General features: G+C 41.4%; 15 protein-coding genes, 1 long non-coding RNA gene and 1 other non-coding gene across 33 annotated transcripts in view; 10 read left to right on the forward strand and 7 right to left on the reverse strand.

The window, feature by feature from the left end:
• Positions 1–5,190, forward strand: part of enosf1 (enolase superfamily member 1) — a 7,248-nt gene extending 2,058 nt beyond the window's left edge. Inside the window, exons 1-13 of one of the 2 annotated variants that reach the window (XM_027274437.1) lie at positions 637–750; positions 1,821–1,907; positions 2,010–2,036; positions 2,123–2,195; positions 2,285–2,323; positions 2,515–2,597; positions 2,689–2,811; positions 2,890–3,024; positions 3,944–3,985; positions 4,078–4,207; positions 4,464–4,563; positions 4,649–4,730; positions 4,810–5,190. In XM_027274437.1, the coding sequence (XP_027130238.1) occupies positions 742–750; positions 1,821–1,907; positions 2,010–2,036; positions 2,123–2,195; positions 2,285–2,323; positions 2,515–2,597; positions 2,689–2,811; positions 2,890–3,024; positions 3,944–3,985; positions 4,078–4,207; positions 4,464–4,563; positions 4,649–4,730; positions 4,810–4,902 (1,023 nt within the window). In that variant the 5' untranslated portion in view covers positions 637–741 and the 3' untranslated portion in view covers positions 4,903–5,190. Of the gene's footprint in view, positions 1–636; positions 751–1,820; positions 1,908–2,009; positions 2,037–2,122; positions 2,196–2,284; positions 2,324–2,514; positions 2,598–2,688; positions 2,812–2,889; positions 3,025–3,943; positions 3,986–4,077; positions 4,208–4,463; positions 4,564–4,648; positions 4,731–4,809 lie in introns of those variants that run through there. The other variant, XM_010744111.3, reaches the window with a different exon arrangement.
• tyms (thymidylate synthetase) lies at positions 4,967–7,833 on the reverse strand. The gene is made up of 7 exons (XM_010744112.3): positions 7,469–7,833; positions 6,774–6,847; positions 6,412–6,586; positions 5,836–5,937; positions 5,570–5,745; positions 5,410–5,481; positions 4,967–5,319 (listed from the first exon to the last, which is right to left on the reverse strand). Exons 1-7 carry the CDS (start codon positions 7,704–7,706, stop codon positions 5,182–5,184), a joined length of 975 nt encoding a protein of 324 aa, XP_010742414.3. The 5' UTR covers positions 7,707–7,833; the 3' UTR covers positions 4,967–5,181.
• A 1,028-nt stretch (positions 7,834–8,861) lies between these two features.
• Positions 8,862–17,490, reverse strand: LOC104929558 (clusterin-like protein 1). 5 transcript variants are annotated; one of them, XM_027274221.1, is made up of 9 exons: positions 17,381–17,486; positions 16,540–16,638; positions 13,005–13,108; positions 12,758–12,906; positions 12,150–12,320; positions 11,616–12,072; positions 11,400–11,528; positions 9,864–10,078; positions 8,862–9,749 (listed from the first exon to the last, which is right to left on the reverse strand). In XM_027274221.1, exons 2-9 carry the CDS (start codon positions 16,554–16,556, stop codon positions 9,540–9,542), a joined length of 1,452 nt encoding a protein of 483 aa, XP_027130022.1. In that variant the 5' UTR covers positions 16,557–16,638; positions 17,381–17,486; the 3' UTR covers positions 8,862–9,539. The 5 variants fall into 5 exon arrangements, with proteins under 5 accessions (XP_027130022.1, XP_027130023.1, XP_019127192.2 ...); XM_027274222.1 differs by lacking the exon at positions 16,540–16,638 and adding an exon at positions 13,789–13,838 and having other exon boundaries at positions 17,381–17,434; XM_019271647.2 differs by lacking the exon at positions 16,540–16,638 and having other exon boundaries at positions 17,381–17,490.
• On the forward strand, positions 17,429–55,443 carry LOC104929559 (collectin-12). 2 transcript variants are annotated; one of them, XM_010744114.3, is made up of 11 exons: positions 17,429–17,564; positions 18,978–19,224; positions 20,164–20,214; positions 46,410–46,532; positions 52,332–52,418; positions 52,498–53,541; positions 53,730–54,227; positions 54,325–54,461; positions 54,555–54,664; positions 55,166–55,311; positions 55,404–55,443. In XM_010744114.3, exons 2-11 carry the CDS (start codon positions 19,218–19,220, stop codon positions 55,424–55,426), a joined length of 2,226 nt encoding a protein of 741 aa, XP_010742416.1. In that variant the 5' UTR covers positions 17,429–17,564; positions 18,978–19,217; the 3' UTR covers positions 55,427–55,443. The 2 variants fall into 2 exon arrangements, with proteins under 2 accessions (XP_010742416.1, XP_027130020.1); XM_027274219.1 differs by lacking the exon at positions 17,429–17,564 and having other exon boundaries at positions 18,681–19,224.
• Positions 55,444–56,836: 1,393 nt separating this feature from the next.
• Positions 56,837–67,258, reverse strand: hacd1 (3-hydroxyacyl-CoA dehydratase 1). The gene is made up of 7 exons (XM_019271648.2): positions 67,066–67,258; positions 63,847–63,964; positions 63,733–63,751; positions 63,543–63,631; positions 63,092–63,213; positions 60,571–60,749; positions 56,837–57,762 (listed from the first exon to the last, which is right to left on the reverse strand). The coding sequence occupies exons 1-7, from the start codon at positions 67,182–67,184 to the stop codon at positions 57,680–57,682; spliced, it is 729 nt and encodes a 242-aa protein (XP_019127193.1). The 5' UTR covers positions 67,185–67,258; the 3' UTR covers positions 56,837–57,679.
• Positions 58,725–73,252, forward strand: LOC113744474 (transmembrane protein 236). 2 transcript variants are annotated; one of them, XM_027274223.1, is made up of 4 exons: positions 69,449–69,720; positions 69,928–70,000; positions 70,765–70,888; positions 71,735–73,252. In XM_027274223.1, exons 1-4 carry the CDS (start codon positions 69,449–69,451, stop codon positions 72,451–72,453), a joined length of 1,188 nt encoding a protein of 395 aa, XP_027130024.1. In that variant the 3' UTR covers positions 72,454–73,252. The 2 variants fall into 2 exon arrangements, 1 of the variants encoding a protein (XP_027130024.1); XR_003461564.1 differs by lacking the exons at positions 69,449–69,720; positions 69,928–70,000; positions 70,765–70,888 and adding an exon at positions 58,725–58,824 and having other exon boundaries at positions 71,735–71,822.
• A 2,182-nt stretch (positions 73,253–75,434) lies between these two features.
• On the forward strand, positions 75,435–87,627 carry mrc1a (mannose receptor, C type 1a). The gene is made up of 30 exons (XM_010744116.3): positions 75,435–75,635; positions 75,726–76,127; positions 77,459–77,632; positions 77,999–78,154; positions 78,240–78,353; positions 78,467–78,607; positions 78,698–78,880; positions 79,326–79,483; positions 79,580–79,696; positions 79,779–79,894; positions 80,308–80,456; positions 80,593–80,792; positions 80,890–81,005; positions 81,097–81,175; positions 81,270–81,414; positions 81,510–81,548; positions 82,128–82,291; positions 82,428–82,492; positions 82,571–82,671; positions 82,761–82,900; positions 83,434–83,545; positions 83,645–83,817; positions 84,782–84,887; positions 85,012–85,244; positions 85,353–85,518; positions 85,605–85,757; positions 85,845–85,961; positions 86,582–86,740; positions 86,825–86,857; positions 86,945–87,627. Exons 1-30 carry the CDS (start codon positions 75,566–75,568, stop codon positions 87,175–87,177), a joined length of 4,314 nt encoding a protein of 1,437 aa, XP_010742418.3. The 5' UTR covers positions 75,435–75,565; the 3' UTR covers positions 87,178–87,627.
• A 1,285-nt stretch (positions 87,628–88,912) lies between these two features.
• On the forward strand, positions 88,913–98,113 carry LOC104929562 (zinc transporter ZIP12). Of its 2 annotated transcripts, XM_010744117.3 has the most exons (13): positions 88,913–89,249; positions 90,006–90,305; positions 91,451–91,777; positions 91,859–92,066; positions 92,538–92,701; positions 92,827–92,998; positions 93,891–94,063; positions 94,182–94,337; positions 94,551–94,631; positions 95,888–95,960; positions 96,095–96,253; positions 96,365–96,552; positions 97,565–98,113. In XM_010744117.3, exons 2-13 carry the CDS (start codon positions 90,057–90,059, stop codon positions 97,691–97,693), a joined length of 2,079 nt encoding a protein of 692 aa, XP_010742419.2. In that variant the 5' UTR covers positions 88,913–89,249; positions 90,006–90,056; the 3' UTR covers positions 97,694–98,113. The 2 variants fall into 2 exon arrangements, with proteins under 2 accessions (XP_010742419.2, XP_019127162.1); XM_019271617.2 differs by lacking the exons at positions 88,913–89,249; positions 90,006–90,305; positions 91,451–91,777; positions 91,859–92,066 and having other exon boundaries at positions 92,566–92,701; positions 93,891–94,101.
• Positions 98,114–98,524: 411 nt separating this feature from the next.
• LOC104929563 (uncharacterized) lies at positions 98,525–103,072 on the reverse strand. 2 transcript variants are annotated; one of them, XR_797345.3, is made up of 4 exons: positions 102,836–103,072; positions 102,451–102,604; positions 99,610–99,738; positions 98,525–99,083 (listed from the first exon to the last, which is right to left on the reverse strand). It is a non-coding gene; the product is annotated as an uncharacterized LOC104929563 (long non-coding RNA). The 2 variants fall into 2 exon arrangements; XR_003461572.1 differs by having other exon boundaries at positions 99,610–99,805.
• cacnb2a (calcium channel, voltage-dependent, beta 2a) lies at positions 102,604–169,217 on the forward strand. Of its 7 annotated transcripts, none has more exons than XM_010744122.3 (14): positions 102,604–102,739; positions 105,745–105,837; positions 149,805–149,924; positions 156,635–156,757; positions 156,838–156,974; positions 157,054–157,127; positions 157,435–157,568; positions 160,475–160,555; positions 160,638–160,696; positions 162,458–162,567; positions 164,205–164,356; positions 165,214–165,309; positions 165,694–165,831; positions 167,324–169,217. In XM_010744122.3, exons 1-14 carry the CDS (start codon positions 102,656–102,658, stop codon positions 168,113–168,115), a joined length of 2,193 nt encoding a protein of 730 aa, XP_010742424.3. In that variant the 5' UTR covers positions 102,604–102,655; the 3' UTR covers positions 168,116–169,217. The 7 variants fall into 7 exon arrangements, with proteins under 7 accessions (XP_010742424.3, XP_010742422.3, XP_027130069.1 ...); XM_010744120.3 differs by lacking the exon at positions 157,435–157,568 and adding an exon at positions 157,770–157,789 and having other exon boundaries at positions 167,324–169,216; XM_027274268.1 differs by lacking the exons at positions 102,604–102,739; positions 105,745–105,837 and adding an exon at positions 106,855–106,873 and having other exon boundaries at positions 167,324–169,216.
• Positions 169,218–169,742: 525 nt separating this feature from the next.
• Positions 169,743–178,161, reverse strand: nsun6 (NOP2/Sun RNA methyltransferase 6). Of its 2 annotated transcripts, none has more exons than XM_019271610.2 (12): positions 178,027–178,161; positions 176,440–176,523; positions 175,391–175,546; positions 175,199–175,293; positions 174,750–174,856; positions 174,496–174,649; positions 174,256–174,337; positions 174,043–174,162; positions 173,469–173,613; positions 173,239–173,384; positions 171,720–171,845; positions 169,743–171,643 (listed from the first exon to the last, which is right to left on the reverse strand). In XM_019271610.2, the coding sequence occupies exons 2-12, from the start codon at positions 176,512–176,514 to the stop codon at positions 171,458–171,460; spliced, it is 1,392 nt and encodes a 463-aa protein (XP_019127155.2). In that variant the 5' UTR covers positions 176,515–176,523; positions 178,027–178,161; the 3' UTR covers positions 169,743–171,457. The 2 variants fall into 2 exon arrangements, with proteins under 2 accessions (XP_019127155.2, XP_019127153.2); XM_019271608.2 differs by having other exon boundaries at positions 175,199–175,296.
• Positions 178,162–178,800: 639 nt separating this feature from the next.
• On the forward strand, positions 178,801–186,242 carry arl8 (ADP-ribosylation factor-like 8). Its single transcript, XM_010744124.3, has 6 exons — positions 178,801–179,294; positions 181,553–181,613; positions 181,703–181,850; positions 183,179–183,262; positions 183,433–183,584; positions 184,654–186,242. The coding sequence occupies exons 1-6, from the start codon at positions 179,249–179,251 to the stop codon at positions 184,700–184,702; spliced, it is 540 nt and encodes a 179-aa protein (XP_010742426.1). The 5' UTR covers positions 178,801–179,248; the 3' UTR covers positions 184,703–186,242.
• Positions 186,243–186,777: 535 nt separating this feature from the next.
• maf1b (MAF1 homolog, negative regulator of RNA polymerase III b) lies at positions 186,778–192,963 on the reverse strand. The gene is made up of 8 exons (XM_010744125.3): positions 192,390–192,963; positions 191,084–191,172; positions 188,943–189,074; positions 188,685–188,847; positions 188,473–188,594; positions 188,265–188,384; positions 188,051–188,143; positions 186,778–187,968 (listed from the first exon to the last, which is right to left on the reverse strand). Exons 2-8 carry the CDS (start codon positions 191,164–191,166, stop codon positions 187,944–187,946), a joined length of 738 nt encoding a protein of 245 aa, XP_010742427.1. The 5' UTR covers positions 191,167–191,172; positions 192,390–192,963; the 3' UTR covers positions 186,778–187,943.
• A 747-nt stretch (positions 192,964–193,710) lies between these two features.
• trnar-ccg (transfer RNA arginine (anticodon CCG)) lies at positions 193,711–193,783 on the forward strand. The gene has a single exon. It is a non-coding gene; the product is annotated as a tRNA-Arg (tRNA).
• Positions 193,784–193,911: 128 nt separating this feature from the next.
• zfand1 (zinc finger, AN1-type domain 1) lies at positions 193,912–197,169 on the reverse strand. The gene is made up of 8 exons (XM_019271629.2): positions 197,017–197,169; positions 196,530–196,572; positions 195,713–195,752; positions 195,468–195,595; positions 195,255–195,346; positions 194,959–195,077; positions 194,681–194,836; positions 193,912–194,155 (listed from the first exon to the last, which is right to left on the reverse strand). Exons 1-8 carry the CDS (start codon positions 197,069–197,071, stop codon positions 193,979–193,981), a joined length of 810 nt encoding a protein of 269 aa, XP_019127174.2. The 5' UTR covers positions 197,072–197,169; the 3' UTR covers positions 193,912–193,978.
• Positions 197,170–197,387: 218 nt separating this feature from the next.
• Positions 197,388–201,229, forward strand: chmp4c (charged multivesicular body protein 4C). The gene is made up of 5 exons (XM_010744128.3): positions 197,388–197,831; positions 198,282–198,459; positions 198,923–199,031; positions 199,209–199,335; positions 200,699–201,229. The coding sequence occupies exons 1-5, from the start codon at positions 197,615–197,617 to the stop codon at positions 200,758–200,760; spliced, it is 693 nt and encodes a 230-aa protein (XP_010742430.1). The 5' UTR covers positions 197,388–197,614; the 3' UTR covers positions 200,761–201,229.
• Positions 201,230–202,362: 1,133 nt separating this feature from the next.
• On the forward strand, positions 202,363–206,484 carry gimap4 (GTPase IMAP family member 4). The gene is made up of 3 exons (XM_010744129.3): positions 202,363–202,525; positions 204,517–205,290; positions 205,653–206,484. Exons 1-3 carry the CDS (start codon positions 202,495–202,497, stop codon positions 205,655–205,657), a joined length of 810 nt encoding a protein of 269 aa, XP_010742431.3. The 5' UTR covers positions 202,363–202,494; the 3' UTR covers positions 205,658–206,484.
• The last annotated feature ends 239 nt before the right edge of the window (positions 206,485–206,723 follow it).

Genomic DNA, 206,723 nt, shown 5'->3' on the forward strand with positions numbered 1-206,723 from the left:
TATTACAAAGAAAGTGACCACCAAGGTGTGAACAAATCTAAAAACCAATTCTGCCTTTCTTTCACATCTGGAGTCAGATAACAAAGAATAATCTTGACCTCATGTTCATTTTTAAACATGACTTATTATGAGTAATGTTAACATTTTAAGTTTAAAATGTGTCACTCTTGGCTCTTGTCTTTAACAAAAATCATTCAGAAAGTAATATTTTGTGTCACATCTAAATCAAAAATCAAATCAAGTTTATTTGTATAGCCCTTTACAATAGCCTAACGTTAACCAAAGTGCTTTACAACAAAGCTATGAAACAATACATAACAGATACAAATAAATACAATTAAAAGTGCTGTAGTGCTGCAGGGTATTAAAAGCCTTCCAGAAAAACATGGAAAGGAGCAGACAGAATGAGTACACCTAAGAAAACAGTACTGCCCAGGTCAGGATTGAAACGCCAATCTAAAAACGTGGGTGTTAAGTTTCGATTTAAAAAATGCAATCTACAGATATATAACAGCAGCAGTTATGTCCTTAGAGGTTCAAATGCTTCGTTATGTCAACCCAAAAAAAAATATTATAAAAATGAAATCTGACCGCACATCCCTGTCCTAGAGGCTAACTTTTGATTAACTCATAGTGGTGTGTGCTGTGGAGGCCCTGGCAGGACTGGTTGTTGGGAAATCCTTGCAGGAGATTGTGAACGACTTTCGGGGATTTTACCGCCTCCTGAGCAGTGACAGTCAGATGAGATGGGTAAGAAGCAATAACAGTATGAACAGTATGAAGAACAAACACATACAAATATAGTGATAGATAATGAGTTTCCTCCCCTCTGGCTTTAAATAACATTATCCCTCTTGCTCACGGCTCTTTGCTGTTCATTTCCCGACATGCAGAGAATGATTCACATCCTTTAATCATGTCATGTTTCATCATATCTGAGCTCATCCATCCAGAACATGATGATTTGTGTACACAGATCCAAAAATAAGAGGCACATTAATCTAAATAAAAAAAAAAACATCCTGTCTGTCATCACGGCATGTTGAACTGTTTCCTCATCAGAGCTGCAATGACTAATCAATTAACTGGGAACTATTAAATTAATCGCCACCTAATTTGATAATCATTTAATCATTTTGAGTAATTTTTTTTTATTCAAGAAAAAAAATCTAAATTCCCGTTACATGATTTTATTTTTGGATCAAATATCTAATTGATTAATAGTTTTAAGTCATTTTCTAAGACAAGCATGTCAAAATTCTCTAATTTCAGCTTCTCAAATAGAATTTTCTGTGACCTATGACAATAAAATCAAAGTCTTTGGACATTTGAAGACATCACCTGGCATTTTGTGTCCAAACCTTCAGGAATAGCTCATCCCTACGCCTCACAACAGCTTGTAAACTTTCTCCTTATAACAGAGGGTAACACTTGATGGATCACTTGATCTGGTTTTTGCAGAATGCACTTTTGAGCAACTAGAGGGAGTTTTTTCAAGAAGCCTATAATGGCATAAAAGTCCCAAAGGGAAGGCCTAGGAGGAAAAGTGTCTTTCTTCATTTTTATTTTAAATATCCTGCTGAGGCTGAGGCAGTGCAACCTGTGAATTCAGGCTTTTAAAGTAGTATCAAGTGTTTGCAGAAGACCCAAATAGCCATTTATATCTGTGCCTCTGTGACAAAATGTTTTAGAAATCTATTTTTCTAAGATCCCCAAAGTTTTATTTCCATCAGGTCTGTTAGTGTTTGACAACCACTAAACGTTTTCAGTGCTACTTATGATGTTGAACTCATTTTTGACTTTTTAAACTCTTGAACCAGTTAGGTCCAGAGAAAGGGGTGATCCACTTTGCCACTGCTGCTGTCCTGAATGCCGTGTGGGACCTGTGGGCGAGAGCAGAAGGCAAGGTGGGACTGTCTGGCATTATTAGACAAACACCATCCACCATTTCCATCCACGAATATATGACACCTTATGATTCACTAACCTGTTGTCGTCTTTTCCTGTAGCCGCTCTGGAAGCTGCTTGTTGACATGGTGAGTCACAAGAAAATATAGATGTTTGATTTGTGTCCCGGTCATGATCACGAGGGAAATAACGTGTCTTATGTGTGTCAATTCAGGATCCAAAGCAGATTGTGTCCTGCATTGACTTCAGATATATCACCGATGCGCTTACAGAGGAGGAGGCTCTAGGTGAGATGAAGTACGGTTTATGTCTGGTACAGTTTGGGGGATGAAGTCCCTTTAGTGAAACCAACAGACTCTTTCTGCTTCTCACTCAGCCATACTCGTAAAAGCACAGGAGGGGAAGCAGCAGAGAGGTGAGCACGCTAACAAGAGTCATTAATTACATGGCTGAATGTGATATTGCGGAACGAAATTGCCTCTTTAGAAACTAACAGGAGTGCTTTTAGTCTGCATAATAGGCCCCTGCACTCCATGATTGCTTTATCAAAACACACTTCTCCTCGAGTGTTTATTACCTGTGTGGACTGCTTCTTCTGCCTGACAGAGGATCAGATGCTGAAGGAGGGTTATCCTGCCTACACCACCTCCTGTGCATGGATTGGATACTCAGACCAGCATCTCAAACAGGTCTCTGAGCTGTAAAACACTGTTTCTGAGGTTGGATAAATCAAATAACAACCAGTGTATGTGTGTGTGTGTGTGTGTGTGTTCCTTGCAGCTCTGCACAGATGCACTTAAAAGCGGTTGGACCAAGTTCAAGGTGAAAGTCGGTGCTGATCTAGAGGATGACAAACGCAGGTGCCGCATCATACGGCAAATGATTGGACCCAATGCCACTTTGGTGCGGTTATTTTTTGCCCCCCCGTCTTTGTATTTAGATTAAGAACTAACAACATACTAAAGTGTTTTTGTGTTTTAGATGATCGATGCCAACCAGAGATGGGACGTAGCCGAGGCCATCAGCTGGGTGACGAGCCTGGCTGAGTTCAAACCTCTTTGGATCGAGGAGCCCACGTGTCCGGATGACATCCTGGGTCACGCTGCTATCTCCAAGGTGAGGGAGAAGTTTGATTGCAAGCCAGTGAACCCGTGAGCACAGACGGGTAAAACATCGGAGACGTTGAACCTAATGACCTGATGTTTAACGATGTTCCACTTTGAGGCAAATGTGCTGCTATCTAAACGTTGCAGACAGGCTGTGCGTCCACCCCAGATCACGAGAGGAAACACCTGTCATGCTTTTCACACCCAGTGCAACCGGAAAAACGAGAAGTTGAACGATCTGTTTTCAACGCCTGTTCTCTGTTACCATTTATAATGTGCTGTGCCTCGTGGTCAGTCCGTCTGCACGACCGCAGGGAGCTCTGATCCACTTAAGCGTATTCTACCTATATCTGCAAACTCCTAATAAAGAAAGACTCTTCAGTCACAGTTGTTTTTACTAAGATTTCTTTATTGTCATGAGTCAATTTAGGACGTTTCCACCACAAATAAGATTCCTAACACACAGATAAGAGACTTAACACGGACGAAATTCATGGTTTTAGGCCCTTTCGTAGTTGGTTTGAGTCTCTCTGTGATCATTTTGCTTTTTTTGTGGTTGTTGTGTTCTCTTTTTAAATTGCTTTGTGTCTCTTTGTGGTCTTTTGTGTGGATTTTGTGTCTTGTAGTCATCTTGTGTCCCTATTTTGAAGTTTAATATATGTGTGGTCGTTTTGTCACTTCGTAGTGATTTTGCGTCCTTCCGTGGCCTTTTACCACATCTATTTTAAAGTTTTGTCTTTTTTTGTCTCGTCTTGCCGTCATTCTGTTCCCTTTGTGGTTTTTTTTTTTTTTTTTTTTTTTTACATCTGTCTTGCTTTTGTGCTCATTTTGTCTCTTTGTTTTACATCTCTTTGTGGCTACCCCTGGGCCTCTCAGTAATCCATGCACGGTTTAAGACTGATAAAAGACATTTGACTTTGTTGTTGCAGGCTTTGGCTCCGCTCGGGATTGGGGTGGCAACAGGAGAACAGGTCAGATCTGAAGTTTGTTCTTGCATACATACGTATCACTGACTAATATTTATAGTATTCATAGTTTCTGGTTGGGTCTGTTTCTTCTCCAGTGTCACAACAGGGTGATGTTTAAGCAGTTCCTCCAGGCCTCGGCCCTGCAGTTTGTCCAAATAGACAGCTGTCGGCTGGGTAGTGTCAACGAGAACCTGGCCGTGCTCCTGATGGCCCACAAGTTCCAGGGTAAAAGTCGGGACCTCAAGACATGATAGCACAATCACACGAGAGGAATATATAAAGACAAAGAAGGGACAAAGGGGAATAAAAGCATATCAGACAAGTCACTGAATACAGAAAATGTTATATGTTTCTATTCATTGTATTCACCCACACATATATAGACACGTCCTTTACTGCCTTTCTTCAGTTTCAGGACTCCATAGTGTAATTTCTGTATTAAAAACTCACCTACATACACGTACGACTCTCGTCTCCACAGTGCCGGTCTGTCCTCACGCTGGAGGAGTCGGTCTCTGCGAGCTCGTCCAGCATCTGATTCTGTTCGACTACGTCTGTGTGTCTGGAAGTCTCAGCAACCGGTATGAGCAGGATTTATTTTTGTCGGCGGTTAAAACTCATATTTGGCACATTATAATCAGTGTCTCGTTTATTTTATCTTTCCAGAATGTGTGAATATGTCGATCACCTGCACGAACACTTCACCAGTCCTGTGGTGATTTGTGACGCGCACTACATGACCCCCAAGGTAAGACGAAGTACAGATACTGTTCATATGCACACTTGTTGCTTTAGGTGTTTGAGTGTGCTATGCTCCATGTTCTCAGGATCCAGGATATTCTTGTGAGATGCTGGAATCATCAGTGCAGAAACACCAGTACCCTGAAGGAGACGTGTGGAAGGTGCACATGAACAGATGAAGGCTGCAATATGACATTTCTTTTAGGCTCCTGTTAGGTCTGCACTGTATAAATCAAGCTGACGCACATGTAAAGCCTTTATTTACAAACTAGATATTGACAATATTTAAAATAAGGGAAATTTAACTTTGCTCCAAGTAACTAAAAACATTAACAGATCAACTACAGAAATCCCAGTACCAGTGGAGATTTGTTTTTTTACACTTACACAGTACTTTTCTGTGATAACTTCAAAATTCTACACACACCATGTTTATCACCATTAAAAATGAGATTCTTTTAAACAGCCATCTGCATCTTAATGCTGGGATGTGGGTTGTAGTCACAGATCTCAAAGTCCTCTGCGCGGAAATCGTCGATAGTCTCCACTTTTCTCAGGATCTTCAGTTTGGGGAAGGGCCGGATCTCCCTCTGAAGCTAAAAAATTAAAGACAGAGGAGTTTGGGTTAGTGTGAAATCACGCAGGGGAACATGGGGACAAGAAATCATGTGTTTAAAAAGACACACCTGTATTTTAAGAGGTTCGATGTGGTTGACGTAGATGTGAGCGTCTCCCAGAGTGTGAACAAAGTCTCCAGGCTGAAGGGGACAGTAAAAAGCAACACATAACAGGTGAGGTGACGACAGGTGAGAACTTTAAATACTCAAGTTAACAACAGTTACTTACCTTGAGTCCGGTGATGTGTGCGATCATGTAGGTAAGAAGCGCATAGCTGGCGATATTGAAAGGCACCCCGAGGCCCATGTCACCTGAGCGCTGGTACAGCTGACACGACAGCTCGCCATCGCACACGTAGAACTGACACAGGGCGTGGCAGGGGGGCAGAGCCATGAAGGGCAGGTCTGTACGGCAACATAAGAAAATATAAATATATATAATAACAGAACATCAGTTTATTATTTAAAAAAAGAGCACGAGCAGTTTGCTTCCACCTTTGGGGTTCCAAGCGCACATGATGATCCGTCGGTCCTCTGGATTCTTCTTGATGGTGTCAATGACCTTCTGCAGCTGGTCGACACCTTGTCCCGTGTAATCTGTCAAGGGAAGTATTAAAAACATCATTAAAAGATATTCAGCTGCTACTGTGCAACATGCGTGCCAAAGATGATCTGCTTAAAGGAATAGTTCCTCCTGTACAAGCAGACTTTAACAAAGGAGCTGGAAGGTTAATTTTGTTCCTTTCACACACAGCCAGACTAGCTGTGCCTCTGTTTTTCCTGTCTCTGCTCATATTTACTGTACAAACATAAGACTGATCTCAACCTTCTCGTGTAACTCCAGGCTAGAAACTAATAAGAACATTCCCCAAAAGTCAAACTATTCCTTTAAGGTAGCAAACAGGAGTAATGTAACTTTCTTTGCATAAACACATATTGTCAGAGATGATCCTACTTTTAAGGAGATCTTCTCACATCCTTTAGTTAAAATGTTCACTAATACATCATACATACAGTTACCTAGACTTCTATTTAAACGTCAGTGATGTTTAAAAAGTTATACAGTTGTACCTGCATGCATGTTTGTGTACTCTGCCCCAAAGTGTCTCCACTGGAAACCGTACACGGGTCCCAGGTCGCCTTCCTCTCTATCCGTGAACCCGAGATTGTCCAGGAAGTCTCGAGACCCGTTGGCTTCCCAAATCTTCACTCCTTTCTCAGAGAGCTCCTTGGCATTTGTTGATCCCTGAGACACATTAAAGAAATTGAATGTATTTCGATGTTGAGATATTCATCTCTGATCCAAAACAGCACGATAAACAGCTTTCATGATGACTTCCAGTTTGTGGAAAGCCTTGTTACTCTTACTGTCCTTATGTGTCCAGATATTGATAGCTCAAAATATAATATATTTTATATTTCATGATCCTCACCTTGATGAACCACAGCAGTTCTTCAAGGATCCCTTTCCAGAACACTCTCTTGGTCGTCAGCAAGGGGAACTGATCTGCAAACAAACAGATTATTTAACATTACTGACAACATTATTATTAATCACAGCAAGTATTGTAATAGCCTGAATGATACTGGGGGTCAACACTAATATACTGACACATTGATATTTAAGAGAAACAAATAAGATACATTTCTTTTCACATAAAGAAATAAACATAATACTTATATTTGTTTTTTTAACAGAGGAAAAATAAATAAATAACTTGTCAGTGCTCCCTGGTGGACACACTATGTCATGGTTTCTAAATTACCACCAACATATGTTATATATATGTTTGGTATTTCTGTCCTGCAGTTTCTTGTTCCTCATCAGCATTCATTATATGGCAATAACAACATATGTGTGACCGTTTTACTGAAGTAAAGTAACATTTTATGTTATTTTAAACTGTTATTGGACTAAATGCAGAAACAGTTAACTCCTTTTATTAAGTTACTTTGCAGATAAACAAAATGTTTCACTTTTTATCACTCAGAAAAGAGACATCCTGCAGAATTAACTTCATATTTTCAATGCAGGACTCTTATTTTTTAGTTATTTGTGGAGTTGTAGCACTTCCTCCACCTCTCTGTTACCACTGCACCTCTACCCGACAACAAACAGGTGACAGACCTCGCAGGCTGTATCTGGCCTGAGCCCCGAACACAGAGAGGACTCCGGTCCCGGTCCGGTCCCCCTTCCTGCGGCCGTGCTGCATGATGTACTCGACCTGGTCCAGATACCCGCGCTCATCACACAGGACGCCGAAGCTCTTCTTCTCCTCAGCCGCCATCAGGTGCGTCTCTTCCGCCTTTTCACATGCGCCCTCTCGGTGCAGCTCCTCGGTGTGTATGTCTGAGGTGGCCGGCATGCTGTGGATAAAGAAATAAGTGGAGATACTTTGCAGGACGGACCGGACAGAGAGCAGCTGAGTTTGAGCCTGTGTCTGACACTACGAGTTTTTCCCGGGTAATTTTTTGAGACAGCCAATCATCGACGAGTTTGGCAAATCTCGCGAGAGTAGACGACAAACCCATAGACATATATATACATGTATATATGTCTATGTATATATGTCTGTGTATACATGTATACATAGACATATATACATGTGTATATATATCTGTATACATGTATACATAGACATATATACATGTATACAGACATATATACATGTATATATGTCTGTATACATGTATATATGTATATGTGTCTATGCTTAAACCAAACAATAACAAAACAGTTGCAATACTTTAGTCTACCAAAAAATAGTAATTTAATCTTAGAAATAAATAAATAAACACAATAAAAGCATAAAGTACATCATGTACGACCTGTAAAATGTGGATAGGGCCATAGTGGAAGAAGTATCAGGACATTTTTACTTAAATAAAAGAAGCAAAACTGACATTTGACATTGAAATACTAAAAGTTAGTAAATATTATAAATCAGAGTCAGAAATGCTTTTAATAATAAATAAAATAAATAAATAAATAAATAAATACATAAATATATATATATATATATATATAGGTAGGTATATAAAAGATCAAATTTAAATTTACAGTTAAATAATGTGCAACAACTGCAATATTTAAAGTATGAAAATAAAAGTAACCTATGAGGCAAAATGGGCTCTGCTGTTGTTACTTTATTAAAAAAAATATTACTATACAGTAACATTCAAGATGCATATTAATATTAGAACTGCCTGCAGTTGCTGCTAATTTTCTTCTTTTAAGCACAAGTAGACCTCTTTCACAGCAGCTATTTTGACATGAAATAGTAGGGTTAACACAGGTGTTTCCAGTGGTACTAATTAAGGTTTATTTATTTATTGCAGCAGAGACTTTCCAGTGAACCAAAGTGTACCACAGCAGCACCCTGATTTTGTTTGACCTGAATGGAACGGGGCCATAATTAGTATCATTGGTAACACCTGTGTTTACCTATTATTATACTTAAATGGCTGCTGTGAAAAAAGTCTACAGTGACATTTCAATAATAATATAGGCACTGAGCTTAGTTTGATTAAAGAATACAGAAACATCTCTTGAGGTCGATTTAAATATCAACTTTACAAAATGACTTTCATTTATTGCCTGAATGTGCTCTGCTGCTTTTTTTCAGACGACTTGTGACAAAAATAAACAAAAGACAGAATGACGGTTGGAGCAGAGTGTACACAGTTTTATTGCAGACATATTAAAAACCCTAAAAATTAATATACATGAATGTACATTATGTAAGCTGTGCATGTAGAGATTTAGAGGTCTATACAGGGTTCAGGTTTTACAAATCTCATCTTAATTCTTCATGAAAACTGGTACTGGAGTCTTTATACAGAATCTGAAGACAATGCGTGAACAGAATATCTCTCTGTTAGAGAAAAAATATAGTTTTACGTCCACACAGGTAAGTCAGTCAGTTTCAATGCCAGTGCTATACTGCAAATGGATCCATTTAGTATTTTAATCCAGAGTAAATGAAGGGTGACTGATGATTGTTTCTTAGTTACCTAATACTTTAGATTATAAAAGATCGACTCATTTGCATTCTTTCCTCTCAGAATGAGATTAAATTTGAAGAAATGCACAAGGATTCATCACAGCATAAAGTTGGCGGTCTCAAATGATCACAATTCATTTCACTGAAATTCAATTTGGAGCTCTGCCAAGCGATGCTGGGAGCCAAAATAATTAACTAAGCCACAACACTGCCAGGATCAATACTTCTTATCTGCTGTTTATGGAACGCCAAAGCCTCCTGAGCTACATATTGGATAAAAGCCGGGTCATCCACCTTCAGATCTGCAGGGACTGAGACGGTTATTGGGGCAGAGTCCAGTAAGGTTACAGCCACACTGCTGTCAGCTTTAGGTCTGATGTTCTTCATCTGCTGCTGTTGATTCACCTGAGGAATAAGAATCAGGAGTCAGTGTTTGTGATAGCAACACAGCCATCATAACATTCCAAATCAAACACTGTTAGATAGAGCCAGACAAATCCTCCATTAGCACAAACATACTGCGATCACACTGAAGATGTTGTCTGGGCCCACTGAGCTGTTGGACAGCTGGCTGATCCAGGCGTATTTATCGTCCATGATGCTGAGCCATCTCTGCGTATCCTCAGTGTGTCTCTGAACCAGCTGCAGTCTGTCAGCGTACTGCTGACGGGAGGCGTTGAGCAGCATGTGCATCTCCTCCATCTCAGAGTGTAACTGCTGTACAATTGGACACTCTGCAAACACACATATAGAGACGTTTGCATAAATAAAGGTGAGCACGGTGAAGTCGAGTACAGAAAAACTGCACAATAACATCAGGAGACTTTTATTTTCTCAAGATATTCACAGAGTGTATCAGTGCAGACACAAGCAGTAACCTCCGTGGTTATACTGTAATTCCTCAAACGTCCACTTGAGGCTGGCTCCAAGTCAGTCTCCATAAGTCCCCATGTTAAAATGTCCAACTTCACAGCAGAAATAAACATGTTTACAGCCTGGTACAACTGTACTGAGGGTGTTTTTTTTTATATAATTCACCTGTTATAATATAAAAAATATATTAAGGCTTAAAACTATGCATAATTAACAGCGTGACCACTTTGACTGACAGGTATTTTCTATTACAGCTGGCTTGTTTGAGCACCCATGCATCATGGGGGTCCGCTTATGATCCATGTCTTTGCCCATTTCTAGAAGAAGAGGCAGGAATGCCAACATGGTTGGCGACCAGCCTCAAAACCGCGTTTTGAAAATCTATTGGTGACGTCACGCACACTCTGTCATTGGTGCAGACTGTTCTATAGCTAAAATGCCATTAGTTATCCTCAAAATTGAGGGGTAATTCAGGCAGTTATAATCTAAAAAAGTTGTGAAACGATTAGCCGATTAATTCATTAGTCCATCAACAGAAAATTAATCATCAATTTACTTTTTTAAGTCAGTTGTTGAACTGAAACATATACCGTTTTCAGCCTCTTTCATGTGAGAATAGACCTTCTTCACAGCAGCCATTTTGACATGAACTAGTAGGGTAAACACAGGTGTTACCAATGATAATAATTAATGATACTAGTGCAGCAGAGACCTTCCAGTGAGCCGACATGGACCACAGGAGCACCCCGACTCTGTTTGACCTGAATAGAACGGGACCTTAATTAGTATCACTGGAAACACCTGTGTTTACCTAGTAGCTTTTTTCTAGTCAGATAAAACAAGCAAGTCTGAAGATTGTTTTTAATATTCTGTAGACTAAATGATTAATAACCTATTAGTCTATTTATTAAAATATTTCTGTACTGCAGGATGTTTCACTCACAAGAGTCATGAGAAGATTAGGACTTCAAAGTGAAAGAGGCTACGCTGTAATTTGTGACAGACCGTTTTTAATTGTCCCTCTAGGTTAAAAACATATTATTTAGGCCATAATTTGCATTTACGGTCCAGATAGGAACATTTTTGCATATCTGTACTAAATGTGACCGTGTGGGAAGAGCTGTGTAATAGATCTGCAACCAATAGTGCTTAAAATAACATGTTTCTGTGCCAGTTCTTCACCTTTTAACAGATAGTCTTCACATGCCTCACACAAAGTTTGGAGCTGCCAGCACTCTGATGCTTGTCTGCGGAGTCGTCGGCACAGATGTCTGTTCTGTGACAGTCCCAAAGCATGAAGTGACCCTGTATCTTTGTAGATAAACACACAAATATTGATGTTAGAGTGGTTATTACTTTATAACAGTGCGAACCAGATCAAATGTAGTGTTCTGATACCTCTGCTTGATTGTTGAAAGTACTCCTCAGCTTCCTGTACCTCCTCGAACACATCAACCACCGTTGAGCTGAATTCCTCCAGCACATTCCTCCCAAAGTGAACCAACGAATCAACGATGTGATCCAGACCCACCATCCCGAAGAAGCCGGCACTCGAGCCACCCTGCGTTGCCGTCAGTGAGCTCGGTAGGTTCTCCGTGTTGAAGGCCGCCAGGAAGGAAGGCCCAAACACCTGCTGCATCTTTTTGACCAGAGTGACGCTCTGGTTGTGCAGGAGGCTGATGTTTGACAGCAGCTGGCTGAACGATGCATCTGCCTGCAGAAGCTCTAGATCTGTTTCATCTTCTCCGACCTGGTTCTCAGGCGAGTTGGCGTGACCCGCATTCTCATCTTTTTCATCGTAAACACGCTCTGTGGCTTCCAGCTGGGTGGCCATTTTCCTGAAAAACTCCTGCACCTGCAGAGAGATTCATAGATGAAGCATGTGTTCAAATCATTTGAGAGAGTTATAATAGGAATATGCTGAGGTCAAACCTTGAAGGAGAAAGCGGAAAAGCCACGGCGACACTTAGAGGTATAGAAGGCCTTACAAGTATCTTCAAGACAAGGTCGACATTCCTCAAAGGAAGATCTGGTTAAATCTCGACATTGCTGCTCAGCCTCTTCCAGTTTCTGCTCTGTTTCCCGGACCAGCTGCATTGCCCCCTGAAGGATCCCCAAAACAGAAAGATACATTACCTCTTGATAATCCAGAGAGGATAACATGTGGTTTGAGGCCCTGGCACAAAGCCCCAGTCTATTATTTTGAAATGACATTTAAAGAGAAAAAAACAGATGAATCTGCAGACAGTTCATTTATTCTGACTGCAGTAAAACGACACCCCGACTCCCTAAACCAGCCTGACTCCCACATGCATTATTCACTGTCTGCTTTGAGGTTTCTCTGTGAGGCTTTGCCTTTATGAGGCAGAAATTATGCGATGGACTTCAGAATAATGCACAAAGACTGCTCAAGCTGCAGCACTCGTGCCCTGTGAGAAAGTCATTGTGTTAAACGCAGCCTGATTTCACAATGTTTTTGATTGTTCTTACATCGGGAATGATTACTGCAAATAGGTTTGCAGGCGCCGGGCGATTTATACCTCTTTCTTGTCACTGCTGTGTCTCAGGGCGTCCATTAGATGTCTGTGCTTCTCTTCTTTTTTCTCCATCATTTCCTTCACTCGCTTCACCCCGAGTAACGCCCGCTTTATTTCCTCATCGACATACTGCTCTCCTTCTGCAGACAGTTCTACACACACACCAACGAAACATATTATTATTCAGTTTTGCAGCCAATATCATTCAGACAAAGGACATCAAAGTGTTTTCTGCTCATGAAGGCCTCACTTTTCAGCAGGTCTTCACTCAGTGGTGGAGAATCAGCAGCACAGACCAGGACGTTAGTGATGCAAAGAATCTGAACAAGCAGCCTCCTCATCCTGTCTTGATCTCTGTATAAAATGCAGAACAAACAAATTATTTGCAAAGGATTCACATACAGAGACATGCTTCTACTTATATAACCACCCACAAGGTGGCGCCATTTCTCAATTTTGATTTTAATTCAGAGGCCCTTTTATAAAAACAAAACAAAAACACGAAGAGCAACTAATCCCAGAGGACAAAACTGTTCATTAGCATGACATATCACATCAGTGTAAAGCCAATAAACATGATTATGAAAAGGAGATCCCCATTAAGTAAATCCACTGCAGACATCTAATCACATTACATAACAAGGACAATAACTACAACACAGCTGAACTGCATTTGAATTATTTATATTTAGACGATAACAAAATTACAGAAGCTCAAATGACTTTAATCTTTAGTAAATACGTTGGTGTACTCTTGTTGCAGAACCTGTAAATGTGGGTAAGCTGTAAGCCACTGTTATACTATATATTACATGTCTGTGTACATGTGTCAATCAACAAAATTAAAAGACAAAAACAGAGTGAAGTCAGCACAAACTGGCATTAGAGATCAGTACTGTTTATCCCAAAATCAACATTATGACTATATTCGATGCAACCTGTGAATAAATAACTTCCCCAAGTCTGCTGTGAGCATCCTGAAGGCAGAACAGAAATACATTGTCAAACAGCCTAAAGAAGTATAAAATATTTACCTTGACAACTATGAAAACATCAGACTCCAGAACAAAAGCAGCAGATTGTGCTGTTGGAGAGAGGAGAGTGAGGCGCTTGTTTCCTCTCAGGATTGTTCTATTTTTATGGATCTACTCAGCACCACAGATCCTATTAGTGTGTTTGCATTATTAAGCCTTTTCGTGCGCACGATAACTACAGATGAGTATAAGACGGGCTTTAATGCGTGATAAACATTACATGCTCATTTGTTTCCAACACTGTCTCACTCACTTGTTCTCCCAACAAACTCCAGAGCCCCTCTCAGGTAAAACATTCTGCTCTAATCTCCATCAGACCGGCAGTAAGCCTGAGCTTCCTGCAGAGACCTGGCTGGCACACACTGGCATGGCTAAGCTTTGTATTGTATTGTAGGCCATGAAAGGGGCATGTGCAATTATGCATGCTAATGCAAAAAATATGAAAGAGGAAACCAGTGTGTTTGCGACCTTACTTGAACTGCAGTGTATATCTTACATTTAAAATGCATGCTGCAGACTTTTGAATGTTTGTCCTACTATTCCAGACATTATTAGTTTCCACACAAACACAGAAGTGTGTTTTTGTATGCCGCTTTCATGAAGGACTTGTGCGAGACAGATTTAAAAATGAATGGTCCAGACTGAAGCAGCAGAGGCTGAGATATTGTGACTTCTGAACAGTACAGCTGGATGTTGTCTTTCATTAGACCCTCCCTGCCTCCCACTTCTTTCAAACCCCCCCACTAAAGTAGGCTATATGTTAAAAAATTATAAAAATCATGCCCAATCCAAGATAACGTCAGGGAAGCTGTCTCCTGAGCCACAAAAGACATTATACATTATTTAATATATACATCATTTGTGGGAAAAAATCCCAAACAACACACTGTGTGGTCCTTTAGGCTCTAGCTACTTAATATCAGGCCATGACTAAACTCTTAAGAGCCTCTTCAGGTGACAAAGTGGGGCACCACGAACGACATCAGTGCTTCCACATATGCTGTGAAATAACATGTCACTCCAACATCTGACATCTGTGATTAACTGGTTTGAGATCTGTTAATTTTTATGCTCATAAACCCCCTGAGTCATCCCTCACAAACTGCATCTGGTACAAATATGTCAATCCATGACAATGGCATACAGTGACAGTTGGAAGTTGAGGCTAGAGGACCAACGCAATAACTCCCAACTGATCTATAGTCTCGGTTAAATTTATTAGCTAATTAGTTTTAGCATCTTTCAACTCTTTGTTTTGATTTTCCAGACTGCAACTTTATTGTTTTGGTTCACTATCACTGCTTTTACAGTAGTGGTGGATCATATGGCAGACAGCTGGTGAACATAGTAAAGACTTTAGGAGCTAAAGAGTCAGATATTTCCCCCATGTAGGAGATGGTTGAAACCAAAAACCGAGCTAAAAGAGAAGATAATACTGGACTTATATTCACTAGGTGGCCAGAAACATGACTCCGAATGAATCAAAATGCTGTCTAACTTGTTTCAGCTGCCCCCAAGTGGCCAAAAAAAGTTATGGCTCTGGCTTCACTCTTTCTTCCAAGCATGTCGGACAAACTGCAGTGGCCATGAAACTTGCAAAAACGCTTAAACGTCCTATGTAGTTGGCAATGGGCAACTGTAAACACATTTGCCCAGCTCCTATTCTGGCACGACATCAGCTCCACATTCACCTGCGCCCTGGGCCTGAAAAACCTTCTCTTTTAGGCGGTCTAAAACGCCCGTGCTATAAATACTAACGCTGCCTCGGTTGTCTGAGCTCACAGTCTGGGCAGCCCAGCTAGGAAACGGAATTAACATTGCAACAACAGCTACAGTTGCCAGCAGTTTAATTTACTGTCCATCAGGAAACTCTGTAAATCAAAGAGAGCTGAGGCGGAGACATCAGAGGGAAAACACAAAAACATTTTCTCCATAAAATATGATCCTGTGTAGCCAAATGATTTAAATCTGTTATTTTACGGTGGAAAAGTTAAACAATGACGCTTTAAATTTTATCCTGTGAATGCTAAGTTACCAGCAGAGAAATTCATGTTAGATAACTTAGCCATTTCAGACTTTCCTGCAAACTAACACGATCTAAGACATCCATCATACTGTGTCAGCGCTGTGTGAGAAACAAATCATTTTGCTTTCTGTCTTCCCGTGACCACCAGCGACCCTCTCCCGCTGCATACGAGACAATCCGAGTTATTCTTATCACGATATCTAAACATGGCAGCAGCGTGGTGAATGTGGAATTCCTGTGTGCTTTCTCAGCCCTCTGTTAATCTGAGCCCACTGCTGAAAGCCTTGACCCAGCAAATCAGGTCCCAACCCCTGAATGAGGACCAGCAGGAGCAGGCCTGTAAGATACCTGACCCCCAGCTGCTTTTTATCAGCTTGCCACGATCCCTATCTGAGCCCTAATACCAGCCTGCTGCTCCAATTATAGCCGACAGTAAAATAACAGTTTTGAAGCCTTTAGGAAAACAAGTAATTAGTCGCTTTATCATCTCAGGCTGGTCTGGAATCTAATTTGTGGTGGACTGGGTCAAACTTGAGCTATTAGCACTGAGCCCCGGGTTTGGAGGCTCTGTTATCCAAAGACAGAAAGGAAAACACACAAGTTTGATGTTTTTTTAAAAGCTCAGAGGATTTTGGAGCTGAGACCGTTTGTGTTATCTGTACCTTTGTCCTGTAAATCAACTGGTTTGAACTGAGTGAGTGTAAATGTGACCCGGTGACACTAACCTGCACTGTGAAGACATGAGAAGCGTGTCTGACTAATTTTCTTTGATGCTTGTTGCAGCTGTGTTTTACACTTTGATCAGTGGTCTGCATCTGCAGGCCCTGCAAGATTATGGGACACAGGAACTGTTGAAATTATCACTGCACCTGGAGGAGTTAAAGCGAAATGGAAATAGTCTAATTTCGAGTCTAAAACTGCCATTGGGGACATTTTATGCAACAGAAATCATCGTTAAGGCAAGAGCAAACAAATTATGAAGGATATTTTGTATGACAGCAAAGAAAATTCTAACACAAGATAAAAATTAAACCTCATACATATAATATAGCACTAAAATACAAAAAATCTGCATTTGTGTCAGTAATTAACTTTATTTTCTTAAAATAAATTGACATTGTAGTGAGATACTTAATTAAATCAATGAAAGACATACATTTCCTAGAATTAGTAGCTATTTTTCTTGATTTTTTAAAAATATTTATCTCTCATTAAAGTTGTTTGTACTAGACCAGGTTGAAATGGTTTTGCTGTGCTGTCATTTCTTTTAATGAAAGAAAACACTTGAAAATTGTATTTTTTTTGCAGTAGTATTACAGGAATGTGAGATTATTGTGATAAATCAGTTCATAAAATACTCCAAACCACATGATTAAGTTGCTATTGAGTATCACAGAGAGGCCAAATGTCCCTACAGGAATATCATATGAATATGAAAGTGATTTTTCATCCTTAAAGGAAATGAGATGTGAAGATGTAAAAACACAGGAACTGCACTGAAATGTCGCCGTTTCGGTGTCGCTCCACCTCCCCAAAAAAACCTTTGAAATTATCTTTAATGGGTACCAGATTTTCACCCGGGGACGCGATTGCCATCACCCCCCTGTAATCTCATCTCCGGGTGGATTACTGCACTGCACGACGTCCCCGGGTCTGTGGTGTTGAAAAGCAGCCGGACTCTCCTCTCTTCCTACCGGGGGAAACGCAGCAGGAGTGGACTGTCACTGGGAGGACTTCAAAAGCCTGAGAGGTAACTAGTGATGATGTAAAGATACAAAGTAAAAGCTGGAGAGAGCAATAGGGAAAACCGGAAACAACCTACATTGGCCTTTCAAAATAAGAGTTGTGGTTTTTGTAGGTTGCCTAGGTAGTTTTTTGAAGGGCACAAGTAGAATAATAACTGTAAAAGTTTAAAAAACATATAATGCAAACCTATCTGAAATGAGTTCCATTTATAGAAACCCATCCAGATGTATGCACCTCAGGATCTTCCTGGATGTTTACAAACCCATTAAACTGGTTAATTGTTTTAAATTGTTGTACAAATTAAACCAATAGAGATAAAAAATAAAAAAAATATGTTAAATTGCAACCTATAGAGGTGCTAGTATGCGGATTTTGTTACTTATGTATATAGACAGGCTAACTTTCCCCCCTTGTTTACAGTCTTTATGATAAGCTAAGCTAATTGGCTGTGTAGCTCTGTATCTTTCTGCATGTTTATAATCCCCCTCAAAATGATTCATTGTTTTAAATATTTGTATGAAGCAAGCAAATAGAAAAATAGTGAACTTCAGAGCTCATACATAGCCAGGCTAAGCTAAGCTAACTGGTTGCCTGGCAACTGTAGTAGAAACCAGGAAGTTCTGCGTCTTCTTGGTGGTTTATAAGCTCATTAAAATGGTTAATTGTTTTAAAAATTGTAAAATTGAACAAATGTGGACATAACATGTTAAATAGCAAGCTTCAGTGGTATTTTATTACTTTTTTAAAGCTTTTTCCCCCCAGTGTTTTTTAATCTTTATGCTAAGCTAAGCTAACTGGCGGTGCATTAAACTGACAGTGAGTGGCGTCGTACTGTTGCCTAGCAACTGTGTAAAAACGCAGTTGCTAGGCGACTGTAGCAGAAACCAGGAAGTTCTGCGTCTTCCTGGTGGTTTTTAAGCTCATTAAAATTGTTAATTGTTTTAATTTGTTGTGTAAATTGAACAAATGTGGACATAACATGTTAAATAGCAAGCTTCAGTGATATTTTATTACTTTTTTAAAGCTTTTTTCCCCAGTGTTTTTTAATCTTTATGCTAAGCTAAGCTAACTGGCGGTGAGTTAAACTGACGTACTGTTGCCTAGCAACTGCGTTTTTACACTGTAGCAGAAATCAGGCCCAGCCAGCTTTATCCCCCTTTTTTTTCCTATCTTTGTGCTAAGTTAAGCTACCTGGCTGTGTGTTAAACAGACATATCTCCAAAAATGTGTTATTCTAATCTAATAAAGGACAAATAGTGATTTATTTATTTTCCATTTGCTGTGAATTGTGCCTCCTTTGCGGTGTTACGCAACAAGAAAACGACGTAATCGTGAAAGCGTCACCGGATGCGCGGCATGTGACGCTGTGTAACTTAACACACTGGCAGTAACAGACATCACTCCGTTCTGCTTTCAGCTGCTGAGCATCACATCACTCCTGCAAGAAAACTTCTCTGAAGCCAGAGACGATGGGATTTTAAACTCGAGCACTCGGCATGAAGACACACTCGTAGTCTCTTCTAGTGGAAAAGCGAGTGCGTCGCTCTGCGTTGGAGCAACTTTTACACCTTTGCACTGGATGCTGAGATGCGCAGAAAGTGACAGGGGGTCCTCATTCCTCATCTCTTCTACAGTCCTCAACGAGTTATAAAACGCCATGAAAGGTATGTTTACGTTTGCGTGCAGTGCTGTTATTTAAGCGCATGTTCAATCCAAACTCACAGATCACACTGTTTTCATCCAGTCCGTGCGTATTTCTTTGTGGTGCGCCATTCACATCTGGATGGCATTACGGTACTGCGGTGCAGAAGTTGTGAAATACTTTTTCTTCTCTTCTACTACTTAGCTGCATCCATTGAATGATATAAAGTTTGCACAGTTATTCTCTTGATGCATGAAAAATCCCATTTTTAACTTAAATTTGTCATATTTAAGCAACAAAAAGGTTAAAAAATCCTAATAAAGTTAAGATCCTGCGTGATTGATGATGACTAATTGCTGTATTTGTGCTCACACGCCAACCAGTAGCCACTTAAAGCAACAAATTGTATTTGTAACATCAATAACTACAATATTTTATTCATTTCAACGGGGGAAACTGTGGTGAAATACATAATTGAGTTAGTGTAAATGGCTCTTCATCTACTACACTAACCCCCTCTGACCCCCCACCATCAAACACACACTCAGCTCATCCCTCCCCTGTCTCCCCTGTCGCCCCCCCTCAGTCCCATCTGTTTACCATTACCAGTGATGTTCTCTGAGCTCTGCTCCAGTCTTCAGTGTAGTGCAGCAGAGTGTAATTAGAGTTTACTGTCAACAACCCAGAGAAACCGCAGCCTGTGGCTTTTACAGTTCTCTGGACCTCCTATCTCCACACACACACACACACATATACACACACATGGCTAGAGATGATGCTCCACTATCTGCAACCTAATGCCTTGTTGGCTGCCTCCACTCTGCTAAACAGAGATCACTGTATTCAAGGAAAACACTCTTGGCTCTGTGCAGCTGAGTGGAGTCCTACCAACTGCTTTATACACAGTGTGTCTTCCATAGTGTGAGTATGACCTGTTTATGTCTCTGATTATGTCACGCAGACGACTTTGCAGACGAGGAGGAAGTACAGTCTTTCGGATACAAGAGGTTCGGTGAGTGAAACATCCTTTTTTTTTTTTTAAAGATGGAACACACCCGGAGCTTTAATCATAAAACTTTTATTGTTTTCAAAATAAAATTGAAGCCACTAAGTGTGTGGCCTTGACTCTAGACCTTGAATTACCTTGATATTTATGTTGCTCTAATGAAAACCTCCACAGTTAACACAAAAGACACTGTTTTAATGTCAGGACGGTCCTCATCTGTTCTGATATCTGGCTCAGTCACTAATAGTTCTGCACGCTTTTTGGTCGGACATAAATGTGGCTGTGACAGTCTGTGAGGTCCGGCTTACCACAGGCCTGGCGACTACTGACAGAGCTCTCCAGATCAAGGAGCTCCAGAATCTCTCTTTTATCTTTTATCCGTCTAAATTCAGCCACTTAAACACATTGACTCACACAAACATGCCCTCGGACCTCAAAAATGTGGAGCTACTCAAACTGAAATTGTAGTCAACATGTATCTTTCTGTTGTGGTGCGACACATGCAGACAGAGTTCACATGCATTTGGTTTGTGTACTCATGCACATACAGCAGGATTGTGTAGCTTAAAGGTCCAGTGCGGCAGATTTAGAGGGCTCTATTGACATAATATGGCAGAAATGGAAGATAATATGCATAACTGTGGATTCATTAAAGTCCTCCTGGAGACGTGGATCATCAGTGGACCTCAGGTGGGCTGAATGAAGCCTGGGTGCTCAAACAAGCCATCTGTAATGGCACCCACCTCTCAATCAAAGCAGCCACGCTGATCATTATACACAACTTTAAGTCTTAATATAATTTGAAAAGGTGAGTTATATAAAAATTAACCCTCAGTACAGTTGTCATGAACGTGAAAATTAGCTATAGAGACCAAAACTGTTTTTTGTATCAGGCTGTAAACATGTTTATTTCTGCCGTGAAGTTGGACATTTGAACATGGGGACTTATGGAGACTGACTCATTCTGTAGCCAGCCTCTAGTGGACGTTTGAGGAACTGCAATTTTGGGCACTTCCGCATTGGTTTCACTTCATAGACACAGAGCTTGAGTGAAACCCACAAAAAATGCCAATATAGAGCCAGTGTGTGACTGTTACTGTATAGAAAAGAACCTGCACTGTCTGTAGTAGAAAAGTCTCGTTCCAAGGTAACAAAAACATAATGATTCTTATTTTCAGGTGATTATACAATAATAAAAACATAGTTATGAATATTATATTCACTTTCGTCATTATTCCTGGTTTTTAGATATCTGTCCCTGACTTTTATCCTCCAATTTGATGGATTCGATTAGACTTTTGTTAGCGATTTCTACAAGACAACAACAACACATCTTTCCAGTTACCGTGGACCTCACTGTCAGACAGTTTTATTTTCTGCTAAACAAATAACTCCTATGACTAATACTTCCTATGAAGTGGAAAAATATGTCTTTTTGTAATTTGGGCGAACTGTCCCTTTAAAGGAAATTAAACTGGCCTGTTTCTTCTTCTGCGGCAGCTATAATGTGGTCAGTCCTGTCCTTCCCCTTGTCGTCTTTAATGCAACACATTTTTATTTCATGAATGCACATTTGTTGCTACACTAACCATCGCACCATCACAAACAAAGTTCTGTTCGGGTTCACGACTCCGGTGGCTCCTGTTGGGTTTTTCGTGCGGCGTTGTGTTTTTCATCAAGTTCTTTTGGATAAAGAAGAAAACACTGGCAGTAAAGGGCAAACACTGTGTCACACACACACTCAAACACATCATTATTACTATCCTTAGAGACGCAGCGCGTGCTCCATCACTGTTCTGTTGATTGAACATTGATTTGGGATCAGGAGCCTCTGTGTCTCTGTATTCAGGGTGTTGCTAAAGTATGAGTCATTCACGCAAAGTTCGGCTGAGGTCTATGCGAGTGGATGCGAGGCAGCGGACTACACAGCACCAGCAGAGACGAATTCAAACTGTGTTAAAACACAATCTCTTTCATCCGAGTCACCCGAGTAGAGGCATCCTGTTTGTCTTTCTCTGTGAGCGCGTGTGAGTCCCGCTCATGGATTAGATTAGAGAGCTATGGGGAGGGAAGCCAAATCCAGCTCACTTTTAACTTTATTCAAATGAACTCTTGACATTCAGAGGAGTCGGAAGAGAGAGCTGCTGAACTCTGAGCTCAGTGCTGTTGGCCCTCTCAGGGCCTCGGCAGCTGTTTGGAGGGGCCGGCTCAGAGGGGTCCACCTCACCACTCCAGAGGCTTTGTTGTGCAACAGATTTGCATTCATGCAAACCATCACAAACGCTCATTATTAGCACTATAATGTTGGTACTCAGGAGGAAACAAGCGGTTATTTCCTCTCTGCGTGTTTTGCTTTGATTCACTGCAATCTCCCAGGAGACTGATAGTGTTTAAATTGTTGTGATATGTCAAAGCTGTCGCTGTTTTGCAAAGCTGAGCTCAAAAGAGAATGACTTGGGACAGAAACAGAGAACACTTAATCCAACTGGCCGGTATGAAACAATAAAATACATGTGTTTTTGCCTATTTACATGCACATTTCACATAATCTGCATCACTACTGATCTTCTAAAGGGCTCCAGGGGGTTTTCTGACTGACTTCCACCAATTCCAGTACACAATGAAAACCATCTTGCAGTTGTTTGAAGCACAGATACATATTGTATCAGCCACTTTTACTTTTCAGCCACAGTTTTTGAGATTGTTGTGCAGCTGCACGCTGGGACTGCTTTGAAAGTAAATCCTTGTTGTTTGGACTTGCACTATTAGCCAGTCAGCTGCTGAACAGAATCACATAAGTCTCCTAAGTTGGCTCTACCACCCGTACGCTCAGGGCAGTCCAAACTTTTCTCATCTGTTGTTCCCCGTTGGTGGAACGTCCTACCAGTTCCTACCAGATCAGGGGCGTCCTACCTTCAAAAAACTCCTGAAGACCTCTATCTCTTCAGAGAGGACCTCCTCTCCAGCACTACCAACAACCAGACATGTCACAGTACTTATTGCTGCACTATCATGTCCTTGTTGCTCAGGTACAGTCCATTAATCTCAGGTTAGGTGGTTCGATCTCTTGCTCCTCCTGTCTCAATGTCGAAGTGTTAAAGATGAGCAAGACAAGCTGCCATTTCTGTTCATCGTATCAGTCAAGAGGCAAATTGTAAAGCCTTTTGCGCAAAAGCATTCCATGGAAATATATCAAGTATATAACAGGCATGAACGACAAACAATATGTCTTGATTAGTACAACAAGAAGTTTGAAATTTCATGGATTATTAGGTTGCTTTTGGATTTTAGATTTTCATCCAAGTTGAACACATAGAACGTGCCTCTTTACAACTTGCTGAAATGAAGTCAGTGGTTGCCAATAAAGAAATCAGTCTTAAAACTCAGGGCTGGCTTGGAAAATCGACTCCTGTATTGTAAAGAAAACATGGCTTATAGTTAAAATGTGCTAAAACGTGCCAAAAACACTGTGGTCCTTTCAACAAGATGCTTCAGCCTTGTGGGATAAAAGAAGGGAGAGGCCGGTGGCTTATGAGCTTTAACTTTTCTTTTAAAAAAATACATGAGGAAAGATGAAGAAGCAATAAAATACCATATGGTCTGATGGGATGGCTTCATCGTCCAAGAAAGTTGTTTACAAAACTCCTCCAATTCCTTGAATTCCAAGATCTGATTCACTCATCTCAGCTTTCAGCTGTCAGTCCAGTCGTCATTTGGCTGCACCAACAAACACATGCTGGCCTCCAGCCTTTCTGCGAAGACCCTTTGGAAGGTTTGAATTAAGTACAATGTGTAATATCAACACACACATTGAACACATTGAAACCATGTTGAAGAAGTGTCTTTAAAAGCACCTTTTGAAGGTGTTTGGACATTTGCTGACGTGCAAAGTGATGAGTCAGCTCTCCAAAGGTCAGAAGGAGCCCAATGGGGAAACACACACACACACACAGACCTACGCACATACCTAAACACACACACACACTGTACTGACACATTGATTGAACTGTTTCCGATTCTCTATCTTATACAAACGTCTTTCAGAAGCATACATCATGTATATTTACACAAATATGCACACTCATTTTTCCACTCCACAATGTATACAAGTGGAAATTTACAACATGCACACACACACACACACACACACACCACTATATTCACTGGGTGAGTTCATATGGTAATCCCATCTTTCTTCCTGCCAAGCTGAAGCCAGGCCGGAATTACTTCCACAGTGCTCAAGGTTTAAACATATTTATTTTTCAGTGGGGGGTTGACATAAGAAGGCCATTAGAATAAAACAGAAATCTACCTGAGCTTTGGCTGAACTCTTATAGCCCCTTTAGAGCTGGTATAATCATCGGTCATTGGCCTGATTCAAACCATGAACCCTCCAGTCACAGTGACTATAAACTCAAGAAAGTACTATAAAGTTTGGGTCACATCTTTGTAAAGAAAGAAATAAAAGTGGTGGCGTCCTGTGAGGAATTACTGGCAGCAACAGGTAGGGTTTAACGCCAGGTGTGAGGCAGCGAGGCGGCTCCTAAAGAGGTTGGCGTAGATGCTGCTTTACCATGAGTTATGTCAGAACTGGTCTTCTTCCAACTGGCTTTTACTACGTCATACGGTTTGTTGATCTGATTAGTTGACAGGCAGACAGACAGACAGATGGTTCATCCAATCACCTGCCAAGTATTTTTTGAAAGTGGAACAGTTTCCAACCGCAGTTTCCCAGATGAAACAACTTTTCTGAAGAGAAAATCTGGAACAAGGCAAAGAGAATTTAGGTGCAACTTTGGTGAACTATGACTTTGGCAGATTTACACTGTTGCAAGTGGTCGTGATAGTGCTGACCTTGGCCTAGAATATCCAAACTGAAGAACGTTATCATAATAGCTACCAGCCTGGGATGTCAGCTTCATACCATAACCCTACTGCTACTATATATCACAGGCCACTTTGGTCTCAGTTTATCAGTATGTATCGCTTTCTCTTTCTCCATGTATTAAACTCACAAGGTCAGGCACATGCACGATGAAATTCAGGATATAACCTACGATAATAATGGCACATTAGCAAGATGCCAGTGGGACCCAATAGAAGCAGTAATGTCCTCAACATTTGTTTGAAAGGCAAAAATAATTCATATATGTATGTAGAAGGTTTTTAGGTTTAAGAGAACTACAGAGGACACTTAGCAACCCCTGTCTTGATCCAATGTTTAAGCTTGGAGAAGTTAGCAAGCATGTCAAACATCATGAAAGGATCGCAGCCTACGTTATATCTTCACTTTATGTTGTAGCAGTCACAAACACATGTTAGATGTTAAATTAAACGGACTCTCTGAGGAAATGTTAATGCAGAACAGGGCAGAGAAGTGATGTATTGTTTAGAGTATTAGATGTTTTCTCAAGGGATGTTTCGTAAGGAAGATAAACGACAACTGAGTTTGACAGATCGATGCAAAGTCAGTACACCAAAAAGTAAATTATGACTATGAATCTTTCACAATTCAGTGAGTTTATAGTTACAAGTGACAGTATATCTTATAGATATATTTCATGTTTTGCATTGCTGTACTCTGGGCTTTGGACTTGCATGCTGGTTTGTAGGTAGTAGTCAAGGCCAGTCATGAAATAATGGAGGCCTGATTACTCCATGCAGCAGATCCTCATGGGATCTGCACCGATGTCTGGATCAGGGTCTTACTCCCTCTGCTGCTGCGTCTCCTGTTCCCACACATATGGGTTTGGAGAGGCCGGACTCAGGAGGTTTGTGGCCGGTGTGGAACCCAGAGTGCACTAATCTATTTCCTGCACTTGTTATGGTTTCTCCAGCAAGGCCCGGAACATTCCTGGAGCCAAGCATGGTGTTGGGCCGTCCGTGCCTGGAACCAGCTGTGTCAGCATAGCCGGGGTTTTGGTTCGGTCCGGTGGGTTTCTCTGGCAAAGAGCATTCTCTCCATCTTCACAACCACCCTCAGCTGTAGTCATAATGACACCTCAACCACCACCTCATCCATCCTGGTTAACGTGGAATCAAACATGGTTATGTTAACATCACTCGCCAGCTTTTGTCAGACCCTGACACATTTAATCCGTGCTGTCATGTGATACTTTGCAGTGTGTTTTGTCAGAATGTCTGATGAGGACTTTCATGCACTCTGCTGTGGTTTCTTAGTGGTTTCTTCTTCTTTTTTTTCTTTTTTTACAGTGTTGTGTTGTGGTTTTCTCAAATTCAGCCTCTTCTTTCTTAAAATTGCGTGTCAAGTTTTGATCACTTAATATTTTTGTGAAATGTACAAAAGCCTTCTTCATTGGCTGCCATACCGCTGTCAAATATGTTCCTTTGGCCTTGAGACTTCACAGTCAGCATGCAAACATATTTATTCTGTGTGTGAGCAGAAGTCTATTCGTCTTTCTCTGATTGTGCTTCTTTTTGCCGTTCTTTTCTCTCGTGATTCTCATAGTCCACCAAGTCATTACAACAGCTATAATCAGTATTTTTTTATATTGACAGTGGATCAAATGACATATAGTACGGCAATCCCATACACTGTAAAAAACTGTAATAAATACAGTATAACATTTTATGATATTACGATAAGAGGATATTAGTAATAAGTTTTTATTCCATCAAAAGAAAATTGTGGTTTTGGCATGAAATATTTGTGTTTTACTGTACAATTAACAGTCATTTAAAACACCTTTTCTTATCGCGTCTCTCAGTTCATTAGTTCAGTTTTACAGCCTGTAACTTTGCTTCTAATTAAATGAAACAAAAATAGATTCATCAATTATTTAAATATCGACCTCTGTCCCAAAAAAAGCTCCACATACCAACTGCCAACCTTTCCAGTACCCGGCAGCAGTCACAGAAAGTTGGCATCCAGCTGGTGAACACAGTGGAGCATTTAACAGCAGATGGTAGAGACCAAAACAGTGCTAAAAGACAGTAAATAATGGGCGTACATTTATCAAGCAGACCCAAACACGACTCAAGTCAATACTAATGTTGCTCTTTATCAGTTAAATGGATGCTCCATGTTACCGTATCAACTTCAAAGGCGATAATATGTCACCTAGGTTAAGCAGCCTGTTTCTGCTTCCCCCAAGTGGCTAAAAAAAAAAAGAGTTATTGCAGGTTTAAGTTTTGTTCAGGCGCTTTACATTGACCTTCTCTGTTAAAATGAGCTCTTATAGAAGCTCCAGATGCAGACCTGACCTGCAGCGGGTTAAACACCTGTTGTAGAGAGCAGAGATGGGAAAACGCTTACTGAAGTCACCTGCTAAAATGGTGCGGACCAGCAATAAAACACACGGTTTGTCTTTGACGTTCAAGAGCTCGTCTGGTAAAAATCAGGAAGTAGAAATTGGCTTCTGAGTTAGACATCACTGAGGTCTGATGGTTTACTCATAACCTTTATAGTCAAATCACTGATCTTAAAAGTTTGCTTTATCAAAGCCTCCATTAATGTCCATAATGTGAAGTAAAGATAGTTCTGTAGTTTTGTTCTGGGCACTGTTTAATTGTTTAAATCGATTATTTGCTGCTTCACACCTCTTGCTTTTTGACCCAATTATTCCAATTCACTATAAACTGAACTGAGTGCTGTTGCTTTGCTTGGCTCTGATCATGACCTGAATGACTGACTGCACAATGTCTGCTGCACAATCTTCCATTAACTTGTCTTTTTTGACGTTTTGGCTTTTTCATACCGTCTGCGTCTTCCTAATGCCAGAGATTTTTGATCATGTTTTAGTCCTTTAACCGGGGCCTCAGATTAATTTTTATGATGGATTGATGTATTTAAAAAGCTGTAGGGAGCCGTGAAAACATCTCAAAGCACGTCTGAGTAAAATTTAGAAGTTAATGTGGTGACAAGAGGAGAAAGAGGTGAATTAAGGAGGAAAATGAAGGCAGGCACGACAAATGATATTTCCCAAGGAGACCCCAAAAAGCAATGAAGTATAATGGGATTAAAAAATAAGATGTCAGATGTCAACCAGTGGTTTATAGAAACCAGTTTCTCATGTCAGGCTTAAATCTTATTTTCTCTGTGCAGGGAGAGGAAAGTTCACCCAGACTCTGGAGCAGGCCGTTAAAACTAAAGCCTCGAGGTGTAAACAAAAAAGATCATGTACAGACCAGGAATGAGGAATTTCCTCGTATCTGGTTTTGGGAGAATCTCACACCACCAGAAAGGACGGGAGGAGAGATAACACCAAGATGCTGAATGGGGGGGCGCTGAGCCAGAAGGTATTTTATCCCAGGAGATGGAGGGGCGGGGGGGTGAAAAGGAAGTGAGAGAAGGTGGAGGAGACGCAGCCGGTAGTAAGAGAAGAGCAGGAAGTGGATGGATGTGTTTGGAGCAGCATGAGAGGAGCTCTTTGTGAGGAGATAAGAGTGCGTGTGATGGTAGAAGATAAAGAGCAGGAGGTAACAGTACAAGAACCAGCTGGAAATGTTAACACACACCTTTATAACATGTCCTCGAAAGTACAATTAAAAGGTCGGTTTAGCGCTGCAGTTTTGCAGACTTCATTACTCTCGCTTTCAGACATTTTGACAGGTCTTATCTCCGTCATAATTCAATGCTTTCAAGCTGGAATAACACAAAACTGAATGTGAAGAACAGAAGCCAAACGGGGAAATGGCAGATGATCATAGGAGTTTTATGAACACATCATTTTTCTTTTATCTTTGAGTTTAAAACCGTGCGGTCAAGGATGAGATGGAAAGTGGTTTTACACACATGGTGTGGTAAATAAATTCTACTTTTACTTAATTTACCAGCTTGAGCTACTGGCCTGTTAAGATCTTTACATATTTTCTGCTTGTTTTTGTGTTTTGGGGCCCTTGAAAATGAAATGATGTATCTTGATACAACCATTCTGACTAATAAAAATAACCTATAAGATATAATGCATTGCTATAGATTAAACAAGTCTGATAAATAGTTAAAATGAGTTTCAGTTTGATGCTTAAATAAGCAGTGACACATCACTGTGTGGACTAATTAATATCTTAAGTCAACGATGAGTCAACATGTCGACACGTGTGATGTAAAATGTGTTCTGCGGTTCCCAGTTAGCTCATTGTTTTGGCTCTACAGCCTGCAACTTCACTCTTTTGGTTCAATGACATCACTCTCATGAGCTGCTTGCAGCCAAAAAGCTCTGACAGAACAAAAAAAAGTTTGCAGCTAGCTGGTGAACATAGTGGAGCATTTAGCAGCTGAAGATCCAGATGTTATTCTCAGGAACTTGTGGAGATCAAAACAGCTGAAAGAAGAGTCAATATTGGACTTGATAGATGGGAACACGTTTCCAAATGTCACTACACACACACACTGACATACATCAAATTACTGCACTGCCCCCACGTTGTCAATTAAATTAAGTTTTGTTGTTTCAACATGAGATCACTTCCTCTCATTAATTTTTGACGTATTACACTAATTGAAACAAATGTCATACAGTAATCACAGACCATGCAGGAGCGTGCAAGAGCCCTGCTGTTCTCACACACCCGAGGTGTTCCTGGACTAGATAGGCTATGTAGTCCCTCTAGCAGTTTCTTGGTCTGTCCCAGCTGGATGTGCCTGGAAGACCTCCAAAAGAAGGCGCCAATGAGGCATCCTAATCAGTTGCCCAGACCGCCTCAGCTGACTCCTTTCAACATGAAGGAGCAGTGAATCTACCCCGAGCTGCCTCCGGATGTCCGAGCTCCTCACCCTGTTTCTAAGGCTGCGTCTGGCCATCCGGTGGAGGAAGCTCATTTCGGCCGCTTGATCTCATTCTTTGAGTCACTGTTCGAAGCTCATGACCATAGTTGAGGGTTGGAATGTAGATGGACAGGAAAATCGAGAGCTTTGATATTGTGAAGTTTAATATCCTTGTCCTAAATGAATGTCCAGAGCCACACAAGATTTCACACAGTGTGACTAATGGTTAGTTAATTGACTTTGAGATGTATAATCTGAGGACTGACACTTTCAGTAAATGATCTGAGTGCATCTTTCAACGCCGTACAGCAGGTAGAGAAACTCCAGCCCAATAGATGGTTTTAATATCAAAGTCGGTACCGAGAGATCCTATAAACTTTTGTCCAAATTTTCCACCCTCCTTCTTCTCTTTCTCATTCTTCATTAAGGCTGAATAAAACAGCCGTAACGTGACTCCGGGCGCTAGATGGGAAGAGCAGGCGGCGATCTGTGATGTTTCTGCCAGAACAACACATATGCTGGTAGTTAGCTGCTATTTTCAATCCAGCCTGTGATCATCTGAGTGTCAGTGACTTTTCTGACTCACCTTTAAGAGTGAGGAAAAGCAGCAAACCCCATGGCTGTCCCCCTCCAGCTCTCACACACCATAATAATAACCCCCAGCGTCCTTGACGTGACCCACATGCAGATGTCAGTGGAGGGAGTTCAGTACGGCCTGTATTTAAGTGCCTTTAAGGGGGTCTGAGTCATGGATTTAGTGATTAAATAAAAGAATAGCAGAGGCGAGAGAAGGCGCACCGAGACACCTGCATTCCTTTAACGGCTCACGTGAAAAGCCTTTCAATTTGGCAGCTGTGCTTTGCTCTGCAGGGAACGCGCTTGTGCTTAAGATCTTACACTTGTATTCCCTTTGCAGTCTGCAAAAGTGCAGTCTCGAGCTGATAACTTTTTTGCATGCTGGTCTCTTGTGTCCTTGAACCCTGAAAGTTCTCCAACACCTCCAGCGTCAGAACACACAGGCACACTTTAACAATGAATTTGGGGATTCTGATTTCTCCTCTTTTAGTAATAAAACCTCCTAAATCTGTTATTCACGGTCCAAAATGTTAATGAAAGGGGGGCGAAAATACTGTGACGGCTGCCAAGATCAACCTACAGCTTCCTGGTTTGCAAAAGGGAGTTGAAGCAAGAGAGAAAGAGAAAGGAGAGAGAGAGAGGAACAGTGTTCAGCTCCAAAACTCTGTCAGATGCATAATGACTATCACATTTTCCATGTGTGGCTCAGACCTCTGCAGACAGAAGGAAGTCACTAAATTCATATTTTGGCACCTCACAGAGCTCCACACAACGCCTGTCATGCATGAATATGGTTAATTAACAAATTTGAAAGGCCCAAGCTGCAGTACCGTTCTGTTGTTCTTCATAAAATCACACACCTGATTGAATTTAGCCGCTCCGCTTTGAGTCAAAGCGACCCTGAGCACGCAGAGTTTCTGTTAATGTACTTCACTTTCCCTTCAGTGACTCCATATGTTCAGCGTCTGCAGCCTCCCATGTATGGAAGTGCAGTTTAAGAGTCAGTAATTTGCCAAAAATAGTATGTTTTTTGTGGACATCATACACTCGGGACACAATAAGCAAGCTGTACACGTCATTCCACAAATATGGAGTCATTTTATTGTAGTTTGGTTTGTTTTAGTACTTACTGTCAGTGTTTTGAATAAAAAACTAAACTGTGAATCCAAGAAATCTTCCATGTCTTCATGTTCGTTGTTGAGGTTATGGAACAAATATTTGGTCATATTTTGTGATAGAGATGCATCCATCCATCCATTTTCTTGAAACCCTTATCCTCATCAGGGTCACAGGGTTAGCTTGAACCTATCCCAGCTCATATTGGGTAAGTGACAGAGCTGATATCGATGTATATAGAATGATATCAGAGGGTACGTATTGCACAGGTTGAAATCAAACCTGGACTGAGCCCTTTGTACGCTCTACAAAGTGAGCTCCATGTCACACATCTGTATCATATTTTGACTCGCGACTTTGAGATAAATTGGTAGTATTTTACATTTTATAAATCAGATATGTGACATCTCGGAGTGCTAGATTAAAGGAAACTGGACCTGCTAACAGGTTTAGCACTCTTTAGACACTATCTGGATGATGAATCTTCACAGACATGGATGTGCTGTCTGTGATGTGCTGTATATACTGTAGGATTAACACTCTTTGTACTGTGGAATGAACGGAACGACAGCCCAACATTTCTCTACAGAGACTAAAAAAATTCATATGAGCAATGTATGTTTGCATGGAAGGAAGCATTTTCTTCAACTTCGCATGCAACACATTCCAGCTCTTCCTAGCCCATCTAGCCTTCGATCCCGTGGCGTTCCCAGGCTAGATTGGCTATGTCGTCCCTCCAGCAGGTTCTGGGTCTGCCCCGGGGTTTCCACCTCAGCTGGCTTCTTTCAATACTCCGAGCTCCCTTGAGATGTCCGAGCTTCTCACCCTATCTCTAAGGCCGAACTCGGCCACCTTGTGGAGGAAGCTCATTTCAGCTGCTTGTGTTCATGATCTTATTCTTTTGTTCACTACCCAAAGCTCATGACCATAGGTGAGGGTTGGAACATAGATGGACTGGAAAATCGAGAGCTTTACCTAGATTATTCTGTTACCCGTCCCTGCATATCACAGTTTGCTGAAGCTCTAAGAAAAGGTTGTGAAGGCACAGCAGTTTGCTTTCAAATAGTTTGTGATCTTGCTGGTTTGGAGTATTAAAATAATCAGCTTCGTCCCTAATGATTCCTCTGCAGCACAGATTCAGTTTTTCCATCATTCAAAGAGGCGGTTCCCTTCGTAGCACTTCTTCTAAATTACTCTAAGCAAACAGTAGAGTAATTTAAAACCATTGTCTGGTGTTGATTACCGCTTTCAGTCAGTGGTATCGCCTCTGTGTGATTCACTACCCAGATGTCAGACAGCCCCTCATGCGTCTTGATGCTTCGCCTTGACTGCAGACTGCTCTGAGGTGAAGGAGCATGCCACCCTCATGCCTGGTGTGCGTCTGTTTGAACACATTTTAGCATAAAAACTTCCTCTCCTTCCTGCCTGACCCAGCGGGCAGGAGGAGATGGCTTGTTGTCATTCAGCCTGACAGACCACGCCTCCGCATCTAACCGCAGACGTGGCGGGGCCACCCAGAAGGAACTGCAACACCCATGATGCTGCATAGCACAGAAGGCATTTCCATTGTTACACCCACCTCAGAGAGCACTGGTGTTTAGACCTGTTCCCTTTTGAATTTATCTTGCTGACAGTGGAGAAAAAGTGCATAATTTTTTTGTAATTTGTGGTTTGCTCTCATTCTTGAATATGAATTATTGTGTTGAGCAATTCATCCAACTGATCATAAGTCTTTTGTTCCCATTTTGAAGTTTCCACCCCCTGAGCAATGCATATTTGGTTCAAAACATCCTCCTCTGCTTTACCTATGAAGTTCAAGAAAAGGTTATATAACAACAAAACTACACGTGGCGTTCTTATTTTCAAAGATTTACGTACATTTTCACCTCATGTGTCACTGAAGTCATTCTCAACTCCAGTCTAACCACCTGACAACACGCAGACCACAGTCATATTCACATTTTACAGCCCTCCATGTTCCCTCAAAGCCACTGTCAAATGAGAGCTTCTTATTACAAGCAACCCTTAAATCACAGAGCGGCTCACTCCACGATGACCATAATGTTATACCGACTTTACCCACAAGCGACACCAGAGCAGAAACCACCGGGTCGGATTGAAAATGTCAGTCCACAGTTGATCTGTTGTTGGGGAAAGAAGCCAAGCGGTGCTTCGGTGTCCTCCGTCCATATGGCGGAGTCAGTGGCCAACGTGGTGATGAGTTTGGCTGATGTGGGTCCCATTGAGACTTTTCCCAAACCAGCTTTTCCTTTAAGTAACCCAGAAATCTGCACAGCTCTTTAAAGCCACCCTGGTTTTATCTGGCAGCACCTCAGCAGAACAGGAACTGTGCACATTTCAGGCACTGTTTTAGCCCGGACGACAGCTTGAAGTTCAATCTGATGTTACAGCAACAGGATATTTTTAGTTTTAGGTGTTTGAAGAATACTGTTTTAAGTTTTGTCTGGAGATAAGATCAGCCTCAGAAAACATTGGGATCTTTCTGCTGCTTGTCTTTTTGTTCATTCATCCGCCCATCACAAGGGATATTTCAAGGGATTTTGATGGGAATTCATGGTCACATTTGTGTCAGTTGAGCAGCTTTGGTCCTGAAAAATTTGTATTTATATTTAAGAAGTAGTCGAGACAGCAGTATCTCAGTCCACAGGGACTTGGGCTTGGGAACCAGAGAGTGGTGGATTCAAGTTTAGCACAGACCGCAGTATGGAGCATGGACCACTGACAATACAAACAATGGACGCCGTATACATGACATCAGTCACAGGTTTCCAAATCTGTGACCCACCTCTTCTGCCTTCGGCTGATCTAAAAATTGGTAAAGACGTGGATCAGCAGAAATTACGGTTTCTCCGTCATATCCCCACAATCTGAGTTGTCTTGGAACTACCATCTAGTGGCCATTATTGGAACTGCATCTTTCAGCAGCTTCCGTTGTTGTTTCCAGTTTTCGTTCATGTTTTTTTCAGCTTATTTTAACAACAAGAACTTTTTTATGCTGTGAAGCATCCATCTCCTCTTTAATTTTGCAGTAAGCACCACCATCTTTACCACAAACAGGTTGCTATTTATGGTGTACTAGCAGGGGGGAGTCATTTCTGCAAACGAGACAGAAAGAGGTACATTTTAATGCCTCAAATACCATTTTGTGGTTTATTATCCCAGCTGGGAAAACGTCACATTTATTTGTATTTCTGCTTTTCTCCGACTGGCGACATTCTAGATGTTTGTTTTTCTTTGAAGTCCCTGCCAGTGCTCCGTCAGCACTGGGGGGGTCTTTGTAGTGGTTTTCAAATTTTGACTGCCACCTGAAGCAACCAGCGGGAGACGTGAGGGCGGAGGGTAGACATCGATCAGACGAGGTTTCGGAAACAGAAACTCAGATCCAGATCACTGCTGCAGGAAGGAAGGCTCTGGATCCTTGAAAGTGCTGACTGAAAGTTTCTCAGTTTCTCTCTTGTGTTGCAATGTTATCTGAAAGGGGAGTCAAATTCAAACACCGTATGGTTATATTGTGAGGTGCTGATCATTTCTCACAGCTGACTGAAGCCTTTGAATGTTGTTTTTCAATGGATGAAGTGTTGCGTTTTGTTATTCTTGTCGTGCTCTCCTACATTCTCACTTTGAACTCGCTTCTTATTTTTGCTGATGGTGTTGTGTTTCCTTCAAAGTCGAGCGTAGGCAGGCTATCAAATTCTGGATGCTAATGTGATGGTCATTAACCAGTGGGCCACACACACACACACACACACACACACACACACACACACTTACTAGAAAGCTGTAATGTTTGGGGTGCTTAAGCTGCGATGTTTTGCTTTGTAACTAAAACCCAAGTCTCTCCGTGGGCCCCAAATCCCTTAGCTGAGTAAGTCCATTCCCACTCCCCACTCCATTGTTGATGTAGTTTTCCGGAAAGACGACCTGTTTGTGTAACTGCAGCGAGCGCTGAGTATGTGCAGAGCCGAGCGGGGGCCTCTGAGCTCGTGGGAGGGGGCAGGGCTCCGGGGCAGGAGAGGCCGCGGATGCTGCCTGCCCAGCCTGCATGCCTGTCTGACCGCAGCTCATCTGAAAACCATTTTGGAAGTGTTTATTTCTCTACCTTTACTATCAGTTGGTGAGACGTCATTATGGTTGGGGATGAGGAGTGGGCAGTTTGGCCGTCTCTCTGTGTCTGACCAGAGTTATGTGCACGATGAAGGACGACTCGGGATTCTTTGTGTCCAAGAAAATGAACAAAGGAAAGAAACATTTTAAATTTTTCAGACAGGATTTGGTGAGAAAAACTACCTGTAATTTTGTACATTTGGTCAGATCTAAACTAGAAACTTACTTTTTACATTAAAGCTGCACTAATCACGATGTTCTTATTATCAATGGATCAGATTTTATGTGTAATGTGATCGGGGTGGTTCCTTACGAACCTGCTGAAAATTATCTATTGATTCCCTTCAGCTCTGTGTAGAGTTTTAGTGTCTTTTAGCTCATTGTTTTGTTTTTTTACACAATATTCACCCTCAGTACAGTTGTCATGAACGCGGAAATTAGCTATAGAGACCAAAACAGTTTTTTGTACCAGGCTGTGAAGTTGGACATTTGAACATGGGGACTTACGGAGACTGACTCACTTCTGGAGCCAGCCTCAAGTGGACGTTTGAGGAACTGCAGTTTTTGGCACTTTGGCATAGGCTTCACTTCACAACCACGGAGGTTGCAGCTTGCGATAAACCCACTACACACCACCTGCCCAGCACCAAACCATCCCTCATGAGTTGGTGGAGAGTGAAACAGAGCTAAAACATAAAGGTTTAGGGTATTATTTACATGGCTTTGTGTTTATTAGATGTGCAAATAAGCAGCTGCAACACATTCGCTGTCACACTTTATAAAGTGATATTATCAGCTGCCCCCAAGTGGCCAAAACAATCCTTTGATTATATCCTGTATCTGTCTTTGAAGGGGAATAAAATAGATTTTCTTCATATTTATGTACTCAGTGAGACAAAGTACAACTATGTATTAACAAAGCTCTCATTTTGTACTTTTTCCTTTTTAATAAGTGTCTAATGTAACCCCATAAACCTGTCACCGGATCAGAGGAGATCTGAAACATAAAGTAGATCTTTATGTGGAAAAATAAAGTTCTGCCTCGCTCCCCCACAGCGAGGCGGCAGACAGATGGAGCCTGGGAGAGTTGCTGGATGCTGCAATCTTGGTTGCCTCACAATTTGACAATGCCTTTTGTTGGATGTGATACAAAGCTCAGTCAGAGCTCCTGTCAGAAAGGCACCACTTTTCTTCTCTCCTTCTCATTATAACGTGGACGATCTGGCCCATGTCAAAGTCCCTGAGAGGTTTTTGGCTCGCTGCGGATGAGGTGACAGGGGTTACTGGTTTTTAAAGTTCATCCGTCACTACTTTCTCTCGACCTCTCAGATCTTTTAATCATTTTTGCTTTCCGACTCTGCCTCATGTTTTGTCACATTTTGCAACTGAGTGTTGGCCTTGTCCTGCCTGTCTTCACTCCTCCTCTCACTCTCCATTCCATCTCTCATTCACTTAAAACCATGAGCATCAGGCCTGTCTGTCTCTGTGTGACGGAGGCGTATGGTTTCCATCACACGTAATAAAAGAGATGGAGCCTAAATCAGGCCACACATGGAGCCGGGATAGTCTCGGTTTCCTGCAGAGCCCCAGAGCCATCTCATGAACTCAGAACCCTCTGGTCCTAATTCTGCATTTCCTCTGTTTGCGTCATTGACAGGTACAGCCTCAAAGTGAGCGCAGCGGGCATGCGTGTAGCTGTTAAAAAGACAGTTATAAGGTGGGGTAAGCATGCACCAAAAGGGTGCTGTGGGTCATGTCTGCACAGCACCTCTCTTGTTCCTCTAGGTGAAAATCAGTTGCAAGAACTGTAAGTGATGTATTTTTCACACACAAAGACTTAAAAGCTTTACTCTGAATGACTGTAACAGTCGGAAGTTCGCTGCCGTTGACTTCAAGTAACATTAAACGTCACATACTTTAAGGTTTACATTTAAACGTGTACTCCTTGGTGGACGCCACCATCTCTGCTTGTCAGTAGTCACCAGCACGCAATGAATCTTGGGATAAGTTGGGCCACGAAGGATCCAGCCAATGGATCCTCCAAAATTCATGAGAAGAAGAATTTGTCAGCCACATTTGTAGGAATCTTCGAAATAGGATGCAGCAGTCATGATGCATGCAGCCTTCAAAGGTTGCGGCCCCTGAGTTCCTCCTGGTGGTTCCATACTTTTGTATAAAGAGATGATCAGTTTTCTTTGCAGGAAAATCTCGTTTCCAGCTACAGAGTTTACTACATGCATGCCAAGATAAGAGAAAGGTGAAAGTGTGGTAACATCCTAAGGACTGTTTATTTATATTTTAAAATCAGTTAGTGGTTAAAAATGTCTGAAAAGTCACTGATTTATATCCATCCCCAGTGACAGTCATGCACCAGCTCACACACAAACACAACACACAGCATTGCAGCGCATGAGTCAGTGCAGGCCACCTCACCATGCCATTGAGAAAGCTGAGCGGTGTGTGACTCATTCATTGAACCATCATCTCCCTCCTGACTGTAAAACATCTTGGCTTCGATTACAATGTATCAGAGATCTTGTAAAACTTTCTTATTTCTGTTTCGGGGTAATGAAGGACAGATGGCATGAAAGACAACTGCTAAAAAAAACCTCAAATAGAAACAAAACAAAAAAGGAAGCAGAGATACAGTTGGTGTGTAACAGAGAGGTAACTTGAGTTGACTTGAGTTTCCACTGTGTGGGGAATTTTATGTGATTATAGCATCATTTTCTTTGTTTGAAGAACAATTAAGACTCCACAGGCACGGGAGGTGATTGCACGCGTTCTAGACGATGATCGTGCTTCCAACAGAAGCGCTATGGCACGTTTCAGAAGAAGTGAATCAGCTCAGAGCTAGCTGGAAGTCAGACACAGAAACGGCACAGTCGATTTTCAAAATAAAACACCCTGTCCAGAGTCCAGATCCAGATGGATGCCTTGTCAAGCAGCACAGAGGAGATCAGACACAGAAACAGCATAGAGAAAACCAACAAAAGGAAAATTATTTATCTACATGGCATACTTTCTCATGGTAGAAGCACTTAAACCAATCAAAAATGACCAAATCTGAGCAGGTTAACAAAGTGCAAAGGGCAAAACGTTACTGGTGGGGTTTAAGCTGTGTGGAGAACGGACCTAAACATCCCTTAAACCAGGTGTCAGACATAGAGTAAAACTGCAGTAGTTACTCTCTCATATGCTCGACAATGTCAGAAATTTGCAAAGCAACAAACAGTGGTTTTAAGTATTTCTTTGCTTTACAATTTAACTGGAAACTGTTGTTACTAGTTACTGTTGTAAGGTAAAAGACCACAAAGCAAGGCAGTCCTGGCTTCGTCTCTGTGACACATTATCGAGGTTATTAGAAGATTTCCTTTGCAAATGTCAAAAAATATTTTATTTTCAAGTGACAATCCTCTGGTGGGCGCAGTATTCATGAAGTCACACAGGGAGGATGTCGACGTGGTCGGATGAAATATCAGATTTTGACATCGGAGTACACTGTTTGTTTCCTGTTTCTATGATGACAGTCAAAGTTTCTTTTAATTGCGACCGGGTCATTCCATAACCAAAACCACGTATTACTGTAACCATGATGACGAAGCGCAGCACATAACTGTATCCCAAACCGAGGCGTCTCCCTAACTTTAACTAAGTACTTATTTGAACCCAAATCATGATCTGTTCCTGCACCGAGCCAAGTTCTCTTTGTGCCTAAACATAACCAAACCTGAACTTCAGCGCTGTCACATCATAAAACGGATTTCATTTTGAAACGTCGACGATGAGGTCGATGGTGGCGTAACATCAGAAAGCACTCGTGTGTGTCATTCTGGAGGGCACGGACATTTTCTGTCATTTACTTTTGGATGATTTGTTCTTTCTGCTCCTTTTTTTTTCCTTCTTTGATCCTTCTTTGCTAGTTTCTGTCCCCTTTTTCTAATTGTTGTTTTCTTTCCTTTTATCTTTCATATTTACTCCTTTCTGTCTCTTCGCTCTGTTTTTGCCTGTCCCTTTTCATTTCATCATTTCTATTCTCTCTCTCAAACTTTTCCTCCGTCCTCTTTCAACCTTTGTGTGTTCTTCTATGTCATAGTTACTTTTCTTTAATTCTGTCTTTCCCCTTTTCTTTGTTTCTTTGTTTGTTTCTTTCTATCTTTCATCATTTCTTTCTGTATTTCTGTCTTTCTTTGTTTCTTTCGTTCATTATTTCATTAATTCTCTCTTTTGTTTTTGTTTGTTTTTCTTTCTCTCTTTCCATTTCTTTCATCCTTTCTTTCTCTGTGTCTTTCTTTCTTTCATTCATTCATTCTTTCATTCATTTTTTCTGTTTTCTTTCTTTCATTTCATTTCATTGTTTGTTTGTTTGTTTCTTTCTTTCTTTTCTTGCTGAACATAAAAAGTCTTTAGTCCTGTATCATTTTTGAGTACAGACTTTAACTTGTGCTCATACTTGTTGAGTATGATCGCATCCTGACAAACTTTCACTTTAGTCACCGCTGCAGTTTGACTTGAACTCGTCTTTCTGTCTTTGGTGCCAGGTATAATTCGCTGATTGCCCTCTTGGACTAATGTGCACTCTGGTTCCTGGAAAGACCTTGAGAGAGAGTGTGTGTGTGTGTGTGTGTGTGTGTGTGTGTGTGTGTGTGTGTGTGTGTGTGTGTGTGTGTGTGTGTGTGTGTTGGGCAAGAGATCCAAATCACAGTTTGTGTGACCTCAGCTCACAGCTTTGTGTTCTCATCCGTTACTATAGCGTCCCCTCTGCTATTTACAGTAAATAAACATTGTCTTTTAACGAGCGAGGCCCATGTATCGGTTGTACTTTGCTGTGGACATTATGGCATGTCAGGGTTAAATTAATGGCCATGTTAACATGAAAAAATGATGTTTGGGTAATCCTTTGTTACAGGAAACGGGGCTGGTGAAAGACACAGGCTTGCAGACACTTAATTATCACCAAGGTGGACGCTGTCCAGATATTCTTTGAACATCTTGCAGGAACAATGAGTGACTTTATCCAGACAAAACATACAATGACAAGGGAATTCATTCACATTTAAAAACCCACTGCTTATCCTTGTTTTGGAAAGGCTCTTTTGTCTTCGAAGCATAATTTTTGTTTTTGCTTTGAGCAGTAAAAGTGTTGTTTTCAGCTTGTGGTCTGTGCATCCTGGACGACGTTTGTTTTTGCGGTTGTGGTCGGTCAGATCCGACTGTGTCTGACTGTGCAGGAGAAGGGGAAAGATGACGAATCAGTGTCTGATTTAATGACGAGCAGCCAAACTAAAGGAAACTAAGTCTCTGATGTTAAACTGTGAACAAGGAGGTCAGTGTTCACGTATGTTTTTCCACTGCTGCTCCGCTGTTCAGCGCTAAAGTTCTCCTCTTCCTAATTTTGAATATTCATGAAGAACTCACTGTCACTGGAGAAGCTTCGTTTCTCAGCAGACATGAACCTCCACATGTAGCCAAACGTCATGTTCCAACCTCGAGACATTTTATCCATGTGTTAGGGTTTCTGGGCTCTGTTAGTGTGACAGATATTTGAGTAAGTGTTAAAGATGTTTGTCCTAACTGTCTCAAATCCATCTGGCCATTTGTCATATGACAGACAGTTTGGGAATGTGGAGCGATGCCGTATCCCAGGTGTTTCTGTGGTACGTAATGATGATTTTATTGAATTTAGAGTCAAAACATATTTGATTCTCTTTGCCTATAGTTTGGTGCATAATGTATTAGATTTAGATTTTGCAGAAAAACATCTCGAGTAAGTGGATATGAATGTGACAATATACTTTACAAAGCCACGTCTCATATAAGCATGGTCTTGGTAATTTGCACCTGAGTCCAAACTGGGCTACATCTGGTTGAAACATGATCTTTATACTGTAGATGTCTATAGTTACATATAACCATCGTTCTACCTGATTTTAGTGATTATTGTTTTAACGTGTAATTAGGACCTGCTTCACACCAACATGTCGATGTTAACTCCTGGATGTCTGTTCTCTCTCTCTCTCCCCGTAGGTATGTGCTGACTGACAGTAACCAGAAACTAGCAAAGCTAAGGCTACTTATGAAACAAGTTTCCAGAACGTTCAGCAACAGCTGACATGAAACAGTCGATCTGATTAGTGCTCTTCTTTACTTTTCTGATTTGATTATTAGTTTATGATTAGGACTTAAGTGTGTGTCTGACTGTTTGAGTTTAGAAAACATGAACTGTTTCACGTATAATGATGGTTTTGGTATCATTAATAAAGTGCAATATTAATGTATGATTACTAGTAGAGCTAGACAGATATTACCTTATTGCAGACATATTAATATCAGTGTATATGTTGGCAACCATGCGACAACCTGCGTGGCTGTGAAGCTAAATTACAGATGGCTTGTTTGAGCACAGGGGCTTCATTCAGCCGACCTCAGCTTCACCAACAATCCACGTCTTTGCTGATTTTTAGATTAGATGCAGGACTCAGAGCCACGACCCTCTGAGCTTCACAATGGCTCTGACGTCATGGATACGACATCCATTCTTTATACTGTCTATGAAGCGAACAGATGTCCAGGCCAAGACTTGCTGCTCATGATACGTGACAATGACAAGACACATTTCTGTTCATCTCTATAGACAGATATCTGCATATGAGCATAGATAACTTTTTAAGAATGAATAAAAAACTTCTTGGTCAATCAAAGCCGGGTCAGATGTGGTCAAAACTACTTGGACTACAAACAGAAATCAGAATGCTCCTGCTTTTCAAACCTGTATCAAGATTGTTAGTTTATATTCTATGTTACAACACAGACACTGATTAACTCACGCAACAGAAGCCAGTGAAAACATAATCTGTGGTAGTTGGAAGAGTCAACGATGGCAAACAGCTTCTTCAAGCCCTGATATCTTCACGTATGCTGACGATGCACATGTATATAAAGACGTCACAGGGAAACGTTGTAAAAGAGACAGGAAACACAGATGATTGGCACAAATTAAAAGAAACATCAATATTATCCTAAAGCCTGTCCGGCATCTGTCTTCTTATTTGTCCTGCTCATCCAGGAAGTGACCCACTGGGAAATGAACAGCAAGCAGGTCACAACCCCCCGATGACCCACTGGTGTGTCGACACTCGGGGGTCGAAAAGATTACAGCTGCTCCATCTCATGTCTGTTCTCTGTGTGTGTGTGTGTGTGTGTGCTCCTTGAGGAGCTGGAGGAGCTGTGAAACTGAAATCTCTCCTTTTTGTTGTTGTGTTTGTCTGCCATGTGTTTTGTGTTATGCCAGGTGTCCTCCATATTTGACGGCCAAACGCAAAATTCTCCACTTATCCAGTGAGCATCTGAAGCTCATCAGTCAGGCCTGTGTAATAGTTTATACCCTTACAAAGTGTTTTGGTATCATTTCAGCGCAGCGGATTTGTAAACACTGTCAGCGTGTTTGAATTGGAACAGCAAATTTGGGCAGAAGCGCTTTGATTACTGTCAACTGATGAACTGATATGTTTGCTTTATTGTGGGAGCATGCATGAGCTGACACTTGCAACATGTCAGCAGTTATGAATGATTCAGAAATGCAATCATTTATAGTGGCTGTATTCCCAGAGTGCACTTCTCTGCTTACAGTTAAACCAGTGGCGAGGGAAGACTTTGGTAACTCCTGATGTTTCATACACAGCTGTGTTTGTAAGCCACTTTCTGCTTAGTAACTCGCTCCACACCCAGAGCTGGAGCTTTAAAAAGACAAATGACTTTCAGGCATATACACTTGTTAATATATTTTAAGGAGCCCATTGAGGCTCTTTACATGATCTGGACATGAGCATCAGCCATGTTTCGGGGCTCTAAAAGCTGATGTCATTTTCAGGTGTGTGGTATAATATATAAGCAGAAAACAACACACAAAGATATTTTCCTCTCTCTCTCCACCTCTGCTGAGACATTTTTTCCACATAACGACCTGTTTGCGTTTAAGATGTGAAGATATTTGGCAAGAAATCGACGCACGTCACGAAGAGCTGATTTCGTTTATGTGAAGATGTCATGCTTTGAAACAGTTTGATGAAATGTATGGACTTCTACTTTGTCACTCTTGGGAACACATGTTCAAGATTTATTTGCAGATTTTTCAGTGCAGCTTTAAGCAGGAAAAAAAAAGTAAAGTAAAGCATGACTGTTATTTGCCGATGGAGTCGTCTGTGCTGGCAAAGAGTCGAAAGAAGAATTGCATAAAACTAATTTTTTAGCTGCTATAATAAATATTTTTATATTAACTATCAAATGACTATATGTAATCTAAACAGACTGGCTTGTAGTGACAAACCCACAGAGAAATAGACTCTGCAGTTGCCCTCAACTCTCCTGTTTTCACTTTATACGACCCGCCTCTCTCATAAGTGTCTTTTTCAATTGCAGCATGCATGCAGCTGTTTTTATTTTATTGCAAAAAAGCTCCAAAAATGCACTATACACTACCTGCTCAGCACCGAACAACAGAGGCAAAGTCTGCAGCTACCTGGTAAGCATTTAAAATCTTAAAAACAGTTAAAAACAGAGCTAAAAAGACAGTATATATTTATATTTGTAAGATCACCTACCTTTCTTGGTGTCTGCTGGATATGTAAATAGACAACTGCTAACATGTTTGACTTTTTAAGGCGATGATATGTCAGTGTTGTGTTTCTGGTTCCTTACGCTGCCCCCAAGTGGCCAAAAAATACATTAACAAAGGTTAAAAGATGTGAGGACATGATTTGGTTCATCTAAAGTTGTTTTCAGACCAAATCAGGCTTTGTTGTAAATCATCTGATAGTTGTGCAGTGGTGGGGGTGAGTTTATTTGTGCTGAACGTAACCGCTTTTGGGAAAATAACTTTTTATTGTGATGATTCAGTGACTTTTTCAATACAGGTGCTCCCTCATTCTCATTCACGCTTGACCATTGCTTGCTCTCTCTCTCAAACCGTTGGACACAAACCAAAGGAAACTTCTTTGTGTCACTATTTTGCGGCATAAACTGCGAGCCAGACACAGATTTAGAAGGTGGTTGCATGAAATAAACCAGACTGATCGTTGAATTAGCCACCACAGTGTAATGTCAAGTTGCGTTTCTCCAAAGGTTGAATCTGGCTCAAGTTCTCCTGCACCGGCACAGCCAAAACACACTTATCCCTGTTCAAATAAATGGAAAAACCTGAGTTTTTACCAGAGTGCCTGATTGGGTCTGAATCGGGCCTTTAAGTTATAGTCTGACTGATACCGATATCAATATTTGGGAGTTTAAAAGATCCAGTAACAATAAATTTTGACCTTTGACCGAGAACTCTCAAAATATTTAATAGTGACACTTCCTTAAACCTAGTTTGGCGTTCATGTCCATGCAATTGCTTGTCACTAACGTATCTGCACTAAGCTGATATGTGAGTTTGAAGAGAGTCTACTCTATATACAGTCATTTTTGGAAACACAGCTTCAGGCAGATGAAGTAAAGTAGGTCTGTATTTTGGCCTGTGAGGCGGTGTTGTCATTGGCACAGAATCAAACCCATGGAAGTATTACATTTAAAATCCTTTTAAACTCTGTTTTCTTGCGGCACTCGCCCGTGCTCTTTACGGTAAATCTCATGTTCTCTCAGGCTGGCCTCTCGTCCAGCTGGACTTGGTGTTTAACTGCAGTCTAACACTCAGTGGTCATTAACGATCCCTTCACACCCATAAGAACGAGTCAGGTTGTTAACTTTGGCATCTAAACTCCCACCGAGACCCTGACGAGGCAATCGGCACCGCATCTTTAATTTATCGAAGTGTTACCTCATCTATTAAGATGAACGTGAACTAGATGTGTGTTGAAGTCTTCAGCACTAATAATCATCATGTGATTGACTGGCCTTCATGATGGTGGTAGTCATATATTGCTTTAAGAGCTTTTCGTTCATGTTGCAAATGTGAGGTTTCATTCCAGGTGCATGAAAACCAGACCCCCCTACACACACACACACACACACACTGCAGCGCCAACCTTTCCACACACACTTCCTGAATTGAAAATGAAACGCAGCTGTGTTCCCGTCAGCACTGTGGATCTCGCCGTTCATCTGTCATGAAAGATCCCCAGAAAGGAATATTCCACAAGTGTCCCCACTAGCTTTTTTAAAGTTCGACTCCAAAGTCAACCGACGCTGCACGAAGACGACTGAAAAAGGTGCACATTCACCAACATTTGATGTTGTAACAAATCAACGTTACGCATGATTAAGTTTCAGTGCTTCTTCGCTCGGACTCATGAAGTCTGTTTGTGCTTCCTTCTGGGAAGGAATCTTTGTGCACACGATGAACGAAGGAAAAAAAAAGGAAGTTTGCTGAGTGAAGGCTGAGTTCAGGAAAATAAGCATGTCGCTGAGTGTAAACAAGTCAGTGGGGGGGATTGTTTTTGTGTCCCCTGCCCCTTCACCACCCGGGCCCTAAGGGAACTGCTGGACTCTTTAATGTAGGCTCCAGGCCTGTTTGTTCAGATGTGGGACTCCTGGACATGGAGAGTCCCTAACTAACACCAAATTCTACCCACATGTCCTTTTTAGACCTCTCTGCTCCAGGGAAATCTACAAAAGGCAGCAAAATGTATTAAATCATGTGGTATTCTTTGTTCTTTTTACACAGGGATCCAGGAGGGCACCCAGTGCACCAAGTGTAAGAATGAATGGGCGCTGAAGACCTCCATAGCTCTGCTCTATGTGCTCTGTACTCTCCTCACCATCGCTGTAGCTGTGCTCGGATATAAAGGTAAGCCGGCCCACTAAACTATACACTGTTCCGTCGCTGTGATCTGATGGGTACAATTATAGGGGCCCGGGGATGACAAGCATTTCTAAACATCACTTCACTGATGCAATTTGTTTTCTAAAATGTTCAAATGATTTGCTTACGTTGTGCCGAGAGAGCGGGTGTCCAAACATATCATTTGGTTTCTCCTCGCACTGCCAAGAAATAAGAGCATCGCTGTTTGATGAGTGTATGAGTACACTGAGACCTTGGTGTGTGTGTGTGTGTTTGTGTGAAAGGGAGATGGAGTTTGTCGTCATCGGAGCATCCAAGCATGACATGAATGCTCTTTCGCAATGTTTCTTTGTCATTATTTAATGGCAATAATTAGGTAATGGAAAATATGAGCTGATGACCACCACACATCATCATCATCATCATCATCATCAGTTTTTCTCTCAGCAGTCACTTGTGTAGACAGATGAAGGGTCAGTTCAGAGCTGAACTTAAACTTTGTTTATTTATATAGCACCTTTCATGCAAAAATAAATCCAAAAGTGCTTCACAGAGCGAAAAAATAAAAACAAATAGATAATACATAAATAAAACTTGGCCATACAGTGACATATTCTAGAAACATAGAAACCAAAAACCAATCCAGCTAAACCTAAAAGATAACAATAAAATGTTAAAGGTAATAAACACGGGGGATAAGAAGTATCAAAGGCTCAACAGGGTGACGTCACACATACCCTGTCCATTCTTTTTACTGTCAACTTGCCTGGCAACTGCATGGTGACGCTCCAGGAAGTTACAACACCTGGTCAAGAAATGGTCCAGCACACACACCCCCCTTGTAAAATGTTAACTAGTGAGCTTCAGAGGCGGTGGTATATAGGTTTTGTTCCCTTCAGACCAAACCAGGCTAGCTGTTTCCCTCTGTTTCCAGTCTTTATGCTAAGCTAAAACAGACATGACCGTGAATTTCTACAAGTGCTGAGCTGTTTCCTTGAATGCAAAGTCGCATCCAGCCATGCAGAAACCAGAGTTTTGGCATTATTTGTGTGGGTTTCTGAGGTTTCTGCTGCTGCCCAAATACAATGGAGTTTGATGCAATCATGTTAGCAGTGTACAGGGGATTGAAAAGGTACATTAGAAGAATTTATCACCATCAAATATTTCCACAAACAAAGTCCAATACTTTCCAGAGAACTCACTGTCAACAGTTTTTATAGGGACTCTTTATTTGGTAGAATTAGATCCAGAGTAACACCACAAATTAAATGTCACTCTCGTCCAAAAATCTTTGTCATTTGGGTGAACAAACCCTTTAAAGTTTAGCTATGTCCCCTTAGCTCTGTGCTGTCTCCACCCCGCAGCCTTCTCTCAGTTTATTTTACCAACACCCCCGAAGCTCACACCTCCAGGGATGGTCTTCAGCCTTTGTGGAGCTGAACTTCCTGGTTGGCTCTTTCACATTTTTTCCAGGTCGGGAAACGGTCCCGCCGTCTTTCGGAGAACTGAACTCTGAATGTTCCTGCCATAATTGTGCTAAACACTCCCATATGCAACTACGTACACCCCTACTTATTTTCAGTTTGTGGAAACGGCATGGAGTTAACATGTTCAGGGGTTATCTGTGTGTCTCGAGTACATTAACAATGATGTCCTCTTACTACTCTGAGCTCAGTCGGTCCTACTTGTTCCATGGTGCATGTTTTCATGCGGGCCTAATTGATCCCAGATGAGCAGTGAGTGAACTCAGTGCAACTCCAGCAGAACCCGCTGAAATTGGGTTTTTACTGGCACTGAAGCACTGCTCTGTCAAGGGAACCACAGCTCAGCCTAAACACACTCCCAGCTCCAGATGGTTATGTAGTGAGACCCAGAGTGCTCTATGCACTTAACATGTGTGCTTCTCTCTGTCCTGTGTCAGCGACCCGCAGACACGTCCTCTATAAGTCTCTGTTATTTTGATGCAGTTTAACCTTAGAGGTTTGGCAGGGATTCGGTGACCTCCTGTCGTCTTCCCCTACAGCCCGTTGTCTTGATTGACACAAGCAAAGGCAATATGAGGTCATTCTCTGGACTCTGGAGGGTTTAAATCCCATTAATGTTCCTCAAAGTGAGCAAGAAAAGTGGATGGAAGCTGACATAACCCGTGCATCTTACCTCAATCCCTGTGTGAATGTCTTTTCAATCTCAAAGACTTAACTGCTCTGAAGCCCAGTGTGTCTCTTTAGAAACCTGTGGTTGACATCAGGCATACGCTGTCCATTCTTCATACTGTCTGTGGGAGAGGAGGGTGAGGCGAGGGGTATTCACTCAGTTAAAATCTGTCGAGCTGGTCGAGCTGTTATGACAGTCACTTTCACATCGTAAAACAGAAAATTTAGATTTTTTTTGTGTGTTGAAGTCAACAAGAAATAAGATAGTCTTCATTTTCCAAGTGAAAAGTTGAACTCATGAGCATGAATAAAAACACACATTTGTTCAGTTCACTACACTCAGGGATTTTCCTTCTTCAGCCTGACTTTGTCTGGTATGGATATGAGTAGCCTTGTGGTGGCTATGTTAGCCAATGTAAGCAAACTTTATTACTGAGTCAGTTCACTGACTTTATGACTCTTGTGCTACTGTCACTACCGCAGTTAAACATTCAAACAGGATGTAAACACACTGTATTACTGCTTGTTGTCCTGTTTTACTCAAACAAACTGAATCACCTGACATCATCTCCAGTCTATCTACTCTTCTGAACAAATTAAACATGTTCCTTGAGTTTCCCATCCATATTCTGAGATAAATAAGTATGTACTAAAGTGCTGCAGATGTTTTCTGGTCCTGGGTGGTGCCTACAGTACAAGAACCACCAGCAGCCTCTTTGTAGCATTCAATCGCTGCTGCTGCTGCTGCCCTCAGAGCTTAGTGTAATTGCTGTGAACACAATACACGCATCAACATGATCAGCTCCTCTCCCCTGTCATCTGGATTTTGGCAGCTGGATGGTCAGAGGAGACTTACTTACATTTAAGTGGGTAAATCAACCTTAAACTATAAAATTTGGGGGAGACAATAACAGAAATTTAAAAAAAGTGAGGCAAGGGAAAATGTCTTCATGTCAATTAGTTGTTGAGAATATAGAGTTACTTGTTCTTTCCAGTTGGCCTAGAGTTTTAAACACATGATCAAGGGGACATTTTGTGCAACACTCGGGAGATAATTTCAGGTTTCTCTGATTTCTCATCTCTCCTTGAGCAGTGAGTTTGGAGATTTTTGCCCCGTGGCTCCTCGAAATAAAACAACCAAAGCATGGAGTTTACAGTTCACTCACTTCATAACTATTTTTACTATTTCTGAATTTATATATATAAGGAAGTTGGATTTTTACAAGCCGGGCACTTTTAGGAACCACCCACACAAGAGCTGGAAAGAGTTCAAACATGCTCATTTTCACAACATTTGGACTGAGAAGGTCTTTGCCAAAATTTCATTTTTTCCTCTGCAACCCTGTGGCAACTTCTTTGCATGTGTGTTTTATGGTTAATTTTGTAACAGAGTGATGCAACGAGTCTCTCTGGAGGCTCGGACGTGGACATAGCATATGGAAAAGGCCCAGAAACGTCTGTACATGGGAGTATGCTTGTTTTAGTTGTGTAAGTGTTGGGTGAAAGAAACAATATGCCATAGGTGTAGCTGACGGTTCAGCCTGTGGACTTGAAGTCAAAGTGTCTTTTGTGCTCTGCAGTGCTGAACTGTACAGTCTGTGTCTGGAAATATGTCCCGTTTACTTTGACGTATGGAACATTTCCTGACCAACTGACCATTTTCTTTCTTACACCTAAGAATAATGTGGTAATCCCTGGATGATTTTATGCATTCATAAGGTTTTTAATGTGTTTATTTGTTCCATGAGACAACATTAGGTGATTTTTTTTTAAGGACGTCTAACAGGGTGAAGAAAAGAAACAAAAAAAACAACTTTTGTTAAACACTCATTTTCCAATTTGAAGTTCCCAAACATTTCAATGTGAATTACTCGGAGGTAATTCAGGCATTTTTTCCATAAGAGTAAAAGGTCTTCTCTATTTGCAGTCTGGAAACTAAAGAATAATTTTGTTTTTCTTTTGAGGTCGTATATTTAAAAGGAATTGTTTGACATTTTAAGAATTACGGTTATTCGCTTCCTTGAAGAAAGACAGTACCGTATCTGTATGGCTAATGGCAGGCAAAGCGCTTCGCTTCTGAAATGCTCCTGGTCGGATATGAAGCTGCGTGACGGAAGAACCAAAACGGGACATCACCGAGTTGTGCCTGATGGGATCCAGGGGTTAATCAACGTTAGAGGTGGCTGCCAGGCAAATCACTGTCTATCTGGGCTGAACATAACTGCTTTGAAACAACCAGGAAATAACTCTTCATTTTGCTGATTAACTGGCTTTATCGATGCCGGGGCTCCCTCACTCTCATTCACTGTCCATGTCACTCAACCACTGCTCGCTTTCTCTGTCTCTCTCAAACCATCTGCTACAAACCAAATTAAACTTTTATCACTATTTTTGCAGCGTAAATTACAAGCCAGGCTCAGATTTAGAAGCTGGGTACATGGAATAAACAAAGTCAGGACACAACAGGTAGAGTATCAGAGTTTAGTCCCTGAATCCACCTGGATAGTCCCAGTTTCAGGGACATTTCAAGCTGACTGTGAAGGTTTGACCGGTCTGATCGTCTCATTGGTGCAACATCAGGTTGCGTTCTTCCAAAAGTTGGATCTGGCTCAACTTCGCTTTGTTTTTTGGCGGACTACCACCGCTCAAATGATTGGAAAAACCTGTGCCAGATTCTAAATGAATGTTCCCGTAGTTACCTTTGGACAGAGCTGTTTACCACAGTTTCCTGTCTTTATGCTAAGCTAAGTTAGCCAGAGGCTGTTGGTAGCTTCATACTGGACGGACACGAGATGTCTCAATCTGCTCATCTAACTCTCATCTTGCTTTGCTTTAAGTTTAATAAACATGGCATATAAACTAGTGGCTAACTATTATACCCCAAAATTAAAGTTAATCAGGACATAAATAAAAACCATGTGTGTCCTTCGTTTGGAGACGTGGGTGGATTTAAACAAGCCCATCTTGTCTTTTTTGGTGATTTGCCCTCCGGAGGTGACTGAACTGTTGTCTTTACTGGGATGCAGCTTCCCAGCAGCGGTGCCCATGCATTTCCCAGTTGTGTCACCCTGGCGAGGCTGGTGGTAGAAGTGGGCTGAATCCCTGGAATCCCAGACACATTCCAGAGGAAATGAACGCCGGTGTCGCCTGTGGGGGCGTGAAGAGCCTCCCTGCCACAGCGTCTGTCTCCTCCGGGCCGTCTTTGATCCGCCTGTTTACTAAAGAGCCCCCCCTCTAGGTCACTTCCTGACCCCTAGGGGCTCTCACCAGTGTCTCCCCATGTATCTCCAACCACGGTTTCTGTCATTGACCACCCACTCCATCTTTGCTGAATCAATGTTACTTCCTCCCTCCTTCTGCCTCTTTTGCATTGCCTGTATTTTTCTGTCGCTCACCCTTGAATTAAATTGCTTTTTTCCACGTCTCTCTCCGCCTCTGTCACACTCTAAATCTGGCCTAAACCAAGAGATTACATTAATCAAGTCCACCGTTATTACATTCCTGCAAGATATGTAGACACGTCTCTTATAGTATCTGTAGGTGAATTTCATTGGTTTCCTCTGTGATCCCTGTGGTTGCAGGCAGTTCTCACAGTGCCTGTGATGAGACTATGACACTAACCTTTGTCCTACCTGTCCTGTTGTTCTTTCAGTGGTGCAAAGAGTTGATACTGTGTCTGAAGGTATCGCAAACTATGGAGGAAAGATAATTGCCGTTGAGACTGATTTGAAAAAGCTCGGTAAGTTTCACAGATCTGGGTTTAAATTGGACTACAGTGAGAAGCTGAAATATTTATTGTATAAATATCTGTGTTGCAGATGATCAAGCAGGGCAGAAGTCAGAGAATACCAGCACAGAGATCCAGGCTTTTAAGAACAACATCTGGACTCTCCAGAGACAGCTGTCTTCGGTGGAGGAACGCATCCACAGTGATCAAGTTAAGCTGAGTCAGCTGGAGAGCATCGGCTCAGACATCCAGAACAACCAGGGCTCCATACAGGGAGTGCTGGACATCAACACGGCCACCTTGCACTCTGTGAACAGCACCCTGCAGTCGTACGGCAGCATCATCGGGAGTCTGCAGGACGACACGGTCAGGCTGCAGAGAGAACTCCAGCAGCAGGTGAAACTTCAGGACCAGGCACTGCTCAGCATCAGCAGCCTCAACTTCACCCAGGCCCAGCAGAGAGGCCTCATCGCCGTGCTGCAGCGCTCCGTGGACGACACCAGTCAGGCCATCCAGAAAATGCGCAATGACTTTCAGAGCCTCGAGCAGACGACCCGGCAGACGCGCGCTGACACCGAGTGGCTTCGTAGTAAAGTGGAAAACCTGCAGGTGATGGCCAGTAACACCTCAGCTCTTGCAAAGGCCAACAACGACAGCCTGGAAGAGGTCGGATCGCAGCTCTCTTTCATGACCAACACGCTCCAGAACACCAGCACCTTGGCTGAAGCTCACGACCAGACCCTGAGGGAGATTTTGGACCAGCAGAGGGACTTCAGTAACCTCACATCCACCAACTTTGACCGGCTGGAGGTGCGTCTGGATGAGTCAGAGCAGAGCATAGACCGCGTGACCGGCAACATCAGCTTCACCACGCAGCTTCTGGGCGCCATCAACCTGAACCTGAACGAGCTGCGCACTTGTTCTGAGACCGTCGGCCGTCACTCGGACTTCTTGCTTAACCTCAACAGCAGCGTGACAGATGTGAGGACAGATGCCACCAGTCTGAGGTCGCAGCAGGAAGAGCTGGCAGCACGGATGGACAAGGAGGTCACCAACCTCTCTATTGTCATGGAGGAGATGAAGCGGGTGGACACCAAGCACTCACAGCTAATAACCAACTTCACTATTTTAAAGGGTGAGGGATGTGTGTGTTACTAATGAAATGTTTAGAGTTGAAGGAACTGTTAGACATAAAAGTGAAGATTGATTGACCATTATCACGTCTGTAGTGGTATCCATTGACTCGTCCAACTCTCAGCAAGATAGGCATTTTTTCAAATAATCCTTTTGTTACATTATCTCACATTATGTCTCATTTTTCAGGTCCCCCTGGTCCTAGAGGGCCAAGAGGGGACAAAGGACCTCAGGGACCAGCTGGTCAGTCTGGCCAAAAGGGAGAGAAAGGTGAAAAGGGTGCTCCAGGGATACGAGGACCCCGAGGAGAGCAAGGTCTCCCAGGACTACAAGGTCTGCCAGGGTTAAAAGGTCTGCCAGGCGTACCTGGCAGCCCTGGGTCCAAGGGCTCCCGAGGGTCAGGAGGAAGGGCCGGACCTCCTGGAGCTAAAGGAGAGCCAGGTACTGCTGGTCTGCCTGGAAGAGACGGACAGCCTGGTCCTCAGGGGGCACAGGGCCCACCGGGGATAAGAGGCTCAATGGGACCAGCTGGGGAGCAAGGGCCGAGGGGGCTGCCTGGACCAGTGGGGCCTCCAGGGCCAGCAGGACCACCAGGACAACCAGGAATGCCAATCCGGAGTCCAGTTATTCCTTTTGGGCCTGTGTCTATGCAAGATCAGGCAGTAGCTCCTACGCTGTGGGCCCCAGGTATGAATTTATTGTGTCAGATTTAAAGGCCTGTTCTTATAAAACTGAATGTGTCCAAGGTGCTTATTTACAGAATGAACCACTCAATGTTTCACAGGCTGCCCCTTTGAGTGGCTGAACTACAGAGACAAGTGCTACTTCTTCTCCAAAGACATGCACAGTTTTGATGACGCGAAGGCGACCTGTGAAGAATCATCTGCTTCGCTGGTGATCATCAACGACATGGAGGAACAGGTGACTCATTATTTTCAGCACTCACAGGAAGAAATCCTGAAACCATTGTCAGTGCTCGGCAATAACTCTTCTTCTGTCCTCATGTGACCTCAGAAATGGCTGAAGAAGCAGACGTTTGGAAAGGGTTACTTCTGGATGGGTCTGACTGACAGACAGGAGGAGAACGTTTGGCGCTGGTTGGACGGGACTGAACCTGCTTTCACGTCAGTATCAAATCAGAAAAACTCCTCTCTGTCATAGAGAGTCATAGTCTTATCCTGTATGAAAGTAGGTGGTCCTGCTCCAGGGCTGTGCTTTCCAACAATAATAACAAGCGGTAGGCCTTCAGCTACATAAAACAACACCAAACAAACATGCAGTCTACTTTCACATGCTGATTTAGGGTGGTCCAATCTGAGCAGTGCACTCTCTTTTGCTCTTTCTTTCTCATGACGTTGCAAAATGAAGGATACGTATTAGAAAATTCATAAAATCAGCGTTAGATCAAATCCAAACAGGGATAAAAGACTTGTTAACCTCAAAGATCTACGCTTGGTGGTCTCACTTATTTTTAACACCCGCCAAAGAAATCAGATGATCCAACTTCACTTCCCCCCCTGAAGTTCTTTTATTCTCTCCTCCACCGCTGTGGTTTTTTCCACCCCGAGTCTTGGATGAAATCCTGTAAATCTAACGTATGATCGCCCTCTGTTGTCTGCCTGCAGAAAGTGGAAACCTGGTCAGCCTGACGACTGGGGCCACGGCCATGAAGTAGGAGAGGACTGTGCAGGACTCATCCATGAAGGGTTATGGAATGATTTCTTCTGTGAAGATCTCATAAGCTACATCTGTGAGAAGGAAATGGAGACCTGTACGTCTATTTCTGTCTTTCCAAATGCCACCGATTGAATACGTGGAAGGTGATTTCCCCTCTTAATGTCATTCTGTATTCTTTCTCTGCAGCGAGGTCGCCTGGACCGTCGTAGCGACGTCTCGGGAAAAGAAAAAAAAAAGGGAGCTTGCAAGTGAAGCAGCTAGACTTCCTCCATGTGGCACCGGTCCACTGACGCAGCACATGGAAGAGTCCGTACGGAGAGAGCAAAGAGACAATTTTTTTGAAATGAGCCCAGGGCTGCAGCAGCACAACGTATCTCAGATGCTGACGAGATGCCTTTCTCCTCCAGAGTGAACCCAGTCCAACTTTACCAGCAAGTGCAATACAGCAGGGGCAATCAAAGAAGGAGGACTTTTATTTTTTAAAGTACCAAATCACCATTTGATTTAATATATATATATATATATATATAAATATTTTTATGGGTTTTTGAAATACATTTTATAAAACTGTATTCCACCTGCAACTGAATATCTGAATGTATATTTCATTAAGCCAGTTTTGTAGGAAATTATAAATTCTATGAAACCGAGTGGACTTACCGTAGTGCTTTTCATGATATGTAATTGAAATAAACAGCAAAAATGATGCTTTGTCGCTGATATGCTATCTCCGAGGAGCCTGTTATCTAACCTCACGAATGTCTATATAGCATTTTCATTTATACAAGTAGAAACAAATGAAGTATTTACGACACGAATACAGGACAAAAAAAAAAAGTCACAATCAGCTTGAGTTGTAGTTCAAGACTGCAAGTTTACAGTTTAATACTCTTTATGTATGATTATGAGATTTATGTTTCTAAATCTGTGGATCCTACCTACAAATATAAAAACAAACGTGCCATTTTCTGCACTCAGGTACTGTTTCCTGTTGTAAAAAAAAAACACTTGAGTTTGAACAACACTACGGAAGATGAAGGAAACACTTACAAATAAATATGTAAAACCTGTGAGATGTTTGTTATTTGTCTGTGCTTCATTCAGATTATGACTCGGGTGTGAGGGGTCATCACAAAACTCTCCACAGTTATTGTAGAATTTAGTTTATTGATTTTTGCACAAAGAGGTATTTTCACATTTCTATTGTTTGTTTTTATTTTCTTGAAAAATAACTTTTCCAGTGATCTGACATCGACTTTTAATGTGTTTCTCTCCTCTCTAACCCAGATCATAAGCAGAAAATAAGAATTCTTGGATAACCATGGGCTATGCAGCTCATCAACCAACATTTCCTCTCAAATCATTTCACATCCCGTCTTTCTCCTGAAGGTTAAAAATCCAATTACAGTCGCTCCTTCAGCTGCGCAGACGATTGAAATCTTACAATAGCACCTTTAGTAGGAGGGAATCTCGCTACCTTTTCTATCAACATGGACATGTGATTACTTATGTTTTTTAAAAAACAGACACAACAGCAACTGAAGACTGTGAGTGCTCACAAAAATCTGAATTGTAGTCTAAGCGATCTCTAAGAAAAAGCTGCTACTTCTTCTTTTTTCTTTTTTTTTTTTGTTTTGTTTAAGATGCACTCTTTGTAAAATTAATTTGACATTAAGTAAACATCAAAGCAACATTAAAAGAATGCAGGGAGCTGAGCCGAGCGGGACAAAATGTTAAGTTTGAGCTGTGCTTGCTCTAAGTGATAACAGTATGTGAACACATTATCGTTAAGAAACATGCCTTACTTATTTAACCGCTCATTTCACATTGCATCATTTACACATACAACAAACGTACACAAAAGAAGCAGCATATTGTCTAAATGTAGATTTATTTGTTGAGGTATGATAAAACTATAAATATTCCTCTCTTTTGAAACCTTGTTTTGTTACAGCCACACTATGTCTGTCGTGGGAATACACTCAAAAAATACTAAAAAACGCCAATTAGTTAGGTTGGGGGACGACTCAGGAGACATAACTTACAATCTTCCTCCTATGTTTCATTTCACATTTCCCTGGAAACCTCTCATTTTTCTCCTTCAGACAGGTGGGTGCAGTGTTGTGGCTCATGTTCAAGGTGCAGTAAGGCTGGTGATGGGTGATTAAAGGACTCATCGGGGATGGATACGTCTCAAGCTCCAGCAACACTGGGACTGTAAACATGTTTCCAATATTACCATTCAGATATAATCCTGTGAAGAAACACTCAGGATCGGTTATTATTGCTAACTCCTCCTCGTGAAGTCATGAATCTGTGCAGCTCTCCCGGTCCCGTGCGATGAAGAATGTAACGGCCATTTGGTGGTAAAGATGCTTGTGGAGATGAAGTAGTGTGGGAAGTAGTGAGGGTGACGTGGAGACAGGGCTGGCTCAAACGAAGGCATGAGGTGGTGACTTGTCCTAGTCGTCCTTCTCCACTATGACCTCCCCGTGAAGCACCCTTCTCCTCTGCCGCAGCATGTGGAAGTAGAGCTGAGGAAACACTGGGAATAAAGACAAACGGGATCATCGATCAGTCCAGTCGAATTACTCTTGTGTATGTTACAATCAGTGGTTTGGCAGAGGAGTCTCGAACTACCTCCAGAAGATCATCACTATGCTGTGTTAATAATTCACCCTGTTCAAACTCTGAGGGCAAAATGTCTGAAAACAGTCTTAAGAAGAAACATTTAAAGACATAAAACTGAATATTATCTATGTCAGTGTTTCTCAATCCTGGTCCTCGGGGACCACTGCCCTGCATGATCAGGACCAGGATTGAGAAACACTGATCTATGTTATATCACATTTCAAGATTTCTCAACAGCTGGTTCCTTTCACCTTGCAGCACAACAATGCTTTATGTAGAGTTTTATCAGCAGTTAATTAATACCAAATACATTTGTAGATGTTGAAATGTGTTTGTGGGAAACCTGCTGCATCGCTTTAGAGCATAAAAACAAAGATGGAAACTGAAACTGATTGAGCAGATCCAACTCCAGAAAGTCACTGCTCAAAGCTTAAAAATAGTCCAGCCTCTAATCTCCAGTAAAACCACAGCTCATTGTCGTTTTTGTACAAATTAAGCATAGACGGATTACCGCATGGGCAAAGTGGGCGTGTGCCCAGGGCCCCAGAGCCAATAGGGGCCCTGGGCCTTCAGAGTGTTTTTTTTTTTTTTTTATTATAAAAAAATAATAAGATTTTTGAAAATGTAGTATAATAATATAAAATAAATGAAATAATTTGAATGTTTTAGAAATTATAATATTAACGAGTAATGTGTGACGGACACAATGACGTCCGTACGCCAGCCGGGGTCAAATGCGCGTTTTTTAAAATGAGAAGCGGCGATCAGTGGTTCAACGAAAAGAAAAACAAGAGAAAGAAAAAGCCAGAGATGCTGCTTTGGTGCAGCAAACAACCTCCACCTCAACATGTTTCACCAGGAAACCGATGCTAGATGTGGTACTCTAAAACAGCGGAGCCAGGACGACGGTGACGCTGCTGTTCACCGGAGACGTTTGTGACATTATCCAGGAAGAAGATGATGCGGTGAGCTGCAGGTGAGTCTGAGTCATGTCTGAGTTGTTAAGGCTGGTATGAGCGAGGGGGCGGGAAGTGTGTGAGCTGAAGTTGTTGTTGTTGTGTTTACGTGGTTACAGCGACCAGGCACGGACTGATAATCTGGGATACCGTGCATTTGCCGGTGGGCCACGTGGTTTGGGCCGATAAGTCCTGATATTATTTATTTTTTTTTAAATAACCAGTAGATCACACAGCCCAAACACACTGTTGAACAACCACCCCGTTCACTTTGGTCACTGGCAAAAAAAAAAAAAAAAAAAAAAGCTGCGCAAGACTTTGTTTCCTTAACACCGGCCTAACACACTGACTGACAGGGGACCGGCCCAATCAGGCCACATAACTGATAGAAAATCTCACTTTTGAAAATTATATCATCTTTCTCTTTTCTTCCTCCCTGAAACACATAGTGCACACCCAATAGGGTGAATGCTGCCTTCAGATTCATTACTGTGGTTAAGTGGTGCAGTGTATTTTTATAGTGTTAATAAATGACAGGTTTGGAAGTCTTTAATGTGTCCACTCTCACTGATTCCTGTTAAGTCATTGCATGGCTCAAGGTTTGTTGTTTTAAAGACTTGCACAGTTGCACCGAAAATACTGAAAAGGTGTGTTATCAAATGTTGTGGGCCGGTCTGGTCCAAAATGCCAGGGCCGACAGTAACCATTAATGTTCCAGCAATAAACAGACGTTTTCTAACTAACTCATCGTCATGGTAACCTCATCTCTTCAACATGTCCTGCCGGATGCTACAATATGTTTGTGCAGCGAAGACGAGTCTGAGTGTGTGCTGTGAATTAACGAGTGTGTATGGAGAATGAAAACGTGAAGTCCCATCATTGTGTGGCCATGATACGTGCATCAGTGCTGGTGTAGATGGTTCTGAGGCCGAGTGTCACATCACCATGGACAGTGGCCGTTTTTTTGTGTGTTGCCCGGTGTTGTTATGTGCGTAATGGGAACAGCGCCTTTGTGCACGCGCTGTTTGCGTGTGTAGGCAGGGGCCCTTGGCGAGTTTGTGTCCAGGGCCCGTGGTCATGATAATCTGTCTGTGCTGCAAACCTGATATCATCTGTTCATTAGTAAGCTTTACAGGTGAGTTGATTTTGGTACCTTCGAAGAAAGCCAGGCTAGCTGTTTCCCCCTGCTTCCAGTCTTTATGCTAAGCTATGCTAAGTAAGTGAAGCCAATGCTGAAGTGTCAAAAACTGCAGTTCCTCAAACGTCCACTTGAGGCTGGCTACAGAGCGAGTCAGTCTCCATAAGTCCCCATGTTCAAATGTCCAACTTCACAGCAGAAATAAACATGTTTACAGCCTGGTACAAAAAACAGTTTTGGTCTCTGTAGCTAATTTCCTTCAGACCGCCTCAGGTCCAACAGTGATCCACATCTGTGCCCATTTTTAGATGAGCCGAAGGCGGCAGAAGCAGGACTGCCAACGTGGCCAGAGCCACCACACTCTGAACTACACAGAGGCTCTTCAGAAACCTGTGGGTGACATCACGGATACGCTGTCCATGTTTTATACTGTCTATCCTCCAACATGTTGCCTTTGAACTGCCGTCACAATATTTCAGGAGACAAGAAAAGCTACTTCTAAAACTTCATGTAGCGGAAGATTTACAGGCGAATCCTTTTTCTGGGGTGACACAAGGACGGTGAACTGCTGGTTTAGCGTCGTGTTTTATCAAAGAGTGCAGTGTAGGCGACTAAAAATGCTTCTTACGTGGGATGTAGGACAACATGACAATGATGAGGCAGTAGTAGTAGTCGAACGACACGTTATACACGTTGGGGAGCCTCATGGAGTACATTCCAGATCTGCGTACGAACGGCAGCGCAGCATAAATGGTCATCAGTTCTCCGACGACTCCCAGCGGGTACAAGACGATGAAGAGGTTGTATCTGAGCAGGACAAAAATAATTTCAATTAAACTTAATGTTGATTCTTATACACTGAAGCAAACGCTCTACAGTTAAAGTTTGTGGTTGTTAAACACACATGCACACAGAATCGACACTCAAATGCAACCTCGAAAGGGTGAGTTCAACAAACAGTGCATGCTCCAAAAAGTCCAACAATTCAAAGATTACAGAACAGTTAAAGTCTGCTCAGGTGTAAACAGACGTACCATAAAGGACCGGATCATTTCTTTAGCCCATTTACAATGAATTGCATTCAATAAAAAAACATTTTTCTGGATTGCTGGCTCATCGTCTCATGTAACACAATAATATATTGGCACAAACAAAAATCACAGCGTTCTTTTATCAAAATCCAAGTTTGCTTATGATACTTTTTTCTTGGGTTTGTTTCAGGAATTCAACTCAGGTCTGCCGCCAACTTTTAGTCATGAATATTTGATATTATCACCACCAGAGAGAGAAAGGCATCCAGTCAAGAACGATCTCCAGTACTGAGGGGATCTGGGGATCCCCAGTGGAAAAAGCATTTTATTTGGCAGATTGTGTTGAGGGCAAAGCTGCGGGATCTGGATGTAATTTGGGCTTCTGGCAAGTGAATCGATGCACTAAATGGTTGATAACTCGATTGACAATAGATATGCTTTTGATTACATGTCAGACAGAGACTACTTCACTGATTTTGGTGAAACTGAATCATATTTTATGGAGAAAATGTTTTCTATTTTTCCTCTGATGCCCTGTAAGAAAAGAAAAGAAAAGAAAAGAAAAGAAAAGAGTAAATCCGGGTGAATCTGACTCGTTGGCGAGAGCTTGGTGAAATAAAAGGCTGAAAGACAGATGCCGAGATGGACTAAAAAGTAATATTAGCTGTTATGTCTTGTGTTGTTGACCTTGTTGATGTTTGGCTCCCTAATTTTTTATCATAAATAATATAATCATAACAAATACACGTGTACAACTGTCTATATTTATGACAGTGGGGTCACATTCTGAAACTGGGGGCGCTAAATCGCAAAAAAAATACAAATTTCTACACTGTTGCTTTAAATTTATACCCAGACAGGTTCTCAACTTGGATGACAACTCAGGTTTCAATGACTTAGTATCATCTTGGCTTTCTACCACAGCTGCCTGTCACTTCACATACATGTGAGATCGCCTTCCTCCAATTGTGACAACACATGACCTCTCCGGTACAATATACGCCATGACTCAGGGGGGCTACGGAGATCCTGCATTTAGTCCAAGACCAAAGCGAAAAGGCTCGGGGGAGCGTCTCAGCGGATGTGAGAGAAATGTTGGTCGAACATTCCATGACCAAAACAGATGGTCTTAAAAACAGGAGCAGCTGAACATGAGCCCCTCTCGCGGGAGGCCTGGCATCTCCTCCATGCTTAAAGAAAGAGGGGAAGCGTAGGAGGGGGGGAAGGGAGGAAGGAGGGTGGCATTCAATGCACACCAGGGGAATCAACACCCAAAACACAAAAGCAATCATGATCGATCACACGGCTCGACCGAAGCAGCATTAAAATGAATATTTAGCAGGTGAAACTCTGTCAGGGGCAAACCCCGAGACAGAACAATGTCTCACCCTGTAAATGAGTCGACGAAATATGTAAACTTCACTATTCTGAAGCGAGATCTCCGGGCTGGAAGCCTGTGTGTTGGACAGCTATCAATGTGTACAGCTGACGTTCCTCCACACGACTCCAATTTCAGCTACTGTTGCAGAGAGACACGTAAGGCCAGACTGCCACGTCACAAGTGCTCTTCATACAGTAGCAGACAGGCATTATGTCACCCTAGAGCTGAGAAATGCGTCATCGCGTTTTTTTAAAACTGAAAATCAAAGCAGATGTTTAAATGTTATGTGTTTTATGGTGACTTTGACTGCTAACCTTGCCGGAAACTGTTTTTAACACTGTATTTTTTGAGGAAAAATATCATATTTCATTCCATGTTTTAATGATTAAAACAGCCGTCTGTCTTCTGTGGCTTCTGTTCTTGTATTATCACTATTGTCAAGAGCGCAGTGTTAGCGGGTTAGTTCGCCCACCATTGACAGAGAATGGCTAATGAGGTGCTAATCAATAAACACACACATGCTTCTGCTCTCTGTGTATTAAATATCGCCCCGGCTCACACAAACGGCTCCACTACTTCCTGATGTAAAGCCGGTCTAGGCCCGAGGGGGGAAGGGTAAGCATGCCAGAGGTGAAATCGACAGATCAGCGGCCGACATGCTCAGACACAATGTCCAACGCGGCGGTAATGACAATTCATCCCGGGGGCCCGCCCCAACGGGACCATGGCATCTCCACCTGGCCCATTTGATGAAGTACGGCAGGTGGTGGAGCAGGTTGAATGTGTAGTAGGAATATCTGGTAATCTCTGTCATCGTCCACACAACCAGGAATAGGATTACGCTTTCTTCACTCTGGACCTTCATTCGAGTCAGGAGAAAATGGCAAATATACACGATGAAATCTGACAGGTGCTGCTCTTACAGGTGTGTGGAGGCTATGACGGTAAATACCAAACAAACTAAATGATACAATCATGCAAGAGATGGCACAGAAGAGACACCTCTATTGATTAAATTCAACCGAGAAAACACTACTCTGCTTTAGGATGTATTATTAATGTGTTCACCGCATGTGTAGATGTATTAAAACTAAAGTTTTAAAGCATTTTCTCACACATAAATTCAAGAAAATAACCTATAACTTAACATGTTTTGAGCATGTCTTGTGTTGGTGCTGTGACAGTCACCTGTCTGATGCTGTTGGTGATGAACCAAACCATGAAAATCCGTGAACACACTTGAACCCCGGTTACAATCACAGAAGTCCTCACAATTCCTGCAGCAGAGTAGAAGGAAAAGAAAACATCAGTTCGCATCTCGAGTTGCATTTCTTTATATTTTAACATAAAACTTCATAAATAAAAAGTCGTCACATACCGATGGCACAATGCCCCACCTGTAAGACAGCATGCATACAAATACGTTAATCTTCCTTATACATAGTCCCGTGTAAGTTGATTATTTCAAGTGATCCAGGCGCTAAATTCTTACCTCAACTAATGCGAAGGTCTGGAAAAACTTGAGCGTCCTCGCTATACTTCTGTACAGACCCTTGTGTGTGCCTTTCTGGATGTAGAAGCGGATCATTGCCATGGCCAAAACCAGCCACCTGCAGAAGAAAACATCAACAACGGCAACCACTTTAGCGTGAAATGAAAAATCATCCGCATATATAAGCTTTTCCTGTATCCCATCGCTGAGACAGGAGAATTTGTACGGTGGAAATTGTGTTATTCAGTTCTACGTTTACTTGTACACAGTGTATTTTATGACAGTGAATGCTAATTAATCTCAAACTAAAGCCCTACACCCGCTGTTGTCTTACAGCTCTGTTATTTTTGACTGTGCATAGCCAACATTAATATAAATCTTCATCTAAATCTTGATATATGAATCCTAAAACAGACTAAAGAGCAGGAGAAGACCACATACGGTATTCTGAGCAGCTTTTTCTTAAGTCACTCTTAGTGGATTATACTTGACAAATATTGACTGGTGATGAGTGACTTGATAAAACATGAATGATTATACTCACAAAGTCATGGGTAACATTTCAGACATAAAGAGACACAGGCTTTCAGAGAATGTTTTACATTTTAGTACTTCTATAAATAAAATCTGACATTTAAAACCAGATCATGCAGTGCTAGACCAACTCCACCTGTTGTTTTAATGCTGGCTGAGAATATTATTACTATGATGTTGTTGGTGCAAAACAGTGTCAGAAGAAAGCGGAAGGGGAAGAACAAAGGCATCGTCGTAAGAGTCGTATTTTAGACTCAAGTTGAATCAATGTTTTGATGACTTGCAACTTACAGTAAGTACGTGTCTTCGACTTAAGACTTGAGTTGAGGACTCGTATGTTTTCAGTTTTAAAGATTAAATATTACAAATGTCCAACATTATGAATGCTGACAAGTGTTTGTGTAATGTTATGCTGGGTATGGAATTGTCATGACAATGACATGCTACCTGATGGTCCTTGGATCAGATCGAGCGTCTGAGATTTCTGACCACAAGATCAAATTCTGTCATTTGAAGACTCATTTTAAACAAACTGTTCTCTCACAACACCATAGCTAGATAACATTAGTCTGACATTCAACCAAATCAACAGAATAAATCGTTGGCATTGTAATTATCGAGCAGTATCCAAGAAAAGGTGACTTGTGACTTGTTTGAGACCAGAAGACCTGAGTCACTACCTGCAGCCTACACCCTGTAAGCCAGACTGGGAAGAACAACAGTTCATTAATCTGCATGTCTTTGGACTGTGGGAGGAAGTACCTGGAGGGAACCCACACAGGGTTAGTGTCAGAGGGAAGAACATGCAAACTCAACACATCCACAGAAAGTGCTGAGCATGACTCTCCATTAATCCTGGCCATTTTAATCTTGCTGTCATGTCTGCTTCAAAGTGATACTCAAACAAGTTGTGTTTCCATTTTAACTCTCCAACATTGTTTCAATCTTAAAATCCGAATGTCACAATCTACTATATTCTTCATGCGTCATACCACCAAAATATAATCCAGGTGTAACATCCAAAAATCCTTTAAACAAACTGTCACGATGACCCATCTCTTCATCGCGCCCTCTCAACATACAACAACAAACAAAACAGTCAACGTGAAACTGAACTCCTTTAAAACTATAGCCATGAAAGATGTTAACAGGCTGAATGGTGTTAACAACATACTGGGTTATTGGCTAATGATTATTTTGATGATTGCTTTGGTACGAACTTAAATAATAAAATTGTGCTCTGAATAACAATATAAACACTCCCATGATATGATGGATGATAAACAACAAATGCTGCATAGTAGGAGTTCATGACCTACTCCATCACAGCTAAAAATGATTTAGTCTCAGTCATCTCTTCATCTCTGAGTTGTTGACTTTTCCCTTCTGAACTTTTCAGATGGTTCAGAGATCAAATTATCCGATAACTCACTAAAAATCAAAGATTAGAGAAAAGTCTAATATGAAGATATGAAATCTTTCATTAATTATCTAATGCCTAATTTATGAGGAGACAGACCTTTTCGTTGGGAATCACTGGACTAATTTACCTGTGTACATTTGCTCAAGTAAGTACAACTTTGAGGTACTTGTACTTGACTTAAGTATTTCCATTTTCTGCTACGTTACACATCACTCTATTTTAAAGACAAATATTATACTTTTTACTCAACAACATTTATTTAATATGTTAAGTTACTTTTCAGATTCTCATTAAATTAAAAAAAGTTATGATGGATAAGACAACTACGTAGATAGCACTAACGTTACTTAATGCAAGATAACAACTCATATCACCAATAAATTGTTAGATAACTGTTCCCTCACAACTCTTCATCTTTATTCATATATGATTAAAAATGTATACATATATATGCATATATAAATCCATATATATCAATATATAAATCCATATATATGCATATATAAATCCATATGTACTCATGATTTGAGCTGACTTGACCAATATTAAAATATGTTATTGTTTTTATGATAAATAATCAATAAACAAATTAATAAACATTCAATCAATCATTATAATGTATCTGAAAATGATATACTTCCATGGTAGGCTACTTCATTTTTTATTGCAGTACCTTTACTAACATTTATACACTGTAGTACTGCTACTTTTACTTGAGTAAAAGATCCGAGTACTTCTTCCACCACTGCTCAAGTGACATGACCACACAGGTATGGATTCCCATCTGTTTGTTGCTCTGTTTGCACTTTACAAATGTTATGTTGTTATTAAAAAATCTGCCCATTGAGCATTTCAGTGTCCCAGACCTGAGCTCCAGTGTCAGCGCGCTCCGGCTATACTTATCACTGCAACTGTCGGAAGCGGTGTGGGCCTCGACGCTGACACCATGCAGTCAGCCCTATTTGGACACGGCTGCAGCGCCAGCCTGTCACTTTCAACAAAAGCCATTCATTCATTTTCCCAGACTGTTAAAATGCCATTTGCATTTTTTTTAAATATATATTTTTGACTATTAAATGATTTAACTGAAGTTCAACCAAGCTGAGTGAGGCTGTAAATGTGAGCGAGCTGAACAGACACTTTGGACTTGACACAGACACACAGTCCTATAAACAGCAACACACGCTTACAGTTTTTTAGGGAGCGGCTAACTTATACCCGTTTCTTATTAATAGGCGACGGGGGCGTAATTACGCACGTACCCGGCGGTCATGGCGATGTTGTAGAAAGTGAGCCATGCGGTAGCGAGGGCGCTTTTCGTTCTCTTCTTGTTGTTGTTTTCCTTCTCCTCAACCGTGCCGTCCTCCTCGCTGGACGCCATGGTACCGGGGGCAGGGTGGGGGAAGTCAGGAGGGGAGCTGACAGCTGGGGCTGGTAGGGAGGGGAGCAGCGGGGTCGTCCATCCATCTATCCGCCCACGGCTCCTCTCTCTCTCTCGCGGGACTAGTGCTGCGACAAGTGCGTGGCCTGCCGGTGGGTTAGGGACGGTTACAAAGTTTGTTTGTTGTGATAGAAAAGTAATAAAGTCTTGGTTCCTTAAATAATAATAAAATATAATTTAAATTATTGATATTGGGACCAGCAAAATATGGTGATTTGTTCTACATAAATTATTTATAACCTACTTATAACTTACTTAATTATTTAATTAAATTAAATCAAAGTACAGCTGAAAACTAACAACATTTTAAAATGTGAGGATTTGATTCTTTTCCATTTTATTTATTTTTTAATATTGCAAAAGTACAAAAGCATTGTAATGGTTTCACTTTGGGCTCTGAGTAATTGACAGGATTACTATTTTCAGAATTTGTAAAAAAATATGGAAGCATATTGCTGCCACAAATAAAAACAGATCAGTATCAAGTTATAGCGTCATATTTTGTTGTTATAACGTAAAACGTTTGACATTAAACCATAAAGGTTCTAACAATAACATTATAGCATAAAAGGTTTAACTTTAAAATGTGATCATTTATTGAAACTGTTCTACGTTATAACGTGAAATATTTAACATTAAAACATAATAATAATAATAATAATAATAATAATAATAATAATAATAATAATGTTGATGTCTTTTTTCATGCACTGGTCAATTTTGAGATTTTAGGGAATCCTTCGCTTCCGTAACATTTCTTCTTTCAGACTTGTGGAAAGAAAACATTCAAAATACACATTTAGATAATAATTTTTTGATATTTTGTCTCTTTGCTTCTATAGATTTCACCAACAGTTAGCATTAGATGATGTTGTGTTTGCATATTTATTCAATAAAATTTAGAAAACTTTGAAAATTTGTAATAATGATGGGTGCAGAGGTCAGCCGGGTGAGTACTGATTAGCCTCAGTTTCTCTAGTCCTGAGGTACGCTGCATGGTCTTTGGTCTAGCTAGTTTTGGAGGACTACAACTCCAGTTGGAGTATTGTAGTCCTGGATTGGAGGTTCCAGTGCCTAACGTATCTGCAGGTATTAATCTGTACTGGTCTGGCTCTCGTGTTAGGCACTGCCTGACAAACTGCATCAATGCAGAAGCTAAAATTAGCTCTTCTAATGACACCCAGCAGAAATGTATGTAAACTAAAGACAGCACCAAATATAGTGCAGACTACCTAATCCTGATCCAGTTACTTGATCAGGTGTTCAGGTGTCTGAGGCCAGCGACAGTGCAGAATCTTGTTGTTGTTTCAGGTTTCTCTCAACAAATCAACAGCTAATGTTGTGGATTGACTTGTAACTGCATGAACACACAGGGTCATGACATGGAAGACACTGTGTGTGGATGGTATTTGGACTGAAAAGGTACTAATTCATCATTTCAGCTCCTGCTTTGGGTTGGCTAGAAAGAGGACCTGTTTGAGCCTAATCTTAGCCTATATGTTTATTTATATATTTGCTAAACAGGATATGTTGCAGTAGTCTTTTTAAACCACTGATATGTTTCTAGTATTTGTTACATCATTGTATAACCTCAGACATTGTGCAGTTATCAGATTTTGCCACTAGATGGCGGTGTGTAAATATGAGAAGCCACAAGTGCCTTCAGGATTTCTGTGGGATCTCGTGTTTAAGGCCACTTGACCTTGGATGTTGCCTTTTCTGTGGGTGTTAACGAATCCACTCGTGTTTTCTGGTGTTGGAGGTTCTTCATGTAGAGTACTAGTGCAGATATACATGTATTTTAGATGTTCTGAATAATGTAGGTCATCTATTATGCATGGTTGGTTGATGAGATGAGCTTCAAAAGCATCGATTGGAGTCCAGTTTTCAAGACTAAAACCATCCCTGCAGCACACACTCTTTTCTTCAGGGTACAGAGTTAGACAAACTTTGTTTGTATCCTGAATATAATGAGAGTAAAGGGCCAGTCACATCACCGTCACACCTAGTCACACAATGCCTAGTGCAGTGTAAGCAGTTGGGTGAGCAGAGAGCCAGAGCTGTGGTGTGTGGAAAATGCTAGTGGAGGCAGACAATGCACCAGTCCGAGGCCTGACCAGCCCTCAGAGGGACAGGGGTCGCCTCACTGCGACAACAGCCCCCGTCTCCCTCCCTTCTTTTTTCTTTTTTTGAGCTATCACAGCATGGGCTCGGGGAGGACGTTGAAGTTCGCCCTGTGCGAGGTGCTGCAGTTTGCAGGCCTGTGCGTGCCACTTTTCATCGTCATGCAGAGATTCGCTGTCCTCGTAGCAAAGGTTAAAACCTCAGCGCAGCCCCCTGGCGACGGCAGCACGGCCTACTGGTTGATCGTGGCCTCCTCCGTCGCCTATGTCACCTCCACCGCCCTGCTGATCTGGGTACCCCTGAAGTATATGGTCTTCATGAAGAAGAAGTCCCTCATCGGGAGGAAGAAGTGGTGAGTTTCTCCTGATGCCAGTGGCCAGAAGTAGAGGTCCAGCACTGTTTTTAGCTGCAGCCTGACCAGCTGGTTTGAGTCTGAACAGGCCTATAGCTGGTTTGGAATGCACTTGGCTCGTGAACACCATGAGTTAGCAAGTCCTGCAACTGCTTTTGTCTTCCTTCCTTACTTTTTTGTCTTTCCGGTCCTTTGTCTTTGTATCAGGAGGCCTGTGGCCCTCGTATATGTGATCCTGTCAACATTACCCTGCTTTGCCTTCCTCATCGCCAGCTCTGAGGTACAACATGCCATGGATTGTTTGCCATTTGTTTTTATTGCATCAGTTTATCTGGACCCCGATCCTGAACTTTGTTGCCATATTTGTAGAGCCTGTAATCACAGATTTGTTGTAATTATCTTGGATGATGTTGATCTAGGTGTTTCATCCAACTGAAACTTAAAATAATACATAAAATAGTCGCTACAACTTAACATTGTGGAACAGATTAATATAACATTTTGTAGGTGAGTGAATCATCTTGTGAGGCCTCTGTGAGTAGAATAAATGTGATGATTTGCAAGGAACCTTTTGGGTCTCAGGGGAGGAATATCAAGCCTTATGGATAAGGAGCTACTGATAAGCAGCTTGGATCCTCTTCCTGTCCAGGCTGCCCTTGTCAAATCATCTGTCCATGAGGCACATTTTCACTTCCTCACTGGCTGCAGTCCAGGTCCTATTTGCTGTTTTATGTGGCCCTTTTAAGAGCCCAAGCTGACCTTTTGGCCCCCCGCTTATCTGGTGTGTTTTACATAAGAGCCATAAATTCTGCTAAGATGACCAGCTTGTCTGCTTTGTTCTGTGTCCTGTTGGCATGAAGTCCTGACTCAGGCAAATATCAGAGCTGCAAAGCCAGTACTTGAGGAGGTCAGAAATGTAAATACTTGGTGCAAAGGTCCATTGTTGTTGAGGTAAATTGATGCACTCTATATCGATTAGAAGTGAGTAAGTAATTACTTTAAATGTTCTGGTCAAACTTAATGATTTTCTGGCTGTTTGCCCAGGTTCAGGTAAATAACAACATGAAAACTGATACATTCACGGAGCTCCCTGTATCACTAGTCCTCTTCTTTCTCATCTGTGTCGATGTTGTGGAGAGGATACGCCAATGCAGACTGACGGGCCAGGGTGAGCGCAGCTCTCTGAACACATTACACAAATCATTCACTGAGTGCTGTAGATCCTGAACTTTCCTCTGCCAACTCCTATAGTGATACCAGCCCTGGCTTTACATTACAGGAGCTCAGAGGCAACAAATACAGTTCTTTACATCATTTATCCGGAACAATTTGAACTTCTTTCTCTTTGGCTCTGTGCCCGCTGTTGGAAAATATTGGTGGAGGAAATGAGCAGGACATTTCTTAGCCACTTCTTGTAACACAATGCTGAATTGACAAAACTAACAAAAGTAGGCAAACATTGAGGTGGTTTGAGTATAGTGCTGTTCATGTATTCTTTGGAAAAGCCCAATCCTTTTGAGAATGTTCAATGTCAGCTGTCTCATGAAGCTTTCCAACTACACAGCAGAAAAATTGATTCATCCAAGATCTGGTGGTAGGACTTTTCTCACGAGTTTGGTCAAACAATGAAGAAATAAAATAATGCTGAACAAACTGACTGTATAAAGAATGGATGGCGTATGCACAACGTCACCCGTAGGTTTTCTGAAGAGCCTTTTGAAGCTCAGAATATGCATCTTAACAGGCTGTTAACATGTTTATTTCTGCTGTGAAGTTGAACATTTTAACATGGAGCCTTATAGAGATTGACTCAATTCTGTAGCCAGAAGGAACTGGCACTTCTGCCCTGGCTTCACTTTACAGCCATAGAGGTTGCCGCTGATTCCTGTCATATTTGGATAATTCTCGAAAAAACAACCATGTGAACACCATGTGAAGATAAGCAACATAAACATACGTCATTTCTGATATAATCTTGTTTGACTTGATTTATGAAAATCTTTATTCCCCCCAGCTAACAGGGAGAGAGATGCTGACATCCCCTCCACTCTCCTCTCACATGTGGAACAGGTAACACCGGTAGCACCCATTGCTCCAGCTGCCCCAGGGCCAGCTGTGCCCGGGCCAGCTGTGCCCACTCCTGTGCCACCGGGAGCAAGCCAGCCCAATGACAGGAACCAGAACGGAGCAGGGGCTCGACCAGAGGCCAATGGGACAGTACCAGGGGCACCAGGCAATCCTGGGCGACTATTTAGTGTCTCTAGATTAAATACACGATCATCGAGCGTCTCAACATACAACATAACTCTGCACGAGTACACCGGTCCACTGAGATTCCTGTGTGCCAGCGACGCCCGAGCAGACGTGTTTGTGGACAGCTTTATGTTCTGGATGGATACAGTGGAGATGGTGAGGGTGGCAGGACATCCCCCAGTCTACTACTCTGGCTGGGTGTATCCTATCTATATCTTCAGCTACCTGTCCTGCCTGCGTGTGGTGGTCATGCCCCACAGCCCTTTGCTTTCATCACTAGGAGTGATCGTGCAGGACTTACCCTTCTTCTTTGTGCGCGTTGGCCTCATAGCCTTATTTGGCTTTGTCACGCCCATCCTCTATCTGATGAAGAACCTGTTGGTCTGCCTGGCCTTTGTCTATTTCAACTTCATGACCAAGTTGAGGATCTTTAACACAGAGAGGATGGTCTTCATTCACAGACATCAGAACATAGAGTAGGAGTAATAGGTTGGCACAACCAGGAGGTGTAGGACGATTCAGGAGGCAGTTGCACCAGCTCTTCGCAAGCTCAAACTTATCTTTGTAATAACTTAAATTTACTAACTGCTAATTCACTAAATTTACAGTGAGAGTGGGTTAATAATGGTTGACACATTTGACTAAATAGCGTCACTTATATTACCATAATCATAACAATCCCCCCCACCCCCCAAAAAACTGTTATTTTGGCAGTTATGCTTTTGGTACAGTGACTTGGTTGAATAGTTGATTTGCCTTAATACAATAGTGCTACAGATGTTTCTTAGCAGGGATTTTAACATTAATAATTTAACATTAATAAGTACTTTCTAACATTAAAAGTTTTATTGGTGCAACCCGATTTAGTAAATCACTTATTTAGAAACACTTTATGCAAGTCTATGGTAAAACTTTATGCACAAACTTATTTGTGATTTAGTGTACTAGTTATAAAGTAAATGGACTGTACTTATATACTGTAGCACCTTGCTAGTCTTCCACTACACATTAAATTCACCCATTCATACACCAATGGCAACGTGCCAACTGCTCATCTGAAGGAAGCTAACGCACCGATTGCAGAGCCTTCAGGTGCATGCGACATCGACATGCAGACTGGTGTAGTAGGGGATTCAACCAACAATCTGAATAGTGAGCCGACAGCCGCCCAAGATTCTTTCAGACTTGGAAGAATATGAAGCCATCTTTTTACTGAGTCAATGTTAAAACATTTTTTTTAAAAAGCCCATGAACACTACAGACATTTAGATCCCCAACACTGCCCCATTTTTATCCTCAGATTTAGTAATTTTGTTTAAATTTACTATTTATTTAGAATTTTATTTTATTATTATTGTATTAATTTATTTATTTTGAATTAAATTCCACAAAAACAACACAACTTATGAAACGTTAAGTCGCTAAAACAAAGAAATATTAGTAGATAAACAAGATTAATATATCATTTGGTCCTGGTTCAACACGATTTAGTATATCACTGACTAGCGCTGAATAATGGAAGAATTTCAGGCATAAACTTAGTACTAAATCTAAGAAAAGCTGGTGCAACCAAACCAAAGTGTGAATTTGTGCGACACAGAAAATATATTTTGTTATTTCTAAGTGCATGACGGTATGGTCACAGGCCAAAAGGGAGCTCTTAGGCAATGTTTTCCCATTCAGGACATTATGTGTCAAATGACTGTTGTGTTATGTATCATTTACCGTATTATTCATACTTTTCTTTACCCCTCTCCAAGTATGGCACTTTGGGAATGTACCTGTAACGTCACTTGAAATTTTTAAGTGCAGTGAACATGTAAAAGCATAAATCCATGTTGTTAATATTTTTCTTTTTGCTGCTATATTCACAAATGAAAAAACAAAGTGTGAGTTTGTATCACTGATACATATATTTTGGTAAGATTAATAAAGAAAATCATTCAAATGTATGTTTTAAGTTTCACTAGTGTGATTTTTCATGTAGGCTACTGTGCTGACATGAACTGAAAGGACATACATTATATGTTTCTGACCTCCATTCAAACTTTTTACACTTGTTCTCAATCACTGCCCCAGGAGTACAGGTTTCCTGTCATTATTCTGCAAAACATGCTCATCACATCCTTTACCGCAATCTTACACAAGCACAAAAACACTGACCGCTAGAACAGTCGTTGAATGTTTGCATGTGTTCATGATATTATGTCTTCTTCATAGTGTATAAAATGGATTTATAAGCATTTTATAACTTTCTGTAATGTGTTCCCATCTGAGGGTGAAGACTATCCAAACGATCCTACCTGAGCATAAAGCTCACAGTTGAGCATTTAGCAGTAGTAAACAGATGTTTCCTTTAGAAGTTGGTGGAAAAACCAAAACAGAGCTAAAAGCAGAGAGAATATTGTATTTACTTTGATGAGGTGGACAGAAACATGACTTCAAATTAAATCCTTTGCCAAAGTTGCTTAATTTGTTATTGACATGTGCAGAGTGCACATTTTTAGCAAAACAGACTTGTGTCCAGAGAGTTATGGACATTTACTGCCACTATGTGTTGGATTTGAACATTTCTGACTCCTAGTGGTTGTATGAAAACAAACACTGACCAACTAACCAGTGCAATTTGACCCAGTAACTGCAGCCTCATGACTCTCGGAGACCAGAGACAAGATAAGTCAATAAAAATCAAAGTTGCGGTCAATATATACTCATGAGAATACAGTGCAGATAAACACTGATTCAGCTTTGTCTGTACAAAAGACAGATATTTCACAGGTACACTGCCAACTTGTCTTGTCACCTCATTTGTCTGAGCACCATTGTTGGGCAACACTACAATATGAGACCAAAACGGTCAGATCTCCACTCACTTCCCCCAGTAGGAAGCAGGATTTCCTCCTGTCCTCTCTTTCTACTGACTTGTATCATCACTGCACTCCTCACCCAAAGCCTTGTGGACCTCTTGGGGGCTACTATCCCACGAAAAAAAAAAACCTACATCAGCAGAGTGCTGCAAACCTCATTCAATCCTCATTTGCTCTGGCACATTCCTGATCAGACACCTGGAACTTCTTCAAAGGCACTCTTGCTGGATGACATCTGCTCTCTGGGTTCAGATTTAGCACAGACTGAAGGACTATTTATAAATCATCAAAAAGGTAATATATTAAGGCCTGTTTGGATCCATTAATTCCCCAAAAATCATCATCCACTTCCTTTTGTGCCTTTGATTTATTAAAAATAGATTTATTGTCCCTTACTGACACTATCAGTTTCTTTGACACTATCATTGGTGACTTTCAGTTTCTTCTGTAATAGTGACATGATAAACTCGCTTCACACTTCCTGTCTTCCTGTCCTCTTCCAAAAAACCAGTGGAAGCTTGTGGAAATTGCTGTCGTTTGAGCAACCTTAGCAACCCATGTGACAGGATATCCATCAGTGTGATTAAGGGGGTGGAACACCATGTCTCTGTGTCATTGTTGCTTTATGTCACACACCTTAGCACACACCAGACCCCTTCTCTCATGACTGGAAAACTCTACTACAGACTCATCCACCACTGAGTGCAAGCTACACACTAAGGATAATGTTACCCTGTTCGAAATGTGCTGTGATCCTCTGTCTCCTGCAAGTCCTCTGCATTACCGCCGACATAGGTACGTACCCCTGATCAAGTTTTTTGTCTACCCAACTTGGCCGAGTGATCGGATTGTTTTGTCATATAAAGCTGTTCTGTTTTTCTCCAGACACTGGCTCCTTCCTGATCTACAATGAGAACCACAACAAGTGCATAAAGGCGGAGAGTGCCACCTCAATGACGGTGGCGACTTGTGATCCTCGTGCCAAAGAGCAGCAATTCCGTTGGGCTTCCGAATCGCGCATCCTCAGTCTGTCCCTCAAGCTCTGTATGGGGACCACGGAGATTAAAGACTGGGTGAAGGTGGTCCTCTTTGAATGTGATGAGAGCAATAACCTCCAACACTGGCAATGCAAGAATGAGACCCTCTTTGGCCTAAAAGACCAGGACCTGCACTTAAACTGGGGCAACCGCGGAGAGAGGAACATAATGATCTACAAAGGTTCAGGGCTCTGGAGTCGCTGGAGAATATTTGGGACCCGGGGTGACCTTTGTTCAAAGGGGTATCAAGGTAGGAATTATGGGCATACAACTGATTTTAAAAGGCCCGAAGTTCATACTGAGAATCTAAACTGTGCTGCAGTTTTGGACAGGTGTCTCAGAGACTACTCCATCCCTCCTTCCCATGCTCCATCCCTTTTGTATGTCAGGTCTATCATCAAAAATACATTTTTGACATGCAATGCTAAAATCAGCAATTTGTGAGAATAGCTAGGAGCTAAAAAAAAAAAAAAAGAAAGAAAAAAGATTACATTTAATTTGATCTCAGTTTATTAAAGAGCAGGTTGTGGTCTTTAGCTGTTTAATGATTGGTGGTTATTTAGCTTAGTTGTGGAAAACCTTACACTCACATTCTTCTGAGTCTGGACAAAGTTATTTACCCAAAGAAGCAGTATATTAAAATGAGTTAAGGTCATTAGAAAAACATATATAAACTGTGTTTTAAGTCAATAGTGAGTGGTTATGGTTGAATAGCCATTTAAAAAGTATTTGATATATTTGGAGTCTTCTGTTTTATTGTCCAGAATGCCACAATCTGCAATGCAAATACCAAGAATGTTTAATACAAGGCGACTCGCCCAAAATGCAATTGAGTCACTGATTCTGGCAACAAGATCATGGCAAATCTGTAGCCTGACTGTTGGACTTGAACCCATCTGCCACTGAATTAAACTAGTCCTGTCTGTAATTGCTGGTAATCAAGAAATCAACATCCACAGCGCCTACGTCAAGAGTAGGCTTCAATGCTTCAGTGTGGGTACAGTAGATGGAAAACCATTTAGTAAAACTTACTGAGTTTGGAAATATGGCATAAATGGAACATTGGCTATTAGCTACTGTATCCACATACTTCCGTGTTGATCTTTGGTACACAATGGTAATGCAATGGTAGACGAGAACATGTTTCCAAACCTGTTTGGGGAAGGAACCTTTGTCAACAGCACCATCATGCATAAAATATAAAGGTCCACCAAGAAATAGTTTTTTACTTTTGGTGTGAAAGAACTTAAATAGTATGCAGAGAGCCCTGATCCCATGACCCCCATCTAACATCTTTGGGGTGAACTGGAACTGTGAGCTAGAGCTTCTCACCCAACATCAGTGGATCTCACTAATTGTGGCCGAAGTAAAGCAAATCCCTTCAGCCAGGTTCAAAAGTCTTGTGAAAAGACTTCCCAAAGAGTCTGTGTACACGTAAATGCGCATGGTCAGCAATCGCATTTGGGTATAATGAACAGGTGCTTACATACTTTTGGCTATGTAGTATATCTATTAACAGGCTGCTGATTTCCAGGCTTGAATCTTTGCCTAAGTTTAAATTCATGATTTGTGTCTCCTCAGAGGTTTTCACGTTAGGGGGCAATGCCTTCGGAGGCCCTTGTCAGTTCCCATTTCGGTTTATGGAAAAGTGGTATGCTGAATGCACAAAGGACGGTCGCTCAGATGGACAGCTGTGGTGTGCAACATCAAGAGACTACGATAAAGAAAAGAAATGGGGCTTCTGTCCCACCAAAGGTAAGTGTGAGAAACACATTTCAACCATTTCACCTTGACAGAGTGCAGAATTATCTTGTTTGTCTGTAGGGACAGGTCTGACAGGTCTGGTTTCTGACCCCTTTCTACTCCCCCAGCAGAACAACACTACCACTTCCTCTCATGGGTTGTCAACACAGCACTCTCCTTGTTTTCCTCTTCTCACAGGCCTGTTTTCCCCTGATGCTTCTCTAAAACTGAGGCAGGAAAAGGGACACAAACTTTTACTTGTTTTGTATGCAAGCATGTGACGTTTCTCAATCTTTTGTCCATTCAGCTCCACAGGTATTACACTACTTTTACCTGAAGTGAATGCTCCATTTCACTTTGTTTTTCTACCATATGCAGGAACCTCAGGTTGGGACACTGACCCGGTCACAGGAGTTCAGTATCAGAGGAACGCACAGTCGGTGTTGACCTGGCATCAGGCCAGGGTGAGCTGCCAGCAGCAGGGAGCTGACCTCCTCAGCATTGTAGAGCTACATGAACAGTCATACATCTCAGGTACAAAGCCAGCCTCATTATCAGTTATTCATACTACATGGATGAACATTATTAAACAATAATTGCATTATATGGGTTGACACAGGGTTGACAAATTTTTTGGGAACATCTCTGTGGATTGGACTCAACAGCTTGGATTTTGAGAGTGGATGGCAATGGAGCAACGGAAACCCATTCAGATATTTAAACTGGGCCCCAGGTTAGTGAAAACAGACTACTACATATTTACAGTTGAAGAAACTGATGTTCTCATGAAATATCAACGGTTTTTCCATTAAAAACAAATAATGCATGGCTTGTTGTTTTCCTTAGGTCATCCCTCATCAGAGCCCGGGCTTACATGTGCAACCCTTAATGCTGGAAAAGCTGCAAAATGGGAGAGCAACGCCTGCACCAAGAAACTTGGTTACATCTGTCGCAAAGGAAACGCCACCAGTCTGCCTCCACCACCAAGTAAAATTATCTCATGATAACATATTATAATCATCTGTCTTATTTTTAGAGTGAGTCTTCATCCTTTTATCTTTTGGTCTCTATGCACAGACAAAGATCAGCCCAGCTTCTGCCCCAGTCACTGGGTTCCTTATGCTGGTAACTGTTACTACCTGGAAAGGACTAAAAAGATGTGGAGGGACGCTTTGGCTGCATGTCACAAAGAGGGTGGAGATTTGGCCAGTATACTCAATATAGAAGAGCAGAGCTTCATTATTTCTCAAACTGGATACTGTAAGTGTTTAATAAATATCTTTTTCCCCAGCGATTTGTTTGTTTTCACAACAATAACCCATGCTAAAAGTAATTATTGACACAGAATGGTGAATACTAATAGTAATTGTAAATATTCTGATCCAAATGTGTAGAATGAAGCTAACCTTCAGTGGAATAATTTCACATTTTTGTAAAATATGCTCCTGCCAAGAGTTAGATGAGAAGATCAATACCATATTTCTCATATTTACACAGTAAACGAGGCTATTACCAGGAGCTAATAAGCTTATCTTAGTGTAAACACTAAGTCACTGTCCAACTCTGTCCAAAAGTAATAAAATCTGGGTACCAACACCTCTAAAACTCACCACATAACACATATCTCATTTAATTCCTTTTATCTCTTGGAATACTTCTTGTCAATGACGACATCAACATCTACATGTCCATTTAAAACCCTCAGTACCGACAGATGTGCTCTGGATTGGCTTAAATGATCAGAGGAACCAGATGCTGTTTGAGTGGTCTGATCGCTCCCATGTTACCTACACTCAGTGGCAGAGCGGTGAGCCGTCTCATGCCACCAACCTCCAGGAGGACTGTGTTCTCATCAGAGGAAAGGTAACACTCATAAGTGTCCAAAAAAAGAGACACATGAAATGTGTTGCATGTAATGATAATATGAGTGGTACTGTTGTTGTCTTCTGGTCCATACAGGATGGGAGGTGGGCTGACCACATGTGTGAGAAGACGTTTGGATACATCTGTAAGAAGAAGGCCTCCACTAAACCAGGCGAAGGCACCCACGAGGAAGCTAACCCAGGATGCAAGCTTGTGAGTGATGTCATTTCCTTCAAATAACCAAAGCCTTTATCAGATTAAATCTCACTGTGGTGTTTTTTTTTATCATCTCAAGGGCTCAAGGAGGTTTGGTTCTTACTGCTACAACATCGGATCTGAGACAAAAGCATTCAATGATGCCAAGCGGACATGCTCAGATGCTGGTGGTAACCTGGTGGATGTGGTTGATAGGTAAAATATTCCCATATTTCAGTCGTAAAAGTGATCTGAAATGGTTTTTCAATCAATGTAATTAGTCTTAAGTCTTAAAGCAACATTATGCAAGAATTTATATTTTTTTCTTGTATGTGGACATGTGTATTTGGTATGATTACATTATTTATAATCAAAAAATAGCCAGTCGACAAGTTTCCTACTTTAAAACAAGCGTTTAATGTTTATAAAATGCATTTACTGGCTGGGAACAGTCTATGTTTTTTTTTGTGGTGGGAAATGGAGCCATTTGTTTTGTGGAATCTAAAAATTAAGATTAATTTTCATTAACTACATAACCAATACATCTCTGGGTTTATTTTATTAAATAATATTATTGTATTTAAGTTATTTAATTGCATATTTTTGGGCTTTTATATGTTTTCATGCAGATATGAGAGCGCCTTCTTGGTCAATTTGGTGGGTTTGAGACCAGAGAAGTATTTCTGGACAGGTCTGTCCAACACAGAAGACAGAAGCACTTTCAGGTGGACCACTAGAAGAAAAGTCGCATTCACTAATTTCAACGTGGGCATGCCAGGTACAGCCCGTTTTTCCTTTAATTGTGTATCTGTGCTTCCAAGCCGTCCTTACATTGTCTGATGTTATATATGTACTGTATAACATCTTCAAGCTCATTCTGTTTTTCTCGTTTCTTCTGGTGTGTTTAATAAAAGACAGAAAACAAGGATGTGTTGCCATGACAACTGGGTTTTTTGCTGGGCTATGGGACGTTGTCAGTTGCAGCAACAAGGAGAAGTATATCTGCAAGAAACCAGCAGAGGGTGTAGCTGTGACAACAGTTCCACCCACCACTGCAGCCCTCAGCTGTGAGGCGGGTTGGAACCCAGTTGTTAACAGGAACATGTGCTACAAAGTAAGAGGACAGACTGAACTAAGCTGTGAAATCTTTGCAGTTTTTAATTACACACAACTTGTACTCATAATACATTTATTTTTCACTCATGAAAAAGCTTTACAAAAAATCAAAGGAGCTGAGGAAGACTTGGCAAGAAGCACGGGACTTCTGCCAAGCCATTGGCGGGGATCTGATGAGCATACACAGTATGCAGGACCTGAACAACGCTCCGTATGTTGACTTAACATCTTGTATATGTCAGAATTTATATTCTGTTACTCAATTATAAAGGTAATCACTGGGTTTTTCTGATTTCATACAGGTTTCATTCATCTGACCCAGCTTGGATTGGCTTCAGCCTGGGTACCAATCAAGGTTTTGTCTGGAGTGATGGGTCGGCTGTATGTAGCACTTTATTGTTGTCACAAAAAGCTTTACTCACTGTCATTCTCAACCGTGGTCTAATTATGTGTATCTCCAAAAACTGTAAGCTAGTCCGACTTTGAGAACTGGGGCTACGGGGAACCAAACAACCACAATGACAACGAACACTGTGCAGAAGTTCAGTTTTACTACGGACGGCACTGGAATGATCGGCACTGTGAGGCCTACCACGACTGGCTCTGCCAGATACGCAAAGGTAACATCAACCGGTCTCATCATGGAGCTCGTCCAAAGTAGTTAAGTGATGTGGAAGCTTTAAAAAATCTTCCTTTATGGTTGTTGTGCTTTCAGGTGTGACTCCCAAACCTGAGCCTGTCATAGTTGAAAAAGGTAAGTTTCAGCAGTGGTCCATCCCTTCATTTAATTTCTTGGTTTACCAAGCTAAAATCTTTCTTCTTTTGCTGTCAAAATTAAACCATCGGAATGATTTTTAAACCTTGAAATTTTGTATAAACATTTATGGTTCCTGGAGGATAAAGGTCTTATCAGATGGGGAGTGACAAAACACCAGAAACAGTCATCTATGTTAGCCAGTGTGACAATTCAACTCTGGCACCCACCTGTCAATAAGTTACGCATAACTTTAAGCTTTAATATAATTTGAACGGGTGAGTTATACAAAAATTCAGATGCAGTACAGTTGTCATGAACGGGAAAATTAGCTATAGAGACCAAAACTGTTTTTTTGTACCAGGCTGTAAACTTTTTAGTGGAAGATGAAAAGTGTTCTATGCATCCCTTTATGAATAAATACTGGCTAAAGTAATAAGCCATTATGTGGTAATTATTAAATGTTGGCATCCACCACCAATGTACCTTATACACTGTCAGTGTGTGCATGCTGACATTAACAGAGCAGTAGACTTGACCCTGTTTTTCATCAGTCTAAAAAACACTGTTTTGTTTCAGTATACAACACCACAGAAGATGGCTGGATTATATACAATGACACACAGTATCTCATCAACACTGACAACCTCGATATGGAAGCTGCTAGAGCTGTCTGCAAAAAGGGCTTTGGTGAACTTGCGGTCATCACAGGGGACACTGAGAGGAAGTTTATTTGGAAACAGGTGAGAAATTCTTAATATTTTCTCCAAAACAACAAACATTTTTAACACTGAGGTGTATGAACTCTGAGATCTGACCACCAAGATCTGAAAACCATGTGTGTAACAGTTTTTGTCTTTTACCATTATGTCCCAACAGATAGCGAAAGGCTCAGAGGGGCAGTACTTCATTGGCATGACAGTAAATTTGGATAAGTCATTTAGGTAAATTAAACTTCATTGTTCAGGCACAATATTAGATATACTGTCCACTTTGCTCAATATGTTCTGTCTGTTTTTCAGCTGGATGGATGGCACCCCTGTAACGTATACTGCATGGGAAAAGAATGAGCCCAACTTTGCTAATAATGATGAAAACTGTGTGACTATATACAAGAACATGGGTGAGTCACACCATATTGTGTTGGTTTCATAAACATTAGCCAACCTAATTTTAATGTATTTGTAATATTTATTAATTGTTCTCCTATAGGCTATTGGAATGACATTAACTGTGGTATGGAGCTACCTTCTATTTGCAAAAGAAGCAGCAATTTCGTAAACACAACAATGGCCCCGACTCCTATTCCTTCAGGAGGATGTGGACCAGAGTGGTTAGCTTTTCAAGGAAAGGTAATAATGTATAACTTTATACAGTCATAAACAGTATAAAACATGGATGTCATATCTGTGACTTCACCCAGAGGTTTCTGATGAACCATTTTGAAGCTCAAAATGTGGTGGCTGCCTCTGCCGCCTCCTTGCTAATCTAAAAATGGGCAAAGATGTGAAGTGTGGGTGGAGCTGAGGTGGCTGGGTGCTCAAACATGCCACCTGTAACTGAGCTAAAGTGTCCACACAGTTAATTATAATCATATATAATCATATCATAACTTTAAGCCTTAATATAATTTGAACAGGTGAGTTAAATAAAAATTCAAACTCAGTTGTCACGAACGGGGAAATTAGCTACAGAGACCAAAACTGTTTTTTGTACCAGGCTGTAAACATGTTTATTTCTGCTGTGAAGTTGGACATTTTAACATATGGACTTATATGACTCATATGCATGGCTTTGATCAAGACTTTCAGTATGTGATTTAAACTTTAAATCTACTTAAATCTGGTTGCAAAACACAGACTGCAATTTCTTCTCATTTACACAGTGCTACAGAATTGTTGACAATGACAATGACAAGAAGAACTGGCAGGACGCCAGGTCGTACTGCGTAAACCAGGGAGGAAATCTGGTTTCTATCCTCAACGAGAAAGAGCAAGGTGAGTGACACCAGAAACTAATTATAATAAACCACTTTCCTTCGTGGTCGTTTCATTATGCAGTGATTAGTTAAAGAACAACTGTGTTTTCCTTTCTAGCATTCCTAACAACACAGATGGTGAGATACAATGACGATTTGTGGACTGGCATGAATGATGTCAACTGGGAGATGCGTTTTGTGTGGACGGACGGCAAACGCATTTCATACACCAACTGGGCCAAAGGGCATCCATCATCAGTGCCTGAAGGACTTTATTCATTTATGACTGAGGTTATTTCAACTCTCTGTCCAACTATCTCTCTCTCGACTACAGTTTAAGATAACAAAGTGATGCCAAGAGAAGTTAAAAAGAAATAAGCATGAATGACACCTGAAAACAAAATAATACTTCTATCACTAGACATCCTGTCGCCTCCACCAAAGAATCTTGTCACATAAAGACTGATGATTGAAGTGAAATTTTACAAGCCTGTCACTATGCGTCCTGATGTACTGCTATGCAGCGAGCTAAATGTTGAAGACGATGATAGTGAAAATTACTAAAAAGTTTAGTTACAATTACTATAAAGATTGTAATTTAGCATGGAGCATTTTTATTTGAAAAGCTTATCAAATACAATCTTGTTCAAAATGAAACCAGTAGCTTTTAACTTTTTTCAAGAAGGGTTCAATTTGGAGCAAGTGGACTTGGTTATACATCTGTGAACACGTTTCACCTCCAATCCATCTTTAGTTTTGAATGTCACTTCCCATCCATCTTCAGTTCTGACTGACTGGTGTGGAGATCAGAGTATTTAGCTTAGGTAGGATTGCAGACCCAGCCATAGTCTGTAGTTGGTCGTTAGTGCTGTTGTGACGACTGTTGGTAAAGTCACCTGAGGTCTGGTGTGAATGACAGTCATTCAGGTCACCTGAGCTTTGGCGTAGATGATGGTTGCTGGGAGTCACATGAAGCTATGATCCTGCCTAGGCTAAATATTTGGATCTCCCCAGTCAGAACTGAAGAAGCCTCTTGGATGAGAGGTGAAATGTCTTCACAGATCTATAACCAAGTCCAGTTGCCCAAGATTTAACCCTACTTGAACAAAGATGATGTGGATGACTGAGAACCTTCACAAAGTAGCTCTTAATAGTTTATGACTGCCCTATTTAATAAAAGAAAGAAAGAAAAACATGCATACTCTCGTGGAAGAAGGAATCAAAGGGAACTAATGTATCGTTTTCTTTCTGATAGAAATTTGACTGTGTGATTATGGTGGGCACCACCCCTAAAATAACTGGACTCTGGAAGGTGGATGACTGTGATACAAAACATGGCTTCATCTGTAAAAGAAACATCGGTGAGTAAAATATTAGCAAGGCTACATTATCTCAAGTCATACTGACAGACTGTCAAGCGTTGAGTCAATGCTGTAAATTTAGTTTTTTCAGCTGAATCATTTTTGTTTCTTGTTGTTTACAAAGATTCTCAGATTGCGGTCCCACCTACAACTGTCCAACCAAAGGCTTTCTACAAACTTGGCAATGACTCCTACAAACTAGTGGCCCAAAAGATGAAATGGGATGAGGCGAGGAGGCAGTGCCAAGCAGATGATGCAGATCTGGCCAGTATCCTGAATTCAGTAACTCAGGCTTACATCACCTTGCAGATTTTCAAGTACAACGAGCCTGTGTGGATTGGCCTCAACAGCAACGTGGTAATAAGCCTACCGGTTATTGTATTGTATTAATTCAAATAGGATTTGAGACAAATACCTTTTAGCTCAGTATAAACCTCCACTAATGCAAGATTTTTTTTTTCACAGACTGGTGGACGATACAAGTGGGTTGATAACTGGATCTTGTCTTTTACCAAATGGGGCCCCGAAGAGCCTAAACACAACTATGGCTGTGTGTATATGGATGTGGACCAAAAATGGAAGACTGGACCATGCACCAGCACCTACTATTCCATTTGCAAGAAATCAACAGGTCAGACAATCCCTCCATTGCACTATACACAGCACATAACCAAACACTAGGATGGTTAGCCATGAAATCTCATGTCTCTTTTCCAGACATTGCTCCCTCTGAGCCCCCACAACTCCCTGGAAAGTGTCCAGAACCAAAGAAACGAAAAACCTGGATACCTTTCAGAGGCCATTGTTATTCCTTCCTCAGCTCGATGGTTGACAACTGGGCCCATGCCTCAGTTGAATGTCTGAAAATGGGTATGTTACAAAGAATTTCCAATAATAAAGTATAATTTGGGTGTGTATGAAATCTTACCGGTGTGCTATTGTGGCTGTGTTCATCAGGTGCTTCTCTGGTGAGTATTGAGGATCCTCAAGAGAGTCAGTTCATACAACAGAACCTGGAGCTTCTGCAGGACGGTGCCAAGTCCTTCTGGATTGGCCTCTACAAGACTCATGAAGGTGTGCATGGCTTTCTTTACATGTCTACTACATGGATCACTAACTTTCTGGCTGCATATAGCTTTTCACTGAGTCTTTAGTAAAACACTGTACCATGTCAATAATCTCTATACGCAGATTTATGCATATAAATGCAGAATCTGTTGGCAAGAGACCAAGATTTAGTGTTGACCAATCAGGCTTTGGTCACAATGCAGAGAAACAATCCTTGTGTTTACAGAGATTCAAAACCCAAATGTGACATTCTCATTATTTTTTACGTATGAAGTTGCTAATCAGACTGCAGATGATGTCTTGGATGTCCCAGATATCCATTATCCATTTTATGGATATCCCGTTTTTTTTGTATAAAAAACGGATTACCTGGAAACTTTCTGTTAGCAACAGTTGTCAACAACAAACTCAATGTTGGATGCTGTGGACGTGTAGCATCAATCTTAGTATCCTAGTATTAGAACTGTAAATATGTTGATTTCTTGTTCATCAGCTGCAAAAACAATATACTAATAAACATTGGTATATACTTAACTGGGACAGATAACATTACTGGCACAGACTAAAGTTTATTGAGTCAGTGTGCACTGCTTTGGTCATTAAAGTAACAAGCTTTCTTGGTACAGGTGAGTGGATGTGGATCGATAACAGTGCTGTGGACTACACCAACTGGAAAAAGGGCATGCCAAAGACAGACTCATGTGTGGACATCCATTCAGACAGTGGACAGTGGAGTACAAACACCTGCACCAGATATAAGTCTTACATCTGCAAAACAGCCAAAGGTAAGTTTGTTTTGTTTTAAGTTTCAGTTTTAAACTGAATTAAAATCTATCACCTACATTGACTATTTATTCTCTTTTTTTCAGTTATTCCGCCTACAGAGAAACCACCAGCTGTTGGTAAGTTATTTCATCCAACATATACAGTATGTTGGATATATAAAGTTTCAAACTTGACTAATACTTGTTTACGTTTTGCCTCCGCAGCCCACGTCATAGAACCAAAATCTAACGGGTCCGCTGGCATCACTGTGGCTGTAGTACTGGTTGTAATCGCCATAATTGGACTTGGCGCCTTCCTCCTATTCCGTAAACAGATCCCCACACCTGTCTTGGGAGAAAGCACCTTTGATAACAAGTTATACTTCAACAATCCACTCCGAGCCGCTGTAGACACCAAGGGTCTGGTGGCTAACATAGAGCAGAATGAACAAGCATAGACAGATGTGAGATGGGTGGTAATCAGCACTACGAAAATAATTTTCATCTTTATTTTGGATCACTTTACTGGGAGCTGAATCTCAACCAAAAGCCTGTAGTGTTTTCCCATATAAAGAAGCCTGGGTTAAAGATAATTATTCAGAATTATATAATATTTCATGCACGCACTGGCACTGCACTAAGCGAATTAGTGACAAGATAATATAAATGAACAACCTATAACAAAATTGACATGATTATGTGATTTGTGAAATGTGTACATATTATTTTTTTACTTTTTACCAGTCAACATAACCAAGAATATTTGTAAACCAATTAAAAATCAAGAAAGATGAAGATGTTTTAGTGTAATTAGACAGATTTTTCTCAACTGTACTGCTTCTTATCATTCTCCACTCACGCTTACGACTTTGTAAATAGAAGCTCAATAAAAGAAATTAATGAACAAATCTGAATTGTTCTCTTTTTTAAAAAAAACGTTGTTCTTCTAATAGCTTAAAAACAAAGCACACATCCACTGTGACTTTCTATGTTGCCCGCTCCTCACTTTGTGTGGTGTCATTTGGCAGCCCCCTGCATTGCTCAGAGTCATCTAAGTTCTGTCAGCATGTGAGGACATGTCTACGTGTGTGAAATAATAACTCTTGTCTGGACTTTGTCTGGAGAATTTTTGTGCAGCAGCACAGTGTCTCTCTCTCTGGCACCATGAGCCACTATGGTTACAGGGACGCTCTGAAAGTTTCTCATGATTCTCAGTCACAAGTATTTGGTTACTGTGATGAGAAAAAATGATTAATTTAGCCTGATTGTACCTCAATGCTCTCTCTTTTATTTCTCGTCTGTCTTTCTAATTTAATAAAAACTTTGTTTTCTGGATAAAATTATCAGCTACTTGCCAACACTAAAAGAAAATAACGGCCAAATTCTACAGGGCACAGATGTGACGTGCTGTGTGTGCGCTGCAGCCATCGTCGTTTCCCATTCTCGTCGATGTTTCAAACCCCACCATTCTCTGCTCGGTCCCACCCAGAATTATTAGAGATGCAGTTATTCTATTTTTGACGGAAGCTGCGAGCAACCCACGTCAATCAGCACAGAGCAGCTCGAGCTGACGTGATGTCAGACACACAAAAGGCATACAGAATCCAGTTGCTTTTTTAAAAAAAATAAACAGTGTGCAAAATTCTGATAGTAAAAAAGGAGAGCCAAAAGGGAAATAATTTAACTATATAGCCTATTTATATATTTAGAAGCACATAAAAAAAGAAAAAATGATCAAATCTGAGCAAGTTAACAAAGTCTGGTGTTCAAAACGCTTCTGAAACGCTCCTGGTGGGGTTTGAAGTTACGTGGAGAACGTATGTTAATTAATTGTATGTATTTTTTGTGTGTTCACTGTTATTAGCAGTAGGAGTGTTTTGGGAGCCCAAAACAAAATCTTCTTTAGGGCCACCAAAAGCCTAGGGCCGGCCGTGTGATTACAAGTTTTATAAAAGCAGTCAGATGGGGATGCTTGTTTCCTGCTTCTCCTCTGCCAGTAAAAAACAGTTCTGAGGGAACATCAGGAAACTGAGGAAACCAAATTTAACTACGCATGTGACAGGATATCCATTACAGTGATCAAGGGAGGAGAGCAACATGTCTCTGTGTCATGTGGCCTTATTTGACACATTAGTGCACACAAGATCCAACATTGTTATTCACTTTTTATTGCGAATGTTTCCTTCGGTGTCTCCTGCATGTCTGCATGAAAATATTGGACTGCAATATTACTCTGTCAGTAATCAGCCATTCGAATCTCCCCTAATATGGCTGGCCGCCGCCCATCACCTAATGTTGAAAATGAGGCAGCGTTCTCCATGGCAACCACAGCTCTCGGAGGCTGTCGCAGCTAATCCTTTAGGAGCTTACTCAACTCTCGTAAGAGGGTTTTACCAGCAGCACCAATGCCCAAGAATTTCCCCCAAACAAACACTGGATCTTATGTTTATCCATCCGGAGGAGGCAAACAAACCTAGTTACAGCAGCTGAGAGGAGCAGAGGGGAGAGAACGATAGGCCTGGTTCATCCGGTAAGCTTTTATTTTATCTCAGGTATTGCTGCAGCTTTTGTCCTATTATTGCTCAGTCGGTTTGACCTGCCGGGTGAACAGCGTGGGAGGATATTGGAAAGTGTTGCGAGAAGGCTTGGCATGTTTTGCACTGTATGTTTGATCTTTGATGACTCAGGGATCATACAGAATAAGAAAGTCTTTGATTTGAACATCCCCAGTGCTTTATGCAGCTCTGGTGCTGCACATACTCGTACCAGCTCCTGTCTTGCTCTTGAACAATTGATGCTGTTAAAAAAGGAAACTGCTTCAGTGTTCAGACCATTATGAAAACGCACACTTTTTAAAACATTATAAGTTGTTACAAGCTGAGGAGGTGCAGCATTTCCAGCTGGAGAACTACTTAAATGTGGATCTCAGCTGCTGCTTGGCGTTAATTATAGCTTGTCCATAGTTTTCCTCAATACTAATTATTTTCTCTCCCGTCTCCCCCTTCATGCCCCCTTCTCCCTGCCCCTGTGCTCTCTCACTTGCCTGCACTAATCCTTTTGTTGTGCACTGAGAGGCCCAGGCTTTGGCTGACCATTCAGCACTGTAAGGGCTGGTTCATCTGAGGGGTACCCACCGAGCCCTCCTGTCCTCCACCAGATCAGGCGTACCTATTATTAACACCTCCCACAGCCCTGCTTCTCTTCAAGCTTTCTGTTCTCCTCGTTCAAACTTCTTTCTAAATCTGTTTGCGTTTTCTCTCCATCGTCTTCTTGTTGTTGTCGCAAGCCCTAAGCCAATCCTTGGAGCTTGAGGGAGTTGGACGGACTTGGTGGGAACATGCACTTCAGGAGCAGTGCTTCCACTTTGCTGCTGCTGCTGCTGTCTCTTTGTCTGCTGGGGAGGGTGCTAGAGGTGAAAGGGCAGGAGCGGGAGTACCTGCAGGAGGCTCTCAGGGCCTTGGATCTGCCCTTGGGTACCAACGAGCCACAGCTACAGAAGAACCACACCGGTATCCTGATCACCAAGCTCCTCCGGGCGGTGCACTGTGCAGAGAGGACTGGCACCTCTCAGGACGTCTGTGACAAGGTAAGGCCTATAAACTATAAACTTAGCAACTTCTACATCCATATTCTAAGCACATATTATGTATTCATCCTTCATTCCTGTCTGCTTATTCAAAGAAATGTACTTGTTATGGCTGGAATGTGAGTGAATGTAGAGGCTTAAGTTCTTGACCTCTATAGGGCACTCATGCTGAGTGGCTTTAGACATCCCTCAGTTTGACATAATAAACTCCAAAGAGTGGAGTTAGAGGTGCTTCACATGTTTGTGCAGGCAGGCTGACAAAAGGATTAGGTGCACGTCAAGGCTTGAGAGTGAAATTTAAAAATGGAGAGAGCAGCTTTCCACTTTTTCTTATTGTTTGTGGTCTCTGACAAGAAATATTGCTTCACTCACTCTCCTAAGCTTTTAAAGTTTTGTGTGTGGATCTAATTGGGCTTGCATTTTACTCACCGAAACACAAAGAGCACAAGACTTGCTGTTTAAAAAAAAAAACTACACTGATGAGAGTAGAGAGATCAATCAAATGTGTACCAAACAGATTTATGGTTTAGTCTTTGCTATTGTGTATTTTGTGTCTGTGGTTCTTGCTTTCACTTGTTGTCGGTTCCTCAGTTCTGTATCTGTTATCTGGTCCAGTATCTGTTCCCCAGTCCAGTATCTGATCCCTAGTTCTGTATCTGATTCCCAGTTCTATGTGTAAGATTAGAGTTTGAGAGATTGCACCACAATGCCTGCACCAAAATGTCAAAAGTTTGCTGCATTGCCAAGTGGAGTGGAGAAGTGTGCCCGTAGCTATGCTGCATTTAAAACATTTAAAGGGATGAGAGATTGGGGTTAAACCAATGCAGGTTGGAAGGAGGAAGTAAATAGTTAAATTGGACTAATCTTTATCTTGTTTACTGTACATGTAATGCCATTAATAGTTTGGTGGCTCCACAATGCTGGATCAATCTTTGTACCAAGATATCCCACCTAAGTTTAGACCATTCTGGTTTACGAACTGACAGAATAGGTAAGAGGGCATGATGTCTGACATCTTGGTTAGTTTCAACTGTCCTTCAAGGTAGTTGTTTTCTGTTAACTGCTGAAAGTACATACAAATCAGATGTATAAAAAGTGTTCCAAGTGAATGAGGTGTCCCTAAAATGGTTCTCCTTTTCTTGCAGTGCCTGACACCCGATGTAGCTTTCTCTGTGCTAGAACATGATGGGAAGGCTTACCTCACTGAGGGCGACTACCAGCGGATCTCCACTGTTCTGCTCTACTACATAATTAACTTGCAAGATCTGTGTGTGTCAAATGCTGCCTCTCCTTCCTCCCTGTCTTCGTCCTCCTCCTCGTTTGGGAACTATCAGTTCTATCTTTTGGCCCTCACCAATCTACACCCAGCTGAGGACAACAGTGTCCTATCATCCGGTGAAACAGAAAGCATTCTGCAGCTCATCAACCAGCATTACGAACCCTCTACTCAAGATCCTTCATCTGTTTTGCAAGTAAGGACTTTTATCTTAAAGATATGTCCTGTCTTGACAGTTGCACATCAACATCTGATCATTTCATCTCTGATCCAACAGTGTATTGATGCGGCTAGCGTCTTTGAAGATGCTAACATGCAAGAGACTCCAGGTGCTGACGTGTCTTCTGTGCCCAAACTGGCCGCAGCCATCATCAGCCATATCCTGCAGGGCCGCTGTTTCAGACGGAAGAACCTACCGTCTCCTGCTTTCTTTACCGACTATATCTTTCAATCCCTGAACTGCACAAGTAATCTGCAGATAATGGGTAAGTTTAAGAGCACAGCTGGCTTATTAAGCACATTTAAACAGACTGGCATTTGCTTTTATTTAAAGTATTGATGATGTGGCAGCTTTAACTATCAACTATCAATATCTTCTTTATTGGCAGAAATGGAATATAATATACTAAATCTGTCACAGAGTCCTTCAAGTTAGTTCTCATTTGAAGGTGTTTCTTCTTTCTGTCACTTAATACAAGGAATGAGTCATCGTGCATGAAAGAGCAACCAACGCTCCTGAAAGATATTCATTAGTCTGGGTTTTTAAAAGAGAGATGTGTGTCAGATGCTTTTTCAGGCTGCTATAAATAAAATCCAGTCATCTTTTCAAAAAAGTCAGATTCATTATTAAACACAGGCTCTCTCCAAGTTAAATCCAAAATCTCAATGCAGTATTGAACTAGCACTGTCAAGTCAGACAGATTCATTTGTTGTACGTTTGTGATGTCTTTGCTCAGACCTAGAAGAGTTGCTCCATCAGCTGGGCGTAGGACAGGAAAGAGTGACACATCCTGACAACAGGAAGAGGCGGAGCACAACAAAGAGTTCACAAAAAAGGTCTGGAGGTTTGCTGGATGGTTGCAACCATGAAACTGCAGGAATAAGCAGAGACTGGGCACAGGTGAGACTCAGGCAAATGTTTGACTAGAAGCACACAAATGCTGCTGTGAACTAGACACTTAAAGGCTTGATTTAAAGAGCCTCCCACTCACCCACTATTTTGTCTTTTCCTTTGAATCTAATCAGGTATGTTTTTCAGCCAATCAGCTGGTGGATATTTTTGCTCTGAATCCTCATTTGCCAATTTCCAAGGAGCACTTCACACAAATTTGCCCGGCCATCATTCAGCAGTTGCTAGGCAATGCCTGCAAGTCTGCAGAGCAAAAAAGAAGAGGATCTCTGCCCACTGCTCTCGAGAGTAAGACATTTCACCCTCTACAGCCCACAGCCACTAATAAATACAATTAGCTATTGATTTGTGACTTTGGTTTTACTAAATTGAGGAGGAACATTCCTGTTAAAGGTTCATCATTTAACTACTAAATAAGAAAAGAGCATAGCGATTAGGCTTTACTTTAATTCTGGGAAAGCCACATGCTAGTGCAAGAAACACATTTTGATTATGAGGTCATGTTCTTCATTGGTTTGTTTGCACAATTTAGATATTAAAAAACAAACAAAAATTAAATGTAGAAGCACAGAATCATCCTCAATAAGAACTCCAGATGCCATTTTTTGATTTATACAGTAATCTTAATATCTGGATCATCTAAAATGTTGGATAGGCTGGAACATTGTATTAATACTACCTATAATCATTTGGGTTATTTATTCTTATCTGCTGTTGCTCTTAATGTGTGTAATGAAATTAGATATCTCAGCCATTATATAGTAGATGATCTATGAGATGATAAAGACATCCACAGAGAGTGCCCATCTGTGGCGTTCCTACACTAAAAATAACATGCAGAGGCTCAACGTGGCCGATAATGACGGTATGAGAATGCTCCTTAAACTTCCACGATGGTGTAGTGCCAGCCAAATGTTTGTTGTCATCAATAGGAAATCTGATGTACAGATATAGGTGCAGGCTGTCTGCTTCACAAAATTGCGTTATTGTGACCAACCCTGAGCTGAGTTTGTTCATCCAGATTGTAGAGCCATTGGTGCTCACGTTTGTATGTGGATACAGTTACCTGATTTCTGTCGTTTCTGCATATGTGTTGTTGATGGACCCTTTTGTCTTTTGAGTGTCCTTAATAAAGTTATAACATAAAAGATAACGTGTCTAAAATCTGCCCTTGCTGCAGAGTATGGCTACAGCACGGCTGCTGTCCTGCTCATCACGGTGGGCTCCATGTTTGGCATCTGCCTGATCTTCTTCAACTCCTGCCAGGAAACCTACACCCTCATCCTGCAGCTGTTTGTGGGCCTGGCAGTGGGAACCCTCTCAGGAGATGCACTCCTGCACCTCATACCACAGGTATAGGACACAGAGCCACTGCACCATCCTCTGTAACTGTGAGTCAAGCGCCATACATGTATAAAGATACTCTGTGTTGATTGTGGAGCAAACGTCTAATTGTTTGTCTCCTTTGGAGATCCTCGGCCTCCATGATGCCACTCACAGTCATGATGACGAACACGATACAGAAGGGAAGGACTATCTGTGGAGGATTCTGGGCATGATCGCAGGGATCTACGGCTTTTTCCTCATTGAAAGAATCTTTTCCTTTTTGGTTCCTTCTCATGGCCATGTAAGAGTTTAGTTTTTTGTAGCCTTTATCATTTTAACGAGATCCTATAGCAAAATACTGAAACCGTAGTGTCACGGGGAAGTGCTGAAGTTGGAGCTGATTTTCTTTATCTAGCCAGAGATTAAACTTCTGGAGTTTTCCATGAACAAGCAAGTTTGAGCCAAGTCTAAACTTTTGCACAACAGCTGTCTCATGACTTTCTTTTGTCTGCAGGGTCATTCAAGTGACCTTCCCCTAGAACTCAACTGCAATGGTCAGTCACAGAGGGGCAAGTCCATCTCCACCATACAGCTGGTGAGTCTCATCACTTCCCAGAATGAACTGTTGTGTTTTTTTTTTAGTGTTCTTGGCAGGAAAACCTGATTCCCTTCATCATCTCTGTTATTTACTTGACAGGGGAGACCATGACAAGGCAGTTTCTGGAACTTAAAGGTCCAGTGTGTCAGACATATAACTGTGTTTTCATTAATTGTCTGAAAATAAAAATATTTATGTTTTTGTTACCTTAGAATGACACTTTTATATCCGCTTCCACAGAGTTAGACATGTTGAACTACAATGTAAGCCCAGAAGTAAACACTGGCTCTAAATTGGGACTTTCTCATTTGTCACACTGCCACTGTGTTCTTCTCTATGCTTGGAAACTCAGCGAGCTGAGGTGGTTGCAGTTCTCATCTACACCGCTAGATGCCACAGTTCCACATATCAAGTGCCTAGCATATAAATATATACCTAAGTTAGGTTGTTGTGAGCCATGTTCTGCGCAGCTATTTATTAGCTATTGCTACAATAAATGTACTAAACATCAGCAACACATTAATTCATAATCCTATTTGTGTTTATTTTCATTTGTTCTAAGTTTACTACACTCTTTAAAATCAAGAAGCAGCTGTGGTAGCAGCGAAGTTAACACATTGGTTGAATATTGTGTTTACTGTGCTGCACCACTGTGGAGTTATTAAATCCAATATGGGTTAATCTCCCACACAACTCCTCCACCCGAGAATCAAGACAGCACTTGATATAAAGAGTGGAGTTCTGCTAGAGGGCACTGTTGAAAGGAGACCAACCAGTCAATTACAGCCGGATTTTGGACATCATACAACAGATGTGACAATGGCAAAAATCAAACAAATCATCTAGAAAAATCTCTGAGCATGCACACCGTGGATCAAGATTAGTATGAATCCATTAAATCCATGTTCACATTAAAATTTTTTAAAAAAGCCTACTGAAATTCATTTAAATCAATTTTCCTGCTCTTATATAACAGGCGATGAAGAGTGGTGTGGGAAGGAGTGAAGGAACATGGCATGTAGGATGTTGGAGAATGAGAAGTATTGAATCATTCAGAAAGCACTTCATGTTTGTTTTGAATCATGTACAGCTGAATACATACTGTACTTTTTAGGTCACTCGCGTGGAAAGACTGCAGACTGGGACCTATTTTGTAAACACTCTTGTTACATAAAAAAATAATGTTTTGGTCCTTTCATTTTAGGTAAAGAAAGTTCTTAAATCTGTGCTGAATAATCGTCTGTATCCTTCAGGGACCCGTGGATGACTTGGACTGTACAGAAGTAACACCTGAACTTGTAGACACAAGGAGGCCTTCACATCAGAGTAAGCTCTTTCAGTACGAGCTGCACAACACTGTCGAATGTGATGTACTTTGTAATTAGTCGCCTGGCATGGCAGATTAATTGTCATGGTCTGAGGATGAACTGGAACGACACAGGCTCCCTTTGTGTTCCCAGGACAAGGGGTTCCCCTGCTGGCTGTGATGGTAATCGTGGGAGACAGCCTTCATAACTTTGCCGATGGCCTGGTTGTTGGGGCGGCCTTCTCTTCTTCGGCTGAGACTGGCATGGCCACCACCGTTGCTATCCTGTGCCACGAGATCCCGCACGAGATGGGTGAGAGGACATGGTGCTTACTTTAGGAATGCTTTTGTTGTTTTTTTTGGCTGAGGCCAGGAAACACTCTGCTTGACTTATGACTTATCTTTTCTGCTTTTTGTCTCAAAGGGGACTTTGCTGTGTTGCTCAGCTCCGGACTCTCAGTGAAGACTGCTGTGCTAATGAACTTTCTGAGCGCTCTGACGGCCTTCATGGGACTCTATATCGGACTGTTTGTTTCCTCAGAGATGGAAGTGCAGCAGTGGATCTTTGCTGTTACTGCCGGGATTTTCCTCTATTTGTCATTAGTTGAAATGGTAAGAGAGCCCTATTAAATGTAAAGGATTAGTGTCAACAAATTCCACAAAAAGACCAGAACCAACCAAACCATCCTGATATAATTTTTCCTCTGTGCCGTATGACATTCAAAGACACACCAGTAAACCATGCCGTTGCACTGGCTACCATGTTCCTTCGTTATGACCATGAGAACTGAGTTGATTTTGAGTCTGTCTTACTGTACATACAACCTCCATCAGTGATTTCCAACGAGGTGTATTTGTATCGCTGCAGGTTCCAGGGGTACAAGATTGATTCCCCGGGACATATTTCCCTTAGTGGGAAACGTGAGCCAGTTATTCTGGAGGGCAAAATAATGTTCCAACCAAGCAGCAACCTCCATGGCTGTAAAGTGCCAAAAACTGCAGTTCCTCAAATGTCCACTTGAGGCTGGCTCCAGAATGAGTCAATCTCTACAAGTCCCCATGTTAAAATGTCCAACTTCACCGCAGAAATAAACATGTTTACAGCCTGATACAAAAAACAGCTTTGGTCTCTATAGCTAATTTCCCAGTTTTAGTGATCAGCCATGTTTTTGTATATGTACAACCAACATTTGGAGTGACAGTAATGGACATTTAAACACTCTTGGCTTTTGTTAAATTTCCGACGCAGAGTTTATTTAGCCAAAGTGATGAATAGTTGTTGTTGCCCTAACAGACAAGAAGACAAGTCTGGGTTAACCATGTTGAATTTTGGCCACAGAGTGTGCTGACCCAGCAGCAAGTGCACCACAAATCACATTGTGCCTGAAAGGGCCAGTATGCTTCTACAGAATCCACATCCGATAAACAAAGCCCAAAGAGGAGGAGATTTGTAGATTTGTGCCACTAGCGCCATGGACAATGTTGAAAAGTTGTTGAGTACTGAGAGATGGACTGCCAAATTGTTGGTTTTGGTCTTTTTCATGATTTTTTTTGTGCAAAACTACAGAATAACCAAACATTTCCATCAAAACTATTCATAATTGACTTCTTTCCTTTTTTTCAGCTTCCAGAGATGAATCGTGTGAAGACAGACAGACCGTGTCTCATGTTTTTCCTGCAGAACCTCGGTCTGTTGATGGGCTGGGCCTGTCTCCTGCTCCTCGCACTCTATGAACATGAACTCAGACTCTAAATGCAGTGTATCTCTTCACATGAGGTCGATCCAGAACAAAGGTTGACTTGTTTTATAGTGCTTTTTTTTGTTGCTTTTTTAAATTTCGTTGACGTCTTTATCATCTGCTGCTCTTTACAAGTGTTAGTGTGTGCAACCAGGATGATGTTTAACATCATTATTGGTATTTATGATGTTGTAGTCTCCACACTGGATGGTAAATGTACTTTAGCTGTATTCACTTTTTTTTTAATATTTTATGATTTATTTTTGTATGTTAGGCATCATGGGTGACTTAAACTCTAATGACTTTATATGGCAGTATTAAGTACAATTGTGCATATCTACTGTTCTGTGAAATATTTACGTGGCCTCCAATACTCGGGTCATTTGATTTTGAAGTCATTTCTCACCAGCAAAATATAAAGTATTGTAAATCTACTTGTTTTGGTTTGTATCTATTTTTTGTCAGCAACAGCTTACTAGTCCATCAGCAAGAAGCCCAGCTCGGCGTCAGTCTTTCAGCCTTTTATTTTACAAAGTTCTTGCCAACAACTAAAAGTCAGTCCCAGATTTACTCTTGTCTAGCGGCTTCTCACTCGATCACTCTCTCCTTTTCTCTTCTTACCTTCCTCGGTCAACGTCCCCTTTAGTCTTTTCCCCTCTGTCACAGTGTCCATAGATGCTGCTGAGCCCAGTTACATTGTTCGCTTGCCAAGCTCTGGTTCTGGCACAACACCAGCTTCACTCCCAGTCCAAGACTAAAAACCTCCTCTTCCCGGTGATCCAAAACACCTGTAGTACAAACACTAACACTTTCCCAGTGCTCTGAGCTCACTCTCCAGGCAGCCCGACTAACAAACTGAGCTAACATTAGCTAATAGCAGCTACAGTTTGCAGCAGTTGACTTCACTGTCCATCAGGAAACTCTGTAAATCACAGAGCGTTGAGGCAGAGCAACAAGATTTCCAGATTTTTCAGTCCCTCTTTAGTCCATCTTTGATCAGACCATCTCTATAACACGCTTTTTATTTCAAGGAAATTTACATTTTCCCTATTATAGTCACTAAGTGCACCGTATAAACACACAAAACCTGAATGGCTTAATGAGAAATCCTTATATTCGGTGCAAAGACAGAACAAATACCTCTTTGTTAGGCATAAGCTGCTCTAAAACACATTTCCAAGCCCTGTTTGGAGAAACGTTGCTCTCTTTCAGCGTCTCATCTCAGAGGTATTGTTCTGTTGTTTTTGAGGCCTCTCTATGATCCAATGTGAGGGCACTTCCACCCACCTGAGCTACTTGTTCTCTTCATCCACCAACCTAAATGACTAATGCTCGTTGTACAAGACAGAAACTCCAGAGCGATCCGGCCCACACATCGCACAACACACTCCAGCCAGAGTGGGCCTGCAAAAGGAGGTGGAGGAAGAGGAGAATATGATGAGTACAATGAGATAAATGAAACACTGTAAATCAACTTATTTGTACATAAAAATTGGATTTGTGATAATGAAAGAATGAGTGGGCTTAAAAGATTTTTTAATCAGCTTGCTGTGATTAAATTCCGGTGCTCTCGGCATCTACATACTTCTGTATGATTTGAACAAACAGCTCTCGAGTTCATGCCTTGTTTGTGTTTGGGGATTAGTTGCATGGTGATTATGTAAATTTGATTGCACGCTCACTAACGAAGTGCAAAGTCAGTCATATTGACAGTGTCATGAGATTATTTGGCTATCACGTCAGAAAAAAGCTGACACCATTTATTGTGACTTCCCGAGTAATGTTTAAACAATAGCGGGAAGTCCATCGCATTTTCTCTTATTCTAGCATTTTTGCTGTTTTTTTGGAAATGCCAACCCCTTCGACATTTCCGGGACAATTTGAGGCCTACTGGTTTGTGTGTATATCTGCTCTTTCTATCTGCTCTCACCAAAGAGGCATTTTTTTGGCATGTGTGCTTCTTTTCAAGGCAACTGCTGCCAGGATGGAGGAAGGAAGGGCTCTTTATCTGGGCCATGCTGGTGTGAACACTGAGTATCCTCACTTGCTCATCAGAGACCTGTCAGAAGAAGAGTTCAGCTCCGGGGTCACCGGGGCAGCAGAACACATAGTAACAATGTGGAAAGCTAATAGAGAGAGACAAAACAGGAAATATAAAAGTGTTTTGCCTTTGATATAAAAGGATTTGACTGAAAATAATCCATTGCACCTGTTATTGTTATCACACAAAACCACACGGGATCAACTTATAAGAACTGTAGTGTGACATTCACAATCTCAGGTCCTAAAATATACAGTATATTCTGTGGAAAGAAGTGTTAGTTAACTTAAGTTCTTTATTATCACTACTACTCTACTCTGCTGCCCAGCTGGGCAGGCTTGTGTCATTAAAGCAACATTGTGTAGAAACTGGTATTTCTGCGATTTATTTGTACAGCCCAGCTCGGCTTTTAGCCTTTTATTTCAAGAAGCTCTCCAAACCACCAAATCTGTGAAAGTCGGTCACAGATTTGGTGGTTTCTTGCACGGTCACTCTCCTTTTCTCTCCATCAACGTCCCCTTCTGTCTTTATGTTCATAAAGACTGCTAAGCCTGCTTCCCTTGCTTGTCTTGACTTTTAGTCTGTTTTTTAAAAATGTCCTCCAAGTCAAGATGACATCATTGGATAGCAAGTGTTTTCACAGATTGAGTAGTAAAACTGACTTTGATGTGTGAAAATAGCAGAGTAGCCCTTTAAAATGCAAAAGCACATGAACCCAGTAGAGGGCAATGATGGACAACAAAAGTGGTCTGAGGAAGGGGCTCACTTCAGCTGCAGTATATGTTTTGAATGGTCTCATATCAGTGGATGAACTGCTGTGTACAGTAAATGTAGTACCTTTGCTTCACCTCTGTGTTGAACTCACTTGAGCAACAGGTAAAAACAACTACAGGGAAATATTATTTCTTAGCTTAATCAACTTAAATCTTGAGCTGAAACAATGTCAATGAATCAGATAGTTAGTTGATTGACAGAAAATAGCAAATATTTTCCGGTTGCAGCTCCCTAAATGTGAAGATTTGCTGCTTTTCTCTGTTTTAAATCATTGTAAATTGAATATTTTTGACTGCTGGTCATACAAAACAAGACTTTTGATAGCCTACACAATTAATCAATTAATAGTAAAGCTATCCAGATTGATCAATAACAATTGTAGGTAGTTGCAGTGCTACTTTAACTTTACTCATACTGTAAATGACCAAGTTTGCATGTAGCCAAATGGGATATAGTCTCTAAAACAAAAACACGACACTGTATGACTGCCATAGTGTCTGTTCTGCAACCAACCTGACCTGCTCACCTGGTCTCTCAGACGTTTAGGTGCAGAATATCTAGTAAGACCCATTTGATTGTTACCCTTTACTTGATATATTTTTTTATATTCTTTTGCCTTCTTGTTGTCAACTTTAAGTTTTCCTTTTCACCCAGAAAGGACAAACTTGACTTTAGTGTCATTTAAGTTCAAAGTCAGTCACAGATAACAATGATTTACAGCCTCACTCTGAGCCTTAAATGACAAAAAAAAAATAAAAAAAAATCAATTGGGTTCATTTCACAATTCAGACCTCCATCAATCTCTCAATTTGAGGCCATGGTTTTTAAAAATGTGTACATATTTTTTCGCTTTGCAAACACTTGAACGACTCTTTGTATTTAGCTTTTGTAGCGGTTGTTAGAGTGGCAGAAGAGAAAAGCCCAAAGTTCAGTTATTTGATTAGGTAATGCAGGTCTTTGACTTCACAGTGAAATATATAAATGTAAAAAAAGCAGATACTGATTTTATTGTGCTTTCATTTCGTGGACCTCATACCACACTGCTTCAATAAAAGTCCTTCATTTGAAATGTTACACAAGTAAAAGTATATGTAAGTGTAATTAGGAAAATGTACATTAAAAGTAAAAGAAACTGTAGTTGGTTGGTTGATTTTTAACTATTTTCCAAACGACTTCAAATAATGATTATTATAATTATAGATTAATCTGTTGATTTTTTTCTTAGTTGTTTATTTGGTTTGTAAACATTCTGAAAAATAAGATAATATAGACGTTTTTGATGAAATTCAGTGTTCATTTAACAATGCAGATCTCAATCAATCTCTCAGTTTGTGTTAAACGATTATATTTAATATTAACCAATACCACAGCTTCAAGTAAATGTACAAGATGTATTTAAAGACATGTAAATGAATAAAAAATAAACTAAAATTCTCAGCAGTAGTACCACTACTACTAAAAGTAACAAGTCCTCATATTTATGAAGCTGGAACCATTTTTACATGAAAAAATAGTTTTTGGTCAGTCAAATAACTGATTCATCAACTAATTATTTCAGCTGTACTTCCTGCTGGGTGGTTTAATTGAAAACAAAATATCATCTTTATGTTTTGTATGCAATGTAGTGGAATTAAAAGAATAGACTTGTACTTGTAATTTGACTTGCGCTTGAAGTACTAGTATTTAAGTGAATGTACTCAGTTACATTGCATTAGCACTGCAACTTAGAAAGATGTGTACATTTTGTTGTGTTTATTCGTCTTCATGCTTTGACACTGTGGGCAGGCAGAGGTGGTTGTGTTGGATGAGAGTGCATGCAGCAGGAGAGCTCTCAGCCAGTGTGGGTAGGAGGAGAGTCACTGATGAGGAGTCTCAGTGATGCTGAAGGCTTTAATATCCGAGAATTCAAACCATCATCATCATCATCTGAAGTGAAGGGAAAACTGCTCCACAAACCTCTTCCGCTCAGGCTCCTCCTTTAACTCTCCTGTCTGAAACTTGAAGACTGGCGGTGCCAGCTCCACAGCAGCAGCAGCAGCCTCGTTTCTTTCCAACGTGAAGCCGGTAAATAAAATAAAATGTGCTTTTATCTTGGACACAGCTGGAGCATCTGTCCGAACAGAGACGATTTACTGAGTATCCGCTTTCATCAAGTGGTGTAATGGTCATCAATAACACTCCAAAAACAAGCGCAGCAACACCTCTGGACAGACACATGGACTCGCTGGAACATCCCATGTTACAAGTAAGTTAATTACTTTTAAATAATTTCGATATTTTTTATATTTAAAAAGCTGTTACAGGTCACCAAACTTAGCATGCTAAACAAACATTAGCTCACCTGTACTGAACCTGTCCGCTTCCACGCGCCGCTTAGAGGCTACTGATTACGTAACAGTGCCTCGCGCGTGTCCGTTATTTTGAATTTTAACGGTTAATTTTAAAAAAAAATGTCGTTGCCTGTTTATATTTGAATGTTGAGTTAAAACATGGTGACTCGACAATTTCTGTCCTGTTTACCACATTGTAATGTTTTAAATCCTTAGTCTACTACAGTACTCATATTAAAACTGAAACTTTAAAGGTAAGTTTGATTATTTGACGATTTTCTAGACTGGAACCATTTTAGTCCATGTATTTGCATCCAGTACTGAAGTAAAAAAAATAGTGATATCACCATGTATAAATACACCATTAGAAGTAAAAGTCCTTCATTCAAATTTGTACTCACATATCAGTAATATATACCTGAGGTATAAAAAAGTACTCATTATGTAGACTTCACCGCTTTATACAGTATATCGCTTTATATTGGATCACTGTTGTGGTTAGTAGAAGTAAGCTAATTTATTTAATTAAAGTCCTATATTTCCCACTGAATTTGAATTACAAACTAGCATAATATATCAGTAAAGTACTTCAAAGCGGTACTTGAGTAGAAATGTACTTAGTTACTTCCATCACTGCCTGTGCCACTGTTTCATTATGATATTGTTGATGTGAGGTTTCTCACCTGTAAACAGCTCTTCATTGTTGTGGCTGGTCAAAGCTAAATTTTAACAATTTTATTTATTACTGGGCAGTTTAAATTAGATCAATATGTCAATATTGAATTGACATTGACATTTTGAATGACAACTCATAGTTTTTAAAGTAACTATTGATGTCAGATAAATGTAGTGGTGTAAAAAGTAATATTTCCCTCTTCATTTTTCTGATACTTCGGATCAGAAAAATGTACTATAAAAAGTGCTTATTATGTAGACTTCTCCTTTATTACGATACATTGGATCATTGATGCAATGTATTGACATGTAAACAGCTCTTTATTCTTGTGGTTGTCTAAATAAAGCTAATTTAACAATTTTATATTGTGTTGGGTAGTTTAAATTATAGTAATACATCAAATTTCAATAACTGATTAGATTTTTTGAATGAAAAATCATATTAAAGTAGCTATACACCGAACAACCATAACATTATGACCACGACAGGTGAAGTGAATAACACTGATTATCTTGTTATCGTGGGCCTCTCAGTGGGTGGAATATATCAGGCAGCAAGTGAACATTTTGTCCTCAAAGTTGATGTTAGAGGCAGGACAAATGGACAGGCGATCGCTAGACGTCTGGGCCAGATAATCTCCAAAACTGCAGCTCTTGTTGGATGTTCCCGGTCTGCAGTGGTCAGTATCATCCAAAGTTCATTGGTGCACGTGGGGAGTGACGGCTGGCCCGTGTGGTCCAATCCAACAGACGAGCTACTGTAGCTCAAATTGCTGGTTAAAGTTGGTGCATAAAATACCAATAAAGTACTTCAAAATGGTACACAAGGTATACGTGATTCCTCTCATGCATCAAACTGTATTTCTGTTTTGCTTATTGGGGTTAATTAAACCTCATCCTGACTCCAGACTCCCTCTTGGCAGCTCCAAATGTTCTTCATGACCGGCTCCTAAGAAACAGTTAGAATAGCTTTCTCTTTTTATATGCATGATTAACATGTCCCGGGGGAACGGGCTGGAATAAAAGGCAGATTTTAAATGAATTTCTGTTTTTCAGTTGCTACTGGCAACACATGCTGCACAAGCACTTTAGCTGAGTGCATTACTTTTCCAGCCCCTCACTATATCAAGTTGCAAATTCGAGACCACCCACATAATTACCGTCGTTTTTTATAACACTTGTCATAATATTAGACGTCAAATAAAACATTGGACGCTGTGCTAATTGAACCAGCAGTCAGGCTCTAAAAAGGATGTTTTTCAAATGTATGTTTAAACGATACTCTCATTCCAATATACTAAAGAGCTTCTTAATGTGATTTCAAGGAAACTGTGTCTGCGAAAACACACTAATTCTTAGTCCATTATTTGAATTTTACATGACTGAAAAATAATACGTATCTATTAACTAAATAGTTTAGGGGAGTAGCCACATATTATTTTCATTATCGATTGATCTACAGACAATTTTTTCAACAAAACCATTAACTGTTTGGTCTACAAGATGCCATCAAAGTCATCAATTATGTTGTCTTGGTCTTGGTCTCGTCTCTAAATATTTCTACTTGGTGTTCTCTCGGTATGAGACAAACAGGACTTAATTGTCTGGTTTATTTATTTATTTATTTATCATCACTGTAATTGGAGTCAAAACTTGCAATAACTTACATTTTCGATACTGATAACAGCTCTCACCCCTCTCTGCATCCCTTCACATGTAAGAAAGTAAAGATGTCCAACACAGAGAGTTCATCTGCAAAGCAGTGTCCAAAAGAGAACACACAGCAGTCTGTCAGTACTGAACACATAAATATTAGCTACATGTTACCTACCATATTACCTAAGTCAGATATATACTGTCAGGTCTTGGTCTTGACTTGGTCTCAACCCCTCAAAGTCAAAGTCTCTCTTGATACACTCTGATCTTGGTCATGCCTAGGTCCTGGTTTTGGTCTTGACAACAACACTGGTTTTGTCCAACCAGCCGTCCATAATCCAAACATATTCAATTTACTGTGATATTAAACAGAAACAGATTCTAGAGGCTGCAACTCAAAAAATCAAGAGATTTGGGCACAGAAGTGAAAATTGAAAGTTGTGTTAGGGAGAGATCTCTTGATGACAAGCATGGAACTATAAGAGCAATAAAAAATGGTTTAAATTTACATACAGGCATGCATGTATTAAAATAAGCTGGGAAAGACGAGAACCTCTTCTTTAACTATTTCATTTTTGTCTCTCTGTAGTCTCACGGCAAAGGAGCTCGAAGAAAAGGCCGATTTAAAGGTTCAGATGGCAGCACCTCCTCCGACACCACAACCAACAGCCTTGTTCGCCAGGTAAGGACAGTTCACTCTTGAAAAACACTGAAACCTCAGGGCACCTGGTAGAGTAGTGGTTAACCACAAGCAAATGGTGCCACAGACTGTGGACCATGCACTAAAGCAGTGGTTCCAAACTTTGCTTTAGTCATGTTGACTAAAATCATAATGAAATACTTCTGGGATCATTGATACACAAACATAGTAGGCTACTTAGTCATCCTCAACCTCTGTGTTTCATCTGGTCAGCTAGCTGTTTTTCTTACAGTCAGAGCATCACAATTTTTTCTGAAGAAACAACATGGCTGACAAATGCTAAAGTGTTGGTGACTCAGCAGTACCGAGAAAAAAGCTGCCGTTATTTCTCAAGAGTCCTCTTAAGTTTGTTTTGTTTAAGGACAGGACTTACAATGTGTCATTTGTGACAAAATACAAGCAGAGGTATCTCCATGGATAAAAAATGTTGGGTGCGCTCAAGTATGAAGTGAGAGGGTTTCTGCTACCTAGGGACATTTCTGTTTTTGACAAGTTACAAGGAAGATGCAAGGTGCACTATACAAGAATATCATCATCAGAGTTACTAAACTTGTTGCTTCATTAAGGAATGTAACAATTTTGCATGTAAATCCCAAACTTTAAATGCAAACTGGCATAAGAGCCCAGCCTCAGTCATCATCATCCATCAGGGGTGAGATGTGCATTGCAGTGAAAGCTCTTTGTAAACTCTGCTGGGTACAGTATGTTAAGTAGGGGCCTGTCTTGTGAGCAGCATCCTCCCAGTGGCTTGTTATAAAGCAGACCCTGCGAGGTACAAACTTCAACGTGTCTGGTCTTTGTTGAGCAGACCTGCAAGGGACAGGATGGGTCGGGTTAAGGATGGGCGCCCCTGCCTAAATGTTTCTGCCTTTTTTGGAGGAGACACACATCGCCTCGTCTTTGGCACAGGAGCAGCAGAGCGACGGGAATCTGCACGAGATCAGAGCAAGACGGCACCTCCTGGCCTGCTGCCTGATTCGTCTCAAGGCCATGGAGAACTTCTGAATGAGCTGCTATCGTGAGTGTTACAGCTCAACAGGACCTGCTTTAGTGAGAAAATGCTTGATTTTTCAGCTACCCATGGGAGCTCATGCCCATTCCCACAGTCCCGTCCCAAAATGAGGAGTTCCCCTTCCACTCTGAATCATCACAGATAAACTCAATTAAGTTGAGCATCTATCTGCAACGCAACACCACATCCTACAGAAATGAGAAAGCGAGAGTCAGTAGAGGGATGTGGGGAGAGTGGAGGAGTAATGTGTTTCAGGGTCAGTGAGGCCCTCACTTGCCGAGCAGAAATATCTTCTTTGAGATATTTGCCGCAAGAGGGCCCCAGAAATAGCAGACCTTCCAGTAACTTCTCCTCTGTTTTGATAGTAATGTAAATACTGTTTTTCATTTGTGTTACCATAACAGCAGTTTAAATCTGACCGAATTTTCTTTGCCCTCATGCTCAATCATACCACCTGCGATTATTTTCACTTTTCACACAACAATGAGGATGTAGTACTGAAATCGCTAAACTAACACCATCTTGGGGAAACTATGAAACTAGTCTTTGGTGTGGTTATCTCACTGCCTATTCATCAATCTGTCATTTGGTTTTCATCTTGTTCTCTTTTCTCTTTGTTTTAGCATTTCTCTCTTCACCGTCGGCAGTCAAAGTGGCTGTTTACTAAAGAATGTTTGCACGACTGGATTTAAGATTGAAATGATCTTTTGTATATTGTGTTTTGCTCTCTCATGTTTGACCTGTTATTTTTGTGCCTCACAGTCTTGGCTTTCTTGTAGGCGTCTTACGAACAACTAAGCCTTGTTAAGGTCACTGTGATCGATCCACAGCAGCTCGAGGCATCATAAAAATGACTTTTCACTAACTGTGTTTAAACAGCTCCTAAAGGACTGAATTACTCATGCTGCTAGAGATAGAGGCCAGAGGGCAGACAGTGAGTAGGTTGAGAGAGAAAGGATGAGAGACGTTCCCTGTGGTCATGGCCTGATGCCCGGGGGAGTATGGAGGAGGCTGGGAAGGGTGGAGGTCCAGGCCAGACCAGACCGCTCAGTCGTGGGAGTAGCGAGGTCAGCGTTGAACCGGAGCTCTGCTCTCCATTGAGAAGGAAGAAGGGCAGAACTGTCATAGATTTGTCAGCAAACTTCAACATCAGGTGGATGGTTTATTTTTATTTATGTGGAGGCGGTCTGGTTCTGCAGTGTAAGCAAAGAAATCATCTCGCTGATGGCAAACATTTAGTGATTTGTGGTGCATCATCCATCTGTCATCGTTTTGACCCTACATCATTGTTTTAGCAGTCTGCGTGGATTTCCTTTTACAATCCCAACATTTACGTCAACCCATGAGGTTTTTCTCATGAGGTAGAAAAACAGATGTTTCAGCAGTAAGCTGGAGCCAGCAGCCGTTTAGCTTAGCTTAGCATAAAGACTGGAAATGGTTGGGTTTTGGGTTTTAGCCTGGGTCTGTCCAAAGTCCAGCACCTCTGAAGCTCACTAATGAACACTTTATGTCTTGTTTAGATATGACAATTTGCAATTTTACAAACTATTTCTTGTGGACAACCAGTTAAGACTCCAGGAAGATATTGTTCTTATCCAAGAAATAGTCAAGCACCAATGACCATAAAGAATAGATGGGGTATACGGGATGCCACTAAAGGGCCATTTTGATGCTCAAAATCTGTGGCTATCTTTCGCCTCCTGGGTAATCTAAAAATAGGCAAAGATGTGGGTCATTGGTGGACCTAAGGCATTTTAACATGGGGGTTTATGGAGATTGACTCGTTCTATAGCCAGCCTCAAGTGGCCGTTTGGGGAACTGCAGTACTGCAAGGCGCTTCTGCATTGGCTTCACTTCACTGGACATTTTTAGTTGTCCAGGTCATCTTTCTTTGAGAAGAATTAAATCTGGGGTCACTGGACCCTGACAGTCATCACAACAACAGCACTAACGAACCAAGTGGAAACAATGGCTTTCTCACCAGTCAGTCAGAACTGAAGAAACCTCTTGGATGAGAGGTAAAACGTCTTTATGGATCTACAACCAAGTCCAGTTGCCCCAGATTTAACTCTTCTCATACAATGTTGAAGTAATTCTTCACACTTGAGTACACAACCAGTGTTTTCTGGTCATACTGGAGAAACTACCCAGGTGTAAATGTGAGTGGCTGTCCTTCTGTAGACTGGCATTGTGTTTACAGAGTTTGTCTTGTGCCTAATGCCTCCTGGGAAACAATCCAGCCCCTCATGACCCTGAATAATAATAAACTTTCTTTATATAGCACTTCTCTAAAAACAGAGTTAACAAAGTGCTTTACAGACAGAGAGAGACAAAGCTCAGAGCAAACAACAGGATTTAACATGACTGCTAAAAAAGCAAGACTACAAAAGTGTGGTGAATTTAGAAAAAGACACTGACACTGCAAGCATCAGTCAGGCTGTGCTTAAAAGTTGGATCTCTAATGACAAACGTTTGATCAAGTTTTTTTTATTCATAGCTTAGTCTGATGAGCCCTCTTTGAGAATGTGAGTCCTCCGGCTCTTGTAAAAAAAATGTCTTGAAATCATCTCTGTAACTGTCAGTCAACACAAAGAAAAGCATACATTTTAGGGAAGCAAACAGCCGCAACAACAGAAGAAGAACAATTGATTAAATATCAGAGCACCTGCTAAGAAAGACTTTCTGCATTCGATAACTTGACTGAGACTTTTGCTGCAGAAACAACACTACGACAATGAGGATCGTCCAGTAGTTCAAACTTTGATTTGCATATCTCGCAGAGCATTATGTCATAATTAACCTCCTGCTGCTTCCCACACTCGTTATGTTTATGTAAATGGTTGCACCAGGCTCGGTGTCGCCCGCCTCCCTCTGTCTCTTTCACCTCCATCTCTATATCTACAGCGTACCTCCCACTGCAGTAACTTTTCCACGGCACATTGTTGCAGCTCGACCCTCTGTCTGTATATTCAGGCTCGAGAAATGGATTTGGTGATGAAAGGCTGTCTGAGAGGGCGTGGTGAGGGCAGGAAACCCCTTCTCACACTCGCCCTGATTGCGGGCTTGTTTCCTTTTTAGATTTCTTTCTCTTCTTAATGGCAGTGGTGATGCAGTGAACTTATTATTGACTCTGATACTTATCAGATCTGGCAACTCTTGAGTTTTTATATAACATATACAAGTGCCATACTGTGGTGGTATAGAGAAGCTGCCTCTGGAAATCTTGGAAGGGTGACGTGTAACATAAACCCTGCAGACCTTTTCCTAAAGCAATATATGCCATGATTTTCCAATATTCTTGGAGAGCCATATGTGTTTTCTGGCATCAAACTGTAGTAATGATGAATGAGATAAAATCCTGTATATGTGGAAACCACTGTTGCCATGATGGAAGCACCAGACTGCCATCTAGTGGCACAATGAATGAATGCAGGTATTCAACTTATAAGATCATTTACAGTCCCAGAGTGACAAAGTAAAGCTGCAAAATGAGCACATTTGATAGAAAAACCACCCAGGAAGTTTCTTTTTTTATAAATATTCTTACAAATTTTTGCTTGTAAGTAACAAAAATGAGATAAAACACACATTCAGGTGGACACTTTGCATGGCTTGTTCCTCTGCCTTCACACTCGCCCCACCCTGCTGTGCTACAGCGAACGCTAAATTAATTTGGCACTGTGTTGATGTGCGCTACGCCCTAGTGGTCAAGGTCAATGCGTTGTGCTATTATTATGAATGATCAAAGTCTATCAGAAATCGTATGAGGATGGATGGATGCAGCATGCTACAGGCCTTTACTAAACCACTGATGTGAAGAAAAGTGCTGCTGATCGTTCACACATGCACACATGCTTTGAAATGAAAAAGAATGCTTCATGTAGTTGTTTTTAGGTTTGTTCATAAGTTCTGCAACTAGAACATCAATTAAACATGCAGCATGAGTTTGTAGACCTGATCGCCTGCAGTATTTTTTCATGGCGTCAGCAGCAGCTGAGCAGAGTGATGATTATTTCTCTAAGGGGGGACATGTTCTGACAGACTACCTGATAGATAGGATTCCCTTCTCACTGTAAGGTGCACCTCCCTGTGTTTATAATGACGCCTTTCCATCACAGCAGACACGTGTCAGCCAGTGAATTATTGGCAGTAAACTAAAGAAGCTTCAGTGTTGATGAAAGATGGTGCCGGGTTTAGGTGAGTGTCTGTCAGCCCTGAGCAGGAGATATATAGATACTGATACTATCACTGATGAGCACAAAGCTTTACAACAGGTTACACACCATCTGCACGGGGACACTTGAGTCCTGAAATGCTGCCTGTATCCACCAAAACAACACTGTGATCCATCGACCTTATACTCAATACCAATGTGATGGTAAAGAGACCTTAAGGGTGTTATGTGGATACACAAACAAAATGTTTTGCCTGTAAGGCAGGTTCATATAGGCTTCCTATTACACTGCTTAGTAAATTTTAAATATTTTCAAACCTGCTGTTTTTCTTTAATTTTAGTAGCATTTTACCAGCATTAACCCCCCGATCAATAGGTCAGGCAGAAAAACAGATAATCTAGCACTGTCCAAAAATGTGCCTACCAGCAACTCATATAGAAATAATAGTGCTAATGTGTGTCCGATGCATAAATTATTATCTTTGACTGTCCAGGCTGTCGAGGCTAAACCAAAATGTAGTCTTTAGTTATTCATGCATGCTGTAATTTCAAATAATACACCACACTTATTTCATGAAAAAGTAGTGTATACTGTTTTTACAGTATATAACAAGGAGGGAGTAGAAGTCAAGGGAGTACTTGTAGTACAGATCAAAAATAGATTTTGTTTTTAAAAAGACACTAGAACTAAATTATATTATATTAATCTCACATAATGTTATTTTGTTGTTGCTGTTCCGCATCCTCGTTTATTTCTATTTTTTGATGCCGGATGTTTTTGTTTCTATCTTAAATTACTACCTATTGTTTCATGTGCAATAGTGAGTCTTATTTATAATTTGGCCTATATTGCAGTTTCTTGTCTTTACTGATACTTTCTGAGTTTTATTATTGTTGTTGTTGTTTTTGAGTGGACCCCAAGAAGACTAGCAACCACTTTTGTGGACGCTAAAGGGGATCCAAATAAAGAATATAGTGGCTTTGCAGTTGTAAACAAGAAATAGCATTTAGTAATATTGCAAATATTGAATTCTAGTCCTGTTCTGAATTTTAAAAATCAGTTTTAATAATGAAAAAGAACCAAACTGATATATACGAGTAAGTAATATATATATATATCAGAGTAAGTAATAATAACAGTAAAGTGTATGGTTGTATATGACATATTATTAAGCACAAAGTTATTAAAGTAGTGCTTTTCATATGGTATTTTAAATTAACAGTAATATTGCAATATTAGGATGATTAATATGGCATGTATGGCACAATTGTTTTGGTATCTCTGGTGTCCGTATCTCTGTATACAGGACTTATCCGTGGTCCTTTTCCGTGATACCTTTATTGTCACTCTGTTTTATTGCAGCTTCGTGTACAGCGCGCTCTGTCTTTATATTGTGCAGCGCTGACTTTGATGCTGAAGGCTCTAAATCTTGTTTCATAAAGCAAAGGGCAGCTTATCTCATCTACAGCAACACACACTCCATCAGTGTGGTTCCGTAGAAAAGTTGCCACACAGTGACTGCAGTGCAGACAGAACAATAACATCATGACTTCTGCTGTCAGACTGAGCTGTATAGAGATAAAACTCAACTATCATCCTCTGCAGATCAGAAATGATCACCAGGCAGATAAAATATGTATCCATCCATCTATTTTCTGATCAGGGTCGCAAATATTTCAGTCAGGCAACTCATGTTTGGGATGTTTACTGCAGAATATAGTTAGACTTTAGAGTCTAGACAAGACCTCATCACACCTATATGTATTGATAGAGATAATGAAGAGTAGTGTGCAAATACACAGAAGCTACAGGTGGAGGCAGAGGCTAAAGAACAGACGTGATGTTGATGCAGGGCAGCAATGGCATTGGCAGAGCAGAGGGAGAAATGGGAAATGTCTGCATCTTGAATAGCCGAATTGGGTGTGTTTTAGATTGGATGATTGTGGAGTGTGAGGTATTTCACATGTGTATATGCAGTGCAAGCCGTGGCTGTGAAGTAAAGCCTATTCAGAAGTGCCAAAAACTGCAGTTCCTCAAACTGAATTTATATAGAACTCACCTGTTCAAATTATATTAAGGCTTAAAGTTATGCAGAATTAACAATGTGGATGCTTTGATTGACAGCTACGTGCCGTTACAGATGGCTTATTTGAGCACCCAGGCGTCATATACCCCGCCTCAGGTCCACTGATGATCCATCTCTTTGCTGATATGTAGATTAGCTGAGAGGTGGAAGAGGCAGGACTACGAATACGGTGACGTCCAGAGCCACCACACTTTGAGCTTCAGAAACCTGTGGATGACGTCACGCATGCGCTGTCCATTTTCTATACTGGCAGTGTGTGAAACAATGAGACTGCGGACAGAGCTCTTCTCTACATGTTTTCATGTTTATGCTCATTGAACAGGTTTATTAATACAAACACTGGCTTTATACTTGCGAAGTTTGTATTGCACTCAACTGGGTGTCATCTTCAGCTGGTTCACTTTAACTGTCTCATAACATCTGAGCTTACATATCAATACTACGATCTTTAATAATCTAGCCTTGGGACCATTTAAGACTGAGTTTCAGTACTCTTTCCCAACCATACATAATTAATGTATGTGGAAATATTTCTAATGTTTTACCACTGTCAAATTATGCAAATGCTATTGAATTAAATTCAAATTTAAAATGATGCTTACACGTGCCAGAATCGTCTGCCATTATCTCAATACTCCTACATCCTTTGCAAATAAATTGAATTGTTTGCAGGGAAGCTTAGTGAAATCATTGAAATTCAGTCCGTCGCCCATGCCGTGTGCTCGTGCTGTCCTTGCTGCCAGATGAAATTCGAAAACACATCCACAGTCATGCTGTGCATATGAATATTACCGCTGCAGCTCCCCCTGCCACATGTTTGTCTTTCATTTACGACATGGCGAGATAATATGTACACTTCTGGCTGACACAGCAGTTACGGCACAGCCTGTCTGTCTGGACTCAATCACCTGAACGCAGTGGGGAAGGGCAAGAGTGTAGAGGAGGTGTGTGCGAGGGGCAGAAACAAGCGTACACACTCGGCAGGCATGACCGAACTGTGCGAGCGACTTCCCTCTGCACCACAGGCAGGAGTTGTGCTGCTGCTCGTCTCTCTGCACGAGACCCACTATCTCTCTGTAACATAAAAGCACAGTGCAGTCTCTCCAGCAACCAGTAGCTGTCTCAGCCTCTGTCCTAAGCACTCACACAGACAAAGTATAAAGGTAATGCCATACAAATGAGGCGTGAAACACACAAAGAGTGAAGAGGCAATAAATTCTGAAGGCAAAAAGTCAGTGTGTAAAGCTTTTAAAGCAGATTGAACCTTGGATGAAAGGAGGGGGAAGAGGTGGAGAGTAAAGAGGCGGCGTCCTCCATTAGGAAGCAAGAGACAGCGGTCAATAAAGGACACCCAGAACTCCACCTCCTTCCCATGCTGGGAGAGAACTTGTGTGTGATGATGAGTGTGTCTAAATCCACCAGCAGCTGAACCAGTGTGCCAGCCGCCTGCAACTCTTCCCCTCTGCCACAGCTACACAGCAGCACTGCAGAGGATTTGGCAGCCCAGAGGATCTGTCGGAGTGGCTACAGATTTCGGGGTGGGGTAAACAGTCAGCTCAGACGTACGGCTCACTGTCAGCTCATTGACACTCTGCTGCAACAGTCTGGAGATGGGTGGAAGATGTGGAAGAGGAGGGGGCGTCAGAATCTGACTTTTTATTTGTGAATCCTGAGAGTTCCTGAGTCCGGGGGGATTTGGTGTGCACGTGGGGGGTGGGTGGACAGAAGTAGGGGACTGGTGTAGAAACGTCAGTCCTCTGCTCCCTCTGCTCACTCCGTCCCCATCACCTCCTCTGCGTTTTTTCAATTTATTTATTTTTTTGGTGGTCTGCACCCGTGTGGGCCAAGTGTGCAGGCATGGACCGAGGCTAAGTGGATGCTGCTGCCTGACAGGGAGTCTGTGAGACGGCCGAACGTTCCTCCCCGCCCTGGTCCCCTTCATGCCGTGCTGTGGGCTGGGCCATCGCCGGAGAGCACAGCTTCCATATGTGAGTTTGTGGCTCTGATGTTGATTTATCCCCAGGGTTAGAGGAGAGAGTGTGCATGAGGGAGATTAAGAGAAGTCGCCAGCATGTGTGGACTAATGGGCTCCAATATAATTGTTTCATGATGGGGGATAGACTGTATGAATAATATAGAGATGATTTTTGCAGATGTTGTATTAAAACACACACAACTTTCCTGAAAATGTCAGTGTTGCTTCAAAGCACCAGACTGAATGGTCAGTGGACGCCTGCCAGCTTTCTTCCCTCGATGTTGATCACTGTCCTCTGCTAGATCTCAATCCTGAATGCTGCAGGATTGAGCTGAAATATTTCACTTGCACCGGCCTGACAGTTTTCTGCAGAGCTCTGTGTATGCCTGCCAGACACGATAAATCTTTTATTTCGTATTTATTCCGGGTTCTGGACAGCGAGCTGAGGTTATAACGTTTTTGAAACAACACTGCAGGCACATGCTCGGTTGACAGCGCCGCTTTATTGGCTTTTTTTCCCCCTGGTTTATCTCATGTGTCAAATCAAAAGCTGTGTGTTATTATGTGAACTCGATCACAGCGGCTGGTGGGTGTAAAGAAATGCAGTTAGAGGAAGATGTTGCTTTGTTTTTGTGCTAACAGGTATGGCTTGAGATGGGAAATTTGATGATACATGCATTTTTTTCAGTGCTGTCTTTTGCGTCCTTAATTCTGTCATCCAGCTGTGGTTGATGTCTAAAGACTCGTGAGACTTGTTAAAAGCTCAAAAAGACATTTTCTAATTTATAGATTCTTTTTTGCTAATATTCACTAATTGAGCAGTGCATAAAAAAACAGGATGTTTTCTTCTCCCTCATCCTCACAATCCTCCAATACTGCAGATAAAGATGGTCCTCCCTTTAATTGAGTTGTACCACTAGATGGCCATGTTACACTTTTACTCTCTCACACACACACACACACACAAACTCATGCATAAATGCATAAACACACCATTTCCATGCAGAGAGAGAAAATACTTTAACGCCCTCAAGGCTCAGAAATAAAGTTTTCATGAGGTGTCTTTTTTTATTTCACAGCAGAACAGTGATAAATCGATACAGAAAGGTCTGTGGGAGGACAGACTCGTCTAATATGGCATAATTATGGGGTATCATGGCTCAAATGGTTAATGGTACATTTGTAGTCACCACTGTGCAAACGAATAAAGTGCGCAGCTCAAGCTGAAAAGATTAGCCAGTCATTAAAGGCTTCTATTTTGACAACTCATTTATCATTTCAGTCATTTTTCAAACCTAAAATGCCCAAACATGTTGTTTGGATTCGTTTTATCTGACAATAAACTAAATATCTTTGACTTTTGGGCTGTTGGTCGGACAAAACAAGATGTTTAAAAACCACATTTTGGACTGAGGAAGGAAAATTGGAGGAAATTGTTATTTTCTTATATTTTTTTTACACACAGAAAACGGATTAATCAAACGAATAATCAGCAGATTAATAATGGAAATAACTGTTTTCAGCTTTGAGTCTTGATTTAAGCTGTTTTATCTCAATTAGAGCGGCTGGATCTTCCAAAAAGCACGGACTATTAACCTGGATCTCTGCCAAAACTAAAAGAAAAACTACATCAGCCCAATAAACATCAGTTGACCTGAAGGCTCGGCTGAATCCGTGCCACCTGCCACACACAGATTAAAACTAATGACGTTTCAAAGCAGCTCTCTTCAATTTGCAAAGTCATACATTTCCAAATTCATCACGGCGAAGTGAAAATACTACTGAGAAACTAAGTCATGATTTGTGACAGCTGCGACATTTAACAGCACATATTGCACAACTGTCTTCATTAATCATGGTCTAAACTTCCATAAAATGCTGGAAAATTATGTTGATGAAGTTGATGTCATCAAATTGGTTGTTTTGTCAAAAATATTTTTTGATGTTTAGTTTAAATAGGAAATGAGCAAATCCACCTGCAAATTGTGACATTTTCAGTTTCGGTTCTAATATACGAGCACCTGGCTGCAAATATCAGCTATCAACAACATGCTCATGTGAAGTTTCCCGACTTGATGAGTTAACAAGGATCACCTGAAAACAACTTGATGGGTGCACAGTGTGATGCAATTATGTGAAGCTGGTGTCTGAGTGAGGCACCAGTCATGTCCTCCAAATTCAGCCAAAAGAAGGCGGCTGCTTTTCTTTGGATGAGTCTTTTTGAAAAAGGACCAAGACTTGTGGGCCCATTATGACGTATTCTGTCTAGAAATGTGGACTGAAAGGGCCAGCTTCTGAATAGGCTACGCCAACTTTCTCCCAGATGTTGTAGAGACGGAGGGGGGGAAATGCTAGTAGTTTGGTTACACAATCTGGTTTTGTGTGACACACGCAGCAGTAGGCTGAATCAACATTTACTGTACAACTGAGTAAGCTTTAATTTAACTGATGAGTGGATTAGTGTAGGACCAGCTGTTGATACTCTACACCGGACGGTCTAAACCCCATGTGTAAGGTGTTTGCATGAAAACAAACCATTCAGTGTGACGGAGTATCACTGGCAACATGTGTTTGTGTTTAATTACTGTGCGCCAGCTAAGCACGTTGAAATTAATATAACGAGCACAGTTAAAGCCAGAATTTTTGGCTCGCAGAGGACCGTCCAGTAATTGTACCCAGCGCTGACCTTGAGAGGACCCCAGCTGCCGTGACTCGCCACTCTTTCTATGACACTCCTCTCACATGTTTCCAATATGGAGCACCAAACTGCCGCTTTACGTCTGAAATGGGGCAGAACACAATTCCGCTCTGGATGGAATGTGGAGCACGGAGACCCGGCCGGATGGGACTCCGTCTGACAGACTGAGTGGCCAGTCCCAGACACTCCTCACGGAAACTCAGCTAATTGAAGACAGCAGGCCTTACTCCATTCCCCCACTCTGTACTCGAGGTTTTCCTGCTTGCCATGATGCAGCAGTGGTAGCCGATAGTACCTGTGAACTCAGCAGGGGCACACAGAAACTTTAACATGTATAAAAGCCTGTAATCTAAGTATGTTACACACCATGCAGTACAGTCATATTTTGCAGATACTGTATAAATATGTCTTTAGACATCTAAGGATTAGGGGTTAGGGGGTCAGGGGGTTAGGGAGCCAGGGGCCTCTCTTAGGGTGCTGATGTTTAGCAGGTATGTTTCCCCTCTAACCAAACACAAAGCACATTTGGGGATGGTGACATTTGTTTTGCAGGTATTTGATCAAAAAATGAAATGCTGGTGTAGTGGATAACTTTTTTTATTTAGCTGATTAACCAGTTTTATTGTGGCTGGCTCTCCCTCACTTTGTAAGTCTCTTGGCCACTGCACTGTCTGTCTTTCTCAAACCATCGGACACAAAACAAATTAAACTTATTTGTGTCACTATTTTGCAGCTTGGGTACATGAAATAAACAAAGTCAGACCACACACACAGATAGAGTATCAGAGCTTAGTCCATGAATCCACCTGGATAGTCTCAGTTTCAGAGATGTTCCATGCTGGCTGTAGAGGTTTGACTGATCTGATTGTCTGACTGGCAGCTGTAGCATGATGTTGGCCTGCGTTTTTCCAAAAGTTTGATCTGGCTAAACTTCTCCACAGCAGGTCGTTACGTTTTTTGGCAGACATCCCTGCGGCCCGCACTGTTGCAGCCAAAACAGACTACCCCTACTCAAATTAATGGAAAAACCTGCGTTTTCGCTGCAGCGCTGGATCCAGTCTGAATGTGGCTTAAGTGGTAATTAAACTGGATGGGTGGATGGTTTGTCTGTACCAAATTTGAAGGACCATTGTACAATCCTCTCACTTCACCTTTGCCTTTCTAGCAAGAAAGAGAAACTCTGGGGTGGTGGCAGGACCTTTCTAGAGCCAGTGTTTAGCTTGTCCGTTCTAGGCTACTGTAGAACAATGATGGCCTCATTCTGACACACATTGGCTCTTTAATGCCAAGATATTTCATTAAAAAACAAAAAATGTCAACCTCATGGTCGCACTAGAGGGCAAAATCAGGGATTTATCAAAATCAAGGTAAAGTAATCAAAGTACCGTAAGATTGATTTTAGGATCGTAAGATTGAATATCGTCACCAAATTCTGTGCCAATCTGTTTATTAGTTGCTGAAATATTTCACATGGCAGTTGAAAACTTTGACCTGTCAGAGGCACTAAAGCTACCATATAGACTGAGAAATGGCAGATCCTGGAGTACAACACAGAAGGCTGTAATTATTCCCAGACAATACTGAGCTTTTTGTGTGCTAGTGGTGAGCTAATTTCCCATGGTGAAAAGTGTGACCTGGAATTCCCAGTTTTCCAGACTTTGGGATGCACGCCCAGGGAGGAGTGTTGGGCCAGCGCAGAGCAGACTGGAGCAGGGTTTCCTTGGCAGCTGTTGTGCGTTCTTTCGCTTTTCCAGAAAATATGGAAATGTCCGGAAACTGAGCAGCTAATTGGCCACAGAGGCCCTGAGGAATGTCTCGGATTTAGGTGGATTTTTACAGCTTTTACATAATCCATCACCTCACCATGGTACTGGAAAGTGTGATATATATCTGCGAGGGTCTATGCAAGGCATTGCTTAACTCCAGCCTGGAAACACTGATGTCAGTGACACTGTGTGCACTGACCCCGGTTCAGTTACGACTGGGCTGTGACAGTCTGAGTTTTAAAACTCTCATTTGTCTGGAAATGGTGAAGTCATGGTGGGAAAGATGTAGCTCGCTACCTGCTAAATATATAGTATTATGTAGATGGTGATTGATGAGGGTGTTCTGTTATGTAATGCTACAATGAATCACTATCACTGCGAGCGGGGTTTCCTCGTTTGTTTGCCTGAAAATCCCATATTGGGGTTGTCTCGGTACTCGAGTCGAACTCGAGAGCCTTGCTGCAGGTCATACCTCTCTATTTTCCCCTGTTTCCTGTCTTTGCCTCAACTATCAGCAACAAATGTGGGTGGAAATGAAAACAACTTAAAATAATAATTAGAATATTCCTGGTTGGATTGGCTGAACCAGCTTTTGTTGCCTATCTATAATTATTTTGGTAGGCATCTGTATATTTTTGAATGGAGGAATGGCGCAGTAAACATGTTTGTTTTTATTGTCAATATTATTTTTTTTAATAACATTGTGTAGAAATTGGTATTTTTGCGATTTAGTACCCCCAGTTTCAAAGTGTAATACCACTGTGTTAAATAAAAAAACCTCCTCTGTCCTGAGGTCAAAAATGCCTGTGGTACACACACAAACATTGCCCTGGTACTCTAGTTAACATTAACTAATAGCAGCTGTAGTTTGCAGCAAAAGCATTGTCCACTTACTGCCGTAAAGCCTTATGATCACGGTGATCGTTCCTGGAGCACAGTGGGAATGAAAGAGACACGATACGAGGGTGCTTTCACATCTTAACAACATAAAGTTGGGAATTAAAAATCCTGAATGGTATTGAAGCCCCTGTAAGAAATTATATCTCCAAACAAACAACTATGTACAACTATCTGGGGACACCGTGATCTAAACCTGGATAAGCTAAATAGATGGATGGAATATGATTTCCATGTTAATCAGACACTTATTAAACTGGTGACTGCTTTCAAGGAAACCTTAGAAAGAGACAACATGTGAAATCTATCCAACAATACAAAGAAATTAAACATATTTTGGAGAGAAGTGAGTAAAAATCTTTTCTGTATCGCCTAAAAGTCTGTTATAATGCCTCTTTGCCTCGCTACCTTGTGCCCAGTGTCAGTAAATGTATAGTGTGAAGAATCTATACGAGTCTGCGGTTTTACAACCTGCCTCATGAGATCCATACATATGAAGTAATTTGCTCCCTCTGGTGAATGTTTAATTTTAGCCGTGTCTCCTCCTCAACACGTCATGTTGGCTGCTTTGCTGCTATCAGTGGAAAGCAGCTGCTTTGAGGGCTGGAGGAGTGCCGTCATCCATTTTTGTGCGGCTTGCAGTTTCTGGCACAACCTATTCAGTAATTCCATTTATTAGCGTTATGTTACACTACAACACATGGCTTTAGGAAGAAATATGTGTGTGGAGTAGATTCTCTGCTGTTGGTGGAGCTGTTGCAATAAATGAGACACGAGACTCACTTTAGTTCAGTTTGACGCCATAAATACACCCGTATAGTACTTATACACACAATACACCTTGTGCTGACAGTCTATACCTTTTGTAGGCCGTTACTGCAACACACTGCTTAGCAAGTGGACAATCATGCTATCATTAGAGAGATGAAGGAGCTGTGGGCTCCGCTCACACCCATTAAACTGCCACCTCGGACAGTTAGTGCAGCGAGGCCAAACCGAGCATCACTTAAAACAGGAGCAGATGTTCTCTGAGGCCAATTAACAGCAGAGCGATGCAGACAACCTTGTGCACCAGAGGAGGGCTGCCGACCCATATGGATACTGGAGACAATTAATTAGAGCGGCAGACGTTAAAAATGGATCAGGAGCTGTATGGAGTGTTTGAATCCCTGAAGTCCACAGTTTTAATTATGCTTTTGCATCTTTGTTATGAGGCGGTTTGGAAGTTTAGAGCTGAAACAAGTTGATTAGAAAAAAAATTCTCATATATGGTAAATTTCTGTTCTGGTTTTAGACAAAATTAGCAAATTAAAGACATTACTGCGGCCTTTGAGAAACTGTGAATCCCATTTTTCAACATTTTATAGACGATTAATGAAGAAAATACTAAATTGATAATGAAAACAATCTTTAATTGCATTTGTGTTTGGAAAGAAACAACTGTTTTAAATATTAACCCACTTGTTGTTTATATTTGGTGCTTTATCAACTTTATAAAGCATTTTTTGCAAGTTAAAGGATGTGCAAAAGATAAACAATACACATAAAATTAGAATAAATTGTAATAAATCAATTCATAATTATGACACAGATACAGAAAATGTGTGAGAAGTTTTAAAGAAGTATAAATATGAATCTAATCTGTCCTTCACTGTGAAATCTCATATTGAAGTACTGCTGCTTGTTCTAGAGATCTGTGGTTCAATTCCACTTGACACTTCCACAAGAATAGCCTCAAAACTCAAAACTTGCAAACAAATAGCAACAAATGTGGAGTTTTCGGTTTCAGAAGAAGGTGAGTTAGGTTGTAGAACTTGAGGTAAGAATAACATTTAGAAAGTAGATTTAAATTTGAGTCAGAGAGCAATGCCATCCCTTCTTCACTGAGCGTCTTTTACTTGGTGTCACGCTGCTCGTCTCTTAGCAAAGAAGGTGCCATGACAACAGGTACCAGCCGGGCGAGGAGACGATGCACCCCTGAGAGGGAGATGGAGATGAAGGGAGGGAGGAGAGTAGAGGAAGAAAAGTGAGATAAAGTAGGAGGGGAGGGTAACAAGTAGAGGAGACGCCTACGGTAGATGACGAGGTTAATTACTTTAAATTTCTCAGTTTTTTTCTGGTTTCTGGAGGTTTCAGTGACCTGTTAGCCAGCGGAGATTCCCGTTCCTCTCCTCCAGGGAATCAGTCAGTTCATCCTAATGCTTCTATAAGCTCACCCTCGGGAGCCGGCCGCAAAGATCTGCTCCGCGATTGGGTGTGCGCTGAGGCTCAGCAGGGCGGGGTTAAACCTGCTGGGATGTTTCATATTCATACTCGGCGTGAATACATAATCAGTCCATCAGGTCACTGTGTGCCGTCAGGAGGAAGAGACTCTGACTCTGCTGGATAATTCTTCCGTGATCTTTTGCCCACATGAAGAAAAACTTTGTCCTCTTCTACGTGGAGCGTGGTCTGGTCTTGCTGACAGATGCTGGATTCAGTCAGAGATGCCGTTCTCGGCTCGCAGGTTTGCAGGGCAGATGATGACCCATGGCTGAGCGTGACATGCCCTCCGGCCATCACCCCTGATCCCGCTCAGACCTGCCCACAGCACAACAGGCTGCAGGTCTGAAATCTCCTGAGGAGGGGGTGCTCGGCTCGTCCACCTTTACGTTATCGGCCTCGCTCTTGTCGCCATGATCAAACAAACCAAGAATAAAAATGTCTCCTGGGTAAGTGAGGCGTGTTGGTGAAGTTTTCTCGTCTATTCTTGAACTACTTACTCCAGCATGCGTGGCTTTTACTATCTATGCTGTGCCCTTTTCAAAACAAGTGGTACCCACGCACACTTTTGCATGAGTATTGATTAGATTTGCTGGTTTATATTGATTATTACAGGATATTCTCAATGGTTTTTGATGCTCCTGTGCCCAAAGAGAGGCTTAGAGATTTAGGTATTATATAACTACAAGCAACATGCCCACTTTTTGAAATCTGGTTATCAGTCTGCGTTTGTTTCCAAGGAATGCGACTGATGTTGATGAGTTGAAATTATAGATGAGGGCAAATCGAGGCTGAATCTCCAAAGAAACGCACACAGCTGCTTGATTATAATCATAGAAAGTATAAAAGTAGGTCAACTAGTCTGTCTTGTTGTCTCAGGTTTTTTTTCAGTGTGTGTGATGTGTGTGATATCTGATTCTTTGCCAGCGCAGACGGATCAGAGGAGATTAGTGTGAGAGTGGCTTTGCGAGGATGAAATCAGCTACTTGGGGAAAGGAGGTAGGGGGCAGGGCAGGGTGGAGAGGATGTGATGGAGTTATGGTTTACTACAGACGTTCAGTCTGTGACTCTGCAGTGACTCCAGCCTCTTTGTTACATAATTTATTTAACTGGAGTTACTGTACGTCAGGTGCAAGTGACACAGTCATGGTGTGATGAACCTGAGGCTCCATTATACACCATATGTTGTGCTCTCCTAAACAGGCGTTCATGTTTGACACTTTGTCCGGTGTATATTGTACATGTGCATGTGTGCGTAAATAGAGATGTACTTATCTGTTTTCCTCCGGAGGGAAACACTGCTCCACTTTTCCTCGACCCACCCATATGGCACATATGTCAGACTGCTGCTCTCTGCAGCTCCATGTCCTCATAATGAACCTGATCATTGCTGCACACACAGAGCTGGAAAGTTGAGTACCTTAAAGTACCTCAGTGCCTGGTGAAATAACGTGACAGCGCTGCCTCTCAGACTTAATTAATGTCACTTACTAGAATGAACAGAGTTTTAAGTTTGCCAGTTTTTTCTTGTCTTTTTTTTGTGAATGCTGTTTCATTTAGTTTCAGAAATTACAGCAGAGGGTGAATTCATTCTGAAGAAAGTATATATAAATATGTTGAAAACAAAAGAGAAAGAAATTCCAGTTTTTCAGGAAGTCATTTAAATCATATTTAGATGGTCAAAACATGCTGGCAGTCATTTTTTTTTAAGTCTTTGGATTTTGTAGTCTTTGATGGGGGGCCTTGAAAAGTTGTTGTCACATTGCTGTGGTTTGTCAGGGCCCTTGATGAACAACATATTGGTGATGTTTTTACAAATAGAACTTTACCAGCTGTACACTGAAAAAAAGGAGTTTATCTCCATGGTTCAGCAAATCCACTTGTGAGCTCATAAACACAAGTTTGATAAGAAATTACTTATAAATAAGAAATATATAGAAGAAAGCCGTAAAGTCATGCTGGTGTTAAAGAGTCAGCTGACAGCTGTTGGAATGAAGGACCTGTGGTAGAGCTCCTTCTTTCATGGTGGGAGTATCAATCTGTTTAGGGCCTCCGCAGACAGAGTTGGCCCTCTTTGACCAGTTTGTCGAGTCTTCTTCTGCCCCAGCAGATGCTACCACAGTGTCATAGAAAGTTTTTAACACGGTCATGCACGCTCTAAAGAAACTCAGTCTCCTCAGCAGGTGGAGACGACTTCTTGTACAGGATGTCGTGTTGTCCAACCATCTCGATATCAAGTCCCTGGATGTTCACCGGTGTGGTCTGAGGTGTTGATCACCATCTCCTTTGTCTTACTGGCGTTAATGTGAAGGTGGTTGAGATTGCACACTGGGACCACCAAGGGGAGTTTTATTGCAACTATGTCCACAATCACATAGCAGCCTACAGCTATGTGACTGTGTGCAGCAAAGCACACTGGCTACAGATTAGCCAGACAATGTATTTTTAAAGAAAAGAATGAGAGGTCGAGTTAGCCTAACATACGTCTTTGAAGGGGACCTTCATGTGTGCTCGCTACAGATTCATCCACAGCTCCTACTACAGGGTTGCAGTCCAACTAAGAGTCCCTAAAGTGCAGCTTGTGCAACTGTGGTGCACACATATGAGATTATTTATCAGTACGCTCAATTCAGTCTGCAGAAAATGCATTTTAACGCGATGGAGCTGCAGTGCACTGATCCCAGGTATCTGTTTGTCTATCCAATAAGCCTAATGACTTTGAGGGCCACATCCATAATCACACGGGGTGGGCAGTGCCAGGCGGATTAGGACTCCAGATGGTGCTGTTACTGCCTGACTTGTCTGTCTGGCCACAGACGTACAGCTGCAAGAGGTCACATGTTTTACTACAGCGGTCAGCTGTGACACATAGAGCAGCATCACATACACTTTAGTAACGCTATAGCTGACTATCACAGCGACACACAGCTAGTGTTTCTGGTGTTTTAAGGTTTAATGTTTTTGTACGCGGGGCGTGTTCCCATCCACTTCTTTTAACGTCACGTAGCAGAGTTGACCATGCAACAGATGTCACACTATCAAATTAAAGCTTAATGCCCGGGCCAGCTGAAGAAAAACACTTCAGAGCTAACCATGACACCACAGAGCTTAAACACTCGACTGTGTGTGTGTGTGTGTCCATTCGTGCATGTCAGTGTGTGTGTGATCTGCCTGAGAGACTCTTCACTCCACATGAGGCATGACACTTGCTGTTGGAAGAGCTCTTCAGGATGACCACATCTCATTTCCTCTCCTGTAGACATCACCTCGGCGGTGACACCGGTTGTGTTTAAGAGCAAGTTGCCAGGTAGCACAGCAGTGTCACCGTTATCCCTTTTGACTGAGGCAGAGAGGTTTTTTTTTTTTTTCATTTATTTTTTTAATGCCTGGCGTCAGCTGCTCACACCCCTGGCTCATGGTACTCTGAACAAAAACCAGGGGATTTGCATAATTCATTACAGTCGCTGTGGAACGGAGAGAGGCGACACAGGTGTCTCGGGCATTGTGGGAGAACGAGCATGCCTAAGAAGCCAAAGGTAAAAAAAACAAAAAAACCCAACAGCACACAACCTGTTCTTGTTTTTTTGTAAATCAGCAGCTTACGTCTCTTATCCAGAGCTTGTATTAGTTGTACCGCTGGCTTGTTTTCTGAGTTTGTTTGTGGAGTCTTTGCCGTGTGCAGTTGTGTCACAGTGTTATATCCGGGCTGTGAGGTCTGTTTACATCGGGCCTATACTGTTGGAAACGCACCTCGCATAAGCAGAGCTTAGTTTTTAATCATGCGGGACTGTGTGTGTGTGTGTGTGTGTGTGTGTGTGTGTGTGTGACTTTTAGACAGGGCTTTTCTGTAGGTGAAAGACAATCTGCAGGGTCATCTTTCTCTTTCCATGTGGAGATGCCACTAATGAGAGGAGTCTGTTTGTGTGCATGAATGTTTAAATCCATGAAAACTGATTTAGAAAACATGGATTTAATCTTTTAAACGTTGTTGTTGTTTTATGTCAAGATTTATTTAGGAGTTTTAAAGAAATTTCCTTTAAATTTCACTGTCACTCACCAAAATTTGTGCCTATATGTTAATCCTGACTGTTGTTGAATATTGTAAATCATGCATCGTTAATATCACTTTACTAGTATTATCGGTTTGGTGTAATAAGTCTCGTGACTAATAACATTTGTATAAAAGGAAGTCATACTGTTCAGTTGTTGAGAGCTGTGAATTGGAGTTGAGTTGGAGAGTATTGGTTGTTGGATTTGGATTGCTGCTATTTGTATGTTTTAATAAACACACTGTTCGTCGTAGACACCTCGTGTTTTCCTTGTCACTTCACCTCCAGACTTCTTGTTTTCAGCCTTTGTTGGTGCACTAGCACCTTTATTTCTGTGTTAGATGATGCATGATATAACCTAAATGGGGACTTGTAAAAACATTATTCCATAGCGCTATTAGTGGTCAAAAACTCCACAGGGAGCTTTTTAAGAGGGCAGATAATCCCGTAAATCACAAGAGAAAAAGCAGAGATTAGAGTGCAAAAATAAAAGCTCCACATTTGCAACCACTGCTGTTGAGCACAGCCTCCGTTCATATTACCTTTTGTATGATGATATTCCAGCGTATATAGACGAGATTTTAACAATTTCCAATCGTGTTTCACGTCAGTCATTTAGGTTACCAGATTGGTTGAAAGGCTGGAGCAGATTTAAATCTCCTTACTGAGAGAAGCAATCATTACAAAGTGAGTCAGGGGATCAAGTGGACACACAGCAATCACCCCTGTGGGTGTTATTGTGTGCAGCGTGGATCATTCCCTCCCTCCTGTAGTGATGCACTGTACACAGAGGAGCATGTGATCGCACGGCGGATGATCAACTCTCGCTGCTCAAACAGTTTGGACTGTGTTCAAATCAAGAGCCTGTCAGCGATGTCAGAGCTGCACACAAACGTGACTTTGTTAGGCCAAAAATGGACAGAGGAGCATGATAGCGTGCAGAGGTGGGGCCATAAAAGGGAACTTTTTGTATATCAATCTTGTTTTTGTTCATGAGAAATCAGTTTTAAGGAAATTCAGGCTAAACCTGCCAACTGTTACCACTTTAGCATGACCTGATGGCGCATAATTAACAGCTCGTTTGAGCTTCCTTCCCACTGATATCTTTATTTTCTGTTACTGAAAGCATGCTCTGATTGTAAGAAACTTACAAAGGGAGCAAGACACAACAATATTTGTATGTCTGTGTGTGTTGACACATAATATGGGTGGAAATTCACAGAATTTGGGCGTTTTTTGATAAATTTGTATAAATAAAGTTTCAGTTAAATGATTATTCCTAATGGATACGTCTACTGATATTCTATATTTCTCTCATTGTCAACAAATCCCATTAAAAGACCAAAACCAAACGCATAACCCAAACTTTAATCTCTAAATTACCACATATCAGGCCGTCCATTTAATTGATTAAAAAAAGACCAGGCCCGAGTTCTCTGCCAAAACCACTCACGTGTATGATGAGGTGTGTCCGTCCATCATCTCTGTGATCTGTGGAGGTGCTTCACTGTATTCTGCGAGTGTAAAAGTGTGTTTGCATACAGTGCACGAGTGTATCGCCCTCTGCCTCTGTTTGCCGTGACTGTATTGGTCCCAATTTGCCGGATGAAGAGTTTTTCCTATGACTCCATGTGGGACAGCCGATGCGTTGATGTGTTCAGCGAGCGTGAAGTGAGTCAGCGCCACACACTGCACGGCAGTCGCCAAACGTTGAGCACTGTTGTACATGTCAGCGCATCAGAAACCATCAGCTCTTTGCTTCCACTCGCTGTCCAGCAACACTGAGATGATATTCATTCCCTTGGGCATGCTTGACAAGTTTTCTTTGTCTCCACTGACTAAACACATTTTGGGACGGGTAAGATTCACTCAACTTTTAACTTCAACAACTGGAAATGTGCGGCTCTACAGGCTGAGGCTTTAGGTTATAGAGTACGGCTAACTTCAGTCTCATTTGTGTGCTCAGTTTCTGCACTATTCTCAGGTTTAGCACGTGTTAGCGGGATGCTCTTTGTTGGAGTGGAGGAAACAGCAGTCGAATTCTTGAGAAGCAGCAGGAAACCGAACATCTGGGGCTTCTTCTTCTTCCTTTTTCTTACTCCCTCCCTCCGTCTGTCAGTCTCTCTCTGCTTTCCTTTCTCTCGTTGTCTGTAATTAGAGATGGTCCCGGGGCTCGAGTGGCCTGGCTTGCGTTGTAGCTAGGTAACCTCAGTCAAATGCTGGCTGCCGGCCCTCGGGGTTTCATTAGATGTGAATCACAGTCACATCGGGCCCAGCATGGATTCTCCGGTCTGATCTGGATATTATGCATCAGGATCAGTTCTGCTTTAAATTCAGACAGAGAGAGTTGGGTATCCTTTTTTTAACGCCTTTCCTTTTAGAATATAAACCTGAAATTTGTCCCTCTAACAGAAGCCAAGCTTCTCAGATAAATTGGTCTTTAAAGGTGGCGTAAGTGATTCTAGATGTTGAGCAAATTCAGCAAATATCTCCTCATGGTCTGCTAGCTTTCTGCTCTGTGTGCCGGCTCTGGGAAACCATCTCGTCCTCTCTGCATGTTAGCTGCACAGCAGTGTCAGTTTGCAAACCTTTAACATACAGTAGCTAATGTTGGTTCTTTATCCTACCTATAAACAACAAGTTCAGCATTTTGGCAAATGCATTTTATTCACTTTCTTGCAGATAGATATCAAATATCTGTAATATGAAGCTCTGGCCAAAAGCCTGTCGACTTAGCTTAGCATAACAGTTTAAAGTGACTACAGTATAAACAGAATTTAAAAGATCTAAGAGGAAGAAGAAAATGTAGCTTAAGCAATAAATTAAGGAAATTAACTGTCATATAGTGTGATTTAAAGTAACTTACAGGGTCAATAGAGTGCTGTACTTGCTTAAATAGAAGATTATAGTGCCTTTTTTACTGTTCTGGACTACAACAACAGGCCGATAGTGAATGGGAAACTTCTGGAGGGGATTATTTTCTTCCAGGGAAATTGAAAGATGTATCCATCAACACTTGAAGTCCTCTTGGAGAGTTTAATTTGTGTAATAGCATTCTTGGCAAGGCCAAACGTGTTCGGAGGGAACTTTGTGGCAGATCTTCACTGATCTAATTGTGGCGTATTCTTGCCTATTAGTGATCTTTTTAAGTTTACTAAACATCCATAACATAATTTGTGTGAATCGCGGCCTGTTGTAATAGCACAGTTGACAGAAAACAACAACTGTTGATGCTGCTGGATTTTGTTTCTGTCATTGGCGAGATGCTCCGGGGTCAGAATCAATCAATTATCTTCCGTATCTGTCGTTGTTTTGTCTTGTGTTATGATGTCTTTGCTGTTATGATCGTGTACTGATGCAACACAGATTAACTCGTGATCCTGAGTGTGTGTTTGGCAGAGCGGAGAGGTTTTGTTTTGGACTGTTTGCTTTAAGTGTGACTGTTGGCCACACCAGCAGGCAAGTGTTGGATACATGTCCACTCCTGATTTGGAGGCAGACGGGCCTGGTGACATGAGAGAGTGCCCTGTAACTAAAAGTACACATGTTTGATCACCACGATACTGCAGTGGATCTGACTCTGTTCAAAGGATGATGTGGAGGGATTAATTAGATCTATAAAAAGCATGGCTGAAACAATTAATTGGTCTGTCAGTTAAGCAAAATCTGGCTTTTGGAATAAACTCTGTGACTTTGCGTGTACATGTGAGGCCGTGTGTGGGAAATGAAGCCAATGTAGAAATGCCAAAAACTGCAGTTCCTCAAACGTCCACTTGAGGCTGGCTACAGAACGAGTCAGTCTCCATAAGTCCCCATGTTAAAATGTCCAACTTCTCAGCAGAGATAAACATATTTACAGCCTGGTACAACTGTACTGAGGGTGAATTTTTATATAACTCACCTGTTCAAATTATATTAAGGCTTAAAGTTATGCTGAACTAACAGTGTGGCTGTTTTGATTGACAGGTAGGTGCTGTTGCAGATGGCTTATTAGAGCACCCAGGCGTCATTCAGCCCACCTTCAGTCCGCCAGTGATCCATGTCTTTGATTTAGATTAGGTAGGAAGCTAAGTAGCTAGATAGGTAGCTAATTTGCTTAAGCAGCAACATTTTTTTAAAGCACAAAATGGCAAAAACTAACTGGTTTCAGTCCCTCAGATGTGAATATTTGCGGTTTATGGCTAAAAAATGAACATATTCAGGTTTTTAGAAGTTTATAGAACTTTAAATCAACATATCAAGGAAAATTGGCAGGTTAAATATAAAAGAAAATGGTTAACCATTTTTCACCTATTTCATTTGCATGGTTGTCAGCCACATTAAAATGTAAGTTACTGCAACACTGCTTTGAATAGAAAACAGTTGGAAGGAAGCTTTAAAACATCTATTTAAAGGATGAGGCTGGTGGTATTTTATATTTTTCTTAATGTCAACAAATCCCACTAAAAGACCCAAACCAACAATGAACTGATCCTTCCAACAAGTAGGTCTATTGTCTGCATAGCCAGCGCTGTTCTAACTTAATCCTCGGTGCCAGACACGTCCATTGTTGTCCAGAAACTATTAAAAACACATAAATGGCCTCGCTCTTTTCATGGGGTAATTGTCGATAATAACGAAATTATAAAATATCACCAGCCTTATCCTTTAAACAGCATATAAACAACACAGAATACTGTTGTTATGCCATGGTAATATTCAGGATTTCTCAACTCCTACCTCAGTTACACAACGTTTCTGTAACTTGAACTCACCGACACGCAGTAAAATGCTGCTCTGAGGTGAAATGAAAGCAACATAACTAGCAGCTGCACTGCAATATTTTTTTATGATCTACTGTCACATGTATCACAGAGCTGCTGGTACCCTGATACAACTCATTTCACTTCTTTATTGTCTATTTGATGCAGAATGGACACGCATTTAGTCGGTAGAGATAGTGTAGTTAAATCTAATGTAGTCTAATGTTAATGCTATTACTAATGCTAATCCTAATGTTAATACTTATACTAATGTTAATGCTATTACTAATACTAATACTATCTTTCTAGCTTTCCTTGAACCATATTTATTTATTTGTCTATTTATACATTTTAATCTGTTACATTATTATTAATCATTACTATTATTATCATTACTCATTTTAATGTGTTTTTCTATTATTTTCATTTATGTTTATTTATTTTCTATTTATTTTTTTAACCTACCTTCAGGAACTGCCGAATGACAAGAGAACATTTCCTAAGTGTGTGTTTATAAAGTGGTGTGTGGGCGGTTGTTTTATTGCGTGAAGCACTTTGTATACAAAAAGGTCTGATTGATTGATTGATAATACAACAAACCCTGCAACAGATCCTGCAATGTTTATTTTTTGTTTGAATGTTATTTTGGAGGGTGTAGTTCATGGTGTTGTTGTATTACAGTGTTATACTGAGAGGTTTTTAGGTTTCAGTGAGGGTGAATTTAATTTTATAAACTTCACGATGGCAGGTTTTATTGACAGGCAAATTGTAAGGGCAGCAAAATCAGGATTTAGTCTACCACCAGCCTCTTCATACTGTGCAAGGTGACTCTTGAGTAACATAATGAAATGAAACAACAACTGTTGGCAATGTCATTTATTATTTTTTTTTTCAAAGTGAAGCACATAGGGATGTCGTATTGATCCCAGCCTCGTGGTCCAATTACTGTATTCTGGTTTTGTAAGCTTTCCTTGTTGGCCTTTGTGTGCCTGTCCGAGTGAATGGCTGCTGACGTCATTGTGTGCATGTATACTGATCGATAAGCCAGAGGCAATGCCGGCACTCATTTCCCAGCGCTAGCAGAACTAGAAGACATTGATCCATCAAATCCCATTCAGAGAGAGCTAATAACTGCTGTGTGCAGCAAAGAATTCTATTATGTAATCACATTACAGTAATTACACAAAATAAAGCAACTAATCTGGACTATAGCTTTATTTGCTTGAGTTAATTTGACGTAGTATACACTGTATGCTTGCACAGGCTTTTAGCTAAATCCCATTACACACATTAAACACAGTAAACTTTACTATGGGTGGTCTCAGCATAAAAAGCCTGGCAGGGACATAGGATCAATAAACATGCAGCGATTTTAAAGCATTATTTTAATTAAGTGGCCTCCTTAAATCACCTAAGTGTTTCTTGATCATTATCATAATCTCACTTGATTTCTTGCATGCAGAAGTCATTTTTAGTGAGCATTCAGAGACACCACATCACACTTCTGATCAACTGTCATCGCGCTCAGCATGTGGAGGTTTTCACCCCCAGGGCTGAACTTAATTAGAGTCTGCTTTTCACCTTTGTTTACCTTGACCTCGTGTTGCCACTGTGACCAGGACAACACACTGTGATGTGTTTGAGGGCTGAAAAGACAAAAATACCAAAAATATTCACTGGTTTCAGCTTCTCGAACGTGATAGTAAAATGAACAGCTCTGGGTTTGGGAATAAACAAGAGACATGCAGCAACACGTCATGGTTTTGTAACCGTAAAAACATTATAATCATGAATCATGGGATCAATCATCACACTATAATATTCTAATTGTCGACTTGACACTTATCATTTGGTGTACAGAAAAATGTAAGAATTGAGAGGGTAATCTGCAGGTTAATTGCTGCCCTAATAAATTTATCAGAACTGGTAGCTATGGTCAACATGTCAGAAACAGTTAGACGTTTTCATAACACTTCTTTACGGTAAATATGAAGCCAAAGCAAGCAGCCAGTTAACTTAGCTTAGCTAAGACGGGAACATACATAACAAAATCTGCCTACTACTCATTAATGCTAAGCTAACTGGTTCCATCATTTCCAGTCTTTATGTTAAGCTAAACTAATAGTTTCTACCTCGCTGCTGGCTGTAGTGTAGCTTAGCTTAGCACAGACTGGAAATGGGTAAACCAAAGGTTACAAAACCTACTTAGCACCTCTTAAACTCACTAATCGCTCTGTTATATCTTATTTTAATTAATTTATACAAACAACAAACTAGTTCTTGGCCAGGCAACTTTATGGGGTCTGGTCTTCATCATACTGCTAGAAAGTCTGGTGCATAAACCCTCAGTAAACCACAGAAATGTTGCTTTTTGTACACAAATGGAATATACTTTATTAATTAGTGACCTTTTAAAGGATACTAGTACAGTAGGCATATTGTCTAACTGTTCAGCCAGACGTCTCACGACAAACCTGAGTTATATCTTCTCTCTCTAACTCTAGTTTTTAGCTTTACACTTAATACAACCTAAATAATTTAGCATATTTTATATAAAAGTTTTTCCTCTCTCAGACAACAGAAGAGTTATTTCAAACTGCTGCACCCAGATTTGAAACCATTGTCCCGGTGAGATGAGGATAACTATCCCACAGTTTGTCACATGCCGAGCACACGCCCTGGATGATAATCCACAAAAAGGGGTTAACCCTTATCAAACACAATATAATCCAGGATTTAGGCTGGGCTGCCCAGAAAACATTTTCTCCCCACTGAAAAATACAAATCTGGGCTTTACAGGGATGTCGAATAGAGCTCAGGGCTTGTAGTTTTTTATAGTTGTATGATCAGGACATAAAATGTAACTGACAAGTCAGTTCTCATCTGTGTTAGCTGCATTCCTCTGTTGTCCCCTATTTTAATACGAGGAACATTTAAAATGAGTTATGACTTTCATTTTGTGACTCAGCTGCTGCAGTTTCCAGCTCGTGTTTTGACTCACATTTACCGCTTTGGTAGAATATTTAACTCGCTCAGCCGACGTGAGCTCTGACGTAACGGCAGCCTGATTACAAAACACACATCACAGCTTCGCACGGTCTGATGTCAGATCACAAAGACATGGGAGTTTCTTTGAAGTGAATTTACGGTTTCTTAGATACGTACCAGCTGTTTATTACACCGGAGCTCTGGCTGGTAACAGAAGCCTGTCACTTCAATACTAAACTTTTATTTTATGGACTGTACATTTGCTTATTTTTACATGCAAGTCTAAAAACTAAGTGACCGAACGGAAAGTTTCAATGGCTTTGGTCCCCCTGATGATGAAAGCAAATATGGCATTTCGTCGATGTAGTGAAGATAATTACTTCCTGACGTTTTGGTCTCAGCAACATGTGCTGAGACTATACAGTGAGTTCAAATCCTTTAGCCTTCCTGTCCTCAAGAGTGTAACCTCTTTAAGGCAAAGCCGAACACATGTAAACTCCCCGAGATCACACACTTCGCACACAGACATAAAAAGCTTCTGCAGCTGCTTTTGGTGCTTTCTGGAATTTTCAGGTCGGCCCTGTTGGCCAGAGATCTTACTTCCTAACTGGCTGTGTGTGTGTGTGAAGCAGAGAGAGTGTATATATATGTGTGTGTGGGAGGGGAGAGGGGCAGGGGGGCTTGTTTTTGGGGCTGGAGGACGGTCGCGGCGCTCTGAAGGAGTGTACTCCCATCGTGGGAAAGACGCTTGTCTTTTCTTTGCCTCTCAGGGACTAAAGTAGGCCAAAGAAGGGCTGAGAGAGAGCTAACTTCTCTCCTCCGGCTCCAACTTTCTCTGCAAAGCCCTCTGGAGCTGGGACGAGGGGGGTTTGTAGGAGTGAAGCAAGCAACCAAGCAAGTCGGGCTGGTAGGAGTTCCTGTGCTCCGAGTGGAGATGGACAGCAGCTGAGGAGATTTTCTCCCAGCCGGGCTGAACAGCACAGAGTCGGATAGGGCAGAAATGTATCACTCCGGCAGTGAGGAGTCAGATCTGGTAAGTTTGAGTGCTTTCTGCTGCTCAAACCGTGTCCTTTCACACTTTTTCTAAGCCTAACTAAGGTAGTACCTCTCACTCTTCTTCTCTCGAGCCTCTGAACAAAGAGGAATGGCTCAGACTGCAGGAGAATGGAGGTTATTAGTGCAGGATTTAAAGGGGCGTAATCATACACTTCCTATTTTTCTCCCTCGTCGCTTTTGCCTGAAAGTTTGGACTCATGCTCGAGATGCACACTGTGACTCTCTTGCAGCGAGACAACAAAAAAGGCATCTTGTCTGAATTTGCGAGCACCGCGGCATGACCACAACTAGCTTAAAGTGGGGAACTGAGACAGTGGTTAACAAGCAGAGAGAGAGAGAGAGAGAGAGAGGGGAAGGAGAGTAAGCATCTGGGGTACGCTTGGTTCTTTATGTACAGAGACCGGTAGGGAACACAAATTTTGGCTTTGACCTGGAGAAAACGTTTTGGCAGGTAATCTGTGTTTTTTGGGTTTTTTCGACTCCCATTTGAGTAACTTCAATTCAGAGTCTGAGCATGTCACCTCCATGCAGATTTCTTGTTAGCATTTCAAACATTTTCTGTCCTGCTGTGGGAGTGAATGATGGTAGTAAAAGTCCAAATATTTTCCCGTTATAGTAATCAGTGATTGTCATCAGCCACACCCTCGTATTAATGTCTAATAGAAAGCACGTCAGAAAACAGTAAACACAGGAAACCCTGTTGTAAACAAAAAATGTTCAAAGCTGCAGACGTTTATTTTAAAATCTAGTCGAGATACCAGATATGTCGTGCTGATAAAGTAAAAGTGCTTGAAATAATACACAAGACGTCTAGAATATTCCCATGTGATGTGACAGTTCAGACATGATAATCATGTTGGGTCTCGTGTGTCAATAAAGTCTGACACTATAAGTATCTCCGCGTATATTAAATATATTTCATTGCATCATGTATGTAGGATAGAAGGGAGGATCGCTTTGGAGAATTTGATAATTAAGCTCTGTGATCTCCCTGAACTGAGTCAGACTGATGCACACATGTCAGTATCAGATGGCCGTTAGCCCGGATTCTGCTGGTTTCAATCTAAAATAGTAAAATAGCTTTGATTATGTGGAAACATTTAGGACAGCTTTGATATTAATAGTTGACCAACTGAGGTAGACCTAAAAAGGAGAGTCGAGGCTCGGAAATACCCACACATCATTCACGATCCTTGTAAATCAATTTAAAAAATATAAAAAGTTCATTGATCACTGTGTAAACATAGATGTCATTAGCGGTGCTAAATGTGTCTCATTACAGAGTTTTATGCTTATTCTGTGAGCTAGTTTCTGAGAAAAAACACATCTCCATCAGACAGAGACGGTATGAGTGATTAGAACTAATTAAATCCATTAAATAATATATTAGTGTTACAGTGTGTCTTCTAGTCTTCTAGGTACGCGAGCTTCCTTGAGTGGAATCTATGAAATATATATTTTTAATTAAATACATTTAGAAACAAAATACTACTATAATTTGAATAAAAATACTCTCAGACTATAAGATCATGTTCTATTTTGATTCATGTGCTGCTCCACAGTCATGACACATTCAGGCAGTTGCATACATCATGATTAGTTATGAGATAAAACGTGACTTGGAGTCAGTGGAGGTAAAATGAATAGTTAAAAAACTCAGCAGCTGTCGCTCCAAACAGGAAATGTACTGAAGTGAAGTGCAGATCAGGAGAAACCCTTTTTCCACCCAGGTAGCTCTGTCTGCAACCGAACAGGGTTGACCCTATTTTAACGTCTGTCGTAATGGTGTGATGTAAAAAGTTTGAGAGACACTGATTTAGTTGATTTCTAGATGTGGGTCGATCTATAGCTGCTCGCTGTTCGTTTATGTCTTCATATGTGCATACGCAGACACACACAGAGAAGCTCCTGTTTAATTATGTAAGAGATCTGTTCAAACATATTCATGTGACTGAACCTGCTAAACTCTTGGCTCGTGTCCTCTTTGTTTGGCTCCTCACGTCAAGCAACACCTACTGTATCTTCTCAAAGTGTTTAAAGTGTCACTGTGCGAGTCTGTGTCTGCCGTCAAGGGCCGCGAATAGTTGAGCTGCTGATTACGGAGGACGAGGTGTTTTTTAAGAGGACGAAACGCAGGTCGGACATGTCAGCTCGGAAAAGTACAACACGATGTTTAACATGCACAACGAGTAGGACTTCAGTTTCACACATTGGTGGTTAGCGTAGGACAAATGAGAGGTTTGTTGACATCTCTGCTGAGTAACTCCTCCCAACTAATCAGCGACAGTGATTGGAAACACCTGTGTGGCTCTGCAGGGCCTTTAATGAAGCGCGATCCATTACTATTAAAGGTGATTAAGCCATTTAGTTAGTGGTGACCACAGACTAAACACTGTCACTGTGAGTAATTCAATTAAAGAAATCAATTCACTTATTCTCATAGCTGAAACAATCAATTAACTCTTGTATCAGTTACTAGATTAAGAATTTCTCTCAGTTTTAAAGCAAGAAATTATAATTAGAAAAACAATAATTACTTTCAATCCTACTAAATATAGCTTGGTTCAACCACTACCTGTAGCAGCCCACATTAAATTGAAAACTAAAAATACTCACCTACAAAGTAGTCTCTGGTTCTGTACCAACCTACTTGAACGTCCTTATACATATGTTACCTCCTTCAATGAACGCTGCCTGGCTCTGCCACCCGTATGCTCAGGGCAATCCAAACTTTCCTTGTCTGTTGTTCCCAGTTGGTGAACGTCCTACCAGTTCCTACCAGATCAGGGGCGTCCCTCTCTACCTTCAAAAACTCCTGAAGACCTCCAGCTCTTCAGAGAGGACCTCCTCTCCAGCACTACTAACAACTGGACATGATGAATCTATCCCCCTCTACTATCTGACGCTTATTCTATTCTTCTCACCCTGTACCTTGATTGTTTCCCTTTATTGTAATATATTCGACTGCTGATATTCGACACTTCTCGTCCTCATAGTTCTCATTTGGAGTTACAGAGTTTTTCACATTTTAGCTTGTAACTAATCATGGATGTATGTGTGCTACCTGAACATGATGTGGCAGGATTATACTGAAACTAAATAGGTCATAATTCAATTCATTCATTCATTCAAATTCTTGTAGTATTGTTGGCGTTAAATGTTTCTGAATGGGTTCATTTAAAATTATAGTTATAGTATATTCCAGAGATTCCTCCCCGTACCACTCAAGGGAGCTTGTGTACCACCAGTGGTAAAACATTTAAAACTCACTGGATTATGTAAAATTACATTGTGACAAAGCTAAAACAGGCTGTTTTTTTTCTGATGAAGAGCTCATTTTAAAGACACAAGACAGAGGCAACCAGGAGAAAGGATTATATAAGATAAGACACAAGACAGAGGCAACCAGGAGAAAGGATTATATAAGATAATAGTTTTTTCCAACATAGTATTGATGTTTTTATGTGGAGAAAGAGTCTATGCTTTAGTGGATAAAATTTTAAAAAATGCCCTTTTGTGAGCTGTCCTTTCTCCAGATATAATTAGAATACACTGACATATTTAGAGAGGGTTTTTTTGTTTTAGTTTTATTTATCACTGAAATCTGGGAAATCCCCATGCCTCCTTGGCAACAACATCCACTTTGCATAAATCACAAATTTAGCCAGGAATTGGTCCAGAGTGTATAATTAATCTCTGTATGAGGATGAAATCATTTTACACGGGCACGGTCCCATTTGTAGGACGTTATGTTTTGCTTCACCGAAGACGGTTAGCAGCCCGTTCTGCTCTCTTAGCCGGTCCTCATCAATCATCCACAGCCTGCTTCATATACCAGGAACCTGCCAGAATATTGATGACACAAGCGCAAAATAGCTGCACAGAGCAAGCTCCTGGCCTCTCTTACTGTATCCCCTTGATCAACCATCATCCTATTATGGTGCTGTGTTTCTACAGAAGGGACCTGAGAGGGAAGGAGCTGCTAGATAAACTAGGTCTCGCTGTGAGAGGGGGATTCACTGTTAACAAGAGCAATGTCCCTCAAGAGACTCGCTGCTGCTGGTTGCAGGTAGTCTGTAGTGGAGTGGAAGGATTTAACACATAATTTGCAGTAGTAGGAGTCCCGTCACCCTGAATTTGTCTTGCCATAATGTTGCAGGGATCTGGACTACTCTCTGTGTGGTGCAGCAGCAAACATCCAAACAGTACAGTAATGTTCATTTATAAGTCACATAAAAAGGTTTAATCAGTATATTTGACCAGCACTTTTAGACTAAAACTACTGATATTTTATGCCACAATATGAAATCTGATGTTTTGTTGAGGTTTTGAGGCTAGTGAGGCAACATTTAGGGGACTTGAGATAGTGACGGCTAGAGAGACCGACTGGAAATTCAGGGGTGAGAGAGAGGCTAGTTGCATTCACTTTAGCCTTAATACATGGGGCTACATCTACCAGGTATTGTTTGGACAATGTGAACACCTCAGGCTCTTGTGCTGAGCAATTTTCACCTTTTTGATATTGATTATTAAACAACTGCTCATAAAGACTGATAATTTACCAATAAAGTCATTTTAAAAATGACTTTTTAACCCTTGTTTTAACTATTTCATATCCATATTGTGAATTTTTAACGAGTATAGACGTGTACACAAAAGCTTGTAAATTCAAAATGCTTGTATTTAGCTTCAAGTCCTCTTGGAAACTGGTTTCTAACTAGCAACTGTGCACTCTGGCTTCATGTGATTGACAGCCAGTGAGTCCATCACCTCGATGGGATGCTGCACTTATCTAATGCACTGCCACATGGAATGCTGGGTAAACACTTTTTCATAGGCCTGTCAGTGTCACCTTGACGTCCATGCGGCCAATCCCTCTTTTTGCCACAGCGGAGGGATGATTACTCCTCCTCCCCCTCTTCTATCTCCCTCCTCATCTTTTCTCTTTCACAGATGTCCAATCCGTTTCTCTTTCACTTTCTTGCTCACTTGGTGTTCGTTCCTCTGCACTGTGTTAAAATATCAGCAACCATCCCTCGTAGCAGTCTCACATTTCTCACTGCTGGCTGTCATGTCTGCTCTCATTGTCTCCGTTTGACGAAGGAGATGCTGTTTGTGGACCGATGATTTAATTGACTTTGTGTTGCACTGAGTGAAGTGGCAGTGATGGACAGATGGCTGGAAAAAGAGGCTTTGGTTCCAGCCAAGAATGAGTCATGCCAAGCCTGAAACTGCTAGCACACTCGCTCAGCCCATTGTCAGCCTCGCTGCAGTCAGCTACAGTCCGTCAGCCAGAACTGAACATGACTTGGCACGAGCAATTTTCTTCATTCTTCAATCATGATGCATGTGAGGTACACTGTGCCGTCTGACCACACTGTCCTATAAAACTCACTGCTGCCGCTGGTTTGAATTTTGGCAGGAGTACGCCTGAATTTTAAGATGAAATCTACTCTGTGCAGAGTTCAGATTGGGGCTACCAGCAGATTTATTTTTTATTTTGAGAGTGGGTAAAGTTTCCAGTCTGATTCATAAGTAACCATCTGAACCCTGGTGTATCTCTACTCCGTTTTATATTGCAGGGTTACGGCATGGCGTCACTTCTTGCTGCTGCTAGGCAGTTCTATAACTAAGCAAAGCTAATACTCTGCCAATAATTGTCATAGATTAGTACGTGTATGGCACCCCCACCAGGAGCGTTTTGGCCGCCAGACTTTGTTAACTTGCTTAGATTTGGGCATTTTGTCTTAATTTATGTGCTTCTATATAATAATATATGGTACTGTGCAGTTCATTTGTTTCCCTTTTGGCTGTTTTTACAAATGGAAGTTTGTACAGGGTGTTTTTTTCTTGAAAATCGACTGGCTATTTGTGGCTGAAAAATATACTGCCACACACACATGATTTATATACACATAACTTATTGTAGTGAGAAGTCTTAATTTTTTAAATGGTTTGCTTCTTTCCTTCGATCATCTCTCATTAAAATAACACAGGTAGCAAGTTTTGGTTTTTATGGATGGGTTGATCCTTGTGTGTGTTTTTAAACTAATTGTCGTAATAAATTCTTTTTTTTTGCGCAAAGTTTGTCACAATCTAAGTTAGATGACGACTGTTAATGTAACGGTCATTAGAAAATCGTTAAAGCGGAGTGATACGTGCTGTTACGCTCGAAATCGGCACTCACGACCAATCAGGTTACTTGATCAGAACTAACTGTTGTATAATACTGTGTATCCTCTGTGGACTGTGAATGTTTCAGCACAGAGAGAATGGTGTCAGCCTCCCAGGGATATGAAAGTCATGTTGATGGAACAGTGAGCCTCAAAAAAAACAAACAACAATCTCACCATGAGGTCTTCCCAGTATCTCAGTGATCTTCCCCAGCAGATGGAGTCGACATGAAGTTGTAAATGTTCAAATTTCCATTTTGTTCCTGAGCACAAGGACACGTCCACGAGGTTGAAAGTTAATTCTTGACTTTAGAAACAGAAGTTGACAACAGTGTTTTCTCAACTACGGTTCCCAAGATCAAGATTTACTTTCATTCTCAAACAATAGATAGTGCCAAATGAAAACTCAGCAGATTGTCACAGATTTCATAATTCCTATCGTTGTTTCCATCTTTAATCGATGTCGAGAATCTCCTGAAGCATTGTGGTGTCAGAGATGTAAACATGAAGTGCATGCTGCCATAGAGCAGTTCGCTGCTACCTGAGCCTTGTTTCTTCTGTAGTTGTTTACATTTTATGTAAATTATCGACTTGAGATTGACAGTTTTTCTCTCATCCTTGGCAAAACTAAACTCCTGTTACCTCATTGTTCTGGAGCTTTTAACTGACTGTCACACCGTCCTCATTAGCAGATGAAGTTTGCTTCGTTGCCATGGAACAGTTTATGTTTTGTCGACCAAAAGTATGACTTGTAACTACGCACATTTATCAGCTACAGAGAGAAAACACTGGACTGATGGTGGTGACGTCTGTGCATTTCAGTAGAGGTACAACGAGTCACTACAATCACAACTGCATGGGTTTATTGTCTAAAACAAGCAAGAGATGCACGTAGCAGTCCTCCCCTCGCGCAAACCACAAGGTCAAGAGGGCCAAATCCATTGGGATTCCTGAGAGAGACGGGAGATGCGCAGCAGATTAAGGGGTCATATGCGATGGGAAGGAATGGAAGAAGGTGAAAAGAAGTGCAAATGGGAGAAATAAGAGTGGCTGCACAGAGAGAGGACAGAGCTGTGAGGAGGCATGCAGCGTGGAAGAAAAAGAGTCTTACTATACGTCAGATCTGAGGTGAAAATGTCTAAACTTAGCCAGGATTCCTTGACCGTGAGAGCACTTTATAGCTCACATGCACAGCCTTTATTTTCTGCATGACTACATCCCTCCATTTTTATAGTGGATACATATAAGGAATAACTCCTATAGTGGGCAAAAATGAAAGTGGAAGCTTTCAGACGGCTTCATCCGATATAAGTGATTCTGTCAGGAGCAGGAGGCAGCAGTGGCTGACTCACAGCCTCCTGTTTCACTGTGGTAATAGCCACAATGATTTGTGATGTTGTAATGTAATGATCGCTGTGCCACTGCTGTATGTAGAGGTCATTGGTGGTCTTACAGCAAGGACCTCTGTCCACATGAATCAATAATTGCGGTAGAGAGACCACAGGACAATTGCCCTTTCGATTCACCTCTTCAGCTCTCTTTCTCCGACCAATGCATGAAGCCGGCCAACTCTCACACACATTTCTGTTCCTCTTCCAGGACTGCCAGTGCAGATTTCCCACTATCTGTGTCAGTGCATGAAGTAGTGTGACAATTATGTGGCAGGGCAAAGGGTGTACAGGTGGTGGCGGATGGGACTTCACCTCTGCATTGTGTCTCACCTCTATTTAAGGATGATAACCAAAGAGATCTTACCTTTTCAGAGTGTTGTAGTCGAGTGTTATTCACACTTTGACCATAGCCAATCAAGAGGGCAGGAACCCAGGTACAGTATCCCTGGGTGAAATGTTCAGAGTCTAATAAATGTATTTTTTCAGGATAAATCTGCACATTTTAGAGTGGCCTTTTACTATGAGCAGTCCAAAGTTAGTGTCTGTGTAACACATTTCCAAACATTGTGCATAGAAGAACTCGTAGATCTTTTACTTTAACTCATGAAACATGGAAGCAGAAACAGAAGTTTCTACATAAAGCATGTTGCACTTACAGAAGTTATTACCAACACTTGTATAAAGAATAGACATTGTATGACTGACGGGTTTCATAGGAGCTGTTTTGAAGTTCAGAGTGCGGTGGTTCTGGCTGCTGCCATGTTTGTAGTCCTGCGTCTTTTGCCTCCCGGGTAATCTAAAAATCAGCAAAGACGTGAATCATCTGTGGACCTGAGTTGGGGTGAATGACGCCTGGTTGCTCAAATAAGTAAACTGTAATGGCACCCACCTGTCAATCAAAGCTGGCATGCTTTTAATTCTGCATAACTTTAAGCCTTAATATGATTTGAACAGGTGAGTTGTATATAAATTCACCCTCAGTACAGTTGTCATGAACGGGGGAATTAGCTATAGAGACCAAAACAGTTTTTTGTACCAGGCTGTAAACATGTTTAGTTGGACATTTTAACATGGGTACTTCTACAGTACTTCTCCTCCTGGATCAAATCACTCTCATACTGCTGATAGATTATTATTAGTGATCTGTGTGTGGGTGACACAGCTCTGTCAGTATCGGTGTGGCAGCAGGTCCAGAGGTCGGTCATGTCAGGCAGCCAGAGGCTCGTTCTGTCGCTGTAAGTCTTCGTCAGTGCAGCCTTCACAGCTCCACCACCTTTTATCTCCGGGCTCCGCAGCTCCACGTTTGGAGCATCTGTGCCCTCTTGAGGCTAGTGTCCACCCACCTCATTGAAACATATGTGACCGTTGCACGAGTTCCCGACAAAGCAGTGGATTGGTGCTAAACTGCAGGACAAGATACTCTTGTTCTCGTCCGGCGTTGCCATCCATCTCTGTTCAAAACATAATCAACCTTGGGTAATCGCCTTCCTCATCAGGATAATTGGTCCTAATGAGAGAAATCACATTACTCTCCCCCAGCCTTTCCTTTCGTATAAGATGTGTAATTTTTAAGACCACGTGTCTTGTTGAAAAGACCCTTAGCAGATGGAGGCGTGTCATTGATTGGTTATGATAAGCACCGCTGATTAGCATGTCATCCCTTGATCTACAGTTAGTGCTCCCCGGGGAGCGACTGCTGGCCATAAACTAGCGAGCCCATTTCAAGCGCTGGTCCCACGGGCCGACCTGTGACTCCTGTGACCTCACACAACCTCCTGACGGGTCAGACGGAGGAGCAACGTACGTCAGCAGTGCAAACATTTTGAAGAATCCTTTTGAGGGGTTTATCTTTGGCTGCTCCTCTATGAGGATGGGACGCTGTAATTATTCTTATTTGTCCTGTGTGGCTCTGCGATGCTTCGCAGTTGTAATGAATCACCGCTGCTCTGACGAGGGCGAGGATTTAGAGCAGCTTCCACCTCAGAATCTCTAATGCTGAGACCAGAGTGGAGAAGATTTAAAAAAAGAGAGAGTATATTTCACTCTTACTTCAAACTATCAGGGCTGCAACTGACCATTAATCTGCTGATTCCCAATTAATCATGTTAATGTTTTGTCTAAGAAATGTCAGAAAATAGTGGTTATTATTTCAAACATGAAGCAGAAAAACAGGTAGTTACTTTGGTAGAGGCCAAATAATCTCCGCCATGTACGCACCCAGTGAAATAAGAGTATTGACACTCGCTTTGGCATAAATAACAGTCTTTTTCTTGTCTTGACGTTCAGATGAAATGTTTTATATTATCAGACAGTAGCTGTGCTCTCTTCAGCACCAAACATGAAGCAAGAAACCAGTTAGTTACTTTGGTAACAGCTGAAAAAAACCTGTCACACATACATGACAGACGGCAAATTACCAGTGTCTGTGTTTGACTCAGAGTGTATCCGATCCACCAACCAGCTCTTAGTCTCAATTCTTTAAATGCTTCGCCTCGTTTTTAAGGTCGTCTCCTACTGAAATAACGCAGGTAACATTATTCTTGAAGAATTTTGGCTCCTACACTTACCCAAAATGTAAGTGTGTATATATCTGGTGTTGTTTATTGGTTTAGATCTCACACATTTACTGAATCACTGTCATTTCCAGTAATTGGCACAGGCACATTATTTCACCTGTTCGCTTGGTGGCGGGATTCAAACAAAGACGGAGAGTTAGGGTCAGATATTTTATTTTCAAAGTAACCGTCAGATGTCTTTTTGTTTGGATATTCTGTTCACTAGAAACAAAGCAGCAAATCTGTTTATCAGTGGAGGTAAAACGAGATTGTTTTCCTGTGTTTGTTTGAGAAAACATCCTGTCTGTGTTCTTGATTATGTTGTTTAAATAGTGTCAGCTTTGTTTGTCTTGTTGCTTTAGTTTCCCCGATGTTGTTACTGATAAAAATTAAAATGCGGCGTGGATTGTTTTCAGCTTTCAAAGGAGGGCATGAAAGGGAAGGTTTGAGAAATGCCGCATGAACCGATGTGCGTGATAAGAAATGTGATTTGGATTTTAGGATTTCACAGTAAACAAGCTCTGAGTGACGCCTATTCTTCAGCTATAAACCGGGGTGGATGTGTTGTGTTTACATCTAAAAAAAGAACAAAACAGCATGCACACATGAACAGTATCCACATAGCACATGCACTGCCCAGCACTGATCACTGCAGAGACACAACGAGCAGATGGACTGACTGCAAGGGGTAAGTGAGGGAAAAAAATGAGGGGAGTGACAGAGGAGGAGGCGAAGGAGGAGGAGGAGGGTAGAGACGGAGATAGAGAGGCAGAATCAGTGACGGGGCGTGCAGGACAAACACTGACAAGCTGAGACAGAGCGAGTGAGAAGGAGGCAGCTTTGCAGCACCTGAGAGGCAGCAGCTTCATTAGCATCAGGGAGGAGAGTCGGTCACAGGCAGCCACGCCGGGACTCGTGTAGGAAAAACTGGTGTTATCCACCACCGCTTGTGGAGCAGCGCGGGGAGGCTACAGCAGAGGTGGAGGCTGAATGAGAGGATGAGAAGCATCGCTGCCACCTGACTCACACTGGGAGTCAGCCTCAGCACCTGCAGCGGCAGACTGAACACTCCAGCTATCAAGGAGACTTAAGGCAGACGGGAGGAGAGAGCTGCTGAGATTATGCGCGGGGCAGAGAGCTCCTGTGGATTCCCCGTCTTTGGCAGCAGCAGCAGCAGGAAGAGCAGGAGCTGTGGCTCTACAGATAACAGCAGAGCTAGCTGGAGCTGCAGCAAAACAAGGAGCCCTCACTCTAAAGCTATTTATTTATCCAGGGATGAAGGTAGCACTCGCAGCCAAGGTGTAACAGAACCCAGCTGTCCATGCTGCCACTGTGTTGAATGTACCTGTAGCCAGAGCGCTGACGGTCGCTGCAGCGCTGGTGTAAAGGTGACCACAGCAGTGCAGGTGTAGTTGTAGCTGTAGCAGGGCCGGAGTAAGTGGTGGGGGGCGGGTGGGGACAGTGGCTCAGGACACTGAATGACCAGTGTGGCTGATGAAGGCCACCTGGATCCGCTTGCTGAAACGAGCCAAGGGAGGTCGCGTCAAGAACTCCGATGCCTGTGTAAGCAGATTTTTTTGTGTGTGTTTACATCGTCTTGTTTTTGCTTGTGTGTGTGTGTTGTGCAGTCTCGAGTTCATCCATCAGTGCATAACAACGTTGGGGTCAGCGTGGCACGGTTGTGTATTGGCTGGTGATTATGAGAAGCTGGGGGTTATCAGTTACGGCTGTCAGACTCTGGGCAGAGCTCCATATCACCTCCCTCTGACCCACTGCTCACGCCTCATCGTTAGACATAACCTGACGGGATAATTACACCCGGACAGGTATGTTCACCTGCACTTTCCAAGGCCAAATGTAGCTCTTAAAGGAGAGCTTGATATTGCTCTAACATTCAAACTCTGGCTCTTGCTTGGGCAGAGTTTAAACACTAACAGAGAAAGCAGCCTGTGGATAGTTAATGAGTTATTCACATCAGGTACAAACGAGGGAGGATGAGAGACACAGAGGCGATTGACGAGCATGTAAGATGGAGGATGTAAATATGAATAATCTCGTATTGTGTACAGTGACAAGACTTGTGTCGTCTCCATACATAAGTCAGGTAATGTAAGTGGAGAGGTGGAGGTGGAGGTGGGGGGTCCTCCTTTGTATGTATGTGATGGCTGGGTGATTCAAATCAGGCACAGAGTGAGGGAGGCTATTTTTAACTCAGACGGCAGAGTATAATGGTGCAGTGAGATGAATGAAAAGACCTTGTGTGGGTGGCATAGTAGTGTGCAGGTAAGGATAAGACCCGCGGTGCCTTTACTTAGTCAAAAATCCCTTCTTTTAATCTCATAGGCTGATTTATACTTAATTGAAATTGATATGTGGAGCTGGGAAATCATTCTGGAGTGTATGTATAAATATTGGTATTCATTCAAACATCCACAAATTAAATTATTAAACTTTTCCTCACATTTCTGTATGTTTTTCATCAGTAAGCACTGTCCTACAAAGCCAAAATGCTACATATTTAAGGATGATTTAAATAATCATTTTCTTATTTATATATGTATGATTTATATTTTTATGTATAATTTCAAACAAAACAGCAAAAGACAGTCAGAGAGAGACAAATTAGATAGCCTGTGAAATATTTACTTTTTTAGCCTCTACCTGTTTCCTGTAATTGAAATATATGAACTTCATAGAGCTAACATTTAATTTGTAATTTGTCTTGTTATCCCACAAATAGCCAAATCTGGCCATAGAGAATGAAAACTGCAAAACTGGTCGTGCAGTTGGCAGTTTTTGAGTTAACGCCATCTTACCAGATGGAAATCAAGATTTGTAGATGTGAATTTGAGTTGTATTAAGTTAAGAAGTTATACTGCTCTAAACAAAATATAAACCTAACATTTGTTTTTGTTTCCTTTTTTCTTGAGAAAGGTTTATTTCTTTTAAATTTTGACTTGGGTTGACGAAGAGTACCGGCCTATCAGAGGTGGGTACAGACAACAAAGTTGTATCTGTAGCCTTGTGGGAAACAGCCTCAGAAATGACTTTTTCAAAATAAAACAGCACATTTCAGAGTAACCTTTTATTGTGACTTTTATCATGAGACTTGTTTTTTGCACACAGAAGATTTATTTCTCTCAAATTTTGCTCACAAATTTGTTAAAATCCTTGTCAGTGAGTGCTTTGGTGTGGCTTAAACAGAATGAATGAAACATGTATCTTGGTCTGTTCTAACTCTAAAAGTCATCTTAAAAAAGACATTTCTGAGGCTATTTCCCACAAGGCCACAGATTGACTTCGTTGGAATATCAGAGTAAACACAATTCAAGTGGAGCCAAGTCAAAACTTGAGGGGAAAAAAGAAGTCTTAGATCTTTTACTTGAACGAGAGCAAAAACAAAAATGTTATATTTTGTGTCAGCGATCTTTATTTAACTTATCTACTTATTTTCGTCTTTTTCTTTTCTGTAGTAATTGCTGCCTTCCTTTTATAGGTCACAGTGCTGTCAACAACACTACGCTCTGTATAGCGTGCGAGTATTACTTTATCTACCTACCTAATTATTTATGATTTTCATGTAGTGTATATAACAAGACGTGTGTGCTTGTAGCAAAGCACTGCACTCGTGTGTGTTTGGATATTTTTGAGTGTGCTCATACGCAGATCCGTTGTTGCCACATGATCACATAGAGACGTAGTGGGACCTGGTGTTCTTCAACAGTTTGCCTCAGTGTTCGTCACAGAATGATCACAACAAATCTGCAGGCGAGCAGCTGAGAGAGAGCTAAGGATAGAAGAAGAGCTGTTGGTGATGTGACGCTATGAAAAATGACTGTTTGTGTCCTTTGGCATCATTTCATCAGGGAAAAAAAAGAGGAAGTGTCCAAAGTTTGATACAGATTCAATCGTGTTGTTTCCTCAAGTTGTTGAAGTGATGTGATAAGAAAATCAACTGAGACTCCTTCGATGGTCGCGTCTGCGCTGTGTGGGTGTGTTGGACATCAGATGCTTAACTCCAAAGTTTCTTTGAAGAGCCAAAGCGAATTAAATAGCTGCTTCTCCACCTGTCATATTAAAAGTGTGAAACAGGATGGACTTTCAGTGTGTGTTTGTCTTCACAGGGTTCGGCCGACTCCTACACCAGCCGTCCATCAGACTCCGATGTGTCCTTGGAGGAGGATAAGGAGGCAGTGCGCAGAGAGGCAGAGCGACAGGCTCAGGCACAGCTCGACAAGGCCAAGGTCGGTATCCAAAACCCAGCAGTGTTAAGGTCACTCGATCCAGTCCTTAAACCCACTGCAGCCTGCTCTGTGGGCGAGTGTGTCAGGATGTTCTTTTGTAAGGACAGTTTGAATTTTAGACTTTCAAGGTGAGAATAGTTATGTAAAGTCAGGACTTTTTGGCTGTTTGAGCGTCAAAACAGCAAAAGAAATAGTGCAAGATCGCAAACATGAAAGCAAATATTACACAAACTATGTGAGTAGTAGAGGTAGGAAAGGGCTATGATCGATTATCGATGCTTCTCTCTCCAACTGTGGGTGGAAATGTTTTGTCCAAGTCCCGTTTGCCAAAATGCTTTCAGTACAGTAGCTTTCAAAGCAGCAGATGACGGTCAAATTGTCTTGGTTCGTTCAGCCATTCTCACGTGTAGCTCAAGTGTAAACAAAACGCACGTGTGTTTGTACTTCTGTAATGTTGAAATTTTAGATTACTGATGTTTTGCATTGAGATCTAATCGTAGAGAGGATCGAGATGCATCAGAGAATCAATTCTTTTTCCTACCCTGGTGTGTATGGTTTGAAATATGAGCTCTTTTACCAAACATGAATGAAAATATTAGACGATTTATGGTATTAGGATTGCTGGCGAGGATAGCAGTGTGTTTGCACAGACTAAAACTTGTTTATTTTGCTTGAATGAATGATGTCAGGCAGCACTCAAATGGTAATGTAAACTTTACACTGGTTGGTTTGTTATTGAAAGATCTGGTCTGCTTCCTTTTCGGTCTCATTTCTTGGGCCTACATGTTAAGAAAATTAGCTGCAATATTCTCAGTCTGGTCGGGGTCCAGCAGTCAGATTTGAGCGAGGATAGGCCAACTTAGACGAGCGGTCCGTTTAAAGGTTTCTGCATGAAGTGATTTTTCTTATTTCTGACTTGCCCAGCTCATTTCACCGACACATTAAAATAATAAAGGTAAATTATATTAGACAATGCTGCAGCACTGATTGGATGGCTGTGAGAGCAGGATACTGGATCTGGTTTCTAAGATGAAGAAAGGGCTGGTCTGGGCTGGTGATGTGAGAGGTTAGGGGCCTCGGAGGACTCAGCGTCACTGTTTATCAGAGCCAAGCCTCGCCTGCTCTGCTCTGCTCTGGGCCACAATTAGCAGCATATAAACAAACACACACGGCAGAGCGGGCTTGCCTTTGTCCAACAGGAATTGCAATCAAGGCTCGCTTCCACAGAATCACTCAAATCACTGGCACTGTTAAGATTTACGCCTTTGATCTCAGAAGTAATTCGGCTGCCATCTGTTCTCTTCCTGCTCTGTGGTGCTCTCTTTTTTTTGCATTTTCATTCAAGCAAGTGTCTGCAAAATTGGTTTATTGTCTTTCATTGGGTGTTTAGTATCTATAACAGCTAGCACGCTCATTAGCTGTAAGCTGTAAGCTCTCGGGTTATCCATCCATTCTAGCAGACATTTTCCTCCTGCTCTGTGTCTCAGAGTAGCTCGTAGCTGGCAAAGACGGATCATTCCAGCAGGTCTGTGTTGTTATTTTCCAGAGCCACCCCTCTCTGGCTCACTAATTAAAAAGATAAGTTGGCTTTATAGATAACCTGGCATAGATTACCCCCGTTGGCATTTTACATGACAGATGACTAGTAAAAAATAGCCACTCAGTGGTCTGGCCACCAGAGAGAGAGCGAGCCGGGGTCAGAGGAAGTGCAGACTCTCTGACTGTGAGCCTTTTATGAGCGGTAATTCACAATGACTTCCCGGACATACCACTGATATTTGTAGAGATAAGTAGTAGAGATACAAAGCTGATGCCCATAATGTTACGTTTGCGATTTCCCACTTCTTTATTACATTTATTCACGTGTTTACAACTGATATAGATGGTATATACAAATGTTGTTTTTACAACAACCTCTGTTAATGCAGGTCTCACTAACAAAGACTAATATGGATGTAGATGTAGACAGGTTTACTGCATATTGTGGATGAAGGTGAACTAAGATGATGTACTGTAGGAGGGTCGAGTGGACGAAGAGGTATGGGATGAGCGATGATAGGAAGGTGGTGAGGGATTAGGTGTGAAAGTCAACGGATGAGGGATGAAGGGTAGGTGGATGGAAGTTAAGGAATAAAAGGAAAAATCAGGGTCGTAGATGGATGGCGGAGTTTGGAGATGGACCGCTGTTGGCTGGTGGTGGGAAGACTGAGTTTGGGAGCTGTCTCTTTATCGTACCAGCACCAGCGGTTCCTGTATTTGAATAAAAGGGAGTTCAAGCTGTGGTCTTTGCTCCTAAACTTTGTTATAAAACGTCATTCAAATGTTATGAGCAATGAGAGTTTCCTCTGTTTTGTTGTGTACGGTTATAGATCAGGCAGGGAGGTGTAGATCAGAGTCAGAACTCATTAATCTCACTCTGATTAAGTAGTGTGGATACAATATGTTAACTGACTTGTTTAATTAGTGCACACACATTACAAGTCAAACAATTAATGTGGATAAGACTTGATGCATGATAGAAAACAAAACATAGTCTGGTAGCTGCAATGACTTAACAGCGTTCATTTATCATCAGTGTGTGTGCATACCTACGATAGACTAAAGCAACCTTGGATAATTATAGAAACATCTTCCCATGCTGTATTAATGAAGGTTATAGCTCCCTCCATACATTTCACAGCCTGAGGCACACAGCTAAAGGGAATTCGTTTCGAATCGATCCGCAACATTCAAGGTGAAACAATGTGGGAATCTTGATTTATAGCGTGAGATCTCGTGTGTGTGTGCCGCTAATGGAGAGGCCGCGGCGTGTTTCATGGCGAACTGCAACAGCAAGGGCAAGTGTTCACTCAGTCAGAGTGTAAGTACAGTTACAGAGAGGACCGGGAGGTATGATCAACTGAAATATTCATGGTGAGATGAGATATTGTGACGAGCGACGCGTGGTGTTAATTGGCTGCGGTCCCTCCCAGTTACAGATCTCTTGAACTGGTCGTCCCGCTCTTATCTGTCCTTTGTTATCTCCATGAATCGCTTCCTGTCCTCTTTCGCACTCCATCTTGTCCCCTATCTTTCCTGTCCATCTCATTTACCTTTCTCTTCTTTCCCCCCTCCTCTCATCCTAACCCTCCGCCCCGTCCTTCCCCCCTTCCTCCCTCCCTCCCTCCCTCGCTCGCTGCAGTCAATATGGCATCCATAATGAAGGCCGGCGTTACGTAAGAAGCAACAGAGCAGTATGGGCTCGGTCAGCAGATGTAGAGATACTGTACGGCTTTTGTTAAAGGTGTCATTATGTACAAATCCCCCAGTCACCTGTGATACAAGGTGGCATGTAGGACATGTATGTGTTCGTGATTGCCTACAGGTCTATAAGATGTCATTAAGCCTGTAGAAAGCTTCACCGCCATGATGGATAAAGACGAGTAAGAGCAGCTGGGGAGGGAGGAAAGAGGCAGCGGTCCATGAGACAACCAAGAGAGCACACATACATGTGCTAATGGACCTCATACCTTCATGCAGCCATGTGACTCAATGCATGCAAACACCAAGGACGCTCTGTCCTCTACAGGTTCCAGCCATGCACGCATTGGATTGGAGGATCTCCTCGCACCCACAGCTTAACAACCATCACTCTGTGGAATATTTACATTGCTGTTCACACGAGGAATATGACTCCAGGAGGATTTCGCTGATGTTTTATTTCCATAATCTCTCACAGTTCATCATAGTCGCTTCACACCTGTTGTATTTCAGTGCAGGCATTAGCGGACAGTGAAAGCCGTGATTAAGGAGAACCACTGTCGTCTGTAAAGCTTCTCCTGGAGCCGCTGATGAATTACTCCCATAGCGCCGAGCTTCACTGAGCATGGCTGCCTGTTTGGGAGATCTTGAGTAGCATTTAGATCCAAGCAAATCCAATCAGTTGACGTTCCCGAAACATATTAATCTTTGAAGTCATTCAATCTCATATTGACTTGCTATAACTGCAGTAATAGATTTTTTGGCCACCTGGGGGCAGCAGAAACAAGTTATCTACGCAACAGTGACATATCATCATGTTTTAGGTTGATATGGTGAACCTATAATTTCCAGAATTATATGGTAAACAGACTGTACACTACATATCTCATTCGCACACATTCGTACGCTAATGGCATTGGCTGCCATACAAGGTGCCAACTCCTTTTTAAGGAGCTAATGTTGTATAGAACATCATCGTTTATTTGGAGTCCTGTTTGTGTCCAATCTCCACTGACTTTTATCTCTGTTTTTCCGGCTCCACTAACTCCTGGAGGAAATGTGTCTACTAAACGCTTTTAAATGCTCCACTATGTTCGCCAGCTGTTCTCTCTCGACTGTGTCTGTCTGCTGTTTGGTGCTGTTTGGTGCTGTTTAGGTCTTGTACAGTGAAGGTTTGTGGAAGGTTTCACTGAAAACTATCCTATGAGACCCATGAGGGTGAACTAAAACGGTAAAGCTGTGGTCTGAAAACTCAAAACAATGAGCTTAAAGATGCTAAAATGCTCCTTAGTGCTGAGTCCTGTGATCTTTAGCTTAAAGCAACATTGTGCAAAAATTGGGTATTTTTGCAATTTAGTGCCGCCAGTTTCAGAGTGTAACACCACTGTGGTGAATTTGGACAATTGCACACGTGTATTTGTTCTGATCATATTACTTATGATCAAAAACTAGCTAGTTGACAACTAGCAGCCAAACATCAAGCAAGTAGCCAACTAATATTACTGACTAGTCCAAAAATAAGAATCCCAGCTCAGCGTCTGTCTTTCAGCCTTTTATTTCACCAAGCTATCGTCAACGACTAAAAGTCAATCCCAGATTTACTTTCGTCCGGATGCTCCTTGCTCAGCCACTCTCCTTGGTCTCTTTGTCTCTGTTAGCTCCGGTTCTGGCATGACACCAGCTCTGCCAAAAGGCCAATGGTACAAACACTAACACTCACCCAGTGCTCTAAACTCACAGTTCAGGAAGCCCGGCTAACAAACTGAGTTTACATTAGCTAACAGGAGCTACTTAATTTACTTTACTCTCTGAATGTACGTATAAAATGTCAATGTAGCATAAAAATGATTGAAAATCTGTTATTTGATGGTAGAAAAGTTGCACAGTGTCTATGTATCTGTTATTTGATGGTAGAAAAGTTGCACAGTGTCTATGTTTAATGTACAGATAATCAGATTATCATACATCCCTTCAGCTCTATGGAGCTTTGTAGCCTCATTTAGCTCATTGTTTCGATTGCACAGGCGGCTGATTTCAGCAAACGAACTATAATAAGACTTCACACGACCTGCTCAGCAGTAAAAGTTGGCAACTATGGTCAGCGTAATAGAGCATTTTAGCAGCTATGGAGCCAGTGGTGGAGACCTAATTAGAGTTAAAAGAAAAGTAGATATTCATCAGGTAACCAACATCTTTGCTCTGTGTCTTCTGGATTATATACTTACTTAATTAATCCTCTTCGTTCCCTGTGAAACATAAGGCTGCCTCGCTCTGTGTTAGTTCTTCATGTGGATTGAAACTGAATTACCTCAACGTGTTGTCAAGGTTTATTTTTAGGTTGCCTGGTGAAAATCAGATTGTAGTAGGACTACTATGATGAAATGGTGAAGCTATTCGGTGGCACTTTTGAAAGCATTTTTCAGATTCTGTATGAAGTCCAACTGAAGTTGCATCATCAGAGCTCTGATCTGGTGGGCTCAATTTGCCTTCAAGCTGAATATCATACACCCCTTTCCCCTCTACTTGCCACACTCTTTCATCTGCAGGTAAATATTTAGCATGCGAGTCTACGCTGGGAGATTACTCCAAGCTACATTCGTGTGCATTCCCTGTTGACTTCAGTCACGCTTGTCACACAGTCAGAGGCAGAGCAAATCTGGCTGAGGGCACGACCGTGTTGCCAACTGTTGCTGTCATCGCCGCCAGGCTGGCTCCGATATTATATCCAAAAGCGTTTTATGTGAGTCCTAAAGGGGTGTGCAGCTTTTGTGGGTAGAGCTCTAGATTTACAGGGTTTTTCTGTGAGCATGACGATATTAAACCTTCTTTTTGCAGAGGACGTAATGCGTCACTCTGGGCAGAGTTGGTTTTTGCTCTCTCATGTGAACAGTCTGCAGTGTCAGGTAGTTATATCATGTACAGGAAACATTTAATTAGCTGTATGCATTATCTCAATGGACTGTTTGTCCTAAAGAGGAAGGTCAGTGGTGATTCGATAGGAAGGCCAGTATTGATTCAGCCGCTGTAAAGATTGCGGGATTGATTTGATGAGCCATTTGCACAACTGCTGTTTGTGCGGCCCATAAGTAAGCACAAGACAAGAGTCCTGTTTTTACTGTTGGTGTTCAAGTGGTGATTGTTACAGACACTAACATGTTGCATCACTCTGTAAAGTGTTTTTAGCCTGTAGCGGAGACAGTGCAGCAGCCAAATCATTCACAGAGACACGGTTAAACTAAGTCTGGATGAGTCACAGCCTGTTTCTATCCCTCACCCAGGGTTATTTTTACACCTCGCACAGACAATAATCACAGCTTTAAACATTTCTCCTCTCTCATGTGGGTACTCTAAGGTTACAGGTCTGGATTTTCTTATTATTTAGGATATAATTTCCTATTTGACAGTTGTTTATATCTTTCCGCACGATCTGACATTTTCATTTATCTCCCTCTCTTTGTTCCTCCTGGAAGACCAAACCAGTTGCATTTGCTGTTCGCACAAATGTCAACTACAGCCCGAGTAACGATGACGATGTACCCGTGCCAGGCATGGCCATCTCCTTTGAGGCGAAAGACTTCCTCCATGTCAAAGAGGTGAGTTGATGTTCAAGGCAGTGATCCGGGGAAGAAGGAGGGACATTCAAGATAAAGTATCTTTTTATTATTCTGTGTAGAAATTCAACAACGACTGGTGGATAGGACGCCTGGTGAAGGAAGGCTGTGAAATCGGTTTCATCCCCAGTCCGGTGAAGATTGAAAACACTCGCATCCTCCAGGAGCAGAGAGCCAAACAGGGCAAGTTCCACTCCAGGTAAGATCTTCGGCTTGTCTGGGAGGTTGTCTGAAATCAACATAGACTTCTTTAAATGATGGTCTTTTCTTTTCACTAGATTGGGAGCAAACTCATCCTCTAGTTTAGGTGAAGTGGTTCCTAACTCACGGAAATCTACTCCTCCTTCGTCTGGTGAGTATCTTGACAGCCAACTTTAAAACTTTAATAGACTCTTTGGTCTTTTAAACCACATTTTAACTGCTGAATTTAAAATTAAAGGTAAGACCTGCTACTTAGATGTTTAATATTTTGACTTCTACCTGCGATAAAGTTGATGTTTTCCTCTTTAATGGCCATAATTGTACTTTTACATGTCTCATTTGCTGTCTCTGTGCAGTAGCATAGATTCTGTGCTACTGTCAATGTGAAATGTACCCCGTTACCTGTGACCTCCTGTGTTCACCTGTGTGATGGTGCTCTTGTCTGTCTGTGTGCGTAGCCATTGACATAGATGCCACAGACTTAGACCCCGAGGACAATGAGCTTCCAGCCAACCTGCGTTCCCCTAAAGCCAGTCCAAACACTGTTATGTCACCCCTAGCAAAAGAGAAACGAATGCCCTTCTTTAAGAAGGTAAACTCTGGACTACCCTACCCTCTCTTCTTCTCTGTCCGTCCGCACCGCTCAGACTAAAATGCCTGTGGCTGCTCGGCCTCACTCAGCGTCCGTCCTGTCTGTCTACACCGCTGTCCTTGTCCCTTCGGCGTGCACCCATCCGTTAGCATGCATGCCTGTTCTTAACCTCTCTCTTTTTCCTCTTCCGTCTCACCACAGCTAAGCAGAAGCAGAAGTCGGTAAGTCGTGGCGTGCAGTGCACCACAATCAGCAGGCTCTGGGGATGACCTCTGTGGTCTGAACTGTACTATACGTTTCCTCTGCAGAGACTCAGCTCTGTACTGACCTCTCACCCTTCACTGCTGCTGCAATCCTCTGTGTTGTGTTTGTGATCGTTCATGTGTTTGTAAGTGAATCCTGATTGAGTGAGAGCTCAGTGTGAACAGACTTTTAATACGCCAGACAAGATTATAGTCTGTTTTTTATTTTTATTTTAAAAGACCTTTTATTGATATTTTCATCGAATACAGCTTTCCAATAAATGTATCTTTTATTAAAATGTTTTTGCAATATACTAAATGTGTGCAAGATCACAACAAAATCTTAATTTCCACGATTACATTTTTTAAAACGCGAAAGCATTTCGTCACAGTACTTCCACTGAAAGTTTCCCATGACGATGCTGACGTGAACCGCGTAATGCAGAGCTGAACTTAGGCTACTAGAAGTATTTGTGCAGAACCACATTGTCCATTAATACCCTCGTGTTAGTCAGCCGTAGTGTGCATCAGTTCCCACAATGTCTCGAGGGAGGTCCAATGACGACAGCAAATGTTAGACAGAAAGAAAATGTTTGGAAGTGGAGAGAAGAGGAAGAGGGGGCGATAGACTGCAACATGAAATCTACTCAAACACTCGAAGTTAACACAGACGGAGAGAGCAGCTTCAACTGTAGGACAAATAAGGGGGGGAATGAGTTTAAATAAATACTGCGTGCTGGATATGATAATCAGTCCTTTTAAGTCATCAACCCTCTCTGCTGTTATTGCTTTAAGAAAGAGAAAGTGCTCGCATTTTCCTCCAGTGTGCTGGCACATCCACGCATCCTTCAAACACGATGCTCTGTCAGACGCCTGGGACTCACAGCAGCATAAGGTTCACCGCCTCGCTGTCAGACGCAGGCAGAAATTCATTTTCCTGAGAGTACGACCAGCAAATATTTATATTTGAGAAGCTGTTGAACAAAATACATGTTTGGCATTTATGACTTAAATGATTAACCAGCTTGTGCAGCGATAAGGAAGTAGTTATACTTGGTAAAACATAGTTATTTATTGCCAGGAGTTAGGATTGATGATAAAAATAAAAGAGGCAGACTACAAGGGTAAAAGTGCAAGTGGATGCTGTTCAAACCAAAGAACAACCAAAAGTGTCCTTTAGAAGTCTTTAATCTTTAATAATAAAGTATTTTATTTAATCAAATGGGGAAATAGCTCCCTATCTAACCATTACTTAACCAAAAACAGAGAGACAGCACCCCTAAACCTAGTGATTTTAAGCAAAATATCTCTGTCTGTGCAATCAGTAAATCAGCTACACCTGACCCAGTCCCCAGCTAGTGAGCAGTGAAAGTCCCTCAGCGAAAACAAGTTGATACAATTATTAACATTCACAATTTAACACAGAGAGACATGTCGGCAAGCTGTGAGAACACCCAACCCCCCCGACTATCATGTAATCCCAATTTAGTGACGTTAGTACCCCTGAAATTGCATCCTGTGGATTGGACAGCTGGACCGGGTGCTGCTCCAATCAGGAATCAAGTGATGACAAATCACCAATCACAAACAGGGGACCACATGCCAACTTATAACTGAACATACACAATAAACACTTCAAGAAATGTTATACATAGGAGTGTTGGCATACAGGGATACAACTTCCCCAAAAAAGAGATTAAGATTTGTAGATTTCTTCTTTTCTTGACTCAAAAGTGACATTTTCTTCATGCTGGTGAAACTTCAGCGTTGGAAACAAGTGATATATCTCACCCCTCTGGCATATTTTAGCCGGGAAATGAGAAATTTGCGATTCAGTCAAAGTGTAAATGAGCTGTTAGGTTGTAATGTTTACATGTTATCAGTTTACTTTTTGGGACTGGAAGTCAGGAGAGTTGGCGGCAACTGAATTGTTGCAGATTCTGTCAAGTGACACACCATTGTAGTTTATTTTTACTTCTGTTACAGAAACGATTGGTGCTCTTTAACTCTAATTTAAGATCAATATATCTTACTGGGTTGAACTCATTGAAATCAGTTGCAAGCAAAGGATTTCTGTGGCACTAACAATGCAGTCGGCTGTGACTGAAATTTACACTGACACGAGCCAAAAAAAAACAGCTTAATGTGTATCATCATGTGAGTCTGCTTAATAAGGTCAGTATTGGCACCAATACCGATCAGCTGCTCTAATTTTCATCAAAATCACCTCCACGATTTGATTTTAAAACCGAAGCTGTTACACAAACTGAGCTCCCACTCTGTCCCGTTTTTTCTACCTGCGTTCTAATTTTTCCGAGTTTTTCAGTTGTAGCTTCTGTCGATCTAATGTGGCTTTTTTCTCCTTGTCTGACTAACTTTTCCTGTTACATAGTTTCCCCCCTTTTTTATTCACGGACACGAGAACCATGAAATGAGAGAATTCATCCAAAGATTCACAAGTTTTTTTTTTGTAACCTGCTTTTGTTATTTCGTCAACCCAAATCAAAGCTAGCTCGTGTTTTGTCGGGCTTGCTGAGGCGTCTCATTTCATGGTTCACGGTGCTTTTTTTAATTGTTCATTGTTCTTCCAACTTCTTGAGTGATTTGTGATGGTATTTACTTTGTCTCCATAAATGTGTGCAACTGTTCTTCTCCTCTCTTAAGACGGAACACGTTCCTCCGTACGACGTTGTGCCTTCCATGCGGCCCGTGGTTCTGGTTGGACCGTCACTGAAGGGCTACGAGGTACGTCAAGCAGCAGAGCGTGTCACTTTTAACTGTTTTGTCTTGATATCTCAAATTAATCCTTTAAATCTCGTGTTCACAGGTGACAGACATGATGCAAAAAGCACTATTTGACTTTTTGAAACACAGATTCGAGGGAAGGTAAGTTCCCTGTGACCTTTTTCTTCTCATCCTGCTTCCTCCCTCATTCTTCCTCTCTCCCCCAACTCTATAGGCTGGTATTTATCTGTCCCCTGAGGTTAGCCGAGGGAGTGTGTAACAAGTTTGTTTGGCCTGGAGATGTGTGCTGCTGCTTTAAATAGGCCCTCTCCATGTCCTTAATAGGCCATAATGGGCCCTAGAGCAGAGCAGGATTCGCCTTACTCAATGTTGAGTCCATCCACCCATCTGAAGCAGAGAGGCCGTGAAGTTAAACAACGCTGAGATCCACTCAGACCACCGGCAGCTGCAGTGATTCATGTTAACTACCTTTTGAGCTCTGTTCTTCAAACCTCAGACATCGTTTCACTAATACAGGATGACAAGTTATCAGGCTGAAATCATGCTTTTCACTCTCAACAAGCTACTGACATGTTACAGAGTGCTTTTATTCTGAAATATGAGTAAGGAGTGCACATCATGCAATTGCACTTGCAGTATATGAGGTCTGTGTGTCGGGAAGCCTCCCAGTATGAACTGTCTCATTTTAATTGTCTTTCACCACTATGCTTCACAGTTTCTGCAGAAACTTCCATATTCGTGATACATTTAGTTATTATGGATGAGTGCGGGTAGACTGTAAATAATTTGGTAACTTCTTTCACATACAATACATAGAAATTCGTATTTTAGCAGTGAGTTTCAGAGTGTAATACCACTGTAAATATGGGCAGCTGTACACGTGTTTGTTGTGATTATATTACTTGTGCGAGTGCAACAACACAGCAGCCAGCTAATATTATTTAACAGTCCAACAGCAGGAAGCCCAGCTCTGCCTTTTATTTTATGACGCTCAGTCCAAGATTTATTCTTGTCTAACAGCCTCTTGCTCGTTCACTCTGAGCTCACAGTCTCAGTCACAGTCTCGTAAAGTTAGTTAAATGTCAAGTTTTAATAAAGGGGATTAATGCCACGTTTTCTGGTCCCATTGGAAAACCTCTCATCGATATAAACAGATATGGATTGGAAAGGAAGTGTTCTGGTTTCTGTTTCTAGTCTTGAGTAGTATCGACTAATCACATTTGAGTGGTCTTTGGTTGCATGTGGAGAACAAAAGCAGTGAAACACATCAACTGAAATTCAATCTCACCTGACGCCAATTCAGCTTTTTATTATCAAATTTAAACGCAGATATCTGTTGACTGGCAGAAATGTGTCTTTCTCGTCGTTCTCACATATGAAGTCGCAGAGGAAGTCCATCATTCTCATTTTTGGACATCTTCCGGCTACACCGTAAGCCCCGAAACATTGGCTGTTAATCGTCATCAGGCGATAAACTACTGAGCAATCTCATTTAAAGTCGTATCAATATTTTTCATCAGACCTCTGGGAAAAGGAATCATTTGTATCAGGAAATGAGTTCACATATTGGGTTCAGCATCAGAAGTCTTGGTCGTGATCCAGCCTCATTTTGCGGGTTTGGGTCAAGTTATCAACTCAATCAAATCAAGCTGACTCCGTTATCTATGTTCAAAGAAAAGGGGATCTGCTTTTATTACGCATGTGTGCATGATTTTTCTTTTGTTTTAACTCTCTGTCTGTTATCGTTTCTCTTTGATTCTCTGAGTTTTTGCAGCTGTTTGCTTCCCCCTTTTATTTCTGGTCTCAATATACAGCAAGAATAAGTGTTTGTCTTGAAATCTCCTTTCAGATCAAGTCCATAAGATCGAGTTCACAGTGTATTTTTCTTGTCTCTTGTTTCAGAATATCAATCACTCGTGTCACGGCGGACATCTCCCTTGCCAAACGCTCAGTCCTGAACAATCCCAGCAAGCACGCCATCATCGAGCGCTCCAACACACGCTCGAATTTGGGTACGTACAAACTAGAAATCGCTGCAATGCCTGGGAACATCTGGTGTTTTGATTCATAATGTTTTCAAGGAGACCAGCTTATGTGGAAAAGGAAGGAAACGATTAAAGAAACACTTGACAATGGCAATGATAACTCCCAAGTGCTCGGAGTGGCCTTGGCCAGTTTTCTTTTGTTAGGAATGAAAGATAAACGCATAAACGCACGATAACGAGTTCAAGAACCCGCTCTGATTTCGACCGGGGTTGATTGGGGTTTAGATGTGATTAGAATGAAACAGATTCCTGAGTCAAGCTGAGGTGACAAGGCTAATGTTTGCAACGTATCAGCATAAGCGTCAGTCAGCGGCTGCAGCAGAGTAAGAAGCCCCAAGGAAAAGCATACGCTGGGATCAAAACATTTTTTAGGATCACACACTAGGACTCGATCATGTTACCTCTTACTTGTTCACTCATAAAGAGAAAATATCCATCTTAACAAGCCATTTTGTGCTCTATGGAGCCTGAAATCTTCACTTCCCCAAAAAGAGAGTAAGATTTATAGACTTGCTTGTTCTTTTCTTGACTTAGTGACATTTTCTTCATGCTGCTGAAACTTTTCCCTTCTTCAGGATACAATAAATAAATTCAGCGTTGGCAACAAGTGAAATTATCTCACCCCCTCTGGCATATTTTAGCCGGGAAATGAGAATTTGTGAGTCAGTCTAAAGTCTAAATGAGCTGTTAGGTTGGAATGTTTACGTGTTATCAGTTTACTTCAGACTTTGTCGTGACTGGAAGTCATGAAGCTTGGCCCGAGACTCTTCTCAGATTGGGAACCGTGCCCTGCTGTGATATTTGTAGGATAGATTTTGCAGTCACGTCGTCATCTGTTCGAGTGGGGGTTGTGTGATGTAACAGTCTGTATTTGTTAGAGGTAACAGAACACGGCTTCACTGTTCCTCTCAGAGCGATTAGTCCTTTAAGCCTGGTCCCTAAAGTCATGATGTCTTTTGAATATTTAAGTTTCCACGAAACAGAAAGAGCCGAGCATAAAATCAGCGATGCTGTGCAGTCAGGTTATTCAAACCATGTTGAGTAGGTTAAGATTTATTTATATGACCCTTTTAAAAAGAAGAGTAACAGTAAATACAATAAAACATTAAATATCAAAAGGCAGGATAGTGATAAAGCTAAATTATGAAAAACATTTGCAAACAACATTTAGCAGATGGACATAAAAATTACATCCATCTTCCGGTTAGAAAGTTAGTAGTGGTACCTTTTGAATAGATCCAGGCTAGTCGTCGCCCCCCTTTTCCCCTTTAGTAGCTTTATATTTAGCACATAAATAGAAGTGGTATCAGTCTTGTCATTTATTTCTCTATTTCCCAAAATGTTTCCACTGAAAGAGGATAAATAATAGCACTGACTCTTGCATTTCTTCTAAAATATCTCACACATTAAAATATTCTGCATGCTGTGAACTTTTGCACAATAACCAGTGAACACTTCCTGCACAAACTGTACAGCTCTTTTCATTTTAAAAACATATTGTACATATATTTATATCTTTTAGATATTTATTTAATGTTTGTTGTGCATAAAAGCACAGAGACAAACTCCTTGGACGTGAAAAAAACCTGTTTCTGATTCTTTAGCTGAGGTCCAGAGTGAGATTGAGCGAATCTTCGAACTGGCCCGGACGTTACAGCTGGTAGTTCTGGACGCCGACACCATCAACCACCCGTCTCAACTGGGAAAGACCTCCCTCGCCCCCATCATCGTCTACGTCAAGATCACCTCTCCCAAGGTGAGTCACATTAACATATTTGATCCAGTGACAGTCAGTCACTGCTCCTCTGTGTTTTCCTGTAACTGAGCTGCTCCGTAGCTGTAATTTTTAAACAAATCATGTATTTGAAAGCGAGCAAACGCGTGAGTGGACTGATTCATCGCTCTGACCTTCAGTTTGAGTAAAAAAAGGCTCATGATTCAGTGATCAATTAAAAGAAACAGGCTTTTGGGTAACACACAAAACGAGAGAAAGCATAGCTAAGGAGACGCGAGATAGAAGCTTTAAATCAAAGTGGCATCAGTGCGAATCACACTCACACTCTTCTACCACCTGTCTTCTCAATTACAGCCTGCTGCCATATTATATGCAGCCAAACTTATAAAGGGAGTTTTATAAGTTATTATAAAAGTATTTAAGCAGCGGTGGAAGAAGTACTCAAAAGTACCAATACAAGAAAGGTCTGGCGTCCCTTCCTGGGGGTCATGTCTCCTTTAAATTAACAGGGAGTTCTGCTTCATAAATCTGTTCTCATTTTATGGATTTTAAAATGTTGAATAATTTAACTTTTTGGTCCTCAAACAGCTTAATTTAAATAAAGCCAAGTACGGCGTATCCGTGGCGTCACCCACAGGTTTATGAAGAGTCGTTTTGAACCTGAAATGTGACAACGGCCTCCAGCTCGACGTGATTTTAAAGTCAAAAGCCAATAAAAGAAATAGACAGTAGTAAAAAACCTTAAATGTCAAGTAAATGTACTTAGTTACTTTACTTTGTCTTTATTGTTTAGACTTAATTGTTGCTCGCACAAAGCCTAAATTTAGTTTTGGCAAATAAAACAATCGTGACCTCGTTCTGTCCTTTTCTGCCTTCAGGTGCTGCAGAGGCTCATCAAGTCCAGAGGCAAGTCTCAGTCCAAACACCTCAATGTCCAGATGGTGGCCGCGGATAAGCTGGCTCAGTGCACTCCTGTAAGTCCAGCGGACCTCAATTACCACCGATTTTGAACCCCAGTGTTTAAAATAACCTGGAGGTTTGTCCTTATAGAGATGTTTTGGCTCTGTTTTAGTTTCATGTCGCATATCTGAAGTCAGATTTTTTTATATAATTCATGCCAGTTCTATTTCTGCAATCTGCTTGGTTATTATTTTAGAAAATGAAGCAAGCACCCCGGGCTTGTGAAAGTGCAGGCTTAATTTAATTCACATAGCAGTTCATATCTTTGGGGAGTTACTTAACTCTGACATCTTGTGTGTATATATAGAGATCATTATGGTTTCTTCATAAATAAATCTAGTTTTAGAAGTCCATTTCCATTTTCTTTAACTCTGTCCTCACCCTTTCGTCTTCTTCAGGAGATGTTCGACATCATCCTGGATGAGAACCAGCTGGAGGACGCATGTGAGCATATGGCTGACTACCTGGAGCTCTACTGGAAGAGCACTCACCCCACCAGCTTCAATCCCCCCAACCCAGTGCTAGCCCCATTGCAGGTAACATCAGGGCGGGGATAGCTGTCTGAACAGGACAGGGTGTGACAGACAGAGCTAGAAACAGAGAGTCTTATTTAATTTCCATATAATGAACAATAAATAGGATTAGGATACAGCTGTTACAGATACAGTCCGCTGAGAGGACATTTAGTAATTAAAGCAAGTCATGTAGAAGTATGCAGGTTAATGTACTAAAAGAGACAAAAGGAACTTATAATAAAAGGATATAACATTTAATATTTATGTTAACAAACATGTTCAGTATTATTATTCTCATCTGTCTCATCAAGAAGAATTGATTTTCTGCGTCGTGTTTGGACACAAATAATAAGTTTCAGGCTGAATTCAATAAATCATAAACTTTTAACTTCTGTTTGTTATTGTCCACTCTAAAAGAAGAGCTTAAAGCCTCATTAGGCTGCATTCAGACTTCGCCGCTGTGGTGAAAATGCAGGTTTTTCTCTTCATCTGATTCGGGGTAATCCATTTTTTGGTGCTTTAGGCTGCAGGGGTGACCGCCGCCAAAGAAACACAGCGACCTGCGGCAGAGAAGTTAAGCCAGATCCACAATTTGATGGGTCGAGAGAGAGAGAGAGGGAGGGAGAGTGCTGGTTGAGTGACATAGCCAGTGAATGAGAGTGAGGGAGCGCCAGCATCAATAAAGTCGATCAATCAGAGAAATAAAAAGTTGTTTCCTGATTCGTACGGTTACGCTCAGCATAAATAGACATATCTTGGTCATTAGATAGAAGATAGACATTCAAAAATATAAATTCGTATATAAATGTAGTTTTTGCTCCCATGTTTCATGAGTTCAAGTAAAAGATGTAAGACTTCTTCTACGCACACGATATTTCTCCCAAAATTTTAAGCCAATCAGAGGCAGAATAAGGCGAGTCAGGACACTGACTCCTGATGTCAGATGGATGGACTCCATATCCATGCGAAGCTGAAGTGTTCACTTACGTTGATTTTAACAGGTTTGAGAGAAATAAACCTTTAGTGTGCAGAGAAGAAGTCAAAAACAAAAGTGTCGAACACTTAACAGTAACAATCAACAGCTAATGTGTCATATCTGAGTGTGTACATGCTGTATAAATCACTTAACATCTACCCTCTCTCCATCCACTGCCACCACTTTGGGAAATGTAAGGATGAGAATGAGGAAAATCCTGGTTTTGAGGAGCACACTCCTGGTACTGAGGAGCAAACTCCTGGTACTGAGGAGCAAACTCCTGGTATTGAGGAGGAGGAGGAAGAGTCAGCTTAACATTGCTTAGTGTGGTGAGTGTGGAGAAGCCCTCAGATAAAGGTGCCAGAGGTCCACGAGGATTGAACTCCAGGATTCATCAACCTTTAATGAACGGTTGATGAATATTCAAACAGTGTGTGTGTTCAAGTGTGAGAATATTAATCTGCATGTGTTTGGTGTGTTTGCGGTGTGTTTTTTTGCTTTCTGTCACCTCACTGACTGCTGTGTTACTGGCTTCAGGGCAGCAGTGCAGAGCAGAAAGGAGACAAAGCGTTAGTGGAGAGAAAGGGCTCCAGAGAGGATCACCAGCACCACCATCATCATCACCACCACCACCACCAGAGCCAGGACCAGGCTGACGCCGACGCAGAGGCCGAGGGGGAGGGCAACGAGGAGGAGAGACCTCTGCGGACGGAGTCTTCCAAGAGAGCCCAGCACATCCACCACCGTTCGTCTTCCACCAGGACTGAGCACCACAACCACCATCACCACCACCACCACCACAGCAGTCGAGCCCGGGGCCTCTCCCGGCAGGAGACTTTGGACTCGGAGACCCCCGAGAGCCGAGAGAGCAGAGAGAGCAAAGACTCGGCTTACATCGAGCCACGCCCTCAGCTCCTCCACCAGGAGGAAGAGGAGGAGGAGGAGGAGGAGGAGCAGGAGGAAGTAGAGGAGGAGGAGGAGGAAGAGGAGGAGGAGGAGGAGGATCTAGGGGAGGGGCACCCCCAGCAGCAACAGCGTTACGAGCCACTGCCCCACCGGGACCACAACCACCATCACCACCACCACCATCACCGCGGTGGTGGGGCGGCAGACGAAGCCGGCCACAGCACGGGACACCACCGCTCGAAGGAGCGCGAACAGGACCATAACGAGCGTAACAAGCAGCGCTCGCACCACCACCGGCCCGCACGCGACCACCACCATCACTACTACGACCGGGACAGAGACAGGGACCGAGAGGGGGAGGTGGCTCCCAAAAAGAGGGGTGATGCAGGGGAGTGGGCCAGAGACTCCTACATCCACCAGTGACAGACCAAATCCCTCCTGATGAAGCTCATGTGGACTCTCCTCTTCTGTTCTCCCATCGTGCTGCTATACCCTGAAACCACAGCATCCTATTTATGTACACTTCCTTTGTAAATGCTGTTGCATCTTTTTCAATGGCAGGATTTTGATTACATAGATACAAATATAAATATATAAATATATGTATGTGTGTATCTATGCATAGACGTTGTTTATGTGTGGATATGCATGAATATTCTTAAATATGCATATTTTAAACCTGTGTTTGATAAAGCATGACACAAAAGCAGAAGTATTTCTGTACTGAGCTGTGCTTTCTGTGATTAGCATTTTTATTTTTATTATTATAATTATTATTATTAGTTTCTTTGTTTTTTTTGCTTGCTACCACTTGAATAATTTGTTCCTTCAGACTACTGCTAGGGTTGACTGCAACGGTTGACTAACCAAGTTAGTTTGATGCTGTATTTGCAGAGTATTTTGTTTGTTTTAAACAATAGTTTGGCAATTTGGGAAATACACTCAGTCGCTTTCTTGCTGAGAGTTACACTCAGGTGACAGTTTACTAGGTACACCAGTCCTGCAAACTGTTTTAAAGCTTCTCCATCGAACTTTGTGATCATTTTGGATGTGTAGTTAGCTTGTAGTGCTCTTGATAGTTTCTGTTATTTTGTCTTCCCCCTGTTTATATCAATGAGGGTCGTCTAAATAACAGAAACACCTTCCAGTATTAATGCAATACAGCTCAAACGCACCACAAACATCCGGACTGATCATACAGTTACATTATAACCTTCATGATTTATTAGCCTGTACTGTTCCCTGATGAGGTTCAGCGGTCACAGAAAATAGATGCTACCTAGTAAACTGGCAACTGAGCCCAGACGAGAAGCTCATTGAAGTAAATATGAAGCTAAAGCTAGCTCAGCTTACACTGAAAACGGGGAAACTGCTAGTCTGAGTCTGTCTGAAGATTTTAAAAAATCCTCTACCAGCACCTCTAAAACACTAATTTACTCTTTATATATAATTTGTTTAGTCTAAAATCTCCACTTAAAGCTAACTTGTGCTAATTAGCGGTCAATGTTAACTGTAGCTGCTTCTTAGCTGCTAAGGATAGCTTAGCTATAGCTGCTACTTAGCTACTATTGCTAGCTGTAGCTGCTACTTGGCTGCTAATGATAGCTCAGCTGTAGCTGCTACTTAGCTGCTAATGATAGCTCAGCTGTAGCTGCTACTTAGCTGCTAAGGATAGCTTAGCTGTAGCTGCTACTTAGCTGCTAAAGATAGCTCAGCTGTAGTTGCTACTTAGCTGCTAAGGATAGCTCAGCTGTAGTTGTTACTTAGCTGCTAATGATAGCTCAGCTGTAGTTGCTACTTAGTTGTTAAGGATAGCTTAGCTGTAGCTGCTCCTTAGCTGCTAAGGATAGCTTAGCTGTAGTTGCTACTTAGCTGCTAAGGATAGCTTAGCTGTAGCTGCTCTTTAGCTGCTAATGCTAGCGGTAGCTTCATATTTAACGGGCAGATGTGAAAGTGGTCTCGATCTTCTGCTCCAACTCTCAGTGAGAAATCCGTGAAGTGTCAGATAACTTTGTCAGTTTTATGTTGGTCATTTTATTTCTTAGTTCCCTTTTTTTTTTTTGAATTCTGCGTCCACAGTTTTTTAGACTTGATTTGGTTTTATGCCTCGTTCGAGGTGCACCTTAAAAGGTCTTGCCTTACAAGACAAACAACTTACTAGAGTAACTTTCTCTCTTTAACATGCAGTACTGTTCTTTGTATGGGTCCAGAAACATTTTATAACATTGATACACCCTTTATTCTGCACTTTTAACTGATTCACGTTGGTTTCAAGTGAAAGCGATTTGATATGACATTAGCAACTTACAGTACCAAAACTCCATCGAGGTTCATCTTTTATTAAGTCTCCCCTTTTATAACGAATGTTGTTTAACTCCCACTTCATAGTGTAAAGAATGTTTATTTTAGGAGATCTTCACTTAAAAATCAACTCAAACGATTCAAAATGTTTACCAGACAAAGATTTTGTTTATTTCACTCCCCTGACAAAGATCTATTTAACGTAGAGTGATGGTTTAAGAGCCTCCAACGCCGGCCCCCGTGTGCTTAAATGAAATGCAAAAGTTGGATCACGTCATATTTTCAGACATATCGACTCTGAAAATCTGAATTGAGCCTCTCTGTTTACAAAACCACCAACCAATGTCCCTTCACTGTCTTTGTTTTTGCCTGACAATTGTAATTATTAAAAAAACAAAAGAAAAGAAAAAACTAAATTTCTATGCTACATTGGTAGCATTACAGATTTTCTAACAGTGTACATGTGTATGTACGTAATGCATAAATATAAAAGGAATAAAGTTGGCAACAAAGGACGGACGAAGAAGGGCGGGAGAGGAATTTGATGTGTGCTTTGTCAAGAAGACCCAGACGGGAGGAAAGGGAGGGAAGCGATGTCGGGTCTATAAATAGTCCATCTGAAAAACTCGACTGAGGTAGGCTCACCGGCCTAGCCTCCTTAGTCGTCATGACAACATCGACATGAATGACAATACTGAGGGGATGAATCTTAAAATAGGAAGTAGACGAAACAAGCGCTCCCGGAGTTGATCTTTAATGTTTGAACGTCAAAACTGGGGCAGTAGTTTTAATCGGTGATGTGTTTCCAGATAAAAAATCTGATGTTATTCCCAGGAAGAGGTCGTTGTGAAGGTCCTCACGGGCCAGATGTTTGACCGTACACACGAATCTGCACTGAATAAATGAACATTAAGTATTTTAAGGTGTTTTTAGAACAATGTTTAATCAATTTGTGTTGTTTTTTGATATAAAAATGACACAAAAGGGAGATTTTAAAGTCTTTTATCACAAAGAAATTAATATAACCTCCTCCACAGACAGAGCCACACAGCATCGTCTCTGTTAAGTACTAATTAGCTCCACCGCTGCTAAAAAGACACTAAATTCTTAATACCTCTCATGACCTCTTTCTGCATGCTACTTCCTGAGATCCAGCCAATCCGCTGTCACCATGGCAGCTGTGTCGTCACTGTTGTTATGGCGACGCTAGCCCTGCTGCATTTGCCAATACTCATTCAGCCTCCATCCCCACGTGCCTTCCCTCCCTCTCTCTCTTTTTCCCCCTCTGTGTTTATAAAGCTTATCCCTATATGGCCCGCAGTTTTAGAGAGCAGCTGTTGAGAGGCAGATGCTGTAAACAGCGCAGTGAGCGTCTTTGTCAACACTTCACCCCCCTCCTTTATCTCCACCCCGTCAAAGCACACAGAGTGTCGTAATATAAACACTATTGTTCCCGACCTGTAGTCAGTTTTTCAGGAACTTGGCAATAAAAAAGCCGATGGTGTCCCTGTCGGCTCTGCAGGGGAGCGGAGCTGCCCGGTCTGTTCCCGTCTGGTCCCAGCTCAGCTCAGGACTGAACCGCTGGAGGAGGCAAAGCTGCTCCGGTGACAGGCCGGCTCCCAGCATGCCTCCTGCGCCGATGTGAGGCTCCTGAGAAAGACAGTGATTTGATAACACTTCCAGATCATCACTCGGGAGCATTTGTGAGTTTTGTGGCTGTTTTTACCTGAGGCTGAAGCGTGAGGCAGGGGAAGGTGTCGAGGGCCCAGGCTACCTGCTCCTCGTTCTCAGCTAGAGTCACCGTGCAGGTGCTGTAGACAAGAACTCCACCTTTCTTCAACAATCGCACCGCCTGCAAACAACCACAAGATGTATGGAGTCATGTGTTTGTATTAACATTTTTAACCATGTGATAATGTGAAATTCTATGGTGCTTTAAAGCGAGTTTTAGCTCATTGTTTTGGTTTTTCCCAGCACACAACTTCACCGCTTTGTTCCACTCTCACTGCTCTCATAGCAAAAAACTCTATACACACTACAGTACCTGCACAAAAAGCCAGATATTTCCCCTCTGGAGATGGTGGAGACCAAAAACAGAGCAAAAAGAGAGTAAATATTGGGAGTTACTTTAATTTAGTGACCAGAAACACGTCTCCAAATAAATCACAATGTTGCTCTGTAACTGCTGGAAGTGTAAATAAGTATGTCAGCTTTAAAAGTAATGATACTTCAGTGTTCAGAACTTATTTCTGCTGTTCCGAAGTGACCAAAAATAATAACTTGTTTCAGATTTTATATCAAAGTTAATGACAGTATTAAGAATGGACGGTGTCATCCATAGGCTAATCTAAAAATTGGCCTGAGGCGGCTGAAAGACGCCTGGTTGCTCAAACAAGCCATCTGTAACAGCACCTACCTGTCAAAGCGTCTACACTGTTAATTATGCATAACTTTAAGTCTTAATATAATTTGAACAGGTGAGTTATATAAAAATTCACCCTCAGTACAGTTGTCATTAACAGGGAAATTAGCTATAGAGACCAAAACTGTTTTTTGTACCAGGCTGTAAACATGTTTATTTCTGCTGTGAAGTTGGACATTTGAACATGGGGACTTATGGAGACTGACTCATTCTGGAGCCAGACTCAAGTGAACGTTTGAGGAAATGCAGTTTTTGGCGCTTCACTTCTCAGCCAGAGTTTGTGTTATATGTGTAGAAACAGCTCAGTCTCTTCCTTAAGTCCATGTTATGTTGCTGAATAACCTTGAGAAAATGTTGATGGAGCGTTACACTGTTTTTATCACCTGGGGGATAAATGATGTCCTCTGCGCTCGAATAATCCACCTCACAGCTTATGGCTTAAAGCGAAAAAAAAAAAAACACACAAAAAAGATCCACCTCCAACTAGATTTATATATTTGTATAAATAAATAATATTGGTAAAGGCAGAAGGAGAAATATGTTGCATAACTGCTTTCTATTGAACAAACAGTTTTTTTGCACGACACTCTTTCTAAGTGTAAAATCGTAGAAAATGTTACAGCATCGATGGGCTGCAGTTTTAAAAAGACGCTTGATGAGATTAGACTCGGAGATTTACAAAGAAGACTTGATGTATTTATGATCTGTAAACTACACGCTGCTGCCATCTAATGGTCAAAAAACGAGTTACTATCAATGTGACATGAGGACAACCCTCCAGAGGGTATCGGGTGTTTTGTGTGTGTGTGTGGTAAAAACCTACAGCGTGGAATAACTTGCGCTGCAGTGGCTGGTAGGAGCAGATCTCCTTCAGGCTCCAGGTACTGCCCATGTTGGGTCTCTGCCCAAGTCCGCTACAGGGAGCGTCCAGCAGAACCCGGTCGAAACTTTCAGGCGGGAAGGGAGGTCCTGTTCAGAAACACAAGACTGAATCCTGCTGTTATCGACTTAACAAATATCAATCTGAGATCTGTCCTTGCTGTCGTTGTTTACCTTCAGTTTCCTGCGCCGGGTCGCTGCTCACAGCTTGAGTGCTGTTAAAGCAAAAGGCTTTGATGGAGCGTAAATGCAACGTTTGGGCGTTTTGAAGAATCCGATCGATCTTATTTCGAATCCTGTCCAAGGCCACGACCTCGCCCTGCGTGAAAGAGACAGAGATGAACTTACAAGGCTTGGAAATCATCAGTTATACAGTCCTCAGATCCTTTACTTAAAGGGATAAGTTCAGTGTATTTATACATTTATGTATGCATCTCTAAATATACGATTGTGAGGGTCAGAAATACGGGAGATGAAGCCAAAAACAGTTCTGGTTTTGTTTAATTGGAGCCAATGGGGCAGTTGGATGGCGCTCCAAATGTGTCCATTTTCTTCGATAGTTCCGTATTAAATTATTAAAAATACGAACACTAAAAGCCAAAGCAATGAGGTCTCAGCTGTGCTGAACATTTTCATGTTTGAACAAAGTTTCTACGTTAAAGAATTTGGATCTAGTTGTGTCAAAAAGAACCGGTTCTGACAACCAGAGCGGCGAACATCTGCAGCCGACCCATTCATGAACTTGTACCTGATCCTCCATGAGTGCTGCGATGTGACAGGTCTTCCCTCCGGGTGCGGCGCACATATCCAAGATCCGTTCTCCAGGACGAGGCCCGAGCACGTGGCCCACGACTATAGAGGGGAGGTTCTGCATCGGCATGAAATCACACGTGTGAAGAGGCAGAAGTTTAACCAAACCATCATTTTGATATTACTAGATAGGAACAGTACACATAAACACCTGCAGGAATGCCAGGCTGGGTAGAACGCCATCAAAGGAAGGACTCTGGTAAAGTGGCTCCACCATCTGAACACCGATTCCTCTAAAACAACAGACGACAATGACCCACAAGTAGTTTTTTAAAATCATGCAGACACTAAAATTGTTGTATCAGGATGAAGCAGGTCAGGCATCCGTTTTGTGAATGCTAATAACTTATGAACACCAAGAGATAGAGAGATTTTCAATTTATCTACTTACTTGGGAGGTTCCCCAGTGCAGAAGATCCTTGAGCGATCCATCTGAGCGACTCCATTTCCCACAAACACCCTCTTCCCCTCGAAGCTCGTGGCTCCTCGGGTGCACCTACCCTCCAAATCAGAGAAGACGGACACCACATCTCCAGCCTTCATGTCTGAAAACAAAGAAACACTTTCACGTTAGATGACCACAAAGTAAAAGCATACATGACGTCGACTGATAACTCAAATGAGGAAGTCTTTTTTGAGTCTTACACTTCGGGCTGGCGACGATCCCCGGGGCGAAGACGTGAGCGCCTCTCAGTACAGCGCTGCCACACTGAGCACCGACCACCACCTCCGAGCTGAGCTGCTTCACAGGTCTGAGGATACAAGAGAAAGAGAAGTCATGAACCTCTAAATCTCTCATTGGACATCCTTTTAGTACTGGGGATGTGGCGTTTCCTGGCCACCATGTACCATGATTGATTTTTACTGTATTTTTGGCATCAAAACACACTTGAATGAACACCTAAACAAACTCTGCACAGCTGGAATCGAGTCAGTGTTTTTTTTCTGTCGTTATTTTATGAAATTCCTCGTGGGTTTGGCCTCAGGAAACACCCGCCCAGCGGTCGGACTGATACTGCAATTTTAAGGCTAAGTGTGTACTTCATAGAGCAGATTCAGATCTGTCTGACGTTGTTCCAGCATTCCTCACATACCTCGGGCCATCGACAGGAAGGAGCAGCACATCTGGAATTCGCGGGTGAGGAAGAATCTGAACGGAGATCTCCTCTGCTGATGAGTTGCACATCTGCTGCTTCAACAACAACAACAACATACTGATTGATTAGGACTCGACTGACCGACATGCAGCAACAAAAATCTGAAAACATATCAAGATAAAGATTCACTTTTTTCAGCTCTTCTTCTAACTTGTGTTGGATCTCTTCCAGCGGAGCTAGATGAGTGCTGGCCCGGACGCAAGTGTACGAAGGCGGGTGAGACAGGCATGTGAGCAGCTTCTGGAAACGAGACTCTGCCTCCTGATGACCGACCGCAGCTAACACCTGAACGCAACAGCAAAACAAGAGGACGACGTATGAGACTGAATGATAAGAAAACCTTCAGCAACTTTATTCATTTCAATAATCGGATGATCGGTTCAAAGCTGATAGGGAGTGGAGCCAGTGTCGTGCCAGAACCGGAGCTGGGCAAGCAGGCAAAGTAACCTAATGTTACTGACTAGTCCAACTGCAAGTAGCCCAGCACGGCGTCTGTCTTTCACCAAGCTCTCACCAACCACTAAAAGTCAATCCCAGATTTACTCTTGTCCAACGACGCGATAACTTTCTCATTTTCTTTTCTTAGCTTCCTCTTCTGTCTCTTCACCTCTGTCATTATGTCCATAGAGGCTGTTGAGGCCAGTTACATTGCCCACTTGCCCAGCTCCACTTCTGGTCTTAAAAACCACCTCTTCTTCTTTGCGGTGGTCCAAAACGCCTGTGATACAAACATTAACACTCCCCCGGTGCTCTGAGCTCACGGTCTGGGCACCTGGCTAACAAACTGAGCTAACAGCAGCTACGGTTTACTTCACTGTCCATCAGGAAACTCTGTAAATCACGGAGAGTTGAGGCAGAGCAGGCGGAGGACATCAGATGGAGAAAACAAGAAAACATTTTCTCCATAAAATATGATCCAGTTTTACCAAAATCAGTGAAATAGTTGGTGGTGCGTGACTTAGTGACGTAAAGCGTTACATACTTCTTGCAGGCTATGAAAGAGCAGTTAGAGATTATTCATTGGGGAGATCAAATGTGTTAGTCTGGGTGAATTTGTACTCCTGAGATCAGGATATCGTCTCAACTATGCCGTGAAGATTCCTGTCTTATCTTTTCTAACAGATACATGACGTGTATTTACGATTGTCCAGGAGAGAGCAAATAAAATAAATCCTTACCTCCTTGTTCAGGAACACATTCCTGAGAAATTCAGTCACTTCAGGCTTCAGAGAAATTCTCGGAAAAATCGACATTTCTTCAGCCTGTGCAGAGAGAAGTATCCAATCAGTGAGAGAAGAGTAAATGAATCCTGATTGATGGACTGCAGTAGGAGACAGTCGGACGTATCTGCGATGTGATTACAGCCTGGAAGCCTCTGAAGTTGATCGGATAAGGTTGAACAACTCATCAGTGGTTCAGACTTGCTTACTGGAGGACAATCAGAAAATATCGACACTTCTTTGCAGTGAGTACGGTGAAGTGTTCCTGCAGCACAGACGCTGATAATAATAATAATATACCTGGGATCATTTTAAACTCAAGTTTTTTAAAGAAGTAACAAGTCAGGACTGATCTAGGGTCATTTTACTGCTTTTTTGTTTGTAAGTTTGTCCGCTTTTTGGCCTGTTTTGTGTATTTTCATGTTGAGTTTTGAGTATTTCTGTGTATATTAGCTCAGGCTATGAACGCTGTAGTGCGTGGCATTGATTCATGCTTATAGATGGGATCACCCCGGCCTCTTTGATCACGATATGTCCTTTAATGCCCACATTCATGTCTATATCTGTACGTCAGACTTGTTGTAAAGAAAATACTAAAATAACCTTATTTAATGTGAAGTTATACCCCAATTCACAATACTGACCTGGACTCAAACAAGAGAAATGGTTATATTGTCATTATTTATTAAAAAAAAAAAAAATTCAGAAAAATAAAAAAGGATACTGCAGCTCCTAACCTCGACCAAACGGTTTCTGTAGTGACTCATCAGTCTCTCACATCTACTCTGGAGGATATTTGCCAGTACCAATGTTCTTGTGTCTCCTGTTAATATTTTATTTTTTATATTCCATCTCTCGCTTCCTCTCGGCATGATGACTGACCTGTGTGGGTTCACCCAGGTAAGAATAAAGTGACCTGGTTTTAAATCAGTGATGCACAATTTTCGTCCCTAAACATCTCTGAAGTTATTGGTCCATTTCAGTGGTTACTAATACTAACTGCTTGTTTTAACCAATGCAGCTCAGGATTCACACACGTTTGCACCTACATAAAACTCTTTTTAATTTAGTCTTGACCACACAATTGATTTTTTTTTAAAGAGTATATTGAATTGATAAACCTGCAGCTATAGCTTTCATATAGAAAATAATGGTTTTGATTAAATAAGGAAATCAGGGTGAACCAATAGAAAAGTTTAGAGCAGCACTGTAAACAAATAAACATCAAATAAACAAACAATAACAGTCTGCTTCATTTAAATCAGTGGCACTTTAACAGATGCAGTTAAAACAAATACAGTAGAGCACAGAATAAATAGATCCAGCTCATTTATCTTCACTGACCCTGATCATAAAGTTTATTAATGACACTATATCTGAATTAAATATTACAGAGTGACATTCAGAGACTCTTAAAAAACATTTAAACAGACTTCACGCGGCTCGTTCAACGCGCGCGCTTCTCACATTAATCATTAATTAAAGTAATCAGTTACATTAATAGTCTGCACGTGCGGCGTTAAATCTGTTTTAGTCTGTACTCACGCGCTGTGCATGTCGTGGATGTGCCGAAACTTCCGCATACGTCACTAGCCTGGTCACATGACACTGGTTGAATTGAAGCAATGCAGCCTGTTGATCGGACACACCTGTGTGATACCTGTCTGTCTGTACACCAGCCTCACAAAGACATTAATAAACATGTTATAATGTGTCATAAACCATTTACTACACGTTTATATACAAGCTTAGAAATGCTAAATTAAAGTGTTGTCATTATAACATCCATAAATAAATAAATAAATATCACTATGTATAATATAAAACAATAATAAAACAAAGATCCAGTTATTTTCCCGAAGAAAATTAAATTCAATTAAATTAAATTAAAATACTGCTTATAATTGCAAAAAATTAATTGTTTTTATTATAAAAGATCCAGATTTTTTTCTGAAGAAAAATTAAATTAAATTAAATTAAATTAAATTAAACAAACAAATAAAATAAAATAAACAAAATAAAATAAAATAAAATAAAATACTGCTTATAATTGCAAAAATTAATTGTTGTTATTATAACAAAGATCCAGATCTTTTCCTAAAGAAAATAAAATAATAAAACAAAATAAAATAAACAATAAAATAAAACAGAATAAAATAAAACAGAATAAAATAAAATATTGCTTATAATTGCATTAATTGTTATTATAACAAAGATCCAGATTTGTGCCCTGAGAAAAATAAATAAATAAAAAGTTATTAAACATGACTTCTCTCTCTATAAAAGTGTCTCGCTTATTTTTGAAACCTTTTTAACGTGCGTCAACGTCATCACGTCACCGGAAGATCACTGAATAGCTGGGGTCGCAGTTTTCTCCGCAGCACCTCCAGCAGCAGCAGCAGCAGCAGAGAGTCAACACGGCGCTGCGCCTCTCCGCTCCGGTTCAGACGCTCTGTGGAGGCTTTAACCACACTCCTCGGACTCTCGACAAGAAGCCAGCACACCTGTGGTACCTCACACGGTTTCATCCTCGCGTTGAGCTGAGTTTTTAAATGTTTAACTCAATGTAACGGGGCCGCATGGAGTCAGCGCTGAAGAGGACAACAGATCATCCGGCTAATGTTAGCCGCTAGCCGCAGCCCCAGCCACGGATTGAACGGTGCGGACTGAAGCTCGGTGCTGCTGCTGCTGCCGGACGGACAGAGGGACACAGGGACACAGGGACACAGGGACAGAGGGACAGAGGAACGGACAATAACCGAAAACAATGGGCCTCATATTCGCCAAACTGTGGAGCTTCTTCTGTAACCAAGGTGAGATTTGTTACGGAGCTAACTGAGGTGTTAGCGGAAAGCGTTAGCACGAAGTGAGCGACAACAGATGGAGACAAATGATCCACGACACGTTTCACAGACCTGAACCACGGACCGAGGCTGAACCACGGACCGAGGCTGAACCACGGACCCCGTCTGTGTCAGTTAATCTCTTTATTAGTTTATCAGGATCACCTCAAGGCAGCTCTGCCTCACTTTCTAGGGCACAACACATTACATAACTTCAGCCCTGACTCTCAGGTGAAGATGTTTTAATCTCTGAGTTCATCTGATCCTCTCACCGTGTGTGTGAGTTATAAGATGCAGGACACATGAAAATAATCTGATCTGTAACACACACACACCCAGAAAAAGCTGAAGCATCATCCAGCAGATGGTGATTAATAAACTGCTTCAGCTGCAGGCGAGGCAAAAAGAAAACTGACTGTGCAACTTTCACATTTATTTTAAAAATCCTTATTCCCACTTTCATCTCCCCCACTTTAATCCCTCTGGATTACACCGCAGTGTCACGTTACACTCACTTTTCAAGAGATTACAGGTGAGATCTGAGTGGCTAATTACATGTAATCGACACCGTGTAATTAAGTTACCTGACCTAGTGGAGGTGATCGTGCCATGACACTTGTGTGGTTTGTTTTTATTGCTTCATTCAGATCATAAAGGCCCGAGGTGTGGTGTCTTATTATGCTTTTTTTTTTGTGGTGCATCAGTGTCAGAAGATAAGTGTGTGAATCTGCATTATTTTCCTCCCTGGTGGTTTTGAATCTGAAGAGACACGTTACTGTTTTAGGAGTCTTGTGCGTGGGAAGTGTTGCAGTCTTTGTTAGGGCACAGGTCGATTGATCTAAGGAAGGCGAATGGAGTTAGATCTGGGGCTGCTCCAGACCTGAAGGTCTTCACGGATCTACAGACAAGTCCAGTTGCTCCAGATGAACCGAGAGCCTTCACAGATGTAAATTTCTCCACACCAGGAGTCACTCCGACTCTAAAAAAAATAAGTGTTGAACATGCACTTAAAACTGTTACGGGTCATTTGGGAAGATTATTACAGTGAATCTCCGTCGTTTTGTTGGATTGTGTTCATGTACAGAAGTTACAGACGAGAAAGGTGGAAAACAAAAACGTATCCCGACGAGGAGTCCGTCGTGTTGAGTCTTGAAATCTTGAATTGACGGAGGAGGGAGGTCAGACGCAACATCAGTGAGAGCCCAGGTCAAAATAGCAAACATACCAACCCTGAATAGAAATATATAAAAGCTTATACTAAAGAGTAAAACTACTTTGTAAAACTTCCATTCAAGAATAAAACAGAAAGAAAGCCGGAAAACGGCTGCAACCATCAAGTGGATTGACCCGAAATGACATTCATGTACTTTAAACACTAATAAATATTCTCTGGTTTTGGCTTCTCGCATGTGTGAGCGGCTCTTTGTTATATGCGACAGTAAATTAAATACTTTTTGTTTCGGATTTGGGCTAAAACAAGCAAATTTAAGACAGATGCAGCAGAGTTTGGTCGCGTGATTAGTCTCTTCAACAACTGTACTGTGAAACAAGTGTTTCCCCGAGGACCGTGGTGCTGCATGAAACGTTGAACACAGTGAACAGAGGACGGCAGTAAAGTGCACACATGTTTAGACAGGAAAAAACAGACAGACCTGGAGGTGTGTGTACCAAACAATAGTCCTCTGAGTGATGGATTAAAGTTTATTTATTTGAACTGAAAACAGCAAAAAATCTTGTGTTTGACTTGCTGGATTGACACACGTTCCCCTCCAGACTCCTCGTTTTACACTGAAATTCACACATGATGATGCTCGACGGTCGAGCTGTCATCGGCGTCACAGGCGAGCTTCTGTCTCAGGAAGCAATACTCGTGCAACATCTTCCAAAAACTCGGCATGGTGCGCCGAGCAGCGAGCCCTCTGATTAGACTTTCTTCCTTCCTTCCTCCTCAGCAGCAGCCGGAGGCCTCCGGAGGGCAGAAAGAAAAAAAAGTCAAAACACTGAAGTGGGATATTTTGGCATGTCTGTGTCAGCTCTGATTCTGCTTTTAGTCTGTTACGACAACCACCACCACCACTGCTGCTTCTTCTCTGAATAGAAAATTGAGGTCAGGAAGTTTGGAGGAAGGAAATAAGTTGATTTTGAAGGGACAGGAATGCATTGTATAGACTCAAGCTGTATATCCCTAATGACAAACTCGTTGCTGTCTATTGTTGTTTCTTTTGCAGAGCACAAGGTGATCATCGTTGGACTAGACAACGCAGGGAAAACCACTATCCTCTACCAGTTGTAAGTGTTTTTTCTTCATCTCCTTCTTTCTTGGCTGTGTTTGGACTTTGGAGAACTCACATTATGCTTCTGCTTTTGTGTTTTCAAAGTCTGATGAACGAGGTGGTCCACACGTCGCCCACCATCGGAAGCAACGTGGAAGAAATCGTAGTGAAGAACACTCACTTTCTGATGTGGGATATCGGAGGGCAGGAGTCTCTCCGGTCCTCCTGGAACACTTACTACTCCAACACAGAGGTGAGCAACGCCAGAGAGAGAGAGGTGAGAAGGCAGCAGAGGATTGTCCAGGTTTTTCTGGCAGCTGGTGTGTTTGTTCAGAGCACAGACGGCGGCAGGGGCCGCCCAGGTCAGAGGTCGACCCTTTTTTTTCCCACAAAGGGGCCCGTCTGAAAAGCAAAAAAAGCGAGGGTCAACCTCCGCTGTGTTTCAGAGAGGAGGAGGCAGAAGAAGGAGAAGGGCGGGGAGAGTCGTGGCAGAGGCAGATGTGTGGGAGATCTTTAAAGACAGCGCTCTGCAAACACGCAGTTTAGTTTCACAGGCAGTACACACACACACACGACAAGTCAGCGTGAGTTTAACATGCCGCACAACTTTAGTCCATCTCTCTGCTGCTTTTATGTTTCATTTAGAGCTGAAACTAAAAGTTTTATTCTGCAAATCTCTGTTTGGATCTCCGGTAGCTTCACACAAAAACAACAACAGCAGCGATAAAACAATTTAAACTGATGTCAACAGGACTTTATTGTCAACACCGCCACGTGTACAGAACATACAGAGAACAAACCAAACCAGCCACACATGTCCCTGAAGAGATTACATACTGTGTTGGCGAGAATTAAGTGTAGACACAATACAGCGCTCCTTCTCTGAGCTTTGCTGCCGTTTACATTGTGCTTCGTTGATTATGACAGAAACACTTGTTGTCGCTGAGCCTCACGGTTAGAAAACCACGACGCTTCAAACCGAGATTAAGAGTAAAATCAGTTCATCGCTGCAGCTCGAGACTACTACTGCGAGTTTAGAGACGTTTCTCCACATTTGACAGTCTAAACAATTCATCTACTGATTGTGAAAACACTGTTTATATGCAAAAACAAATGACAGTTCGTGTCCATCCTATTCAAACGTAATGCAGCATACTACAGTAACGTGCACCAGTGTTACTCATGTTTGCATTCAGGAGCAGCAGAGCCGGTTACTAGGAGCCCTGCTGTTTCTATAGGAACCATATATTGCTGCTACTATAGTAACTCCACCTTTTACATTGAGGCTGTGTCAGATTCACGCAGGTCCCCGGCTGTGATTTGGGTCACGGTGGTGTTGGATGACGCGTGTTGTTGAATCGTCTCTCACACATCTCACCAGAATCAGCTCGTCCTTTAGTCTTTTGTCATTCGGGGTCTCTCATTCATAAAAGGGGGTTATTAGCATAGCCGTCACCAGTTGCCCTTTGTGTGGCCCCTTTGGCCCGGAAGTGCCCACCTGCTGTGCTGCCATTTCATTGCTGTGAATGTCTTTTTGTGAAAAGAGGTCACTCAGTGTGATTTTTGCCTCCTGCTCTGCAGTTCATCATCCTGGTGGTGGACAGTACAGACCGGGAGAGGCTGGCCATCTCTAAAGAGGAGCTCTACAGGATGCTGGCTCATGAGGTAACACATCTTAACACGTCTTTTGTACGGCCGCGAGGAAACAGACTACACAGAACCGACTGTTTTTATAGCGGGCATTGATTCTTTTCCACCGCGGTTCGCCCTTTTCCACCCCGCTGCATTGTTTATGGCTTCATTGTTCTCTGTCCTCTCCATGGGCCTCCCCTCAGGACCTGCGGAAAGCAGCTGTGTTGATATTTGCCAATAAGCAGGATATGAAGGACTGTATGTCTGCAGCGGAGATTTCCAAATACCTCACCCTGAGCTCCATCAAAGACCACCCCTGGCACATACAGTCCTGCTGCGCACTTACAGGAGAAGGGTAAGAGATGCACGCTGACCATAGACGTCATGATACGTGTTTTAACCGACCTGAAGGATCCAGTTCGTGATCAATAACCATGTTTATCAATTAAACAGACCTTTATTTAAACAGGAAGATTAAAAATCTCTTTTTCAAAGGAGTCCTTGTCGAGACAAATCAAGTAAAACAGACAAACTAAAGACACGATTTCAGTTTAAGCATCGACACCTCAACGGTTCTGCCTCCGATGTGGATTTAAAAGAGACTCTTCCCTCTTCTCTACAAACGTTTGGCCACAGCCATCGTGTAAAAGTCCCAGTACGAGTACGGTCCATCACACTTCTGAGAAATTTAAGTGCACAGATATGTTGGGAGCAACCCAAGAAAATAAACTAGTGCCACAGTTTAATGGGTTACAACAGTTCAACGCGAGTTGAAGTTTATTATATTGAGGCATCAAAGCTGGTCTGGCGGCCGATGAGCTCCAAAGTTTTGATGCTTTGATTCAGAAAGTTTTGCAGCAGAGCTTGAGAACTTGAGACATAATGTCAAGTCTGGAAATATCTTCATCTGTTTAGTTACAAGTCATGCAAAATGTACACTGAACAAAAATATAAACGCAACACTTTTTGTTTTTGCTCCCATTTTTCATGAGATGAACTCAAAGATCTAAAACATTTGCTGTATACACAAAATAATAATACATTTCTCTCAAACAATCTGTGACGGTGAGCACTTTCCCACCCCACCTCACAGGTGTGGCATGTCAAGATCCTGATTAGACAGCATGAATATTGCACAGCTGTGCCTTAGGCGTTTATATTTTTGTTCAGTGTGTGTATATATAGATTTAATAAGAAGTACGTAGGTTTGTGTGTTGGCCCCTGTTATGACTTCATTGAACCACCAGGTGTCGCTGTGTGCTCTGAGTTTCACTTCACCTGCCCTCTGAGAGGACACTGAATGTTTCTCACAGTGAGGGAAGATGATGATGATGATATAACCTGCACATTATTACAACAGTGGAGGTCACTGAAGCTCTGAAGTATGAAGTGTCTGACTTTCTTCTTCTTTATTGTTCCTTCAGTTTATGCCAAGGACTTGAGTGGATGACCTCGAGAGCTGGACTCAGATAGCGCCCTCTCCCCCCCCGCCCGTCGACGGCCTGACTACCTGCACCACCCACAGGGTGGCACAACAGCAGCTTGTCCTTACTGGCTTATTGTTACTTTTTATTTTTTTAAATGATGAATTTTAATGGACTTTCGGCCTCTAGGGGAGCATCGACCCCCACCCCACCCCTCCTCCTCCACAGCTTAACTGTTACGGGTGGAGCAGGTGGAAACTTTGAACCCGGCTGTGGATGGAGACGACGCTTTTTACGGTAAAGGAGGAGATGGAAGTTTTAAAGAGTGTGTCCAAGTGCGAAGCAGGGCTCATTTACACTACATACATATCATGTTACACCACGCCACATCATGTCAGCGAGCATGCCATGGACACCACGTCGGTGCAGCTCTATTCTTATATATCTTTTTGCCTCTTTATAAGTTTGTTCAGGTGGGATAATGAGGGGTTACACACAGTATTGATTTCACTCTTAGCACAGACATTTTTAAAAAAATCTGTTACACATGATTTCAGTTTTCATAAGCTACATTGTTTGTGGTTATTCTCACACTACGTGGTCAAATATGAACCTCCCTTCTTGTTCTCATTAACCCGGAGCCTGTACTTGCGTGTCATTGAGCCAAACGGTGTGTGTGTGGATTCCTGGAGTGCTGGCGTGCAAGCTTTCTCTTTAAAAACTGACCATCTAGGAACAAAACGGACGTTAATTTAAATTTAGCGAAGAGTTGAATGGCTGAAATTTTAAGAAATGCAGGTACAAAGCTCAGTTTTATTAACAGTATTTTAAATTTAAACACTATGTATTTGTCAGTGATGCATTATTTTTTATTTAATTTTTGCTTTTGTAGACTTTTTGTTTGCTCATGTTGGCTCCCAGACCAGTTTTTTGTATTAACAGACGATCATTGGTGCTCTCTGCAAAAGTGTGCGTGACTCATCTCACCGCGTCCTCCATATCAACACCTCGTTAGTTTACCGTGTGGCCGTTTTTGGCTCATATTCCTCTTTTAAACATTTTGTACTTTTTAAAGAAAAACAAAAAGGGAACCGCCGTCAAACAGGTGCCACGCGTTCATGGGGAAAGTTGCGTCAAGACGAGTCGTGCGATTACAATACTTGATCCTCAGCCTTAACCGTGCCGAGACGAGTGTCTGGATGAGCGTGTGTGTGTCCGCTCATGATTTTTCACCCCCCTCGTTTGATCCCTTAATAACAGATCTATGCACGCGTCACTTTGAAACCATGTAAACCTTTCTGAGAGTTCCCCAACGGCCAAAAAGTTGGAGGTGCATGAGTTTCATTGAACTGGTGTCCATCTTGGTCAGGGAGGTGCCTCTGGGTCTCTAGAATAGATTTGTTTTGTTTTTTTGACAGGAGAAAAGGGTGAACTGTGCAGCCCCCAGACTCTTTAAAGGTTTACAGCTTTTACCTTGATCTCACAAAGGAAGGGAACTGATCATGTACTCTCAGTGTGGTGGTGTCGAAGTCTGGGTCATGTACTGTACTTCAGTTTTGTTTTCAATAAAAGCTTGTTTTGAACTTTGAGCCTGAATACTTTCATTTATTTTTCTCGTCTTGCACTTTACATTTTCACTGTTTTGTCTCAGACAAAGAGGATTTTACTCAGATTGATCAAGACCAAGAAAAACTTCTGGGGTGTCACTAAATTGTCTCATTTTATCATTTATGGAATAAGATTCCGTTTCATAAAGCGGCTGAAAGAATACAACTTATTTCAGCAAGGGCTGGCTCAATTCGTGGCAGCGGCAAGGCCTATAGTGGCACTTCCGGTGCCAGTATCCGAGGCAGCTGCCACGGCAGGTCAGTGCCGAAGTGCCGCTACTAGCTGCCACTGCCACGAATTGAGCCAGCCCTCGCTCACTGATTGTAAATACTACACGTATAACACGGTGACTAAATGTAGCAACCATCACCCAAAGAGTTTTCGTGGATATTAGCTGCTTAAGTATGCTTTATAAAGCCTGGTCTCAGTCTCTATACACTCCGGTCTTGGATTAGTTGGTCTTGTTGCTGAACAATGATTATTTTCCTGTTATCAAAGAAGAGGAATCAGGCTCCGTGTGATTCAAACACCGGTTTATTCACATCTGTAATATATCGGCCGATTAAACAAAGCACAGAGCAGTCAAGAAAAGTCACAGAACTCCTACCAACTTGTAAAGGAACGTAAAAGGAGCTTCTCAGTTTCTATAAAATAATGAAAAAAACGCCACTTTTTTTTTTTAAATTCAGTTTTTTCTCTTCTCTAAATTGTACTATACATTCACTTTTCAATGAAGCCTTTGCACTGAGGTAATGAGCAAATAAAAACACTGGCAAGACCGACATTTAGAAACAGGTTAGAGGGCGGTGACCAGTGGAAAAATACTGGATTTAAAAACAACTTATAAAATGAATCGTGGAGAACGGGAACATAACAAAAGGGACATTTTGTTAAAAGCTGATATGTTTTCTAAGCTGCAATCAGAGTGCCGGTAGTTCCCTCGGCAATGCCCCTACTGTCTAAAAGTACAGACGAGCGCTCGCAGTAATAAGGTTCAGATATAAATGCAGCGATTTCAAAACTCAGTGCGGGAAAAAAAAAAAACATCCTCACAGTAACGTCACTGTCACGTAGAAAGCAACACAAGGACAGCAAACAATGAACAACAGATGAGTTCTCAGCTGATCGGCGAGTCAGTCTTTAACCAGACGAGTCGTCATGGACTCGGCTTCGAGCTGATGGAGTATCAAATCTTAAATCTGTGTCAGTTCTCATTGATGCTGGTGTTAACTGGACTTCTTGTTTTTTTGACATCGTTTGCAAGAAACTCGCTTGCAGTCTTTGTTTGCCACGCCAAGACCTTCTTCATCTTCATCTCCATCTCAAGCGTCCGTCAAGTGGTCTCTTTGGAAATGTTGCGTGGGTAGAGAAGCCCGTATATACGTGTGTGTGTGCGTGTGTGCTTGTTTGGAGCTCATGGTCACAAAAAAACAAAACAAAACTGGAGAATGAAGGAGCTCAAAAGTTACCGCGGGGTCTCAACAGAATGTCCACCGACTCACGGCACTCGGTTCACTGCCAGCAGAAGAGGAAGCCTTCAAACATGCACTAGTGTGACGTGTGGAAGTTGCTTTGGATGAGGCAGCAAAGAAACAACAACAACAAAAAAAAGGATGGGGTGAAAGATGGGAGGGAGGAAAAGCCGAGATATTCTTTGGCCGAAGCGTGTCCGTCTGGGAGAATCACACGCACAGAGCTCTAGGGAACCTGGAAAAAAAGGAAAGAAAGATGTAAGTCTTCATCGTGGAAGCAAAACGCATCCACAAAACAGGATGATCGGGAGTCTCACCTGTCCTCAGTGAAGCCGTCCATCTCCTCCTCGTCATCCAGCTCCATGTCCAGCTCGTTGTCGAGACAATCACGGCCGTAGCCGCTCAAGACGCTGCAGATATGACAGATTTGTTCACTTTTATTCCATTAGTTCAACATTTTTTTAGTTTCTTGCTGTTTAAACCTCAGTAAAACATTTAGATTTTCTCTAACTTTACTGGCTCTGTGCTGACCTGACGGAGCGACATGTGAAGAACACGATCCTCTTCAGTTTCTTGTTGTAGAAGAAGTAGTTGAAGGACCAGAGGCTCCCCTCTTCACCGAAAGGGTCTGAGTCCAGATCGGGGTTGTAGCTGAGAACACAAACGTGAAGTCATCAAGCCCAGAGCGCCAACGGGACTCTGAGCAGCATGAGTTACCTGCACGTGTTCGTGTGTTTACCTGTAAATGTCACAGCCCTGCAGGTTGATCTCCTGGTCGATGGCGTTCCACAGCTCCGGGCCCAGACAGTTGAACTCCTCTCCCACGGCTGAGAACAAGCTGCCGTTTACTGCGTTAGCCACCTGCAGGAAGGTCAGCACAACATCGGTTTAATAAAAAGTCTTTTCTAACATCACATTCATCCGTGACGTGGGAAGTATCGGCGCACTCACCCAGTTCATGCTGGGCTCTCGGCTGAACTCGTGGGCCCTCGCTGCACTGAAGTCGTAGTCGGGCCTGAACGACTCGTTGAGCGTCGTGATGAGGTAGAAAAGAGTCTTCCTGCAACACTTGTCGCTCAGGGGGTTTTCCCCGTCCTCACTGCTCTTCCCCAGCCTGAAGACAAAAACACAGAGACGGGAGTTTAAAAGAAATTCTTCCTCGTACCGACCTTTGAGTGTTTTTTTTCTGCCAAGGGCTGCAGTACTCACTGTGAAGGGCTGGTGGCGCTGGTGGACTGGGGAGGGGAGAGGGCCTCCAGGACGTGCGGCTCCCCCTCCTGGCAGAACTGCTTGAACATATGTTTGTCGTCCCCTGCCATCTTACAGGAGTAGCTCTCGATCCTGCACAACAAAAAAACAGTGAATGTCACCAACGTTCATGTGCTGTGATGTAACGGACACGGTTTCAGACGAGTTAATGTGTTTGTTAAACCCTTAAGATTACTTTAAACACTCCATTAGGCTCAAACACAGTTACACAACAGATCTGAGTGCAGTTCAATCTAATCTTATCTAAAACATGACAGCTGTGCTGCAAACTAAACCAAACTATTCAGCTCTTTTAACGCTGCAGCTTCATCATTCGGGGAAAACACAAGTATCAAAACAACAAAAAAGGGGCTGCAACATTTCTACAAGTCATAACTCTGTTTGACAACACCGCCCCTCGTCTTTCCCGGAGTCATATCTGCACAGACACCTGACAAGAACAAGCTGCTGCTAAAACTTCCTCCGTGCTCGTTCGTGTTTCTGGGTCAGACGCAGATATGCGAGCTGAGCAGACTGGTGTGTTGTGTGTGTGTGGTTGTTTGTTTTGCCCACCCTCCTCCCGCGTTTGGAGTTATGCAAGAGCAAAAAGGTTGTGCAACTCGAGATAGAGCCCGACTACTGAGACCCTCGCCGGACTAATTATAGGGACGCCGGGTGGCAGCGGACACCGCGGTGGAAATAACTGGCCTGGTTTTTCCGTACGCGACACAGCTGACCTGCCGACAAAACATTGTGGGTAACTGGATGACATGGCAGACACCGGAGCACGGTGAAGATTATAAACACTTGAAGGTTATTTTTAAAAGCAGCAACAAGCTCTGCTCACATCTGTACTTTCTCACACACACATTTGTTTTAGTGCCTTTATATAGATGACTGGATCACCCGTTTGTGCTGAACTGTGCATGAAACAAATGATCTTTACACAGAGCGTCTGTCTTCTAGTTTTATGAAGCTCTAACTGCAGCACAAGTACAACAATCACCACACGTTGTGGTAAAATTCGAGCCTCTTCTGTCACTGCCTTGTGGGTTCATTTTTAGTCTGCAGTCTTACTAATCCCCTAAAGCAGCCTTGGCGGCTCCAGCAGCGCTCAGCTATCAGCAGCAGTGTTGCTGCGTGTGTTTATGTGTGCATGACACGTACGTGACAATAACACACTTCACAACGGCCTTTAAAATAAGCCACAGAGTGGCGGTGTGAGAGGACACCGGGTTGTGCGTCACTCCAGGTCACACACTCAGCACAGAGGCTCGGTTTTCCACCGCCCACGCTGCATAGCCGCACAGCCCACTGCCCTTTATGTAACCACACTGTCGCTGACTGGAGGCCTTGCAGAACATAAAAAACACACTGTAAATGTTTGTACAGTTCACCAAGTCAAAGCTCGCACTACCAGTTAGTTATTAACTTCTAGTGTCAAAGTTTCAGTTCTGTAATCTGCTATCACAATGTTGCAGAACATGCAGGAACATGTCTGCTCTACTGCCCCTGTTCATGACTGATCTCTGAACCTGACACACCTCTGACACACTCCTCGTTTGAGGAAGACATGTCAAGACGAGAGTTTTCATATATATATTATATCGTCCAGGACATCTTCCTTGGAGAAGGGTTCAATCTGGGGCAACTGGACTCTGTTGTGGATCCATGAAGAGAGGTGAAACGTCTTCATGGATCTACAACAGAGTCCATCTGCCTCAGGTGTAACCCTTCCTGAAGGAAAACAGATCAGAGCAGTCAGACTATGTACAAACACTCGCCTACAAAGTTATTTTTTAAGATTTTACCGGGCACCTTTAAAGCCCTGAGTTATTTAGCTGAACTATTTGTGGCCTGCGTCTCCTGAGGTCCACGGGTCTCTTAAAAAGGGCCTTTAGTTGATGATTGATTTTATTGTTTTATTGCTTTTAACTTCTTGTCACCGTGGTTTGTTTTAGTGGCCTCGGACAATAATACACACCCCCTTGTGTGTGTGTGTGTGTGTGTGTCTGCTCCTATAAGAGTGAAATAATATATACCCACACACACGTTACAGCCGTGGGCTCAGGTGTTTGTGTTGCTGTGGTTACGAGCCTTACCTGCCAAGGATACGAGACTCTCCTGTTTCAACACACAGCCGAGAGCTGAGGGCTTCAAAGCTGGAGTTTTCCAACAGCTTCATTGCGATCTGCACAGAAAGGACACAAAGTCAATAAGCTGACAGATAGATGCTTTATTGATCCTGTATTGATCCAGTAGCAGCATGACACACAATAAACATACATTAAAATTAAACCTATAAACACCTATGACAGTAAACTTACATTAAAGTAAATCTGGATAGATTCTCATAAACCAGTTTTAAGATAGAAAATCATGTAAAAAGTAAACAAACATATATGCACGCCTATAAATTAGGCTGTAAACAGAGCAACACTCCCCATTTGTAGTTCTTTCTCATATTTGTATAAAACACTTTATATATATTTTTCCATAGATGTTTAGCACAGGTTAACTTCTTTACACGGTTATATATCTATATTTTCTGTGCACATTTTTAAATCCTCTGCAAATGTTTAATTCCTCTGTACTGCCAATTTGCTGTACATACTTTTGTACAACACCTTTTATGTACTACTGCCATTTTGATTTTTTATTATGTATAGTTTGTTCTTTATATTTTTATTCTTATGTTATCTATCGTCACTGTGTGTAACGCTGCTGCTGCACTGTAATTTCCCAGCTTGGGATAAATAAAGTCTGTCTGTCTGTCTATCTATCTAATATGTGTCTAAACGGCCTAAAATAACTTTTAAATTGACTTTATTCACCTTTTATTTCACCTTATTAACCTATTTATATACTAGCTTATTAACCTATATGTGTTTATGGTTGATTAAAGCTGCATAATTATTGTTGTCCCTACAGAAAACTGATCTAACTATTTTTAAATCCTTTGCAAATGTTTAATTTCTCTGTACATATTTACATTTAGATGCATCTCAGGTTCATTTTAACATACGGACACTGTGTTACAGGCTTATTCTAATGCATGTTTGATGCATGTTTGCATGCTGATGATCAATATGCATAATAATGTATAACAATATAATAAGATAGCAGATACATGATGATACTATGTTGTTACCATGGGAACGTGTTTTTTTTTAAACGTCCAAAAACGTGTAGCTCGGTGTCACTAACCACAGCCTTTAATTGAGTCAGTAAATATAAATAAATATTAACATGAATAATAATTAAGTTTGTGCCTGCAGCGCCCCCAGAGGACGCTCTGCAAACACCCAAACGCAGCTTCCTCTTCCCGCCCCTCCCCCAACACGTCCAACTTGTCCAGATCTGTCTTCCTGGTTCAAAATATTACACAATAATAATCCCACTACTCACCGAGCGATGTTTGAAATCAGCGCAGGCCTCAAAAAGGGGGCGGCTGTAGACACTTCGTCTCACCGAGCCGAGCGGCTTCTGGTCGGGGCAGAGAAGATGAACGACCCCCCGCTTTTGTTGTTGACCAGCTAACGGCAGCTAGTTAGTTAGCTCGCTTTGACTGTTATATCAACTCACAGCTCTGTTTTAAATGACTGTTTTTTAATTCTTACTCGAGCTTAAGCATCTTACAAAAGCACTCGGTCGAGAATGAGTTATCCTGAGGCCTTTTAAATTTATAGAAAAGCTGCTCTTCCCGATTAAATGCGACGAGATTAAATCCAAAGACTGCTGGCGTCCGTCGGAGTCTGTCTGCAGCGGCATCCCTTTAGACCTGATTTTAACTAAAAAATATCCGTGTTGGCTTAATCAAGTCGCCTTTTTCCGAGCGACTCGATCACAAAAGTAGCAACTAACGAGCTACCAGGCCTGAAAGATACACCAGAGCGGCTCAAGCTGTCTTAAAAACCGTCAAATATCTCAGCGACACATCTATTCTCATCAAAACAACGGAGACCTACTGTACGGAGGGGAAACCCAGCCCCTTTTTATTTATATACGCTCCGAGGACAGACACGCCTACTTTTATCAAAGCCCCCTCGTGATTGGCTGTTTTATCTGTCTATATTTCTGACAACGAATGTGATTGGTTAACGCGTGTTGGGTCAATCCCTAGGCTAGAGTTGTGTCAAATGTCTCGACTCGGCTGTTTATCTCTGAACAGAAACCAGAACTGCACATTCATAGTTGTTTGTTTGGACTTTTTAAAAAGATATTTATGTGCATTTAATCACCTCCTGTGAGTATAGGGTTTAGTTCAGCCACTTTGGACGTTTAAACTTGCTTTAAAATGACTTCAAAATACGTATAAATGCATATAATCCTAGTTTGGATGCATAATAAAATACGCAGTTTAAATAGCCACTTTGACTTATTCTGGATTTAACGCTACTCCCTTCATTATGAAATGCTCCAATTGTGTCTTTGCACACTAGTTTTTTTAGATTTTGTTCGTGTTGGACTTTTTGTGTGTTGCCATCTGTTTATTGTTATTGTTGTTGTAAAACAACCTGCATTGCACTAAATTGCACAAAATACGCTGACTGATTTCATTTCATCAAGCATGCAGCGACAGCAAACTGATCTGACCAAATAAAACTCACAATAAAGAGAATAGTAGTCTGGACTCCACTAAAAATATAAAAATATACCACCATCCTCCTACAGTCAGCTGATTGCTCACTAAAAGTGAAAATAAAAGTACGTATCTTCTTATCTCGTCGGCCCAGTGGCCTAATGGATAAGGCATCAGCCTCCGGAGCTGGGGATTGTGGGTTCAAGTCCCACCTGGGTCGTAAAATATGATTTATAATGCAGCAAACCTTAATCACGTACCATCATGTGAGTTGTTACACCTACAACACTTTGAGTGAAGTGTGAATAATCATGCTGCATTATTATCTTAATAAACCTGACAGTCACAGACATTTCAATACAAGATTTTATTGACAGAAATACAAATCGCCCACACTGTAGGCGGTGTTGGTTGGTCAGGACTGTGTGATGTACTCAGAAACATCCTCCAGGCCTGTGCACTCATTGTCCAGGTACTCCAGGATCACGTTTCCCCCGTTGTACAGCGGACTGTCTGGGTGAGCCAGCAGCGAGAGGACGGTGTCGTCCATCCGGAAAGCCTCACCTGTCTGAGGGTGACATAATCGCAGCTTCTGCAGACGGAGAGCACAGAGGCACACCAATAAGACTTATTTAATAAATATACATGCTATTTTTCAGGAATATTTACAATTTCATGATGCATGGAAGATCCATTAGATCAGAAAATATATAAAATATAAATATATATAAAATGTGGAACCTAACCCATAAAACAGTAGTTTTATGAGTCTACGTGAGAGAAGATGGTACAATCACATAAAACCAAGCAATCAAAGCATCACTAAGATACTTTATTTCACACTTTATTGGCTATAAACACTGTAACCTAATTTGAAGTTTATGTTTACAACCGAAACTCAGCTTAACAAAACATTGAAAACTAGTAAAACCAGCTTCCTGTAAACAGTCATTGTTTTCTCGCTGCTGTCACGGATGACATGAAAGTGTTCACACCTAACATCTGCAACACATTTTTTAAGAAGTGAAAGTTATGACAGAGACGAGAAAAGATAGTTCAGGAAACAAGAAAGCAGGGTGAGGTGTAGTGGTAGCTTGTTGTTTCTGCTATCTGTTACCTTTGCTGTCAGTACGTTGTTGTTGTTCTTGAGGCTTGCTAAAGACGCGGCGTAATCCACCACTTTGCCCACGCTCCATTTGGAACAGAAGAACATGGGCTGGCTTGAATCTTTGGCTTCTTTAGGAAGATACACCTGAAAATATGTTCTTTCTGTCTGTGAAGCCAAAGGAGGAGGAAATGGTCAGTTGGACAAAATAAAGGAGCTTTACTGTAGATATAAAATTGAGTATTTACTATTTATGAATGAAATCAAGACAGCCGGGAGTGTGTGTGTACCTGTGGCAGGCCTTTGTCTCCTGCAGCATGCAGCTTCAGTTTCATTAGTGCCACCTTAGCTGCAGTTGCACTGTTCTTTGCTCCTCTGCGTCCTTTACTTTTGGATCCATCCTTTGACTCTGAGTGATCACAAGGCCGTAAACACACAGAGTAAATATGTAAGCAAGGTTGCACAAAAACAAACAGACGCACATGAGTTATGACAAAGATGAGATCATTTTGTTTAATACTGATCCCATGTGGACAAACAAAGGAATGACAGAAGAAATTCTCTCTCTGTCTACACCGTGACTAACCAATAATCTTTTGCACCAGCTCTTTTGTGGCTTCCATTCGAGGCTTTTGGACCACCAACTTCTCACACTTGTGATCATCTTGATGACGATGGCTATAAGGAAAGAATAAAAACATATGAACCTTCTGTGTGAAGTGTGTGAGTTGCAGGTCAACACGAGTTATGTTGTTTTATAAAAAATGTGAATGAAAGAGAGTAAAAACTGTAAACTTACGCCAGACAGAAATGTTTTTCACACTGTGGACATATTACTGGCAACAACTCTTTCCCCTTGCAGTCTTGAAATGAGCATGGATAACTTGTGCTGCCACCCTCAGTCCGTGGTTCCCTTTTCACTGGCTCCTGAAAAAAGTCAGAGGATAGAAAAAAAAAGCAGGACAGGACAGAGGGAGAAATGTTCCAGTGGTAATCTTATCAAAAAAAGAACATTAGGAATATGTATTCTTCAACACAGCGTACCTCTGAGCATGAATGGGCCTCTCTGCTTCTGTGCTCAAGGCTGTAAAGGACAAAAAAATGCAAATCTGTAATGAACAATAAAACATATGTGGCATGTTCTAAAGTAAACACTATCCAAGTACAGTTATGATGTAGTTTATTTGACTGTCCACTTATTGGAGTTCAATCTTTAAAAAGAAAATACTATAACAATGATATATCCTCAAATATTCACGTTACATCTTACATGTGGGTATTACTGTGACCTTTTGAAAAATAAACTTGGCAGAGGGCGGTCGCTGGAGGACACACTATGTAATATGCTTGTACACTAATAAAAAATAAATGTAATGTAATATATTTGTATTTGTACAATGTGTGGTATAACTACTTCATTAGTCTGTTCAGGATCTGAATACTTCTTAACTTTGTATTGTACTTATCTGTATAAAACATTTTTATTTCTACGGTAACTTTCTATTTTTTATATAGTTTTCTATCTGTATAGATGTCAGCACTGGTTAACCTCTTAACAAAGTTATATATTTATTTTCTATGCAAATGTTTAATCCCTCTGCACATTTTAATTCCTCTGTACATATTTAAATCCTATGCAAATGTTTAATTTCTCTGCAAATGTTTAATTTCTATGTACATATTTAAATTTAGATCTATCTCAGGTTAATTTTAATGCATGGATACTGTGTTATAGGTTGATTTTAATGTATGTTCAATGTATCTTTGCACGCTGCTACTTGAATTTCCTTCAGGATCAATAAAGTATCTATCTATCCATCTATCTACCATATTTTTACACAATGAGATGATGAACTCTTACCAGAAAACACCACTGCAAGAATCACAAACAAATGGAAGGAAATCTAAAAGAAGAAGAAGGTGGAGAACAAATTCAGCTCAACAAACTGAGAAACAAAGTTATACAGTGGTGCTAACTTATTTGAATCTAGGCATGAGATAAACATTATTCATCCACAATTTTTTTATTTGATGTTATAACTGAACACTGCTGTCCAAACATGATTAAAACTAAACAGTTAGCTCCAAACAGTCCAATAATGCCATCGCCGGTGTTTCGGCTTAACAAGCGACCGTGTTAACTGGTGCCTGCTTCTGTGGTTGTCAGCCGTTGAAACGGAAGCATTTGGCCTCTGACGGTCGCAAGTTAACACGGTCGCTCGTTACACCGAAACACTCATGCTAAACCATGCTAGGTAAAGAGGCGCTCGTTGGGTTTCATATGAACAAATACAGCCACACTTTTAATATCTTTTGGGCGTCATAACTCGAGTGGAGGTGAAACGGACCTTTCTGGTTGCAGGAATCGATCTGACAATGTTTCCCAATGTCTAATTCAGCCATTATATCAGACAGGCAATGACAGTATGAAGAGTAGCCGTTGGATAGCCGTTAGCCTGCGGATGTCAACACGGACTCTTCCGCCGGAAGTGACGACACATGACCGAGATTTCTATATTTTATTTATTTATTTTTTTAAAGTTTCACTCAGACTCCCGCAGATAATTTAAAACTCTTTATGTTTAGATTTAAACGAATATTTAATAAGATTTATTTTTTGTTTTTTTGTTTTTCATTAAACACATCCGGTATAAGTTGTCATGTGATTTAAAAAAAAAAAAGTTTTTTTATCTAACTTCAACAAAGTGGAAGAGGGGGGAAAAAAGGAGGGAGGGTGTCAGGTGTCACTACGTCACGCAGGTAATGGTGAAAGGTGTGGTGGTGAAAGGTGCATTCACTGGCTGGTTTGAATCCAAGCCTGGAAAGCCGTCGAGCTGGAAAATCTGCTCGTAACATAAACCCGCCTGCAGAAAGCAACACTGTTCAAGTAGGACGGGAATCCACGCAGCTGGAAGGAGTCTGTGTTTGTTTTATTCACCAAAAAAAATGAGCAAAATATCGAAATTATTCAAGGGGAGCTCCAGCTCCAGCTCGAGTTCCTCGAGCAAACACCACCGGTCGAGAGGTGGACCTTCACCCCAGGAGGCCATCCACAAACTGCGGGAGACAGAAGAAATGTTGACCAAGAAACAAGACTACCTGGAGAAGAGGATAGAGCAGGAGATTATGATAGCCAAGAAGCATGGCACGAAGAATAAAAGAGGTACGTCTGAAGATATCTGTGCACCTGTAATCCCCTGATAAAGGCTTTTATTTTGAAATGTAACTGTAAAACTCTTCATAAGTCTTGTTTTCAGGCCCCTAAACTCACAACCACACATACTTCCCTTTAGATTATTGACCTAAGGTGATTGTTTTTTTAAGATAGTGTGCAAAAAGTCTAATAGGTTGGTTACAAGTGAAACAATAGCAATTTATTAATCATAAAACGTCTCTTTCTATGTATAAGAAACCTTCAGTTGAGTTTGTTTTCTCATGTTAAACCTTGAGGAGCTACATTGCTTGTTGAATCACCTCCAGACTAAAAATAAACATTTGGGAGTGACCTTAAATCTTTTGTCTGTGAACACCCAACACTACAAGTTAACCTCAGCCTAGTAGCTTTAAAGATGGAGATGGAAGAACGGATCAAATCTGTCTTTCTTGCATCAAGCTGCTCTGCAGGCTTTGAAGAGGAAGAAGCGTCTGGAGCAGCAGCTCACGCAGATTGACGGCACGCTTTCCACCATCGAGTTTCAGAGGGAAGCTCTGGAGAACTCGCACACCAACACAGAGGTCCTGAAGAACATGGGCTTCGCCGCCAAGGCCATGAAGAAGGTCCACGAAAACATGTGAGAACACGAGCCCATGAGCGATACATCTTGAGGACAATCAAAGTCCTGGCATGATTCGTAAATGATTTCCCTTCTAATAGGTGATTTAACAGTCTTTGACAGAAGTTTATTTTAAGTATTATACTTCTAAATTGGAAAACTATGAAGGGATTTCACCTTTTTATGGTTAAACCTCATGAAACGGGACAAAAATGTACAAATTGTATCTTACGTGAACTCCTCTCAATACAAATACCAAACATTATACCTATAATCTCTCATTTAAAAATATACACATTTAGACAAATTATTAATAAATTAAAGATGAGAACAATTATTAGCCTTATCAATAATCAAACAATCTTTACCTGCAGCCATATAACTTACAATGTCCATGTTTTTATAGCACACAGCAATAAAGAAATACATTTTTTAGGACCTTAACCATGATGTTTAATCTTCTGTCTCTCTCTTTTTTCAGGGACGTTAACAAGATCGATGACCTGATGCAGGACATCACAGAGCAGCAGGATGTGGCCCAAGAGATCAGCGATGCCATCTCCAGACCTTTCGGCGAGACGTTTGATGAGGTTTGATGTGATGTTTCTTCTTTTTCTCTGCATTTTTATCTACCATCTATCAATCTGACTCAAAAACACACACTGTACTCTCTGTGTGTGTCTCTCTGCTCTGCTGCTACTTTAAAAAAATGGCAAAAATGCACCTGACAGGACTCTAAGTCTTGTGTACTCTGTGTGTTTTCTTAGGATGAGCTGCTGGCAGAGCTCGAGGAGCTGGAACAGGAGGAGCTTGAAAACAACATGAAGAGTATGGGTGGATTACCCAGCGTGCCCAGCTCCAGGCTGCCTGCAGCACGGCCCAGTCAGCGCGCAAGTAAGTGCATACATATGGGGGAAAACTACTTTTAAACCACTGTCCATGGCAGTTTAGTTTGCATATTTCAACATGTATGAGCCACTTTTCACTACAACACATGAGTTTTGATAGACAAGCAGCCAAACTGATCTTTGACCAGCAGAACTACAAGCACATGAATGATGCTGATGAGTCATTAATCGACATGTAGTGACCACTATCAGCAGGCTCTTACTGTTACTCGTTCACAGCAGACATCCACAGTCACGTCAGATATGTTTTTATCGTGTTTAATGAACGGAAGAATAACAAAACTAGACAAGACAAACAAGAAGGAAACATTCCAGCCCTACTCACCTTCCCTGTCCCTGTACATCAGTCAGTCTTTGTTCAGCAATCCTTCAAGTGAACAGGTGAATCGAAACCACACAGCCACACCCCATGTGCCCAAAAATGATAGTAATTGAGAGAACGTGTGCGCTCTAAACAAATGAACAACACAAGCTATATACACATTTTGGCTTCTACAATACAAAGTTTTACTTGTTTCATCTTATTTTGTGAACCTAAAGCATTTGCCAAAAACTTTGATTTAAAGAACTCTGCTACAAACTGAAGACAAAATAAACAGAGTGTCATGAAATTAAACCAATAAGGAGTCCAATAAAGACTTCTTCAAAAGAAAGAAGAGATGATGAAAGTATTTTTGATTGCATATCAAAATACAGACAATATCAGAAATTTGAGGAAGTCAGTTTGGGAAATCAGGCTGTGCATCATTTTCTTAGCTGTATATGTATATCTTTTTACAGTTAATTTTTTATGGGCCTTTAGTTGATAACTACAGTGGAGATGTGACCTGAAATGAGAGGAGAGAGAGAAATAAAGACAGATGGGGAAACAGCATGTAACAAAATCCCCGGGTAGAGACAAACAAAAAACAATAAATCACTAAATAATGATAAAATGTATTCATTATCCATCAGTGCATCAGCGACATAAAACTCAATCAATCCGTTTGTCCCGAACTGCTGCCATAACACAGATCACTCACTCGATGATGAGGCCGCGGTGAAGGTCAATGCTGGTCCAATCATTCTGTTTCATCATTCATTATTAGTGTTTGTTTTTATGTAAATTATGTTGAGCTCACGTGTTTCACAGTAAAATGCACAACCAGCTGCAGCCGTTTGAACATCAGGTTTATTATTATGACATTCTCAGACCTTCTTCTTAGGTAACATGAAGCTTAAAGTCACACACAACCAACTATTTCACTGATTTTGGTGAAACTGGATCAATAGGCTTTTTAAACCTGAAATGTTCACCAATAATTTGAATTATTCGTCATTAACAATCTCGTTCTTTTTTTTTTTTACAGCAACTAAGAAAAGGGCTGAAGAAGACGACGACATGCGTCGGCTGGCATCGTGGGCGACTTAACTACATTAAGGCAGCGTCTTGTTTAGAGAAAATGAAACTTCTTTTTGTCTCTTTTTCTTTTTTTTAGCTTTTTATACTAATTTTGAAGGTTTTTAGGGAAAATGAAGAACTTTTTTAAATAAGCTTTTTGCCACTTTACAGGTTATATTTATCAATAAATTAAAGATTTTAAGTTCAACCTTAATTTAAGATTTTCTGAAAGATCACTGAGGGTGACCCTCATTAACAATGATGCAGACATTACACCAGTGAAGGTCTCTTTCCTCTTTTTTCTTTTCTTTATTAATCATTCTTACTTAGCCTGTACAGAACGCATTTCATAGACCTGATGAAGACATAATGAGGACTGTAATGTTTTAACACATAGAGTAACTGTATTTTACACAGCTGTAAATAAAATCTGATTTTGCATTAATGTTGTAAATATATTGCTTTATCAACATAACAAAATAAAAAAAAGCCCCATACATATTGTCTTAATTAATGCATTTATGTGCTGTTCCTGGTGCATGTATATGTTAATGTGGACTTCATGATTACATATTCTTTGCAAGTTTCAAGCGGTGAGTAATGTACGTCTTTTCACCTGTATTTGCATTGCAAAATGCCATTTTTGTGTAGATTAGATTAGATTATACTTTATTTATCCCACAGGGGGGAAATTCACTTGCCACAGCAGCAAAAGAGGTATCATATACACTAATATACACAACGAACAGACAGAAGTATCCTTTTGCCTATACAATGCACAAACATTTTTTGCTATAGTTCTTCTATAGCATCTGTCCAGCTTTGGCTCAGTGAGACCTCAGACGGCCTTTCCGTGGTCCTGAAATCTAGGCTTAAAACCCAAAGGTGACCAAGTGTTTCCAGTACAGCAAACTTAAAAAAAAAAAACAGGTCAGTTAATAGTTTTAAGAAACTGCTTAAAAACTCAGATCAGAGGACGAGGCTACAAGTTAAACAGGACAATCAATGACACTGTATGGGATACATCGTAATATCTATAACAGAGGAGCCTCCACTTTTATTTATTTATTTTTGTTTTGTTTGTCTATTTAGATTAGGTTAGATATACTTTATTCATTCCACCACGGGGAAATTTACTTGTTACAGCAGCAGAGGAAAGTGTAGCATACACTACAGAATTAGAAAAAAGTAGAAAAGGCAACAAAAAAAAACAAACAATAAACACAGAAATATCTATAACCTACACAATAAACCCGAAAAACAATCAACCTTCAAAAACAGACAAGTGCTGAGGATAAAAGTGGCATGATATATAAAAAGAGTATTGTAATGTAAAGTGACCATAGTGTAAGAAATATTGCAAAGAAAGTGACCATGATACAAATAATATTATTATTGCAAGAGTAGTGACCATAATATAAATAATATTACAAAAGTAAGTGACCATAGATATAAATAATAACTGCAAGGTATAAATGAAATAAAATAGAAAAAAGAAAAAAAAAACTAAACATTAACCTAAAACACTAAATAATAAAGAGTAACTTACTTAATTTCACTGTTTTATTGTTGTTCTATTGTCATTTCCTGTTTTAGCGTTCTTTCAAGCTTTTATTTTGAAAGAGGACGCCGGACGTACGTCACCACACTGCGGTTAGCTTGTCTCTTCTGTCATCAGGTAGCAGGAAGTCTCGTCCGGCGAACTTAGCCTCGCAAAGACGAAAAAACACCTGAAATAAAGTCGGATCAGGACGAAAACAGAGCATGGAGGCGAACAGACCACCTCAGAAGACAGGTGAGCCGCTGACTTTGTGTTTTTAACCCGCTTCAAACGAGCTGAGAGCAGTTTAACAGGATGGTTCAGTTAGCGCGAAGTTAGCACGAGCGAGATGTGACACGTTTCACGCGCTCGTTAACTCACCTTTTAATACTAATTAATAAACTGATATTAACGAGAATATTCAGCCAAGACTTTAATATAGATTAATGGACAGAAGTTCAGAAAGTTTAGGTCCAAACCTCGGATGTAAATATTAGTATAAACTGCCGTAAATATAAGTAAATAAAGTATAAATAAAGTAAATATAAGTTTTCTGTAGGGCCAACAATAACTATGTAATAATAATTAATAAGCCAGTATATAAATAGGTCAATAAGGTGACATAAAAGGTGAATAAAATCAATTTAAAAGTTATTTTAGGCCGTTTAAAAACATATTTAGATATGGTAACAACATACTGTCATCGTGTATCTGCTATAGAGAGATAGATTCTTATTATTGTTATACATTATTATACACATTGATCATCAGCATGCAAACATGCATCAAACATACATTAGAATAAGCCTGTAACACAGTGTCCATATGTTAAAATGAACCTGAGAGGCATCTAAATGTAAATATGTACAGAGAAATTAAACATTTGCAAAGGATTTAAAGATAGATAGATAGATAGATAGATAGATAGATAGATAGATAGATAGATAGATAGATAGATAGATAGATTTAGCGTCATGTTGATGGACAAAAGTTCAAAAAGTTTAGGTCCAAACCTCTGATGTAAATATTAGTTTAAACTGCAGTACAGTGTGTCATAAATATAAGTTTTCTGTAGGGCCAACAATAATTATGCAGCTTTAATCAATCATAAGGTTAATAAGCCAGTATATAAATAGGTTAATAAGGTGAAATAAAAGGTGAATAAAGTCAATTTAAAAGTTATTTTAGGCCGTTTAGACACATATTTAGACAGACAGACTGACTGACTGTATTTATTTATTTATTTATCTATTTATCTTTATCTATCTATCCCAAGCTGGGAAATTACAGTGCAGCAGCAGCATTACACACAGTGACGATACATAACATAAGAATAAAAATGTAAAGAACAAACCATACATAATAAAATATCAAAATAGCGATAGTAAATAAAATATAATGTACAAAAGTATGTACAGCAAATTGGCAGAGAATTATTGGGGTTTTTTTTAACTTCTTGTTCTGATGTAAATGATCTGACACAAATACATAATTATCAATACAGTGTGTTGAGCTAAAAAATAATCATGATCAACAGACAATTCATGGTTACGCGGTTTTAGATGATCAATCATTTAGGACATTTTTAGGCAAAAAATTAAAGTGGTGAATATGAATATTTACTGTTTTTATGAGTTTATGGTAGTAAATATAAGATAAAATCGACTTTAATATTGGATTAATAGTCGTTAGGTTGTATATATTAGTACATTTAAGGTTTTTACAAATGCTGAACAGGTTGTATATCCAGTCCAGCATGTACGACTTAAAGGGCTTGGTTGAATGCATAGCTATGTCTTCATTAGTGTATAATCACCTGAAAACAAGAATTGTTACATTTTTGTTACCTTGGAATAAGTGGAGGGGAGGATAAGATGGACTTTAAAGATCCCACACTGCAGGAATTTACTCGTCACAGCAGCTCGGATACACAAGGTTGATAAGAAATGACTCGTAAATAAAATAAATCTATAGAAGAAAGTGATGAAGTCATTCCTACATGATGGGAGTAGCAATGAGGTGAGAGGAGTCGCTGCTGCAGGGTTTAGATTTTATTTTCAATATTGTAGAAAAAGAAAATGCAGAATTTATTTACAATAATGCATGTGTATCATTTTTATGTATCAGATATAAATGAAATCTGAGTGTTTTTGTTCTTATTTCCACATCCAGCAGAATATTCATAGTTAGTGCATAAACTTTTGTTTTTATTCTAATACTGAAATATATACATTTAATGTCCGCAGCCGGAGGTGCTACTGGACCAAAAGAGGAGGCCAGAAAGGCAGCAGCAGCTGCAGCCAGGGCCGCTAACCGCCTGCCTGAACTCCGTCTGGTGGTGCTGGGCTGGAGGTGGCCGGGGAAGAGCCTGACCGGGAACACCATCATAGGCCGAGAGGAGTTTCGCTTGGAGCGAGCGGCTGAGTTCTGCGTGAAGAGACAGACGGAGGTGCTGGGGCGACAGGTGACTGTGGTGGACACTCCAGGCTGGTTCTCCGCCCAGGATACACCACCCTCCTATAAAGAGGAGCTAGTGAGGGGAGCGTCTCTTTGCTCTCCAGGTCCACACGCCTTCCTGCTCGTCATCCCCGTCGGCATGTTCTCAGAGGTGGACCGCACTCGCATCGAGGAGCACGTGAGCCTCTTTGGCGAGCACGTGTGGAAGCACACGGTTGTAGTTTTCTGCTGGGCGGAGGTGTTGAGGACCATTTCAATCGAGAGGTACATTCGCAGGGAGGGCAAGGACCTGCAGTGGGTGCTGGAGAAGTGCAAGCGGAGGTACTTTGTCATTAACAACAACATATTCGGGGAGCATCCCCAGGTGGAGCGCTTGCTGGAGAAAGTGGAGAAGATGGTGGCAGACGAGAAAGGCTACTACAGCCCGGGAGAGGTGGAGAAGGAGAAGAAACCTGTGGACGAGAACCAGAATCCAGCTAGGGATGTGCGAGAGCTCGGGGCACGGCCCAAACAGAACTCTGGGCTGAATTTGTCCAAAGCCATGGAGGTGGAGCCGCTTTCCAGTGAGTCTGATAATTAAACTGCAAACTTCTGATCATAAAAACAGACAAAAAGGAAACAATTAACTTAGTAGCATGTTTACATATTAAAAGTCATTTAATGAGGCCTTCTTTTAGATGAAAGCTTCTTTTGTGTACGTGACATTTAGATTGCAGCAGTGATTGAGGAACATGTCTCTCAACACTTTCTTTACTCTGATTTGTCAGTGTCTTATTTCCTCCTGTGTCTCCATGACACTTCAAACCTGAAAACATTGACACTGTCTCTCTAACACCACTATAATGAGAATAATCATGATGTATGGCAGTACAGTGAATTAGTTTTGATATAAACTGTTAATAATGTCCTGTGTGTTTGCTTCTAGATTAAGAAGACACCCTCTAAACCACGACTGCCTTTCTGCACTGATGGCAAAGCTGACGGTAAACAACTAGAAAGAAAAGTTACCAAATGTTCAAACAGGTGTGATTTATTGTATTTATTTTTCAATCAGACATGTTACTGTGTTGTTACGCTGTTTTCCATGCTGTCCAAAGGTTTGTTCAGCCCTGTTTTGACACAGAAAGATATCTTTGTTGTGTGAAGAGACAGATTCAATCTGAAACGAGGAAGCAGCAGCCATCATTTTTAAACCCAGCGTGTACACTCCTTAGTCGTGGCGGATACCGACGGCAGAACTGCACTACTAAATTGCTGAGGGAATCGCTTTTCTAACGATTCCCATTTGTTGTGACCAAACTGTAAATGCTTTTCTCCCGCTGTAATGTTTATTAGAGACTCAGTGTACAGTTATAAAAACACTCGAGCTGTTATTGATTTTCCTCTGTTGTGTGTTGCCTTAAAGAAACGTTTTGTTTCCTTTAAATTGATCTTTCAGATGTTTGTATCGGGGATATGTTTGAGGCGAGGACCGTCAGAGCTGCAGTGATTAGTCACTCAACAGAAAACTAATCAGAAACTTGTAACAGTATGACTTTGGGTCATGCCTAACAATATTTCTGTCAGTTTTGTGAGTCAGATATTAAACTATTGAACCCTCAAGAACCCCCAAAATCACAAACTAAAATATAAAAGTTGTGCCTAGTCTTGGTTCGGGCCCCTGGATTACAGATCCTTTCAGCCCGGTTCTCTGGATGTTGGTCCTGTTAGAGTTTCACTGGATGACCGCTGCATGAACCGACGACCATCCATGAATCCAAAATCATCCAACCAGAGGAGCATGGATCTCTTTCTGGTGTAAAATATCATAAAACAAGTAAATAAATACAGGTTTTGTTGGGGGGAAAATTCAATATTTAAACATTTTATAGACCAAATTTTTTAATTAAATGAGAGAATATTGGCAGATTAATCGATAATGAAGATGAATAATTTATCACTCGTTGCTTGTGTATTCTGCTGCTGAATCCTCCTCACACATACACACAAATACACT

This window comes from Larimichthys crocea, chromosome XXIII (assembly GCF_000972845.2).
Source record: "Larimichthys crocea isolate SSNF chromosome XXIII, L_crocea_2.0, whole genome shotgun sequence".
NCBI lineage: Eukaryota > Metazoa > Chordata > Actinopteri > Sciaenidae > Larimichthys > Larimichthys crocea.

Excerpts from the sequence above, each read along its gene's own strand:
- tyms (XM_010744112.3), bottom strand. The coding sequence starts at position 7,706 with ATGCCGGCCACCTCAGACATACACACCGAGGAGCTGCACCGAGAGGGC. Across the intron at positions 6,848-7,468 it reads GGCCAGATACAGCCTGCGAG|ATCAGTTCCCCTTGCTGACG; the intron begins GTCTGTCACCTG and ends GTTTGTTTGCAG. Across the intron at positions 5,320-5,409 it reads TCGAACCTCTTAAAATACAG|CTTCAGAGGGAGATCCGGCC; the intron begins GTGTGTCTTTTT and ends TTAATTTTTTAG.
- LOC104929558 (XM_010744113.3), bottom strand. The coding sequence starts at position 13,164 with ATGTCTCTGTATGTGAATCCTTTGCAAATAATTTGTTTGTTCTGCATT. Across the intron at positions 12,907-13,004 it reads GAGTGAAGACCTGCTGAAAA|AACTGTCTGCAGAAGGAGAG; the intron begins GTGAGGCCTTCA and ends GTGTGTGTGTAG. Across the intron at positions 11,529-11,615 it reads CTTTCAACAATCAAGCAGAG|ATACAGGGTCACTTCATGCT; the intron begins GTATCAGAACAC and ends TTATCTACAAAG.
- LOC104929559 (XM_010744114.3), top strand. Across the intron at positions 53,542-53,729 it reads CAACTTCACTATTTTAAAGG|GTCCCCCTGGTCCTAGAGGG; the intron begins GTGAGGGATGTG and ends CTCATTTTTCAG. Across the intron at positions 54,228-54,324 it reads TCCTACGCTGTGGGCCCCAG|GCTGCCCCTTTGAGTGGCTG; the intron begins GTATGAATTTAT and ends AATGTTTCACAG.
- hacd1 (XM_019271648.2), bottom strand. The coding sequence starts at position 67,184 with ATGGCGTCCAGCGAGGAGGACGGCACGGTTGAGGAGAAGGAAAACAAC. Across the intron at positions 63,965-67,065 it reads AACATCGCCATGACCGCCGG|GTGGCTGGTTTTGGCCATGG; the intron begins GTACGTGCGTAA and ends TTTCTTCTGCAG. Across the intron at positions 60,750-63,091 it reads TACTTCATCAAATGGGCCAG|ATACAACCTCTTCATCGTCT; the intron begins GTGGAGATGCCA and ends TGTCCTGCTCAG.
- LOC113744474 (XM_027274223.1), top strand. The coding sequence starts at position 69,449 with ATGGGCTCGGGGAGGACGTTGAAGTTCGCCCTGTGCGAGGTGCTGCAG. Across the intron at positions 70,001-70,764 it reads TCCTCATCGCCAGCTCTGAG|GTTCAGGTAAATAACAACAT; the intron begins GTACAACATGCC and ends CTGTTTGCCCAG. Across the intron at positions 70,889-71,734 it reads ATGCAGACTGACGGGCCAGG|CTAACAGGGAGAGAGATGCT; the intron begins GTGAGCGCAGCT and ends TATTCCCCCCAG.
- mrc1a (XM_010744116.3), top strand. The coding sequence starts at position 75,566 with ATGTTACCCTGTTCGAAATGTGCTGTGATCCTCTGTCTCCTGCAAGTC. Across the intron at positions 80,793-80,889 it reads ACAGGAACATGTGCTACAAA|CTTTACAAAAAATCAAAGGA; the intron begins GTAAGAGGACAG and ends CTCATGAAAAAG. Across the intron at positions 86,741-86,824 it reads CATCTGCAAAACAGCCAAAG|TTATTCCGCCTACAGAGAAA; the intron begins GTAAGTTTGTTT and ends TCTTTTTTTCAG.
- LOC104929562 (XM_010744117.3), top strand. The coding sequence starts at position 90,057 with ATGCACTTCAGGAGCAGTGCTTCCACTTTGCTGCTGCTGCTGCTGTCT. Across the intron at positions 91,778-91,858 it reads ATCCTTCATCTGTTTTGCAA|TGTATTGATGCGGCTAGCGT; the intron begins GTAAGGACTTTT and ends CTGATCCAACAG. Across the intron at positions 96,553-97,564 it reads ATTTGTCATTAGTTGAAATG|CTTCCAGAGATGAATCGTGT; the intron begins GTAAGAGAGCCC and ends CCTTTTTTTCAG.
- cacnb2a (XM_010744122.3), top strand. The coding sequence starts at position 102,656 with ATGGTCATCAATAACACTCCAAAAACAAGCGCAGCAACACCTCTGGAC. Across the intron at positions 105,838-149,804 it reads CCAACAGCCTTGTTCGCCAG|GGTTCGGCCGACTCCTACAC; the intron begins GTAAGGACAGTT and ends TTGTCTTCACAG. Across the intron at positions 156,758-156,837 it reads ACTTCCTCCATGTCAAAGAG|AAATTCAACAACGACTGGTG; the intron begins GTGAGTTGATGT and ends TATTCTGTGTAG.
- nsun6 (XM_019271608.2), bottom strand. The coding sequence starts at position 176,514 with ATGTCGATTTTTCCGAGAATTTCTCTGAAGCCTGAAGTGACTGAATTT. Across the intron at positions 175,547-176,439 it reads ATGTGTTCCTGAACAAGGAG|GTGTTAGCTGCGGTCGGTCA; the intron begins GTAAGGATTTAT and ends TGTTGCGTTCAG. Across the intron at positions 175,297-175,390 it reads TAGAAGAAGAGCTGAAAAAA|CAGCAGATGTGCAACTCATC; the intron begins GTGAATCTTTAT and ends TTGTTGTTGAAG.
- arl8 (XM_010744124.3), top strand. The coding sequence starts at position 179,249 with ATGGGCCTCATATTCGCCAAACTGTGGAGCTTCTTCTGTAACCAAG. Across the intron at positions 179,295-181,552 it reads GAGCTTCTTCTGTAACCAAG|AGCACAAGGTGATCATCGTT; the intron begins GTGAGATTTGTT and ends TTTCTTTTGCAG. Across the intron at positions 183,263-183,432 it reads ACAGGATGCTGGCTCATGAG|GACCTGCGGAAAGCAGCTGT; the intron begins GTAACACATCTT and ends GCCTCCCCTCAG.
- maf1b (XM_010744125.3), bottom strand. The coding sequence starts at position 191,166 with ATGAAGCTGTTGGAAAACTCCAGCTTTGAAGCCCTCAGCTCTCGGCTG. Across the intron at positions 189,075-191,083 it reads GAGTCTCGTATCCTTGGCAG|GATCGAGAGCTACTCCTGTA; the intron begins GTAAGGCTCGTA and ends TTTGTTGTGCAG. Across the intron at positions 188,385-188,472 it reads CAGGGCTGTGACATTTACAG|CTACAACCCCGATCTGGACT; the intron begins GTAAACACACGA and ends TTGTGTTCTCAG.
- zfand1 (XM_019271629.2), bottom strand. The coding sequence starts at position 197,071 with ATGGCTGAATTAGACATTGGGAAACATTGTCAGATCGATTCCTGCAAC. Across the intron at positions 196,573-197,016 it reads CGATTCCTGCAACCAGAAAG|ATTTCCTTCCATTTGTTTGT; the intron begins GTCCGTTTCACC and ends TTCTTCTTTTAG. Across the intron at positions 195,596-195,712 it reads AGGCCCATTCATGCTCAGAG|GAGCCAGTGAAAAGGGAACC; the intron begins GTACGCTGTGTT and ends GACTTTTTTCAG.
- chmp4c (XM_010744128.3), top strand. The coding sequence starts at position 197,615 with ATGAGCAAAATATCGAAATTATTCAAGGGGAGCTCCAGCTCCAGCTCG. Across the intron at positions 198,460-198,922 it reads AAGAAGGTCCACGAAAACAT|GGACGTTAACAAGATCGATG; the intron begins GTGAGAACACGA and ends CTCTTTTTTCAG. Across the intron at positions 199,336-200,698 it reads ACGGCCCAGTCAGCGCGCAA|CAACTAAGAAAAGGGCTGAA; the intron begins GTAAGTGCATAC and ends TTTTTTTTACAG.
- gimap4 (XM_010744129.3), top strand. The coding sequence starts at position 202,495 with ATGGAGGCGAACAGACCACCTCAGAAGACAG. Across the intron at positions 202,526-204,516 it reads CAGACCACCTCAGAAGACAG|CCGGAGGTGCTACTGGACCA; the intron begins GTGAGCCGCTGA and ends TAATGTCCGCAG.